At 38.5% G+C, this 281,510-nt stretch overlaps 19 protein-coding genes and 2 long non-coding RNA genes across 26 annotated transcripts; 10 read left to right on the plus strand and 11 right to left on the minus strand.

Moving 5' to 3' along the window:
- Positions 1 to 9,013: 9,013 nt before the first annotated feature.
- Positions 9,014 to 13,184, plus strand: LOC112565397. The gene is made up of 7 exons (XM_025240835.1): positions 9,014 to 9,124; positions 9,378 to 9,526; positions 9,838 to 10,090; positions 10,752 to 10,978; positions 11,241 to 11,334; positions 11,875 to 11,918; positions 12,315 to 13,184. Exons 3-7 carry the CDS (start codon positions 9,845 to 9,847, stop codon positions 12,655 to 12,657), a joined length of 954 nt encoding a protein of 317 aa, XP_025096620.1. The 5' UTR covers positions 9,014 to 9,124; positions 9,378 to 9,526; positions 9,838 to 9,844; the 3' UTR covers positions 12,658 to 13,184.
- Positions 13,185 to 42,630: 29,446 nt separating this feature from the next.
- Positions 42,631 to 52,163, plus strand: LOC112565429 (neuropeptide Y receptor type 5-like). Its single transcript, XM_025240898.1, has 4 exons — positions 42,631 to 42,983; positions 46,081 to 46,320; positions 46,665 to 47,946; positions 49,931 to 52,163. The coding sequence occupies exons 3-4, from the start codon at positions 47,059 to 47,061 to the stop codon at positions 50,213 to 50,215; spliced, it is 1,173 nt and encodes a 390-aa protein (XP_025096683.1). The 5' UTR covers positions 42,631 to 42,983; positions 46,081 to 46,320; positions 46,665 to 47,058; the 3' UTR covers positions 50,216 to 52,163.
- Positions 52,164 to 53,551: 1,388 nt separating this feature from the next.
- LOC112564406 lies at positions 53,552 to 55,105 on the minus strand. The gene is made up of 2 exons (XR_003099206.1): positions 55,026 to 55,105; positions 53,552 to 54,667 (listed from the first exon to the last, which is right to left on the minus strand). It is a non-coding gene; the product is annotated as an uncharacterized LOC112564406 (long non-coding RNA).
- Positions 55,106 to 62,889: 7,784 nt separating this feature from the next.
- LOC112564303 (UPF0565 protein C2orf69 homolog) lies at positions 62,890 to 65,792 on the minus strand. The gene is made up of 2 exons (XM_025239016.1): positions 65,406 to 65,792; positions 62,890 to 65,013 (listed from the first exon to the last, which is right to left on the minus strand). The coding sequence occupies exons 1-2, from the start codon at positions 65,763 to 65,765 to the stop codon at positions 64,192 to 64,194; spliced, it is 1,182 nt and encodes a 393-aa protein (XP_025094801.1). The 5' UTR covers positions 65,766 to 65,792; the 3' UTR covers positions 62,890 to 64,191.
- A 180-nt stretch (positions 65,793 to 65,972) lies between these two features.
- LOC112564304 (methylmalonic aciduria and homocystinuria type D protein, mitochondrial-like) lies at positions 65,973 to 70,809 on the plus strand. The gene is given in 10 exon segments (XM_025239018.1): positions 65,973 to 66,062; positions 66,447 to 66,479; positions 66,778 to 66,913; positions 67,298 to 67,524; positions 68,971 to 69,073; positions 69,480 to 69,616; positions 69,931 to 69,976; positions 69,979 to 70,016; positions 70,180 to 70,270; positions 70,273 to 70,809. Coding segments are annotated over 9 exon segments (915 nt in total). The 5' UTR covers positions 65,973 to 66,062; positions 66,447 to 66,467; the 3' UTR covers positions 70,398 to 70,809.
- A 2,095-nt stretch (positions 70,810 to 72,904) lies between these two features.
- On the minus strand, positions 72,905 to 79,470 carry LOC112564302. Its single transcript, XM_025239015.1, has 6 exons — positions 78,998 to 79,470; positions 76,661 to 78,340; positions 76,070 to 76,246; positions 74,583 to 74,697; positions 74,173 to 74,282; positions 72,905 to 74,031 (listed from the first exon to the last, which is right to left on the minus strand). Exons 2-6 carry the CDS (start codon positions 77,756 to 77,758, stop codon positions 73,894 to 73,896), a joined length of 1,638 nt encoding a protein of 545 aa, XP_025094800.1. The 5' UTR covers positions 77,759 to 78,340; positions 78,998 to 79,470; the 3' UTR covers positions 72,905 to 73,893.
- A 1,669-nt stretch (positions 79,471 to 81,139) lies between these two features.
- LOC112564305 (centrosomal protein of 76 kDa-like) lies at positions 81,140 to 92,827 on the plus strand. 2 transcript variants are annotated; one of them, XM_025239019.1, is made up of 8 exons: positions 81,140 to 81,241; positions 82,467 to 82,497; positions 82,832 to 82,860; positions 84,063 to 84,183; positions 87,092 to 87,304; positions 87,455 to 87,542; positions 87,858 to 87,984; positions 91,552 to 92,827. In XM_025239019.1, the coding sequence occupies exons 3-8, from the start codon at positions 82,847 to 82,849 to the stop codon at positions 91,640 to 91,642; spliced, it is 654 nt and encodes a 217-aa protein (XP_025094804.1). In that variant the 5' UTR covers positions 81,140 to 81,241; positions 82,467 to 82,497; positions 82,832 to 82,846; the 3' UTR covers positions 91,643 to 92,827. The 2 variants fall into 2 exon arrangements, with proteins under 2 accessions (XP_025094804.1, XP_025094805.1); XM_025239020.1 differs by lacking the exon at positions 82,832 to 82,860 and having other exon boundaries at positions 81,179 to 81,241.
- An 803-nt stretch (positions 92,828 to 93,630) lies between these two features.
- Positions 93,631 to 97,197, plus strand: LOC112564120 (sepiapterin reductase-like). The gene is made up of 3 exons (XM_025238726.1): positions 93,631 to 94,277; positions 94,979 to 95,131; positions 95,483 to 97,197. Exons 1-3 carry the CDS (start codon positions 93,758 to 93,760, stop codon positions 95,596 to 95,598), a joined length of 789 nt encoding a protein of 262 aa, XP_025094511.1. The 5' UTR covers positions 93,631 to 93,757; the 3' UTR covers positions 95,599 to 97,197.
- Positions 97,198 to 97,906: 709 nt separating this feature from the next.
- LOC112564119 (beta-galactosidase-like) lies at positions 97,907 to 108,992 on the minus strand. 3 transcript variants are annotated; one of them, XM_025238725.1, is made up of 16 exons: positions 108,530 to 108,992; positions 107,974 to 108,137; positions 106,978 to 107,128; positions 106,493 to 106,556; positions 106,152 to 106,246; positions 105,257 to 105,440; positions 104,541 to 104,596; positions 104,032 to 104,153; positions 103,058 to 103,214; positions 102,696 to 102,770; positions 102,266 to 102,361; positions 101,619 to 101,723; positions 100,039 to 100,173; positions 99,748 to 99,848; positions 99,261 to 99,387; positions 97,907 to 99,024 (listed from the first exon to the last, which is right to left on the minus strand). In XM_025238725.1, exons 2-16 carry the CDS (start codon positions 108,003 to 108,005, stop codon positions 98,803 to 98,805), a joined length of 1,722 nt encoding a protein of 573 aa, XP_025094510.1. In that variant the 5' UTR covers positions 108,006 to 108,137; positions 108,530 to 108,992; the 3' UTR covers positions 97,907 to 98,802. The 3 variants fall into 3 exon arrangements, with proteins under 3 accessions (XP_025094510.1, XP_025094508.1, XP_025094509.1); XM_025238723.1 differs by lacking the exon at positions 108,530 to 108,992 and adding an exon at positions 108,364 to 108,523; XM_025238724.1 differs by lacking the exons at positions 103,058 to 103,214; positions 108,530 to 108,992 and adding exons at positions 103,454 to 103,610; positions 108,364 to 108,523.
- A 295-nt stretch (positions 108,993 to 109,287) lies between these two features.
- Positions 109,288 to 118,204, plus strand: LOC112564118 (beta-galactosidase-like). Its single transcript, XM_025238722.1, has 16 exons — positions 109,288 to 109,435; positions 109,878 to 110,044; positions 110,332 to 110,482; positions 110,840 to 110,903; positions 111,159 to 111,253; positions 111,693 to 111,876; positions 112,106 to 112,161; positions 112,588 to 112,709; positions 113,101 to 113,257; positions 113,525 to 113,599; positions 114,072 to 114,161; positions 114,552 to 114,656; positions 115,135 to 115,269; positions 115,425 to 115,528; positions 115,941 to 116,061; positions 116,443 to 118,204. Exons 1-16 carry the CDS (start codon positions 109,367 to 109,369, stop codon positions 116,671 to 116,673), a joined length of 1,926 nt encoding a protein of 641 aa, XP_025094507.1. The 5' UTR covers positions 109,288 to 109,366; the 3' UTR covers positions 116,674 to 118,204.
- Positions 118,205 to 119,350: 1,146 nt separating this feature from the next.
- Positions 119,351 to 124,390, minus strand: LOC112564121. Its single transcript, XR_003099150.1, has 7 exons — positions 124,113 to 124,390; positions 123,194 to 123,281; positions 122,545 to 122,665; positions 122,105 to 122,189; positions 121,615 to 121,724; positions 120,870 to 120,996; positions 119,351 to 119,742 (listed from the first exon to the last, which is right to left on the minus strand). It is a non-coding gene; the product is annotated as an uncharacterized LOC112564121 (long non-coding RNA).
- Positions 124,391 to 126,744: 2,354 nt separating this feature from the next.
- On the plus strand, positions 126,745 to 133,447 carry LOC112564803 (ciliary-associated calcium-binding coiled-coil protein 1-like). The gene is made up of 10 exons (XM_025239876.1): positions 126,745 to 126,827; positions 127,990 to 128,031; positions 128,755 to 128,855; positions 130,144 to 130,313; positions 130,695 to 130,845; positions 131,081 to 131,153; positions 132,068 to 132,193; positions 132,539 to 132,561; positions 132,608 to 132,677; positions 133,188 to 133,447. Exons 1-10 carry the CDS (start codon positions 126,756 to 126,758, stop codon positions 133,263 to 133,265), a joined length of 906 nt encoding a protein of 301 aa, XP_025095661.1. The 5' UTR covers positions 126,745 to 126,755; the 3' UTR covers positions 133,266 to 133,447.
- Positions 133,448 to 133,542: 95 nt separating this feature from the next.
- On the minus strand, positions 133,543 to 138,436 carry LOC112563555 (ES1 protein homolog, mitochondrial-like). Its single transcript, XM_025237601.1, has 7 exons — positions 138,257 to 138,436; positions 138,058 to 138,110; positions 137,384 to 137,494; positions 136,530 to 136,649; positions 135,687 to 135,779; positions 134,731 to 134,887; positions 133,543 to 134,123 (listed from the first exon to the last, which is right to left on the minus strand). Exons 1-7 carry the CDS (start codon positions 138,359 to 138,361, stop codon positions 133,995 to 133,997), a joined length of 768 nt encoding a protein of 255 aa, XP_025093386.1. The 5' UTR covers positions 138,362 to 138,436; the 3' UTR covers positions 133,543 to 133,994.
- A 145-nt stretch (positions 138,437 to 138,581) lies between these two features.
- LOC112563554 (short/branched chain specific acyl-CoA dehydrogenase, mitochondrial-like) lies at positions 138,582 to 146,191 on the plus strand. Its single transcript, XM_025237600.1, has 11 exons — positions 138,582 to 138,692; positions 139,537 to 139,711; positions 140,455 to 140,555; positions 140,903 to 141,109; positions 142,037 to 142,207; positions 142,606 to 142,731; positions 143,130 to 143,222; positions 143,690 to 143,779; positions 144,002 to 144,139; positions 144,603 to 144,702; positions 144,863 to 146,191. The coding sequence occupies exons 1-11, from the start codon at positions 138,654 to 138,656 to the stop codon at positions 144,934 to 144,936; spliced, it is 1,314 nt and encodes a 437-aa protein (XP_025093385.1). The 5' UTR covers positions 138,582 to 138,653; the 3' UTR covers positions 144,937 to 146,191.
- Positions 146,192 to 146,327: 136 nt separating this feature from the next.
- LOC112563553 lies at positions 146,328 to 150,415 on the plus strand. The gene is made up of 2 exons (XM_025237599.1): positions 146,328 to 146,735; positions 147,567 to 150,415. The coding sequence occupies exon 2, from the start codon at positions 147,576 to 147,578 to the stop codon at positions 149,142 to 149,144; it is 1,569 nt and encodes a 522-aa protein (XP_025093384.1). The 5' UTR covers positions 146,328 to 146,735; positions 147,567 to 147,575; the 3' UTR covers positions 149,145 to 150,415.
- Positions 150,416 to 150,562: 147 nt separating this feature from the next.
- On the minus strand, positions 150,563 to 154,339 carry LOC112563557 (small integral membrane protein 8-like). Its single transcript, XM_025237603.1, has 2 exons — positions 154,116 to 154,339; positions 150,563 to 150,791 (listed from the first exon to the last, which is right to left on the minus strand). The coding sequence occupies exons 1-2, from the start codon at positions 154,248 to 154,250 to the stop codon at positions 150,636 to 150,638; spliced, it is 291 nt and encodes a 96-aa protein (XP_025093388.1). The 5' UTR covers positions 154,251 to 154,339; the 3' UTR covers positions 150,563 to 150,635.
- Positions 154,340 to 156,183: 1,844 nt separating this feature from the next.
- On the minus strand, positions 156,184 to 163,725 carry LOC112563556. Its single transcript, XM_025237602.1, has 5 exons — positions 163,674 to 163,725; positions 163,342 to 163,432; positions 162,454 to 162,857; positions 159,753 to 160,039; positions 156,184 to 157,765 (listed from the first exon to the last, which is right to left on the minus strand). The coding sequence occupies exons 2-5, from the start codon at positions 163,390 to 163,392 to the stop codon at positions 157,755 to 157,757; spliced, it is 753 nt and encodes a 250-aa protein (XP_025093387.1). The 5' UTR covers positions 163,393 to 163,432; positions 163,674 to 163,725; the 3' UTR covers positions 156,184 to 157,754.
- Positions 163,726 to 165,877: 2,152 nt separating this feature from the next.
- On the minus strand, positions 165,878 to 172,228 carry LOC112563552. Its single transcript, XM_025237598.1, has 4 exons — positions 171,659 to 172,228; positions 169,352 to 169,583; positions 168,357 to 168,452; positions 165,878 to 167,045 (listed from the first exon to the last, which is right to left on the minus strand). The coding sequence occupies exons 1-4, from the start codon at positions 172,194 to 172,196 to the stop codon at positions 166,025 to 166,027; spliced, it is 1,887 nt and encodes a 628-aa protein (XP_025093383.1). The 5' UTR covers positions 172,197 to 172,228; the 3' UTR covers positions 165,878 to 166,024.
- A 1,404-nt stretch (positions 172,229 to 173,632) lies between these two features.
- On the minus strand, positions 173,633 to 179,530 carry LOC112563551. Of its 2 annotated transcripts, none has more exons than XM_025237595.1 (2): positions 179,460 to 179,530; positions 173,633 to 177,922 (listed from the first exon to the last, which is right to left on the minus strand). In XM_025237595.1, the coding sequence occupies exon 2, from the start codon at positions 177,814 to 177,816 to the stop codon at positions 173,668 to 173,670; it is 4,149 nt and encodes a 1,382-aa protein (XP_025093380.1). In that variant the 5' UTR covers positions 177,817 to 177,922; positions 179,460 to 179,530; the 3' UTR covers positions 173,633 to 173,667. The 2 variants fall into 2 exon arrangements, with proteins under 2 accessions (XP_025093380.1, XP_025093382.1); XM_025237597.1 differs by having other exon boundaries at positions 179,357 to 179,485.
- A 23,108-nt stretch (positions 179,531 to 202,638) lies between these two features.
- On the plus strand, positions 202,639 to 275,427 carry LOC112564804 (PDF receptor-like). The gene is made up of 15 exons (XM_025239877.1): positions 202,639 to 202,860; positions 240,187 to 240,301; positions 249,671 to 249,778; positions 250,111 to 250,274; positions 263,449 to 263,552; positions 264,921 to 265,086; positions 265,461 to 265,617; positions 265,943 to 266,003; positions 266,501 to 266,570; positions 267,330 to 267,415; positions 267,497 to 267,638; positions 267,780 to 267,959; positions 270,124 to 270,219; positions 271,134 to 271,265; positions 272,638 to 275,427. Exons 1-15 carry the CDS (start codon positions 202,843 to 202,845, stop codon positions 272,839 to 272,841), a joined length of 1,803 nt encoding a protein of 600 aa, XP_025095662.1. The 5' UTR covers positions 202,639 to 202,842; the 3' UTR covers positions 272,842 to 275,427.
- Positions 275,428 to 276,632: 1,205 nt separating this feature from the next.
- Positions 276,633 to 280,909, minus strand: LOC112565313. Of its 2 annotated transcripts, none has more exons than XM_025240704.1 (6): positions 280,714 to 280,909; positions 280,293 to 280,410; positions 279,896 to 280,044; positions 278,877 to 279,141; positions 277,889 to 277,983; positions 276,633 to 277,087 (listed from the first exon to the last, which is right to left on the minus strand). In XM_025240704.1, the coding sequence occupies exons 1-6, from the start codon at positions 280,719 to 280,721 to the stop codon at positions 276,754 to 276,756; spliced, it is 969 nt and encodes a 322-aa protein (XP_025096489.1). In that variant the 5' UTR covers positions 280,722 to 280,909; the 3' UTR covers positions 276,633 to 276,753. The 2 variants fall into 2 exon arrangements, with proteins under 2 accessions (XP_025096489.1, XP_025096488.1); XM_025240703.1 differs by having other exon boundaries at positions 280,293 to 280,413.
- Between the last annotated feature and the right edge of the window lie 601 nt (positions 280,910 to 281,510).

Raw genomic sequence — 281,510 nt, forward strand, 5'->3', positions numbered from 1 at the left:
TTGCACTCTGCACAGACTAGAAAGATAATAGAGTATAAATAATGAAAGATAACAGAGGACGGTGAGATGCGTGTAGGCACACTGAGCATCATGAACCACCATGAAGTGTCAGAGGTAGGACGTTCTCCTTAAATGTCTCAGCAAAGGGAAAACAAACCACTGAAAGACAGGCATGCAAGCCTACAATCAGACATATAAACTGGACAAGAGGCAGAACGAACGAATAAGCGAACGAGAGGAGAAAGAGAAAGGAATAAAGCGGATGGCGTCAGTAGAATGGGGCGACCACAGAACTTATTCCCCGATAGTCACCCGGCAAAATATTTAGGGAATACTGTCGTACTGAGAGGACTTCCCTCCGTTACAGAATAATAAAAGAGAGAGAATACACAGGAGAAATAAAGGATTCGTTTCTCACTTAATTACCACTGATTAGCACTATTTCGGTTGCCGATGTTTATAAACATTGAAAAAATCCAGTGAAATCGACCTTTGTGTCCTTCCGCCGTGTAACCACGATAGCTTCCAGAGATGGCAGAGGAGTCTTATTGTGATGTCAGTCTTCTTGTGATGTCAGTCTACTTATGACGTCACACGCACAGAAAGTGTCTGAGGTCATTGCGAAAATTTGACGTCATTTTATCGTATGACGCACTCTGTGTGTAAGGCTTGTAAGGCTCTGTCTGTCGGAAACTGATGAAAAGACAATTTTGAATCTTTTCCATCTTTTCGTGGCAATCGGGTGCAGCACATTCTCGAAGCATGGTTGTCACTATGGAAACCACACGTCATAGGGTCACGTGACGGAGAACGAGACTTCGTGGAAGCAAAAAAAGAGTCCCGTGTCATTTCTCTTATTAAACACAACATTCTACTAAAAACCTTCAACGTTTTCCACATGAACACACATATAAATAGACGAGATTCAAATGTATCCTACTCTGTACGCCATTCTAAGCAGTTTTATTTTGCCTTTAGAATCCCTTTTAGGAACTTGAGCTTATTTTTCCTACAGTCTTCTGTTGTTTATCTACTTGTACACAAAGATATCTTTTGAGGGAAAGTGTTTCTATGATGATTTAAATATTTTAAATATTTTCATTTACTTAGATAAAAATATAAATCGACTGTAGCATTATTCTACATTGCACTGGGACAACTTCGTACTCCTTATGAAGCTTCCATGAAGGGTGTTTACTAGAACAGTGTTTGCACCTTTGTTTATAGGTTTCTACCGTCTTTAATGTTGTTTATTAGTGAGCCAGCAGGTGCGGGGTTTTCTGAAGTGCTTTCACTTAAATCATGTTTGTGAGTGCGGACATTTTAATGACCCAACCACTCGATCTTTTATCTCTGCACATTGTGATTTAAAGGTCTACTGTAGTCCACACATTCTTAAGTGACTCGGATGATCATTTCTTCAAATGTGAGTGACCAGTGTTACTTCACTTTCAAGATATGAGCTTTCAAAAATATTTATTTAGGCAAAGATTTAATTTTTAAAAATGGTGCCATTTTTATACCTAAATATGCTTGTGTTTTAAGGATATACCCAGAAAGTTGGAAACCTTTTTCCCTTAAAGGCCATTTTAATATTTATATCATCATTAGCTGACTGTACAAAATTGTGTACTAACAAATTAGCATTGTTTATTTGGTCAGCCGCATCGTGTTAATGTTTTTGCTACGTGTACAGTCTCATCCTGCCTGGCACTGCTGTCCTCTCAGTCACCACAATCCGCTTTTCCTAATTAGGTTCGCGAAAACTATACTCTGCCACGATGAAAACCATGGCCAAAAAATGTTTTCAGTCTGTAAAATATATGTTTGTAATTTCCTACATGCATGATCAATGTCCTTTGAAATAGGAAAGCGAATATATTTTGTTGTGCAGTGTTGTTGTTCTATATTTCATTTCTCATGCTGAATTCAAAAGTCCACTGATGTAGTCACACAATGGATGAACAGAAATAGGACATAGTGTAGATGATTTCTTTTGAGCTGTTTAATGATTTTCTTGCAGTGTCTAGAATTGATCACTATTTTTTAATGTTAACTTTGTATGAATTCCACTTCTTTTTATTTTGCTATTACAGCTTTGGTTCATGTCTGAAGCTAAACGTTTTGAAAAAAATAAAGTTTTATTTCATGATTTCTTGAAGAGTCATTTTCTTTTCTTCCACACTGTAAACACCTTTATTCACGAATTTATTCTACTTTGTGTTTGTATAAGTGTTCATGATCGTGTTTTTCTCTCATGCATTCTACTCTTGCACTATTCTTCTATTTCCTCTATCTTCTCCTTTCTGTCATTCTATTTCTGTTTCTTCTATCTCTTAGCTTTTATCTGCTTGCACCTGTCTACCTGTCTGCTTGCTGCTGTTGAATGTAAATTAATGTATCTTTCAGGTAAATTTACGGCACATAAGACAACCTCAACATCCAGCATTTTGACAGTCTGCACACAACACTTTGTATTTTCTTTGAAGCTTTAATATGCTTTTGAGTTGATTACCAACACTCAGGACAAATATTTAAGCTAAATATTTAATATTTATTAAATATTTTTTGCTAAGGCGAAAGAGAATGCAGTGTGATGACAAAGATTACTGCGCCACCTCACGGGTTCATTGCGAACTGCAAAGGAATGAACCCCGAGTAAAGGTGACACACCTTTGTCAAACCTTGCTTCGAGCTTTGGGTGACGTATGGAGGAGATTCAACTGCCAAACGTCACTTTACAAATTATTGGACTTGTCCTAGTGAATCCTGGGTTACATGGTAGTCACGATTGTTAAGGTATTGATAGTCGATATCGAATGGACAATAGATTGGGTTGGCTTTTGTCAGGAACCATTTCTTATTATTTACCAACTCGCATTTTCAAAGATTTTTTTGGCATTCTGGAGCAGTTGGGCGAGCGGTAAGCACTCCACAGACGCGTTGGTGGCTTCTCGGTTATCTCAATACAAGGGCCCAGACCTGTCTTAAATAAATTACAATTAGCAGAGCTTGGGTTGCACATCATAGAAAGGCAGAATTGAAGATGATCATTGGGTAAGTTGCACCGGAGGCTGACAAGCAGGTCAACAGTCGTCTCTTGCTGAAAATGCCGAGGCAGGTGTTTATCGCCCTGTCTTTGTCAGTTGGTCCACACCCGACAAACAAGGTGCTTGCATTTTCACACAGCCTGCTGTTGGGATGCAGCTGCGGAGTCAGCGAGGGGATAATGCTGCGACAGAAAATGCTCATCCTGGAAATTAAATTATAGTGATGAACTGATGAAGTTTCTACAATTTTGTACTGCTTAATGAAAAGAAATTTGATTTTTAAACATTTCCACAGCCAGTCATACTCACAGATTCTGTTGCACAGGGGAAGAAAGCATTCTGTAGCCAATCACCTGTTTGAAACCAAGCAAAAACCACAGACCAGTTACATATTTCTATCAATACTAAACTCTTACCTAAATTTCTTATGCTTTATGGTTTATTGCTGTATCGGTAAAGAAATGAAATATCTTTGTCAGACAATTTAATTTCAGAGATAAAAAAAACTGATTTAAAAAAGCTACATGAAAACATACTTTATAATTTGCTGTGGTTTATGTGTTTAACAGTAGTGTCTTTGTTTTCTATCTAATCTTAACTAGATGTTAGTACACTGCTAACGATCGCCGAAAATGTTCCAACCTCTTTAGTAGAATCCAGTTTAAGAAACACTCGATCGTCTTCGAACATACTTTCACCATCGGTCCTGTTGCCACACAAAGCGTAGTCCCGCAAGTACCTGCAAGTAAGCAACCACTCGCCATCTGGATATATAATCCACAAAAAGTGAAATAAGCTGTGACATCTACTAATAAAATTTCCAGAGTCCAGACTGCCCTCCTAAAGACAAATGTTACTAAATTCTGTGATTGTGATTAATCTCAGCGTTTGCCGAAACAGCCAAGAAACAAGCTTGAAAGACTTCAAGAATGAAAAAGAAACAAATCCACAGTGTATTGATGTATCGTGATCATTATTGTCGAGGAAAACAACAATAACATAAGTTAAAAAAATTAAAATTGACAGTTGAGATGGAGTTCTGTTGTGCTCTGTATAGAATACAGGGGACGACTACCCAAGGGGAGAGATGTAGCGCCGTGATGCAGTCTGAATGATGATCTCTGACAAGTTGACTGAGATAGTCTTGTACACCAGGGACACACCGCACACAGGTGCACTCAGTGTCACGTGAGGTCCATTGAAGATCCACTTGAGTGTCACGCCACCTACCTGGGTTTCATTACTTATCCCCCACGGAACATTTAATATACGTGTTTCCACAAGGCTTGAGACAGCTATCTGCAGGATGCCCTGAGAATAAATAATATAGAAAACAGCAATATATATATAAACACACAGAGCTGTAAACATAAACTATATGAACTGTTCATTTCCAGACAAAAATTGTATTTCTACTAGGTTTTTTTCCAATCGTTTCATCAATTTTTCTTGTTGTTATTGTTGTTATTGTTGTTGATGATGTTGCTATTGTTATTGTTATTGTTGTTGCTATTATTATTATTGTTGTGATCCGAGCTGGCTTCCTTATGGTCACTGATGTACATACTTTCACATTATCATGTTTACACTTCATGGGCAAAACTATTTAAATTACTTACATCTGTGATAACGAGGCCGATGCCGTGTGTACCAATATTGTTCCTCGAGATTTGGATAGCAATCTCTGCTCCACCCGTGTACACACCCTGACTACTCACAACCCCGAAGGCAGAGACACTCGTGACACAACGCGTGGTGTTGACAACATCAGAGATTCAGTCGGGCGGCCAAGAACTTGCAAGGGAAGTAGGATCGTTACTCGTGCTCCGCCGAACGTCCTTATGTTGTCCCAGAAGAGTCCGCATTCAGTGTCTGAACATTTCACACCAAAGACAACAAGGACCTGTTACCACTACAAGACTGGACCAATGAATGTGAGTGTTGGTGGCGGTAAAAGTCTTTTCTTATAAACGGGTCAAATATTTTATCGGCAAATAGTCATTTGTGAAAATTGTTTTTCTTAGTTCCCTGTGTTACACACGATGTCTTTTTAAAGGATTTAAAAAAATAAACACTACACACAGATATGAAAGAGTATTATTGCCGGTCATAAGTATTTGATAAATAAATGTGACATTTGTTTAGCACCTTTTTTCCAGCATCAGCGAAACTCAATGTGCTTTACAGATAAATGCAAGCGCATCATATTAATTTGTAATATAATAATTAAATAGTGTTATCAACGCAGCTCTTTCAGGTAATAAATTATTTTCCAGACAAGATGTTATTACCACTAAAGACCAAGTGTTATGTGTGTTATGGTACCGACCAACAGCAGAAAGTTTTACAAATTTATCCATAGTTGCAATTATCAAACGCAGTTATTGTAGTCCAAAAAAACAAAATGTTCGAGAAAATAATATCGACAACACCAACATAAGTTAGAAACAAAGGTAAGATTGAGCTTACCCGCAAAGGTGTTAGTAAGAGGAAGAAGTCACTGGTATCACCTGGAGCTTAGCAGTAACGGTCAACAAGACATGAAATTAGTTAAAACATAAAAGCTGTGCTTTACATCGACTTCTTTGTAGTCTAGTTTTATAACATCGGATCTCTTCAAAGGGCAGGATGGTGTGCAGTTCAAAGGGCAAGACGGTGTGCAGTCGATACACACAAACAAACACAAAAATCGCATCCAGAAGCATCCACTCAGACATAACTGTACACACAATGATACCCAGACATGGACACAAGTAAAACAGTAAAACACAAGACACACACATAGACATAGAGAAACATACAGACTCACTCAGGGGCAAAATACAGACATTTGTGTACATAATCAAAGAGAGACGCACCCTGACACACACACACCACACACACACACACACACATCACAACACACAACACACACACACACTTGAAGATTTACAAACACAGACAAAACAGACACACGTTGATAAACACATGGAAACACATATAACAACGACACAAAAACAGACACACGAACAAAAGCCTAGATATACAGACACACAGAGAGATACAAAACACACACAGACAGGTAGTGACAGACATGCAAACACACACTACTTATTCCAACATACAGACAAAAACAGTCAGACAGACAAACATGCAGAGACACAGAGACACACAAACAAGACACAGGTGCACTACAGAGACACCTACACAGACATACACAGACACAGAGACATACAAAACGACACAGGTGCGCACAGACACACACTCAGACACACTGATATACAGAGACACAAACATAGATTACATACATAGACTCACACAGACACACGGAGACAAGCACAGACATTCAAATACACACAAACACACCACAGACACAGTCAAACATAAAAAACACACAACACCACAGACACGCAGACATAAAGACACAAACAAAACACAAACAATCACAGACATACATTTACATTTCCCATGTGGTTCGAGCACTGGACTTCAAAAAGGTCCTGGTTGAAAACATCCAAACACTGCTCAGAAACCAACTGTTTTCCTCGGTCGAGCATGCTTGTGAAAACTGACTATGCAGATGATCTTGATGGAATGAGAGTCAGTAATTGCACATTATCCCATAAAGAAGAGAGACAGTAACAACACATTACAAAAAGACAGTAACAACACATTGCAGCATCTCACAAAGAGACTGACAAACAGCAACAACACATTACAAGAAGACAGCAACAACACATTACACCATCTCAACAAAGAGACTGACAGACAGCAACAACACATTACAAGATCTCAGAAAGAGGCTGCCAGGAAGCAGCTACAGTTACTTGAGGCGTGAGGTACACAAGCAGGAAAAGCAACGTGGACATTATTTAAACTGCTCGAGTTCGAGTCCCAGACATCACTCTGCGTTTGTCAGGCTTAGTAACTCTTGCTCTCAATTCCCGCATATTTTATTAATAACTCAGAAATGACAGAACTACATGGAAACGGTCTTATCGTTCCTTCTCCTTCCTTCTCTCGCTCCCCATTCCGTGCTGTGCCGTGCTTCACTCTCTCAGCAGGCTCCTGTCCAGACTGCTTTTCCAAACTTCTGTTCCCTTACATCCCATCCACACAACTCCATTCCTTTCACCGACAACCGTATGCTGTTAAAACCCTACCACATGGTCACCTAGCGACTGTACAGCAAGACAGTAGAATTCTCGTCCCCTCCACATCCACCGAGTGCATGAGGTGCAGGATGCTGAATGACTCTGTCCGAGCACGAAACCTGACGTTTGTGAGAGTTCAAGTTATGAGGTTGTCAGGGTTACATAGCTGATTAACAGTAAATCAAATACAGGAGTTCTTGTTAACTTCAAAGTCATTTTTAATTGGAATTGTCAAAACTTCATCGTCAGCGTATAAAGTTTGTTTTGTAGTTTCTGCGACAGGTGCATGATAAATCTGCTTTCATGTAAGTACATAAAGCTTGGCATTTGCTATCGTCAAACTGGGGGAACGTCAGTATTGGCAAGATAACAAATAATAGATAAAAGGCACAAGACTCCTTGTATATGTCATTAGCCAAATATCGACAATCACATAGGTCTTAGCTAAATATTTAGAGAAGGGGCCCCCTCTGTTGTTTACATACAAACTTTGAGGGTGTATAGCAAAAGCTCTATGCCTTGAGAAATAATGTTTTTTAATCAATCTCTTTGATGACATCCATCTTTTCAGTTGAAAAAGTTTTGAATATGTATATTAAGTTTCCCGATTTAGCATTAAAGGGATACACAAGGCTTGTGATAAGGCTCTGGTGACGGTTGAACGTTTCAAAACTATATTTAGTTACGATTCCAGAGCATGAGAGCAACACAGGAGAAATAAAGGATTCGTTTCTCACTTAATTACCACTTATTAGCACTATTTCGGTTGCCGATGTTTATAAACATTGAAAAAATCCAGTGAAATCGACCTTTGTGTCCTTCCGCCGAGTAACCACGATAGCTTCCTGAGATAGTCAAGCAGACGAGTCTCGGTGTGACGTCAGAGTCTTTGTGATGTCAGAGTCTTCTTGTGACGTCAGTCTCCTTATGACGTCACACGTACAGGAAGTGTCTGAGGTCATTGCGAAGATTTGACGTCATTTTATTCGTATGACGCACTCTGTGTGTAAGGCTTGTAAGGCTCTGTCTGTCGGAAACTGATGAAAAGACAATTTTGAATCTTTTCCATCTTTTCGTGGCAATCGGGTGCAGCACATTCTCGAGGCATGGTTGTCACTATGGAAACCACACGTCATAGGGTCACGTGACGGAGAACGAGACTTCGTGGAAGCAAAAAAAGAGTCCCGTGTAATTTCTCTTATTAAACACAACATTCTACTAAAAACTTTCAACGTTTTCCACATGAACACACATATAAATAGACGAGATTCAAATTTATCCTACTCTTTACGCCATTCTAAGCAGTTTTATTTTTCCTTTAGAATCTCTTTAAGCAACATCCGAGTCTCGGGTACCATCTATATTCACGATGCGAACGACTTGCTATACAGACGAGAAATGAGAGAAATTATAAGTTTATTATTAACTTTGTGTCCTGGATGTGTTTCGTAACTCGTTAATGTCTGAACTGACTTTCTGTTAACCCATCTGTTCAAAAAGAAACTTGCAACAAAATCCACAATGTCTCAAGTGTGCATTGACTCAAACTTCAGGTCGAGCAGGAAGATTTCTCGCATTTGTATCCAATCGAAAAGCCACAAACTTCACATTATTCTGCGGGAAAACTACTTCAACACGAAAATAAAATAGACGATCAAATTCATCAAGGGTTTGTGCCACTAAATTAAAAAGGAGGCCGTGTAAAAATGTCACTAAAATGTATTTAATGTCTCTACCTGACCTTATGTCTTCATGACTGTTACAGTCAGAACCCTGACATCTCCAGCTAATATATGGTAAACAGTTTTATCTAAAAATGTCTGAATGACCTCAATACCTGTCTAGTAAAACCTGTTATAATCTTGCTGTGGCCAAAGCCACAAGTCTTATAAGGACTTGAGCCGAAGACTAGCAGCTTTTTCGTGGTAACACCAGGTTGTGGTGAGTTCGATCTTTATTAGTTTCTAACTTGTGTTTATTCTGTTGGTGCTATTTAAGCATCTCAAAGATGTTGGCTTGTTTGGATGATCGGCGTTTGACAATAGCCAATATCGATGGTAGTTCGATAATTGCCCATGATGATGTTTCTGAGTACTAATAGTATGATTTGGGTTCATTCTGGAAGTCTGGGGTACTACTGAACACAATGTTTCCATTGGCCATAACATTTGATTTGTTTTGTTCTTTTTTTTAGGCTGCTTGTCTTTTTGCATATCATAGTCCATGAAGTCAACTTTTACAGTGCAGGCGACTTTTTCACGACCATGAGTATAGTTCTTCGCAACCTGGTGTTGTTGACCTTTTTTCATTTTTCAACAGCTTGCTTTAAGTACAACTGGACAGGTAATGTATATGCACAAGTATTGTACAATATTGCCGTAATATCGGATTCAGTAACAAAACTGTGTCAATCAAAATTAATTAAGCAGTAAGTGTACTACAAGAATGGATGTATAAACTTTGGTTGGTATCTGTGCGGAATCCTTTTTCCAAATGAGGAATATTTACATTTCCTTTGATGCACTCCACTAACACTCGTATACCATCGACACCAGCAGCACCATCATCCTCCCACAACAAGCACCACCATCCCCTATATATATATTGTCGAACTATGAGAGTTGGTGTTATAACAAGGTCCTTCCTTGGTGCAGACACTGAATGTGGACTCTACGGGGATCCACACATCCGGCCTTCAGTGGAGCTCGGGGAACCATCTTCCTTCCTTGCCGGTTCCATGCCGCCCAGCTGTTCATGAATAGTCCTTCCAGCGGAATTTGCTTTACAAACATTTTGGTATTCGGGGTCGTGCGTGGTAAGGGAGTTTACACTGGTGGAGCAGAGATTCATATCATATTGGTTAGCAACAGTCATCTGAAGCATTCTCTTCAGATTGTTATCTCCGAGGTAAGTATTTTTAAACAGGAAATAATTTGGCCCATTTTTTATTAAAACGATCCATTTTGGATAGTATTTATAGGTCAAAAAGCTAAAAATGGATCACTGTTGAATTTATATGACGTACTGTCACACAGTCTACTTTTTCATTAGAATTATTCTTCGTTTTCAGCTTAATTTTGCTTTAAATGTTTATTTCACACTTTGTGAGAAGAAGGACAGCATGGTTTCAAAACAGAGACAAAGAAACTAAACGAAAATTACAGAACAATAAACAAAAATCAACAAACGCAAAAGAATAATTAAGAAAAAAGAGATGAAGAGAGAACGGTGTCTATTGGGGTGAGTGAAGAGCATCTTTATTCGGCAGAGCGAATGTGAAACCTCCAAATCAAATAAAAGGAACAAAATTGTTGAAGAAGAAAAAATTATTATGAAAGATGACATTCTTTTGTCAAATATGATAGGTTGCTGGTTATATCTCAGATTCTTTCATACAAACGTGTTTTTACACTCGGTCCTTTGCATGATGATACTGTTGATTATGCTTGGTCCCCACTGACTCCTACATAATTTTAAATGTTTGACAGATGCTTCGTAATGTAGTAATGGTAATGATAGTAATTATCAGAAGATAATGCGTGCGTGTTTGCTGTCTTCCATGCTTCAGGGCATCCTGAAAATAACAGGCGGACTCGATCCGATGCCCAGCATTACATGGGGAACAAGCAATCAAATGCAGATAGGTCCTCTTGTAATCACGTGGACATTTAATGGCCCCTATGTGACACTGAGTGCACCTTTGTGTGGACTGACCCTGGTGTACAGGACACTCTCTCTCCGCCCGTCAGGGATTATTATTCAGGCTGCTACAAGACAATCCCTCGCTTATGCTGGGTAATCTGACTGGATTATTTATTTGTATATATATATATAGACTAGGACTTCATATTAACACTAAATGTTACAATGTTTATTTATTATTATGTTATTGTTGTTGTCTCCAAAATAGTGATAATAAGCGTTTCTTATTCTGAAAGTAGATAAGAATATGTGGAATATTATGCAGTTTTATTAGAACATGTGAGAGTTAATTAATCAGACTTTTCTTCCTTTGTGGAAATGTATAAGACATCGGAGAGTGGTTGTTTATTTGCAGGTACCATAAATACGTTTTCTGTGGCAACAGAACTGATGTTGAAACTATGTTCGAAGACGATGGAATGTCTTTGGACTTGAATACCATTGACCAGGTTGAAAAAAATTTTTATGATTACTTCCCGGATTTGTATTAGATTCCTTTATACGACAACGATAGATAGATGGTTGTACGAACCAATCATTAATCGTGTTTTAATCTGATCTGAACATGGTTCTGAAGTATCAGCTACTGGCATCGTCCAGAATTAGTATTCAAAACGGTTCGTTGATCCTAATGACAAGCTTGACTTTTGGTGGACAAGGCTCGCCAAAATGATTTCATCCATTTCGTGTTCCCTGTATTGAGGCTTTGAGCTTGCATTCAAACTCAGAAATAATTTTTTTACAAATCAATTATAGTTGTTTTTGCTATTGTTGTTATTAAAATAATATAGCAAATGATGCTAAGAAAATAAAACTGTTTCCTTCAAAAAGAATATTCTTACAATAATAAAGCTAGTAAAAGGCAACAGATTTATGTCGAGATTTCCTCGCTGTCTTTTAAAAAAAAAGATTGAGAGAAAAGGTTTATTTTAAAAGTGTAGTGAGTAGAAATGTGTAATTGATATGAGGCTTTTGCATTGTTTCAACAGGTGCTTGCCTACAGAATTCTTTCACCTTCTCTGTCCCAGCAGCTGTGAGTATGGCCGAATGTTTAATATTCAAAAAAGTTTTAGTTTCATTAACTAATTTGTAAAAATAGAGTAGATTTCTTTGAATCATTACCACGATGGAGTTGTCTTCATAAATATCATATGCATTATTTATTTTTGTATGTGCATAGATATTAGTGTATGTATATCTACTGATGCAGGAGTATAGTATTAGGCAGAAGTTTTACATTTTGGAAGACGTGTTAGAGGAAATAAATAACTAATAAAATAATAACATGTGCTCTGTTATCCCCACACTAAATACCGATGAAAAGCAAATGCTCACCAGATAGGTGCAGGTCTTAGTGTGGTGTAGACACAGTATACTGACCAACCAGGTGTTGCAGCAAAGAAAAAGCTGTCTTCATCTTCTGTTGCAGCCTCATCCCATCCCTGACAGGGCAGCTGCATCCAAACCGTGGGGCGTGTGAACAAGCAAGCAAGATGTTTCGTGGGTGCAGCTCGGAGGATAAGATCAAGGCAATAAAAATCTGCCTCTTCATCTTCACCAAGCGACTACTGTTGAAGTGCTTCTCAGACTCCGGTGCAACAACCCCAATGATAGTTTTCAATACTTGTATTTCGGTGGTATGCAATCCAAGTGGTGTTTACTGCGATTCTTTCAAAACAGCTGTAAGGCCCTGTATCCTGACAGTAAATAAACCACCAAAGCTTCTCTCACTCATGTATAATTCTACCGACTGCACAACCCCGACAAAATAATTCCATGAGGCAAAATGTGGAATGATGAGAAATAGTTACTGACAAATAGAGAAAATATTCAATTGTCAGATCTTATAGTTTTTGTCTTCTCAGTTATCAGTTTCAGTGCAGTAGGCTCAATTCAGTGGTATAAAAAGTGACTTTTTGCAGTTGCATATCATCTACAAGGCACCAAAAGCAAACATTTATGAATATGTCATGTTTTCACATAATTTGTTCTTGCACAGTTCGTTTTGAACACTTATGGTGAGGCGATGATGTTCTCCATATCAGTGCACATACTATCCCCTGAGTGACCCCCATTTTGTTACCCGATTTTTTATTTATTTATTTTTTTTTTTTTTATCGCCTTGGATAAGAACAAAGAAAACCTAACATATTCTAAAAATATTTATCCTGAGTGTTCGTAACCGTGTCGGTTGTGTCAACTTTATTAAAAGCTCCAGGAAAAATGCAAAATATTTTGTATGCAACTGTACAAAACTATTTGTGAACAAACTTCACGATAATAAACCTCTGCAACTGGATATTATGTCTTACGTGTCATAAGCTTGTCTTAAAATGACAGAAATCAAATTTAATTACAAAAATTTCCGTCAAGGCAGGGAAGCAGACAGTGGGAATGAGCACAAAGAGGAAAGAAAGAGAGAGCGAATGAAAAAAGGAAAAAGTGTAATAAAGATGACAATACAGTGATAAAGGGTTGTCTTAGTGAGAACGCACTAAACGGTATAAGAGATGATATTGCAGTTGATATTGAGTCTCTAGATCCTTCAGTAAAGAATTTCATTACTTCTTCAGTTTGTATTGTATTTCCTCGATAATAGGATTTTTCATTAACACAGACACAGACAAGCTTATAGTCAACTAACAGGCATTTCGAATCCCTGAGCTGAGTATTTCACTGTCTCTCTCTTCAGCAATAGGTCGCAAAATGTTGCAATGAAACAGTAAATCACTACACGTTAAAGAGAAACAACTCTGTCTGTCAAATCACAATTTTTCTCTATTGACTACCTCCCTTTGACTTAAATGCCTTTGAGAACGATTAGTCCTTTGGAAACTGCACATTTCCCAGCTGTTAATTCACGGACACTTATTTTAATGCGAAATCTTCAATAAATAGTAATACACAATTTTAATACTTTTATATACTAAAATTAGTTAAATACTGTTTATTGTAACTCATAAACTATTCACTCTATGAACTATTAAAAGACATGTTTTTGCTTTGTCCAATGATTCATACTTCGAATTCACCATTCATAATTTATTTCTCTCATAAACTGTATTCTGGTTTAATAATGCTCACTTAATAGTTCAAATGTTTTATTTTTCAACACCAAATTGCACATAAAATTCTCACTTTTAAAATACCTACAAGTAGACACATTTTCCGAGTAAAGTATAAATAGCAACTAGCCACAAATTGCAGGTTTCTTTTATTCGTTCCCTCTTAAGATAGTCACTAAACGATGGTAGAGGTGAACATCGCTCAGAAGAATCCAAACACTCGCGCAGTCATATCACAGCTTCTTTATCTCCACTCAAAAGTTCTAATTGCTATAGATATCAACCTTTCCCTTTAGAAGCAATATATCTGACACAAAGAAATGAATAAGTGAAGATAGTAATAAATAACACAAGAAAATAACGAAAAATGAACTTTAAAAAATAAAAGGAACAGGTAAAGAAAGGAAAAAAGGAGGAGGGCAGTCGGGAACGTGCTGACGACACCTGGTCGGATTCAATAATTAACATATGACAATGTGTAACACAATCCACAATCCAGACCAACTTTATTCCTACCGTTCTTTGTTTGTCTTATTTTCACAAAACAAAGAAGTGCAGCTGCGCTAAGCCGACCGTGTTTACAAGCAGGTAAGTCGACCACGTCCCTATTGAGCTGCTTGTGTGAAGACCTTTGACACAAACAGCAAAACCTTCTTCACCGACTTTAGACACAGAGATTGATGACTTTTCCATCCGGTTTTGCCGAATAATTGCAGCCAGCATAATCTTCCTTCTCATGCAAGCTAACGTCTTGTGGAGGGGGGTTCTAGGGGCTGTGTGGGTCCAGACAGGTCATTGCCATCACTACAGCGTATCCTCCCATCAGTCTATTTCAGAAGCGTGGGTTCTCACGGGGATTACCGGTCGTTTGTTAACCTGGGCTGACAGAGAAGCACTTTGGCCTGTCTGAAGGAGTCCGTGCTTCGCAAGTATCGTTGTTGGCAGAGGAAGTCCCCATCATGATCATCTTCTGAGAGCAGATGGACTTTCCACTGTCTCCATCAAACTTATGTATGTCTTTGATGTGCTAGGTCAGGATGGTGTGAGCTTAACTCGATCCCTTACATCCTCAGACTCACTTCATAAAACAACTCACGCACCACACTTCATCTTCTTTAGAACAGCAAATTCATTTCACACGCTTCTGTCCACGTTCTAGTCATGGCAAAGATCTTAGAAAACCAAATTGTCACTTGGTACTCTGAATGAAATTGGGAACAGGCTGAGGTGTTGTGGTTCGTTTATCGTACACGAGGGGTTTGCTCACATTTACGGAATTGGAGGAGGGGTTGATTGGATGCAGGTCTGGTCTCGCTCTACCGAGACGGATGATGGTACATGGAGTCTGGGGGTTTTTTTTCTGAGATTTCCTGAGTTTCAATGATAATAGCATGGTGATATAAAACGAAGACTGGCAAGTGTATCTACGAGTGATTTTGGCGAATGGAGTTAATGAGTCATGGTAAGCAACATGGCATGGGTTTGAAACATTTATATCAAGAATATTATTATAAAATCGAAGTATTTTGCTGAAGATATAAAAGAGGTACCTGCCTCACCGACTCCAACAGAGACAGGTACATCATGAGAAAACTCTAGTTCTGAAATACTTCCTTACTAAAAAGCTTCGGTATTAATCGCCTTTTAAAATTATTGGTCATCAATAGCCATACATTTAAAATTCAATCCTGAATCTTCTTGATGGCGATGTATTTATAAGCGGGAGAACAGATAGTATGCAAAAGCATTGACTAGAAACAAAATGAGTTAAATAAGAGTGAAGCATCTCTTGATGTAGGTGACAAAATAATTGAATAAAGTACAGAGCCCGGAGGGAACAAATCCAGACAGACGGGGATAGCACAGACATTCGATGATGACTAAGGAAATAGTACAAATATGTGACCAGGACCAGTCTAACGGTTGACTAGGTATACCATGCAGAGTATAAAACTGTAAATAACGGTTGCAGGATCAATAATAACCCCAACCCCACCTCCGCCCTGATAATCGATCTTTGCGTTGAAGTCAATTATGGTGTGAAAAAAAAATCGATTTCATGCCGGGAGGTCAAAGGTCACGGGCTGCCGTTTTAGAGGATAAACGGAGGAAATAGCCTCGAGTCTCAACTGTCATGTTGGCGAGAAATTAGGGGAGATGCGGTAATCTGAGAAAATAACTGGTGCCCTGGTTACCTTTTAAAGTGACAGCTATTATTGATGGAAGACGGAATTTACAATTCAAGATATACAAATGTTTATCTTTTTATTGCTCTATTCAAAACTGAGTTCCTGGGCCTTTTTGCCTATAGCAGGAATCACAGTTATTCTCGTGGACTTTTGTATGGATAAAATTTATTCATTCATTCATTTATCCAGTTATTGGTGCCAGTTATGTTGCCCCTGGAAATGTGAAGAGCAAAAGATCGAAGATGCAGCTGAGAAGCCAAGCCCCTCTGACAAGTCCTCCTCGTAAGTCAGTTCTTCCTTGGATGAAGGAAAAGAAAGTGAAGAAAGTTGTACTCAAGATAAGCAAGAGAAACGTTTGATCTTCTGATGTCGTCTCAGAAGTGAAGAGTGAAGGATGTTGTAGATGGACAGCGGTCAGAAAGTTGGAAGTCAGGAGAAAGTATACTCTTGGAGCTGTACCAAAACATCAACACAGCTCGTCCATCGGGTGGTAGAACCAGAATGTTATTTTTTTATTATTCACAGGTGGTTTTCGATCAGTCTCTCTTTTTTTCTTTTTTTTTTTCTACTCAACACAGACATATTCAACTGCTTCTCAATGACACTCATTTTCTTGAAAACTTGTCGAATTTGGTCTTCGCTATGTTTTTGAAATCCTTGTCTATCTGTTGGTAAGTCTTACAGTTTGCTGTTAGCTCCCGCCATCAAATCAATGTCGTCTTCAAAGCTTCTTCCTTCCCACCAATGGACATGAAACAGTGATGGCATGGAAGGATTTCTCGGATGAAGTTCTCCAACAAGAAATTGGACAGCACAGGCGAACTGGGTGAACCCTCGATGCACGCCTACTGCCAAAGAAAAGCCCCGCTGGGATTACACAGTAGTACTAAAAAGAGAAGCAAAATGTGGACGAAGAGGTCCGGCAACAGACCCTTGGAGCTGAGAGAAGAGGCCAGGAGGGGGTTAATTGCTCCATACAGGAACCAGCCCGCAGCTCGGTGCTTTGTTAAAGCTGTCGACTCTGGCGTCGCCATGGAGACAATGACTATTTCAGCCTCTTAAAGAAAAGACGAGATGGTGCCAGGAGGCCAGGGCAATTTGAGATAACCGAGACAGTAATCTTAAGATAGGATTCGTTGAAATATATCAGTATGTCTCCACTACACTTCTTTGATGGAGAGTGGACAGCCATGTTTTATGGCGCCTCTGGCTGTGTGTCTAGGCGTCTACAGATTTACTGGAAAATACACGATATATTTATGGATCGAAGACCTGGAAAATGGGAAATTGGTGTTTCAAATTACGAACTGTTCTTTTATTACAAAAGTGCATCCTGTTTGGGGCTTGCTTACAAAGATAGGGACGACACTAGACATTAAGATGTAGTTCCTGTAAGGAAAGATCCTTTTTTATACATCTGCCTGCCATTCAAGCTATTTCAGGCGAGGTATTTTGTGTACCCTGAGGCAGCAGCTTTATTTACATGTTGTAGCTACGGTTCCCAGACATAAGGACAATAATAAGACACTATTGCATTTCTTTATCAGATATGTGCAAGAGAGCTTTCTATAAAACTTGTCTCGGGTTTTACAGATATCAATTCCAAATAACAATTTAGCACTGATATTAGTGTAACATATTCCAAATGATGTGACAATGTATTACGAATATTTTTGTTGATCATATTTGACGAAACATTTTAAATATCAATGGCATCTTCTTATTTTAACAAAGTCCATCGTATTCATTATAGAACAGTACTTTGCAGATCATACTCTCTCTTTATGAAGAGGCAACTCACTTTGCCAAGAAATCTTGCATTGACCTCCCAGAAGTCTCTAAAGATGACACTAAACAATGGTGGCAATAAAAGCTGCCAACTGCACAGACTATGTTTGTTGCGCAGTGATATACTTGACGTGAAGGCGAGAGAATAATATTATATATATTGTGGTACTGACAGGTGATCCGTCCTGAAGCCAATGTTCCCATGAAAAAAAAAATGATATCTTTGGAGGTAGCTGAATAAGATCACAGGGCACCTGCCTTTGTTTACACTTGACACAGATTGATGCTGAAAGTGCATGTGTTTCCTGTCTGCCCTCAAACTGTTACACGCCGGCCTACTTCTCGCATGGAGGAGCCTGATGGCAACAGATGCTCATGAAAGCTAATGCAAAAATATGTGCTTTGTCTTGGAACCCTGCATTCTCTACAAAAACCATTCTTTTAAATTTCACAGGTGAAACACGCGAAGGATAAACTTGAAAGTGAGGGTTAAATAAGCAGAAAGTTGTTACCTTAATCATGTGACAACTGAAGAGACAGAACTCACTTTGACATTGTCGCCAAACTTACTTTGTTACAAGCCCCTAAACATAATATTTATGTTCTTCCACTTAAACATTGACCGATTGAATGAATAGTTTATGCAGAATTAAAATTAGTCTAAACTAAACCCAGTATATTTTCAACATATTTTCTGTTTGTTTAAAGTTTAAACCGAAGCAAATAACTGTTGTCAGATCAGCAAACAAAAGTATTTCTTTTTGTTCTGGTAGAGTCATTTCCCTTACAATCGTTAATATATCAATCCTTTTTCTGGACTGTGCAGGTCTAATGCTATGGTACAATGTGTGTTGTGACATGTGAAACAAATAGGTGTAGAGGTGATGGTAAACCAGATGCGGCCAATGTATCCCGCAGCCTCTTTGCGCAAACAAAATTCACAGGAAAGAGGACGGAAGTCACTTTGTTGTTAAGAAAAAGGATTGTAAAAGATTTTTACTTGCCTGCAAGTTTTGTTTCATCAAATATGGAGATAGAAAAATTATCTTTTAAAGATGTTTATTGTTTTAATGTAAGATCAAGGCCATACGAAGATTATGAATGTAAAAAATGTAGAAAAGCATTTTCTGTAAATGATCACTAATTGATTCGTCAGTAAATCCACAGTCAAAATCATTTTGATAGTATGGGTCGTTCACTCAGTCGATACACACGGCAGCCAGCTGTCTCATTTAAGAAGAAATAATTAAAACTAATTTAAAAACCGAACGACGGAGAGCTAACATTAATTAAAAGAGAAATTACAGGACTGTGTGTTGACCTATAAACGCCATTTGTCAATTTTGAACACTCATTTTTTAATTGGTTGCAAGGTTGCGAAATTACACCAGAATCTCAAACAGTATTTGCATACATGAAAACTGTCAGAATTCTCGCTCCTACTGGCCATAAATACCTGATGTAAACCGAAACCATCCACTGTTCTTTTTTTCAGACAATTGAAAGACGATTTAAATAGCTAGTGTCTTCATGTCCTAGTTTTTTTTTTTGCTTTGCTCTTTAAAGAATCCCGTCCCGTCGGCGGTTAATTGCCAAGAGGAAGACCGCAAAGCAAAGAACAAAGTAAAGAACCCAAATAGTGTTTTCTGACAAGAAAAACTTTTTCCGTGATCAAAGTGAGGCAGAGGAACGAATACGAATGGGAGTCTAATGGCATCTTTCCACACAACTAAAGGAGGAGGACATGTTTCAGGCCTGCTGCTGGTTATCTCTTGTGGGAGTCTGGTTCATGCTCTCAGGAAACAAAGCGAGCGTCCTAATTATTCAATCCTGTCACTGAAAATAGTCTTCGGTGACTATGAGAAAGTAGAGATGCCAGCCAAGGGAACCCAAGAAACCATACTGTCCATGTTATAACTTTTTGTTTTTAAAATCATGCAGGCAAAACCATACAAACGAGGAATTTGATAAGAATTATTTCGATCCATGCAAAACAGTTGAGAGGATGACATAATTAGACAAATCCCCATCCCAGCAGGACATCATCTGCTATCTTTGTACAACTGAGTCGATCAGAGGAGTTCACACTCAGCATCCTCCGGCCACAGAGACGAGAAAGTTCAGAATTTATTTTCTTTTCGATAAACCTTCTTTTATGATATCGTTTATTATCCAACATGACATCAAGACTAAATGAAAGGACTGCATGAAGGAAAATGGGGGTGAGTGGGGTATTTAACACATCCACACTAATTTGCCCCTCAAATAGTCGCTTGGTGGAAGTAAAATGAAGGCAAAGCAGGCGTGACATTGCAAGCATCGTCTTTGATGCATCTTGCACTCGACATCTTCTAACGAGGCGGAGACCGAGGCGTATCCCAGGAAAGACAACAAACCCTCGCTGACAGCAACTGAACCCGACTGTTTATCATCAATCTTAGTAACAGCTAAGTTCCATTTGACTCTGTGAATTCTCTCGTTTTCTCGAAACGATAAATGCACGAAGATGGAAACCATAGCCTCCAAAAAAAAAAAAACCGCTCTTACTTACTCCATCCTGTCTGCTTTACATTTTGAAAAAGGTTTATTTTACTCAGTGTTAATGGAATGGTCTACGGGCAATTTGGAGGCTTGTGCCTCGACTGGTCGGTTAGTTCACTACTCATGCAAGTGCGCGCGCGAACACACACACAACCAACTGTGAAAAGCAAAGCATCAGTGAAGATGGTGTACCTTGGCTCTCTCCAAGTGCATGCCCCACGTGTGAAAAGTTGCCCTCGACGTCTGAGGCAATGAACGATCAGTAAAGTAATGCCCCAGCTGCTCCCGCCATCCAGGAAATTTTATTGCCTCTTCCCCCAACGGTAGAAGCTCTTACTCCCCTGATGATGCATTGCTGGGGAGACTGAGTCCAGAGAGAACGGGGAGTCAGGAAGAATTTTCTTCACATCCTGTGGTAACCGAGGGTGTTCATGTGGCGTCGATATACCTTCATTGACCTTTTGCCTCCGATGAGTGCAGTCTGTGCCAAACAGACCGGAAGGGAACTTGATCGAGGTCACATCAACGGGTATCACTGTCTCACCAGTTACTTTTCTCCAGTACTCCCTCACCCCAGTCTGTAACTGTAGCTGAAAGGAAGTGAGCATTGAACTAAATATTAGCAGTGAGCTAAGTATCTGTCAATCAGGTTTTTTTTATTTCCTACGAAAATCCTAACTCCATCTTGCACGAACTAAATGAATATTTCATTGATGTCTTCTTTTTTTTAGTTGCGTGTCTTGACAAGAATCTTTGGTTTAGCTATTCAGTAGGTGTGGGGTAGTCGCTTCTCTGCGGTGTACCAAGGTTGTAATGGCAATGTGATGGTCGATAATTATTCTGACATCGCTCAGCTTCCACTAGGAAGGCAGCCCGTGGCCCCGGTGAGAATGACACCAGCATTAATCATTAGAATCAGTGCAAAAAGAGCAAGAATAAAATAGCAATATAATATCGTGCTTACTACACAAGGCCCAGACGTGATAAATGTTCATTATTTCTCAATTTCTCCACCTTTCTCATTTTTTTTAAAGAATAGCAGATCAACAAACGTGCGTTTCAGCTCAAAGATTTGCACTGAAATAGAATCAGAGCATGTACTGACAACAGCTGAACAACTTAAAAAGGTTTAAAGTAAAACAAACATCATAATAACGGTTCTTGTTGATTCTCCATACGTAGGAGAAAAATCTTTTTACTGCTATTTTCAGTATCGTCGTACATTATTTGCAGAATGCACTTTATCCTCTTAAATCACAATCAGAACATTAGTTGTAAACGAGCGCCACCTTGTCGTCTGTTACGATTAGGTTTTGTAATTTGATGTTCTCCTCCTTTCTGTCGCTTTTTTAAACCTTTCTCTTCGTTCTGTTCTGTTCTTTTTCTTGTTTCTTTTAGTCTTTGCTGTAATATCTCTTTCTGTCTCTTTTTCATCTCTTTTTTCTTTTCCACCAAAGTAAACTCGATATAAATGATTTCTCTCCCTCTCTCTCTCTACTTTTCTTATGGAGGAAACGCAAAAAGAAATATTGAGTTCAGAACAGGTTTTCATATAGGAAGTGTTTGTCCATAAATTCACTAGAGAGAAGTGTTCAGATAAAATAATTATTATAGTTTTCAAATTGAAAGAAATTGTAATTATTGTGAGGTTTAGATTTTGGTTCAAATGTTACTATTTATTTATAGTATACACTTTTTTGTTCCTATACTCGAATAAAAAGTTCTGCAGTTAGTTTACACAAATCTGATTGTCTAGGGTTTTACAGATAAGTGTCCAGTCGACTAGACTGAACATATTTTCTTTTCACAAACTAAGTGACCTTTTATTAATATGTGGTTAAATATTGGCATTTTTATTACAACTCTTTGACCCTACCTTTAGGCTGACTTGGTGTTTTTAGTTTTATTTTAATTTTACTTCTTTAAGAAAACGTTAGCGAATAGAGGCCTTCAAACTGATCAACTGCCAGAAAGGAAGACAGACAGACAGAAAAAGAAAGACATTAAATACCAGGCTTGTACAGAGCAGCTGATGCGGACAGCACCGACAATTGCGGCTCCAGGTAGTGAACGGCAATCAGGGAAAGACAACACGAGAACAGAACCTTCTACCCAGTAGTGTCCCTTAGCGACTAATGTTAATGAACGTGTATTTTTATCCTCCACCCCGACATTTGTAATAATGAGCTGACCTGGCGATAACTGTTGGGTTTACAGGCTTCGACATCAGGGTCAATGTTTCCAGTCTAAAAACATCATTCCTCCGGAGACAAACGATTTGCTTGCGTTCTTCATTTCCCCATATCCCCCGAATTCTATTTTCTTCTTTCTGTAAAATCAGTTATCTTCAACAACCGCTCATTAATCCTCGGTGTTTGTTATGTGTCAATAAGATATTTATAGAATATTTTTTCTAGGACTAGATTTATTTATGTAACAAAAAAGCTATTTTTATATTTGTTTTCCATACACCTGTTTACCTTACAAACGAATGTAGAATTATTCTCTCTCTCGTCTTTATTCTCTCAAGGTAACTGTTATGTAATTATCAACTTATGTGAAAAATGTGGTACAGACTACACCCCAAGTTTTTTGAGTTCAATCACCTTTGTTATAAAAATAAATAAATTGGCTATTGTGAGGAAAACTAGAATTCATCCTACTTTAAAGCCAACGAGCATACTCAATGGGTTCACTCACCTTATACTTTTTTTGAAGTTGCTTTTTTCTGTCTTTTTTTCTTTTCTATCGCCTGCCCTAGACTGGATAAATCCAATTTAATTCAATGTTCAAGTTGGAAACGCTCCCCAGGGAAAAGTAAACATGGCTCCTGGCAGCTAAACAGGTCCATTTCCATATATAATGCCACTCAATCTCGGATTACTTTCTGGATAAAAATTTGTGGTTAGCTGGTGCATAGCACCACGAGAAGCACACGCGTGTACCTCTGATCAAAACAAGGGTTATCAGGCGCCTCCTCAGCCCGCTAATCAACAAAAGTAATTAACACTGGCACGCCACTGGGCCGCCATCATGTCGACTGTTGATTCTAAGGTTTTAATTAAAGAATTGGAAAGAAGTCAAGGTCGTGTGCTTAGAAATCTCTTCCGGTTGTCCGGTTCGATGCCTCTGTTGCGCATTTTGAGTGAATTTGAAAGTCAATGTGGTATCGTGTTATACTACGAGACTCTCGTCTGAGACAAAAATAACTAGCTTCTTATAGCCTCATGATTATCTTTCTCTTTTTTTTCTGGGGGATTTGGGGAAAGGAAGACCTCATTAAGAATAAGATACTATTTCATGTCAATACCTATTCGGAAAAAAATGTCACGAAGATGATTTTTATATTAGGTATGGTTGTCAAGCGCATGTCACGTGACCATTTCCATATAAACAGATTTTGGTTTCAATTTCTCTAAATTTAGTCTCATTTATTTTGTTAGCAATCGGATATAAAAGTTCATTGATGTAATGTATTCGTATGAAGTGCTGACATCTATCTAATGTGATTTGTAAAAACTATTTAAAACAACCAAAGGATATTCAAAGTACCTAACTCAGTGGTTCTTAACCTTGTTTGAGGTACCGAACCCACAAGTTTCATTCACACATTCACCGAACCCTTCTTTAGTGTCATCACGAATTGTGGGTGTGTCTTGACCTCCGTCGAACCCATGAGAGCGACTCACCGAACCCCTAGGGTTCGATAGAACCCCGGTTAAGAACCACTGACCTAAATGTTTCAGATTGGAAACAAGCCTTCGAGAAAATTATTTTCTCCCTAGAAGAGAAGCTGCAATAGTTTAGGGAACCAAATCCAGTAGCCTGCACTTGCTCATGTATCTAATAGAATTTCAGATATTTTCTGACTGAAGGTTGCGTCTTTGATTTTGTTTGCCCGTCCATCGTCAAAAAACACACACACACACAAACGAAATCAGTTTAACCTGGAAATAATATTTTATATGGTTTTATGCAAGTGCAAAGCCATAATTTGCTGTTGATGATGATGATCTATGTCAAAGTCAAATGATGCAAAACAATTGTAAACAGGCATGAATGAGAATGAGGTAACCCCAGGAAAAAAACAGACCCATCCAAACTTCTTGGGGTAGAATTTCCATTATAAAGGGCATAAAAACTCAACAATAGAAAAAAAGTGAGACAAATATTCGTGGCAACCCAGCATCCTCACCCCACTCCAACTCGGCAGACTGCCTGGCACTGTGCTTAATCCCACGTGACCGCTCACTATACAGCCGGCAGGGGGGCATTTCTTTCGACCTCATTGGCAAGAAAAATTGTGTAGATACAGACCGAAGCCGCTTACTGTCTGTCTCGGGAGACATTCCTGTGGCCTCCGTCTGTGGTCCACCTTGTGTTTTGTCGCCGGCAGCAATCGATGTGAGATTTCGGTCGCATCTTGTGGGTTAATAAACGCTTGCTTTGCAAAAAAAATGTGAAAAGATATTGTATGGTGTATTTTTCTCAGATTTTTTTCGGGACAAATGCCGAGAGCAAAGCAACTTTTCAACAAATTCATATCATTAAACACAACTGTGAACCATGAGAAATACTAAAAAATGCCAAAAGAAACCTTTGAAAGCTGTCAGTTACCTCTTCTCATTTTATTTAAATATCGATGTGAAACATATTGATCAAAGCTTATTTTGTAGCTGAAATGATCATGTCCCGCTTATTAAGAAAGTTTCGGCATCGCGGAGTTCCACTTTTGTTTTCTTCGATGTCTGATGAAGCTGAGATTTTTGTAGACACGACTTAGTCATTTCAGTCCTGCTATCATCACAAGGTCTGTTCCGTTTTGAAATTGAGTCTCATTACTGCTGGTCATTAAAGATTAGAGATTGCAAATAATTTACTTTATTTATTCCCTCCTACCCTCTCTCTTCGCTGTCTCTCTGATTGAACATTTTAGTTTTCTTTCTCATTTCTTTTTGATGCAGTATGCAATTCTGTCCAATCTGCACTTTCTATCCAAACGGCGATTTCTTCTCTCAGTTATTTTACTGAGCAATAGGTTACTTTTGTGTTTGATACTCGCGTTCTTGTTTGTATCAGTAAGCAAAAATATATATGTGTATATGTGTGTGATTCTTTCTGCTTGGGCTGGTCTTTAACAATAATTGGCACTTTCCATGTGTATGTTGTCCATGTCTACCTTCAATGTACCTATGTATCCTGTCAAAAAGGTCTTTTGTTGCCTATTTTGGCTCATATTTGTGTTGCGCAAGATTTTACAAAATTGCTTCTTAGGTAAATGTCTGCCGTCTCCAAAACATTGAAAGCGCTGTCAAAAGTTGGCGATAACAAATAGGGACTTATACCTAAATTGAACTCAACCAATCGTTTTGAATCTCTAAGGACCAGTCACTCTAAGTGCTTTTAAAGTTGCAGATGGCTGACAACGTAATTTCTTTCCCTAGAAGCCGAGACCACCCAACTAAGCTCACCAATAGAGAGCATGGACATCTCTCCAAAGGGTCTGATTATGTTGGGATCATTGGCATGGGTATTGGTGGCGATTGCGGGAGGTCGGTAATCCCTTGGTAGGATGCATCTATGTCTTTTCTCGTGAAACCCACCATAATCCTGTGCCCAAGAGACAGTTTCAGTGATCTGTTTTGTTTCTGAGGATCGAGCAAATGGCTCTTTCTTGTAAGTTTTCTTATTTGATTGAAACCCTTTTAAGGTCAGAAGTACAGAAACTGATTTACTGTAAATCTGGAAGCTTTGAACTGTTCTGGGGGAAATGTATTCATTTTCTTTTTTTCTCGTACTCTAATCCTTCCTCTCTCTTCCCCTTATCTCTTTCTCCCCCAAATTTCCTTTCCTTTTTTTTTCTTGTTGGTTCTTTTTCCTTCTTATTTTTACTATCAAAACTACTTTGCTGCATGAACTACATGAACCTGTGTGTCTTTATCTTCATCTCTAAGTAGATTAATTTCCAAAAATATCCTTATTTAGCCATCGTTGCAACACCATGGAAATTAACTACCTAAGACTTGTACAATGCCACTCCATTCGTCTGGTGATGGCTTCCTTTCTCTTTCATGCCTTTTCCAGTGGTTATGGGTTTACTGACCGAGCGATCCATTCATGCCTGGAATGGTTCTGAAAATAGACTGCTGGCACTTGGCACATCCTGGCTCTTGCTTAAGATGTATGCTAAACACGTCTGACCTACTTCTGGCAGGATGAGGGTTTGAAGGGAAAAGTCCTCTGAGAACGAACATAACGCTGATCTGTCCTTTCCTTGTGACGCCATAGTAAAATACTCCCAAGTGCCCTCAGCAAAGGCTGTTGGGAGTAATTGATAGTTGCGATTCTCCCCATCCCCCTCCCCAACTCCTTCATACATCTTGCAGACGTTCTCGTAATTATTTTTTTCGGAATGGCAAGCACAGCAGCCATACTGGCGGTGACCGATGCACAGAACGAATGCACGCACCCGACGATGAAAGATCGTCCAGTCATGACTAATACATTGACCTCATGGGGGCGCTGCGTCACTGGAATCAAACTTTGTGGTCGACTGCTATTTATGGCACATTCTCTGTCTGCTCTGTAAGTGTGGCTGCCGCACGTGGTCTTTGTCATCCTTGTTCGTGGGGTACATGCGCATACATCTTACTTTCCAATGTCTTAAACGGATTCTAAATGCAAACTAAAACTGGCTTAGAATCGCGTAAAGAGTAGGATAATTTGAATCTCGTCTATTTATATGTGTGTTCATGTGGAAAACGTTGAAGGTTTTTAGTAGAATGTTGTGTTTAATAACAGAAATTGACACGGGACTCTTTTTTTGCTTCCACGAAGTCTCGTTCTCCGTCACGTGACCCTATGACGTGTGGTTTCCATAGTGACAACCATGCCTCGAGAATGTGCTGCACCCGATTGCCACGAAAAGATGGAAAAGATTCAAAATTGTCTTTTCATCAGTTTCCGACAGACAGAGCCTTACAAGCCTGACACACAGAGTGCGTCATACGATAAAATGACGTCAAATCTTCCTGTGCGTGTGACGTCACAAGGAGACTGACGTCATAAGAAGACTGACGTCACAATAAGACCCGTCTGCTTGAATATCTCAGGAAGCTATCGTGGTTACTCGGCGGAAGGACACAAGGGTCGATTTCACTGGATTTTTTCAATGTTTATAAACATCGGCAACCGAAATAGTGCTAATAAGTGGTAATTAAGTGAGAAACGAATCCTTTATTTCTCCTGTATTGCTCTCGTGCTTGCAATTGTAACTAAATATAGTTTTGAAACGTTTGACCGTCGTCACAGCCTTATCACAAGCCTTTAGAATCCCTTTAACTAGAACAAAAAAAGTAATTATGAATAACAGCCCTGTTTATTGCATTACAAAACATGACCATTACCATAGAGTATAAAAATATGTTTATTAGCTGATTAATACTCAGCATTGTTTAAAAAAGACAATACGAACGTGCGCCGTGTCTGTCTACTTTCAGAGAACACGAAGAATCTATGATCATGAATATGCATGTGAGAGATTGGCCAAATTTTGATGGCCAATATGGAATCACAAATGTGGGTCGCAAGGTGATTTTGCCAATCTCGCCATCGCTGGATACGCTGGATTTTGCTTGGGGGCTTCTTGGCTCAGGGCGAAGCAAGATTACAAGATATCCTAGAGCTTGGACCAAGCCTGGCTTTATCTTGTCTGGTTGCTGGGTAGCTCCAAACTCCTTCCCTTGACAACCAATGTAGGTAGTACAACTCGAGGCACAAGAAAGATCTGCAAAAAATTTATTACTGAAACATGAGTTTCTCCTATTCCTAAGATAACACAGCTTTGTAGTCATTACGGAAAGCAGTTTTACTAGTGAGTTTGAGCATAGCTTGTCTTCTTTATTGAACGAACGTCATCTTCCCTTCTCTCCTTCTATATATATATATCTTTCCTCTCTCAATAATGCTCGATTTTATTTTTAAGAGTCAATCGGGACATCTTAATTATTTTTCTTCTCGTCTTCTCTTTCAAAAATGATGCAATTGGGGTTTTTTTTAATTAAACCTTCATTTTCAATAGTTTTCAATATTTCATTCTTTGCCTTACTGTCCCCATCTTAATTTTCTCTCTTACCGTCAGTCACGATGCAGATTTCACACCACCACCAACAACACCACCACACACAGTCGTGTTGCATGAGAAAAATTTCAAACAGACAGGCTGATAGAGCTAATGGAAAGAATTGCGTGCCGAGCAATCAAATAGTTCCTTCGACTCACTAGCAAGCAGGATGCCATGGTCACACAAGGTACACTGCTGTGACAACAAGGCCATCAATCTGCCAGATCCTCACTGAGCCTCTTTCTCCGCACTTCATGACACTCTGGAAGGTCAGGCACCAAGGTAGTTTATCCAGAAACAAGCCAGGAAGACAGGAGGCTGTTCAGTCACCTGCTTCACTACCATAAGCTGCGTTTCGGGACGAAGATTCTTCGAGAACAACCTGTTGGTCATTTATTTCTCTCTCGCATTCATATATATATATAAGTACCAACACGCACATAACATAAATATATATTGGTATACATGTATATAGTCAGATAATTGAAATAAAATAGAAACTTTTGAAGTTAATTGCTCTGTAATAGGTATAATAAGATTCCCCAGAATACAACAAATTGTGTAACTTTAGCTCCTCCATCACGCAGTCCTCAGAAGGAAAGATGGCGCCGTAACTTGAGCTAAGGTACGAAAGACCTACAAAAAATTAGAAGGCACGAATGATAAATTAGGTCGAGGGCAGATGCTGGAGAACTTTGGGTCGATAGCAGAGTATTGATGAAGGAGACTAGGAGTGTAAAATTAGACCAAAGGATGGAGGGATTAGAAGACTTGCGTGGTGTTTGCCATGCATCAGGAGGCAGGAGGCGGAAGTGTAGCGGGTTGATGTGATTTAACGAAAACATCCATGGTGAGGGAAGGGCGTGCACGACAAATCGACGAGATATGTATTTTAAAAGTTTTCTTGGTTTTTTAAATGTTCCTGTTTTCCACTGGAATTAACAGAGTTGAAGCCAGGGTAGCCAGAGGAAATGGCTTATGCATCACAGTCACTTTTAAACTGCTGCTAGGCATTCAGTTGCATATTTCGGAAGAAGGAAGATGGATGTTGTTCGGTCGTCTTCGAGCTACACCCAGTAATTTTCTTCTTTTTCTTCTTTTTCTTTTTCTTCTTTTTCTTCTTTTTTCTTTTTCTTCTTTTTTTTCTTTTTCTTTTTTCTTCTTTTTTCTTCTTTTTCTTCTTTTTCTTTTCTTCTTTTCCCAGGGATGATGGGTTTGCATTATTTTTTACCCATACACTGCTTAAGAGAAAAAACAACCTATGTGCTATGTCCTATGTCTGAAAGTATCTTTTCCCACGCACCTTTCTAGTTTATCTGCTTGGGTTTCTCTTCCTGTATAAGAACCTCGCAATAGTAATAAGTCTTGTTTTAACACATCATATCATGTTGTTTGTTCTTGTTGCGTTAAGCCGATAGAACACTTTTAATTATGCCATGCAGAAGATGAACTTTTATGAGATCTTGCAATTGCACATGCAGACACCAGAAGTAGATACGCCTGAGGCCTCTTGGCGAGTGCTTGACCCTCTAGAGTCTTCTGACTAAGACATGGGAGGACAAGGAGGCAGACAACTTTCCACCACGGCTGCATGAACAACCCTGACACCCAGCTTCCCTGCCCCCAATCAATACACCTCACACCATGAATGTTCTGAAGATGCCAGGAACTGTTACTTTCGCGACTGTCCACCCACACACCATGGTGACCTCACGGGCGAGAAAGGTCCCCGGGAGAACAAAGAACCCTGAGTTGTTCTCACAGTTCTGCCAATCAATGCTGGGACTTAAATCTGTGAATAAATTTGTATATTTTACATCTCCTTTTTCTGTATACACCAAGTCTGTACATCAGCTTCAACTTTAAATAATAAACTGTAATAGTCATCTGTATTATTAGTTTCAAATATCCTGCTTTTCATATTGGTTTTAATTCCTCCAGTTTCATTGAATCCAGTGGGAATTCTTACTTTCATTTGCTTTTAATTAATATTTTTAGAGCCGTTGACAAAAGAAATGAGAAAACCGTAAATCTTCTTTCTAATTTCATATGTACACGATATCTTAATTTGAATATCCCATCTAATTTCTTAATGTGATTCTAAGTCACGTGGTAGAGCACAGACCTATTTGTTCATCTCTGCAAAATAGTTTATGTATACTATTGTGACTATCCTTTTATTGGAAAATGGTACATTAAGACTGTCACAGTTTCTCCCTGTTCTGTGGTCTACCATTACAGATATATATCTCCAGGGAGTGTCGGGGGTCACTCCCTGATGACGTTGGTAACGGTTTTTCACGTCAGTGGCCACCAGTCTCCCATTTCCGTGGAAGCTCCGACACAGCCATCCTCTCAGACAAGAAAATAAGTTATGGCGGGTGGTCTAGATGGAAGTAAGTGTTTCTGTGAGAGATGTACGTGTGACCATGTTCATCTATGGCTGCCAGAGCACGTCAACGAAACAGTTATCGCGCTGCGAGGACAGGACCGAGAGATGAACGAGTGTTGGTTGCGAGGCCAGGTCACGTCAGATCAACAACCTATTGCCCTGCTGACGCTCATTCTCTGGCTGCATGAATGAGCCACGTTCAGGGGCGATATGCAGAAGAAAGTTGCAATAATGGCTTTCTTGCTATTATGCTTAGCCTCTTGTTGTCGTCGAGATAATTGTTTGTGATTGTAGAGCCACAGTCACAGCCAGAAAATGAATGCAAGAATGTCTCTCTTTTTCTCTCTATTACAGAGGGAGAGACCGGGGAATTGGTGTTTAACGCCGAGCCAGCAGTTAAGGATATAATTATCACGGAAAGGCAGCCAGCCCTGTAAACAGATGCCACACGCACAGAAAAAAAAAAACAGCTTGCCTGAGACGAGGGCTGAACCCAGGAAAGCCATCCTTCACTGTAATCCTTCACTGGCTAATCTTTGCGCCAACGAGTCTCCCAAAGCACAGAGGAGTTGGGGAGGGGAATCAAAAATCCCCTTAAACGACATTATTTTTCTTATTGAGTAGATTTTAATCTGTGCTGTACAATTCTATAATTTTGATATGTTTTTTTTTTTTTGCATTTTTACGGAATCAAACTCTTAAGTTTGAGAGGATTTATTACGTTTACGTTCCTGCCTTTGCCTCTCAGAACTTGAGGAATGACACCTGTCCCCTGAACCAGTACAAGCATCCTTGCCATTTTACCTTTTTTTTTTTGGGGGGGGGGCATGTTACCGATGCAGAAAGACAGCAAATATTTCCAGACTATCACGGCATCACACAGCTAGCACGTGCTAAGACATGTTCGAAGTCACGTGCTTCTGAGTAAAGGAGACGTGCGTTCATTAGGCAGAAATGAAGACAAACCCATTTCCTCTTTTCAAAAAAAATAGTTCTGTTCACATGTCTTGTGTTCCTGGAACACACATCTTAATTTAATCACCACATTACTAACAAGATTAAAACGTCTTTTCCTTTATTTTTTTTTCCACCCCATTCATCTATTCAATGTGTTTCTCTTGCAAGCGGGATTCTGGTTGGATGGTTTATACGAAAAATAAAACGCAATTTCATTATGAAAAAAAAAATGGAGGATCTCTGTACAAGGAGCAAGTCGTGGGCAAATTAACACATCCAGAGATGTGTAGCCAGAAGTAAGATCTGAACTCAGAACCCTCGGGGCAGTGAAACCACCACGGTGTTAATAAGCCCCCATAGTGGGAGAGGGGTTGGCGGGAAAGATTTATATTTATTTATCCTGCCTTTAGACTACTTGTTTGGAATGCGTGGTGATGCACGAGGCTCAATGGACGGCCCCATACAGCCTTGTCGACAGCTGAGTCACGTGACTTCACCCTGCAACTGATCGATCAGTCGTGACGTCAGGAGGGTGGGTGATGGTCAGGAAAACAAGAGGAGGCAGGGTGGGCGGGTATTGGTAGGTCTGTAAGTCTCACCAGCAGAACAATCTGCCACAGGCTTTGGGAATCCGAAAAAGAAGAGAATCTAAGGTGAGGCGCGTGAACAGAGAGAGAGAGAGAGAAAGAAAGAAAACAAAAAGTTTGTCAGAGCGCAAAGAGGATTTTTGATTGACACCAGACCTTTACATCTTTTTTTTTTTCTTACCCTTCGCCCACTATCTACACGTCTCCTCCCCTCTATGCTTCAACAGCTTCTCTGCCATTGTTTCCACATGTCTGGAAAGGTGAGCAATGGAGACAAAAAGAGGACGGGGAAATGTGTGGGCAGAGATCTTCATGCTGGAGACACTTTTACAAGCTTGTCCTGCTGTTTTCCTGACAAATGACATGGAGATCGCTCCACACAGTACAAAGAACGGAGCAGAAGGAAGGACGAAGAGAAAAAAGAATAGTTTTGTCTCTTCTTTGTCACACTTGACTACGGAGTCAGTGTTTTCTCCATATCCGCGTTTGAAAATGGATTTTTGGACCAAGAAAAACTACTTATTTTGTTTCTGCATTTATTTTATTTTTCACTTATTTTTATATTATATTTAATAAGTAATTATCTGTTTAAATTATTTTTTACCTCCTTTAGTTATTTTTTTAATAATTTTTTGGAAAAGGGAAAAATCATGCATACAAGTGGGTCAACCAACTAAAAAAAAAAATTAAACAAAAAATAATAATACAACGCACAGGAGGTGGTGGTGGTTGTTGTTGTTGTTGTTGGTTGTTGTTGTTGTTGTTGTTGTTGTTGTTGTTGTTGTTGTTGTTGTTGTTGGGTTCATTTACCACAAAAGAGTGACAACAAAACTAGTAAACAAGAAAATACGAAAAAATGGAACAGAAAAAGGAAAAAATCGCCAATACTGAATCACTATCAGTGAACATCGACAGCACGCTAATCATGATAGAAAAAGTTCAGTTGCCCACGCAGCTCAAACGCATGTGCCTCATGGAACACCGCCGAGGGCAACAACTCGCCTGGAGCCAACAAAATCGTGTTTTCGTTGAGACAAGGAAGACATGACTCCGCGAAAAGCAATTTAATCACTCCAATTTTACAATTTTACATGGTTTTGTAACTGATCATCCTGATGGCCATCCATCATTTTTTTGTAATTGTTTTTTTTTTTTTTTCAATTTTATGTAGCAGGTTTTAGATGAAGTAAAAAACAGAGCTCGTCAGAGACTAAGGTTTGATCGATGGGCAGAAAAACGATATATTTCAATGTTTCTCAGCCTGTGACAGACGAACAACAAATACTTAGGATTCTTTGGGTGTAGGTTGCTGTTTGTTTTTATCTTCGAAGTATGCATGACGATGGACGTGTGTGGCATTCACATCCGCCTCCGAGAAAAAAAAAGCAAAGACACGGGATGTGGCATTGCGAGACAAAGCCAGTGGAGAAATGTAGAGGATGCTTGTGACTGACGACAAAAACAAGCCACTGGCATTTTGCAGTGCCTTTGATGGCTTTGTAAAAACAGATTACTTTCTGTCTAAATTTCGGGAAACACTTTTACTCAGTCCTACGCCTGCTTTTGGATTTCTCATGCATATCTCACAGCATTTGCATCTCTCTTCTTCTAAGTAAGAACCCGTCCTCTGGGAGCTTTGATCAGATTTTATTTTCCAACCCCTCTCCCCCTCTCTCTCTCCCTCTCTCTTCTTTTGGATGTGCGTGTGGGTGTATAAACATGTAAATACATCGATTCATTGTGCAGATACGATTGTATCTTGGTTTATCAGGCTACTATACATGTTCTGAGTTCGTTTGAATTTACCTAGAACTACAACAAGCAGGTACGAATATGAGTATGCGAGAGAGTGTGTGGCGTGGGTGGATGAGCTAGTGGACAAGTCCACGTGCAGGTCGGTAAAGAAAAAGCTGTTATTCATCGTATTCTGCAGATCAATCGCATCTGCCGCGAAACCAGTCAAGCAGAAAGAAGAAAACAAAGCAATTGGCTGTAAGGGCTGTCTCCCCTGGGACCATTTATATTTCGATTTGCACTGTAAACAGACACGCGGCTTTATTGTGAGTTTGTTTGGGGGTTAGTAGCTTTTAATCGTTTATTCCTGACATCCGGGGGTCACGACATCTGTTTCCCTACCTAAAAAAAATGAGAGAAGACATTTAACAGAATAACTGTCAGTGTGTTTCTGTATAGAGCGAAACAAACTGATAAATCACTTACTTTGTTGACTTTAAGGACCTTATCACGATTCGCTTCTAAATAATCGACAGTCGTTGTAAAATATGACTGACTCCTCCTAAGGCCTCGTGTCACGTGTGAGACGTCACGATTGTACCAGGTGCTATGCTCGTGATTGACAGAGCGTGACAGCGCTGACCTACGCGAGTTCACCATCAATACACGAGAAATAAATTCTGGCGGAATACATTTTGACACTCCGAGTCACGATCTTCCGAATAGACTTTGAGGTTTGTTTGGCAGACTGGGTTCAGAACTTTGAGAATATTGTTATTTTTCAGTGTAAAACAGAGAAGTTTTCGTATTAATAGGTTTATTGTTTTTCGTTTTATTTCCAAATGTTCAATTATGCTTCTGTTAACAATCGCTTACGAGGGTTTTATCTTAATTTGTGTCGTTTACTCTTCTCTTATTTATTTTATTTATTTATTTAATTATTTTTTTTTTACATTTCTTTTTTTTTTACAATAGTATCGGCACGATTATAACAAAAAAATTTAAATAACTATTGCTATTTTTAATTTTTATAAATATAAGATTTGTGAAGTACATGTATTCTAACATGACTAAGAGTTAAAATTTCCACTGTTTATTCCTGCTAACTAAATGTTAAATTGAAGCTTATTTCGTTAAGTAATGCGCCTTCCTCTGTCTAATCCCTTTCCCGTCTTCCTGTAATAGCACAGCAAATGCGGGCTTACAACCGTTGTGAAAACAGTATGAGATGAATGGAGTTTTTAAGCAATAAACACGAAATTATGGTAGTGTCTTTGGAAAGTAGAGCAGCCAAGCTCTTTGATTTCAGTTTAGGACAAAATGGTGCAATTTCCTCCGGAAACTGGTGGCTTTTCCATTTGAAAGATCATGAGGTTAAAGTTTATTTTTGTCCATTCACGAGATTGAGGCCAAAAACAACAGCTTACTTTATTTTTTAGTACCTTTCCAGTCGGTCTGGTGTCCTCGCCACCAAGTGGGACATCTAGATGGCAAGGAGTCATCTGGAGGGCTTTTTCTTATTTGACCTCTCTCTCACACACACACACACTCACACATACACCGTCTCTGCAATGCTCTGTCTCTCTCTCACACACACACCATCCAATCCTCCTCAATAAAAAAATAATGAGTTCGATTAAGAAAGAATATCAACAGGATGCCTGTCTTAAACTCTTTTTACTCGCGTCCTCGTGGTTATTACGCGCAGCAACATTTATGATCCAAAGAAGAAACAACCAGCGGCCACAACCCAGCAAGTTCTCAGGAGATGAAAGGGCAACAACCTTTCTAAGACAGTCCGCGCTGCCATTTTATGACTAGTTTGCCAAGAGAACAGATTCTAATCCCATGGCTTGAAATAAAATTCTAAACAATTTCATTTCCGGTGGGAAATAATCTCTTAGTCCCAAAACATTATTCCAGTGCATAAATGTCACAAGCTGGCTGCAATAAAATTGGAGCTAACATTATTGCTGTGAAGTGTTTGAACCCTACTCAAAAGGTTGAACCCTACGTCGACTGCGAGGACCAGCTTCAGTTTCCTTCGACAGCTGCAGCAGCAGCCACTCAACTTGTACAAACACCTACAAACCACAGCTGCAGCAGCAGTCGCTCACATTGTACACCAACCACAGCTTGGCGTACAACAACATATTTACACGAAAACCATGAACCATTATAAAATCATTGCAATATACTGTTTCTTCTTTGAATACTGCTTACAGCCATTATCATCATCATCGTCGTCGTCGTCGTCGTCGTCATCGTCAATCGTCAATCATCATCATTATTTCCCTTAACCTCTTCCCTAACAATCATACAAAAAGTAAAAGGAGCTTCTAGTTAATTGTCTGGCATGTAAATTTTTTTAATTACTCGGTAGGGAAATGTTCTTTCCCCTGTCCATTCCTCTGACGCTAACAAAATATTCCCATTTCCCTTCCTCCTGAGTAATCGATCTTTCCCCATCGCCCCTGATCGATCCGCTGTTCCTTCTCTTGCCTGTGTTAACACTAAACACTCGAGTTCAGTCTCTCCACGATACTCTGATACTCCACCTTCCGCCAGAGGGAACTTTGACCACCAATGGAAATGTCTTCCTGGATTAGGGCCACGACGCCGGTCAGGATTTTGGAAGAAAGGTTGAAGGAAGCAGTTTGGGAAGAAGATGTATGTCTTGGTCAAACAGAGACTTGTGATTCCGCAATGTGTGAAGGTGTAGTCGATGATTCTGTCATTTGACTTCAGACAGCCACCCTCACTAAGTTAATTGTTAGTTGCTGGTCATCGTCCTCTTTTCAATGTAATGGGAAGATTTGATAGAGTGTTGGCATACAAGACCAACAGAGCGCTGGTTCGATACCCGTGAGGCGCAGCAAACTTCCCCAGTTAACCCAACTATCTGGAAGAACTAACCTGACTCCATAGAGGGTTGGAGAAAGTAGAGAGAGAGAGTCCCAAGAAAAGTAGAGTAGCATAACAGCATAGCAAAGTGTTTGGCAAGAAAACTGCCACCAGAAGGCTACTCTGATACCTAAAAATAAACAGGCTGATGAAGCTCTACTGCCTTTGTATTACAATCTTTCGAAATATCAGTTAGAGACAATGGCAGGACTGGAGATGTCGAATCCAATGTTACAATCATCGAAGACCAACGCGAAATACACAGCAAGGGACCGCTACACAAATCCTGTCCTACACACTACAAGGGAGGTTGGAGCACAAGGACTGTGCTGTGGGAAGATGGACTCCATCTTGACTCAGAACCTGAGTGAGGAAAGATGGTCTCACTAATTGCAAGAGAAGAAGCGACAGCTCTGGGATTCCTTCATCTGCGATGATTGAAGGACACAAAGCAGACCCAATACCTTAGTCGTTTTGAAGAATTCTCTTCCATTTCAGGTCCACCGCGAGAAAAAACAGCGACCCAAGGCTCTGCCAGCTTCACGTTGTGCGGGAGGGCAAAGGTCGCTGCGTGGTCTGTGGCTAATGGCGAATGGAGTTTCATTCTGGAAGCTTCTTTGCTGGAGACTTCATCACGCCGACCATCGCACACCTCATCACGCACTGCGCACGTGCGGTACTGAAAGTCTGTAGCCAGCGGGGAAGCAAACATCTGTCACCACACAGTCGACACTTGAGCAGTCTCTTGGGGATGATATGACATCTGTAGGGTTTTTTTTCCCCATCTACAACCTTTTAAAATAAACGGCTGTTTTTCATCTTGATGAAAGCACTTAATGTTTCTGCCTTAAATAGGTCGCTCGATATCAGAGAAACCTCTTCTGTAAGTGTGTGGCGGCGATGTCCCGTGATTACAAACCATTATCGCCTTTCTAACTTCTATGGAAGCATCTTGTCATCCCAAGCTTCCGCCCATCTCCTTCCCTTCTTGCAACTCGTGTGCAGTGTGAAAGCCATTTTCTAATTAAGAACTATTGCATGTAATTATGCGCAAGACATAAAGAAAATAGGAATGTTCTTTTTTTATCTCTTTGGTTGTTTAAATGTAGAAGTGGGCATGATTATTGGATTGCGCAATCATCAAAAATCGACTCACAAACTCACGAAGTAAACAGATATCTCAGCAGGAAAATGTCCAAGAAATGATTTTCAAAATTTGTGTTTCATTTGTCTTACCGCAGTCCAAGAAATGGAAGCGAAAGAGAAGCCGTGAGCATAATATGCAAATGGATGGAGAAAGAGGAGAAAATAAATTATTGCACCAGAGCCTTTGACAAGAATTAGTGCTGATGACTCAGGGCTCGTAAAGGATTAAACAAATGGAGGCAATAAATGACAAAAATATTTTTGCATGCATGGAACTCCAAGAGGAAAATACTGCTCTTCGTGTCCTGTCATTGCGTGTGATTGGAAGGATTCTGCTGCATTTTGGGGATAGGTGGTCAAGAAAGTTAATGATGAAATGTTTAATTTTCACACACACACACACACACAGCAGTTGAGGTTGTAAGGTTCTCCGACCCAAACTCAACAAGTTACACAAGATGTTAACTTCAATGGCGCGTCCTTCTGGAACTGCCAGCCTGCTGCGCTGCACCAGCTTTAAACACGGCAAATAAAAACATTGAAAGGATCCAAAATAGTAACTAACGGGGGAGCACTGAGCTATATTTAGCCCTGCTGATCCGTTCTTCTGAACGGAGGGTCCGTGTAATGGCTTTGCTTTTATATAGAAACGATCTCCTTCCTTGTTGGTTTTTTTTTTCTCTCTCTCTCGTACGCGAAGCTCTGGGACTTGAATCGATAGCAGTAAGTCGTAAGAACAACGCTAGTTCGTGAGCTTGTTGGAAAAATAGACAAGAAGAAAGATGTATGAAGATGGAGTTGTTTGTTTGAAAATTGACCTTATTTGATAGCAATACGTCACTTCCGGCGCATGTTCGCTAAAAGCAAACGTGAAAGCCTTTCTCTAGCCGTTCGATGTCCACCCAAACCTCCAATTTTAAAAATGATTGTGGATGAGTGCGGCCTTTTTGTCTCTTTTCTTTTCTGACTTAACTCTTCCCAGAAGAGCAAGCTATTAATTTTAAGTGAGCAGTCTTTATCTTTCTCCTTGCTGTTGCCCCAGGGGTGATATAAGGGATCGCTTGCCAGTTATGAGTTACCATGACCAGGTTTTCTGGCTCGGTCCTTTTATAGTTCAGTCTCTTTGCTACACTTCATCCCTCCCAGCAGTGACCGTTTATTCATTACAATGATCTGTCCCTTGGCTCCATATAATAGTTTCTCTTATGGTCTTCTTCTTCAGTTGTGGCTAATCGTGAATGGGAGTGAACACCACTCTGCTTCGTTGTTTGTCCCTTTATACCAGGGTTGTTGGTTGATTCCCAAGGTAGAGTAAGAAGAGTTCAGCTCGTGCCTAACCTCATCTGTAGTATTAGAAGAATGAGGATGAGGATGAGGATGAGTATGATGATGATGGAGACTGAGGAGGACTAAAAATATATCTGAAATAATCCAGACATTCAGTTGAATTTACTTCTCTTTTCATTATTATCTTTATTAGACGGATTACAGAAGAGGAAGATTGTCTCTTTGGCTGTATGCAAATCGCACGGCTTGGTCAGTCCACAGAAGTCTTCATAACCAGCCTGCGCTGATTGAACTGTTTGTGAAAGGCAACTGATAAAAGGGACATGCTTTCATGAGAAAACTGTCTCTAGAATATTGAATTAGAAAGAATAACCAATGCAAAATAGGATTATACAGTACATGCTCCGTTATTGTCCCTGTGAGAACCTGAAGCAGTTGTAGTTGCTGCTGATGCTGTGAAATGCTAAATAGTTTTTGTGTACTTCTCGATGGGCGAGTGGATTTTTTCTCAGCTCGTCTTGCCTTTCTGAGACTGGGGAAGGGAATTGCAACCATGCAGGAAATAATGAGCAGACAGCTCGAGCGTTTTATACAGCTTTTCCACTTTCAAATCAGAACTAAACCCCACATTTTTCATACCAATGGCCTTAAAGATTTAGCTGGTAAGCATGGCTGGATACTTGTCTCAGAGGTTGGTAGCTCGATGTATGAGAATGAGTACATCACTGTAATGTGTTCAAGATCAGTCCGATTCATTTCATCGTCATTTTCTTTTGCTTTTCTTCATCTTTATCGTCGTTTACTGTTGTTGTCATCATCTTAACATCTGATGAATGGTCAGAGGTATTTTTTTTAGATGACCTTCCACCCTGTTATCTTCATTTTCCAACCGATGAACAGAAATACTTTCTAAGGGCAGCCGGTCTGTGAAACTAAAGCCGGAGGATCAAGAGAAGGCGGTGAGCTTTCAGGAAACCAAATGACTGCACGCAGACGAAATTGTTCAACCATCACTAGAGAGAGCTTTCTCTTGTCTTCCGTTCTTCCGCCCAGCTGGGTCCCATCTCTGCCCACCCTTTTGAAGTTCTTCCAACCGGCCTCGCGGTCACTTCGAAGTATTCCAAATTCTGATCAAGCATAATTCTTTCACATGTTACCTTTGGTAATCCACCCCAAAATCCCCGTGTTTACATATTTGTTTGTCGAATTGAATGCAGGGGATATCGTCATTCGCCACACCAAACACCAGAGAGGAAGACAATCATCTATTATTTTCTGCTTGACCGAAACCTTTCATCGATAATTTAGCTTTTCTTGAATTTTGACAAGGAAGCAGATAGGTTAATGTTCTGTACTAAAAACAAGTCTTTCGAAGAAATAGCAAACCCAGTAAATGAGTTTCATGAACAGGTAATAAATTCCCCCCGGAAATCCCCAAGTGTTCACGGCATCTCGCTCCAGGCGAGTAATGTCTCTCCCTCCATGCTAGCACAGCCATCCGCTTTTTTACAGTTTTGTCAGAAAATCAATCCTTCTACCTTCATGACATCCTATAACTCTCCACTCTGTCGCTAGATGTCTCTGTGTATCTTGCAAACATAGGCTGTGATGATGAATCAAACACAGCTGAAGACTCGGTTTGTTTCCAGACATCGTCCTCGGCTAGAACTGCTCTGGTTTGTGTCAAAAAAAAACTTTCTTGGTTGCTTTCAGTTTGTTCCTTTCATCCTTCCTGAATTCTTTGGATGAAACATGTCTTTGAGAGTCCTGCAGATGGGCATTTGAGGACAGATCGATGAGCTGTTTCTACCGCATCTTTCTTTGCTGTCTTCTCTGTGTGTGTGTGTGTGTGAGAGAGAGACTTATTTCATCCTTCACTCTTGCAAGATATACAATACTTCCATTGCAAGTCAAGCACTTTCATCACAAGCTATCATGTCCAGTGTATTCCCTGCTGAACTAGACATGCAGCACTTTCATCAGAGAACAAACAATTGTATGTCGTGTAGTATAGTATTTTCATTTCCACCCGATGCACCGAACAGACGAGCTGCTTACTTTTCGATGGCGACCTGCTGATGCGTCCTACAGGATCAACACGCGCGTGCACGTGCGGCGCATGCATGAGTGCCGGCATGCTTACTCGTGTTAACATCCTCATCATTTCTTGAAATGAAATGATACACCAGGGAACTCTCTCATGATGGAGATGCTGGACACCTTGGTTCCAACAAACCTTAGCCAGAAACCCCATCACATTGGCAGTCATCCTGTTGGCTGTTGTGTCCCTAGTGTGGCGTGTGCACGCGTGCATAAACGTGATTCTGTTTTTATTTTGTTTTTCCAACTGTAGCCTTGTCTATATTTTAGTTTCTTTTTAATCTAAGTTTTTTTTTTTCTTCAAGCTCAAAATAGTTGTCTTCTTAACAAAGTGGTTTACCGTATGACACGATACGTCGAAGATGTAGCTTGATCCTTCCCTTTCTTTACCTTAATTCTCTCCCTTCTCAACTGCCCTCGCACTCTATTTTTCCACACCCACTCCATTCCTCACTCATCTTGTTTTTGCAAACTCTTACTAATTCCAAAGTGCACGAACTGTATTCTAGAGAAACAATGAAATGTGCTAAAAATGGATTTGTGTCCTCTGAATGTACTTTCTCGTGGGTGAGCAGTCCTTGTAGTATCTGCATTCTTCAATAATTTAAGGTTTTGAAAAGTCCTTCATGGCAAAGACAGCAGCAGGTATGGGCGTATCTTTGTTGCCAGTGATATATATATATATGATCGATCAGCTGAGCTTTGCATGTGGTCTTAAATGTGCCTCCGAGCTGCTGTTGGCAAAGTCTTTTGTAAGAGCATCAATCTTCACCGTGTTACCCCGTCAGGACTCATTTAGCCCACCCTCACCACCATCTTGAGAGCTATATATATATATCTTTACTTTTCTACTATGTGTTGTAGAAACTGTTGAGGCGGGTGTAGAAGTATCAATGAGTTTTTTTTTTTTCTTCCTTTATTTGCTTTCTTCTCTGCCTCTTTCGAAATAGCCTGATTTCAGTTTTTCGCTCGTTCTTTTCCGGTTGTGTATAAATTCTTCAGGCAAGAGAGGAAATTCCTTCTGCTGCATTTGCCTTGTCGTCAGTAAGCGAGAGTGACTTACACGTGGTCCTCCCGCTCGCCCGCTCGCTTTGCACGAAGTAGTCGTCCATGATTACCGGAAAGCCTCCTGCCCCTCTTCAGCCTGGAGGAGAAGGTCTGGCGGGCCAGTCGCCAGCTTTGTGACACCTGAAGGATGTGACGATATCGGACAGACAGGTTCAAACAGATCGGGTGGTCCGTGCGGTGTGTTGCTGTAGGCGCTGGCACCCTGATTCCAGCCACAGGTGAGTACCTGAGTAGGTACATTGTACACTGTACACCGTGTGGTCAACAGTTGAGTCTGTACGCAGGTACAGTCTTACTGGATGTCATTTTGCTGCAGTCTTGTATTTTGTCAGAGTATTGACAAGAACGAGGACACTTCCGATGGTGATATTGTGATAAAGTTGGAAGAATGGCCATGATGAATGATTAGCGAGGGAGTTAAAAACTTTCCAGTATGTTTCACTCTTGTGTTCTTCGATCGTTAGAAGAACTTGTGTTCCTTAGTTTTTTTTTCCAAATTATTATTGTCAATGCACTCAAAATTTTTCATTAGTCTCTCTCTCTCTCCTTTTTTTCGTTTGTTCTTTCTTCCCTCGTATGAATGTCTGCAGCTGCGCGCGCTCACGTGCCAGCGTGCGATTGCGTTTTCATGAGCACGTCCCTCCAGTCAATCCAAAAGGCTATTTTCCCTGAGAGTCTTTTCGCTGCAAAGCTGTCAGTAATTTTTCTTTAGGTCCCTCGTGCTTCCTAAGTATGATGTATGCAGTCTGTATCAGCCAGTTTATTCTCAGCTGCATCATTCTTTGAGAATGTGTCTTGCTAACTACATGATTCACTACAGTTCCAAGGCAAATTTTTTTTCTAGAACAAGAGAGAGGGTTGGTCTTACCCGGGTAAAAAGGTCAGGAGCAGACTCTGTACTTACTTTCGCCTTCATTGCTTCCGTCTGGCCGGGGGAGACCTGTCTCTCCTTTGGCTGCTGGAGCGTGCAGAGGGAGATATGGCGATACAGACTTGGTTTATTAACTGGGTTGAGTTCATTACAAGATAATAACCCACAAATTTCATTGATTCAATATGGCTTCAATTCATGTATAGAAAAAAACTGCAGTTCTTGAGTTTTGAAAGGAGGTCAAGGCCTCACTTCTGCGACATAACAAAGTGAACTTGATGTTACGGTAGCTCATCATTGCCATAACTCAAATATCACGGGTATGTGAATAAACACAGCAGAAGATGTTAGTTGAGGGGAAGTAATTAGTTGTGTTAAGCCGAGCAAGCAATTAAGGCAGTCAGTCCTGTAAACAGATGCCACGTGCAAAGAAACAACAGCGTGCCCGAGACGAGATCTGAACCCAGGACACCCAATCCTGACTGTACTAATGACAGATGAAGATCTCTAGGGATGTGGAGGTCCGAGGAGGAAGAAAAAACACATTTTTTAGAAAGCAATATTGCATGCTATCGCTATACCATTTTACATAATATTATTCTAGAGTTTCTTAATTTGGACAAGCCGGCTTGGGGCTACTTTATCTTTCCTTCCTCTCCTCTCTCAACTCTCGACGGATGAGGGTTTTTTGCGGAGTGAGATTTAATGGTGGGAGCAATATGCATAGAAATTAAACTGACCTACTTTCTAAGTGATGAGCCAGTTTTCTTCAGGGTTAGTTAAATGTCAAGGCGATCATGCTGATGACTTGTTTTGACAGAACCTGAATTAGGAGCTATGAATATGTATGTACCTAATGATCTCTGAATCGAGCTTCATTGACAGTTTCTCGAAATACCAACGCAGACAGTTCGGGTTTCAATCACTCGTGCTCGAGCTTAAAATTATTCTCCAAGGACATCCTCAGCAAACAGTCTGACCTGTTTCATCAGTGAACCACAACAGCTTTGCCACGAAAACATTTTACGACAAAGAGATAGAAATTAATTCTTTGTATACATTACTTTATTCCATGCTTTAGTCACTTTTTTTGGACTGTTTGACCGAATATGAAAGATCTCACTTTATACTTATTCCCAAAATCTGGTGAAATAATTCTGACATTGCAGTTTTTCCCTGGATTTTTTTAATTCCTTATTTCCCATTAATAAATATCTGCTCTCTCGTTGGCTGCGGTCTCCATTCATTTAAGAAAAACGAATTTGTGGCAATTCACGCATTTCTAAAAAACAGAAATAAAACTTGGTTATACACATTGTGATAACAAGAGCTGTGTGTTCTGTTCCCATTCTACTAATTTTGAGTGTAATCTATTGTCTCCCTTCTTAATTTCTAGTTTGTAGGCGAACTATGCATGTGTAAGCTTATTCTAAATTAGAATACATTGCGGTTAAATTACTGTCTAAATTCAGTAGTTCAACAACTCATTGATGCAATGTGATTGTTGATGAGCAAATAGTTTACCGAACACTGAGCTAATTTACTCATTTGATTGCCGGGCTATATTTAGAAAAGCCTGTGAAAAGTTTGGGCTCAATTTCAGGGATAAAACATGCATTTTTATATATCCGTGCCACCAAATTCCCCCAGGAACCTGACTTTTCTGCAAAATTTAACAGATGTGGTTTTATCTCGCAACAACTCACCCAGCTAAGGCTGAAAGGAGAATACAGAGTTGTGTGGTGACTGCCAAATATCCAGGGGGAGCTAGTAATGACACTGGGGGCTGCAGGGTAATGACCGAGCTGCTCACACTCCAAGTCGTCACGCATGGTAATTGACTTTGAGTCTCGCGAGGAACAGCAAAGTTAATAGAAGCTCCCTTCGGGAATGGTCCTTCTCTCGTTCTTGTCAACCGATTTGGACACTGTAGTAAAAAAGTACTCTGTTGTAGTGGTTGTATTCCAGATGTGTGTGTGTGTGGTCTTTTTTTTTACTTTCCCGTTATTTTTCTATTTTGGTTGTAGAGGTTGTCATGGCTGAAAAATCGCTGAACTCTTTAGTGTACAGTTTGTCAGTATCTTTAGGTGAATGAATAACAAAAAAACACGGAAAAATATTTCTCTATTTATCTCTTTATTAAAAAAAGTTACATTTTATTTTACTAAGGGATTCTCTATAGTCTTAATCCTGAGGTAAATGGCCTCTTGTTTGGAAACAGAACGCATTGCAAACAATCAATAAACTGATTCACTTACTTTTTATAACTTGCTTTTGTGTGCGGTGGCGAGCCTGCATTTAGTGAGGGTCGTTTTTCTTCACTGCGAATGCTTGTTATGCCAGATATAATCTTGCTATTAAAGAGCTGAAACCGATAACGATTAAATAAACGATTGGAACATTGTAATTTTTCTTCAGATGTTGTATCCCTTTATATTTTCCAGCAGCCAGTGCCCCAGGGGAAGACTTTGAAGGCGTGTCACGTGGATTGGACAGAGGTTTGCCGGCGAAACTTTGTGTTGGCTGCGGCCTGACAGATGGCAGCTGGAGTGTTACTTCTGATCCTCTGATGTCCTTCTGATGTTGCCACTGTACGCATTAGTGTCAGTTTGTCTGACCTCTGGCTCCCCACAGTGAGTTCATCTGAGTAGACGAAAGAGCGACTGGGCCCGTCACTAGCTGAGGTAATTAACCTCTTCTTCTCGCCTTGATAACAGGTTTTCTTTCCTTTCCTTTCCTTCCCTACTTCTGTTGGGGTCCAGTCGATGGCGCAGTCTCTCAGCCATGGGGGATACACGGAGACTCGTTTACTGGCTGAGATTTTCATCTCTGCTACTAGAACCTCCCCGTGTTTTTTGTTTACTTTTCGGGGTCCTTAAAGTATCATTTGACACGGTGTGCCGTCAATAATGACTACAGCGGCTTTCAGACAATAACTTAAACTGACTGAAATGTATGCCTATCTGCATAACTGCATGATGAAACATTTCGTTTTTTTGTTCACTAATACAAAAAATTTTATTTTCAGGTTTCAGAGAAACATTGAAAGCTGTGTCACAATTTTAAAGCATTGAAGAGACTCATTTTAAACATCCTAGTTGACCTGAAGATTCTCAGCAGTGTCTAGATAACAAAAAAGCACAACAGCAAATGTCACTTTTAATCTCCAAAAAATCGGATTTGTAGAGTGTATTATGAACGAATATATCGCCCTATGGAAATACTACAACCTTTTGCAGGACAAAGTGTTTGTCCAAGAAGCATGAAGCTAAGACAGTTCCGCTGTTCTTGTGAGTTGCTTTAGGATTTTCTATCAATCCATCTAAAGACGGACTGGTTACTTGAAATGCCAGTCTCATCATGGTCCCTGTGCTGTTGTGTGAAGAAACTTCACTCGGAAGCTAGTCAGCAGGGCGTCAGGAATGAAGGACCCAGACCCTTATCTTCTGGAGATGCTTGACGCTGGAGGACTGGAATCGAAGAACTTCTCCATCAACGATTTTCTGAAAGTCTATCTGGAGTACTCGCAAAACGACCACTGGTTCAGCCAGTCGAGAGAGATGTCGCTCATCTCCAGCTTCGTCGTCCTCATCGTCCTCGGAATCGTCAGCAACGGGCTCGTCTGCTTCATCATCGTCAGAAACGGCATTCGCAAGTCCAGCCGCAACCTGTACATCATGAACCTGGCAATCTCGGACATCCTCACCTGCGTATTGTGTAAACCGTTGTCCGTGGTGCGCCTGGTGCTCAAGAACTGGACGCTGGGCGAAGCCCTCTGCCGGCTGGTGCCGTCGCTGCAGACTATTTACGTCTTCGTGTCGACCCTGACGCTGGTGGCGTTGGCCGTCGACCGTTATCGAGCCATCACCAACAACGGCAACAGCATCCGCTCGCGGCTGTCACCCTGTTACGGCCTCGCTTTCATCTGGATCGTCTCCGTTGCCATCGCCGCGCCCTTGTTCGCTGTGCACCACGTGGAGGAGGTCAAAGGTTTCAATGGCTACGTCATGTACAATCTGTGTCTGGAACAGTGGCGCTCGCCAGTCTCGCTGACCATCTACACGGTCATCGTCCTTCTTCTGCAGTACCTCTCCCCTCTCCTCGCCATCGTTACCCTTCATCTTCTCATCGGCAGCTTTCTGCGCATGCACATCACGGATGGGCCCTACCGCCTCCCGGATCTGCATCTCCGTCGAAAGCGGTGCCGACATCGAAAAAACATGATTTTGTTGACGAGCATGGCGGCGGCATTTGCTGTTGCATGGCTGCCCTTAAACCTCGTCAATACACTCGCCACCATTTACCCTGAGGTAATTAATGGGGGAGTTGAAATAGGGAGTTAGATTTTTTTGTCTAAAATATGTTTTGTCTTTATTTGAAATAGTTGTGAGAGTTATTGTTTTCCTTTGGGGTTTTTTTCTTGTTGATTTAAGCGGATCTTTTTGTAACGTAGAATTTCAACCCTAACCCTAACCCTCATTGAAACAATGACACATTAATATTGTTCTTACTGTTTCGCTCTTACTGTTCTTGCTCACAGTTATAGCGGGAAAGAGGGGTACATCTGAAGACTAAAAATGATCAGAGTAAGAAGAAAGAAAACCTAGGCAAGACGAAAAAAAGAAAATCAAAAAAATGAACAAAGTTTGCAACCGTAACGCAGAAAAAAAAAATTGAAACGTGTAGGATATCCCTCCAAGATCTTCTTCGTTTGATCATTTACTTTTGTTCTTTTATTACTTTGTCCATCTTGCCGTCTAGCTCGCTGATTGTCTTTCAGTCGAGTTATCTAGTTTGTATTTAAATATTTTTAAGGTAGGCTGAAAATGACCGTTTTCCTCAATGGATGAATATTCTAGACCTTTTTCTCCAATCGAATCCTCGAACATCCCCTGAAGGTAAACTAGGTATAAGTAGGTTCTGTAGATTCTCTCTGCAACAAGTGCACCAGCACCAGTCATGAATTAATGGCTTTTCTGCCTTTTAAGTAAAATTTTGATAAGGATAAAGGCTGAGGAAGTATACAGCTACAGTAAATCGTAATTTTAACATCACCGTTTGTGAATGGGTATTAGTCAAGGGATGAGTGAATGAAAATAGCTGATGGCTAGAGTATGCAGTCCAGTTAGTCACTATAACAGTATAAGCCAATGAAAACCTTAGCTACCATCTTAGTTGCCGGTAGGTAAGTTTACAATTCGTTCCAGAAAACAGATTTACTTTGATTTGAGTACAGCCTTCTTTTTTTTCTGTCTCTATGCCAGTAGAGTTTGGTCACCTCATGTGTCACCTCATGTGTCATGCTAAAGGCTTCATGAAGGCCACAATGAATCTCTCGGACTCCCTGTTGCAGAGACACATAAATCCCTCTCGTTCTCTGTTTAACATATCTAGGTCGGAAAGTCATCCACGCGCAAACACCAAAGCCCCTCCACTTCCGATTCCCCGTAGGGACTGCGTGACAAAAGTCACGTGAGTCACGTTAGCGACAGTACTTCTCTCTCTCTTTGTGCCAAAGAGTTATGGCTCACCCTGGGGAGCATGCGCAGCCAGCTACGGAAGCTGCTTCCCTGGAGCTGTCTGTCAGCTAGGGGAACTTCCGGTCTCCCCCTGTCACCCAGACAGCTTTTCTCAGCTCGCTGTCATAAAAGAAACAGCGTTAGCGTGAGACTGTCCATTGTGTTTCAGGAAAAAAATTGATAACATATTAGAACCGATTTATTTTCAGGTGAAACGGCATCATGTCAGCTCTTTAGCCGCAGCATTTGACATTTTTCTGACAAAAAAGAGGATAGTGTCCAATTATGCCCATAAAATGATGGGATTTCGTGGACGAATGCGGAATTGACTTTTTGAGGTTATAAGCGGCATTCGTGCACTGATTCCTATAAAGTCGCATTTTATGTTCACAGTATTTCACAGTTTCGCTTATATTTCCTGTTTACTTATAAATTATTTGGAAGGGACCTGCTATTTTAAATAATCGAAAGCATCTACCATTGTACATTCCGTTTAAAGCACATATTTTCTTTGAATCACAATTGTCGCCTTTATCAGTCATATATTTTAGGTTAAGAGCTACTTTCACCAAATGTTTAGTATTTGCTTGCATTAATAAAGTAGTAATTTCTGTAATGTTTATGATAGTTTCTAGGCTGGTAGTTCTGGTTAATACATTCAAAGCACGAAGGATATATATATATTTCTCTGTGTGATCATATATATCTGTTCATGTTTGATTTGTGCATATTCACAGAAAGGCTAAAAGCAATATATCTGTGTGTATTGTTGCAGGTTTTTCAAGGCATTGATTTTCCTTTCATCCACGCCCTGTGCATTCTTGTGTCCTTCACCTCAGTCTGTATCAACCCTGTCATCTACGGGCTGCTGAACACAAATTTCAAGAGGGATTTGCGGGGAATATGTAAGCCACCGGAGCCGAGGTGCAGTCCTACCTACTGTCGATGTTTGAGAGGCAACAGCAGGACCTTAGAGCAGTGTGGTCTCATCTCGGGACTCCCTCAAGAACTTTCCAACTCTACGAACAATAAGTTTCGGGATGTGATTACTTCGGTGTAGACTGGAAGCTGTGGAGAGAGGTGTTGATGAGATCAGAAAAGAACAGCAAGGAACTCTTTTGTTCAGAAAGGAAACAACTTGGTGCTTTGTTGACAACAGGTCAACGAACATGTTTCCGTTGGAACTGTCGGTGGCTGGAGTTTGACCAAGACATGCAGCTTTCTCTTTCTCTCTACATTGTTTTTGTTATGGTATAATTTATTTGTTAATCCCTCGGTTGTGACTTGGGCGAGGTTGAATGAGATGTACCATGCTTTCATGATCTTTAACGATTACCACGTGTTTGCTCAAATTTATGTGATATTACCCAGTGGTAATAAATCTTGAATCCAATGAAAACAGATGATAATGAAGGAATGATAATATTTACAAGCACATACCTCCACATACAGCTTCAAAATGGAATATAATACTTTGTTTCTGCATTTATCTGAAAATTAGAATAGAATTATCGAATTACGGTCTATAAATATATGCTTGTACTCAGGGACACTACTCGTTTAATAAATTGTTGATATATTCCTTCGAGGCAGCTGACATTTTGGAAGCTTCATTGAAATATAAGAGAAAGAAAAGCAGCTTTGATGACAGACACAAGTTATGTTGATTAGTATGTTGAGAAGAAGCTGTCCTGGTTTCTATGCCTCAGTATTTTTCCATCCGTGCTTGGAGGATGAGTTAGAAGTTCAGCTGAATGGTAATTAAAGGTTTGCCAGGGAACAAAATTTTGGAAAAATATACACTCCTGCAGATCCCCAGCAAAGCAAGTATATGGAGTGGAGTTTTCATGTCACGTGATTCAGTCTTCCACCAGTTTTTTGAAGATTTTTCACGAATATAATCCACTTTATCTCAGTTTCTGCGTGCCATCGTTCAGTTTTCAGTTTCGATATCGACAAAATGATGTCTGACACGCTCCTACCGCTGTTGGGCAACTTTTGGGTTCTAAACATGTGACAAAAATTTAATATTAAAAATATTGCTTAAATCTTTCCCTCCTGCTCTTATTTCTCCTATTGTTATGAAGATTGTCCCGTTACAGATCATGTATGCTTTAAAGGTGCATCTAGGGTAGGTGCAGTGTAATCAGAGGTCCCTAGGCACTTAATTAAGGTTTTAGAAAAACCTATCAACATCGTATGATCCCTAAAATCCTGATTACGATGCGAGTTTTCTTGTTCCACGAATTACATTCCTTAATCATCTCTCCTTGAAGTCATTCCTAAAAGGCATGAGTCCAGAAACAGCATGGGGTTAATCCGAGGAAAAGAATTTATTTTCAATTTATTGCTTTGTTTCAGGTGCTTTTCGCTGGCCTGCTGCAAGCCCACTAAGTAATTAAGCTTTTAAAACAGTTTTCTACTTTCTTTATGATACAATCATCTTTATGATACAACTCTGGCTTCGTTTGAATAGTTGCGACAGACAAAATCCGGAAAATACTTTTAATAAAATGCTATCTGAATAGGTTTTAGGAGGATGTTTCCCATATTCTACTTTCTTCGGACACTTAATATTTTCTATGAAATTTGCATTAACGATAAGAATTTTGAATGGCGTTGCTTCCTTTTACAGAAAATAGTGATTATTTTGCATTTGTATGTATCCATACATATCTTCATCTGGCAGCGCATTCATCTATTTATCCATCCCTCATACAATAGAGACATTGTCTCTTTCTCCGCAAACAGTTTTTTTTTTTATTATTTTCCTCCGTTCTAGTTTGTATAGACTGCGACTGAATGCTTCTATTGCCGAGTCGCATTTTTTAAGTTCATATTTTTATGTAAATGGCACGCAGAATATGTCTTCGCTAACTTCAGAGAGATAAAATAAAATGGCTAATATTTCAAAGATCTCAGTTTTGAGCTGATGTTGTTAGATACCTATGTAATTCAATGTACATGCCTTCTTTGTTATAAGTGACTTGTAACTAAATAAATTTACAATTTACAAACTATTTACCTTCGTGGTCTACGTTTCTTAAAGGAGTACGTTGAAAATCTTTCTCTTAATGATTGTCTTGCTTGATTACTGTCATTCATCTCTTCTCTCTGTCTCGCTCGCTGTCTCTGCCTCTCTCTCTTTTGCACGGTCTTTCTCATGCTTGTGGGTGTCCTTGTGCAAGCGAGGGATTGCCTGTATTCGAGTTATTTCAGTATCATTGGACAGAACTGCTTCTGCTTTTTTTTTAAACAGCAAAGCAGAGCAAAAGCAGGTTTACCGAACTCTGTTGTTAAGAATGGTTATTATTGAAACATTCTTGCTGGTAAGCACAAAATACCTGATCTGGGGAACCGAAAATAAACGGTTCCTCTCGGGTCGTGCCTTAGGGCCGTTCTTAACCCCTCAAAGTGCCTCACCATCAAACCTCCAAAGCCCTTCAAAGCTCCATTAAATTATTCAATCTATTGGCAAACTAGCTTGAAATTAGTTCAAAATGTGAATCAAAATTCCAAAGTCCCTAACTTTAGCACAAAAACCATTGGCATCCTGTGACCAGTGTGTGAGTGTGTGCGCGCGAGTGTTGGAGAGATTATTTTATTTCAGTGATGGTGAATCAATGTGTTAGTCGCACTTAATGCCTATTAACAGTTTGAGTGCATCATCCTTATGTAAGGAACACGCCATAAGTGAGGAAGGTGATGTCCAAATAAACAGTAGTAACAGTATACACACTATTTCGAACATTCGATATTTACCAGGTGAAAAAGCGTCTTGAACGCAAAAGAAAACAACTCGTTATCTTACTGGGACATTGGAAGCAACTTGTTCCTTGCAAAGCCGAACATTTTCAGGTCTGGGCACAGCAACAACTTGAATGTTGTCCATTATAATTATCACTAGCACGTGGACTGTATTTTTGTATGTTTTATTTTTTTTCTTTGTGTTTTTGTTTTGACATTCTGAAGCTTCACGTTTGTTAGTATTTCCCAGATAGCATGCAAACGTTTTAAAAACGTTTTAAAAACGTTTTAAAATGTTTACATAAAACATTTTAAAAAGGTTTGCAGAAAACGTTTTAAAAATGTTTATCATGCACATCAAAGTAATGTTTTAAAAACGTTTTCTGCAAACATTGTAAAACATTTTAAAAAATATTTTTAAAACGTTTTATAAACATTTTTCTGTAAAACATTTTAAAACATTTAATAAATATTCATATGTAAATGTTTTAAAAACGTTTTTAAAATGTTTTTTAAACCTAATTTAAATGTTTCGAAGGACACGTTTTTCAACGTTTTAAAATGTTTTTGAAACCTAATGTAAATGTTTCACAGTTCACACATACTTTTCACAGTTTCACTTCAAACATGGCATAAATGACGTACAGAGAAGATTTTCATTTGTTGTAATTAAAACATATTTCGTGTCATTGTGGATCCATCCAGGAGACAAATTTACATTATACAATAGCAAGTACAAAATGGTGACCATTTGTGACAAAAATGAATAAATGATACTCAAAAAAGAGAACAAGAATATGAATTAATTAAACACTGACAAATCAATGCATAGGATTTTTTCTTAAATTAATACTTTTAAATATTTCAATTTCAAATACTTAAAGGGGAGGTGGTGCGGCACTGTGCTCCGTGCAGAGTGCCAAGGAATAATTAAACTTATATAATTAAACTAAACTTATAAACCTTTAGATTTACAAAAAAACAGTGAATTGTAAATAGAATTGGATGATGTACAAAATACACCAAAAAGTACAGTTACCCTGTTGTAGATAACAACATGCACATTATCATCTCTACCCTTCTACAAGGGACATATCATTCCAATTAATTAATAATATGAGAATTTCCATACCCTAAAATAAGGCTGAACAATTAAAAGTTCATGTATGTCTGGTAAAGCGGCTTTATGAAAAATGCACTTAGAACACTATCAGATCCACATGCCTTCATTTTAACATACTAAAACCTTCTTATATGTAATTATTAGATATCTCAAATATGAGACATTGTTGCTAAATATCAGCAAGCGTCCCAATTAGGGTCAAGAGTGGCTTGGTGATAAGCCTGATGTTCCTTATGCAGCAAAGTTAGGCATACATGCCAGTGTAGAGGAGTAAAAGGAGGCAAAAGCACAGAAGTGTTATATGTGGGAGACAGCTCTTGAGCGTGGGGGAGAGCCAGTGACAAAGGACTGTCAGGACTGCCTGCTGTTGCCGTTGGAAGCAAATGGCTATGTGACCAGTACTGGCATTCGGCAGCTGTAGGTGGCATTGCAGTCATCGTAGACATTACGTGTATATCTCTAGACTTCTCTGTCGCTGGGAGAGGAGTCGTCGCTCTCTGATGCGGATGGCAGCTCGGGTGGGAAGGATGACGGACAGGTGGAACAGCACTGTCTGCTGAAGCATTGGTCTCCACTCTGTGATGGCTCCTGCACTAACTTTATCCGAAGCCTCCATACACCCACGGTTCTTCCGTACAGCTTCTGCAGATAGCAAAAATGGGATTTGTAGATTAAAGAAGCGCTACAGGTTTATAGATTAAAGATGGACTAAAGAAGTCTCACACTATACATATTGTTTCAGTTTTATGGTGCTTATGCTTGTTCCCCATGTCTTTCCGTTTTTAAGCTAGTTTCACCCATAGAAGCACAATTAATACTGACAAGAACTACAAATAATTTTAAACTGTAGAGCTAGCAATGAAAAATGTCAATTCATGTTATAGAAAAATAAGCATTTAGATCTGCTCTTCTCTTTTTTGTCAAAGTATGTGTAGACAATATATCATATATCTACACCTTTAATAATAATATACACTAACATTTATACATCATCACTTACTGTAGATCATGGCCTGCACCTTCAGTCCCTTGAAAAGCACACATCTCTCCCTTTTTGTCCCTTCCAGTTATAGTTCGAGCAACCTTGTCGGTCAGGAGTCGCCGCATGATTCTTTTCGCACAATCCTTTGCATTCGTTCTACCCACACAGGAGAGGCTTTTGACTTGCAAATCATTAGAACACAAGAAACATATCTGTCAAAAGTAGGTCACACATCATAAACAAGAAAGGGTGTAGTGAAAATATACATGGCTTTAATTATTTACAATTCAAGGGCCATACAAAAATTATAAACTGAAAACTTTCACAAAAAGCTGACATTTAATGTTTCCTTCCCCAATAACCATAAAGTTTATGAGGCTGAAACCCTTTGAAACTGGATTTAAAATTTGACTTATTGTGTTCCACACTATATATGTATGATAGATTGACAAGAACTGATCATTCTCAAATGAATTCCCTATAAAAACATAAGTTTTTCAAAAATGTCAAGCTATGCTTTAAAATTCCCCTAAATTATTACAGATTATCATTTCAATCATGGCTTTAACAATGACATCTGCTTTACGTACGAGTAATTCATGAAAGGAATCATCATCAAGGCGTCCGTCCAGTTCCAACAGCTCTTGCTGTGTTCTAATTGGAAGGATCAAATCTTCTGGCAACATTCAGGCATCCTTTGCTGGAGCAGGCTGGTCTTTGCTTATCAGTGACGGAATCACCATATCTTTACTTCCTGTAGCATCAATTTCAATTCTTTGTCTTGTTTCAGAATGAGCCAGGCAAATGCTGCAACAGTATGAACATAGCACTGTGAGCAAAAGTGGACAATTAACTTTTATAGGTAAATGAAGCCAATCAACAGTGATTTGGGAGGCAGTAAGAAACTTGTATAACCAACACTATGTTCAACTTGAGATTGTGAAGGGAATTCACAACTAAATTAAATAGGCAAAACAAAAAGCAAGAAAAGTAACCCATAATATAAAATTGTCTGAATTACCTTCATTAGACACTCTCTGGGTACCGCCTTTTACTGCTGCAGTTGTGAGGTCTGTCCCCTCTTGTACTCCTTGCTGCGTCACTACGTTGGTCACTGGGGTGCTCACGTCGTGGGGGCAATATTCTGGTGGTTAGTGCATTTACCTGTGGGCATAACGCTTGTTTTCCACTTGTGGTTGCAATGAGTCTGGCAATGGTCCTGCTGGCACTGCTGGATGCACTGATTTCCATCTAAAGTCGTCTTCTTCCTCCTCGTCTGGGCTCTCTAGCCCTAACCTAATTAACAAGCATACCTATTAATAAGTGTGCAGTGAAATGACAATTATGAAAATTTAAGAATTTCTGGAGTAAAAGATTTAAGAAATAAATAATAAATAATTCCTAGGCTATACCTATCATAATATCAATATTACCCTCATAAAAATTGAAATGAACTACTGAAATCTGTACTGATCTTGTAAGTTGTTCTCCAACCTAGGGATTCCCTAATCCCTGTCATTCTATAACTCAAACAAGACACAATGTGACTACTTGTTTCTCTTCCTCTTCCGATCTTTTCAACCTTTAGTGCTGTCATCATCTGTTGTATCCAAGTTTGATGTATACTGGCTGTTATCCACTTTTCGTCTGGCAACCAAATGCTCATCTGAAAGGGTTATTATTTTGTGAAGTTATAACATACATCGAGAATAATGGCATGCAATGCTTTACCACACAATATGAATTTCACATGACAAAATCAGTTAACTGTCTGTTCGCTGAGATGTTAATGATCATGTGGCTGTATGTTCCAGTCTGTAACCACAATAAACCCTAAGCAAGGTCTGCGTGGACTAAAGACACTAACACTACCTTAAAACCTTTTACAAAATAAATATGAACAAACTTTATCAAGAGACTGACCACAAAAATATTAACCAGGCTGATGAAGTCATCAAACATCTAATCTCTATAATAAACATATATATGACAATGAGTAAAAAGTATAAAAGTACCCTTTGAACCCAAAATGCAAACAGCTTGAAGAGTCCAGGTATGTCTATCTGGCAGAGCTCCCTCCTGAAGGTGTTTTGTCAGCTCACTTGGTGGCCAGTATGCTAACCGTTTCGCGTGCTGAAAAATAAACATCCTCTATGAACTCTTACCAGGGAGGCTAACTGTGTGTCTTTATGGGAGTGTTGGACGTTTGACTTCATCTGTCATATTTCCATCAGAGATTATGACTGCATATATTTTATACACTGTTATACTCAAGGAACTATGGTAAATTCAGGAAGGATAGCATGAATATTGTTCAGCTGAGATATGATTGTATTGACTGCAGTTTGCTTCTGTGGCATGCAATGTTATAATGTAACGTTATTTAATGTTATTAAAAACTCTATCATCCGTAAGAACATGTAACACAAATTTACACCATAATGAAATGATTACAATACCAGTGGTACCATTTCAGCCATAGATAACGGTTTAGCAATGAATTCAAGCAAGCAGTTATTACAGGATGCTTTTTGTCGCAACAAGGCAAGAAGTACTGAAAGTGAACTGTTGGAAATTAAATGTTGCGACCCAATATGCAACTGTGTGGCCAAATCTGTATCTGTTTCACTGTCGCTCTCTGAAGATATCCTGAATCAAACCGATCATCAATATAATCTTCAAATTCACTAAAATTATATTTCACAACATCATCATCATTATTTTCATCCAAATTGTATTTAGTCGGTAAATATTGCTGGCGTGATGTTATCGCTGAGAGTTCTGGTGTCTGCTGGTTCGAAACTGTTATTAATTTGACTCTGTAGATCTAAAACTGTGAGCACTTCTCTACGGGACAGTGAATCGTGAATGTTTGTATCAGTGTGTATTGAATACAGCTGACTTTCTTCTTTCAGTTCTGCCAACGCTGCTTCTACAAGTTTTATTAACTTTTTTTCGTCCAGTAGGACGACATGATGTGAACTATCAGTTGCCTTAACGTATTAGAATATTAGATTATGTACGAGCGCTCAATTCAGAAAGTAAACTTTGACACATCACACCCAATAAGCATACATTAAATGTGTGTTGTACTAGAACACGGTATATAGCGTTTTATAATAAAGAACCTGCAGTACGTGTGTGGTAAACAAAGAGAAAAGATTACAACCTTGGTTTTCAAACATACAGTACATCAGCAAAGAAAATGTCGCGCCGCGTGGAATCATGGGAGTACGTGCATCCACAAGAAGAATAGCGAATATTTAGTTACGTAGCATTGATGTTTTAAAAACTGCAATGATTTTAAACTATCAAACCTAATCATAAGACAAATAAAACAAAGTCTTTAAAAAAGCTTTTTTGTAAGGATTTTCAGTATCTACACCGTGGACTGGCTCTAAAATTCCGTAGGAAAAGTGAATGCCCGCAAATCAAATAGTGACGTCTTATAAAAAATTACGTCATGACGCAAAGCCATAAAGGTTAACATTGTAAACGTTTATAAAACATTTATTTAACATTTTTGTTTTAAATGTTTTATTTTCAAACATTTTAAAAATGTTTTTAAAATGTTTTACTGAAAAATGTTTTTTTGGTAAACGTTTTTCAAATGTTTTTAAAATGTTTCATCTAACACGTAAACCTTATTACAACCATGTAAACGTTTTTAAAACGTTTTTAAAATGTTTTCATGCTATCTGGGTTTGTTGTCTTTTGTCGTTGTTGTTTTGTTGTTGTTGTTGTTGTTGTTTTGGGTTTTTTGTTTGTTTGTTTGTTTTTGATGTTTTTTTTTTGGGGGGGGTCTTTTCTTTTCCGCTGCTACTGCTGATAGAGATAATGAATGAGAAAATTAAGAAAGAGCACGCAATAATATGTGCAATAACAATTGCTCACTTTCATGTAATTGTATTTTGTATTAACTCGATATGTACTGGCTTGATTTTTTTTTCCTGTAAAATCAGGTCACAGCTGTTGAAATTAACGTTTGTTTGTCTTAAGGTTGAACAAGCCGTTAAAAAATGAGGGAGTGGAACAGACATTCCATTGCATGACAGAGTCATGTTTGATTTTCCATTTGCTATCTTTTTTTCAACTTAGTACTGGTTAAAATCGCTTTATTAATTAGTTTAACAGTCGATAAAAATAAGTTTTTTTTTAACGTGCACGTTATTATCTGTAATTGTATCCTCCTAAAAATTAACTTACTAATGGGTGTTTTGGGGTTGAACATATTTTTTCTTTCTCTGTAACATGTCTTCCTCGTCATTTTGATCAATGAAGCATTGATGTATCGCGTTTGAAAATGAGGCCAGAAATTCTAAAGGAATCGAGTTTTGCCTCAAGCTCGTATTTTGGGGGGAAAAAATTACGAATTTTATGCAATTCGTGTTGCGCACATGAATGATTCAATTTTTTTTTTTAATTCATTACTCCCTTTGACGGATTTGCTAGTTCCCCAGAAAATATTCACCGAGAAGGAAGCCAACATTTGTCCACAAAAATAGCGATAACTCTGAAACAAATTGTTAAAATGATGTTAATATGTTCTTAAAAATGGACTGCTAAAAAGTACTGCCCTGATTGACAAAATCTTAAATGTTTGATAACATTCTTGCTCAATATTTCTAAATGATTCGTTCAACACCGAAGTCGCGGTATTGATTCTTTTTTTGTAATGAAACTAGTCATCTGAGCAGCTGCACTTTGACATTTCAGAATAAAGATATCTTAATATGAAAGACAATGTCGATCACGTTCGCTAAAACTAGACAGGCACTCAAGGAAACTCGAGTCCAGTATTAGTTTGACAATTTTAAACTAAAAAGTTGAATGAGCTAGGTTTGCTAACATTGTTACAACATCTTGTTTTGTTTTGTTTCGTTTTGGTTTGGTTTGTTTTGCTCTGCTTTGTTTTGTTTGGTTTGGTTTTTTGGTTTTGTTTTGTTTTGTTTTGTTTTGTTTTGTTTTGTTTTGTTTTGTTTTGTTTTGTTTGTTTTGTAGTAATCACAGACGTGGTTCGGTACTGCACACGGACACTTGACGATTGACACTTGGAGTGACAGTCACATTCATGCTTAATTCTCCCAAAAAGGCGGATATAAAACTTACCTAATTTTGGTACATACCTAATTTAAAGATTAGTATAAATGCACCATCCTATGGCATATACCATGTTTATTTTTATCAGTTTTGTAAAAGCTGCGTTTCCGCAATAAGTTCTCCCAATTTCTCTGCACGCAGCTGGTGAGGAGTTTATTGATTCCTGGATTTTCCTTTAGGCAGATGCCAGCGATGCCCAGAGTATGTTTTTTCTCTGTGGTATTTTTTTTTCTGTGGTATTTTTTTCAGACTCGGTTCGAAGTTCTGGAGTAGTGTTAATGTGTTTATGTTCAAGTATCTTTTTGTGTCAGTATGTAAACAAGTGTGATATTTGTCTTTCTGTGTTTAAATATATTCAATATATTCTTCCTTCCTGCCTGCCTGCCCACCTGCACCATTGCGCATGCGTGCCGCACACACACACACACTATCTCCAGCAAAGCACTTCCACAAACACTTGCCACGAAGACAGACTTAAATTCTGTTTGCCTGCACTCACTAATTTCTTTCTCAAACATCAGTCACCTTTGACATGATCCCCCGGGGCTTGAAGTTAGAATGCTTTTGCGTCTCTCAGTCCTAAGATGTGCGCACTACAATTACTCGGTGTCTGGGGAGATTTTGTTCTGTGTCTGCTGAGATTTCGATTAGTTCAACACACAGCTGTAGACCTTCTCTTCACCACGACTGCCCAACCTTTCTGCCATCATTTTGGTGCAGTGTCGTTGTGGCATGTTTGTGTACAGCATTCTCTTTTTTTGCCTTGTATGTCTGTTACTATGTCTTTGTATAGTTGTTTGTTTATATGTCTGTTCTGTGTTTGAATGTGTGCTATATTATAAGCAGTTTGAATTTGCATTTAAAAGTTCTTTTCATCTGTATAAAGCATAGTCTTTAGTGAAGGAATGCGCTGTATAAATCTTCTTTATTATTATTTTTTTATATCTATCTAATGAGGAACGATGTCTTAAAAATTTTATTTTTTCGTAATTAGCCTAAGTATAGCTTTTGAAATGGATGCTTAAATGACAGATCGAAGAACGGTGAAAAAAGGTTTGATATTTTTTTAGGTTAGAGGACTGTGATTATAGTATACGATCGCTGATCTGTTTATTTCACCACCATGAATAGGAAAGCATCTGTACAGTTAAGTAGTTTAATCAGGGAGGCACGGCTTACTTTGAACTATTTTTGTAATATACTTCAAAGGTCACGATTACGAGTTTTCAGACTTTCGAATATCGATCGCAGGCTTCAGTATACGCGGGTCTGTGACATCAGGATGTAGACTCATTGGGGAATTAATATCGTTCCTGTAGCTGAGTAACTCGATCTGTAAATTAAGTTTGAGTATTGGCCTCTTCAGTCAGATTATCAAGTTACCAAAGATACCCAGTGGGTTTCGATGGCAAGCGATTCAAAACCTTTATTCTTTTTTTTTTTTTGTGTTCTTCAGCGCACGCTCAGCTATTCGGTGACGTCATACAACCGCTAAAAGTTCACACCAAAGATCGCAAAAACACGGAAATCTGATGCTCACTTCTAGAAGTTTCCCTCCTTCAAGCGGAGATCGTGTTGTTGAGTGTGAAAATTGGCTACCTACACGAAATGTCGAGAAGACTGCGAGCACCGACTGCGATTTCACACACGAATACCTGGCAAATACCGGTAACTCCTACTGACTCGAAGTAAAGTTGTTACCAGCTTAGTAGTTGTCTCCCTTGCAAACGACGTCATGCTTGCCGCTCGGGAAGCACTTTCCGCATGAACTCTATGAATGTGGTCAGATCAGCTATCACTGTGCTTTACGATCTTTAAAGTTATTTCAGATTGATAACGATAACACTTCCTATAAGAACCCTTGCGCCGACACATAGACTCATGTTATAGCAAAGGTTATTCGCTCATATTTGGGAATAGTTTTTATCTGGTACAGGGTGAATGGTAGTTGTGGAAATAATGGAACTATAAGGGTTAGGGTTATGGAAAAGGACAGTCATGCATGTGAAAGGACAGTCATGCATCGTACAGGTCAAAGGCTGTGTAGAACAATAAGTTAAACCACTGCAGAGACATTTTTTGAAGGTGCCGCGCATTCTTCTGTGATCGAGCACACACCTGCAGCAAGTGTTTCAACACGAGATCTCGGATTTCAGCACCCTACTGCAAGAAATTGATGCCAGATAAGACCGTGTGTGTGTGTTTTGTTTCTTTTACATAAGTTATGAAAGCAATCATAAACAGTTTTTTAAAAAAATCTACGAACTAAATTCATTAATGAAATCAAAGAAAAAAACAATATATGGGAGATAATTTGTAAAGGGAATAAATCTGTACAACTAATGTTTGGAGCCTCAGATTCTCTTCCCATATAGGGATAGCTAAATGAAATTTGAACTTTAAAAAAATGGAAACTTGTACTTAATAAATGCAATACGACAACAACAGTCAACTAAAATGATCTTTGTTTCATAGAATGATATTCCTTCACTAAAGACTGTGCTTTATACATGTGAAAACAACTTTTAAATGGAAATTCAAACATTCTGTGGATTCTGCTTAGAACTTGTGTTAAAACATCCTGTATAATGATGGGCCTATGTATTACAAGTGCAAAGAGAACCTGACAATTGTTCACTTCATGCTAAAATGCATGATTTGTTCCCCGTTATTACTAAAGTGAGTGTATATTATGTGCATTTTCAAAGCAACTACTTTTTTCCAAAACTTTTATCATACCTAATCTAACTGTCACATAAATAACAAAAATAAATGCCACAAATCTCCATATAAGTATACAACCTTCGTTTATTTAAAGCTTGTTTAAATACTGAAAGAAATTTCTCACTGACATCACAAATCTCATGCACTTAATATGAATGTAATTGCGTGTCTGCTCTGGAATATACACATGATGGCTCCACAACAAGTGATAGCCATTTGGATTTTTTTTTAAATGACTTAAAATACATGTAATGCTGAGCAACTTCCACTTTAACAGATACAGTTTATAACTTTCTGCACCAGTAAATTTTGCAGTAAAAATTTCGAAAGTTGAAAGACTGCCCAGAATCTTATGTTTAAGTTGCATATGTAACAAAACATTACAAAATCAACTTAGAACTCTTTATCACCTGCATATGTGAAATGCAAGTGTCCCAGCATTGACTTATTTACTTAAACATGAGCCACATACTACTACATAAAGAGTGCCTACCACACTGCTCAGAAGAATTTGTAATTCATTTCTAAGCTTTTTTGCAATGATCAATGGAAGATAAATAAATTAAATATCAATGTATTAACTGTATCAATTAACTGGAAAGCTGTGCTAATCAACTGCTAAACCAGCAAACGAAATGACAAATTCTTCTAAAATGACAATGTACATCTCAGATGCTTCAACTTCAAGAGAGGTAGTAGAAGAATTCAGACTAACTATAAAATCTGCTTAAGTGGGAAAATGGTGGAAAGTAGAAAGTGATATTGGAAAATTCCAGGCACAATGTTTTTGAACTTTTTTATCCACTCTGCATTTCACATCAGCTCCCATCAGATATTATCTTTAAGATCCTCCTACAAAATGCAAATGATCCTATCTTTAGCCAAAGCTATGGTCTGTATTTACAGAGCTGTTATTAAAGGCCATTAGCATAGTAGTAGCGTGGCAGAGGCAGTGGTTCACTAAATTTAGGCCACAGCATGTGAAAGGCAGTTTATCCATTTTTTCCTGATAAATAGGTCCCCCATGTCTGCTGAATAGTCAGGGAGTGTTTTCAAGTCACAGAGTATATATCTTTTCATGTATTATGTTTCAGGGATGAAAAAATGTGTTGGACACAACATTATTTAATCAAATATTAAAGAAATCAAGAAAACAAGAAATTAAAAACAAAAATTAAAAAAAATCTTCTAGAGCATCAGATTTTACAGCAGCATGCTCATTAATTACCTATGCACCTTCAGTTAGAAAAGACTTTTGGCCAACAATTCAAATATTCTGAAGAAAAAAGAATAGAGAATTATCTAATGACAATTAAAAACATGGTTTTCCCCATTTTTTTCTACAGTGTTATATTTTAACTCAGAAAACTTCTAATACTCTAAAATGATTCTCAATAGATTTTGGGTCATCTTCGAAATGAATTTTATCAGTAATTTTCATGCCTTCCTTGGTAAGTTGTTCAACAAATCTGCGCTTCTCCTTTCCAATCCATGCACGCATTTCATCTTTCACCTGGTATGGTGTAACATGCACACTGACTGTGATCGGAAGTGACGCAAAGCATTTTAACACTGATCGGTCAGTGATCCATGTGTTACTTCCACCACTATGGCCACCATCCAGCCATGTCATGGCATGCACTCGAGGAAGGAGTGTGGAACGATCTTTGCATGCAGCCTCTATTTCAAACAACAACTGATTCAGAACAACGCATCCTTTACTGAAGCCAATCAAATGGATAGGGATGTCTGCCACTGAGCTGTTGAAAGATGTTTGTCCATCTCCGACAACCTTGTCTACACATGCTAATTCATATTCTCTAACTTCATGTAGATTATCAGAGTCCTCCACAGAACTTTTCTCAGAGCTTTGCAAGCTTTCTGTTTTCTCAGTAGTGCACAAGTCCTTTAATGAAATAAGACCATTCTTTATAACTTCATGATAAATAACAGAAAGAGTTCTCCAGGCACCAAAATCACGAGAATGTTTTGGGCATCCAAAATCGTTGGATTCTACAAACTGACTGTAGACACTAAAAGTGTTGAGATGCATGGACTGTGGTTTGAAGACCATCACCATTGCTGTCGGGAATCTTTTAGCTAGGAGTTCAGCAGTGGCAATGCTGTTCCATTGTACATATCGACCATTGTCACGGTGATTCATCATGTTCTCTGGGTAATCCTATTTTGAAATAGAATAATTTTTTTTTTAAGTAACAAGCATATAGGTATTAGGGAAACAATATAACAGAACTACTGTAAAATACACACATATACATTAACTTCAAAATGATGCCATCATCTTGCTGTACTATCAATAAGAGTAAGAGAGATAGAGGGAAAATGCATGACAGATTAAGCTGTCAATAAGAACCTACAAGAAAAGTCTACAAATACACACCAGCACTGGACTTATTATAAGCTCATTATAAACACTGGCAACAAAAATCATATTATTTGATTATTTGGGACGCTGCTGAAGATGGCTTTTCAACACTAACTGGTAGAAAGTTGCATTACCATTTCTATTACTGTATGACAGTTGTTTAACAATTCCATTACTATAGACAATACCTGTACATCTCCACCAAAGAAGATAACGTGCTCTGTTGCATCTGATCTACGGCCTGCAACAATGACGTCAGTGTTTTTTTCTATGTTTGCAGCTAAATTCTTTAGGCAAATCACGTTAATCTGTGATTTTACTTCAGACATTGCGGCCTGACATAAAAACTGATAATGGCTGTTTATCAGAGTTTGTTCCCAGCCCTTGTTATACGCTGGCTTGCAAAAATTATGATGAGCACCTGTCAATCCTGGATTGACTTTGTCTGTCACTTTGGACTTAAATGCAAATGATATATATACTAATGGTTTTGTGCCAAATAGGACAGAAATGCAGAGCAGACGACAAGTGCTCAGAAAAAGAGACATCGAAGTACGAAGCAAACGTCCACTTTAGCTGTTGACACTCGCTAAGCAATTCATAGAGAATGTATTACATACATTGCTTTATACTGACTAGATCAGCATTCTATATGGAATGTCTAAACACGAAAGCTGCACAGCTGGAATGACTTGACCATTTTCACTATTCAACGATTCGGTTCACGAACTAGTATCACTTGTATACACGTCCGTGACTCGCTTGGTTCATGGTTAGATCTTTGGACAGTCACGATCGTTCAGAGTAATTTCCCTTCCTTACTTCCGGTAAACAAGGTTTCTCAGGTAGCGAAAAAAATTTAGTGATAACTATTTTATTTTCATTGATAAACTTGTCCCTGGTAGAAGATTTATTTTTGTTTGATAGCAAACATGATTAAACAGTTGATAACTTTTAAGCAGAATGCGAAATGTTGTGAGGAATGCTTCTCACTTTTTATGACGAAACTTGACCGAACGATTCCAGAAACAGTTTAAGTGCGAACATTGTTTACATTTATCAACGTTGAATTTTAAACATCTGTGATAAATTGTGACTAAATAGGAAAACAAAATCAAACGAGTAGACCACGTGTCAGTTACTATCAGCATCAGTGTTACCATCTAAACAAGCAAAATAATTTTGCTAGAATAAGATGAACTGACGTATTAATTTTTGTTTCTGTCAAGGACGATTAAAACTAATCCCATATGGCATTGCGGGTGAGTTGTTGATAATTTTTTTTTTTCCTTTAATAATAATCAGAATTTAAACAAATGTCCATTATTTATTACTTCAAGATGTGAAAGGAATAACTGTTTCAGAAGAAAACGCACTCCTTGAGTGCTAGGCAGAATTTTAGTCGATTAAAAAAAACAAACCCTAAACTATTCATTTCACCTGGTCTTTTGTCTGATAGTGAAATTTCTTTCTTTTTTCCCCCTCATTAATTCATAAATGTTATGCAGACAATCATGGCGTTGTTAGAGTTCTTCTCTATGTGATGTGTGCAATAAACAGTTGGCTGCAGCACAGAGATGTGTCCGTGTATACCTTCCAAATTTAAGAGCAGTCGTAAACCATTTTCGAACATTCTCATCCCATTCACAAGAAGACAGTTACGGTACAACTAGTCGAGGACTTGAAGATACAGACAGTGAGTTTTGTGTAAAATTGTTCTTTTTCTTACATATTTGAATCAGTAGTAGAGTATCTAATAGTAAATATGCTTGATTTCTTGAATTAGTGCTATTGTATAATTCATATATATAATACAATCAATTTCCATCTTTTTCTTTCATTTCATTAACTCATGCTGGTAAAGCAAAGTATTTAAAAGAGCTAATCATAAACTCTGTCTGACAAGCCGCATCTCTCATTGATAAATATAAATATATAGAAATATATTCTATTAATAATGTCAATACTCAGAATTATGAAGCTTACATAGTAATCATGGAAATTCAATATTGTAAACTAAAAACTGTTAATAATATTGTTTGTGTATTTGAAAATATTTTTTATCTGTTGCTTATTTAAGTAACACAGGTTGAGTGGCCAGACCCTGCATTAGGCCCACTTCGCCCTGTGAACCGCCATTTTCCCCTCCCAGGACAGATTGGAGCAACAAACCAGTCATCTTCAGACATTAATGCAAAACCTGAGGAACTACCCCACTATTTTGGTGACCCACTGACCTTGCTACCTGCTCAGCCTTGTGAGCGACACCTAGGTGTCCTTGCTCACTATCTTAACCATGAACTGAAAGTTAGTCTTGGTCATGTTGTGTCTGGATCACTGTGGTGTCTCGCCATGTGTTTGTCTTGAACTTTTATCAACAATGTTTATCTCACAAGTCCTATTTATCAGAACTTAAACATCAGTCTAGTTCTCACCAATAGTTTCACCAAAAGTCATGTGCCACATGCTGTTTACTTATCATTGTTGACATCATTTCTTTAAAAAAAAAAAAAGGTGGAAAGAGTTTTAATCTTTGACTGCTCAAAACTTTAAAGCTGAAATGGATTTTCCTTATCGATCTATACCAGTTCACTTGCCTGCATGATGTCCATCTCTTTTGATTGCCTTTATAATTTACCTTTCATGATAAAGCAGTTGGATAAACAAAGGTAGCTTAGTTCCCTATTATTTTCTTAGTTAGCTAAATCTGTTTATAAATCATCACCATACTGATCAGCTGTAAAAAGAGGTGTACATTTTAATATGGAAAATGAAACTCTCGACACTTTTTTTATGATCATTTCCTCTGACCTCATGGTGGTTGAAAGTGTGTCCGGTTTTTTTCTGCTAAAACAGACATTTAGAGCTCATGTTGGTTTTCTTTTAAAATTTCATATTTGATAGTATTGTTTTGTACTCGTAAATAACCAACGCTATCAAGAGCAGTGATTGGTCTCCCAGCTTTCATTGTGCTTTGTTTCTTGCTGGCTGTCTTGTATAAAATCACTTGAGACCATTTCATAGCCCCTTGAAGATTGAAAATCCAAGGTCACGATAAACGCAGATATGCCCTACTGTTATCTTGCATGTTATATTTGAACATGATTATTTAATCCTTATTTCAGGACAGTATAAACAATCCACAACTAAATATAACACAGTAATCATATCTGTGGCATTTAGTCCCACCAGTTTAGCCATAGATAAAACCTGAGTGTTCTGACCCTACTAGCATTATTGCCTGCATGTAAGATCTTGATTTATAGAATTAACTGGAGATAAAGAAATCAGTTCCTTTTTTATTTCCCATATCTTTTTTTAATATTGAGATCAGTTTATTGAATTTTTAAAAATTCTTTTTGTTTGTTTGTTTTTTGTTTTGTTTTGTTTTGTTTTTTTTTTTGTTTTCCTGTTTGACAACTGAAAATGTCATTTTCTGGGATAATGATTGAGAGTATAATGTAACTTCATTTTGTCCAGCGTTTTCAGATCAAAAAGTTTTCTCACCCTAATATTGGACTAGAAAAAAAGTTACAGAAATCTGCAGAAAGCATCAAAGTTAATTTCATTTTATTTCTGGTTTTGTGAATATGTCTGGGTGACTTCCTGAACTGACTGTCACAAGATAGCAGCATTTTAGAGTTTACTCACCACTAAGCTATGTTAGTTTAGTGAATTTAATCAGTTACGGATTATTGATCTTTGGTTGATAATTGATTAATGTTGTAATCATAATATTCATATCTTTTACAGAATAGTGTCAAAGACATGACAGAACCTTGTGAAAATACCATGCCAAAACCATCAGACATGCTAGAATGTGTGGCATATGACTGCCCACAGATTCTTCGAAAAGGTGAATACAGTAGCTGAGCCTGTTAATGTAATAATATTTTAGTATAATAGTTTACCTGGACCATTAACATATTTAGAGAAAAAAATGTTAAACATTATATCAAATGTCATTTACTTGTTGAAGTACTTGCAAGTTTATTTATCCCAGAGGACAATTAGGAAACAGCTCTATAATGAATCAGTCTATGACTACACTGTACAGTATCAACAGTCAACAATATCATTACACATTTTTACCTGTCACATTTTTCAGTGGCATTATGAACTGGTGTTTTAATGATTTCCTCCAGGATATATATACATTCAGAGAAAATATTAAATATTCTGTGTGGTTTACTTTATAAAGTAAAGCAGTGTGCGTGTGAATCTTGTATGGTAATTCCTGTTAATTTTTATGATGATTGCAGATTTCAGTGATTTATTCCCTGATCGAGACATATCGCTAGGGCCTTTCACAGCCTTAACATTGAGCCAGCGAACCAAGAATGACATGTCTGCCTGGTCCTATGATGTTGAGATGGAACGTGAAGAGTTATTAGAAACAGTGAGGATTTTTTCCCCCACCCATCTCTCCCAAGCACAAGGCATTTATTGCAATGAAATTGGGACTGTCTTCATTTTAAAATTGTGGATTAGTGACATCAGAACTACAGCTTATGACCTTCTAGTGGTCATGATGCAGTGTTGTGGCAAATAACGCTTGCTACTTTGAGATTTTTTAATGAAGGTGTGCCTAACTTGAATATCTGGATGCTCATCTACTTGTATGCATGTAGATCCAGTTGACTCATTAGACTAACCCACACTGTGTAGTAGGTGTTAAATTTCTTTATTCCAAGTTTTAAGTTTCTGTTTCAGTTTATGTATGGTGCCATGGAAATCTGCAATGCTTTGCAGAAAAATGGTTTTGGGCTGACTTCATAGATCCCAGTACTGGAAGACCAGTAAGACCTTTTTCTCTCTTGCTTTTATTCTTACACGGTTCTTCAATAAAAGATTATTCCTCGCATGCTACATCTTCGGTTGAAAAACTAACCAATGAGTCAAAAACTATCACCATTCCAAGCAAAGCAGCTATTGATATAATTCAAATGGTCTGTTTTACAGTTTAATGGACCACACACAAATGCTTCCTTCTGTGAGACTGATGAACGGTACCGGAGACTGGGCTTCCAAATAGAGGACCTTGGATGCTGCAAGTTATTCGCCACTCACTCTGGGGCACTCACGCCTATGTGAGCTGTCTTTTCACAAATGCTCCAATTTACCATCCAATTATTCATCAGCTTACAAAGAAGTACTTACAGAGTGTCAGTTCAGACTGATATCTGATCGGTGAAGATGTGTTATGTTCTGTGACTGTTGCATTGTTCTTTAACGTTCAGCTTGGAAGAGTACTCAGCTACCCTCATTTTAAATTGCAGTATTGCTATTTCATTATCCAGAGATTCTGAAACAAAGTCATTGTCTCTGAACAAAAGCATGAGTATGAATTCTGTTTGTGAGCAAGCACTGAGCAAAAGGTCTATTGATCTGTTCATAGTCCATGTATTGGACATAGAAGGCAGAGAGCGCACCGTTATATTGTGTAGTGTGCATAATCAAGGTGGAGGGCAATGGCATGGACTCAGTTTCAAGGATTACTTTGTGTAAAATGTATGTAATTCGTGGTGTTTATTCTCAGTAGGTGATCATGCTTTTCATTTAGGCTGCAGTACAGTAATGCACTAAATGGCACAAGCTGTCTGCTGTGTTTTAACTTTTTATGCAGGCTCTTGCTCTACCTATTTCTCTGAAATTCTACAACCCAACAAGACAGTTCTGTTCTTCATCTGATAACTGTATGCTAAGTAATTTCTGTCACCAGAACCACAACATATGGTCACAGGATCTTTAGTTACTGTGCAGCAAAACATATTCACAACCTACCCACAATCAACTTATTTAACCAGTACATATCTTCCATGAGCATTAAATAACACAAATAGCCCACTTAATGCTAGTACATCTAAAGAACCTATCATCATTTCAGCAGTATCCTTTCCCTGCTTGAAGACTAGGAGTTTTACTTCTTCTTAGTTCTTTTTCTGTTTCCTTTAATTGTTTATTTAAAAATAATTCATTTGGCAAGTGACATCACATGGCTTAATGATAGCTGCCATGGACTCAGCAAATACCAATCTTGCCTACTCTCACACCCTCACAGACACTGGTACATGCTGTCCTACATGTGCCCTCCAAAATGAAAAAGATAATTCCTCATCTTGTGCCAACACATGTAGTGCTCACCCCTTCCACTTCTGAAACCCCTTTAAACGTCAGTTTCATTTCAGATCATCTTGAAAGTGGCTGGTTGACCTTTTGTAATGTGATATTAAAGTTCAGGAGCTGAAAATTTTCACTTTTCCTTTAATTCCTCTCTTCCATTCCTACAACTGCAAAGTGAAAGACGTCTTTCGTGGTATGTTGGCACGAGCGAAATCTCACATGCTTGCCCAATTTGAAACTACTGGCAAAGGCCAATAAACAAAAATACTGACTTCATGCCACGCTGACCTCAAAAGACATGGAATTCGAGTATGAATCAATATGAAGTGCTATTTTGATGTCATAATAATAAAAAGCACTTGATCCTGCATATTTCCCTGCTGAGCAGCAAGCCCAGAGAAAAACATTACAACATAAAGATACAAAAACGATGAAATAAAGGTGGAATTATCTTGTGTAATGAAAGAACAATGGAAGAAATCAGAAAATATAATTCCAATCAACATTCCATGAAAGCAGTGTCATCATCAGGTGATGTTAAAAATTGATTTAGATATGAAGTGGGTACTCTATGTCAAAGAAGGAAAGCATCCACATGAACCACAACTTTATGCCTACCCATTAAAACTGTGCAAGCTGAAAGGCACATCTAAAGCAAACACTGTCTCGATGTAGGGCTCATTTATCATTCCAATGATAAATGAGCCCTAAGAAAATAAAGTCCATTAATCAGCAACGGTCAAGTAGCTTAAAGCCAGCAGAATCATATCATTGTAAGTCTTTTCGACAAAAAAGAAACCACAGCAATCCAGACTGAAGGGGCATCACATTCCAAACACACAGTGACAGGCATGTCACAATAGAAAAAGGCAGCCCTCTCCAGCTGGTTAGACAAAGGGACAATACTAACATTGAGGATGCTAAAGTGTGTCATTTGCAATATAAATGCATGTGACACAAAAGCTATATCCATGATTGCCATGTTCACATAGCAAAGTGGTGTACAAAATAAGTAATGCTCGTAAATTTTTATGCCTTTAATCATTATTTTACCTAGTTTTCAAACTCAAAGATAATGATAAATGAGCAGGGTTAAATAAGCACATAGGTACTCCTAAGGAGCATGCTCTTGGCACTTACAACAGGAATGGAACATGGACAGCATACGAGGGACAGAAAGAATAAACAAGCAGTACTGAAGAATAGAAGACAAGTATAGAAAACACACGGAGGCAACAGGAACTGAGAAAATCATGATTCTGTAGAAGACTATGAGCAGGAAAGTAAAGCAGAAAAGTGGGAGGGTCGAAAAGGACTAGCATTGTGTGGACTGTGTTATGAGTAATGCTCGAGAGAGAGGTGAATTTTCATTGCAGATTTGAAGGATTTAATTGTAGGTAGGTGGCTGATATGGAAAGGGAGAGAGTTCCATTCTTTTCCTGCACATTAATATTATGTGACCATGTATTGTTCTGGTGACAGGAATAGTTAGGATACATTCATCAGAGCGTAGCAGTGTATACTAGTGCACACATAAAAAAATTGCACAAAATTCACAAAAAGCTAAAAGGATATCTTTGCTTTTATTACCTGAGAGTTGTAGTTTTACATCATAAACATAACAAAAATTATTTAAAAAAACTCTTTTAATTCTTTGGCTTTTTTTTAATAGTAGTCGTGTTTTTAAAACAAGTGCAACAACACAAAATTTGATTTTGTTTTGCATCATTCTTAAACCACATATTTACCTGTTTGGATGCATGTCCTTGGAGTACTTTAACTTTATAAAAACCTATCCTTTTCTCTTAAAAACCAGCCAGGCAAATTAAATTTTGAAGCTATGCTCTAAGTTCATCTTCCTGCTTGACTTGCAACCAGAGTTTTACTGTGAACTTATTTTAATATGAAAGCCACAAGATAACTAAAAAGAATTCTGTGAACACACAAATTCAAATGAACAACTTGGCTTATGATCCACTACAATAGTACCTGAACAATACTGTAGTACTGAACAATAAATCTGCCATTTAAGTAACAATGATCTGACATGAACACTAAATGATCTGATAATTCTCAGAAGCAGATCATACACTGACAATCAAATGTTTTGGGGAAAAAGGTGGATAGATTCAAAAAACAAACTCTCAAAAGTTTCCATCACTTTATAAGCTACCAGAACTGTAGAGTTCAAATGCCACAAACTGTAGCCTCTCAAAAGAAACAGACTCAATTATCTCTGAATACTGAATTGCATATATCAAAAATTTTGATCTATTTGTCCATGTTGCACAAAATACATTTAAAATGAACTATCAAGAAACATTTCCTATGTGCTAAATTTCCTAAATTTTGCAAAACCCATCAGGACCTTTGCCTAGCTGCTAGTCTGAAATCAGTAGAGCAAAGTCCCACAAGACTTTACAATCAATTGTTACCTAATACAAAGACAACATATATGTGGGTTTTAAGGTGAAAACAGATCTACTGTCCTTGAGTTTTAAAAGTCGTGTTCCTTACCATAAAAAAACTAAATGCATATGGTACATAAGGTTTTCATAGAAGTCTGTCACTTGTAAGGTCAAGACATCTGTTCTCTGGGGAATGATGAAGACAACTTAAATGTCGTTTGCGTGTTACAACAATGGGTGATGGTGAATCATCCCTGAACGGAAATGGTTTGTCATCTTCTCTCTGAAAAATATTCATATTAAACTACAGAGTTTGTAATCATGATTATAATTTTTTTGCATGTAGATATGTTTTTAAAAAATGTAAAGCAGTTCAAAGTGATAACAAAAATGACTATGCAAACAAACGAACAAACATATCTACCTTCTGCAGAATGGAACGAGGACAGGTGGGAAATGCATTAGGTGAGTACATGCTGTCTGGTATTTCAGCTAGAGTGTTGTTCCAAGTGATTCGTGAAGGCTCCTTTGGTGCTGAAATGAAATGTGTAACGTTTATAGTCCACTCTGCTGAGTAAAGATTGATGTGTTCATGTTATTGTCTTACTTAAGCACAAAGGCATTGGGAGGGAAAACAAGAAAAACAAAACTTGCAATTACTTTAGTTCCTACAGATATTCCATGCACGCTGTAAAAAAAATTAAAAGACCACAAATACTCATCTGGTTAAAACAAGATCACATTCCTATAAATGCAATGACCCCGAGAAGCAACTTAGGTGTGAATAAAACAAATGCTAAATTGTGAATAAAAACTGTGAAATAAACAACATACGTGGATAGTGTGTAAGGATAACTGGTGATGAAGCGCCGTTAGCCAGCTTGTGCTGCTTCTCACCATTAAAGATGGTGTGAAGTCGTGTCACAGCTGCCCTAGCTTCTTCTTCCACCTAAAACATTACAGATGATAACACAAAATACAGTTCCAAACCATCTCAGACCAGAGAAGCTAGATAGCATGCAGTGACAAACCATATAAAATATGTGGACTCTTATCAATTTCAGGACCAAACCTTATACGGTAAATCTTTCCAAAAGCTTTCTCTTGTCTCCATTTTCTACCCATGTTCATATCGAGAGAGAAGGGCATCATGGGAAGTGCAGGATAAATAATGATAAATTATTTGATAGGCTGAACAAGAAGGACTTTCAAATGTTGTAAATGGTGACCAGACACTAACCAGTGGAATGACAATAGATAAAGCATCTAAGCAAAACCAGAGCAGACAAAATAATAATCACCATTTATTTTAGCTTTGAAATGAAACTGAAGAAAGCAATAATGTCTGAATATGAAAGTAATGATTCTGACAGAAGACTTAAATGACACACATATTCACATAGATAAAACAAAACACTTTATAAAGAATTATGTAAGCGGAACCAATAAAATGTTTTTCTTGCTGCAAGATCTGACATGCCCAATCACCAAGTATCAGCAAACTGAAGTTTCTTAAAGGGTTCTGGACAGATCAAAGTCTGTGAAAAGGGTTAACAATTTTAACAGAATAGCTCTGAAACAAGAACTTGTAGAGAACTGTTTACACACAGGCAGTGTAGAGGCACAAAGTATAGGAAAATGCATTTTCTTCATGCATTCAGAGGATTTAACACATCAACCTCAATGCAAAGTTGTTTTTAAAAATGCATCTATTGCCACAGTAAGCCTATGCCACTTCCATGTCATAGTTGAAAACACAGTTCAAATGTGAAGGGAGATCTAAGCATAATTACCATAACAATGTTTGAACTGGTGCTAGTACTATTGTAAATCTCTAAATTACTCAGTTAACTTTAGAAGTTAAAATTGTTTCTAAAACTGCTAAAGCTTTCAGGTTTGTTTTGCTAGTATTTTAAGATCCGAACACTGGCCCCAAGTTCATTTTGGGAAAAAAACATTAAAAATTATTTCACTTTCTCTGTCACCAAAAGTTTTTTTTTATAAGGTTTATGGTTATAATGCTAAGGGCTAGTATATAACCAAGTGTGCTCTCTGAAAACTGGAAAGCACACCTAAATCTGTTAGACTTCAAAAGTAGAAGATGAAAGTGATTAGTTAAAACCAGCATTAAAAAAGACAACTTTCCTTGCTTACTATGTTTCCAAATTCCTAAAAGTGGACTGCCTATGTAACTTTTATGTCACAAAGATACACTAGCCTTTACTGAACGTTTGCAGTTAGAACTGTCAGAAGAGGGATGTACAGTTTTTGTGACATTGCTACTGTCTAATCAGTGTTGCTTTCTACCTGCTTTCATTTACCTGTTCCTTTGACAAAGTTGCATCAGAAACACAATCCAAAGAGTTGTTGACCTGGGAGATAAGTGGCTGTCTAGAAGGCTGTGCTGTGTGCTTGAACCCTCTTCTCCTTAAATCTTCCAGGTCAGCTGCAGTCAACCCTGGATACTTTGAGGTACTGAAATGTCTACGAATGCCAGGCTGTTGACAAACAATAACTGTAGTAGCATCAGAGGACAGTTCTAGCTGCATTGTTGATGCTGCTTGCATAGAAACAGCTTTCATTAAGCCATCACTTTCCACCGGTGCTAAAAGGTAAGTGGCACCAACTGGTGTTGGAAGGCTGTCATTAAGATCTGTTTTTGTACAGAAGATTTTATCCTTTACCATTCAAAAGTTCGTCTGCAAGCAGTTGGATTAGTCCATCATGTTTCATGTAATCTACTATCTGCAACCATTTGACACACACACAAGCAACAAGGCCCTGTCTGCCATCTTGCTTCCTTATTGGCATTCATTCAACAAATATCTTCAGTAAAGATTTTGTTTTCATCATATCCTATTCGCTGACTACAAGTTTTCACAACCAACCACAAAAAATACTGAAAAATGTACCTGATTATCACTTGAAGACACTTTGTTCTCCTTATTTCGTTGGTTAACAGTGACTTTTTGGACTGTTTGTACAGGCAAAAATCTTACTGGTTTGATTGCTGATTTTAGGACATTATTCGTAGTCACACCTTTATCTTGCACACTATCAATACTTCCAGTGCATGGAAAAATAGTACTTCCTCCAAAACTCGTCCTTTCTGTAACTTCTTTTTGAAAACTGTTGACAGAAACAGTTCCTAAAGCACCTGCTAAATTGTTGTCAATATTATGTGCTACAGGCCGGTGAAATTCTGGGCTTGTTTGACATTTTCCCTTAACCACATGTAGAACATCACTGCTTGGTTTATGCTCTGGAGTAAAACTGGAAAAACCACCAGAGCATCCTTTGTCTGTAGTGTCACCTGGAATACACAAACTACTAGACGATGAGCTGGTTTGACATGGTTCAATAAACTCATCACATTTATCATGCTTTCGTAAAATGTCTGAATGCTTTTGAATGCTTCGACTCAGAATTTTAACATCTCCACATTCAGAGAGCTTTAAGCTGTTGGAAAATGTGTGTGTCTTTACAGGAATTTTGGAAAATGATTGTCTCCTAGGTCTACATGGATTGCTGTCCCATTGCCCATTGTTCCTTTTTGCCCCATTTTTCATGAGAAATTCTGTTAGTGGAGAAGCCACAATGGTCTTCTGATTCTCTGTACTGGTGTCTGTACTCCCAATGGACGCACTACTTTCTCCAACTGAATGCTTCAGATGACTCCCCATTTCAGATAATCTGTCATTAGAGTTCTCCAGCACAATACCCTGAAGTTTATCTTTATCTGCACTGCCAAATAAATTTGGCTGATGTTCTCCTGGAATAAATCCAGAACATTTTCCAAAGGGAAAGTCTTTAACCACAGGCAACCTATTTTGGAAAATGACCTCTTCATAACATGGATCCTCTTTGTGGTGAGGATTTATTTTAAGCTTGGACAGTTCATACTTATCACTGAAAGACTTGGAGCTATCAGGTGAATTATCTGAATTGCACATATGAAATCTGCCAACACATGACTTGGTTATTTCTGAGTAGTTTCCCTTGTGAGCCATGTTCCCTTTCACAGTCTGTAGTTTGAGACTGGAATCTTCAAGATAGTGAGATTGTTTTTAGGTTATGACAGTGAGCTAGCTGTGTTTACTTTTTTGGTCTTCTGGTGACAACAGGGAATGTGCAACAAACCTCATGTGTAATATATTTGTTAAAGATGATTTGTGACTTCACTTATTGAACTTATCCCACTGTCATACCTCTGACTACAGTTACTGTTGTACTCTTTGAATAGTAAACTGTTGTCAGCATTCATCTGCAGTTTTTCTTTCACTGAATCTAATAGTCTTTCCAAATATGAATGACATGTGTCCTCTAAAAAGACAGCTTTTATTTCTTCATCGCTATTATTAAAAGTATTTGTATTAACTCCTTGTGATCCTCATAGGGCAAAATTAAAGTGGCATTATCTGCAACGTTTTTGACACTCCTGGTATACAATGCACTATCCTAAATCTTCAACTGTACGTTTTTCTATGTTTGTTGTCTTTCTTTGTGATCTTCCTGTCAAACTTTGACTTAAAGACCTCAACGGTATTAGACTCAAACCACCTCTGACTGAATCTGTGTGACTTTTACAAGATCTGTAATGAAAAAAAACGATATATGCATATAAATAAGCATTTACAAGAAAACATGTAGTAATATTTAGACATCATTACATACTTTATACTATAATTAATAACTTTTTTGGGTACAATTTATAAATTACTGGAGGTTGGCCATCTCCCCGAGTACTCTGCCTTTGGTTTTGTTCTTTGTTTTACCATAGACAGTATTTTTTTTTTTTTTAACTATCGATCCTCGAGGCCACATATATTTTTAACTGGAAGGAAAAACAAATAAGGCATATATAAATCAATTATGCAGAAAATTAAATGATTCAAACGTGACTGTCAATAAAATTACGATCTACTTTACATGCAACTTACAACGTGTACTGTGTTTACATGATTATTGACATTCGAAATTTGAGTCAATTCCCTATATTTCAACATCCGGCATTGTTGAGAACAGAGAAATTTCATCATCAAAACATTTTAAAATCACAAGTAGCACTATTGTTAACGTGCATTAACACATAAAAAATTAATACAGATTTAAGAAAACTCTTGGAAAGCTCCGCCATTTTGTTCTCACACGAGGTTAGTGTTTTGTGACAGTAGTGTCTTCTATTCGGATTAAGTGACAGCAAAAATTATACATTAAATCTTTGGTTTCAGGATTCGTATTGTTCTTACCGTGCCTTCCAAGTCCTTGCATCTAGATTTTTCAACGTGAAGCCTTATAGGAGCTATTTAATTGCCCTCCTGTCCTTGTAATTCCTCACTACGCCGTTATATTTTCCCTGCTGCCTTTAGAAGTCCTTACGCCGATGGTGCAGACATTTATTTTCCAGGTCTTTAATAAATCCACGAGTATGTACATCTGGATCAACATATAGGAGCACCACCATTTTAGTCACGTGACTACCAAGTTTCATTCGCGCTACGTTTGTCCACGTCCATGGTTTGCCTGCCCAGGACGCGAATTTATTTTTCCCTAAAACGATGTTCGGGACCTTATCCGAGCTTTCTGATCGGCTACTTGTTCCAGCCAGAGACTTTAAATAGAGTGCACTTGCTCCAATCCTCATGAATTGTACACACACACACGTGTGGTCTTCTTTCCGGTTGTCGTCTGCTCGATCGTTGTGAAGACTCCACATACATAACTGAGGATATGTTTCTGTGTGGAAATTACGTCACTGTCAACTACACGGTTACACGACACAATTCTTGCTAGCTCGGCTGCTTGACTAAATGTGATTTTTGTTTCATCTGTCTAAATAAGGACTCAGTCCAGGTGAAACTTGAATGAAATTCTGCAATTTATTGAGCTGCCATGCAGTAGATTTAACTGGTTCTTCTCACACTAATGTTCTTGTACACAAAAAAACTTGCATACAAAAAAAAAAAAAAAAAAAAGGCAGCTTAGTGGAATGCACACATAGACCGTACATGTATAAGCACGGACTACAAGCCGAATATCGATATCCTCGCTTATGAGGAAAGAAAGATATATAGAGATAATTATACAGAAGGATAAAAAAGCAATACAAATAAAGTTTGAAAATTCAGTTGTCTTTATATGTTTGTGTCACTTGCACCGTTCATCATATTTATATTCTATTTTTTGTTTGTTTGTGGAAAATACATTCAGTCCTAACCATGGCAGTATGTTCAGATAGAAGTCTTTCACCTCAGCTCTCAGACCCTAACACTGCCTATAGCGTGTCGCTGGGACACTGACATGACACACTGACTGACTGCCATAGTTACAGGTTTGACTGAGCATCTGACTTGAACCTGTCACTCAAGCCTCACTGGCAACATGACAAATGGTTTTGTGTTTGGCAGACTGACGAGCAGACAGATGGCTATAACTGCGCATTCGGAAGGAATAAGGCAAGGATGGTGGGAAAGTTTGAGTTTAGTCAGCATGTTGTAGCTTGATATTGATGCTCTTACACAGACTGACACTCGCATCTCTCTCTCTCTCACACACACACACACGCACACACACATACACAAGGCAAACAATATCCAACAGAAATATATTGTCCAGATGCTACAAGCAGTCCCACGCTCAAAGATTATGACAAACACAATGAAACAGAAATGACAAATGAATGTTTTCTGATCAGAATGACCAAAGTATAAATTTGACGGAAATTATTCATTTGTGTTTGATATAGTAAAGGTTGAACTACAGGTTTATCGTTTTTTAATGTGGTAAGTTTTGAAACGGAGTGCAAGATAAATGACTGTTACACGGTTTTAAGTAGGAAAAGAAGGGAAAATAGTCTCATAGTTTTAATGGTGTATCATTAGAAATATCTGTAACTGTTAGTCTCCTTCAAGACGATACCGCCATCATGACTTTTCTGTACTGTGGCTATAAATAACTCCTGTCAAAGCAAGGTGTGTTTTCATCAGTAAAAGTTTAACGCTATAGTTAATCATAATGTTAATGTGTAGACAAAAACTGTTGTGTGTATATTTAAGTCTTTAGTCATTGTTAACAATCAGCAGATATCAGCACGAACCGTAAAACCCTTTTATGTGATGTCTTCTGAAACTGAATTACAAGTCTCATGATGTCTGTTGTGCTAGCCTATACTTTTCTTCTAGACATTAACTTCTTACTGTGAAATGTTGTATTTTGAGCTGTCTACTACCTACTGTTACATTTGTAGTCATGTGAGAGACAGCACGCTGCTGCAAGGAACAACTTCATGACTGTACTCAACCGACTACCAATGTAGAGCACACGGTAGCAGCGTATCAGAACGAAAACGCGCCAGGTCAAGTCGGCGGCTGCAAGTTTCGCTGCGTCATCTGTCGGCTGCAGTGACGTCACTCGGCAGTTTGCACGGCGGGAAAAAGTTGAAACCGGCAAAGTTGAACCGGCGGATCGTCTTCCTTCGCTGTTGTCATAAGAACGTAAGCATTGCACTTTGATATTTTGCTTAAAGTTTGTGTAAATGGCGACACTTCACGCCGCACTCGCTTGATTCACTGATCTTGATGTTGACGCCATATCGCGGTTTTAAGAGAAAGTTTGTACAGACGACATTGCGTGAAGCCATTAGACTGTCAGCATGATGTCAGCAGTCACTCTGCTTGTTGTGATCACGGTCACTATCTCACTACAACCACGCACACACACAGCAACTTAACCCCCAAACATGGGCTTTTGTTCAGCTTTCACCACACAATGGCACAGAATAATCTTCAGATAATCATACTTTTAATCATACATTGCTAGCCAAAAGTATGATCTGGATAATCTTGTGTTCTGAAAACGAGGCTGTGCCTGACAGGCTGATCTCCAGGGATTTTGTTGCTTTCTTGTGCAAAGTCTTTGCTCTAAAATATCTATAGATTTCTTTTAGTTACAAGTTGTATTTGTTTCTCTTAAATTTTACTTTGTTGCTGTTTTCACTGCTTGTGATTGCCTTGCTTTCTGTTTCTGTGGATTTTGGCTCTCCGCCATTACCTTAGATCTGATTCCTACTGCTTGTACTGTTTCCTTTTTTGCTGAAACTTAATCTGCGACTTTCAATAGAAACGAAAAACGTGACAAGTCTATGTGTTGGTCACTTAAATGTGCAGTCAGTCTGCAACAAGGCTGTGGACGTTCATGATTTAGTGTTGGATAATGACTTTGATGTACTTTTCTTGTCAGAGACAGGTTAAAAGAGATAGGTGATGAATCAGTAATCAATTCCTATTCCTCTTCGTGCATCAGGTTGCACATAAGGCCTCAACCAGAGTCCGCCACTGATGTCGAACGGCTGAAACCCGCTCTAGGTGACCTTTAATTTCATCTCCCTTTCCACCGTTCTTCTCCAAGTTTCCTTTGGGCAGCCTCGTTTTCTTCGGCCGTCTGGAGTCCATCGTAGGGCGACTGTGGAGAGGTCTGCTGTCTGATGGCGGAGCACATGTCCAATCCATCGCCAACGCCTTTGTTGAACCTGCGTGGTGATGGACTCGGTTATTGTTTGCTCTTCGAAATACTTTATATGTATAATTGAGATTAGATAGAGACAAAAGGTCACAGTAATAACAAATGACTAATGTACATCCTCCCATAATTCTACTTACATACCTCACCACTATTCTCATTTTTCAAGATCAGTTCTAACAGCATTTTCTGTCTTTTCAGGCAACACAATCTACCTGGAACACAAAAACGTGTACGTAAAGCCTTACCATTTCCGATTTATTTTGATGATAAGATATCAAAGTATAAACAAAAACACCCTAATGTATGTTCCTTGACATTTCTGTGCACTTCATTGCTTTATTTTATTAATATTTATTTATTTAGATGCTCCACTTGTTGTAGTGATGTCATGACCAATCAAATCACAAATTTAAGTCCGCAACAGAAATTTATGCATAAAGAATTATTTCACCTGATCTTGGACAGATATTGTGCCTAGGAAGAAAAAAGCATTCTTTGATTTCAGTAAGGCAACCCTCATTCTATTTCTGATTATGTGTTTTCACTTTTTGGTCTGACTGTAGGTATGTAATGCCTGCATGCAGAACCAATCGTAAGCACAACTCATTCATTTCAAATGTCCAAATGTTTTTCATCTTCTTCATGCCATTGCCATTATTTTTCGTTGATTTTGATGTGAACTGTTTATCTGTGCTTTGGTTTTGCTGTCTTCTTCTGTTCAGATTTGATTTTTATGCTTGTGTCATCTTGTTTTTGTTGACCAATGGGCATTAAAATTCCATTTTTTTCCATTTCCCTGCAAATTTTTTTTCTCATCTCCAAACCACTCAATTTACTTGTTCACTCACATTTTTAGATTGTGGAACTGCATGTCAGGTGTGTAAACAGAAACCTACTGATCTCTTGTGTACTATTGTGCTTTGTATTAGTGCGACATCTCTACCAGCAATCTGTAAGCAAACTAAACACAGCCAGTCATCTGTCTACTTGTCTTTGTCACTGTTTGGACATGCATTAACACTTGCACTTGGTGTCCTGATGAACTATTCGAAAGAAAGAAATCTCAGCAGACATGTAATAACTACAGTACATAATCATAAACAAATTCAGGTTTGACGATACTGAGAAATACATGATCATTCCATTTGGTGCATATCATGTGGTAAAGCCTCTAGCAAGCGAGTCCATTTTTTGTTATATTCTTCAATCCAGTATCATGTTGTGTTTCGGTGTTTGTGTTCCCTATTATTTTGAGCACGTTGTTTTGGCATAGCGTTTGATAGTAACTACTGTTTTTTCCTTTAGCAATGTAAATGTTATACTGGAAACCATCTGAATAATAATAGCAACATACACAGAAGAAATAATATTAGGATTTACAAGATACCTGCAGGCTCTGCCGTGACTGCCCAACCTTTCTGTTTGATGTTTTTGATGCAGTGTTGTAATGTCATGCTTGAGTGCAGCATAATCTTTTTTGCCTTTTATTTTTGGCTGTTGTGTTTTTGCATAATTGTTGATGTTTGGTCTGTGTGTGAAGGTGTGTTTTGAGCATTTTGAATCTATTTAGATGTTATTTTTATTGGTGTAAAGGACATTGAATCTGCTTGACAGCAGAAATGGGCAATGTAAATGTACCTTATTATTATTATTGCAGGTTCCAGTCACCTCTTTTAGAACTGTGCATCCCGTATAGCATAAGCTGAAAGGTGATGTATGTATATGCATATATGTACATGTGGTTGTACATGTGTGTGTGTGTGGATATGTAACATGAAGTTTGTGTCTTTATAGATTTGTTCACGAGCCTATCGACCCAATGGCTCCACCAGTGGGCGAGCTGGAGAGTCCAAGCCATCCATATATAACTATTGGCTGTGTTTTTAATCATCAGAGCTTCTATGCTAATTGTCAGGTAGGAAGACTGTAAGATAATCCTGGAAATGTTTATTTTAATACATCAGACACTGTCAGTCTTCGTCATCAGAAATTTGAGTTGTGTGTCCATAAATAGACTCTAAAAGGTGTTTTCCTTCTTTTCTTTGCATGTACATCCATTAGGTTTAAACTTAGATTCACTATCATTTCTGGTGAGAACTTAAAGGGAAATGGTAAGTTAAGATTAAGTAATAGATTCTGATATTCTGATGAGACTGATCATGAAGGTGCTTATTTTCTAAATTTGCGGATTGTGCCATAGAATTTCAAGCTAGTTTTAGTTTAGTCCTTGCTACTCCTTGAGGAGCATAGGGCTGCAACAACACCTCGCCAGTGGACCCCTTCAGTTGGGCCCATGTGGTTTCGTCATCCTTTGCCTCACTTTCAACTGTTCTTTTCCAAGTCTGCTTTTGTGTTTTTTTTCCCACAGGCTGATGTTGGATATCTTTTCAAGCTATCTGCTTCCCAGGTTATGGCGTAGGCATCGGTTGGTAAAGGTCTGGAGCTTGTTGTTGATGGTATATGTCACTCTCCAGGTTTCAGAACCATGCAGTAGGACTGCCTTCACATTGGTGTTGAAGATGCAGGTCCTACTGCAGAAGAATAATGCTTGGGAGTTCTAGATGGGGCGTACTGCCTGGCCTTGTTGATGCAGCTTTTGATGTCATCGTTTGCTTCACCATCCTTGTTGACAATGCGCCCCAGATACATGTTTCCAGAATGTTTTCTCTTTATTAAAGTTGGATTGGAAGTTCCTGTTTGTTGTTGACTCTCATCACTTCGGTCTTTTCCACTTCCTTTGCTAGCTTACTGAGTTTGGTTTGTGCATGCCGCTGCCGATGAAATTGGAGACTAATGTCATTTGCAAAGTCCAGATCCTCTAGCTCTAGCAGTCTAGCTGTTTGGTGAAAGTCCACTGATACTGGTGGTGTTGTCTTGGGTCGTCTTATTTATGCATAATCCAGTCTATGACCATTAGGAAGATTGTCATCAATAATATGCAGCCCTGTCTTACGCCAGTCTCTATTACGAAAGGTTTAGTGAGCTTGCAGTTGTGGATAACTTGGCAGTACGAGTCTTTGTACAACCCCTAGGGGCCTAGATAATGTTTATGAGCTTAAGTGGAATGCCATGGTGGATTATCAGCATCCAAATGACGTCTCTGTCTACACTGTCAAAGACCATCTCAAAATCCATCAAAATTATGCAGAGGGTGGAATGCCACTCAATAGACTGCTCAATGAGAATACGGAAGGTGGCAATGTGGTCAGTGCATGACCTGTCCTGGCAAAACCCTGCTCGTTCTGGTGTCGGTCTTGTCCAATGCCTTTTTCAGTCTCTCTAGAATTACCCTTGATAGGACTTTATTGGGAATGGACAGCAGCATGATCTTCTACCACTTGTTGCACTGGGAGCGGTCTCCTTTCTTCGGTAACTTGACCAGGTGGCCTAGCTTCCAGTCTGTTAGTACTAGCTCTTGCTCCCAGATCTTGTATAGGAGGGGCTGTAAAATTGTTATTTGTGGGTCTGCCTTGAGTGCTTCTGGCGGTATGACATCCAGGCCTGCTGCTTTGCCACTTTTCATAACCTTGATGATTTCTGTCTTAGTGGGAGGGCTGGTGTTGACATGAAGTTGTTCTGTTGCTGGTGATATGTCAGGTAAAGATGGTGAATGAGGTCGGTTCATAATCTCTTGGAAGTACTCCATCCAGCGTACTCTTTGTCCTGCATCGCTTGTTATGGTCTTTCCGTTTTTGTCTTTCACTGGCTTGTTTGGGTTAACGCTCCTACCTGACAGAGTTTGTGTTATTTTGTATAGTCTTCAAGCTAGAGCATGGTGATAGCAAACTGACCAAATTAGAGACTAGTGGCGTGACAGAAGATAATGTTACAAACAGTAACATACTTTAGTTACTGCATGCTTTCATAAGGCAATTGTAAAAGAAGTATCCAGGCAGACAATCTCAATGTCTGAGGAATAGGATTCCATTGCAAAACTTAAAGAACCTCCTTCTTGACACTTGCACTAGAGTGTCTAGACAGTCAAATTTTCACAGATCCTCGCAAATAAATGAAGTACCCTGCACACACCATGCATTTTGCAAGATAGGAATTTAGTGGTTATCACATCTCCTGTGCTAGGATGCAACATCTTTCCCATGAACTCTGTTTTTCCATAAGTTGCAAGTATTTCATGCTTCTCAAAGATTGCAGGCTATAAATCAAAGTCACGATGGCCATTCAGCAAAACTGCTAACAGTATTGCAATGTTGTTGTCAAATGGGTCTGCTGCAGAGCTGCCAACACTACTCCAGCAGTACTCAACACTCTTCTTGTCCCATTGGTCTGCTTGTGCGACGCATTAGTCTGTTGGGCTATATTTTTTTGTAACAAAAGAGAACACATAGTGACCTTCATCACTCACCTGTGTTTTAGACACGATTGTATCACACAAAATTTTGATCAAACGTGATTCAGAACATCAGCATCGATCAAAGCCCAAATTAACATTTCCCTTTAATATTAAGCATAATACATTAGCTATACATTAGATTTCATTACAAACTGACAGCTTTTATTAAGTAGGCCATGGCAAAAGCATAATCATATTTATTGAAGTTGTTCTGACCCTTCCCTGTTCATGATGCCGACTCAAGTGTGATTTCTCTGCTGTCATTTTTATTTACATACACCTGAATCCATCTTTTTACCCTCCTCATGATCCATAGCATGGCTTATTAAAATTAGCCTCTTGAGTCATATTTTTAATTGGAATGTTACATGATCTTGCAGAATGACTTACTGTCCTGTACACTTCTGTTATCCAGGATATGCAGGACAAGTGGTGACATAATTATACCTTTTTCTGTGTGTTCTTAAAACAGTTTCCACAGCCAAGTGACAGGGTGGAGGAATGCCACTTTGATCTGCAGAATAAATCTTTGTGGAAGAGCATGGCCAGTGAGCTGCTAGTATCAGTGTGCTGCAACCCACTGTGGTCCTCTCCCCTACCGTTATGTGCATCCTCCATTGATCCTCCAGTGGTGAGCAATGACCTTGAAGTGCAGTTGCGCAGACTGGTGGCCCAGCATCGACAGGTACGTTTTATTATAGCAGTTTGACCAATATTTTTTAAAGCATTGTTCCCACTTAACAATTGACAAAATGAATCCTCTAACAAGTCTTTTCATAAACTGAAGAGCCACCAGAACTGGGAACTATCTTGTAAGGTCTTGCTTTGTTTAAAGGACCAGGGACTGACAACACAGTGGGATGACCAGCTGAGTTACATTTTGACTCCTGCCTTAGCAGCACGTGAGACAGAAATGGTCACAGGTGTGTGCAGTGTTAGATTTCAGTTTTTTTCCAAATATTGAAATATTTTAAATCAAAGTAAAATTTGAACAGTTGTACAGCTATTTAGTCAAAGCCTGTGCAAGGGATACAACTTTAATGCAAAAATCAGTAAATTGAATGGTGAATTTGAAAAAGGGTAATATTTCAATAACAAGAAGAAAAAGAATACCACCTTTATCTGGGACTCCAGAAGATTCTCAATATTGTCTGCTATGTGTCCAAAGCAGTAGCATGTCTCTTCTGCATCTAGGAACTGTTGTTTCAATATCCCTTATGAGATTACAACTTTTGCAGGTGTCGCTGATAATAAAGAATACCAGGATGCTGTACAGCAGGCTATGCCAGAGGGGCACCATTTCAATGCCAAATGCATTCACGCCAATCACACAAAGGCATGCAAGATTTTTCAAAATTGCCTTATGTGAGTATGAGTTTTACCCCTCCATTTTTACAATCATCTTCTGGGGCTGTGTTTATGAAGTGAGGGTAAACTCTTGCCCTGGGGTAATATGGGAACTCTAGAACAGACATCTTATTTTCAAACTTATAAAACAGGGCCCAGACCCCACAGATATTGTTTTACCCCTGTAGCTGTAGTTATAAAGTGGTTGGAAATGTGTTCTAGGGTAAAGAAACATGAAGCAACAGAGTCCAAAGGGTCTGGGCATTGCTTTATAACATTGAAAATTATGCTTTTCATGGAGTTTTTTACAATCAGCTCCAGGCAGGCTCAGAGAGTGTTCCAGCCCACGACATGTTGCTCATCATCGGCGATCTCAATGCCAAGGTGGGAAGTGACAACACCTGCAGGGAGCATGTCATGGGCAAACATGGAATCGGAACCATCAATGACAACGGAGAGAGACTGGCAGACTTTTGTGAAGAAAACAACCTACTGATTGGAGGCACACTCTTCCCACACAAAGACATCCACAAGGCAACATGGACATCACCAGATGGGATCACAAAGAACCAGATAGACCATGTCATCATCAACCGAAAATGGAGGAGCTCACTTCAAGATGTTAGAGCCTACAGAGGAGCAGACATTGCCAGTGACCACACTCTTGTGATAGCCACAGTTTCTCTGAAGCTGCGTCGATCACGAGGAAAACAGGCACGTCAGCAGAGAGTGGACTCCGGCAAACTAAAAAATCCAGCCACCGAAAGGGCCTTTGCTATGGAAGTAAAGAACAGGTTCCAGGCACTAGGAGACCAACAAGAGATGACCTTAGACGACTTCAATCGAGTCTTACACGAATTAGGAGAGAAAATACTGGGCTTCCAACGGAAAAAGAAAGAACAGTGGATCAGAAAAGAGACATGGAAAAAGATAGAAGAGAGAAAGTCAGCCAAACACAGAATCAACAGCACCAGATCTGAACGCCTGAAGGAACAACACAGACAAAGATATACAAAACTAAACAAAGAAGTAAAGAGGATGACAAGTACCGACAAAAGAGACCACATAGAGAAACTGGCAGATGAAGCAGAAAATGCAGCAAGTAAAAATGACCTGAAGACACTGTACAAGATAAACAAACAGCTAAACAACGGGTTTAAGAACAGTGATGTGCCAGTGAAAGACGTGAACGGTAATGTCGTCGAGGGAGAGGCAGGAAAACTACAGCGCTGGAGGGAACATTTTGAGTCGGTTCTGAACAGACCAGATCCCCCTCAGCTTGCAGACATCCAGCCAGCAGCTATAGACCTTGACATCTGCACAGACCCACCAAGCCTGGAAGAAGTGACAGCAGCAGTCAAGACAATGAAGAGCGGCAAAGCACCAGGGGCAGATGGAATAACAGCAGAGATGTTGAAAGCAGATATAAATGTGACAGCTCCCAAGCTGACTGAAATCTTCAGGCAACTTTGGGAATCAGGGCAGCTCCCTGTTGCGTGGAAGACAGGGCTCATCTTCAAGTTACCCAAGAAAGGAGATCTTGGAGACTGCAATAATTGGAGGGGCATAACACTTCTTTCCCTCACCAGCAAGGTCTTCAGCAAGATTGTTTTGTCAAGACTGACGGCAACTCTTGAGAAAGACCTCCGACCACAGGAAGCAGGATTTCGTCCTTGGCAATCCTGCTCCGAACACATCTTCATTCTGCGACAGAGTCTGGAGCAGAGCAACGAATGGAACACACCGCTGTACATCAATTTCATCGACCTGGAGAAGGCTTTTGACAGCATCCACTGCAAGTCCTTATGGAAGATCCTGAGGCATTATGGAGTCCCTGCAAAACTTGTTCAGGTCATTGCAATGCTGTACAGCGATTTCAAATCCCAGGTTGTCTGTGACACGGAGCTCACAGACCTCTTCAACGTCAGTACCGGGGTGAAGCAGGGCTGCATTCTGTCGCCGTTCCTCTTCATCCTGGCCATGGACTGGATCATGAAGACTTCCACCGACAGTGAGAGGAGAGGGATCAGATGGACCATGACTATGACAGCAACAACAGCGCTGGAAGACTTGGACTTTGCTGATGACATTGCCCTGCTGTCACACCGCCACCAAGACATGCAGGAAAAAACAAATACCTTCTCAGAAACAGCTGGAAAACTTTGCTTGAAGGTCAGCACAAAGAAAACGAAAAGTATGAGAGTGAACGCCAGAGTCCAAGACAGCATCAAACTAAATGGAGAAGAGATTGAGGAAGTTGACAGTTTCACCTATCTTGGGTCCAAAATGTCAAACACCGGGGATGCGGAGGTGGAGATTCGAGCCCGACTGACGAAAGGCAGCCAGGCCTTTGCCTCACTCAGGAGCACATGGAAGGCAAAAAACATCAGCCAGAAGATCAAGCTGAGAATCTTCAAGTCAAATGTGATCAGCACCCTCCTTTACGGATCAGAATCTTGGAAGATGACCAAAACCATCAGTAACAAGCTTGAAGTCTTCCAAAACAGATGCCTCAGGCGCATACTTAACATCTTTTGGCCAAATACCATCACCAACGAAGAACTCCACCGAAGAACTGAAACCGAGTCCATCACCACGCAGGTTCAACAAAGGCGTTGGCGATGGATTGGACATGTGCTCCGCCAGCAGACAGCAGACCTCTCCAGAATCGCCCTGCGATGGACTCCAGACGGCCGAAGAAAACGAGGCCGCCCAAAGGAAACTTGGAGAAGAACAGTGGAAAGGGAGATGAAGGGAAAGGGCTGGACATGGGGTCACCTAGAGCGGTTTCAGCCGATCGACATCGGTGGCGGACTCTGGTTGAGGCCTTATGTGCAGCCTGATGCACGAAGAGGAATAGATAGATAGATGGAGTTTCCCATTTTGAAATGAGGAAGTGACTTGCTTTTGCTTTATAACTATGGCTTCCAGTGAGAAAAAAATAGTATCTTGTCATTAATGTCCAAGTATGATAAAGCCAAGCACCAAACAACAGAGGTTAATAGATGCATTATTTATATGGCTATGCTCTTGTTCAATGGTGGGCAATTAATTTTCCCAAGGGGCTGCATGAGAAATTGGGATGGTTTTAAAGGGCCGGACTAATATAGTTAACTCAGTTTTACCCAATACTGTATAGTATATATACTGGCGGGCGGGCCGGTCAGAGACAGGAGGCGGGCCGGCCTTTGCCCAGGTCTGCTCTTGTTGATGTAACACTTCCTAGTCAGATGCAGAAATTGTGATACAAAATTCATACATCTTTGATCAACCGACTTAGTATCCATTTCAATCTCATGTCACATGAAAGCATAATATCACAAAGTGATAAAACATCATCCATCATCATTAAAAACACATAAATGTGTATAACCTACAAACATATTTTCTGAAATATTGTTTTAAATGCTTTAAAGCAGGAATAACCAGTGTTTCATATGCAAAATCTAAGGTTAATACTTAATCAGATTGCTGGTCTCTCATATGTAAATGACAATAATCCATTTTTTTAATGATGCAAAGCTGTTTTTCTTTAAAACCATCTTGTGAAATTGTCACTGAATAAAGGAGTCATTATCTATTCAGGACATCTGTGAGTGAAATCATCAACTGTAAAGGAGATCCGATCCAGCTGGCAGTTCGTGAAAACAAAGACTTACAAGGAAACTCGTGGTAAATTGAGTGTACAGTCTTGTGTTAAACTAACACTTTGGCTGCTAGAACCTGATTTGGCCTACAATGAATCAGACAATATGCATGGAATGAAAGCAATTTTTCTACCTGTATGTCAGGGAAGTGGGCAGTAGAAATATTTTGTTAGTCACACTGCATTGCCAGTTCGTATTTGAATATAGATAAGGATGTGATCAGTTTGTTTTCAGATATATATATATAGTTCGAGATTTATGTTTGTTACGTTTTAGTTTCAGTCGGCATTATTCCTCATTTTTTTTCTGTACATTTTTTAAAATTTGAGATACCTCTTCAGCTTTTTTGTGTTTTTTTTCTAGCTGATTATATCATGTATGATTTTCTGATGGCTGATGCAGAAAATGTACTGACCACAGTGATTTTCATTTACAGTGATTAAAGGGATGTTAATTTTTGGAAAATTTGCCTGAATTGTTGCATTGTGATGGAAGTGAGAATCGAGAGATGGCAGGCCAGCTTGCAAGTGAAACAATCTACAGTTATGTGGCAATTCCATCTAGGTTGTGTTCTTGTACAACTAGCTCACCCCTACATAGCCATCAGGCACTGACATGTTGGCTACAGAAGATTTGGTCAGACTTTTCTTCCTAAATCTGAAAAAAAAAACCTGAAAACGTATTGTTTTGATTAGACCTACATTCGTGTTATTGTCACAAAAGTCGATATTCAGGCTTAAAAAATCTGATTACTGCCAAGCATGTATGTCACCTTTTGTCTTGTGGTAGTCAATCAAGTGAAGCATTTTCTCTGTTGTGGTGTTGGCAACATCCAATTGATCATGAGAAGTGCTAAAAGTAACTACTTCCTTGCCTTTCTTTGGGCAGTAAGAAGCCAGCATCCCCATGATCATGAAAAGCAGGGTGTAGTATTTGTTTGCCTCCCTTTTGTTTCTGTAAGTCCTATACCTTAGCGCCAAATCAGTCGATCCGTTCCTCTTTGTTATTCCAGGGAAGAGGACGGTTGGTTTGTTTGTGTTTAATGCCGTGCCAGCAACTATAGGGTATATCACGACAACAAGAGTACATGTAATTTTAACTTAAGAAATTTAGGGATAAATCTTCTCAAATCATATAAACCATAACATTATTTAAAAGCCAACATAATAAGTAAACAAAATGTAAAAGAATGGATGAAGCGTAAAAAGGGTAAAGATTGCTGCCGATGGGATGGACCTAACTAAGGAAAAAGAATTCTCTGTAAAAAAAACTGCCGACGGATAGTCTGTAGCTCAGGACAGATAATCAAAAGGTGTAACACATTAAAATTTCCCCTACACCAGGGACAAACAGGTGGCGGTTCACATCGCAAGAGGTGGCATAGGTGTGTCCTATCTTTAATCCTGCAAGAACTATACCTCCTCCCGCCTCGAAGGGTGGCACGAAGGTATAGGCGGTCGGAAAGACAGGGAAGAGTGGTGAATAATTTGTTTTGGCCCAGAGTGTCCCAGTGGCGTAGCCACAAGGTCTGAATGTAGGCCGAGAAAAAAGGTTTGCAGTCTGATGAAATAAGTGACTGTAGTTTACCAGAGGACGGGAGTTCCCAAGGAGAATTTTCCACTAAAAATTCTAGCTTTCGTTAGTCGGGTGCGTCGTCTAATCTTTTACCTCGCGTTGTGTTCTTTTTAATTTTTTTTTACCTATCCTATCCAACACGCACCCAAACTCAGCCGACCTTGGAGTCCACAAAAGACCTGCTTTACTTTTCCCGCGGATCTTCACGTGTGTTCTCTCTCTGCTGCTGTGTCACCACTACATGGACAACACACATCTCTCTCACGCTAGTGGTACACGGTCACCTCATTCACACGAGGACACAGTGACTGGACAGCTTGGGCACTACGTCACCCGCTGTTGCTGTCCGTCTCGCGCTGCGCGACGCTCGCGCGACCAAGCGTGGGGTGGAAGGGGATGCGGGGTGGAGGAACCGAGCACTGTGAGAGCTAAACAAGCGCTCCCGCTAAACTATAATAAAACTCTGTGGCTAGCATTGTCGTACCTGTGCAGAAATGTAATTATCATATGAGAAGACTACGACCACGTGGTGACATCACACCAGGAGACAACTCTAGCATAACCATAAAATGACTTCAAAGAAAGCTGTCTGTGTCATAACAGGTGCCAGTCGTGGTCTAGGTGAAAGTATTGCTCTCAATTTTGCTCCTAAATTTTCAGATGGATCAGTCATTATTTTGATGGCACGAAACAAATCAGCTTTAGATAATGTTCTACATCGTGTGCAGGAAAAAGCTCCAACCGTGTGTGTCATCGCAAAAGAATATGACCAGGGCTCGCTGGACAATGAATTATTTTCGTCAATCCTCTCGAATGCACTTGAAGAGGCCGGCGTTCAGCCAGCGGATTTTGAGCAAGCACTTCTTGTGAACAATGCTGGAAGCATCGAGCCCTTAGTTTATATTCGAAATCTGCTAGGAGTGAATGAAATCAGCAAATACTTCAACAGTAATGTGGCGGGTATGATAGCGTTAACCTCTACGTTTGTGAAAATATTTCCAGCCACACTGGGAGTTGATCGACTTGTAATAAACATCAGCTCATTAGCTGCTGTTCAGCCGCTAAAAAGTCTTTCGTTATACTGTGCAGGTAATGCCGTTTGCATTTTGTAAATAATTAATGGTAATTTTGAGATATGCCCATGTTGATGGTAATGTGAATAGCTTAACAGGTTGCCCCCAGTTCCATGGGTTAGTTTTATATTGACATATACATGTGTACACATAACATATACATGTGTATACACACGACATATACATGTATTGCAGGGCTCCAAATCTCTCAGTAATAATAACAGTAACATATTCCCACTTTCTCTTTACAAAAATTACCCTTTTCAATCTGCCAATTTATCATGGTATCAATGCGAAACCCAGATAACGCTGCAAACATTTATTATTTTCTCTCTTTTTAATTTTGGAATATGAAAGGCAAATCATGGAAGCAGAAAGATTTAGTGATAATAAAATAAGCCACTTTAAAAACTATAATTGAGCAAAAATGTGAAGCAAGACTGTTAAGCCAGTTGACATATACAGCAGAGGGGAGGCTGATTGACCATTTACCAGTTTGACTATTCACAAGTTGTTTTGACTACACATGAGTCAGCTCAAGCAATTATCAATATGAAATAAAATAGTGTCACTTAGCTTTATCAACTTTTTTCTTACTTAATGTAATACCTATTGTAGCTGGCTTTGAATGATGTCTTTTTAAATAGAACTTGCAGTCGTCTTTGCATATTTCCCTCTTTCACAAATGCTAATATGAAGTTAAATGTGATGTTACAGGAAAAGCAGCACGAGACATGTTTTTTAAGGTGCTTGCAGCAGAAGAAGAAAATATTCGTGTCTTGAATTATGCCCCAGGCCCGCTAGTTACTGACATGGCGGATGCAATCATAAACACTGCTGAAGATGATGATTTACGTCATTCAATGGGAGGTCAGGGACTTAGTTGCATTTGATTTTGGCAAGTCTTAATGGTCGTGGTGGTGGGGGGGGGTGGTTTACTGGAATTAGTTTTTCACTAGATTAAAGGTTTCAATGACATTTTATCATCCTCAGTATAAATTTTCTACATGCCAGAAAAGCACTAAATAATGATTCACATTGATATTGCATCTGGAATTTTTTGGATTTATTTCGATTTATAATATAATTGTTTTACTCTCAGTATGTGCGCTTCTTTGTGCATTATTTTTATGCAAATTCTGTTAAGTATGTTTAATTTTAGACTAGTCAGTTTTTGTTTTGGAGAAACATTAATATTTTTTTCTCCAATATTTACTGCAGATGCCAAGGCCAGAAACAACCTTCTGACATGTGACATGTCTGTTCAAAAGTTACTCCAAGTTTTGGAAAAAGACACCTTTCAAAATGGTTCACATCTAGATTATTATGATGTCTGAGTTGACTGGAAATTACCAGAGAAAATACAAAAATGTTCAGAGGATACCATCTGCAATCATCATGCCCCAGCTTTTATTAATGTGCATTGCAACACAGCTCTATAGACCACAACCTTTAAGCTGTGTAGGAAGAAGCAGCCAGCCAGTCAGCCTAGCAGTTAAAGCAAGGCCTCTAACACGTGGAGTAAACACTCGTACCTGAACTGACCCAGCTGTTTGATAGATACCAACTGGGAAAAGAAAAACAGTGTAAGGGAGAGATTAACACTGCATTCACAAGGTGTTTCCAAGATAAGTGCAATATCAAACACTTCATTTGCTGGAAAGTGACATATTAAGAGATCACCTGTTTACATAGTTTAGTCCTTTTTATTCCTCGAGGAGCATAGGGCCACAACACCTTGCCAGCGGATCTGGTTTTGGGCAGTCCCCTTTAGTTGGGCCCATGTTGTTCTGACGTCCTTTGCCTCGCTTTCTTTTGTTCTTTTGAAGTCTGCTTTGGTCTCCCAACTCTCTTCTTCCCCTGAGGCTTCCAGTCAAGTGCCTGCTTGGCAATGGTGTCAGCTGGGTTTTTTTTTCAACCTTTTCAGACTAGTGGTTTCGATGTAAGAACATCTCTATCAAAACATCTTTTTCCCATTTTTAGGTGTGTATTTACACATCAATTTTGTTTCTTTTTATTATACCAGTTTCCCAAGTATCATTTTTAATATATGCTTTGGGGTTTACAAAAAAATAATTTGCATTATCATTTCAAAATTAATTTGATCTGAATGGATGATGTAGGGGTATAATGTTTGGAGTAGACAAGTTTTCAAGTAGTTATAAGGTATGCTGAATATTGAGGCTTACTAAGGGAATTTCAGGAAACAATGTCAGATAATTGTGCTGTGGTATTCACTGTAGCTTTTTGTATTGCTAATTTTCTTCTCGCTGCTCACCTTTATGAGTTTATATATTACTAATGCCTTATGAAGCATTCCAATTCATGTTTAAATTATGATGATGATGTAAGTAAATGTGTATATATATTACTAATACCTTCTGAAGCATTCCGATTCATGTTTAAGTTATGATGATGAAAGTACATTTTAAAGAGGAAAGCATTAGTTGAAATTTCTGGTTGGTGGTGTTTTTGTTTTGTTCATGCTTCTTGATAAAACAAGGAAAATAACTTTTGATTTATACAAGGTTTGTTGTTACCTTTGAGTGGTCAAATGCACTTTGGTATTTGAAGGCATGGAAGTTTACAGTAAGAATGTGATATTCCTGTAGATCATAAAAAATAAAAGCACAAATTTACATGATGTAAGATGCCTTGATAAGTACTGAGGAACATTTAATGACTCAAATTCTTACAAAGTTTTTGTAATGGATTTTTTCTAGTCTTGGAGTCAATTCAAATTATGCATTTAATTTTTGTTTAAATGATTTGGCTTTATTTTAACATTTTAAACTGTTCACTATTTCTTGATTTTGCATTTATATTTAATATGTATCAGGGATAGGTTTTGGGATGCTCGTGGTCATTTTGAGATCTCTAAATGCAAACGTTTGAAAGACAAACATGCTTATTAAAATCAGAAATAGTGTACCCTGTGCTGTGTATTTAGTTCACTTGTTCATTGTACTGAGTGGTTGTATGGTGCATATATATGTATACTGATGTCCACAATATTTTATAGCCTGTATTCATGTTTTTAATAATTTATATGAAAATGGTAGGATACTCATAAAAAGTTAAGAGCCAATTTTAATTTTGGGGTACATTTCTCATGATTGTGCAAGTCATGGGTTGCACAAACACTGTTCACTAGTTGTCTAGTAGGATGGGACACTGGAGAAAATTGGGCTAAAGCGAATATGTCCTCAAGAAGACATTTAACAATAGTCAACTGTGGCCATGCTCTGGGATGGTGGCATACCTAGCAGAGAGGTGTATCAAGGGGATGGAGGTGTCATTTTGCCTTTCAATTAATTTTTGAACTATTTTAGACAACAGCAGCGCTGAACAACACTGGATGGCTTCAAATGGTGGACCTCTGTCCATACATCCTTGTCTTAGCTAGTGGAACTAGAAGAACCCTAGTTTATTAATGCTCCCTACACACCAAATGTGTCAGTACTGGCAGAGACAGAACAGAAACCTATAGAACTGATGATCAAGGAGAGGACAGTCAACTAATACCACAGGATGCAGGGTCTCTCATCAGAACAACCAGTCCAACTTTCACTCATAGCACCGCACAGACTGAAAAGGTCACACTGGAATGGCTCCTCTCTGAATAAAATACTTAAAACATAGCTGTTGGGTGTTAAACCTTTAATATGGCAGCCTCTATCTTCTGCTGCAGCTTCTCCCACAGTCCAGCAAAATTTCAGTTTCTGAGGCTGACTGGTGTAGAATACATGCTAAAGCAGTAAGGCTGGTAAACAACATAAATACTTGGCAATATGAAGGCAACATAAATATATAGTTTTTAGCCTATTAATGCTAATTATACAGCTTACAACAATGCACCCTTATTAATTCCACAACAAACTCTCAGTGCAGTTAGTATTAAACTTATCTAAAGTCTGTTTTTAAGAAGTTCAATTATGCTCTTTGTCATCAGTCCTACATAAATGAATAATAAAATGTTTCCGATGCTAAAAGTCCAAAGACCAGTTTAATGGAGCTTGAATTGTCTGCTGCTACAAAGAACTTTCATGACCATGCAGGATTTATTTCAAACCTCTTTTAATTGTTATTTCTTGATCAACACTACATACAACCACAGATGGTGACACATCTCAAGCTTTGTGAAGAGGATTGGTGTTTTACGCTGAATCAGCAACGAAGGCTATATCATGGCATGTCAAGCTTTGTAAAGACTAGAGACAAATTGATTTTCTTTAAAACACAATAGGTAAAATTTCTTTGTACCACAGTGCTAATGTGCATGAGATATGCATGTAAGAAATAAATGCTTTAATATGTCTATTTTACTATGAGAACCATTAAAAAGGTTGACTTCACTCAAGTTTAATCTTGATACATAAATGGCATCAGGTTAAGATGTCCCCACTGTCATTATACATCATTTGAATGAGAGCATTTCTAGGTAGACAGCATTTCAATTTCATGTATTTAGTTTGCTTAGTGTGTAAAAATGACTAGGATTCCTGAATGAATCCAGACCTGATTAGCACAAAGTTTATGTCCTAATAATCGTCAGGTTCAGGTGGAGCATTAAGGTAAGGTACAGATGTAAATAAAGCAGAGCAAGAGGTGTTGAAGCTGCAAGGAGAGTACTCCAGTTCTAGAACAAAGAGGAAATTGTCGCCTGGTATTGCCATGGTTGGAGCTGGTACATAAAGTGTTACCTGAGGTCCTTTCTGAGGCCAGTAGCGACCTACATTGAAGTCATTTATGAAGGCCTGGCCCTGTCAGACAAACCAAGCAACCATTTTGGACTGTGAGCGCAAATGGAATTTTTGCTAGGTGTGGCACTGACAAACATTACAAAATTTTAAAGCCCATTTTTGCTGCAATATCAAAAAAAAAAAACCTTTATCAATAAAACTTACTTTGCTTTTTAAAAAAAAAAACCCAAATCACTCGTAGTTTGCTAGTTTTGGAACAAACGTTAAGACAAAAAGATATAAATGACCATGATTACCTTGACCCATGGCCTCATGTCAAGGTTTGTATCTCGGGGTTGATCTGCTGTATTAGGAATGTTGATTTTTCCCTTGTATATAGATGGAGTTTCAAGAGTACCAGAAATTGAAACTTCAGGAGCAAATCTAATCCAAACACAATTCACCAGAATAAAGCATCTGTTTATAGATCTAATCTTGCATGCTCACAATTGCAGTAGGAATGCATTGTGATAAAACTGAAAAACAAATCATAATGTTTTAATGTATGTAATGCCATGTCAAGTTTGCCAGTGGTCCCTATGGTTCCAACAAATTCACCCTTACTGAAAGTAAAACAAAGAAAAAGCCTTCAAGCTCATAAAACTGCTTTAAAGCAGAAATCTTTCTTAATTATTCAGATATTTAAGTACCACATAAGTACTACTTAAGTAACTGCATTAGCTATTACAAACTTAATAGGATTCAGATTAATATGCAATGATGCTTGTGTTTTAAATAACCCACCTGTTAGACCTCTCCACTTTCTGTATGTATTCCAAATGTATTGGGTATATCTCCCACCCTGACAAAAGATGGCCATCAAGTGTCACATTATAGATGATCCCCTGTTAGACAGAGATGTACAGACTGAAAAATGGGTAGATAGTGTGCTGCTGAACATGCACGATAATGAGCTTCTAGGGAGACTAAAAAATTGATGATGGTAAGTATAAGTAAAATATTTCAACATCCTACTCTTTACTCGAAACACACAGACAGAGAGACAGTAAGATACACGGTACTTGTTCAGATTACTTTGCTCATGAAGTTCATTGCCACGCCGTAGCCCACACGTCCCTGATTCTCCACAAATATGTCCAGATACTGTCCTGCCAACCCCATCACCTTCACCTGAATGATTTCATCTCTATACAACATGCCCATCGGTTTCTGTAAGAAAAGAAAACTGTGTAGAAATCAATGGTATGAATCCTACCCAAAAGAAGAACTTCAAAACTGTAAATAAAATCTCATTCTCTGCTGGAAAATACTGAAGGATTAACATGATTGCCCAAGGTTTTATCTCTGCAACCATAATAAAAGCAATTACACAAATAAGATAAGGATCCAATTAACTCAACATTCTTCATGTATGCTTCCAAATATAGTATTTGACCAAAATATACTCAACAAAACAATCTTTATCATGGCTATGAATGCATTCATCATCATAACTTTCAGGTGGGTTTATCACAGCTGGAACACCCAACTAAAAATTGTAAGGTTAAAAAAATAAAAGTTACAATAAATGACTAGGAAGATTTACTCTTTACCATAAAGCATTGATTGTAATATGTGATTAAGCATCTAGACAGGAAATAAATAGACAGGAAATAAATAAACAGTCATGAGGAAACGAAAGGCTACAAATCAGCACCAAATTACTTGAGAAGCCAATAATCACTGTTTTGCAGTATTGCATACATGCAGTCCTCAGCATTTTCTGTGGTGACTGATACCAAAATGAGAATTTCCATCACATTAATTCTATCCAAATTTCAAAAAAGCGCCAAAGGCTGCTGTTTAGTAAATTTCTTCACAAGCTTTCTTATCTCAATCTTTTCTTTCCTGCTGTGCCATGGATTTTGCTGATGATGTTTGCACTTACGTGTGTCAAACAGAAAGACATCACAAGGGAAACCGAGTGTGTGGGTGTGTGAGGGCTGGTTTTAGAGTTATAAAGTGAAGTGAAGCGAGTTTGGTGTCATGTAATTTTTTCCGATGATTATTATGAATACAAAGCACACAGAATCCTAAACTTCATACTACAATTCTGCATATGACATTGGAAAATACTTCAAATGTTGTCATGCATGAGTACATGTCCACCTGCTAATGCGCACGCATACATGCAAATATATCCTATTGATGAATCATATTTGCAAATAAAGTTGAACATTTTAATATAAATTCAATGGAATTCGCTTATTCTATATGTAATGTTTGTACACTAGGAAGGAGTTTTAATAATTAAAAGGAGTCCAGAGACAGCAAAGTCCACAATGAGTTTCACTTCAAACAAGCATATCAGGATGGAAGGAATTATAAAAAGTTTTTGTTAACCAAGACTTGAAAATTCACAGCTGTGCAAGAAAATGGATCTTTGTAGGGGTAGGGGTGGGTAGAAGGTATATATGTATGCATGTAAGTTTCAGCAAGTGAAAACTTCTTTGATGAGAAAACATTTCTGGAAGAATTAATACAAGAAATTTATGACATACACTGACATTAGTGAACTACTAGACAAACAATATTCAGTAATTATGAAAGATTTAACCTAATACATGAAAACTAGAAGGAAGAAAATATCACAGCATTTTGAAAACAAAAAGTACCTGATTCACCATAACATAACCTCGGTCCCGCACACCTTTTGTGAACAGCTCTCCATCAGCTATATTAGTCTCCAGCTTATGCCGATATAAGATGTACCCATAGTACTACAACAGATAAACAATAAAGATTCTTAAACTGTGTTTTACAACATGAATATAAGTATTTCATAAATAATTAGAATTCCAGGTCTTGTTTTACACCCTCGGTAACATTCCTTTTGCAGCCCTGTGCTCCTCGTAGAGTAACAAGGACTAAACTAAAAAATCACTCCTTTTAGCACACAGCAAAAGGATGTATGAATATATCTAAAACATCTATCTCTGAAATAAACTGAAATCTGTGCAACCCTAATTCAATCCTTAGATATAAATCCATTTAACATTCCAAGAACACATTTATATGTATATATAAATGCAGTGTAAGGAAATGGCACTATTTAGTAAGGTACTGTTAAAATGCAGCTGTTAAACGGAAGACTCTGATCAAAAGCTACATGAAACACTTTTCTTGAATGGGTATGCACTGTAGCCCTATGGTCAAGGAGCTTGACTTTCAACGAGTTAAAAATTACCTGATTTTTCAGCCAATAAGGCAAGAAATGTAACACCCAGAAATTATTCTAGTAATGAAAGCTTGCTTGACTCACATGTTTGATCTTTTCATCCTCCATAGCCAAGGGATATGTTGAGAATATGGGCCCTTCAGGACAAAGTGTAGACAAGGCATCTTGCACAGTGGACACCTGTCAACAAGAGAGAAGGCATCTAATCAAATTTACCCAATCACCCACACACACTCCCTCCCCACATTCACATGACACAATCACAACCTCTATCACCTCAAATTTTATATTTATTCTCAGCTTTATTGTAATATTCTCTCATAAGCGTGATAAAGTATGCAAGTTAAGGAAATGTAATCAAATAACTAATGTTTTCAGAGCATATTGCCAGTTCTGAATATCATCTCAGTCAACATTTTCTTCTTGTTCTGCATTTAGAAATTATTAAGATGGGGTCATATTAAGCCATTATTTAGTAACTGTAACAAGAGGCATCAATAATGATAAAACTTACAAACATCATCTCTGTTTGACCGTAGCTGGCTTTCAGGGTGTCAGGAGGAACGGGATAAGGTGGCAACTCCAGATACTAGAAAGAATATTTAAAGTTGGTTTGTTCACAATTGATCATGATAAAAAAGCACAACCACACAGGACTGAAACCCTAAAAGAAAAAATATTTGCTACTTAAGCCCACCTTTGGCCATTCAGTGTATCAATTTACTATCAAAAACCAATCTTGACAAGTAAGATTTTAATTAGTACAAAACATTAAAATAACTGCTTAGTAAGATGAAACAAGCACTCAAATAAATGCATAAGAAAAGCAGATGTAAGTTTTACAAAGAAGCCATGGCCATATGCTGACTCTGCTACCTTTGATACAATGTCTCTTATGGCATAGTACTTTGGAGAAACATCGCCTGATTCATTAAGCGGGGCATCGTAGTCATGACTTGTGGTGGCAGCCATATACGGTGGGTCATCACCCCCACCTGAGATGCCAAAGTTTGTACCTCCCTCAAACATATACCTGTCAAGTTGAAAATGTGTGAGAAAATACCAATAAGACTGACCAAAGTGCCATTTTCCCCCTTACCTGTATTTTAATAAACACTTTGTAATATGCAGAAGGGTTCCACTACCTGCTTTCCATGGCCTGATTGTGGGAATAGAAAATATGACAACCGAAATAAGCTTTGGAGAATGCAAAGAGAATTTCATGCAGAAATCAAAAAGTTTCCATCAGAAATCACATGCTTGGTTTGCTACCTTAGACACAATGTCTCTAACTGCATAGAATTTTGGAGTGACATCGCCTGACTCATTGAGTGGGGCATCGTAGTCACGACTGGTTACAGAGGTCATGTATGGTGGTTCATCACCCCCATTCCAGAAGCCAAAGTTTGTACCTCCCTCAAATAAAAACCTGTCAGTTGAGAAAATTTTTGTTTTCAGAGAATTACTAGTGAACCTGAGATACTGTCGGAATTTTGAATAATATTATTCACTTTATTTTAATCTAAAGAGAGATTTTAAACAATTTTAATTAGTTTCCTGTGGGCAAGAATAATGAAAGTTGTATAATCACAGCTTTTTGCATGTGATACTGGCATGAAATATGGTTAGTGCTTGCTTCTATCAATGTTCAGTTAATACTGTAAAAACTGCATTCATAAAATTATTGTATAACAGCCAAAGCCATCTCCATAAGCTTTCATGCACATGCACATGCACACTACAGAATTTCCATAATTATAAAAGTTGCCCAGATGTCAAAATGCATTTTCTAAAAATATATCCACTAGACAAGACATTTACTTTAACCAGTACTGTAATAAGCTACTTACAGGTTTACATTAGCACCATAAGCTAATATCAGGTCTAATGACTTGGCCACTGCTGTTTCACTTTGCACTGAATGTGGATGACCCCAGTGATCAAGCCAGCCAGTGTAGAATTCTGAGTTTACCTGCACCCAGATTGGCAAGGTCTCATGTACACTAATGTAGAAGATATTTATCCTGCTAAAATAAAGAAAATACCTAAAAGGGTGGAAATAAAAAAATAATTTAAAGAAAGACAAGACAAGTAGGGTTAGAGTTGAATCCTGTTGGATTACATTAACCTTATGTATGTATGTCCTTTGCCTAACTTAAAAGAGTCAAGTCAGGGGGTGGGGGAAATGAGTTCAGTCAACTCAAAATACTTTTAACATATTTTCAGATGTATTCTTAAGATATTGTTGTATTAGCAGTAGAGGTTGATGTTCAATGGGGTGGGGAGGGAAGCAGGTCCAGGTTAGAAATGAGAATGCAGCTATTAAAACTGTAAAACTGAAGGTTAGAAACTTATTTACCAGAGGTCCTTTTGGCTCATAGTCCCTCTGTGCCTTAAATGCAGCTGCTGGATCATCTGTAATATTCCAGATTTTTAAACTGGGTCAGAATTTTGTAAATAAATTTACAGCATCCTATTGCACAGAACAGTGATATAGCAATATAAAATATATGTTTCAATAGCTTATACTTTTCTGAGTTATCTGGAAATACTTCTCTGCCTGTGCTCTTAAATTTAAAGTATCTTAACTAAAATGCACTTTATAGATGCCATCTAATTTACTTGCTTTAAGTGGTTGAAAATATGTTACAAGGATTGTCCTATCTACTTATTAGAAGTGTTTAGAACTCAAACTATAACACTTGGCAGCAAAACTTATAAAACAAGCTTTTCAAAAAATTTATTAAACAGCCTAGCGAGATAAAAACTTTTTTTTCAAAAGGATCATACTGCAAAACTGAAGGATTATGAAGCTATAATACACAGATTGTCAGATTCCAGAATGTGAAATGAAGTTCCTAATGGCTTTTTTTTTTATTTTAAAGATCAAATATTTATTGATCCAAGAGGGCCATAAAGATGAACTGCAAATGTTGTCTTGAAATTATATCTGTTAAATGATACCTGGTCAACTGAAGACGTAAATTCTATCTTTACTAATCTTTTGATGATGATTCTAAAAGCTTAACTAAAATGAAAGTTGTCCCAAACACCAAAGTTGCCGTAAATACTCACATGTGACACCAAAATCAACTGTGGCATAGGACTCATTTATTACACCACATCTTAGGTAGGAATCAGTATTGCCGTCTGTAGTATACACAACAACATTTTCTCCCAGCACAAAACGAACTTTCTTGTACAAGAAACGCAGATAGTCATAGTCACATGCAAAGTAGCTGCCATATTCATTTTCAATCTGAAACACATGGAGCTTTTTCGATGAATCTCTTAAAATGAAAAAAGGAAAAAGGAATATTTTTGTCTGAAATGATGGTTCTCACTGTTTTCTTCCTATATATTCTCTTCTCCATGTAAACTTGCTCCAAAATAGAACTTAAAAATAAAAATCCTGGAAATTACACAAAAAACTCTCAAATATTATGTCTCATCATTCCTTTTTGTCTATAAGTGAAAAGTCTGTAAGTATTCTTTGTACATGTTTGTATGACAAATATTTTGACTAAATATTCAGGGGAAACAAATTAATGAACATCCTTACATTGTGCATAAAGAAAAAAATTTAATGTAAAACCATCATGCATAAAGAACATTGTCCACACAAACATTTCTGAACTTGGTCTGTTCATGGTACAGACAGACTTAATGTCAATAAAGGGACTACCATAGTAGTTGTGAGGATACTATTGCTAATATTTACTGTCTTGCTAACAAGGACAACTAAGGTAAATTGCTACTGTCAAAAATCTTAATCCTTTAATAGATAATGTTCAAGAGATCCACCATTAGTATTGGCTGAAGACAGTCTGCTTTATATATGTTACAAAGAGATTTTTTTTACATAAATTTAAAATAATACAAGTTCATTTTAATTTACTACATACAAACCACTTAAAGTTGGTAATTTGAATATCTTATTTAAAACACTCATGTGAAAATGTACACATACCTGTACCATAACAATAGGACCACCATTTTCATACAAGTAGGGCTGGATAGTTGTCAGAAGAACAGAGTACCATTTGTCAACACGAGCAAGGTAAACTGAAATTACAAAATCTTTCCAAATGACTCAAGCACATAAAAACTTAATTCACATAAATAAAGGTATTACAATATTTGGAAATTTAGAGAATTCTGGTATTTTGCGTTAGCACTAAAATTTTTATAAAATAATAATGAGAAACTATTACAACAAAAGATAATGAGAAATTCTTCAATAATAGCTAATTAAATCCTGATAAACTCCAAACAAAAAACATGAAATATTGAAAGTAAAACAGCCCTTACTTGGGTCTGATGTTCGCACAATCATATCTTTATTGAAAGTAAGCAGCCATGCTGGAAGTCCTCCCTAACAGATAAAATCATATCAGCAATCTCTGCATCTCATATCCCCAAGTTTATCGTTTAATCTTTTCCAACAGCTATAAAACTAAAAACAACTATAAAACTGACAAATCTTTAAGTGAAAAATTGTACTAAAGGGACACATGTATATATACATGCATGCACACACACATACAAAATAAAATGAATGGTAAATTAAGAGTTATTTCATATTGTTTTCAAAATCTAAATGGTTTATAAATAAAAAGAGAGTTGTATCATTTGTTAATTCGGCATCATTAACTGGCTTCACATCATTTTGGTTTCCACTAGATTTTTGCTTCTGATGCTTCCATTAATTATGCACAGTCTCATGCTTCAGTAAAACACACACATATATGTATCCTACAATATTGGATTAATAATATTACATATTGTAAACGTACAAACTCCACTTCTGCACATATGTATGGTCCAAGTCGCAATAACACAAGCAGTCCAGCCTCATGGGCAAGGGAGAGAAATTTTGGAAGATCAACAATGCCAGTGAAAGTGTAATTATCAGGCACAACTTCATGCATGTTCCATGGGACATATCTATCAACATAAAACATCTCATTTTTTTATTACAGCATTACAACTTAAATTTCTCAAAGCTAGTTAAAGTTAAAAAAATATTTTAATCCAATCCATAATATGTATAAAAATATTACCTCATTAATCTTTCAGGGGTGTCTGATAATATAGTAGTAGTAACAATAAATGTATTTATATAGCTTTTGGATGTTGTGTTTTCTCATAAGCTCTTCTATCTTTTACTTTCAATAGAGTATTTTATAAATTACATGATATTCAACACATGAATTTACTCATGTACTTTAATGTAACTAAGTGTTCTGAGAATGTTTAAGGTAGACTATAAAGGCTAAGCTATGATGTTTGGTAGATTAGGTTTAGATTTTGGTGGATTAAAAGCAGTTTTGACTTATGATATTTAAAAGTTACTATAAATTATCAGAATATAAGCCCACTGTAAGTTGAAAAGTATTGATCTATACCGTCGGGGTGTCAATGCATTAATATATGAGTCCAAATGCTCATTAGGCAAATCCATAGACTTTTGTGACATGGATTTGACTTTTTGCTAATCTAAGCCTAATGTGTGAAAAAGTTGTATAGTCTATAACATCTTTAATATGTCTGGGTATCATGATCTTTATAAAAATCTGACTGGTGATGAGTGTAGGCCTTTATCTCAAGAATGGAAGGTGCATGCACATTCACTCAGATTTGGGAAAATTGTATAGATATATCCAGTCATCAGGAAAAAGCCATTTGCATTCTGCTAAATCTTAAAAAAAAAACATTTTTAATGAAGTTATGGGATGAAGTATAGGAAAATTTTCATCTTGACTGCCATGGATCAGAGTGGAAGAACATACGTTTGTACAGCGTTTATTCCTGCTGCCCTCATTTTCAGAAATCTGTCTTTCCAGTAATAAGGATGCACTCGGAAATAGTGAATGCTTCCGGACACGTAACGGAACGGCTTCCCATCCTTTAGGAATGTCGAATTATTGTAGTCAATGGTGAAAGTATTGCCAACCTGTAATTAATAGTCATTAATTAATGCTCAATTGTGTGGTCAGATAATCACAAGTGCTTATTTTCTCCACTTTTACGTTCAGTATTCAATACCACTTTGAAAGGTCATTATCTTTACATTTAAATTTTGACATGATCTTTTCCTAAAAAAAATACCTAATATAAGACTTAATATAAATCTATGCGGCAATGGTGTATGTCATGCAGTACAGACGAAAAAATCTTACAACTGAGACGGCCAAAAACAATGGAAGGTAAGCGATGAACCCATGTAGTGTAACAGCCATATTGTGGTTCAATTTTTTTTTTATAAATTTCGTTTGGCAACAATTGATTACATTGTGATAACCTTAGACCGCCAAGTCAGTGAACTAGAATGGCGCAGACACTCACTTCCGGTACAGGCAGAAAGCGCAGTCCGACTGGTTGATATGAAGAATCGTTTTATAGGAGTGTCTATTTTGTTACCTTACTGTGCACATGCATCTCAGACTGATGAACACGAATTAATTAAAGGTGGTCATGATTATGTTCGTGAAATTCTGCTAAGCACAGCTGATACGTGGGATGTACGTTAAACAAGTTTGAAAAAGTTTTATAAGTGGCGGTTGATAAGGATAGTGCCAACGATTTATTCTTAAAGTTTTTAAATGGTCTCATATGTCTTCATTACAAAGCTGTAATCATGGACGTGGGATATTAGTTCATGCTGTAACGGAGATAGAATCATCAGAAATGCATGGTGCTTGCCCTATGAAGATCCCCCAGGCAGTGCCTGGACTTCGAAAGTTATTCCTTCTCGATCTAAATTAATGTGATCATCGTTTGCCGTGACTGAGATCGACTGATCGAGGTAGCCTTCTTCGCTGCTAAGTTCAGAAAAGTGTTCGATGACACTAAAAACATACTGAAATGCCCAGAAGAATGCCTACGTCGGCAACATAAATGAATTATGAATTCATTATGAATCACATTATGAATGTGATGTGCATGCGATCATGTATGACTTTAATCGAGCTGGTATGATTGACTGCAACACGACTGCCTGTGGGTTGATATATATAATCGAGCTGCAACTGAATTGCCCTCTAGGGATTAATAAAGTATTATCTTATCTTATCTTATCTATCTTATAAAGTAATCGCGGTTGTACAGAGAAGTCGATAGAAGGGGGCGTTGACCCATGTGATTTTTATGTGACTTAAATTTTTTACCACGTGACTGGACAAAATGGAAGTGTGCAGGGTGTTCGTTGCTGGAAAGATTTTACTAGTTTTCCTTACAGTTATCTTTGGTTTTGTGAGTGTTTCAACTGTTTACAACTATTTTCATTAGTAAATCAATACATATATGTAAAAATTCCACATTACAGAGTGATACTGAGATCTTCTTATTGTGAAAAATGGCAGGGCTTCGATTTACTATAGTTTATTAAAAGGTGTAAAAATATCAGAGATCTATACGTACAGAATTAAAGCCTTGAGTCGGTACTGAAGGCCGGATACGGAATTCAAAATATTATAATTTAAAAGCTGTTTAAAGCTATTTCAAGTTTCACTTTGACATATTATAGTTTAATTTTACCAAAGTAATGTAATCAACCATGCTTACAGCAATAATATCTGAATTCATATAATTTTTTTTTTAATCTTAGTGTTTGCACAGAAATATAAATGAACACCTTCACCATTAAAAATTATGTGTTTCAAGCCACCATAATCTTAATTTTATTTTTCTTTAGGCGGAGTGTAGGAACTTTACCATTGATTATGCAAACAACACTTTTGCGAAAGATGGAATCCCTTTCCGCTATGTGTCGGGTAGCATCCATTACCAACGAATTCATCCAGATTACTGGCAAGACAGGTTGATGAAGATTAGAGCAAGTGGTCTCAATGCAATTCAAACGTAAGTAAAACACTTCAGTGGCTGTGATTAAAGTCAAATTATATTTATGAACATTCTACATTTTAAAATTTAAAGGAAAAAAATCAAATTCCTCTGTCATCCGATTCACAGAATGTAGAATTTATGTAAAGAAAAGGTATCTTCCCCATAAAATCCGGATAAGACTATTTTGTATAGTTGAAATATGCAACTTTGAATGTAAAGCTTGTGAGTAAGCAATTTATTTTTGTCACTGTAGTATATGTTGTTCTTTAAAAAAATCATTTAATTGTTCTCTTGTTTTGTAGCTATGTACCATGGAACGTACATGAGGTGGCTCCTGATCAATACAACTTCACAGGATGGTCAGACCTTCCTCGATTTTTGAGCTTGGCTAATGAGCAGGGTTTGGTTGTGCTTTTAAGGCTAGGACCATACATATGTGGTGAATGGGAGTTTGTAAGTTGAAAATAACTTTTATCAAATTACTTTTAACAATTATATATTTCTTCGAACTAAAACTGTATATGAATTGATTGCAACATTTTCAATTGCTTTGGACTTAAGTGTGAATCAAAGGCCAGTTTCATAATGCCAGAATGGCTATCAGCAGCAATTAAAATAGAAGGATATTCGAAATACTCAACCTTCATGATACCAAATAACCACATTTGGAAGATGACCAGTTATCATTTGAAAAGCAAAATTTAAGAGTTTTACTCAAGTTTTCCAATGCCACTTAAAATGGTCAAACATTTAAAACTATTTCTCTGCTATATTTAAGTTACATGAATTTTGAGTTGCAACGTTTTACAGGGTGGGTTTCCAGCTTGGCTTCCAACATTAAAAAAGAACATGATTCTACGCTCGTCAGATCCTAGTAAGTAATTGTTAAAAACTGAAAGTATTGTAGGTAAATACCAAAAAATTCACTTCAGTTATCTGAGCTAACTTTAAAAAATAAGTTTTACAATTGTCGATTATTTTTCACATATGCAGACAATGTTTTGCATTAGGTACCATAAAGTTTGTTTGTGTATATCTATTTGTATTTTGCATTTTGCAGTGGAGATCTAGCACTAGATGGATTTATGCCTTCAGCCATATCTAATCACATGTCCTTTCATTTTTGCAGCATACCTGGACCGAGTGGACAAATGGTTTACAGTTTTGCTGACTACTGTAAAACCATTCTTATATGAAAATGGTGGACCAGTTGTTATGGTTCAGGTTATTATCAAAAAATGTGTTGTTTTAATACAGCATAAATTTAAGTTCTCTTTTTCTTACAAAAGCAATAATACATTTGAATTATGTGCATTAAAAAAAAGCAACATGTAATAATTAAATTGCTAGTGCTAGCCTCAGTCATTCATGATATTTGTTCTTTATTTCCTTAACCATAGAACTCAAAAGAAGTGGATGCACATTATCAAAAGTGCTGAAAGCAAGCGTTAATGAATTAGGCATATGCATCTGCTTCCACATTAAATTTTAATCTCTATTAATGCATCACAGTGTAGGATGGCTTTAAAACTAAGAACACAATGAGGTTATTCAGCCTCTCTGAATTGCTAATCTGTATACAATCCACATTCCCAGATGAAGGTGGGAGCTGCTTTCTAATTGAGCAGCTGTTATTTTTGTATGCACGTTAATGTCTTTCCAGATTGAGAATGAATATGGGAGCTACTTCACGTGTGATAGCAATTACATGCATTTTCTCTACAACAAAGTGCGCCTCATTCTTGGCAACAACATTGTTGTCTACACAACTGATGGTGATGGGGATGGTTATCTCAAATGTGGCACTATTAAAGAAGCATATGCCACTGTCGACTTTGGTATTACGTGTGAGTTTATGATTTTTTTTACTCCTGCATATGTATAATGGATTTAGAACATATGACACAGGAAAGGATCATATATGAATCATTGAAAGGTGGTGACATGAACAAAATATTAAAAGAGAGGTCAGTGTCCTCTTTTGTCTCAAAAGTTTAGGCAGATTACTATAAATTATTGATATTACATGCTTGCATACAAGAATCAAAATGGATATTTTTTGTTTGCATTATACAGTCAATCCAGAAAATGCTTTTAAGCCTCAAAGGGATCATGAGCCAAAAGGTCCTTTGGTAGGTACATCACTTAATATGTAATTCTTGATTAGTACCTCAGGTCAAACTCCTTTTTCAGAATTCTTTATCACTTCATTTTCACAAACATGAGTAAAGGATCACAACTATCTTGTACATAACTAAAATTTTGGCATTGGGATTTTTTTTTAATGTCTTGCATATAAGCAGTAATCGATATGTGAAGATCCTTAGTCAGAACCATTCTTTTTGTTTTTTGTAAACTCTGAGAGTTTTATGCATAGTATCTGTCTTGTATACAAGAGGGTGGAAATGTCAAGGAACTCAAGTATCTTTTGTCAAAAGGATCAGTTTTATTGTCATAAATTCTGTTTGCATCTTACCCTTTTCTAAGTTTTTACTTAGTAAACAAACATTCAAACCACTTATGCATTGCATGTTCTTTATTCTGTTTTCATTTTACAGGTGAACTCTGAGTTTTATACAGGTTGGTTGGACCACTGGGGCAGTAGCCATTCAACAACAAAAATAACAGATGTTGCCAAGTCTTTGGACATGCTACTAAACTATGGGGCCAATGTTAACATGTCAGTATAGCCATATGATTAGTAATCATGATGCTGAATAAACCATGTTGGCAGACAGCAAAATTTCTCAAGACAAACTTGTTTCAGAAATGTTTTGCAAATGACTTGGCTTAGATCATTAAAAGATGCAAAACATATTAAAAACATATTAAAACTAAATTTGAGCAAATAATTCCATTATGTTCCCACTGTACTAGCTTTCAAACACAATCATATTTACGAAAGTCAAACTAATTTTATGTGGTGCCATCAAATGTCATCAAATAGGAGGGACGAGTGCTTATGTAGGTTAGGTTAATTTTCAAAATTATTCACCATGTATACATGTTTTATCCTGAATCTACAGAGTTCAAGATGACACTCTTTTTGACAATATTTTCTTTTCTGATAGGTACATGTTTGAAGGTGGAACTAACTTTGGCTTCATGAATGGGGCAAATGGCCCATCCCTCCAACCTGTACCAACAAGTTACGATTATGATGCTCCACTGAACGAATCAGGGGATGCCACAGAGAAATTTTATGCTGTCAGAGACATTGTATCAAAGGTACCTCTTATTTGCAAAGATTGCAACATTATTGCTAAACATTTTCATTCATTTCTGATATGAAATTTATTTCATTCTCTTTGTCCACCCTGAAAATTTTGGATTCAATGTTAGAATAATTTAAATATGTATTTCATTGATTGAAATTTTATGTTGAAGCATTGAATAAAACAGGAAGAAATTTGATAGAGAGTCATCCTCACACTTTTCTTGACTTGAAGAAAGATATTTAAAGTTTAATAGCAGTTGTAAACATGTTTTTTGCAGTATTTAGTTCTTCCACCTGGACCTGTGCCTCCAGATACACTAAAGGGAAATTATGGACAGACTAATATGGTGTTTGTGAGTTCTGCTACATCTTTTCTTAGTATTTGAAGTGGTTTTGTGTTTATTCTGTTTGCACTTTGTAGATGTATACATCTACTTGGCATTTTAGGTTTGGTAGCATGGTAGAATTGATATTGGAAATTACTTACAAATACCCTGTACCATCTTGTGATCTCCACCAGTTTCCACAATTTAAGAAGAAAATTTGAGATGGATTTTGCAGTAATTATAATTAAAGAATGAGTTGGCTTGCATGAGGTTCTCGATCTGAAGAAATTTTGCTAAAGATATACTTGTTGTATTGTTTGCCTACTATTTTAAGCTGCATTTTATATTGTGGATTCCCATTTTTATTATTCTGTACCAAATTTGCATTGTGAAAAAACAATAGGGATATCAGTGTAAATATTTGATGTGTTTACTTCCTGCAAGTACACTTTTATAACCTTAAAGGTGTATTTAAAAAAAAAAGCCTTATTTTGGTCAGGTATCTACTATTCAAGATGCCTTGTCCACACTGTGTCCAGAGGGTCCTATAAACTCTATTTACCCTCTGTCAATGGAAGAAGTTCAGCATGTGAGTATGGGTAGTAGAATTCTGGATTATTATCTCTCTCTCCGCCATCGTTAATCTTTATTTTTGTCTTCTTCCCACCTTATATTCTCCCTTCAATACTTTTTTCACCTTGATTTTCTGCAGGTCTTGTTTCTTTGTTTGAAAAACTGTATCGAATGGAAAAGAATTTGCAAGAACTATGTTGTTCTGAAAGAGATCCTTCTTTTTTAAGTATCAATACTGATTTACTGATTTATTTCAGAGAACAAAATTCTTTCTGTAATGTTCTCGATTTTTTTCAATTTTGATAATAAAATATAAGCACCTCTTTTATGGTGGCATTCTTGTGTCTCTACAACTCTGAGAATGACAACAACTGGATAAACTGACTTTTGGTTCTTTCATTTTCAGTACTATGGCTTTATCCTGTATCGATATAAGTTGAAAACCAGTGTGCAAAATGGACTTCTGGAAACAGACGGAGTCAGAGATCGGGGTTATGTAATGGTAGACCAGGTATGGTGGTGCAATAAACATTTTATAAATATTTTTCATTTATATATGTATTGATTTATTGGTATTGTAAAATTATTACTGGACAGAATGATTTAGATTCTACTATGTAAACTCTGATCTCATTCATTTTCATCTAATGCTGGCAATGTCCACCTTAAAATAATACGAGTGTGTTTGTTGGCTTAAAATCATAAATGATATGTAAGCCTTTAGTACACGCATCTTGGGGCAGAATGATGCTTTTTGTCCATCATCAGTAAAGAGAAAGAAGATACTTGTCCATAAATGTGAAAATAACACTTGTCTGCAGTTGTGAAAGAAAAAAAAAGCGGTTCCAGTAAAGAGTGTACTAAAGGCGAAATGCCTCTTTTTCTTCAGAATAGTAATTATGATATAATTGCTCATGCTAGAGGTCAAGTGCTTTTTAACATTTTGAAGTGTTGCCTTTTTCCTACCCAACATTTTTTCTTTCAAACAGCTACCAATGGGAATTTTAAACCGAAACATAGTAACAAAGGTCAACGTAACAGGATCACCTCTGCAGTATCTTGACATTCTTGTTGAAAATCAAGGACGTATTGGTTATTCTTCATCAATCAATAACAATACAAAGGTATATTGACTACTCAGAAAGATTTTGTTCTCACAATTATCATCGTTGTTGTTTCCAGTGCAGTTCTTAACATGACAATAGTTATTGTGCAGGAGGAGGAGAATACTAGTCTACTGAGGTTGAAGTTATCGACTGTATGTCTATTTTTTTTGCAGGGTATAATTTCTAATGTCACACTTAATGGTGAGGTGCTTACTGGATGGGAAATCTATCCTATTCACTTTGAATACATTGTAGCTGTGTCCAAATCTTTGCTAAGGTAAGAAATGGAATTATTCCAAATTCAAAAGTCTTTGAAGAAGTGAAATGAAGAGAAAATTCACAATATAGTCAAACGTCCTTCCTTGTTAGCAAGGCATCAGCATTTTTCATTGTGGTTTTTATCCTTTAAAGTTGTTGGTTTTTGGGTTGTTTTTTTTTTTGCCTACCTTCACCTCCAATTTCTTAGTGAGAAAACTAGACAAATTTCCAAAATCACATATATTTAAATACTAAGGGATTGAGATTATCATTTGTGAGGAAACTTACAAAGATTTGTATCCAAGATTTTAGAATTGTTCACTTGTTCTATTCCATGTACATTCTGATACTGGAGGCAAGTTATTTAATTTTTATCATTTAATGAAAGCGATATATTTATATAGAGTTTGGTTGCATGCATACATGTATAGGTCAAGGCCTAAAGTGTCAGGAAATCTGAAGACGCCTTCAATATATAAGGGCAAAATTAATATAATTGATGCACCAGATGAACCCAGAGACACCTTTTTGGATATGAGACCTTGGGTAAAGGTAGGAAACATTTATGGTCTGTTTAGATATTATATGGCTGTAGCAAAATGAAAGTGTGTTATACTGTTCATTAATCATGACATGTTTCAGGGCTTCTGCTAAGGCTAAACAGATTTTAACAAATTTGAATATTGACAGAATTGAAGGGGTCCTCCGAATTAAATGTACACAATAAGCAGAAGCCCTGATGTTTTCTGCAATAGTAGTACCCTCAAAATACTATTAAAGGAGTAAGAATCGTTGGGACAGTTTGATAGTGTACTGGTAAAAATGTTGCTTGTCACTACTACAGTTACCCTATAGTCCTGGATTTAGATCTCAGGACACATGTACTTCTAAATATGACCCTTGTTGAAATGTTTTATGCTTTGATATTTTCAGGGTCAGGCATTTGTGAATAACTTTAATCTGGGTCGTTACTGGCCTCTGGAAGGTCCCCAGGTTACTTTATATGTTCCAGCCCCAGAGCTGAAAAAAGCAGGAGACAATGAGCTGTTTCTTTTTGAACTTGAAAACTCTCCATGTGATAATAGTGATTCCTGTTCAGTAACCTTCACTGACACTCCATACATCAATGCTCCACCTCATCCAAAAAAAACTTTCAAGCAGTAAAACCTTTTGTGGAAAACTGGGCATCTCACAAAGTGCACTGAAAATGTCATTATCTTTTGAAAAGATTATTCTTTCATTTCTTATAGTCTGATGAAAGAAAAGTGTAATTTGACATATTTTACAATGCACTTCATATGACGAGCACATAGTTTGCAGTTTAAAAATGTTCCTGTTTTTTTTACTAACCCTGTTTTTGAGGGTTATCATTTAGGGTACAGTGTATTTCATAAACTAATGTATACAATTTGCTTACAAGTTTACTCTTTTGTATCTGCCAGTATTGTATAAATTTATTATCTTTATAACATTTAACACTTTTTATGACAGTATGACAGTCTTACCATATCATAGACAAAAGCTGCAATTTGAAGGTGTATAGAGTATGCATAGACAGTTTAAAGATCTACAATTTTGCTAAAAATAAATATAGATAATCCCATCAAAAATTAATTGAGGATGGTGATACGTATAGTGTACTATATGTGTTATCTCTGATGTGAAAGAAGATTAAATACATGTTGACTGCCATGTTTGATGAGGTTGGTAAAATCCTTCACAAGAAATATCAGCTAGATAATCCAACTATGATGGAAATCGTCCTTAATTTTGTTATATACAAAAATGAGTGAGATCTCAGGTCCAGCATGATGCGTTCTTAAAATGCAGCGATCATTGGTCTCAGATTTGGAACTCTTTGCTTATATCTCTTCATTTACCCCAAGTACTTTTTTGTCCATAGACTTATACTGTTAACAATTGGTTATCTCTTATCAGTAGCTCTTGCTAATATTCATGATATATCTAAACCCTTGTTCAAGTAAGCATTAAAATGGTGCTTCTTTCTAATGTTTGTATGCTATACCAGGACATACAATGAAAAAATTGAATTTGCTAACGGTCATATGAAAAATGTTGTGGTTTGTGATAATTCATTTCCAGACTCCATACACCCAGCCTTCAAATTTTCACCAAAACTATGTGTTGTTGGCCATATCATGGTAAAATTTCTGTATAACTATAAATTTTGACTGTGATAAATTTCTATTTTTTATACATTTATAGGTAATATATTGATAAACATTCCAAATGTCAACTGCTGCAGTGACTCTCACAAAGATTTTGTCTGTTGCCATCAAGAATTTAAATTCCCTTTCTCACGAGACACAGAAGTGGGTAGCTTTCTTCATATCATTGAATGAGAGGCTAGGCAAAAGTGGAATGAGTTTTTTTGTGAGAAAATTCCTTGTATGAGAAAAAATCTGCTCAATATTAGACTGAGAAAATTGCCTCGGCGAAAAAAAAAAAACTCAAAAAGGGAGTGAAGAGAGTAATGCAGCTACAGCAGCTATGAAGAAAACAGAAACAGTAGTCTGTAATTCATGTTTGATATGGGCTCTGTTAAAATGGAGGCTTTTATCTGGCACAGGAAACTTCACAACTTACACTGGTGTTGCTAAAGAATTGTCAGAGGGTACAAGATGCTAAATGAGTGGGATTCAAAAATCGAAATAAAAAGGAAGCTAAAAAGGAAGCATGGCTTGTTGAACTTTGTTATTGGTTTATTTTTGTTTTTGACAAAGCTGATGCTTGTGACCCAACCCAAGTATGAATACAAATTGTTTTAAATCAAATGTCATTATTCTAACACGCTAACATTTTAATACCTGAAAACATGACGTAGTTAACACTCTATGCGCTATTAGTAACGCAGATTAGCATACAAAAAAATAAAAATGTAATAAGATCCCCAAAAAACAATTAAAATTTTCGGAAACTAGGTAGAACAGTATTTAAACACATGATGAAGTAAGGGTGATATGCTCCTGTAAGCAAACTGATCTGTAAAGGATTAACTGTGTAAAACATTCCTAACTCAAGCTGTTTTTTCTTCTGGATCCCTATAGCACCTCTGTTGTCTGTAGGCTGTTGAAAAGACCATCTCTTTGATGTTTCCATTGATAGTGTCTGCCTCACAGGCCATTGTGTTTTGGGCAGCAGAATTTGCCTTCATCCTTGAAGATATGCTAGGGTCTTGGATCTTTTTCAAGTCAAAGTTTGGCTTTGGCAGAGCAGCGTTCTGCTCTGTCAAAGAATTTGGCAATCCAAAAAATGAAATAGTCATATTATCTTCTAAAGAAAGAAAACAGAAGACAATGCCAAGACTATTGAACCATAAGTCTAATCATGCACCCAAGCAAAGTGGTGTTGAAAGCAGATATGATACATAAAGTCTATGCTGAAAGTAATCCAGAATCGCATCAACACCACCGCTGAGGAAATGCAGGAGCACCTATGGACCTTTAACTATCGAATCCTGATTATAAAACATCTACATTACCAGCGACATCTCTTCCACAACTTTAGAGTGGAGGAAAGAACAAGAAAGGTACCCTGAGTTTAAGCTAGAGTGGGTATATGCGCGGCGGATGGATGGGCAGAGGAGTGAGGGAGAAAACATATAGTGCATGATTTTAGTAGTCATTAGTCAATGAGGTCCGTGAATGGAAGGAAAGATAATGCCACGGATGCGTGAATCGTTATGAGAAGGTGAAGAATCATGAGGCTGTATTTTAGGTCTAAGACAGTGTACGTGTACCACTGGCAACGTTTTTATTGTTTTCCTCCACTCTTCACCCTCCCGCTTCTTGCACCATATTTAAACACCGAAAGCAGAGCACTTGGTGCGAACTTTTATTCATGTATTTATATATAAACATAAATGAGCATACAATAGCCTCAATCTATGTACACCACGTTGGGCCTGAAATTTAACTTTGTTGCATAAACTCTTCTGGCACTCAAATGGTAAACCAAAATATATGCTACTGATGCAAATACCGCAACCAGAAAGCACACATGCCACACACACACATACAAATAAATAAGTACATAACTAAAACCTGGTCAAGTTTACAAAGCCAAAGGCGCATTTAAACTATTAATCTTCTATGTTGAATGTGCAGCTGTGTCAATAAATTCGTTTTAAAGATTATTCAGAAACATCTTTCAGACATTTTCATATGACGATCTTTTTCCACCGAATCTGCAAAAGACAAAGACGAACCCATCCTGAAAGAGAAAACAAATTCATTATTAACATTTCTCATGAAGTGTAATATCCACCTATGATAATGCAGATAAGCAGAAACAAACCTCTAGCATATGCTTTATGAATTCAGTATTCTCCCGACAACCGAATTTTAATTTTATTACCGTTGGAACTGATTTTAAGTTCACTTCTAATATAAAAACTATATACAGTGGTACCTCGACATACGAGTTTAATTCGTTCGTAACAAATGCTCGTATCTCAAAGCAACATTGAAATTCATTGAAATGCCATTAATCCGTTCCAGCTCCCAAAAACACCACCTCAGTTGCTTTTGTTAAGTGTTTTTGAATAAGAAAAAGTGTATTTACAAGAAGAAACATATATTTATGATAACAAATACATATTCTATAAAAAATATTAAATTTTTCGTTTGTGGAAGTGTGGGATCTGCTTCAGCAAATCACCGTAAATCGCTCGTGCCTTCTCACACATGATGCTTTGTGTTAAGGTTCCTCCTTGAAGCTGCTTCTCTGTCACCCACACAGTCAATAGTTCTCCATCTTTTCATGGAGAGAAGTCCGGAGCTTAGAAATTATTGTAACCCCATATTGTACCTTTATCAAGTTTAAGCTCAGAACATATCATTGATGTGCTACCCGTACATTCGCCAAGTCAATTACTCGCACACCTTGCTCATGTTTTTCTACGATTTCGCGCTTTAATTCAATAGACATCATCTTCTTCGGACCATGGTTACAAAAATAAATGGGATAATGTTTTGTAAATGTACAAAAAGCATAAAAACGCTAACCCAACTTATCAAAAATGCTTCGAAAACGAGGGAAACAAGCACACAGACTGAGGTCTAGTCTGAGGTGGGAGAAACTGTTAGACAGTGTTAGACGGTGTAGTGTGCGATTCCTCGTATCTCAAATCTTGCTCTTATCTCGAAGCAAAATATCGCTCGCTCGGCGGCTCGTATCTCAAAACACTCGTATGTCAGGGCACTCGTATGTCGAGGTACCACTGTATATATAATTTCTAATGTAATCATGGCGTCTGCGTGTAACCCTTTCCACTTGGTGACATAAGTGCTTGTTTTATTTTGCTTCATGGTTAATTTAAGGCTTCGTGAAGTACTTACTTTGACAAGCCCCGGCAAAGCTTTCCAGAATGTGATGTTAGGGACCATATCCAAGCCTTGTGCTTCTCGCCGCGTTCTGTTAAAGATGATTCCACCCACCAGGTATACAAACAGCAGAACAAAAAACCTGTCAATGGTAAGAAGAAAAACATAGAGGAGTTTTGCTTGTTCAGCCTCTCAACCCATGAGCTCGTTTCTTTTAATAATATGTGTTGGTCTGCAGCTACTGAAACATCAACTCCCTTTATACACATCCACAAGTGTATCGAAACTAAAAAGAAGACATCAAAATGTTTTATTCAAGTTCTTGTAATAATGAGGTTCCATTGCATTTGGAGACAAACACATGAAGATCATGCCCTTTAGTTCCAGTTAACGTACATAAGACACTGTCGTTCCTCAAGATCCCGTTAGAGTTTCTTTGACATATCATTATATGGTATCCCCATTGTGGGGATATAGCTGAATATATTGTGATGCCTTAAGAAATGCAAAATACCCTTCTGTCCTCAGTTCTCAATAAATGAGGATTCAACCCTGTCTATAGTGAATCTAATGTGCTCTGTGAACTGGTGCAAAATGCTGCTTTGTGTCTTTTCTTGCCTTTTGGAAAATACCTAAAATTCATCTCAAAAAGATTCAAACGAACTGTGATATAATCTCACTACGACACACTTCATGGGGGAAAATATAGCAAGTGGGAATCCAGAGTCATGAAATATTAAATAATAAATAGTAAACATACACAATAAGAAGGATGCTACCACCGCTCAAGCCGACTTCAATGGTAATGTTGATTGGTCCAGAAGAAGTGCAGCCATCAGGGCACCCACAGGCAGTCGTGACTTCAAGATACTGGTGAAATGAAGGAAAGCGTTAACGATAACAACAACAACAACAAAGCAACTGATATCGCGCAGCATCAGGACTGCGATAGATCGCACTCTCTGTGCACACCAATAATGATAAATAAAAGATAGCCAGTGGACAGTGAGGTATGTTGTATAGGCACAATGAACAACATAAAGATGAGGTACAAAGATGTCTGAGAACCAGTCTTTCCATATGCTTTATATGCATTATAAACTTTTCCAAGTTGGCTTCAAGACTAGTCAAATGTTCGACTTAAATCCAGTACTAGATACGGAAGAATTACAGACTTGTATATCCAGTATCAACGGTATCTAGATATTGAGATATTGACCAGAAGATTAACACTTGATGTCAAAACTCACATATACTGTCGACTCCTGTTCTCCGATAGCGCGCATTGAGGGTGTAGTTGCTGATGGATCACAAATAAAGGTCACCCAGGCTTGTCTGTTTAACACACACACAGGCAATGAATGCATGCAAAAGGATACTTTCGCCATGTTCCCATGTTTCATTTTCCAACTAAAAGAAATATCTGTAGCGCATCCATTTTTCACTGTTTTATGAGTTTCTTAAGAAATGATTATAGTGGACTCTGATTGCTCCTTAGCAGGTAAGTAATTTCTGCATCGGCTTCAAAGGTCCTACAGCAGGTTCCTATAGGTTTTTATTTGGCCAGCAGGATCGTCCAGATGCCAGTCGAAGTGTTTGTGCAGCTAAATGGGTGGCTGTCAGATGGGAAGGTAAAACAAAACTGCAAAGATGATGTAAGATAATGCAGGCAACAGGAAGATGTGAATACCTGAACACATCAGTGTAACTCGTGTAGTAGATTTTGCGTTTTGTCCATCGTAGGAAAAGACAGCTGAACTGGCTGCACCCACCATGTACTGCGCCAGGTTATCTGCACTCTCTTGACACACCTGTAACAGTTAAAGTTTGCAGATTTGTTTTAGAATTTTACAATAAACATGAATTTTAACATGAATTTTCAGTGTAAAAAACATCATTGCTGTCAATCAGAGTTTTATAACGAAATGCAACTTTTATTTCAGGAGTGAACTTAGTGACTATAAATTTTTCTGAAGTTTTTGAATTACATCGAAATTTTTTCTTTCCTTTGTTCGTTCTTTTATCGTCTTTTTTCTTTCAGTTAATGTATCGTTGTTTAATTTTGTTTGTGTATCTATCTAGGACGTCTTCTGCGTGAATTAAAAAGATAGAAACATTTAAGGATCGAAGCCTAACGAATCTGCTAAGAGAAAACAGACGAGTGACAGGACAAAAAGTTCAGTTCTTTTTAACCTTATCAATCTATCACAGTGCTTCTTTTTTATGTTGAAATTCCTAGACTGAGTACAGCTCAAGTATACCAAAAACAAAACAAGAGAGAGAGATGAAGGTTAGAAAGAAGTAGGTTGGGAAGATGTTGCACACACGGGTTGTCTTACCGCGGCATTTTGGCAAGAACCTTCGGTGAATGGCGTGCAGGGATTATAGGAATACTTGTAGGTATCCTCGGCCAAAACATCAACAAAACTGAAAACAAAATAAGAAAATAGAATTTTAAGGTGGCTTTATAACTCATCAAAACTTTCCTGTATGTTCGGGCCTAAAAAAACAAATAAACAAACAAAAACACACACACACACACACACACACAGACGAAGAGGGAAGAGAAGAAAAGAGAAAAATAGAGAACATAGAAAATTACTAAAAGATACAAAATAAAGAAAAGAAATATTTAAAAATCATCATACATGCTAGTGTTTTCTGACTGCAAAGTAGTTTTGTTTTTCTATGGTTAATTGAGTGTGGCTTTTTACGATGGAATCTTCTGGACAGGCACATAAACTAAGCCAATTGTGATAAAGGGCTAGTCATTTATCACCAGCACGTTAACACTTGATAGATAATTAGTTATCTGAGTCATCAAGTACTTATACACTCGACAAACCACACCATCACAATGAAAGCAGAAGCCGAAAGCCTGAGCAGTCTGAACTGTACTGGCGATTAGGTTGATGGTGAGGATGTCGCACATTTAAACACCAAAGGAAATAGAACTGGCGATGACTTCAGGTGTAAATGTTGTCAGGTTAGAGGATTCAAAAAAACGTAGTTATAAAAATACTGACCGATGAAAAGCCATCAATGGCGATGACTGATTGAAAACTGAGCGGGGATAACACCACGGGGACAAACACTGAAGGTTGACTTGGGAAGAAGGGGAGGACGAGACTTGTTCTGCATGTCTATCTAGTGATGAACGGGTTAGAAAAACCAGCAGGAAAGTAAACAACAACAACGACGACGACGATGACGACGATGATGATGATGATGATGATGATGATGATGATGATGTCTTACTATGGAGTTCCATCAGTCTTGGCGAGACTGGAAACATCAATAACACGACCATCATCCAGTATACAGCTACATCCGTCAGTACTAACGCATTGCACCACTTGGCCTCGCACTACACTCACTGACACCAGCACAACACCACCACCACTGACACCGACAACGACGACGTCTTGACGTTTCTCGACGACATTGTGCGACAAACCACGGGGGTGGCCAGGAGACAACTTGCCGATGCAAGCGGTGAATGACGGAGGCGTTGCAGTGCCGTTGTGTGGCGATTCGATGACTAAGTTTATCTTTAAAAAAAAAAAAACACTGCAGCCGGAGCAAAGGTTTATAATCATAACTTCGAGATAAGTCTACTAATGCTTGATGCACTTACATCTAGGTTGAATTCACTCACTCTCACATGATCTCATACTCTCACATTCATGTGCGCATGAAACACACACATACCCGATACCACTTCCCTAGGTTTATCCCTTTTTGAACGATTGGGAAAAGCATTTTTCTCTAAATAGAACTTTATTTTTGTCAAAAAAGGGCTGTAGAGTCACATGACGATATAGGAGTCACCATCAACCACACTGATTACAACATTTTAAGAAAAGCATGGCTATTTGTGAATTGTGGATGCTGTTGAAGAAAAACTGAACTCGAGTGAAAAACTAAAAGAGTGAAAAGAATTGGTAGCACATCAGCTGCCATTAAATAACACGAATTTAAATGAATAAATTTTTCTCCAGGAACAAGAAAGGACTACTATAATGATACTTGGTACCTTGAAATTGTCTTGGTTTGGTTACTGTATAGTTACTACATACTTCTTCGTTCTAAGTAAATATATATAATTATACATTTTTTTTCAGACACACTAGCTATCTTTTTTTCATTCTCTTTCAACGCAAATGTGTGCAAAAACGCGTATTTTATCAGTGAGCTTGACCATGATCCTAAATATACGATATAGGTATTTCTTACTACTACCGTAAATATCAAAACCTGTTGTGAGCTGAACACCAGTTCTCCAGAGGAAAGGCCAGAATGACCATAAATCGAAGATCAATAAATCTCTAGATTAATTATGAGCAGGTTACAGTCGGCTGAATATTTTATGAGCAGCTTCTAATTATCAGTTCAGCATGTGAGGCTCTGGATTTATTTCTGTTTGTTTTCTTCTCCTTCCTTGAAAACTGAGTTTTTTTTAACTTTCTAATTTGATTCTTTTCTCATTTTATTCAGCTCTTTAAGATTTGTTTAAACTTATGCCTTACACTGAACACACTCACAAAATGATTGTGTTTGCAATACAAGACCGTTCACCATACGGAGGGTGAGACAGCGGCTTGCCGTTGCGATCTTGTGGGTGTGACGTCGCTGCTCGCGGCGTTGGGAGGCGCGAACCTCCGGCCGACAAGACACGATCCACACGTACAGGTGGCAGACGATATCACGTCCCGTCGGCATGAGTAAAGCTAGAGGACGGGTAGGTGGCACTTATTTCCCAGTTTGTCATAATGGAGAACATTGTCAAGCTTACAGAAATTATAACTGAACTACTCAGTCAAATTTCATGTTCAACTAGTTATTGTGGTTTGTGATCCGATTTGGTGTTTGAATGAATTGAAATCGATCGATCATCAGCTATAACCTTATGGGAAAATCATTTGGTCTTAGAACTTATATTTGTAAAAGACGGTTTTGTTTTAAAAGCAGCCTTAATAGCCTTGACAGTGTTGATAAATCGAGGAGGTACATATAGGTAAATTGTCATGGTTGTTCTAGTTTCAACTGTTTGTCACTCGTAAAGAGAAAAGCAGAACTACCAGAGCAGTTTTTATTAGTGTCAAGCGATCTGATTGTCTCTTTATTGGTTTTAGTCTCATTGACTTTAATTCTGCATGGGGGTCAAATTACAGAAAATTATGCTGCCACGACCCACCATGACATTTGCCTTCTTTGCGTGCTGTTTGAACATTACCATGGCGTCGCTGTACTCAATCATCCATGACAATACCATTCATGATACTATATGGCAGTAGTGTCTGTTTGACCTAGCGACGGGGCTTGGTGTTTGTCAACATACATTTAAGCGTAGCCGAGTTTTTATTCTGTTGCTTTTTTATCTGATTTTTTAAAGATTATATATAAATAGTTCCTGAAGTCAAGCAGCAGAGAATTTTCTCTCTCTCTGTATGTGTTATATATACGAGAGAGAGAGAGCGTCTTAACAACTCTGAAATGTGTACTTCTCGAAGTTCATGCCTATGTTTGCTGTCACCACTTGAATCCTTTTCACGATTGTTCGCCAACCTCTAACAGTTCAATGACGGCTTTTGAATTCTACCAGGGGCTTACAATAAAGTCTAATCATAATGGCATTAGCGCCCACGACTGCTACAACATTCTTGGACGTCGCCAACACGTGCAAGTGATCGAGAGATCACAGAACTATTTTCTTCCCGTATTTAGCTTCTGTTAGCACCTGTTGCTTGTTATTGGGGACACGACAGGGTTAATATATCATCTATCTAGTCGTCATCTACTCAGAAAGATTAAAACATTTTCCAGTAGAAGAAGAAAACATTTCTTTCTGACCATTACAAAACAGGTTTCGTTCTTTCTGCATGAATACATGAATAGACAATGCTAGCATGTCTGGGTATAGTGCTTTTCATATTCAGAAATTGCAGCCTGGCGACCCGGGTATGTCATAAGGTGGGTTATCAGTATCGTGTGGCGATCGGTCACGGACCGCTATATACTTGATTTTGAATTCTTTAGAATTCGATCCTGACTGTACGGTGCTTGTTGTGCCCGTGGGCTGCTCAAGCATGGATCGTACACCAAGATTGGTCTGTAATTGTTACACTGTGCCATTCGCGAAACGAGAACATAAAGCTCCACCCGAGAGAAAAAATCAACTGTTAGAAAAGAAAGATTGGAAGAGATGGAAGAAATGGTCAGGGGAAGATTTGATTATATTAGTCCCTTGACCTACTTGGCTATAGACGAAATAGTTGACAGAACTTCCATTCGAAGCCTGTTACATGCAATGGAGTTGCAGGGATTAGCCTATTTTTGGCTCATTTGTTGTGAAAAAAATTAATTTGGTAATGTTACAATGTATGCACACACACACACACACACAAATACAATGATAGGTAATGGAAATGTACCCATGCAGACGAGCAAAACACGGTGGAGATCCACAGATTAATTGTGCCTATACTGACATTACTATAATCGATTCGATTGTCATCAAGCATTTTTTCAGTATAAAGTCATATATATATATAGCTGCACTGGATGTGGTGTGGATGTATATGTGTTTCCTGCAGGTTTGCCACATGCAGTCACTGGGTGAGCCACAGGACAAAAATTAGAGAATAGCAAAATACATGAAATGTACATATCGAGAATAATCATCTATCCTTCCCTCGTTCCCTCCTGCTCGATTGTTTATCTGAAAGCAAGCAACCGAGCAGGCGATAGACGTACGTGAAGCTCGGCGGATTTTTCAATGACAGTAACATATATTATGGTAGAGAAACACCAGAGAAGCCGGAGAAGTGTGTTTAAATTTTGCAAACGACGCATTAAAAATAAAGAAATATTATTATTATTGTGTTTGTGTGGCATTTTTTGTAAATCGCTTTGAGCCTGCCTTTGATGGCAGTGATTAACTATGTTAAGTTTTTTTGTTTTTTAAATATCGCGGCTAGCGAATGAGAGGTTGTTACTACTGTGTCGTTATTGTGATACAGATCATGCGAAAAAAAAAAATCTTTTATACACTACACTGTAAACTCTCTAAGTTCAGTTTTTAAAAGACAGAAAATGAACTGCTGAAACATGACAATATATCCTTTTGTTTCAGTCGAGCACAAAGGGTAAAGACAAACAAGGAAAGGGAAGAAATGTAAGTAGCCTCCCTTAAGAATTTTTGGGGTTGTAAGATAGGAAACGGCAAGTAACTATGGAAACACTGAACACGTATTTAAAATGGCTTCCAAAACAAACTTGAGAGGGAGATATTCAAAAACGTCTTTTGCAAACCTCCAGCAGTCGGGGGAAAATGGTACAACTTCAAAAAGGCTATTATTTTTGGTGAGAAAAAGCCGACTTTTATTGTCTCCTGATGCTTTGTATATTCGATATTTTTGAATTGGTCCATATTAATATTTATATCATAACTGTCAAGCAAATAATTCTATCATCCAAAATACAAGTGCAACTTGTGGATTTGTAATGTAGACTACATTTTTGAATGCAGACTGAATAGCTATTAAAATTTGTTGTGCATTTGGAAGCACAATATTGTACAAGCACAGAAAAAAGTTGTACATTTATATACACAAATATGGAGAAATGAGAGAAATATAGACCAAAACTCAGGCATACACTCAAAAAGATAGCCCCCAAAATTAGAAAAAAAAAAAAAGATATTGCAGTGAAGATGAAACAGAGAAAGGTTAGCCAAAGGATTGGACTTAAAGAAGTATTATGAAGTGGTAGAGCAGAGCACAATTAAAGCATGTGATTATGCAGAATTGATAATAATTGTTTTAGTTATTTATTTATAAATTGTTTTAAGGTTTGTGGTGATTCAAAGTAATTTTTGTTCATGGTTTTATGTATTCAGGAAGATGAGGAAGATCAAAAGGATATATCTCTGGCATTTCAGCTGCTTCCACAAGACATAAGCAAAGAACTGTTGGAAATGGATATTGATGAAATGCAAAGGTTTATGCTTTTAAAAAATTGTGTATTTTGCATACAAATTAAAATAAATGAATGAATGTCTGTGTGCGTCAATGTGAAAGAGAGAGAATATCTTTGTTTTTATGTTAGGACATCACTAGCTCTGAATAACTGTGCCTATGTACATGTGATAAGTCCAAATAAGAGAGCTCAAAGTCAAGCTACTTATTGACATCTAACCATTACCATAAGATGAACTTCAGCTCACCTACTACACACATATGCACACTTGCTTTCATTCTCCTGTACACAATTATATATATATACACCTTGTGCCCCTATGCTCCTCGAGGAGTCAACTATATATACTTGCATACTTAAAAAGAAACATTGTACATGCAGCTTTTAGAAGGTATTACATGGGAGCAATAATTATTCCATATTACCCATGTGCTATTATAGCCAACAGATAGTTTATAACATTATCATTTTTAACCCTTCTTAAGCTAAAATACATGTATAAGAACCCAGCTAGTTATTTGATATTGCCTGCATTCTCATATCAGCATTCCAGAAATTTATTTTTGCTGCATGGTGATATGTTTTGAAGAAAAATAGGATGGATTATGTGGATTACCTATATTGTTGGCAGTGAAACAAAGAAATGAGTTTCATCCTTCAATGGACATTCATTTATAGTATAAATATTCTGATTATTCTCTAACGCACTTTTTGTGAGTATTGATATCACTAACTCCAAATCAAAAAATGAATCAAAGCACCATGGAAGTATTTAACATGTTCAAAATACAGCTGTAGTGCAAGAACATCTTTACAGGCATGATACAGATGGAAACAGTCACTGTGCCTTATTTAGGCAGTCCATTTTTGCTGAGCAACATCAACTGTTGTTTCATGGCTGACAAAAACATGATTACCTACTCCCTGACTTAATTATACATAATTGAAACCTCCGCCTGAGGGTCAGTTGTTGTCATGATTGACACAGGTCGATATTTTTGATGACCTGGAGATAAGATGAAGGTAGGAGAGAAAGAGAGGACTATAATAATACTCTACAACATCAATTCTAGTATCATCACCCTGTGTTTGAAGTTGTACTTTAGTGACTTACCTTCACTACAAATTACATTGAATTAATAATGAAAATACACTTTTAGTTTGTAACCTTGTACACTTGCTACAAACACTCAAGAAGAATTTTGCAAATTTTCCCCACATCCTGTTATCTGAAGCTTGATCAATGTTTTACAATTGTAAACTTTACATCAGTCATTATGAGGACAACAAGATGACAACTCTTTTCCAGAAAAATTATTGAGATTTTCAAGTTAAATAACTGCACCATTGATCTGCGGGAAGCTGCACTTGCAGATTACTACACAAGTGCTGTGTGGTGGGCTAAAGAGCAAGGGTTTAATGAGCAGCAGATGTCAGGATTTTTCACAGCTGTTCACACTCTTCTTGAAAATATTAAAGGTGATCTTGTATATCCTCATTTCTTCTAAGTGATTGGAAATTACTTCAAGCTACCCTTAAGCTATTTGTGACAGACAAAAAAACTATTGTTCTGCAGGGAATGAGAATAGTGGTATGGCGAACTAACCCCATATCTAGTCTCCATGACATGTTTGCAATCTGTGCCATTAAATCCAGAAAGTTTATTGAATGACCTAAAATTCACAATAGGTTCAGCAACTCTACCAATACCTTTAGTCCTCAACACACATGCTGTTTTGTTCTATTTTTTTGTCTTTCTATTTGTCAGTCGGTGTCAGTTGATGAATCATTGAATAAAATAAATGATTTTTCTTCTCTTCCTAGCCAGTGCATCTTTAAAAAAATGTTCTCTTCTTGCAGAAAAACACATGACCCTAGTGGATAACATGAAAAGCCTAAAACAGATGTTGGTGGGTATTGGAACAGAAATTTCAACAGACTTTACTAAAGGTGGACTGGACTTTCTGGATCTGGTACAGGCACAAGCGATCATTAAGTACATTACTAACAGGTGTCTCAGATAAATATTGCCTTATATTTTTCCATAGTTTTTAGCATAATATATTTAAAAATACAAGTTTTCGCTGTTGTATACATTAATTTCAAATATAATTCAAAATGATTCAACATAACTTATGAAATGAAACGCTATGTAAACAACCAACAGCACAACAGTAATAGTATTTTAATTACTCTTTGATTTTTAATTTGCAGTTTTATAATTTATAAAGTGATTTTTTTTGCAGTTTATTTCAACACTACAGACTCTATGAATACATGTTTAGTAATACACAGGCTGAAGAAATTATAGGACATGAGGTAAGTGTGCCTATGAGCAGGGGTAAAAATAGTAAGTAGAACAGTGCAAGTAATAAATTTCTGGAAGTGAAGTATAATCTTAAGGAATTCTATAGGATTTCCTTTGGAAACATTGGTAGTATGATTGAGTGACTCAGATGAGGGCGCTGACATGACTACTATTTAAGTTGTAAGATATATGGCACGTACTGAGAGTGAGATATGGCATATAGGTTATGAAAAGAACCCACTTCTTAATGTTTCAGCAAAGTTCATTTCTGATTTTGAAGCAGATTTCTTTATCGATTTCTGTTTGTTGCTTTTTTTAAAAAAAGAATTCTCCATATTGTTTGTAAAAAAATTGCTTTTAATATGCTACACAGTATGTGTTTATTCTGGCTGGAACTTCATAAAATTAGCAAATATTGCATAACAATTATTGTTAATAGTCAGGGCCACAGCCACAGGGCAACATTGCCGTTAACATTAAGACATTGTGAGACATGCTGCGACTGCTTCCGTGAACAGTGACAAAAGGTTGCATGATGACTTGTCAGGAGTCACTGTTAGTTTTGAAAATGTAAAAAAAAAAAAAAATGGAAAAGGTAGGTGGAGAGAAGAAATAAAATCATAGCTGAAAGGTTAAACATCATTAGAAATACGGTGATTAACTCTGACAAAAGAGAAGTACAGCTGGTTTGGTCTCATGTGGTTGACAACAACTGCTTAATATCTGGAACACTAATCCAGCACCAAAAGTTAATAAAGCAAAATGAAATCAAACCACCATCGTACCACCACCCTACAAGCAATCCTAACAACTCTGAAGGACTATCTGTTGTCAGGGTTTTTGCTAGCACCTTTGCTAGTTTCATGGTATTTACAAAGGAAAAGTTTTATGTATTACAATGTTTAATGATGATACATTATTTTAGATTCAGATCGCAGTTCCTAAAGCAGCAAACCTTCCCTTCCCACCCCCACTTGATGAGGGCATTGAAGAGGAGGTAATCAACCTGTACCTCAAAGAAGCACTACCAGCACCAGCTTCCACATCTGATGTAGGTAGATCTGCATTTAGGGTCTATCTTTAGGGTTAGCTTTTGTTGTCACTTTATCTGTGGAGTGCTGTGCTCTAAAATAAGTGTAGTTCCTTATGCAAGGACATGTGGATGCAGATATATACATATGCACAAATAGGTTACAAGAATAGCTCTATAAACTTGCCGCTGATAATTTTAGAAGAAAAAAGTTATAAATTTCTTCCTTCATGAAAAGCAAAATGAAGGTAGCCCTATATTTTGTTGAATATTATAAAAAAATATGGTTTTGTTGGATGTCAAACAGATATGGAATATGAATTTAGATTACAAAATACACTTGGCTGAATCTGTGTGCTTGAATAGGAGACTTCAAAACCTGAGAAAACAGACGACACAGAAACACACCATCAACTTAGAATCCGATATTTTCAGCCAGTTGACAGCACAAGATGTGCAAGAAGTGGTTGAAAGTGTGGCAGCTGAGATGCTTGGTAATCTACAGGTCTGTGGTATTTCCCTCCTTCTTTTGGAATATTTTTGTCTTTTAAGATTTGGCGATAATTTATAAACTTTGCTGTAGTGATAATGCAACAGCTTATGTGTATGAAATTCAGGTCTACTTTCACTTCTGGATGCTAAAACAAGTCTTGCAGATGACCAGCACAAATTTTAAATCCTAACCTTTGTTGTCTATGTACTGCAAATAAATGCACAAAATTTGTCTCACTTTTTATTACGTAACTGTTTCGGTGTAAAATGAATATTTTTAAATCTTTCCAATGCAGTTACTGAAACCAGTTATTGCCAGTTCTTGTGTAAAGATACCACTAGTGAATTGTTCACAGGTTGTAATACTATTTTATAGAACACAGAGGTCTACAAATAAAATTCAAGAATACCTTGTCTTTCTGTATATCATCTTTGATTTAAATAGACAAGCATATAAATAGCTTTTCACCTGAGAGCAAAATTATTTACTTAATTTGGATTGTACATTTTCCTCTGATTACAGCATGAAGTAGCAGTGAAGCTACAAGAAAAGGAGAATGCCATCATAACAAAAATTAACAAAGTTCTTAAAGTTGCATAATGAATGGACTGTATCACTTGGAAGATTACTCTATAACCTGTACTTACTGTGAGGAGAATTTTAAGGACTGCAATTAAAAATTATGCTCAGTATACTTTTCTTACCTTTTAAAATGATTTTAAAAAACCTGTTAAAAATATAACCTGAGACTATTTCAAATAATAAATTATATTAAATTTAAAGCAGTTGTGGTGATAGAGAAAGTCACTAATTCCTTACAGAATGCCAAGCTGTTTCATATTATTTCAAGAATACAGATAACAGTAAACTGAGTAGGGAAGGTTTTGTTTATTTATTCTTGCATTCATGTTTCATTTAAACTCTTACCTTTATTTCACACACTTTCAAAAAACAGCAACAAAGCCCAAAAATCAAAAAGCTGGATCTATCTCACATTTTAGCCCCAGGTGTTTTTGTTTCTTATTAGAACAGAACAGCTAAAATGTTGAAGCTTTATAAGAACATAGTCTCTTGGACTATGCTGATCTTAGTGAAGAATGAAAATAAGATGCCACTATTAAAATAAGAATTAAAAAAAGTACATTTTTCTGCTTCAATCCTTGTTTCCAGCATTATGAATCTTGAGATACAAAAGTAACCAACTCTTAAAAGAAAAAAATCTCTAATTTTACACCACACAGTTCTGTAGAATATCCTTATATAATCAAGGATCAGTCGAATGTGACACTGACATAAGAAATCATTAGAAGTAGTCCTGCTCATTTGCTCTTATGATTGACTTAGTTTAAGAACAGTATTGACAAGGACGCCGATACCATCAAAGATTTTGTGGATGGCTGTGTTGCACATGAAAGCTGGTGTGGTCACAATTTTATTCATGGCATCCACGTGACATTCCTGTTAAGTGTTAAGGATAACTTTTATGTCTGCAAGAATATCTGATAAAGAATTTCTAATATTATGAGAAGTAGCAGTTATTTGCCAAGTTTAATTTCATTTTAACCAAAAAACACCCAACAGTTCAAAGACTGGATTTGTGTTTTCTGTATTTGATTTTATTCTTCATTGGTATAGTTATTTATTTGTTATAGCTCATATGTTATTTGTTAGTTTTCCTGTCCCTTGTATACTGTCCATGTCTCATTCTTGATTTTAGGCGCTAAGACCATGCTCCTTAGGAGTGTGAGTATGTGCTTTATAAATTTGCATTATTATTATTATTCTCATCAAGACAGTAAGACAAATCAGCATGATGATAAAAATCACAACTAATGTGGACTAGAAGTGTCATTATGCTTCATGTTTCAGATTCATTATCACTGGCACTGTGAATGTGCATATTTATCAACATGGATGATGACAAATGTGAGAAAGAGAATGCCTGTGTCTTGTTTGCTAGTCCCAAGATTGTACTGTATATGGCTACCAATATTTTGGACACAATGTGACACTGCTGGCCATGCCTGCAAACACTTGCTAAACTTGGTTAATTAAAAAAGGATACTGTCACATCTTTCTTAACATGTTTGGCCTTCATTGCCTGTATCGCCTTAGCAGCCCCAACATTAGGCCATTTATCTCCTTCCTCTACATCAGATCCTACAGTCACCTCACAACCAGGAAACAATTTGGCTCCTAAGACAGGGGCGATGCAAATCAACCTGTCCAAATCAAAATTTGCAAACTTACAAACAAAAACAAAACAAACCAACATAACAAAACAATAAATCCTATCCATACAATGGAACCTGAATACATCTCGCCTGCATTACTAGTCTGCATGCTGACCTATACATTTAATAATAAAGCTTAAACACAGATTATTATCAGCTAGCTGTCAGTAAAGATGGAGAAACTTCTTGCCCTACAGATTCCTTAAATTAATTTGAGCAAAGAATGCTTTACAGAAAAGAAAGATTAATTAGTCCTGTAATTTCTCTGGTCATTTAGGAGCAAGTGGGAAGACCACACTTATCTGGCCAGCTTTCTTTGTGAGAATAGTGTCTTTTCCTCTCCCTTGACACCTTTCTTTCCTTAACTTTTATGGCATAGATCTACATATTATTATACATCTGTGTATTTGTAACCTAAAATGCAGTTGCAGTTTCTGTAGCAAGGTGTTTTGTTTTTTTTAACAGGGTGGGTTGGTAGCCCCATGCCCAACCCTCCTCCTTCATCCGGGCTTGGGACTGGCAGGCTACCTGGGAGGTTTCCAGGCAGAGTTTAAGCTAAAAATAGCTAACTTTATTAATTCAAAATATGACACTACAAATGTTTTCCATAAACCAAACAACCTACAATTGAACACTTTTTATCAAGTTCTATGAATGAGCAGTGCATGCCAAAATAAATAAAAAACAGAGTGAGCTAAATGCATGTTTAACATAGAAGAAAGGTATAGTCTCTCCTAAAGTCCTTCTAAACTTAAACTGTTGCTTGATGCCAGAAAATAATCCTTACCCAATAGGCTTTCTGGCACCATGAAAATCCTTCAAAACCCGCTCCACGTCTGCATTGACACTCATGCTGGTACCATCAACAGCAAATGTGGATCTGACCCAAAAAAAAAAGTTTGCTGTAATAATATATCTGACTGATAAAAAAAATGGACATTCTGTAAATAACACATGCAGTGCAGGTGTAACTGGCCCGATCCATTAAATAGTAAAATCTGGTTAATTGGATCACCAGTTAATCAGACTGAATTCTAAAGAACCAAAACAAATCCTATTACATAAGACTAATATTTTTTGTTTATTTGGACCAAAATTCCGTTTTATTAGACCAAAGAACATGAGAGTGAATAAGAAAAAGAAGCCACAAGTCGCCCGCGTAAAGTAGATGTAAAGCGGGCCAGCATCATATGGAGGATCTGTGGGAGAATTTATGCTTTTATTAAAGGTCAGGAAGTCCGAAAAGTTGTCACAAGAGCAAAACCAATAGGAGGTAGGAGGTGAACATATCTACCATTTTCTTTCCTACAAAAGGGAAATGGAGGCAGTCCCATCGCTGCATTAGATATTTGTAATGATTTTGTTCAAGCGCACTCCGTCCATAGAACTCATCAGATCTCACTGGATAAGAGGTTATGAAAGGGCATGAAAGTGAAGACCACTTGAGATATTAGAAAGAGGTATAGCTTGCTATGGGTCATTGGTACATATCTGGATGTAGCTTACCTTGGTCAATGGTTAAAATGAAAACATTTGTGTTGAAAATCATAACCTAATGGCACACATTGCTAGGTATGTAAGTGATTGTGCAGTAATACAGTTATACACAAGGATGAAAATTTGTTCTTACAAATTCTTTGCTGCACCAAATCCTCCAGGAAAAATTATGGCATCGAAGTCTTTGGCTTTGAGTTTTGAAAGATCTTCTATTTGCCCACGAGCGATACGGGCAGACTCGACAAGAACATTTCTGAGGGAGAAAGAATGGAAAATATCAAGAAATGGAAACAATGATGACAATCAACACACAAGAGCTGCTTCTAACCCTGTCTCTCACTCCTCCCAATGGAGTCATGTTGTACCCCATCTCTTAACCTTAAACAAATATGGCTTTTTGTCGAGCAAATCTCTTGCACCTGCCAAGAAAGATTGATGATAATTTTTAGTTGTATAAGACAACACATTGACTGCAAGGCTGGGTTAGGGTAATGATGCTTTAATACAGTTGCATTTACACTGCTTCAACTATTTGTGACTAAATGAAAATGAATGATGAATGATGTGTCTGACTTAGGTACAAACTTAAATGCTTTGTTTTCGAGCAAGCATTCTAGGTTTAGCTGCTCATGTGGTCAATTGCAAAGTTTATCCATCTGTGACATTTCTTATGATATATTCTGGATAATAATATGAATAAAGCCCTTCTATACAGCATATACTCACACATGGTAAGCTTGATGAGCTTCACAGAAGTGAACAACACAAAATATGTTAAATGAGTAATGAAGACATGATGGTCATGTGGAGTGATAAGACAATGGAACTGGCATTGTAGTAACTTTTCCTGAGCAAATTTCTATGGCAGACTACTCAAAGTCATGATATGATTGGTCAGGAGGTCACTAAGGTGTAGCATCTAGTGGTTAATTACATGAGCATCCAGGATCACAGATGATGGCTCTAAAATTATAAAAGCTGTCTCACCTGTTGGGTTCTGTGGGTTCACCCTTAATGTGGTCAATGGTGTGCATCTGGTTTATGTTTGGTGCAAACATGGACACCCGTGCATTTTTGCGGCTCAGGTGCACCAGCACCCTGTATAAGGATAGGCATTATGGGCATCACATGTTTTCTAAAAGTTGATTTGAAGCTATAAAGATTGGCTGCATCTGTTTTCATGATCGAGAAAATTTACATCTATAGTTTGCCTATCATCTACAAACAAGCAAGCACTGTCCATAAGCTAGCACCAATGCAATTTATATGTTTTATAGTTTTGGGTGCAACTATAGGTTACGTTAGGATTATGGCAGTTTCATGGCATCAATATTACAACAACTATGTCATCATCTAAGAGTTCTCTTGAAGTTGTTCAAGTAATCTATTCGGCGGCACTGTGAATGACCTGATCAAATGTAGATACAGACATACATGCACCAATGCACATGTACACATACATCATGATCTATTGTCTCATTCTTATTTCTGTTCCCTCTACTATTACTATAAAAACTATATCTTTAATTAGGAAAGAGCCTATACATTCTCTCAGTTAAGCATGCATTTCATATTACCATAACAGGATACGCGGAAATCTGGTTAATATTAGTAAGTATATAGTCACCTTTGCATCAAATATGAAACTGTTATTTACTTACGCAGACGCTTCATGAACTTCGCTTCCGTCATAAACGCCACATCCTGAAAGTACCTGCAAAAAGAAAATTCAGGAAAAAAAAATCTGTTGAAATAATGCTGTTGTATGAAATGACACAAGCAACACAAACTATGACTGAAGTGTAGTACAAGAACAGAACTGCTCACTAAACATGACTTTCATATGTCATTATGTCATACCACGGCAACTTTAGCGCTTGCTGCGCCTGATGTATGCAAGGTACTTCTGATAAAGTAGTTTTGAACTCTGCATCTAGCAAATGTGGAAATTTTTGTACTAAGCATAATGTGAAGATTGCAGATGCCGTAACTTTCGAGGGACACTGACGATCACCCGCTGTAAAGTCTGGGAGTGCTCTCCCTTCCTTTGCTTTATTTCTATTTTCCTAAATCCTGCTGCTAGTTTATCAAGTATCAGTATAAAACACCCGAACGATGCCTTGTACAACTTTTCTTGTTAAATTTTAGTATAAAATGACTTGATAGAATATATAAGAAAAATAAAATTCACCATGAATCTGCACAGATCTCAAGACTCAATTGCTACAGTTCCGTCGTCTGCTAGACTTTACTCAAGATGGCTTCGACTTTGGCCTTTTCCCAGAAAATACTAAGAGTATGTTCAGGTTGTCTGCTTAAATCATTTTTAGTTTATTCCTGGTTGCTCCTTTGAGGAGTATAGCGCCGCAACAACACCTCGCCAGCGGACCCGGTTTTGGACAGCCCCCTAAATCAATTTTAGTCTTTTGATATGCATACATCATGTACTTTAGGCATTTTCAGCTGCTTACTGTTGGATAATTTCGGGTGTAGTATGCAAATTTTCCGATTGCAGCTGCTTCTGACTGAGATGAGTGAAGCACAATACTCATCAACTTGTTCAAAATCAGGAAATATATAAATTATAAGTTTCAGAGTCCATGGGAATAAGGAATTTGCCAAGAACACTTGGAAAAGACGAGTGTTTCGCGTCAATAATGGTAGAAGGCAAACTAGAGTACATCTAGCTATACCAGTTACTGTTGGGGAGGAGAATTCTTTAAGGACACCAAAGGATGAACTAGGCACTAAGCCTAAAGAAAATGACTAAATAATGCATTAACATGCAGACCATTTCAAAACACGTACGCGTGTACACAATTAGAACAAGGGAGATAACTTCTCAGCTCACAAAAATCATTCCTAGTTCTAACAATGTTAGTATGGAATGTAAAAATGGATTTGGACAAAGAGACCTAGATCATCTATAAAGGAATATGTTGTCAAAAGATCAACATCAAATAACCATTTATTGCCCTGCTTGAGCCCATACCATACTGGGGTAATTGAGTGTGTAAACTTTATATGTAGTGAGTTCGAATTAAAGTTTACCTTTGAAGGAATAAAATCTTGTCATCTGTAGAAAAGTACCTTTTATTTAAGTTTTTTATGCATTCCTGTATTTGTGTGTGTGAAACCAGGCTGTTCATTGTATGAGGCCAGCTATGAAGTGGATTTATGCCGATGGCAGAAGCAGTATAAGATGCAGGTGTATGTCTGCTACCACTGTTGAGCTCCCATCAATGGACACCACCATTGCAAAATCGCGTCCATTGGACATACTGTCAGATGAAGAAAGAATGTTGAAGGATGCAGGTACTTATTTATTCAGACTAACATTATGAAGCAGAATATTCATGGAATTGATAGAACCATAGAAAAATGTGTGGATCTGCAATTATTTGACAAAAACTTTGTTGGATATTCTATACAGTTATCAGCCTTGAATGTCATAATATAATAATCTTTTGCACTTGCACTTTGAAGCAAGTATGCATTGAAGTTCAGCAACTTAACTAAATAGTATTATTGTATGCACTACTTTGCAGAAAACTGAGGCACAAATATATAAACACTTAGATTTTCTCAAATTTAGCATACTGGATTTTAGGAAAAGCATTTAACCGTATACAAAGTGCATTTAAAGCTTTAAATACTTTCCCTTTTTATGTATATATATGGTTGTGTGTATATGTATAAATATATGTCTTCGTGTGCACCTACCTGGGCATGCTTCATGATTACAAAGCTTTAATCATTTAATTTTAAAATAATGAAAGTAAAATAAATGTTTGATTAAAAAAATTAATATGTCATCAAACTTTGCATTCTGATAACCCTAGCTTGCATAGAGACGGATACAGCTGCTTTATCACATTTTCTTTTCAGGATGTTTAAAGTGTCACCTGTAATGTTTAGTTTAAACACTACTTCATTCTATATTTAGTGTTATTTTGAACTGGGCTATTGGATGATTCTTTTCAAATGTTGTAAGTGTTATGGATTTGAGTCACAAAAATGTGAGTTATAAAAATTAATTTTCAAATCACTTTTCACAGTGGCTCGTCTGGCCGCAGAACAGATTGAGCCTTTGGTGAAAGAAATGGATGCAAAAAGTCAGATGGCACCCTCTGTGAGGCAGGCACTGTTTGATAATGGGGTACGCTTTGCCAAGCTTGTTTTTAAAATCAACAAAATGTTTTAATAATGAAATGTAGAGGAACAGGAATCTGTTAATGCAAATTGCACTATTTAATTTGAGTACATAAAAATAGAACTTGAACTGTATCTTTCAAGTAAGATATTTCCGATAGAGTGAAGCAAGTATGCTACACCTCATTATATGAGATTATTGAAGTATTTAATTAATAGTAAGAAGTATATGATTATAAGATTTGAAAACATTAGATGCTTGACTTATGCTACGCTGTTGTTTTTCAAGAAGTAGATTTATGTTTTCCTGGGAGGTGAATTAAAAAAAGTTGATCGCATGAATTCCATTAACAGTTGATGGCTATTGAGGTGCCATCTCAGTATGGTGGCACAAACTCCACATTCTTTGTGGCCAACCTGGTTATCGAGGAGCTTGCTAAAGTGGATCCTTCGGTTAGTGTCTTTTGTGACATCCAGAACACCCTGATTAACACACTTTTTATGAAGCTTGGTACAAAGGAACAGAAGGAAAAATATCTTCCAAGGCTGGCAAAGGATACGGTCAGTGCAGAAGAAGTTCATATTTTATTTTAGATGAAAGTTAGATATAATCTATAAAAAGATAATTAAAAATTGCTGGAATAATAATAATAAAAAATGCAAAATTTGAAAAGCGCATACTCACACTCCTAAGGAGCATGCTCTTAGCGCTTAGGAACAAAAACAGAACATGGACAGCATACAAGGGACAGGAAGACAAACAAATAACATATAAACTATAAAAGAATAAACAACTGTACTAACGAAGAAAAGATCAAATGCAGAAAACACAAAGATAAACCAAATAACAAGAACAAGAGCTGAGAGTAACGTGATATTGCAAAAGGAAGGGTGTGAAAAAGGACTAGCATTATGGGAAAGGTTGTTAGGAGTAATGTTTACAGAAGAGGTGCATTTTCAGTGCATGTTTAAAGGATTCATTAGTGGGTAGGTGGCTGATATGGAAAGGGAGAGAGTTCCATTGTTTCACTGCACAATAACTAAAAATCCAATGGCCACATGTTGTTGTTATGGTGAGAGGAAGAGTAAGAGGAATCTATATATGTATATATTTTTAGACTTAAGTAGTGATGAATTGCAAAATTTCACTGTTCTTAATATGATATAATGACTGGCACGTGAGTACAACCAGAAAACTCACTCCCTGAATTGGCCTCTGTGATAAATAAAGTGTTATCTTATGAAATGAATATAGCTTTAGTTATGGGAAAAAGAGATGCTAGTTATGAGAAAGAGCTGTGAAGGATCGACATTTTACTGTTATAAGTGAATGAAATTTGTCACTGCATTAGCAAACTTCCTGTTGAGTCACTTTTTGTTCAGGCAAAATCTCGCTTTTTAAGCAGAAAAGTATTTTTGGGTTTTTTTTTTTTTTTCGCTGAGCTTCATTTAGATTTGTTTCTGATGTATGCAAACAATTCTTCTCAGGTTGGAAGCTTTTGCTTGTCTGAAGCAGAAGCTGGTTCGGATGCATTTTCCCTGAGAACACAAGCTGTCCAGCAAGGTGATCATTTCATCATCACTGGTCAGAAAATGTGGATCTCAAGTGCTGACATTGCTGGTGTATTCCTTGTCATGGCTAATGCTAGACCTTCAGATGTGAGAAGAATTTTTTAGTTTTGGTTATATTTTCCCAATCATTGCTTGCATTTTCAAGTAACTTGTAATCTGTTGTGGAAAATGTTCTTATCGTTATCGAAAAGAGGTTTACTTACTGCTATGTTAAAATGTCCTGAGAGAACCCCTGCCCACCCCCCAAAAAAAAAAAATTCCTATCAGCAAAACTGCCAAAAGACCATAAAATTTATCACAGTGGCAGTTTGTAGTTACTTTTTCACTTAAACTGTTCTGTAACGAGGATATAATAGAACATTCTGTTAGTGCTTTGAAAAAATCTTTTAGAAACTGAATATTTTTTTTTAGCAATTTTATTCAGAATTGATATCTGTTGTGGGAGTGGATACTTTTTGTACTTGTCATATCATCTGACTGTGCAGGGTTATAAGGGAATCACCTGCTTCATTGTGGATAGGGAGACAGAAGGACTGACCATTAGCAAAAAGGAAGACAAACTTGGTATACGTGCCTCCAGCACATGTGTAGTGAACTTCGACCAAGTAAAGGTTTGTGAAAAATGCAAGGCATCTTTGAAACAGTAAAACAAAAGAAGATTATTAATGTTTCAAAAACAAGCTTTTTGTTTCACTAGTTTGGTTTGAGAGTTCCTCATAGCAGATGTAAAAAAAATTATGATGTTTGCTTATTCTGTTACCCTTCTGAGTAGAGATTTTTCATTTGTCTTCATGTAGCTGGCTTTTTAGGTCTTGACTTACTTTGTCACAGTGGAGGACTCTGAATTAGAGTGATATTACAAATGTATAATAACATCTTAAGCCTTTCTGGCGCCTAAATTTAAACCACTCCTATCACTAACTTTTTAGTGGTCTCAAAATGCTTTGCATATCAAGTATGTCTTTCTAATGAAAGATCTTACTGCTGTATTGACCTTTTTTTATTTTAGGTGCCTGTAAGTAACATTTTGGGAGAGTTTGGTCAGGGATACAAGTATGCCATCAGTATGCTTAATGAAGGAAGGATAGGAATAGCATCTCAGGTAATTAACTTTGTCCAGTAATTATACCTACTATAGTCTTTTGATCAGAATCTCATGCTTTGTGTTCACGGCTCAGCAAGACTTACTCTGTTCAACTGATCTACTTCTGTCCATAAATACAACATTCTTTTATGCAATAATGTAGGTTATTCTAGAGCATCAACACCTCATTGGAAAATGTCACTCTTTGAAAGTTGGCTGATTTTTTTCTTGATTAAATGACACTGGACTATGCCCTCTCCTGAACTCAGCCTCTCCACATTGCCTGGGTTCATCATTACCAATCTTTTACTAAATATCATTATGGAATAATGTAATGTTCATCTTGGTTGAGGATTAAAAATAACACATTTTGTTCAGTTGAAAAGCAGAAAATTTTGATAATGTTTGAAAGAAAAATACCTAAAATGCCTTCCAGAAAAATCTTGTTCAGCTTATATCCAATGCCAGTGTTTTGATGATGACAGATGCTTGGACTAGCTGAGGGATGCTTTAGCAGAACTGTGCCATATACAATGGAGAGAAAACAGTTTGGTCGACGCATCTGGGATTTTCAGGCAAGATGCACATATAATATTTAAAATTATGTGCTGTCAAATAGTAATACACTGCATAAAGTAATCAATATGCAAGTTGGATCCTACGTTTACCATGCCAGAGATAATGAAAAAAACTAATTTACAAATTTTTATTTATTCCGTGTAATATGAAGGCATTATAGATTCACTATAGCAAAGTTTATACTGACAGTGTTAAACTCCTGTGTTCTTAATTTTTAGGGAATGCAACATCAAATAGCATATGTGGCAGCACAGATAGAGGCTGTGAGAACCTTAGTATACAATACTGCACGGCGTAAAGAAGCAGGATTACCTGTTGTAAAACAGGCATCCATGGCCAAATTTCTGGCATCAGAGGTGAGAACTCAACCAGATGAATGTTTTGACATAGTTGCTCTGCTTTCAATGAAATATATTTCTCTTTTTTTCTCTCATAGATTTAAAAAAAATTTTTTGCTGTTTATAGTAACAATTATGACGATAATAAAATAATGACAAAATGATGAGGATGGTGATGGTTGCTGTGGTGAATGATGTAAATACAGCGCATGCTCTAAAAGTGGAAGAATGCAAACACATTGATTCACACACAGCATTGCAGGGTTTTAGAAGTATCTGATGCACACAAGATGGAGAGTGTAGTATTATGCAGGTTTTCATAGTAGAAAAGATTGCAATTCTAGTGCTTTTTGGGAGAAAATTCCATCAATAGGGTGAAATTATAAGATGAACCATTTTGTTTTATCAATAGAACATTAGAAAGCAAAAGTGAAAAAGTGTATAACAAGAATATTATTTATAAGGAATGCTTTACATTCAGGTTGCAACACTGACAACATCAAAATGTATCGAGTGGATGGGTGGAGTTGGCTTCACTAAGGATTACCCTATTGAAAAATATTACAGGGATTGCAAGATAGGTGAGTTATTACTTTAACTGTAATCTTTCTGAACGCTAAATGAAATGATAAATGAAATCTAATGAAAGTATAACTAGTCCTGTACATCCTAATTCATCTTCAAAAAAAAAAATGTATTGAAACTCTATGATTGATAAAGAGTTTATTTCACATTTTTCAGGAACAATATATGAAGGGACAAGCAACATTCAGCTTAACACAATTGCAAAGTGTATAGAACAAGAGCTGCACTGAGGGATTTTAAGTGTAGGTTGTGGTGCACATAAATGTGAAGAGATTAGATATAACAGGTATCTTTTGAGGAGATCCCGCTTCAAAGTTACTCCAGCTGCATGTCACAGACATGGATAGGATTATGCAGCACCAGGTGTTGCACATTTTAATTGGGATATCAGAAGACTAATATGTCTAACACATTTGTATATGTTTACCGGACACAAAATGCAACAAGAAATTTTAGGAATTTCTAGTGATATTGACTTAAAAAAAAAATATGAAAAAATTTATGAATTGGTTAAGCTTAGTGGCGTTCATCTAAATGGTTAGTTTGCGAAGTGTACTAAGTAAATAAGTGAAACTTTATTGAAAATGTTTATATATCAGAAATGTAACACTTCTTGTGTTTGCCAAATTTATTTAGGCTTATGTATATATATATTTTTACATTCTTTTCATGTCATTATCTTGTTTTCTGCTATATATATATATTTATTAATAAAATGGAGTACATTTTACCATTGTCTGCATTTTTACATTTTTCTCAGTGGAAGTATAAACACATATACAACTGGTGCAAACATTCTTTTGGTCTTGAGCATAGTTTTACAGATATACTGAAAAACCTTATGTTGTAATGAAATTAGAGAACTGCCTATAGCAGTACCCTATCTTTTATGGTTTTATACTTAATTATATTGTTGTAATAAGCATAAGACAAGAGGTTTGAGAACAATAACCTCTTAGTCTTAACTGAACAAACAGGAAGAATTATACTTCCCATGAGTTGCAGACTTTTGTTGTGTGAGAAATTAAACATCTGCCACTCCTATCAGAGGCCAGTTTTTAAAAACTAAGAGTCCAGAGTCAGTCTGTGGTTTGATAAAGACGTAAGACAAATTTAGGTCAGCAGGCTTTTGAAAAAAGATTTTAGAAAATTACAGAACACACATAAAGTGTAAAAAGGTAACTGAACATAATCAGAAATAATATGCACATTATTTTGATGTATTAAACTATCTATAGATAAACTTAAAGTGGGTTCATAATATCTTAATTTTAAAAGAATATTATTGTGGTCATTTAAGTTTTCTCTTAACATGCATCTTAATAGACTGACTAGGTACATGCAGATTGTTGTAACTCATGTTTATGTTGCAAACATGACAGCTTTATCTTATTTGAGTGTCTGTGCATCTGTAAGAGAGCCTTTTTGTGCTTCTTTAGATTAGTGAGGATTTTTCCTGCAAAATAAACTAAAACTGTTGACAAATGTTATCTTTTAATTTTTTTTCATGTTATTGTGTAGCTGCCATCACCTACTACATGATGATAAGTGTACATGTACTACTTCTGGTGGCTTAAACTTTCAATCTTTGCAGGAAAGACATTCAGTTTCTACTTAAAAAGGCTGACAACAATTAGAAGCATAAACATCCATGTAAACAAATTTTTGATTTGTATTAAAAACAGATTCTTGTATCATCCTGACAGAAATGATAGTAATGCCCATTGTACTTATAAACACACATTTATACACCTCTTACTTTACCAAAATATTATACACATTTAGAATTCTGGAAAACAGGACTGATACTAGACGACTGTTAACCCTTAGCTAAGTGGGGTCGTTATTCTTCTCTGCAAGTGTTTTATCTAAGAGTAGATATCGTTACAAAGGCTAGAGATAAGTAACCAGAGGTTAGTTGTTTGAACCAGATTGTCCATGACTAGAAAAGCAGCACAGGAGTTGTTCAGTGAATTGTCTCCCACAGTGACAACTTCTTTTACACTTCTAGGATATTAAATTTACACAGGTTTGTAAATTTTTATTTTGATTGCTTCCATTTCCAGAGTTCTTGTATTTAAAGATATTTGGAATAACAGGATCAAAGTCAGTTAACATCAAGAGTGACAGCAAAGCAGCAATCTACATAAACAGAGCACAGCTTAAAGGTAAACAGCTTCAAAAACTTGAGAGCCACTGTTTCCAAAGATGATAGCTGCACAGCAGAAATCTGCACTGCAATGGCGACAACAGCAATGACCAGGCTGAACCATCAGGTTTGCTGTCAAGAACTGTCTGGACAAAGCCTTCATGATTCCCATCCTGCTCTATGGATGCTTGAAGTAGATTTTTTCTGCTGATACAAAAAAAAAACCATTAAAAAAACCCAACAACAACACAGGCATTTGAAACCAAGTGCCTGAGGAACCTGCTACTAAATTTTCTCCATGGAACATGAAACTAAAGAATATGCGCAGATGGTGGGGCATCAAGAACCTCTTGTGTTGACAGTGAAGTAATGCAAGCTGGACTGGTTTTGCCATGTGTTCCAGCACAACATCCTGGACTTGTTTACCACCACTCATTTTGCACCTTTGATGCCTATCCAAGGCACTTGAAAAATAAAATTAATAATTAAAAGCAGCAAATTCTAAGCAGCTTCCCAAAACAAAACCCTGCAGAAAATTTATTTTTAGCTGCAAACAACTTTGCATCCTTGCATAGGAACAGGCAAGTGAGAGCAAAAAACTGTAGAACAATCATCTGTTAAATGCCTAGCGCTCTGACCTTATTTTAGGTAAAGGTGGAAAAAGTAAACATAAGATGATGAAAACTTTTGCTCGTTGCATTTTGTTTACAGGTAACCAACATGGAAAAGACATCAACCAGTTTATCCAGGCAATCATCCATCAACAATCCCAGACGAAGCTCTCCAGTGTTGTACCTGTTCTTGTCCCCCTACTTTAAGAAGTTCCTGTGTGTTGGCCTGTTCTTTTCTTGTGGCATGATCGCTGGAGTATTTTTACGTGAATACGTGCTGGATGGCATCAGCTCAAGAAGCATATTTTATCAGCATAACAGACCAACTAATGATGTAAGCAAACAAATCTCACATGAACTGCAAAGAGATGAAGGCAGGCCAGGACTGAGCATAAAGAAAGACCTAAGCATACAATTTAGAGATTATTTACCTCGTCGTATATTCATCAATACTGCAGAGAATGTTCCCTACAGCTTGGATTTGTTTTTGCAGACATACCCAGATGCCCATAAATACCATGTATACACCTTCCTTGCTGACAAAGCTTATAGTCCACTTTATACTAAGTATTCAAACCATGTTTTGTTTTCAGGAGCCAGTTTTTCAAGTAGTGAAAGCATCATAATGATGGATTTTGCAGTTTCATTAGGTGATTATAATAGGAAGAAGGTGAACTCATCTGTGACACTGGTAGACATGTTAACATGGCTCCAAGACAATGTTCATGTGGATGATTATGTGGTGGTTAAGCTCAGCACTGACCCAGAAAATGAGAAACGCATTGCAGAGAGGTTGACAAGCTTTACATCACCTGACTGGATTGACAAACTGTACACCACAACCACTGAAGATAACTTGTTTTATTTCATAAGAGAACAGTTTCAGGTATATGGGCATCATGTTTATCGCTGGAATGATGATCTGCTAACATACAGTGACTTTGAAGTTATCAATCCATCTAAATTTTCTCCAAAGGATGGCATTCTTGTCAAGGAAGCTTGTGGAGACAAGAATAAAACTCAGTTTACAGCTTTCCTGTATGCACCCCATGTACAATTTTCACTAAATGGAACACTGAGTTTACTTCACATCATGTCAGAAAAAATTAAAGGCCAACTTCCAGTCACTCTCTTTTTGCCACCAGCATACTTCGAATCAACAACAATGTGTCAGCAACTGTCCAGGCTACAGAAAAGCGTGGAGATTGGGTTGTATCTGCAAGAAACTTTATTTCATATCACCGAGACAATTTACTTAGAAAGACAGCAAAATTTTGTAAGAAATTTTCTAGTGTCTGTGGAACACTGTTTCGAGCAATCAAACCTTACCCTGAAGTTTGTGCTCCCCTCATCAGCATTTATTTCACAGGAAAAAGAAAGGAGCAAACTAAAGTCTAAGAGTATAAACAAAGTAAAGCAAGTCCTTAAAGAACGTTTCTACACAATTGTGAACAATGTGCAGGATGTAGAACCCTCTGCCATAATAAAAGGTGAGCACAGTTTTTGGCAAGATTTTGGAAACTCCATCAACAACAGACTTATTGCATTGGATGTTACCAGGCCAGGATGTGATACAGCTGTTCTGAGTTTGTTGTCTGCTCACATGTCCTCACTTATTCCTCTTAATGCATGTGCTAAACTGCAACATGGAAGTAACCCTATGTTTTATCCTCTTTAAGAGAGCCCAGCCCATCATTGTGCAGTGCAAATAGATATCTAAATGGTGCCAGCCAGCCATTCATTTGTCCCTTGACTGGTATTGGTTGTTGTGGGCAGCACAGGGATAGAAGGGCAACTCACAAGGCCTTCCGGGCATTGGCTCTCCCCAGCTGCCTTCATCCCTTTTCTAATGGCACAATTCACTTCTTTGTACCTGGAAGCTGCTTCAGATTTACTTTTTCTTTATTTCAAGGCCTCTCCTTTGGCCACAGAGATCTAGCAGTCCTCAATTTTTGGGGAGAGAATTGGCTGAGTTGATGGCTCTGAGCAAACTTGGAGTCTGAGACCCCTGTCACTGATTTTGACAAGGCCAAATTTATTCCGTTCCTGCCCATTGCTGGTAGGCATCTGGACTGATCTTGGCATTGTACTTATATTTGTAACCAAGTACAAGAAAGATGTCCTTTTCGACATTGGCTTTGTAACTGTATAACCTTGTCTAGCCGTTGGTTAAACTCTTCCACTTTTTGTCTTTGTGCAAGGAAATCTGAGCATATGCTTAGACAATGGTGACACTATGAAGCATGGCAGGTATAGGTGTACAGCTTATGACACACCCCTATGTACAAGGAAGTCAAATCCGCCATTCTCCTCACTGTACCAGAGTTTGTGGCCCTTGTCAGTTGCAGTCTCCTCAAATCCTGACCCATCTGCCAGTCCCATTGGTGCGTTCTAACTTTTGGGTGAGATCTTTCATTTTGCGACTCAGGTGTAATGTTGTGGGATGTTTCATATATTTTCCATTAAAACTTGACAAAACAAAGCAGTATGCTTATGTTGCTTCTAGTGAAGTCTGATGTGAACTTTGTACAGCTTAAAATAAAGGAATTTTCGATCACACATTTGGAGACATTTTCACCAACTCCTTTTTTTAAAACTTTTGCATCATATCTACATGCAAACACACACAGGAGAAAAACTATTTTAAAAAACCAGCCAGTTTTGTTGGTTGTTTCAGTTGCAATGTTCTGTGATAGGTTTTAGAGAATGCTCATGTGTGCTGTACAAAATAGTCTTTAATCCCAGTTGCAAACCACTTCACACTGTTCATAACATTAAAAAAAAAAAGCTACAGTTTACTTAAAAATTTTTATTACTTGTAACTGCAGGCCAACTGAGGATATATTGTCTTTCTGAATTCATGCAATGCTCATCACCATTTCAGTCTGCAGGTACCCAAGTGTTCATCAACATTGGCATCACATGAATTACAAATTTTTCAAGATTATTTCATTAAATGCTAGCTTTCTTATACATAATATATACACTATTGATTATAATACACAGTGGAGTACTTTCTCACTGAAGTGGCAAAACTATAAAAATATATTTACTCAATCTTACAGCAGTCCGTAAATCACACAGTTCTTTTTATGTTGTTATTATTATTAGCGTTCACTCTCAATTTATACAGGTGTATGAACAGCAACGCTTTTGTCTGTAAGCACTGTCATTCCCATTTGGAAACTTTGGGTCGAGATGATAAAGAGCCATCTTCATTGAGTGTTGTGTAGTTACCTTTTCTTGAGTCTTGCAGATTCATGTATGCCATGTAGCCCACGCAAACAATAAAAGTAGTAGCACCAACTGCCATCACATATTTATTCTGTGAAAAAAAAAAGGGGAAACAATGTTATGACCTTTGCAATTGTAGCCAGGCCCTGAAAAGATGAAGAAGAGTAACTCTGAAGCAGCTACTGAATATCAAAAGATCGATTGCAAAATCAGGAAAGGGAGAAAAGCAGCTGAGGAAACCTGGATAGAATAAAGATGCAATGAGACAGAGAAAGGGATGGCTTGGGGCAACAACACTAAGGCCTTTTGCTTACTCAAAACCCTTACAAACAAGCGTCAGCAAATATTATCTGTTGTTGAAGAGAATAGTGCTTGGTAATCTTACAGAAGACAAGACTCTGCTAGACCAATGGACAGAGTAATGCTTTGACCTATAAAATTTCCAGCTAATGATGGATCTGAACAACCTATAAGGTGACTTGGCTATGGAAAATGAAGCTGAAGACCCTGCAGATCTGACATTCTTATAGGAGGAGGTTGAATGGGGCATTCAGAGCCTGAAGTGAGGGAAGTCTCCAGGAAATGATGAATCAAGGGTAAATTGTTTCTCCAGGGTAACATGGGGAATTCAAGGACAAGCTTTTTGTTTTCGAAATTATTAAAAGGTGTCTAAGCTGTGTAGCTTAGTAGTTATGTGGCAGAGGTGTCCAGGGGTAAACAAATTTAAAGTAGCATCCGCAGGTCTGTACACTGCTTTATAACTTTAGAAATAAGACAATTCTTATTGAGTTCCCCATTTTGGCCTGGGAAAATGACTTACTCTTGTCTCATAACTGTGGCCACAGTAGTTGACAATGTGTCAGATGAATATGGTGGGGAAGAGCAGGTGAAGAAAAAGAGAATAAGGGGGGAAGGGGACCTTATCTGGATGTTTTAAAATGTTTCATGGAAGCAGTGACATTGATATGTATTTTATATAATCAGCTCAAACTAACATTACTAAAAATTCAGAAGTAAAAATCTTTATCACATGTTTTAGTACTACTAAAAGTGAACTTTTTTTTTTTTTAACACAGAGTTGCTGCCAATTAAAACTCACTTCCGGCTGATATTAAAATATACACAAAGTCTGAGTAGCTTTAAAAACTTTCTAGGAAACATTCCAAAATTTGGATATATTAAAGTGACTAAATGGCAGGGATGGGCAAGCTACTTTTAATTTGTAGCCGGCTAGGCTACAGCTACTTTTGTTCAAAATGTAGCCGGCTACACTACAGCTACAATTTTGCAAAAAGTAGCCAGCTACTTTGGGCTACTTTTAAAATGTAGCCAGCTTCTTTTGGCTACTTTTAAAAGGTGATGTTATAACAAGTTAGCTGTAGCCAGCTGGCTGTAGCAATATACACAAACATCAAACATACACACTAAACACTATTACTTGCTTTACAAAGTTTTTATTATAATAATGAAACGGAGAACTGCGATATACCGACAATTTTATTTAGTGAATCCATAAATGCTTTCATTCATTCCTTGCACCCTTCCTCCCCCGGCCTTTTTCACACAATAAGTACACGTATTTTACGATTATATTAAACATTTCTGGATATTTTCCTCATCCTTTTTAGTGACAAAAGAAATTATATACGTTTTCCGATAAACATTTGTTTCTATAACTATTTGTTCCCTATTACTTAGAAATGAAAACTAAACAGATGCTTAAGTATCAGGTACCTGGTGGAATTTTCAATAAGTTAGGTTATGTGTGATGAAAAATGTCAACCTCTTATCAATACTGTGACAATGAACAACAGACCATTGAAATAAATGAGTTTGCATGGAATATAAGTAAAACACTGCTTAATCTAAATTTAGGCAAGCAGATCATAAGGCATTTTTTTTCTAACACTGACACTGAAAACAAAGAAAGGAACACAAATTGTTTCCAAAAGCTGATAGGGTGAAAAGTATAGTCCTGACATACTAGAATAGGCTTTAATTATATAGTAGGATGTCAAATGTAGCATATAAACACTGAAATATATTTTTCAAAAATGATCTGATACAAGATATATTTATTTTAAATCTTTAAGCTTGAATTTCTCTGTTTGTCGTTTTTGACATCCAGTCCTAAACTATAAAAACAATTTCTCAAGATTGGCTTGTGCTACAGCAGTACAATTTTTGCAATTTTGTTTAGAAATGCATAAGCTACAAAGTGATGCATTTTAGAATATGGTATAAACATTACTTTTGATAAAATTAACATTTTCTAAATATTTAATTGCCACATTCACACTGAGTCGGGGGGTACCATGTCTGATTTTTATATCTCCTAGAAAATCTTGAGATATCCAAAACGGCTTATGCATCAGTTTCTTATCGGTGCCTCTAGTTTACAAAAAACCCAAAACCTTTGTATATGACTTATGGTATGTGTAAATTTGTTTTTTAAATGCTGTACGTTTTGAAACAAAATCGTTGAATTAAAGTCACAATTTCACTTTAGGTACTCAAAAACAGTTTTAAAGTGCGTATATTTATGTTATTTTGTTACTCTATATTTAAAAACCCCTAAAGATATTTAAAATATGGATTTTAATTTTTGGAGTGTATCGGTAACCTTAAAACAAATCTACATTCTTTTAGTCCTTCATGGAATTGAATTTGACCAGAACTTTGGCCTCGAAGTTGCTGTCTGTCACCCTAGTGCGCAGCTTTGTCATGATATGTCCTGCCAGACTGAACAATCTCTCAACAATTCTTGCATTTGAAACTATAGCCACATTTTGTGGCTTCGCAAAATGTAAAAAATTTCAAATAAGGCTGGAAATTGATGGGTACGTCCATCTTCGTTTTTCAAATGAAACAAAATACCGCTCCCGCCACATGGACGACACAGTACTTCCGGTTACTGAGCGTTCGAGAAACGTGGGTGTCTGGCTGTCAAGACACCGAGCAGTGAGAGCAGTGGCTGTCGTCGTCTTGCTGACACGCTGTCGACGAATGGTCGTGAAAGTAGCCAACATGTAGCCAAGCTACAGCTACTTTCTAAAATGTAGCTACGGCTACAAGCTACTTTTTTTAAATTTGTAGCCGGCTAAGCTACAAGCTACAAAATTTGTAGCCAGCTACAGTAGCTGTAGCCTAGCTACAGCTACTCCCCATCCCTGCTAAATGGGGACATTAAATTGACTACCAGTCCTAGGCAATGAAAGCCAGCCCATGCCGCTATTTAATGTGATCTTTCAGGGAAGATGTTACATACACTAGAAATTCCATAATGGAAGAAACTAACTCTACTAATCATCAAGAATAATAAACAAGTACATCCATTACTGCTGTAACTCACACTATTGAGCTTTAATTGGTGCTGGTGTTATTAAAAAAAAAAATAATAAAGCCATTTACTTACAGGTCGAATAAATAATTCAAAGTTTAATGCCCGAAATGCACTTGTTGATCTTGCGCTCGCCCATCCAGGTGTTTCTGTCTTGAAAGCATCGTTAGCTTTGGCTGATGTCTTTGTATCTCCTTTTGTTTGAGCCATAATAGTTTATACAAACGTTTATTGACGCTGTCAAGGACTGAGCGCCACCATCTTGCTGGAGTCATACATCAACGAGTTTCGAACTCAACCTGAAAAAAATGGTTACTTATCAGTTTGTAAAAATAAATGAATGAAATAGATTTTCTTTCAACTAATAAACTATGTAACTAAGTTTAGTAAGTATTAACACTTACCTAACGCATAATAGACCCCCCCATGGCTCTTCTCGAAGCCATTAGAATTCGAAAGTGGTTTACGTACACGTTATGTTTGAAAGTATACTGAGATTAGCAATAAACTTTTATCATCCATTCGATCCTTGACTGGTACCAATTGAAGAATGGTTATCTTAATCTTCTGGTACCGACCACCCATCACTTTACAGAAACTGGAATCATGTACCTTAGAAGTGTATAGTGTTTGCAAGAAATTAGCACGCTATACGTATCTTTCCCTTCGGACAGCCCACGTCCTTGTCTGTGTCAAAATTCTACAAGACTCCTACTTCAAGCATATAAATAAGATTAAACAAAGCACCTTCTTCACTGGTTTCCTATCCAGGCTAATAAATGTATATATTTATTTTAAAATATAAATTAGCTGCAACTTGCTTCAGGGTTCTTTGCAGCATGAATCTGTATCTTCTATTCATGTCCGTGCTTTGCAGGCTATGATCCTCTACTCCTGAACCCGCACAATTAAAAAAAAAAATTAAAGGTAAAGGTCATCCCCTCCGGGGAAGGTTTGCTGTTTTACATGTTTATGGAACCGGCACTAATCTCAATTCAGACTTCAGCGCTTTAACCACTCGGCAATCCGCTTCAACTTCCTCCCTATTGTACATGGAGATTTGTCTTCATATGGGTTGAAAATAATATGTTTTCAGTACCCATTACAATTTTGTTAAAAGTCACTCCAAATGGTAGTAAGAAAAAGTTTATCCACATTCATCCTTTCCTTCCTGCCACACTTAAAAAAACTGATCTCAGGCAACATGGCTTTTAATAAAAGTAATAATAAAAAATTTGTACATTGAGAATACCAAGCCTCAAATCAATAACTTTCTAAGCCCTTATATGATATATTTTGCTAATACATAGATCTATTACACATATTTTAGACTTATGTAAAATGACTAGCAATAAAGAAATCTCATGACTAAGTGTAACAACCTTTGATTCAGGTAAAATAAATTAAAACAATGATTTTAATAAGCTTTGTAAATGCAATTTCTTGACACTTAACGAAGGGAAATCAGTGACTAGTTAATATCAACCTCATATTATCTATGCAATAAAAAAACTCCATAACTTCAACACAATAAGGCTAGCTAATCACTGCAAAAAATGTTAAACATCTGGACCCAATGATATATTTGACAAAGATACCATGTGTGTAAGTTCTGGGGTTTGCTAACTTTCATGAGTGAAAGCACAACTTACCAAGCAGCAAACAGAGCAGTATAGTGCTTTCACAAAATTGCTTGTTTTGTTTAGTTAGCTACTGGCTTTTATAAAGTGCACTAAGTGTTCTGTATAAATGCTCATTATTTGTATCAAGTGGAGTATGCCAGAAAATGAGTTTTTTTTTTATCTCTCTCTACAGTAACTGCAGAACTTTTTTTCCACAGCTACATGTGTACACATGGTTGGGAAATCAATTGCAAACATAAACTGTGAACAAAATGTGCAGAGTGAAAATGATGTGATGCTCTTGCTAACACCGTACTTCACTAGCTGCTGTGTGTAGTATACATGAGCATGCATATAAATTGTACATGCATATAAAAGCCAATATATGGTAAGCTAATGATTTATAACATAAGCTAGTGATTTATACATATTTTAATAATATTGTGCATTTATAAAGCTCTAGCCAGGCTCAAAGTGCTTTGTATACATACACACGGGTGTAAAAACACACAACTTTGTAGTTCAGATCTTGCCCTTTATTACACAAACAAGTATGTACACAACACATTCCTCTCAATCACACGTGGTCAAGAAAACCGGAGTTCAGGTGTAAGCCACAGTCAGGTGTCGAATTGAGAAATGTCGGAGCTGAGATATGAACCCAAGACTTCTGATTGTCACTATTACAGGCACTACACTACTAACTCCCCTCAGGATACAGTTTATCAAGTTTCAATTCTCCTTTAAATGGGTATTGGTAACAAATGTAAGTGAACAATAGGACAAACTTACTCATTTGCTTAACCTTAAAGTAAAGCCAACATGGCCAAAAGGTTTTTTTTTTTAAAAAAAAGTATTACTGTATAACTGAAAGAGATAAATGTTTCACAGCAATATGGTTTTAAGGCCAAGTGGGAAACTGTAAATGGTTCACTGCAGAACACATGGAAGGTGGAAACAAACCTCTTTCCATTGCCTTTTTGTCACAGATGTACTAGGGACTTATTCACTGTTGGCATGAAGGAAAACAGTTTTTTAATCATTGGCCCAAACAGCTTTTTGATTTAAGCAAACAAGAGCTACATAGGGGAAGACATATAGAACATTACTAGCTGATTGAAACCAGCTGGCTAGCAAAGCTCTCATTTTAGCATTTTCCTGCTACAGGTTCACCTTCCTTCTAGCCCTAAAGATGTCTATATCGCTTGTGTTCTCAGCCTTTCCTAATGGAGGTAGCATTTTACCATAGCAAAACTACTTTTAGTAGTCAACATAGGATGTTAAGCCTGCAAAGATTGATCCTATAAAATCTACACTTTCCAATGGGTGGGAGATCACTGTTAAAATGAACAAAGTATAAATTTTGATGTCCATGCAAAGAAGGTATTGAGGTAGAAAGATGTGAGGGTAAGGATGTTCTTCCTAGTGTTGTATTTTCATCAAGCCCTAATCAATGTCTACTTTGACAAGAACATCAAAGACTCAAGAGAAACAGAACCATTAATTATATTTTTAGTTGAACTCTGGATGCAAGAAACAAAGAATGCCCTAAATGAAGCACATATGTACTAATTGTTGAATACATATAACTTCCTTTCAGTCCTGTAGGCAACGTCTGTAAAAAATAAAACCCGCAAAATCTGTTGTTTGGAGATTCAATATACAAAAAGGGCCTAAAAGTTAATGTGTGCTCAAACTCTATTACTCAAATCTAAAAAGAAATGTCACCTATAGGTTATATAAAAATTATAGATGCACATTACATATATATATAGGCTAATCAGCTAAATAGACTTACACTTTTTTTTTCCTTCAGAAACTTTATCTGCAGATTCAACAAATACTATATTATTCAAAAGTCAAAGATATCATTACATGAAGATCAGAGAGAGATGTCACTTGACTGATGGGCTGGCAGTCAGTCTTATGTCCAAAATTTGGGTTGGCAAGATTTCCTATGGAGCTCTGGGGATGTTAGCTTGTAATTGGTTGACCAGCTTGAATCCAAGGGAAGGAAACAAGAACCCCAAAACAAAAGACAAATGTCAAAACTGATGGAAAAATGGTAGATTAAGTCACTTTCTCCTTTGCCTCACTCTTGTCCTGAAAAAAACAAGATGGTGGTGACTATTCAGTCATCATCAAAAGTTTAAAAAACATTCAATCCCAAAGCACAACAGCATGAGGTGCAAGTCTGAGGTAAACTATAAGAATTTTTTAACTGCACACAGAAAGTGACCAATTAACCAAGAAAGCTTGCTGAAAGATCTGGCAGTTGTGCAGGAACCTCTAATGGAAACTGTCATTGGTTGTCAATGAAGTCCCATCCTGCAGTGTTCTGAAAGAAGGAAAAGGTGCTAGAGAATGAATAGAATGCCTATGTAAACACTGTAACTGGAGGGATACCAATGGTAAAGAGTTCCCTAGCTTTGTGGCTTCAGGAGCCATGAACTTTGTGGTTACTACTATTCTACTGTCAAAACTGACATGTCTTAAAAAGTTTAATGACAATTTGGCTGTCATATAAAGTTTTGGATTTCATCATAGGTAAAATCTGTACATTTTACATTACTTATAAAAAAACCAAAACAAACTGAGACACAAGGAGTCTCACAGTGTTCACAAGGCTACAACTGCACTGGGAATAAGCAGCAATCTGATCATGCAATAAAGAAAGCAGAAGATTGAAAGCAGCGGAAGGTCAAGCTGACTAAACTGTCATAATCGATGTGAAGAGTACCATAGTTATGACCATGAAAAAAACCTCCCCCAACATACACACACAAAAAAAGAAAAGAAGAAAAAAAAAAACCAACTAAAACCTGACATGAAAGTAACCTGAACATACCAAGCTTTAAAAAGTGAAATAAAACTCCAAACAGCTGTGTTTCCAATAAACAGCAAATTACAAGAAGGGGCTTGGATTACTTAACAATAAAAAAAAAAAAAAAAAAAAAAAACAGAACCAGGGGCTAGTACTGGTTCCAGCTTTTGTGAGGTCATTGTCAAAGTCTCATCTTTCAAGAGAGTAAGACAAAGCTATTAACTACTAGTAAGGTAAGAAGGTAAGAGTCCCTGATAACTGAGAAGCAGGCACAAAGTTCTGATGATTAAAAATTAATGCACGTTAATGTCAAGTTTTGAGAGCACTGCTATTATATAGTTTCACAAATGTAAATAAATACAGTCAAATCTCACTAATATGCCACTCTCGGTATTATACCACTTTTGCTCGGTCCCGACTATAAATTCAATGCAAAATAAATTTACAATGCCACCTACTCTCGCTACTATGCCACTATTGTGTGACTGTTAAAAGGCACAAGTTGTAAAATTCCGCGCAGTGCTCGATTATAATACTGTATGGTAGTGTGGGACATTGCAGTTAGGTGGATGGAACATAGGACACACACAGGGAGGGTGGAGGCTGGCAATGTGGGGTGGCGATTATAATACTGTATGGTAGTGTGGGACATGGCAGTTAGGTGGGATGGAACATAGGACACACACAGGGAGGGTGGAGGCTGGCAATGTGGGGTGGTCGCTGGCCGGGTGACAGCCACGTGACAGAGGGAGAGCAGGAGGGGGTTGACTAGCGACAGGATGCAGGTGCGCGGATGTGGTTGGGAGGGGTGGAGGATGAAGAGGTGAGGGGGAGAATGAGAGGAGACAGCTAGCGCCAGCCGACGATTCTTGAGAGCTTTGGACTGACGGATAACTTGAACTCGGTCCCGGTAGGTGGCATAGTAGCGAGATTTGACTGTAATGCCCATTTGTATCACAAGATAATTAATCACTTCAACAAATGAACAGAGGCAACAAAGATGTGAACTGATTTTTTTAGTCTGACCTCTATCCTTCAGCAGAAGAAGCCAGCAGTGGAAATAATTGTTAAGAAATTGCATAAAAAAAATTTTTTTAGCCATTAGCCACAAGATTTATTCACCCACCATTAAAGGCAACATGGTTCATGTATCAAAAACACTAGAGAAATGCCACACACATGATATGGCTTCATTTAAACTTGATATCCCAAAGACAAACTACTGATTTCTTTTACCCCTTTTCAAAACCTCAAATAATGTTTTACGTGGAAGGCAGGCCATATTGAGGGCTGAAACACCATTTGCACCTAAAAAGTTTCTAAACTTCAAAGGGTCCAAAGTGAAAACATCTGTCAGAGCCACTTCCAGTTCCTGTTCAGGTATTTCATACTTGTGCTTCTTTCTCTGAGGTCTTGGAGCAGCTGTGTTCTTCATCTCTACTCTGGAACATGACTTGGTTGTCTGTTGTGTGGCAGAAGCTGCACTTTGCAACACAATTATCCATGGAGATTTGTCTTTGTGCTGCTCCTGCTGATGCTGCATCATTAGGTGCCTGCAAAAATAAACACTAATGATGTTTTGGGGCTTGTCAAGATAATAATAATAATTGAGTACTTATATCCTGTAGAAACGCAGGATGCATTCTCTGCACTGACCAATGATAATGAAAACACTGGATAACAATAACATACTGAAACTAAACACAATTAGACTTTGAACCATAGGTAAAAGAAATAAACAGGTCATGAAAGCATGTGATAATACATGTTAAAAAAATATTCATAACATGTACCACGCAGAACTGAATTGTGATAATGCATAATGGTAACACACTCAGTACAAAGATCAAGCGTGATAGTTTAATGAATGTGGTATGGATGATAATGTCTAGATCAGACCTGGGCAAAGGCTGGCCGGCGGGCCGGATCCGGCCCGCCTCCTGTCTCTGACCGGCCTGCCCGCTGGCCCGCCCGCCAGTATATACACTATATATACAGTATTGGGTAAAACTGAGTTAACTATATTAGTCCTGCCCTCTAAAACCATCCCAATTTCTCAAGCGGCCCCTTGGGAAAATTAATTGCCCACCCCTGGTCTAGATGCACAAAAGAATATATGTTGTCCATATGTGACTGTCTTTGAAGAAGGAATGGATAGAATGTGAGGGTCGGAAGAGGTGTAGTTTCCAAGCAGGAGAGTGGACAGACGAAAGATCAGAAAAATAGTGGGGCAGTTGAAAATCCACACCAGAGAGCTGAGACCTTGACACATATTTTAGTGAATACAGTTACAGACTTAGACTGCCAACAGAAGAACTAACAGTTTACTGACAACATATTCCCTGGAAGTAACAGCAAAAATAAAAGTACATGTATAACAAAACTGAAATGCTGCAGTCAAGGAAAGCAGCTCTTTATAAATTATGCAATGATTACTCTTTCCTCCCTCAAATATAACTTTCCATCAGTGTTTCCTTTGGAGGCTTTTTTCCCCTTGCTGCCAGCAGAAAAAAGTGAGGAGACTTTGCCACCACTCCCATTTCAATGTATCTTAACATTTTGAAGATACTGGTGCACGAGTTAGTTTGAAAGGCAAAGTATACTTCAAGAATAAAAAAAAAAAATCACATAACCTTTATACCTTCTCAATGAAGTACATTATTTGAAAACTTTTGGTCAAGGAGATTTTTGTTCTTTGTTGATTATATAATACATACACAAAACATGAAATACTTCTTGAGAACCACTTTCTTGAAGACCTTGGATAGAAATGCCAAGTTTGAGACTCTACAGTAATTGTTTAGTACATCTATACATAGTGTAGGCTTTTTAAAATAAAGGTTTTACTAAAGCAGTTTTAAAAACAGATGGAAACATCCCCAAGGACAAACTATCATTTACTATCTTTGTGAGGGTAGGGAGTAGCCCATTCAGACAGTTGACCAGTAATAAGGTGGGAACTGGACTGAGAAGACAAGTTGTAGGTTTTGACTAAAGTATGATGTTTAAGCTCAGCTTCTGACACGAGTGAAAGAAGTAAAGGAATTTCAGATGCGTGATCATTCACATGGCTAGCAAGAACTAGGGGGTGCACAGGCAGGTTATCAAGCCTGGCATGGATATCAATGATTATGTGGATAAAGAATTCACTAAAACCTTGGGCAGCATGGCAGGCTAAAAGACTACACAGCTAGGGTATGTTCATGCACTATAAGGGTAGCTGCATACATTACACAGTCTTGTACTCAATCACAAGTAATAATCAGTTTTGACCTGGGTGAAGAATTTTAATGACCGCATACTTGGCAGCATTTAGCATCTGTTTGTGAACAGTCAACCCAGACTTACACTACAACCCTCAGCTTGCTCTTTTTCTACCTTAGCTCTACACAGCTCCGTGCAAATGTTGGAGTACATTGGTGAGACAGTAACGAGATAAATGACATGGTCAACAGGTCTGTGCTTCTATCAATGAAAAATATGATTTTTAACACGAGTGGGTTCAGTGGCTGATTAGGTAAACTGAAAAAACATCAAGCAAGTCCATGATCTCTAGCAGTACAAGCACATCAAATGAACAACTCTGTCTTGCAATGCAAGTTAACAAACTCAAACAAAGTGTAAACAAAAGGAAGATCAGCGCCAAACACAAGGTGACTCATAAGAGATGTTCTAAAAAAATCCCAGCTATCCCTCCACCATGATTTGTACGGAAGAATGACCAGATACTATCAACACAGACACCCTTACCCCCATACTCTCTAAGCCAAGTTTCAGTCAACAACATAAATGTCCAGATCACTGTCTCTGATGAACTTAATGCTCTGTGTATGCTTCTCTGCTGCCTGGTTGGACAGACAGATAAAGAGGGGAGTGATCACAACTTACAAATGCACTTACTAAATTAGAATCACCCCAAAATAAACTATCCTTGTGTATTAAAAAAAAAAAAAAATGGATTACTCACTTGTGTATACCTCGTGTGGGACAGTAGGCACAGAGGTACTTGAACACCACTGGTTCTGAGCCTAATGCAACAAGAACACCTCTACTGTTGTACACTCCCTTTGACTGTACATCTTGCCAGTGTGCCCTGTCTGTGCTTGCAAAGTGGATTTCAGCAGCATGATCACTGAACTGGCTACAGCAAGAAAACAGGCAGTGGCACAAATGGCACTGGATTCCATCTGTGCACTGGACAGACAGGCCATCGTTCATTGGTAGTATGCTTGCTTCTGTATCAAACAAGTCTGAACAGCTTTCCACTTTTGGAGCTTTGGATGCCCCAAACTGTTTCGGTTGCAATGATTTCTCTTTTGACTCTTGGGGAAGTTGAGAAGTCTTCATTTCTGTCGCTGGGTGTCGGTGAACCTTGTCAGTTAAAGCAAGATATAAAGATATCTTCTGAACTGTAATGACCAAGTAATACACAGAATGCTCTAAATGATAGGGATGATTATGCACCTTGGAAATAAGATTTAACATTTTGCACAAAGTATTAAAAAGTACATAAGACTTAGCAGGTAAAATATATAGGTTGATCTTTAAGCAGTGTAGCATTTTTTTATTGGTTAACAGGATTAGGATAACTTAAATTATGTTTCCATGTTTTTGGACATTCACATATCATGTATGCATGTGAGCAAATATACATTCACACATGAAAACTTTGATAATCATAAAGTAGTGGATGACAGTTTGTGACTATTTGAAATGCATTGCAATATTACTACAGAAACTTTTTTCTTGTTCTTTGGATTTAATGCATACACATGAATATGCATGTGCAGAAATATAATTATCCATGAAATAAGCAATCTTCTATCTGGACAATAGGCTAGCAGCTTCAGAGTACCTCTAGTGACAGAAGCTGCGTTGGGTGTCTTGCTTTGCCATGATTTACCATCTCCTCCTTGGAGAAGAAAGTTTCTTGACAATGGCCACACCTGTTGAGGGAGCACTGAGCCAATAAAGTACCTTTTTTTGCATTCGAAGTCTTATAAAGTCTCATTTAAAAACAGAAAAATACCCATAAAAGTTAGGCAAGTTCAAAAAAGGTATATTTCCAATATTATATTTCCCCAAACCATTTGTTCTATGCCATGTAAGACTAACCAGTTTCTTCAAAATACAATCTGTTGATCAGATAAGTTTAATACTCTTAAATTTCAGCATAACAATATCTACCTGTAGAAAGTCTGCTTTTCTGTCTGGACTGGAGAATTGCAATGATCTTGAGTTGCAGAATGAGCTTTGAAAAGGGAATGATGCTTATTTTGCACTGAGGGCGGCTGGCACCTTCACATTTAGTAGGGGGTGATGACTTTTGGATGTTCTAGGAGACTGCAGATGAATAGATGCTGAGGTGCTTTCAAAATCATCACTACTGTTGTCGTCAGATCCAATCTGAGCCTGTAAGCTTTTACCTTTAATCTTGGTAATACTCTTGTGCTTTCTGAGCACTGGTTCACTGTCAGAATCAGCATCAAGATCTTGTCTCATTTTTTTTACATAATTTTTCGGTGGAGGCTGCATGCCTTTAGCCTTTCGTTTTGGAGAAGTGTGGCTGATCCCGTCAGATGTCTTTTGTGAATATTTGACTGTGGAAGACTTAGAAGGTGAAAGCTCCATGTAACACATAGTCCATGACAATGGCTCCTCCTTTAAGGGCAAATTTAGGTGAACAGAGCGTGTGTGATTTTTCAACAGCACACGGTTGCCATAAAGCATGTTGCAGTGACCACATTTAAACAGTTGGTTGTGGTAGGCATGTGCAGTTTTTATGTGCTCTTCGGTCGGTATTTTATGGCCCTGAAAACTGCACAGCGTGCACTTGTACATAACCTCTTTTATCTCATCCTCAAATTCCTTCTGTTCTTCTGTATGCATGCTGTCAGAGACAGAAGTGCAAGAAATTGCACTAGATGGCTCTGATATAGAGGCATGAGCATTTTGTGACAGGTCTCTTTCGTTGGATGTAGATGCACCACAAGGTGTTTCTTGATGACAAGTGCTTTGCCGAGTACATGATGACAGCACATGTTTCTTCATCTTGGACTCTTTCAGAGATGAATGACCAGAAGAATTCCACCTGAACTTTGACCAACTTTTAATCTTAACCGAAGAATGATCTTTCTTAGCCTTTTTTCTCAAAGACATATCAGCTTGACTTTTATCTTTTCTCTTTCCGCATGATCCATTCTCATCAAAGTAATCTTGTGTGCTAGAAGTAGAATTATTTTGTTTTTGCTTCATGATAAAGTTTCTCACAATATCTGGGAGGTTTACACCAACATGCTTAAATTTGTCTGGTTTGTCCTGATGGCATTTCCTAACATGCAGCCGAACATCATGTTCTTCTACAGCTGCAAAAGAACAGTAGCAACACTGGATGGGCCGAACTTCAAGGTGCTCTAACAGATGTCTATGAATCTGGTACCTGCTGCAGAACTGCACCTTGCCACTTGAACACACTTTACAAGTATAAACACTGGTTTTACCAACACCCCTTGCCTGTTCAAACAAAGGAGACAAAGAATTATTTACCAAGGGACTGTTTAAAATAATCTTTTTTAAAGCTTGTTCACCCACTAAAGGCAGTTTATCTGAGCAGGAGGATCCTGAAATAGGAACTTCATCGTCATCATCTTGCTTTGCTTCAGATAGGCTTTCTAGCAAATTTTTAGGTCCTTTGTGTGAAGGTTCCACTGATAGTTTCATTGAATGTGGGCTAAATTCTGTTTTAACCTTTGTAGTTTCTTGATTTTCAGATGACAGCTGTGCAAAATCTGCTTTAATCCTCATGACCTCTTGACCCTCAGATAAGAGCTGCCTAGACTCTACTTCACTCTTTGTAGCTTCTTGATCCTCTGATAAAGCTGTTCTGTTTACTTTCTGTCCACACAATAACTTTCTACCTTTGGCGGAGATCATGCCTGCTAGGTCTTGAGTTCCTGCAGACTCCAATGAAGACTCTGTACAACTGCTTTGCTCATCCAAATAGTCAGTGTTTGGGTTCTTCAGGCTCTTGCAGACTTTCTTGAAACGCTTCAGAGTAAGTGGCTCGGAGTTCAGCGTCTTGATGAATGTTGTCTCCACACTAAGGAGGTTCACCTTCTGCTCAAGGTTTGGATGTTCCTGCTTGGTATGCTTCAGCACAGACTCCCTACTGGAGCCAGTCTTTTTGCAGTGAAGGCAAGCTGTCAATGAGACTTTATTGTGGTAAAATAAATGGCAGTGCACTTTCTCCAGGCTGTCAATCAACCGGTCACAATAGTGACAACGGTAATTCGAACCTATCTGGGTATACAGGACATTGCTCATTGCTTTGTCCAAGTCATCGGTACCACATAAGTTCAACAAAGCATACCACCTTTTCTTTGCTGCTGGTACCTGCTTTTTAGGTGGATGCTCTGTTATGGGCAAAGAACAAAGACCTGATGGTCTCTCTTCTGGTAATGGCATGTTAGATCTTAGCGCTGAGCTTGAACTCCAAGTGGATTTGTCTATGTCATCACCAGGTATAGTTGTTCCTGCTGTCACAGGGAGACAGCCTGATGTGAGCAATGGTTCAGCATTAACTGCAATGTCAGAGTTTTCTGAATATTTGCATGAGAGGCAGCTATTTCTATAGTTTGTCTAGATGAGGCTGGGTCTGCAACAGTAGCATCAGGGACTGCAACTGAAAACAATGAAGGTTCTATAGGCGTGGGGCTATGAACAAAAGGAATATCAGAATGAGACTCTTCTTCTTTTGTCTGGTTCTGCCTTAACACTTCATGGGAGGTTTCTCCAGTGCACCTGTTCTCAGCTTGCTTGTTATTAGGTGGATCAACCTCTGCCACAAATGCATTCACAGTAGTCGATGGCATGCTGACCACAGAATGAAATGAGACTGAATCTTCTTTTGTCAGCTTGTTGTCAAGATCTTGGATAGATCCCATCTTATCACACATTTCTTGTCTCACTGACGAGACAGCCTCCACTAAAAGACCCTTAACTAAGCTGACATTTTCTGTGCTCAGTCTGAGAGACTTTGCTTTCTTTGAACCAGCAGATTCATCAGGATTGGGTGACTTGATACCACAGCTGTCTTGTGATGATATATGTTTTGATGCTTTAAATTGATCGGAGCCATACTCAATGCTGTCACCTCTAATGCAACTTGTGCCCAAAATGTTTCTGCTTATACTGTCACAAACCGGTTCTGAAAGTGATATGACTTCCAATGTGCTGGAATCTGCATTGATACTGGTCAGATTTGTGTCTTGGCTGTTACTAGCTGCCTCGACCATGGCTTCATTTGTCTCTGTTGCAAGTTTCATGTCATGTAAAGCAAAGATTTCGTATCCATTTTCCATTCTCTGCTGACACAGTAGCATTCCAACAACTCGGAAAAGACATCTGCCTGTGTGGTCTTGCTGACAGTGATGCATGATGGCTGCTCTGGACAGGAAGCGTGCAGGGCACCTGGAGCAGCTAAATAATGTCTTTGAATGCTCTTTGAAGTGGTTAAGAAGATCTGTTGGTGATGCAAAAGAGAGTTTGCATGTCCTGCAACTGTAAGAAATAAAAAAAAAAAAGTTAAACTGCAATTTGTCTTTCCATCTGCTGATCAATATTGCAAAAACGAAAAATACCACTTTTAGTAGTAAAATTTCTCTCTTCAAGTACTTAACAGATGACATAATTATGTGGAGATCACCCTCTAGCTATCTCAAATCCAGCTGCCCAAACCTGTTCTGGTGAAACGACCACAGAACAGTAGGACATGAATTCAGTTCAGCCCCCCTCCCTCCATCCCAACCGAGTGAGTACAACTTGTTTTTTCCTGGACTAAGTCTGGAAACCATTGAAGGGAGGCAGGAGGAAGCTAGCTGTTGTGTCATCTGGTAAGCCTTCAAAGAAAGAAATGTTATCTACTGAACTGTCCTGCTGCTCTGTGGTCGCTCGACCAGAAACAGTTTGGACAGCTGGATTTGAGGTAGCTAAAGGGTGATCTCCATATTGTCATGTCATCTGGCACAGTACGAAGAAGAAAAGGAATCTTTAAAGTATATAAATACACCTACAAATTCCTGATCAAGAGACTTAAGGCATAATAAACTTATTAATTATATCCAAATCTGATTCATGGACTAAATCTCTGCTGTAATGGAGTTCAAACCAAAGCTGAAATTAAAGGTCCAGGAACACAGTTTACAAACTACCTTAAATACTGAAATACCATTATGTCTTTGAAAGTATACACTCTCTTGTAATCATTTTTATGAAAAAATTTCAAACTTTCTACTAAATATGCTTGTATAATCATTAAATACAAGCCGTTTCCCACGGAAGTATTTGTCTGCTACTTGATTTCTTGGAGAATCTCGCGCTCATGCGAAGTGATTGATGACGCATACTAAAGGAAAACATTGTCTTGTGTTTGATCACAATAGCTGCACATCTTTGTAATAAAAGCCTTCTGCTGTCATAAAACACCGAAATGCCATGCGAATGTGCTGCTAGCAATTGTTGGGAGCTTTCTATCAAAGGCATTCCTTACAGTTTTCCCCAGTTCCTGAGAGTTCATCAACTTTGCATGCAGTGGGCCCTAAACACCAACAGAAAAGTACATAAGATGGGAAAGCTGTGGATGCCTTGTGAGCATGATGTGGTTTGCTCGAAACATTTCACAGACGAGCGCTTCATGATGCAGTATCGGGTGTGCAAGGAGAATGGGATTCCTGCTCTCCCATGAGATCAAAAACTTTGAAGTAAGCGCCTGAAGTAAGCCATCACTAATATGACTGTGAATGCATTTTTATGTTAGTGTTTCTTGTCTTCTGTCTTGAGTCAAGAGTCTGCCACTTTCATCCCTGTACCTACCAACATTTCACAAGTTCACTATGAGCTTTTATGTGGGGTTCCAGCTGTCGAATGCTCTCAGCTCTGAAGGTGCAGGTCTCTGCAGGGCACCAAAACCTGGAGAAGGCAACAGCATGAATTACAGCTCTGTCAACCATAGATCCCACATTGAAAAAAGTCTCATACACCTTGTTTCTTCAACTTACGCATTGAATATGTTTCTATTTCTGTCATTTCTTACTCTTCAAAGATCTTTAAATGATGAGTCAGATGTATCATATGAACTCATGATAAAGTAGAAATGTTCTTTCCTTCACTGAAGAGGTCTGGTAAAAAGAATTTATTTTCATCAATGAGAGGTGCCACTCAAGCAAAATATCAAAGAACAACAAAGTCTCATTTAAAGACTTTATTGAATGTGACACAAGTCGTGTTCAAAAGACTTTTTTATACCACTTATTAATGCCTTATCCATGAAACTGTAGGCAATTTTGTCATAACTGCTGGTGTAGCAGCAGGCTTTTGAGATACTTCTTTTGTCTAACAAAGTTGTACAGAGGGTAAATAAAATTAAACACACTTTTGTTTTTGTACCAATTGAATTAAATAAATTGATATTTAAAATATTAGAAAGAGTTTAGTGGGAGGTGGAAAAGTTTTTTCTTCATGATTTTCTTTATGAGTAGACCAAAAATATATTATAGAAATTTCAGTCATACATTTTCATCTTCTAGCTTTCACTTTTAAAAAGAATTTCTATACCTTGAAAGTTCAATAATTTTTCTTTAGTCTGACATCACTAATATCATACATTTGTATTCATTTTTTTTTTTAGTATGGTGTACAAGAAGTCTACTTTTGCAATATATTTACATTTGATCAGCAAGTTTTTGCAACACAACCCAAAAGCAGAGTCCCCCAAGACCTCCAGTAAGAGTTAAGGACTAACATTCTTAATCTGATTATGAATTTCCCATTTGAATCTGTTTTTTTCTTTTAATGTAAAAAATACTCACAATGCACTGCTGATAGTGTGCTCTGTGATGTGATTAGTGAGGTCTGTAGTGTAAGCTCCTCGATACTGGCAGTGGTAACATACAAAGTCCACTTCATTATCATGGCAGGAGTTCAGATGCATGGTAAAATCTGTGGCTAGACAACAGCTGAAGGTGCAAAGACTGCATATGTAGAACTTGGACAGGCGATCACTGTCTGCAGAGCTAGCTTCTTCTATAGAGATACGTTGGCCTGTCATTGAGAAAAAGGAAACAATAAAATAAAACAACTAGCATTGTCCATACCGAGAGTAAAATCCTAAGTATCTAATATAAGTTGATACATTAGGTAGGGCCATGCCGATAAGGATATATAAACTTTAATTTGTTGATCCTTCTAGATCAGGGGTGTCAAACTCAATTGACCAGCGGGCCAAATCTCACATCGTACACAAGGTGGCGGGCCGAAGGTTATTATTTAAGTCCGATAACTTTTTATTGAACACCAAAAATGAACTTTTGTTATTAATTTTGTGTAACAAATCATACAAACCAAGGCTTAGCAGTTTTTTTTTAAATTTATTTTGTCAGAAGTGGACGTTTCACATCTTTTCTTGACAACAAGTTTATGTTTGGAGTAAGTTTCTGTGTTGTGGCGATTCTCAGGATGGACTGCAAGTGTACATCAGTAAGACGACTCCTGTGTGATGTTTTGTTGATCTTCATCACAGAGAAAAGTTGCTCACGCAAATATCTGCTGCCAAACATGCTCAAGATTCGAGCCGCATGTAGACGAAGCTGGGGCATCGTTTGTGGGAGGGAATGAGTGAACTGTGCAGCCCCACACAGTCGTACTTTGCCTTCAGTCATTCATTAGTCATTACACTTTCTTCAGCTTCTGTTCTGCATTCAGGCTTTTCAACTTGTCCTGATGTTTAGTCTCGTAATGCCGTCTAAGATTATATACTTTGGTCACAGCTATTGTATCTCCACAAAGTAGACACTGGTTTACCGCTGATATTAGTAAACATGTATTCAGCCTCCCATTGGCTTTGAAAGACTGTTTTCAAAATCAACTTTTCTCTTGGCCATTTTAACGGCTAGCTTTAATTTGAAATTTGATTGGTATTGAAATTACAAAAATCCCTTCACTACACAGTGTAATGTTCTCGATCTTTTATTAAGTAAATTAACATTAAGTAAAAGTCTTTAGAAAAGTCACACCACCTGCTTAGCTCTGATCATCTGCCTTTGTTCCCCACCAGATGGCGCACCAGTACCTACGACTAGCGTTAAGTTCGCACACTACACACAGCTTTCAATTAATTCTAATAAACAATCGCGTGCTCTGCTCTGCTCAGTACTATTTGCTATGACATGTGATGTCATAGCATCAGTATATGTATGTAAAAGAAGATATAATTAGGTAAAAAAGACACAAATTATCAATACACAAGCAGCAATTATTTCAACACCGTGGCTTGCTGTTTATACTCGGATACTTATCTCCCTGGCGACAGTCATTTACTCTTGACGACGCAAGTCGGTATTCCACAGTTGGCACTTGTCATCCACAGTCCACGTGTATAATTCACAGTTCATGCACAGTTCGCACATGTAATTCCAGATGGTAGATATATATATATAAGTCCTTGGAGAAGCTATACTCCCACCAACTTGATCTCCACAAGTTTGCTTCTCACAACTTGTCAGAAAGTGATGAGTTTCTACTAGTCTGAGGATGAGCTGCCTCATCATACACGTGGGTTGACCCTAGTCACCCTTTGATCTCGGACCGATTCAGGGAAGTTAACAGGTACTAAAAATCTTCGACCCGCGGCCCGTGTTTAGGCTAGGGTGTTGCGTGTCAAAGGTCAGATTTATGGGCCCCGCCTTCACCAACCCTTCAGGTCATCAACAGGAGCGGTGGTAACTTGACCAGTGCACTGTTGGTGGTCCATACAAACTTCACTAAACTCCTCCCATCTCTTGCTGTCCTCGACGGGAACTTTTCTGTTGTTTACCTTCTACTTGTCGCCGAGCCATTAACAATGATTTACTAAAATTCCTTCGCGGGCCAGGGAAAATTTCCTGGCGGGCCGGATCTGGCCCGCGGGCCGGGTGTTTGACACCCCTGTTCTAGATGATTACTTTTTCTTCACTGTTTGAAATCATCACACACACACACACACACCTACCTTGTAGGTCACTCTTCAAGACAAACCCTGAAAATACATAAGCATGCTAACAAATCAGATGGTAGTTTTAAATCTAGTGACCAAAAAGTCATTAAATTGAAATAGATGTAACAACAAAAGAGTAAATTACCTCTCTGTTCTGGAAATGCAGTTTGTTCAGGCTCCAGTAGCTGATCTCCAGCAGCTTTTCTGCATTCATCTTGAGCTTCATGACAAATGTCATTTTCAGTACCTTGTAACTGATGATCTTCCATATCAGCATTACATGAAGGCTGACCACCACTACAAATATCAGGGCCTTCTTCAAGATTTCGCTTTTCTGGTTTTGACAATTCAAGAACTGCTGTCTTTGGACTTGAGGCTTTGTCACTGGGTACCTCTGGTTCTGATGCAATAGGTCGTATCTCCATTTCTGATGAAGATTCACCTTCAAAGTACTGACTTTCTTCCGCAGCAGTTTCAATCTCTGTTTTGTCTCTGTCTGTAATGGTACCTCCCAACAAGTTTTCACAGGCCAGTTTATTACCTGCAATCATTGCTGGATTCTGGACTGAGTGGGTCTCTTTCAAACTGTTAGGGACATGATTTGTGTCAGATGCAACCGTCTTCTCATCGCTTAATTTATCTTTAGACCCATGTGGCAGGGAAATGTCTTCTTCCCTCTCCATCACCACAATTTCTGTTGAGCTGTCCAGTGTATGCTTCCCTCTCTCTTTCCTTATGCTGCCTTTTTCAAGAGAGGAGAGCAGTGTATGGGTGGCATTTAAAGCACCACTCTCTTCTCTTAAGTGGTCAAGAACTAGCTCAGGAGAAGTCTTAAAGAATCATCTCTTTGTGGCTCAGTTAGTGTTACTAAATGACTGTCTCTCTTTCAGTGTTCATTGTGATTGAAGGGTTAGGAATCAGTGACAGGAATGGAGTAGAATCAATGGAGTTGCCTTCATCGTTGAGTGTGCCTGGCTCCTGAACATCCTTAGGGCTGCATCTATTTGTTACATTGAACTGCACATCATCCCCATCAATGAATACAGGCACATCCATTGTGGCTTCATCAGTTTTGGTAGCTCTCGAAGAAACATCAGCTGTGTCAGGGTTTACATCCCCCGTTAAGTCTTTACGGACTTGTGGTGAATTCTCTGTCACTGTACTGGTTGTAGGATCATGTGGTGGGAGTTCCGTTTCAGGGACACCTTCACTGCTCTCCTGTGACAATGCTGAAGACTCAGTCACAACAGCTGAAGTTGGACAGTGATGATCCACAGTATCTGTTGCACTTTCTGTACTTGCAGCTTGGATCACATTACTCTGAGATGACCATGAAATGGTAGTCCCACTTTCATGTTCACAACTCTTTGAGCCACTTTCAGATTGAGCTTCAACAAAACAAAGATATGTTCTACTCTTCTGGTTAATCATTTCAGCTTTACTTTTGGAATGGTCTACAGTATCTTTCGTCAGGTTTTATCTTCCGTACTTTCACTTCTTGCACATTCTCTTACCAACTTGTTAATCTCTTCAGGCTCACCTATGTCTGAAGCATTTACACCACTAGTGCCTGTAGTCTCAGACCTAATATTATCAACAACTGGCAGTGAAATACAGGCTTGGACACTGGATGATGCCATGGTTTGGGAGCTCAGCCCCAAATTCATAGTTTCAGCAACAGCTGTGTCTCTAAGTGCCAATTCCACTGAATCTGTTTCACACACAGAGCTTGGCTCATTGTTTTCATTTTGTAGGTTATTGTCCTTTTGAATTTCTGTACTAGGTGTTTCACTTTCAGTCACAGGTAGATCAGCATCTGGAATGCTAACAGGTTCTGTGCAACAACCTGGAGTTGATATTTTTAAGATTTTCTCACGTATTTGAGGATTGCCCACATGATTGAGAATGCACGCATCAATTAAGTTGATATTGCTAATAATTTCTTTTAGGGTTTCGTCTGTTTTCTGACATACATGGTCTAAATCCAAGAAACTACACTGTTGGCAGATTTCTCTGTCAGGATGTTGGTGGTTCCACACATGAGAATAGAACTCTTGCTTCTCTTTAAACCGCTTGCGACAAGATAAGCACACAAATTGATCATTCCACATCATATAGCTCTTAAGAGCCTGAATAGCCGGCAAGTCACCAGAGTCAAGTGTTGAAGGTGATGTTTGGCATCCTGGCAGTATCTACAGTATTAAGTGCTATGGATGGGCATGCCTCTACAGAATCTTCAGGCTCAAGATGTTCTTTCTTGATAAATGACAATGAGCTGAAAGAAGGCAAAGTATTTGTCATGTGTGCCTCAGTTCTGGTAAACTCAGCTGACGAAACAGCTGTAGAGGCAATAGCTGAAGGTGTGCTAACTGATGAAACTGTGGAAACTTCAGCCACTCCACCAGTTACTGAAATGGATAACGAGGGAGTAGTGGCAGTTGATGACTCTGTCATGGTCTGTGGTCCTATAACTGGCAGGGTGTTATATGGTGCAAGATTGCAGCTAGCAGAAGAAATGCTTGCAAGTACTGAATTTGAAGAACTGAAACTAGCAGATCCCGAAACTGTTGGAACATGCAGCCCAGCAACTGGAAACTCAGTTGTTGAAAATGTAGTGGAAGTGCTACTTAAAGATGTGCTACCTTGAACAACAGATGGTACAAAGTGCGGCAAATTAAATGGACTAGGATTTGATGTGTGAGTCCCATTTTGAGATGTTGTCATGGCTTGCTGCCTCATGACGGGAAGAGTTGCATGCTGTGCATAAAGAGTGCTGCCAGGTAAGCTTCCTCCTGCAGCAGCATATTCTGTAGACTGTGTGGAACTTGGTGCCACAAAAAACCCTCTACTTTCCCTTGATGCCTGTGGAATTTCTTTTGATGCCAGCAGTCTTCTTAAGTCAAACATCCAAGATGAATGGAATGCAGGTGAAGGATTCTTCTGAAGTGAATTTAATGCAAAAGGCTGAGTACTCATTGTTCCTCCATTACTGTTCACAGTGCAGTTTACAGGCTGACGCTGGCTCTGATTAGCATTCAAAAAATACTGTTGATTTGAAGAAGATGGTCTTGTGGCTTCGGTGGTCAATAAGCTGATATTTGTAGGGTGTGGTGATATTTTTCTAATAATCAATGGCAACTGTCTCATGTTGTTTGTAGCAGACAGATTTGGATTCACCAAGTATTGGCTCTGAGGAGGGGCAACAGACTGAGAGACAGGCACCAAACTTGCAGTCTGCAGAAAACCATGAGAAAACACTTCAGTTCTGTGAGGTACCATGTTAAGGAAACAATTCTGATTATTCTTTTGTGACGTAATAACACTTTTATCTGATGGTTGAAGGCTGGCTAAAGTCGGCCTCATACTGGGAAGCACTGGCAGGTGCTGGTTTGGCATGGACAAAGGTGCGTGAACTGGGGCCTCACGTGCAACACCCTCACACCCTGGAAGAATATAACGAAGATTATTCTGCATGCAGATAGATGGACGTGTTAAGGGCGATACTGTGTCAAAATCATTTTCAACCTCATCTGTAGAATTCGTAGCAGAGTTAGCCTGGAAGGTAGTTTTGTCACATTTGTCTTTAGCTGAAATCTTGCTGGATTGGCGATTATCTGTACTTGACTCTGATGTTTGACACATGGATGTTTGCTTCCCAGCAGCAAAATGCTCAACATAATTACCTTCGCAAGAAAAGATTTGTAGCTCAGGCATTTCTGCTTCTGGCCTTTTGTTATCACATTTCTCTGATATGTCACACTTTTTCTGCATGTCAATACCTGTAATAAAACATGCATTCACCGAAGTTCCATTTTCCTGGGAATGTTCACAAACTTGTGACTGCTGGTGCTGGTCTTCGGAGATAGAAAGATCTTTCACTTGCCCAGCAGATCCTGACAAAACATTCAAGTCTTCAGCTGTAGGACTACTTGTCAAAGAGGGGTTAACAGTCGTTTTTATGACATCAACTTGGTCATTGCAAGAGTCATTACTGGTGTAATCTGGCATCGGTTCTGACACCAAAACATTCAGTGGAATCGAGAGAGTGTTCTGCGAATCAGTAGTTGCTCCACTGCTGACTGAAGAAACTGCAGACACAGAAAAGCTGGTGGATTCAGAAGTTATGGATGATGTTGGCAAGTCAGCTGCAAGAGAATCTTCACATCTTTCTATAGAATCTGAGCAGGTGATTTCAGCTGGAAGTTTAGATGGCAACAGACTTATTTTCTCTGCATCAGAATATTTAAGTGGAAAGATTTCTTTGCCAGATGTCTTTACTTTCACCATAATATTTCTGGCGATGCGTACTCCATTCAAAGAACTCCTAGCTGGTAAGCCTGAGTGTTCATGGTTACAGTGCTTTCGAATGTCCTCTCGTGTCTTGAATTTACAGGAACAGTGCATGCATGAGTATGGAATCTCTACTGCATGGCAAAGTACATGCTCCAAGAAAAGGTTCCCCGTTTGTGAGTAATTGCACGATTGGCAAGTGTATTTATCAGAAGAAGAATCATATGATATTACCCATGACTGCTGCACATCATTTTCTTCAGAAAGATGAGAGTGTGCGATAGGAGCAGCATTTGCCTGTTGTTCAGTAAGATGAGAGCGTGCGATAGGAGCAGCATTTGCCTGTTGTTCAGTAAGATGAGAGTGTGCGATAGGAGCAATGTTTGCCTGCTGTTCAGTAAGATGAGAGTGTGCGATAGGAGCAACATTTGTCTGCTGTTCAGTAAGATGAGAGTGTGCGATAGGAGCAACATTTGTCTGCTGTTCAGTAAGATGAGAGTGTGCGATAGGAGCAACATTTGTCTGCTGTTCAGTAAGATGAGAGTGTGCGATAGGAGCAACATTTGTCTGCTGTTCAGTAAGATGAGAGTGTGCGATAGGAGCAGCATTTGCCTGTTGTTCAGTAAGATGAGAGTGTGCAATAGGAGCAGCATTTGCCTGTTGTTCAGTAAGATGAGAGTGTGTGATAGGAGCAATGTTTGCCTGCTGTTCAGTAAGATGAGAGTGTGCGATAGGAGCAACATTTGCCTGTTGTTCAGTAAGATGAAAATATCTGAAAGGAGCAATATTTGGTGTGAAAGGAGCAATATTTGTCTGCTGTTCAGAACGATGAGAGTGTGTGATAGGAGCAACATCTGCATGCTGTTCAGAAATACTTATGGAAGCAAGTGGCATCACAGTTTCCGCAAATGAATCTCCAGGTGCTGCAATTCGTAGTGGTTGCAATTTTCTCTTGCCACTGTACTGGGCTTTTGGGTTACATGACTTCCAGAGAAAGTATGGTTTAGATAGGAGAAAACTGCTGCTGTCAGTTGACACAGAATGTGAAACAGGAGATGCACGTTTTTTCAAGGCTTGTTGACTCCTTCGATGACACGGATGGGCATTTAGAACAGCTATGTCTGATGTTACTAGTCCGCAATGTGGACATTTTATCGCCCCAAGCTTTGACCACACATCTCTACTGTCATCTCCTAGTCCAGAGGACTTTGGTGCTGCTGTCAATGTGACGGATTCCTTATTTATTTGTGAGGACTTGCTCTTGCCAGATCTCTGCTCTTTTTTGCTTTGTTTCTTCCTTCGAACAGCTTTTGTGGACTTTTCAGATGGCGACAAAATTGTTTCAGAACCATTATGTTGGGCAGCTGCTTGTAAGGACTTGCACTTGTCAGATCCTGTTAATATCAGATTATCACATCTCTCCATGGTCACCTCTTGCTCGATATTTTGTAAGGCACTTTGCATGAGCTTGGATTTATCAGGAACTGGCATATTTCCTTCTGGCCCCTTATCATGGACATCTACTGCTTGCACTGATTGGCACTCACTAGACTCAGGCAATGTCAACTGCTTATCAGAGCATTGTTTGTTTGCCCCTGCTTCATTATTTTGTGTTGCTGCTTCAAGGGGCTTGGATTTATCAGGTATTGGCATATTTCCTTCCGATCCATTATCTCCAGCATCTGCTGCTTGTATCAACAGACTACACTCTAACAAAGTCAACTTTTTATCTGCCCTCTGCATATTTACCCCATGTTCTTTATTTTGCAGATCCTCTTGCATGGACTTGGAATGATCAGATAATGGCAAATTTGCAACTGATTCATTGGGTTGGATAGCTGTTTGCAGTGTAGTAGCTTTGTCAGATCCTGGCAAAGTTAACCAGTCATCAGATCCTTGCAAATCTGGCTCTGAGCTTTTATTTGGTGTTGCTACTTTCAAGGAACTGCATTTATCTGACCCCAGTAAATTTGCTTTTGGGTTGTCAATGCTTTGGTACTCACTCACGTCCATCGATTTGTACCATTCACATTCTGAGCATTCAAAGAATTCCTGGGTATAGTAGGAGTGAACTTTGACACTTATGCCAGGAAAAAAATCTCCAGCTGATCAGTAAGTCCTGTTTGAAAAAAAAGGAAAAAGCCTTAAAATTGGGCTAAGGTGGCTGATAAATACAAATAGCATCTTAAGGTTTTGTTCTTTTCAAAAAGCCATATATCACAATATGACTCAATACTCTTCTCAAAAAGAAGAAACCAGTGAAGAAAGGCAAACTTTAATTTTATATATATTAAAAATGATTTTCCACTGTCAATAATGGAGCTCAACAGTATGTACTACATTCGTTTCACATGGTGAAGTCCCTACAGTTTAAGTTAGATAAACTAATCTTTCGAATGTAACCTTTAATAATAATAATTGGATTTGTAAAGTGCATTTATCTGTGAGGATATGAACTTGGTGCATTGCATATAAAAGACTACAAGCAAACCAACAGTCAACTAGATGACACCATGAAAAAAAAAGGGGCATGGATAAACGAGTGAGGAGTGGACAGAACTATACTTATGATTATGCAAGATATTTCTTAATCACAAAAGCAGACATAACCCTTTTGGTGGCAGAAGGGTCAGATATGATTGATCCCGCAAAACTCAAGATGAACTTACAGATTGCACTGGTGTAAGAATTAAAAGATTATGATGCATTGAAGATAGCACTAAGATTTCAAGTGGTTTGGGAGAGATAGATGTAACCCTTCCCCCAAAATAATAAGTAAAAAGTAAAGGTAGTACAGTATGAAACACATTTCAGTTTATATTCATAAGCTTCTGGAAGGACCTCAGTTTGTCATTTATTTTGAATTTGTTGATTGACACCCTGGCTTTCACAGACTCTACTTTAACATTATAAATGTTAGGTGATAAGTGCTTAACACATACATTTCAAAAGAATAGTTGTGGATCAACCAAAGAAAAAGGTATAACATCTGCAAATTATTCATAGTGACCACAAGGTCAGACAGTTATGTACTCAGTATAAACAATGTAAACTGTCCAAAACTAAAATAGATTCTTTGAACAAAACATCAACTTGCTTATAGCTGGAGCAACCTTAGAAAGCTGGTCTACCTAATGGTAGAGCCTCTCTTTCTTAAAAGCATGAGAGCGCGGTAGCTAAAATTTTTACCAGTTCTTGTGACTAGTTTTTTTTATAAATAATATCAACTTAACAACAGTGCCACCAGTTAACAATATTGCCTTACAATTTTTAATCTCATATATCATGCAATTTCTGGTTTTTGTTTGTTATTTTCACGTTTAAACTACTTATGACTTACGATGATGCCACAAGCCTTTATTTAGTTTAAACTTCATAATACAAAATAAATCTATCCTCCTGTGCTTGTTACCAATACCAGAGGGCTAATATATTTTAAAGGCATCATAATTAAATTTGCTTTTGCTTTCTTTTTTATGTCCGGATGCATGTAAAATTCTTTTGTGAGCGCGTTCGTGTTTGTTTACAACGCGAAGAGAAACTTGTACTCTACCTGATATCACCACTCAACATATGTACTTTGGTTCATAAAGCTCCTATGATTGTAGAAATAATGATAAAATAAGATGAAGTACTTTCGTTTTTGCGGAACTTACTATTTTCACGAAGTTTTTTCACGATTTTGAAGGGATGCGTGACCGTTAAGGACCAATATCGGAATCAGACTAAATGAGAAGTTCAGACCGTTTGAGACCTGTGGCGATGCCGACTGTTCAATCATCTGCCAACATTTCCTGCAATTTTTATTTATAAACGAAGACTCTTATGCTATTATGCAGCACAGTCAGCGAAATACTACGCAGTATCATTATATATGATTCTCCGTCAGAGCATGACCAAAATAATAAAATCATTCCCAAAATAAACATTGCATGCGATTTTCTTTTTCAAGCTGCCACAGAAGTGTGCCGAGTGCTACAGTAGTTATTTAGTGATATTATTATTATTTTGTGTGTGCAGCAATAGTGTTCGAGTGGAAATGCGCGAATGCTGATCGAGGACTGTCACTCTTTGTGATCATGATCAGCTCCTTAAAAAAAATTAACACAATATACAAACTAATTGCTCCGGCCATTCAGTTCAATTATAAATTACTCTAGTTTCGAACAGAACACAAAGAGTTGTGGTTGATAGCGAAATGCTGGATCCCCCGAGGTAAAACTTGGTGTTCCACGAGGCTCAGTCTTACGTTCTCTTCTGTTCGTATTGATGATCTTCCCCTTCATGTATCCAAATCTTGCGAATAAATGCTGATGACGCATGCATGCATGTTGCAAGCAAACGGACCTACTAACTGCCACTTACTCTTACAAAAGGGTGCTGATGAACTCCACTCTTGCGCTAATCTAAACCATAATATCGTGCTAAACCCTAAGAAAACTGAAGAGGCTACTGCATGACAGCCAAGCAAAAATCAAATCGCTCCATTGTAATGTAACATACTCGATTCGACCTATAAAGTCGAGTACACATAACCTTCTAAGCGTGACTATTGATAATAATGTCAAGGTCCCAGCATATCTTAGCAAAGAAAACTTATTTACTGTGGAAAATTAAGCACTTCCTAGATCTTCATTCTCGAAAACTTTTCCAAAAAAAGCCCATATATTCGGTCGAGCATAGACTATATATATATACGTTTCCACACTGCGGGACTCTGCCAAGGGAGCCTCGAGAGGCCTCTTGTAAGTATTCAGTGAAGAGCAGTCAGATCGATTCTACTAGCAGCAACACTAGGGTCTAGTGATTTTCTCTTTACAGTTTCTGCCACTGACACAGACTGATTTGTATAGCGCATACTCACACTCGTAAGGAGCATATATGCTCTTAACGCTTAAAACAAGATCGAACGAGACATGGACAACATGGACAGCATACGAAGGACGGAAGAAAATGACAAACAGAAGACAAATTTAGAAAACGCAAAGAACCAAGTAACAAGAAATGACAATATGGTGATTCTGCAGAGAAATACGAGTAGGAAAGTAGCAATAATAACCAGAAAGGGTGGGAGCATTGTGTGGACTGTGTTAAGAGTAATGTTCAAGGAAGAAATGTGTTTTCAGTGCAGATTTGAAGGATTCAACTGTAGATAGGTGGCGGGTATGGAAAGGAAGAAAATTCCATTGTTTTGCTGCACAGTGGTCTTTTACATATATTGCTGTTGTGGTGACAGGAATAGTGAGGATACGGTCGCCAGACGTCAGCGAAAGAGATGCTCAGAAAAATAACCAGGGCAGGGTCCAGAAAAGAAATTAAAACACAGCAACGACAGTTTGTACTGAATGCGAGAACGGATGGGTAGCCAGTGCAGGGAATGAAGGAAAAAGGGGTGGCGTGGTCCCGTTTCCTAGCTCTAAGCACCAGACGTGTTGGTTACATAAGCATAATGGAAAAATAATTCCCGATTGTACAGTTAATGATTAATGGAAGAGGCCCAGAGAGGATCCTATACGCCGGAACCCGTACTAGCCTACGCTTATTATAGAGTTAGTGAGTGGGCTATCACTGTGGCTATGAGTTACACGCAGACAAGACCTCGTGAGTGCAGCAAGAAAAGAAAAGAAAAGAAAAGAAAAGAAAAGAAAAAAATACCAACATTTTTCCTACTCCTCTGCAGCACTCCTTCCTCCGTGCATCGCTGTTCACTAAGTGGCCCACACGTCGGTCCCACACTTTACTCTCCTGTTTTTTTTTTTTTTTTTTTCACCCGACAGGTAGCTCGCAGGACATCCTTTTGTTTCAGATTGACCGGCTGTGAAATGAGACCTAAATAGTCGATCGGTGTCCAGCGACAGTCCAACCCGGTTATCACATACCGAGTATACAGAGATAGCTGTCTAAAAGCATGCGAGTCCGACAACAGGTGCGTCAAGCGTCAACAGGTGCGCCACAGTACGTGCTGTTAACGCCTCCTTATCGCAATGCAGTCCTTCATTATGCTAGTTGTCCACCCCTTCTACCGGGCCCGAGATCGGCACATTAAAAAGTCGAGTCTAACGCTGATATGTTCCTTTAAACATTCGTAATTAAAAAAAAAAAAAAAAACAAAACTAAAAAAAAAAAAAAAAAAAAAAACAACAAAAAAACAAACAAACAAACAAAAAAAAAAAAAACCCCAACCAACAAATCGCACAGACTGAACCCAGGCCCGGTTACAGAAGTAGCCCCTACTCCCACCTTCCACTGTCCATCCCTCTCCTCAGACCCACCTACATGTCATGGATCAGAAACTTTCTAGGTATGGGGGCGTGCACGAAAGTTCAAAGGTTGCCCGAATGGCAGTGTTGTAAGCGTCACTGGGGCACAAAGAAACCGTTACATCCAACTGGAGTCACTCGACGTTACGTCACGTATTTACAGGTCACGAGTTCAGGGAGCTTTCAAGTCACCTTCAGAGGTTGTTGTCAGGCGTGTCTCAAGAACAGCAAAAGCTCGAAAAGGAATGGCAAGGCATTGAGTGTCCGGATGGCTGGTTAGGCCCGAAAGATAAAGTTGCTCAAACAGGGAGATGGAGTTAGTGTACAATTATCATTAGAAACCATAAACCAGTGAAACTACTCCGAGGTAGATAAGGAAGTACTGTAGTTTGTTTGTGTTCTACGCCAGATAATTCACTAGAGGAGATAATGAAAGGTGACAATGAGCCAGTCGGATACTGCCGTCTGCTGTTGTGTTAGTGAAGGTGTTTGATGCTGTGTTGAGAATAGAAATTAAGTGAATGTTCCAACAAGGATGCCTAACCCTCAACTTGGCAACTCGATGGTTTGTTTCGTTTGTGTCGGTTCAGGATTCAGATTAAGCTCGCCTTTCTTTCAGATTGAGATGGATGAGGACAAACAGATGACTGAGCAAATGGTTCTGTCAGTTCAAGGTAATGCCATATGTGGTCTTCATAAGAGTCAAGCAATCTTTTGTGCATTTGAAATTATGTTTGTTTGTCGAATGTGTGTGTACATATTTATATGCCTTTTAGGGGTCGCTCTACACTGTGATTAGGATTAGATTGTGATTATGTACATTGGGTTAAGCAGTTGAGTCTAGTTTCTGAAAATGTTCTTCTATGCATACTTATTACCAAGTTACGAACCATTCCTATTTTCTACATAGTAATCATGACCAAAAAAAAAAAAAAATAACGAACGTTTGTCACAATACATAGTTGCTCTGAGGTAAAGTAACAAACAGCAGTAGCAATCAAAACAAAAGGCAATGACTCGGCAGCCAGATTCTTGGACGGGTTTAGTTCCATTTATAAGTCTAGAAACTCCTATGGACAGTGGATGAAGCTCATCTGTCCGACTAAGGACATGCACTGTTTGCTGTCCACGCACAGAGACAGACCAGAACAGGTTTGACTGATGGCCTTTCACAACTTTCATCACCAAATGACGGTTCTGGCGAAATGGTCGTCTGCGATGCCGAAGTCTCACGAGGGGGACAAATGCGGTCTCCTACAAATGGATTGAATCGCTTTCTTCCAGGCGAGCCACTCTATTCAAGCCATCAGTTTGACATTTGACCCTTAACCAGATGACTTATTGTAAATCAGAAAGGCAAAGAGGGTAACGGAATGAAAAGTGTGTAGACGAATTTTTGTAACTTTTCAGTCCTGTCCACACACTTTGCAGCCGAGGTTATGTTATTAGCAATTTCAATTTGAATAAGAACTTAGCACTTTCAAACTGAATAAAGATGAACAAGGGATAGATATAGCCAGGCAAACGTCTTTCAAGACACAAAGAATGCTTATTTTCGCACACTAGTATCGACACCATATTGACATTTGCTTATTGCGATCATACATTCAGAAGTGAACTTCAGGTTTTTAATGCCAATGTCCGAGAGGTTATATCATTTCCCTCCAATTGTAGCAATGTCTGTCAATCAACAACAACAAAGGTGGCTCTAGGCTCTTACAGTTTTCGGGAATGATGTCTGCTTTCTTTTCCTTCTCCGAGAAATTTTGAAATAAGATTTTAGAGAAACCAGTAACTCTCTGGGAATGCCATGTCAATATAAAGTTAAGCTGCATTTAAGTTTCTTTGTATGATTTCGATTTGACATTTTAAAATCTGTTAAATATTTATGTGGCGACAAACCCAATAAAAGTTTTTTTTTTTTAGAAAATGTTTGACAAACAGTTTTTGCTTTCTATTCACTTCCTTTTTCTTTTAGTGAGCGAAAACGTTTCTTGTTCAAAAGAAAAAAAAATCAGTGTGCTTCTAGCTTCTAGCTTCGGTTAATCTGGAGAGAGAGAGAGAGAGAGAGAGAGAGAGAGAGAGAGAGAGAGAGAGAGAGAGAGAGAGAGAATTTGTGTGTGTGCGTGCGTGCGTGCGTGCATGTGGAGATGCTGTTGGTGTTCGACAGTTTTCTTGAGGTTCCAAATCAGACTAATTCGCTCTCTGGACCCCTCAATCTCTCTACACTCCTGTGAAGCCTGTGTTATCAAGAGGCTTGCTTAAGTGAAAAAAAAAAGATTACAGATCACAGAAATGAGCTTCTGCAAAAAGATTCCTAGTATCTCGTACAAAGACCACATCGCATATAAGGCCAATTACTGGACCCCATGAAGATCTCCTGGGTTCAGGCACACAACACATCGATGGGAGCTGGCTGGATGGTTAACAAAAAGAAACCAACTTAAATATGTGGGGTTTAGCTGGCTTCTTTTCTTTAGCCATTCAGCTAAGTTTGTAGCGGAGTGCTCTGTATCTGGCCTTTGATCAAGTAGAAAAGATGGAAACTAAAATGGTACATGGAAACTTCTCGATCATAGAGCTTTGCAATAGCAACCCTGAGTAACAGTAGAGGAGGTAGACCTAAAGGCAGACAAAATTCAAAAGTGGACAGGGATACTTCATTCCCAATTTGCAACAGGATTAAGGACATGAAGGACACGATGAAGCTGCCAGAAGGTAATTGTCAAGTCGTTGCTACAACAGGAACAGTCAACAATTGTACTGGCATAGAATAAGCTGAAGAACAACAAAGAAAGAATGATAGACCGATTTCCGAGAAATGGACGGACAGAAAATGGAAGGTGAACCAGTCTCTAGCAGCAGAAACCGATCACATCATCTTTGTGTATAGAAAGATCCTGGTTCATGTGTATGACCAAACAGACCTTCGCAGAACACTGTGTGTCATCTACAAGGTGTTAGGAAGCTCAGCCCTTTATCACAGACCTCTCCTGACTTCTCGAAAGCCTGTCTGTCACAATTATTCAGACCTGGGACAGTTTAAACGTGTATGAGCTAGAATACTTTTTAAGTTTTTGGAGAGCAAATTAAATAAGTCTGCGCTGGCTTTTCGCATCCTTGGTTGAATTTTTGTAATCCTTTTTGCACGATCATCACGTTCACAAGCATTGCCCTAACTATACTACGCTGCAATATTTGCATAATTCTCATTTATTATTTTACCAAGAGAATGAAAAAGTCTCGAAGAGATGCGTAAAATAATTTGGTTCAGTTTTAGCGAATAGTACAGAATTCTCTTCACATGACATTAACAAATATGTATAAATACCTTTACGGGATATATAGAGACATGGATGACGACAAAGAAGAAGAAAACAATGATGAGGAAAGGGAGGATGATGATGATGATACTAACGAAAATTACGACGATGACGATGATGATAGTGATAATAGCGATGAGAAGAAAAAGAACCAAAAAGAAAAAAAGAACAAAGAATGATAATGGAGACAAAGTTGATTGCAAAAAAATTTCAATCATAAAATAATAATTTCTATCATTGCTAACTCTGTTTCGGAAGAAAATTCAGCTCCTTCCTGACCACAATCGTTTTTTTATCGTCTCATCGGACTTGTAATCTTATTAGACGCTGGGACATCACCGAAGATTGGGCTTCGACTTCTCTCGCCATGATCGTGAAATTCCTCTAAGAACTGGAAGTCTGAAGCTTTACCAATTTCGAATCTTGTTTTTCATTTTAACAGCACTTTATTTCTCCTTAGCTTTCCGCACTAGATGCTTCTTGATTAGCATAAAGATATGAGGACTTAAGTTTCTTTCTCTGTTTTAATTAAACTTTCTCATTCTGGCGCTTAAGGAGCTTAAACACTCGATATAAAACTCAGATTGTTTCAGCAGACACACACGAAGTACAAAACGAAAATAAATTGGAGTGGAAGAATAGTAAAGAAAAAAAGGGAATGTAGACAAATACTCGTGGAGTGGTAAAACCTCCAGAGAAATGGAGGAAGAGAGAAATACTGTTGATACGCCGGTCAAGGTCGCTTCTAACCAATTGAGTTTTTAATTAAATTTATGGAATATTTTTTGTTGCGATTTTCATTTCCAAGCCTGAATTAATGGCATATAATGAGTCTTTAGAGCTTGAGAAAGCTTTCCGGACCAAAGTACTTGTAATTCAAGCTGGGTATCTTTTCAAAATACTTTTTGGTCAGCAGTGATGTTTATCCCCTTGAAAAACTCTAGCTTATCTCCTCACGTGGGCTGAGAAGATTCAATGAAGAACTCCGGAACACTGTTAAATCCTTTTTCTTTATTCTCTCCTTTGGTCAAAGCCATTGTTATGGAAACGGAAGTCGGTGAAATCGTGTCAGCACTGTTGACAGTTTTTTTAACTCAGACGTGATTGGTCGCGATGTTTGATTAAGAGTGTTTACAATTAGAAAAAAATGAACATCGCAGCATATAGACGAGATGTGTCCTGTAAGTTGTCCTTCTGTTGATAAGAAACGCATTAGGAGACTTTCTCGTATTCTTCTTTTTTTTCTCTCTCTCTCTCTTGCTAACCCTTTGCGTGCATGTCTCTCAGTTTCCTATTTTACTTTGCGCATGCGCACGTCACATACAGTGAGGGATGCCATTGGTCGCTCACCCACCAACCAATCAAAATCGACAAGACAACGACCACCCTACTGAAGCTCCGCCCCGCCTGCAGTGGCGTAGTTGACAGCTAGGTCTCTGTGACACTAATTATATGTAATTAACTTATTATTAAATTACCTTTATTGACAATGCTGTTCAAACTGTTCTTATTATGGATAGACAGACTGAAGAACCAGCATACAAAGAAAAAAAAAAAGACTTTTGATGAAGGTCTGAATTAAAAAGGGTTAAAAATTACTTTGCCTACTGAAAAATAACTGCTCAGCTTTCCACAATGTATTCACAATTATACAGCTTTCCATCTTCAGCACCACTCCGTCCTCTGGAGGCAAATTGTGGGTCCAAGTCTTTACAGGTTTTATGATTAGATTTTTTGACAATTTTCTCTAATCTTCCTTACAAGGGAAGTTAGTGCTAGTGGCCGAAAATCATTAAGTTGATGGGGATTAGCTTTCTTGGGAAGTGGAATAATGTTAGAAAGTTTCCACAGGGCTGTAATATGGCCTGGACCAAGAGAGATGAAAGAGATATTGAAAACACTCCACTCAACTGAAGGTGTCTGATGGGTCTGTTGTTTAGGGTGCACACCTAGTAAGGTCAGCAAGGTCACTGCCGGTCGATTCCATGTAACTACAACGTGAGAACTAGAATGGGGGAAAAGTGGGAGATGGTTTCTAGAACTTTCGGAAATCCGGGAGAAACCTAGGCACCAACAAAAGAGCACAAACAAGCGTACAAAACACATACAACCCTTCCCCTCCTTTCTGTCTGTATATCCTACCTTTAAACGAAACAGGTTCATGTATTAGAGAAGCAATTCATTTTCATGTTCACGAGCTGCATTCTCCAGAAAAAAGGAAAAGCAATAAAACAATGTCCTAGCTGATTCCCTTGATAAGAATTTGTTCTGAAGGTAAGGTGCCGATAGAAAAAGCTTGCTGCAATCTTTTGGACAATGTGTTCCACAGTGGGTTTTATTTTGTAAAGGGGAATCTATTCCCTAGGAGCTTCCTTACATTTGGTTTTGTACATCATACCACAGAGTAGAATCTTTCCCCGAGTTTCTCACGCCAGAAATAGGCATTGAATAGATAAAAGAATTGTCCATGATAAAGACATCAAGGGATGCCGTGGGAGGTCTTTGATTGGTTTTGTGATTCTGCTGAGAGGCGGACAAGCGAGAACAAGGAACACACTTCAATGGAGCAGGCGTGGTCACAGGCCTCGTGCATTGATGACTTTTATCTTCCCCAGAAAAGGCATGAAACTTTCACGACCTTCCTTCTGTCAGTTGGTGAGATGCCGTCTTCCAGAAAGTGTTTGAAGAGTCTGCGAGTTTCCATGTTTTCACTGTCACGTGCAGTTGTGAAACTTTCACAGTAACACACAATGAGTTCTGTATTGTCCACTGCATCAACACAGTGTGAAGACAACAACTAAACACCAGCATTGTTTAGTGCACTGACATTGTATAAACAAACCTGCGTGGGACACAGACATTGTTCAATGTAGTGAACTGCACTTCCAACGAACTTTGATAATAAAAAGTTCGCTGGAAAAGGAAACAGCAGTTGAACAGAATCACCTGCTGGTAACAGAAAAAAAAAATTAACTATATTTTATTTTCCCTCTTTGAACTAAGTTTTGTTTTGGTGGAGTTTGAATGCTATTGTTAGACATCAGGTTAGGATAAAAATATACTCAAGGAATCAAGTGGGTGAGCAGGTATAGGTGTCTGTCCTCGCATACAACTGTATATATATATATTTAAATCTGAATTAAACATATAATGGATATTATTTTTTTTCTTCTTGTTTAACCAGTTTAGCATCTTAATTAGGAGTTAGTCTTTGGTTGAAAAATGTTGAATGTTTATAATTTGTTTTATTTTCATCACAGAGACTGTATATGTCAACGAGGGATGGAGGATGCGACTGTGTAAACGGATATTGATATGTGTCGATGTATATTAGTCATCTGTAATAAAAAGTAAAAGTTTTCTCTCGTTAAAAGAGGTAAATACTTGCCTGATTTTAATCTTCAGTGGACTGTAAATAATAATACGATCACTGTCTGTTCCTAAGCAACCTCATATTGACTGCTCGTCCATTCCATGGAGGTACACAGCTTCTCTGCTGAAGACGATGACACATAATCAGTTCATTGATACACGTTTTCCATGCACTCAGTTAACTTTCCCAGCTTCCACCACAAATCCATGTATAAGTGAGCAAAGGCGTTGTCAAGGATATTTTCTTGGAGACATACCTATTCGTCGATCGGTTAAGATGATTGACATTTCTTAAACTGGAGATGCTGGGGAAGCTTGGCTTGGCACGCACGTTCAAGCTGCGTGAAACGGTTGTTTGTTTTGAACCCCACGCCCTTGCCTTGTGGGGCCAGATGCATGAAAGGTTGCTAGGCTGTAGTCATGGCTAGCTATCCAGCTACAGCGACTAGCTATGTGTTGTGTTCCAACACCTCAAGCCGTGCTATGAACCCCAGACAGCTGTTAAAGGTCTAGTAGGGTGTATATTTTCTAATTACGGGGTAAGATAATTATTTCTCGACATCTATATGAATATTTCCCAGTGTTCGCGAGACCCAAGCCTACAAACATCACTGTGAACGTTTGTTCACAAATGTGCTGAATTAACAAATAGTAATTAACAAATGGTACCACCGCATCCAGTGGCTGTAACCTAGAGAACATCAAGGTATTCACATACAGTCAGGTTCTCTGTGTGGTTAAAATCTTTCTGGACAAGGTGATGTCGATAGATGTGTATCCCGAGAATAGATGGGGGTAATACTCTTCCAGATTTTGCGAAATAGTATTCTGCATTGAGCTTTTCCCCTCATTAAACAAAAGTAGTCCACCCAAATAGAACTTTAAGAGAATAGAAATTTAAACAGTACATATGATTACATTTTAATTCTACTGATGGATTGAAAAATTGAGCAGCACAGAATACCAAAAATACATTGGTCCCCTGCTGAAGGACATGGGTCCCACATACTTTGTATGTGACCCGTATGTGTGTTTCTATTAATCCAGAGGTAAACAGACTGGTTATCAGTTGCCATACCTAGCTTCTTATATGGAAGGAAATAACCTTTACCTTCTTTACTGTTCCCGTAGTGTATCAACTGTTGCTTAGTAATGTTACAGGTGATAGACTAGTTTGTGCTGTGCCCGGTAAAAATCCGCTTTTTGCCTACAAGCGCCGTTGCGTCGGCCATCTTGTCGCGGACGCAGTCACTTCGGTTAACGCGATCAATTTTACGTCCCACGTGATCCGCTGACCATGGATAATGCGATCAAATATCGGCCCTTCACACATGATTGAGCAGTTTCCAATGCTTGACTTCCTTTTCGCGGTTCATGCACTGATAGGCGCGACTATGCTTTATTAATGTTAAAAGGGTTTTCTTGCGCTGGGAGAGACCCTCTGAACGGTTTGCTGCATGCCTGCCGCACGCCTGCTGCATGCCTGCTGCTACTTCTGACTCCTGGTTGCGGGAACACGATCGAACCTGTCAACTGAGGTAAAATCATAGGTATGTGGTCAACAGGTTTCAACATGAGATATTTGTTTCTGCAGCTCGGTGGAGGGATCATGACAAGATAATTTTATATAAACTTAAAATGACTAGAAAGGGAAGTCGTATATTAGTGATTTCAGATTGATGAAGCCTCATCCGCAAAATCAGTAGGTATCATTTTCGTTGCCTAACTTATTAAAAAGTATATTAGGCAATACAGAAATACAGGTGATAACTCATCTCAAGTCTTAAAATAGTTTTAACTTTGAAAAGGAAGAACTGAGGTCACTAGTATTTCCAGTCAGTAGTGTGTGCATGCAATTTTTTCAGTAGTGGAAGTTTGTGGAAACTTCTAGGTGTGAGTTAATATGTATTAGTAAAAGTACGAACGATTGGTAGATTATTGGGCATTTCGGGGGATCGATTGTCGAACAAGCGAGACGCATGCGCCTCACAGCACTTCGGACTCGGGCCATAATCTCGTCTAATCCATTTAATGTATGTTTTTGTTTTAGTTTAAAACATTGAAATGTGAAAGATAATAATGCAGTTTATGCGATATTGATGTAGATATTACTGCTTGTGTGATATTGATGTAGTGTTTACTGCGTTTTATTGTCATACACGGTCGAATGCGTGTAACTTTAGAAATGTTTAAAACGTAATGACTTTAAATGATAAACTTTTATAGAAATTAATAAACAACAAAAATTCTCAAAAATTTTTTAGTGTGAATTTAAAGTTTGTGCATGATCCTTCACAAGATAGATGGTTAAAGTGTGGAATGTAGCATGATGTGCAAGTTCCAGGTTCATCCATCAGACAAGCATTTTGCTTGATGACACAGGATGACCCCAGTGACACTTTCCAAACTTCGAAGTAAAACGTCGAAGTGAAAGTCGATAGGTTGGAAATGTCGATCTGTGTGGTCTCCTACCACAGTGTCTGCTGGATGCACGTGTGGCGGGCGGGCAGCGATGATCCTGGCCTACTTCCCGAGGTCGTCCTTGTCATCGTCGTTGTCGGCTCTCGACGGGAACCAGTCGTCTTCCGTTCTGCACGGGCTTAGCCTGACTTAATCCAGGAACCCATTTCAGCAATCTCTTGAGTAACCCTGTAATCATTTTGTGTGAAAAAACATTTTTACAGAAGCTGAACGTCTGTGGTGTGGTCTTGATGCTTTTCTCATGATTCCACAGCTGAGGACTCTTGACCCCTTCTGTACCTACATTTCTAGATTAAGAGTGGATGTGAAAGATAACAGTATGTATTTTTGATGTTGTATCTAGCTTCATTCCTTATTGTTATTGTTACTAGTATTTTTATGGAAATAATTATTTTGGTTAATGGCAGTACGTATTGAGCTATTAGATGTTTTTATTCTTGAAGTATGAAAGCTTAAATAGCAAAGTTTCGAATTTTCTAAGTGGAGATTAATTTTTTTGAATTTTAAATTCCCTTAGGGAAGATTTATATGCATATTGAATTCACTGCTGGGAATGGTAAGAGGCTGATACGTTTGTGTGTGTGTGTGTGTTTTATTTGTAGTATTCCGCTGTCGATGCTCGACTGGTTAGTCCACACTCGTAGATTAGTAAGTTTTGGACATAAAAGATGTTTAATACACATATTTATTGTCTCATTAAAGTCCTTGGTTCAGAAAAAAGAGAAAAAAAAGCACAATCAATATAACAAGATCTGTACAGTTCAAGACGATCATTATTATTTGTTGAAAAATTGTCACGATTGTCTCTCTCTCTCTCACATGCGTTCACCGACAAGTTCCTAGTTTTTCTGTGTAGAATATTTGCCAGCAGCCTCTCTATCGCACTGAATGTTTAAGAAGTTTATTAAGCAGACGAGAGTGAACAAGTTTCCATTCGAAAGTTCTACTTTTTAGAAGTTTTTCATTGTTGAACACATCAACAGTTGTCAATCCGCAATCATAGCAAGTCAGTTATTTGTCCTTCCTAAGGGTATCTTGTTGTTGTTGTTGTTGTTGTTTTTGTTGTTGTTGTTGTTGTTGTTCTTCTTCTTCTTCTTCTTCTTCTTCTTCTTCTTCTTCTTCCCTCTCTCTACACAAAATGCCTAGATTTCGAAGTTTAATTTGTTTCAAAATTGTCAACAACCACTTAGTCTAGTGTTTCTCATAGTCTCACGTTTACAATCTACCTAACCCTATTCCAAAATTGGCCAAATTACTTCTTTCTGTGTCTCCTGTTAGAAAGGATGGGCAAGATTGATCAGACATACGCACCGAAGCCAAACAACACGTGAAGAATAATTGCAGTCTACAAGGGAGTGGAGTATAGATGAGGAGAGCTCAGGACAGGTGTTTTTGTAGTCCCTTACATTTCCCCGACCTGTGACCGGGGTTGGTGCACCTTTTGTTGCTCTAGCGTTCGAAGACAGACGAAGAATATGGTGCGGTTAGTACAGGTAAATGGACTCTTGCCTAAGGGAAAAAAAAATCAAAGACAGGAGCAGAATAAATTTATTGATGTTGCTATTTCTTGCCCACCACAGAGAAAGAAAAATGGGCTAAATGCGTATTTATAGATTAGCTATGAAAGGACGAGTTAATCGTGAAACGTATTCGTCTGACATTTTCACACCACGTGCACGCTCTCTCTCTCACATCCCACACACTCTCACACCCACATAGACACACACGCTCTCTTTCTCTCTCACACACAGTCTCTCCTTTTTTGTTCTCTTTCTGCTCATCCTGATTAAAAGAACTTAATGAAGTTCTTGTCCTGGAAATGACTATAGAATATTGTTTAAAGAGCATTGCGGGTGATCATGTTGTCGTCGCCGTAACAGAGGTCGCAACATTGCAACACAGCTTGTCTGATGGTCGGAGATGAAAGAGCGAAAGAATGAGAAAAAAAAAAGGTACCAGACAGATGTCTAAGTGGAAGGCAGAATAAAAGACCTTTTCCCTCAGAAGACCTCCGTAGACACTTGACCCCAGGTTATGACGCTTGTGATGTCGGGTTCAACTGCAAGCTGAGTGAGGATCAGGATTCTGACCCTGGTGGTTATAAAACGAGACGCCGTAGGCACCACCCCATGAATTCAGGGGCAAATGCTCCCACTTCTTACACGAACCTTCAGACAGAAGAAGGAATAGTGTGAAGCACGGAGAACGTGCATAAAAGCTCCAGCTGTGATGTATGTCTCAGTGGCATCCTAGAGAGGTTTGCGAGACCATCCTAAGCACTTGTCACCGATGTCTTCTGTCTTGTCCTTTACATCATCTCGAACATCTGACAGAAACTCTTCGCTTCCATCGCACTCATGTGCATTGTCAGAGAGCGTTTTCGTTATGGAGGTTTCTGACTAGACAAAGTTTGGAAATGACAATGAGTTAAATTCTCCATGAAAGATGCTGATCGCACAGAGCAACTCTTGAGAGAGATGACAGGCCTACATGAACGGAAACAGAACTAAGGACATAAAATTATTTACGAGCGAGCAAAATATTCTCATCAAGGGCTGCAAGAATAAACTGGTTATGTAAATGTTTCGAAAGAAGAGGTAATAATTGAATAAAAAAAATTTCGGAGCTGTCCACAAAAGCCTCAATCATTTTAGAGCAATAATAACTGATAAAATGTGGATTATTTCTTATTGAAGGCAATTCTACAAGTAAAACTCAAGTAATTTCTAATCGGACGACGAATAATTGTTAGAAGAGAAAGTAGAAGGATGCAAAATAGAAGAACTCAAAAAAGAGGAAAAAATAACCAAATAAATAACCAAGAAAGAGAAAAGAAATGGTTAAACAAATAATATAAAAGGTAATACAGGATAAGTGATGTAATATTAATGTTTGAAGACAAGACAGCTTTACCAAAAAAAAAAAAAAAAACCAAACAAACAAACTTGCATGATGTCAATAAAACACTGACCAATTCTTTTCAATATTTATGAATGATTTGCTGATATGATAAAGATAAAAAAACAATAGCACCATTAGATGAATAGTTTATTTACTTTATATTTATCTGTCGAATTTGTCGGAAGAAGGAATGAGGGTCATTTTTCCTTCGTCAAGAAGCAAATGAGTACCACATCTGGAAAGTTCTGAGTGAACAAAATGGGACAACGAACTCTAGAGACTTAATTTAAGTTTATCTTGAATATCTTTAGTGTTTGTCCATTGGCTAGTCGCAGGGGATCTCAAAACTGATTCGCGGGAGTTTCATCTTTGTTAAATTTTCTGGAGTTTGATTAAGCAGCCATGATATACTTTTATAAACGCAGTGGCTTGTCTCCCATGAGAACTTCATCTCATGTACAGGAATCTCTGGAGGCAGTGACATTGATGAGTTCAAGGCAATGACCTCGGAGAGTTCTACCGGGAGTTAATTAACTCCTTTGGTTTTTTAAACTAAAGTAGTGGCATATACATGAAGGGGGCGGTTACTTTAATATTACTTTACTTTGCTGACAAATATTTGGCATTCAACATTGTTTATGCGTGTTTTCTGTTGGTAAATGTTCTCTCTAAAGCTACACACCAAAGATTTGACGAGGAATATAAACAATCCTTAACACAAATCTAGGAATATACACAAAAGCGCTGTAAGGAATTACACATTGTACATAAAAATATTCTGTGCAAGGGTTGGTTCACTTGTTGTTTTATGCCGAATCAGTAACCGAGGTTACCATGCCTCGAGAATGTGCTGCACCCGATTGCCACGAAAAGATGGAAAAGATTCAAAATTGTCTTTTCATCAGTTTCCGACAGACAGAGCCTTACAAGCCTTACACACAGAGTGCGTCATACGAATAAATGACGTCAAATCTTCGCAATGACCTCACACACTTCCTGTGCTTGTGACATCATAAGGAGACTGACGTCACAATAAGACTCTGACATCACAAGAAGACTCGTCTGCTTGACCATCTCGGGAAGCTATCGCGGTTACTCGGCGGAAGGACACAAAGGTCGATTTCACTGGATTTTTTTCAATGTTTATAAACATCGGCAACCGAAATAGTGCTAATAAGTGGTAATTAAGTGAGAAACGAATCCTTTATTTCTCCTGTAGCGCTCTCGTGCTCTGTAATTGTAACTAAATATATTTTTGAAACGTTTGACTGTCGTCAGAGCCTTATCACAAGCCTTGAGTATCCCTTTAATTTTGTCTTCTCAACGATTAATCCTTCGGCGCATGAACACCAATTCCCTCACTATGGTTTGGTTTCTTGTGCATTCAACAACCACAAGATAGTTTCGATATCTGCGCTTGGGCTTTGAGATTTCGGTATTTTCTGGCAACTTGTATAAGCCATGCTGTGGTCAGCCATGATACCACCGGAACTGACGTCACACACGGTTTCAGGCCCTAATGGAGATTTTAACATGCGAGGAAATAGTTTTTATTTAATTTCTTGAGATTCGTGTTCCTCCTTGCAATTTCATGTTCGAGGCATTACTAAGTGATATGAAAGGAATATTTTGAGCGTGATATGGGTCACTAATCGGATAGGTCTTTAAGACATGTTTAAAAATAAGCAGCTTACAAGGAATGAGGTTGTCTCCCCTCAAGCTATCACGTGGTCAAAACAGGAAGCTATAAGCTTGAAGAACAACCCTTCATTAGGTATCTGATCACACATCTCCACGCCAGAGAGCCTGCTTACTGCACGCTGCATAAATGCATCGCTCTTTATGCCTGACAGAAGATTAAAATGCCGGCGACTTCAGCCAAGCAATGTAAAAGCATTCACCACTTTCTCCGAATTTGAAAAAAGTGGAGCAACGAACCATTAAAGATTGATTGCATGGGTTTACAGAAGTAAACAGAACTGGACCCGGTTGTTCAAAGCTGGTGTCGACCGTATTTGAACTCCAGTAGGTGGGTAAGACTTTCATAAATTGCAGGAAAAGAAAAAAAAAAATACTGCTTGCAATAATTTCCAGTTATTCGTGCTGGTTCAAAATTAAGGTAAGGTGTAAGATTCAACCAACCAAGTTATCTTGATACCTTTCGAACTGAAATACGGCAAAGGCAGTGATCCTGCTCGATGCCCAATTAGGTTCAGGAAGATGGCACTTGAAGATGAGTGGAGTAAAAACAGACGAAAATGATACACATATGAAATGTGTATACTTTAAGAGTATGTGAGTGTGGCTGCTTTGTCTTCTTTAAAAAAACACACCCTTGCTTTGAAAAGAGGTGTTAATTTAGATGTTTTCTCGACATTCTTTCTGTTGTCGTGCTTTGCTCTAGGGCTTGAGAGCAGAGCTTCTCTTGCATTGATGAGGTTGACAGGGAAGTGTGCGCACAGTGTTGGATTCTTGTTTTGCTGGTAGAGGTGAGTGTGTTATCTGTGTGTGTGGTGTTTTTTACGGGATGTTAAGTATCGTATTATTTATGTGTATTTTTATATTTCTGGCTTACTTGTGGAATAAAATGAAGGAGAACCCAACAAAACGAACGAACAACGAACGAACCAACGAACGAACGAACGAACCAACGAACCAACCAACCAACCAACCAACCAACCAACCAACCAACCAACAACGAACGAACGAACGAACGAACGAACGAACGAACCAACGAATCAACCAACCAACCAACCAACCAACCAACCAACCAACCAACCAACCAACCAACCAACCAACCAACCAACCAACCAACCAACCAACCAACCAACCAACCAACCAACCAACCAACCAACCAACCAACCAACCAACCAACCAACCAACCAACCAACCAACCAACCAACACAAAAACAACCATTTTAAAACCTTGTCTAACGAGAGAAAGAGACTTTACGTTTTTGCAAATACAAACAGACCTGTAAGCACTTGTTTTATGAAATTCCTCGACACAGACATTTTCATTAAGACTTAACGTATGACCTTTCATAATTCCCAACACTAGCTACATCATTCAGACTTCAGCTTCTTCATTTAGAAGGAATAGACACCAGCTTCCATGTCGCTGTACGTCAGGCCATGGCGTGGGTAGATGTCTGTTGACATTTTATTCCTTCTTCGGAAAGAGAGAAACCGTGAGTGAGCTGAGATGAAATGCAATTCGTGCACAGGGGGAAGGTGTGTGTCCTCCGATGAGTTTGCCTTTCGCCGGAAGAAGGTGGCGATGGCAGGCCTAGGTGGCAACAGGATATGGAATCTCTGGAGTGCAGGTCTTCAGGAAAGAGAGCTAGACCTGTACAGACATCGACAATCTAAAAAGGAGAAAAATTAAAGCACGAGAACCGAACTGGGGGCAAAAGTGGTTCTCGTTTAGTTTTTATGGCAAGATTTATATCAAATCTCTTTTACTCTTTCTGGTGATATGAATGTATTACAAATTAAAGAAAAAAAATATGTAAATTATTTTTACGTATAAACATTTGTAATGAAATAATAAAATAATGTATCCAGACGAAGATGTCAAGGCAAGAAGAATATTTGCAGGTTCAACAGGACCAAATTATGACACGCATCTTTTCCCCGACACTCACACACGCTCACTGACGATGAGAGAAGCGACATTTTTCCCTTGCCAGAAGGATCTCGAGGATAATATTCCATTAAGAAGCCATTATGTGAGCAGAATATGAGACCAAGGAACATGGCGGAGGGAAGCTAGCGCAAGAAATATGAAAACTGTTTATTAATAACGTGTGGGTAGCCATATATGAAGCAGGAGAAAGGTTCACGAGAAAGTGGTCGAACACAATTTGTTTTAACTTCACAAAGATTGCTCAGCTGGTCTACAGAAATCCCTAGGGAATAGATGACCTTAAGGTGAACTGATAAATCCAACGAGGATGTTGACGAGTGAGAAAATAAATAAGGAAACGAAAACTAAACATCAAGAAATACATTATTTACAGCAATTTATTACCTTGCTTGTTCTATCTCTATTTACAGTTAAATAGTAAAAATAAAGAAAAACTCGGTGAAAATTCTTTGACTTTAGCATTGTTAACACTAGAAACATTCTTGGCTTATTGGTCTTTCTGAGGGTGCAAGTGAATTTCGAAAACAGAATTTTGAAGTACTTACACTATATTGTACAACAACACTATATTGTTAAACAAGACAGGAAGAAGGAAAAGACGAAGAGACGGGAAGGGAAAAAAAATGAGAAAGAATGGAAATGAGATAATACTAATTAGAGAAAAAGTAATTAGTTTGTTGGGAGACTGAGTGATAAAGGCAACAATAAGAAGGACAACGAAAAAAAAATGAAGAAACAAAACGAAACAGCCGTCCTTTTTTCATCAAAGGTAGAGAAAGTTCTGTTCTAGTATGTTTTAAGCAGTTTGATCCTGCTCAAACTGAGAAAAAAGAATTTATGAGGAATTGCACCGGAATACAAGAAACTAGATTGTAATGTGTCAGCAGGAAATGGATACGAGCGTCCATCGAGAGAGAGAGGTAGGGGGAGAGAGGGAGAGAGAGGGGTAGAGAAGGAGAGAGGGGGAGCAAGAGAAAACAAAGAATGCTGTTACATTTGCAGCCCACTTGCTGAGGTGGAATCTGACAAATCATAGCATGGCTTCTACTACCTGTGATGTCAGCGGAAATGTTTGTGCAGCAGGCAGCCGCTGGACCGGAGAGTTGAGGGTCTGGTGGTGCAATGGGCAGATGTGCGAGGCAGCATCCAATCTGGGATGAATGCGCAAAGATGCAGGGAGTTCACGAGCTTGCCTCCTACAGCTTGAAGGAGTTAGCTCTCCCCCGGACAAAGACATGGCGAATATAAAGCTGTTACGACTGGTCGTCTAGCCATCTTAGTAAAATGACTGATTGGCTAAGTCTGGGGATCGAAAGTGGCGTCCATCAGACGTAAAGCCGAGTCTGAAGGTGGATGAAACTGTGAGAGTTTTTATGTTGGTGAGGAGAGAGACAGAGACAGACAGAGGGGAGAGAGAGAGAGAGAAGGAGGATTACCGATGAGAAAGTATGCCTAGAAATAATCACTAAAGGCACGGTATCCGGTTATGGTGTCGGAGACAGCTGGCATGTTGGAACTGGGTTTTGACTCGGTCTTTCGGTGATGTAGTTTAGATGTTTGCCTGATATGTTCATGACTTTTGTTCTCGATCTGTAGCACCAACTAACCGGACATACATTTTGAAACGTTTGCTAAATTTCTACATGATAATAATGTCAAATTTTTACATGTTGGTCATATAAAATTCCATAGCCACGTATCCCACATAATGTATGGTTTTCTCTCTCCCTCCCTCTTTATAATTTATAATTATATATACCACCTGTGAAAAATTGCCTATTTTTTCCAACCTAAATGCAAAACACGGTGAATATAGCGAACCTCCATTGCCATTTATGAAATCATCTCTATTTCTCCTACCAACAAAGCTCGTTCTGTGTGAAGATATTTCAGAAGCTGAATCCTAGAAGGCTAGTCTCTTGATGTCGTTGGTCTTCTTTCCCAAGAAGCATGGGAGGGGGAGAAATGTAAAGGTGTCTGTATTACAATTGCATAATGTGTTTGTGTGTGTGTGTGAGAGAGAGAATGTCGTACTACTCATCCTTGCCAAGCCTTTACATGAAATCACACCGACATGCCGCGAAGAAAATTTTTTTTCTCTCGTTCTTTGTCGAAGCCTTACAATTGATGTGTACCTTCTCATGGAAGAGATACATATTGATAAAAAACACGCGTCTTCTCTGTTTTGTCACAGATGATTTACAGAAAAAATCCAGGCTATGGAAATGAGATGACATCGTAAGATATTGGAGAATTTCAATCTAGTTACAGCACAGATGCCCGACGCCTCACAGCCTCTGTTTCAGACTAAAAAACGAGGATATGTCTCATCAAGGCAGGCTGGTAGCACCTTTTGCTGGTACACCACATAGTGAGACCTATAGACAACCTCACAATAGGAGAAAAATAAATCAAGAGACCAGCAACAGTAAAAAAGAGAGAAAGAAAGAAAAGTAATGACAGAAATGGTTTGTTTGCTTGTATCGTTGTGCGCAGATGGTCGTTGTGGAGGGTTTGACAACAAAATCTACTTGATCAAAATTATCTACAACTATGATATTTCAAACACACAAATCCTGACAAGGTTATTGCCTATACGGCTTAGAAAAGGCGTCTAGGGAAATTAAATGTCAAACCATTCAGCACTTCTTAACAAATGTATTCCAATGCTTAACATTGTCCACTTTCTAGAAGGGGCATTGTATTGACACAAATATCCTTTATTTAACGTGGTCAGTGGCAAGCTGATAAAAAGTTTAAGGACAAAATATTTTAAATAATTCAAAAACTAGGATGATTACTTCCTGTTACGAGTCTTGACTTCCTCTTCTTTGATTGTAATTTTTGTGGAGCTTAATGGCTTTTTAAGACCTGAACAGGCAAGAAGGTTAATCACATCATGCCCTGATGGATAAATGTTCATCAAAGATCCCCATAGTAAAGAGTAATTCAAAAGAGTATTAAATACCTTCTTCTCAACCTTCTTAGGCATCTGATACTGAAAAAAGTATGGAAGAAAAGTAAGACAAATAGAAGGAAAATAGACAGATGTTTTCATGCTTCTAGAAGGGCCAAAGATTGTAAGAAAGTCTGCTGTCAAAAAGGATCATACAAATATTGCCAGTTTGTATTCGATCTTCGACTTTCACAAATAACCCGCGACACATGACAGAGGACACGTGATCATTACATTTCTTCTGAATGACAGTTGCACATGCATCATTGTGCACACCTTGAAGGTGCTGTCTGCTCACCTGATCTACTGTCCGAGCTGTATATGGCATGTCTGAAGAAACATTCACAGTTTTTGGCACGATCTGTACGAGATGAAAAAACAAACAAAACAAAACAAAGCAAAAAAAAAAAAAAAAAAAAAAAAAAAACAAAAAAAACCACAAATAGTGTAGAAGCAACAAGAAAAAAACTTCCGAAAGAGTCGGCAACATGGCCCAATCATACGAATTTCAGCACCGTTCTCAAAAGGTCGCCATAAGCAGTCTGATCAACTTAATACGATTTTCTTTCTACCTTTGACTTTTTATTTTCCTCTACTTTTGAGGCGCTATGTCACCATCCACGAACCCTCCGCACTGCCTGCGTATGACTGACATCAAATCTACTTCTCCCCTCTTCTTTCCTTCCTCCTCTTCATACCACCATCACCCGTGAAATTCTATAATCCTGTTTCTCTGCCTGTCTTGTCAATTAGGGAGGAGTAACTCACAGGAACGGAAAGAGGAGAGGAAAAGGAGAGAGGGAGAACTCTCGCTCGTAGATAAGCAGCAGCCAGCCTACAGCGGGGGAGGGATGGTGGATATGTGCAGAAGAACACAGTCGATGGAAGCATCTTAGGTGGAGATTACCGGGCTTGTAGGCACCAGAGTTTGGTCTCACACACTCACGCGCCGGGCCCAAACCGCACACATGACGAGGACTGCACGAGACTAGGGACAACGCCGAGCTGTGCCTACAGGAGAGACAGAGGAGAAGGGGGGAGAGAGAGAGAGAGACGAAGAACCCACGACCAGATCCTCCACAGCCAACGAGGGTGCACGACGTCCACAAGAATGTGGTGTGAGAGTCAATGGATATTTTAACTGTTAGTAGTATCATAGTCAGACATTTACTCACCTACCTACTACTTAAGAGGATCTTAACAAAAGGACATTTGGAGCCGGATTCATAATCTTATAATTTATTTGTATGTAGTCACAAACTTAAGCGGTAAATGGTTGTATAGAGTACCTTCTGCAAAAAAACCCTCCTAAACTCAACAGTTAGTTATCAGAAAACAGAACTATCCTTTTGAGCTCAATCAAATGCTTGGCATCAGAGACTTTGCATCCTCATCTGTATACTGTGGAAGTTCTTGTTTCTTCACCTGGTTCCTCATGTGTGGATTGTCTACTTATCTTCCCAGGACATTTCTACAAGCCATAATCCCATAGTATCTTTTTTTTTTTTTTTTTTTTTTTTTTTTTACAAATGTCATGAAGATATATCTATCTATAATCCAGCTTAAATCATTATAATTTAATACGAAACTTACTCTAACATAAAATTGGTGTTAAAACAAAATTCAAGAAGTTGGCAGCTGCTGAATCTTTGAGTTTTATTACAAAAATACAAAAACCAGCCGAGAAACGTGGGACAATGGACGACATTTAAAACAGCGGTTTAAAGGAATGTACTCTGGCAATTAAGAAGAAAACTGTCACAAACATCCTGAAACCGGAACTCCACGCCGCTACCTGTATTTGAGTAGAGAAATGTGTTTGGAAGACCCCTATTATTGTCTTCAGTGACTCAGGGGGACTACTGCCACTCGTGTACCCTTTGCTGGACCGACAAAAGGTCGAGAGTGTTGTGAGTTTTAGTCGCCAGGCTAATGATAAATAAACATCTTACTACTAGACTGGGTGCTAACAGACCACTAACAGACTGTTTGTGTGCTGCCGACGAGGGAGGCTGGCATCTTCTGCCCAGATTCCAGTCACTTGCTGTCATCCTGTCCACCTAACAGGAAGTTCTTCTCTCACCCATCCACCAGACCATGACCACGATGGCCAAGGTAAGTCTGCATGAAGAGCTTTACTGTGTTGATGACCATTCTGTGGGAAGCTTCTTCCAAGAACAGCCATTTGTCTGACATTCATGTTTCAGGGAGGGTTCGAGCTTATTTTATTTTCCTTTTTAGCTTCTTCACCGTCTCTCAGCACTACGTGAAGATCCAAGCCTTAGAAATAATGGAGTAGTTAGAAGTTGTCTCTGATACTGTCATCAACGAAGAAAACCTTTCAAGAGAAACCTTTGATGTACCTCTTATGCATACTAAGATTTCAGAGCACGATTTTCTGCTTCATTCTTTTTTTGCTTTGATTGATGTTAGCATAAAAGTTTGAATTTGTTATTAAAGGGTTTGGAGATAAAACACGGATAACGACACACAAATATAAACGAGGAACAAAATGTGATTGAAAGACATTAAGAAAATTATTTCAAATAAAATAATGTGAATTATGCAAATCACTTTAGAATGAGAATGCATAACATAATTGCAGGATAGGAAGACTAGATGATTCCAGTTTGTAGAATAGTAAGTGTATAAACATTAAAAGAAAGTAGGCACTCTAGAAAATACCTGCTAGCGAGGTATCAATGGAGAAAAAAGTAGTTGACAGAATGACGATTGATAGAGAGCAACAGGAATGCACTTTGACTAAATCAGAAAGAGAAATAAAATACTTGAGTGTACAACAGCAGCTAAATAACAATTTAAGGCAAGTAAAATATAATGCTTATTTGTACTGAACATGAAATATGAATGTGTGAATAGGTTTAAAGTATTTTATTTAGTGTTATTTGCTGTCTTCCTGGCTGGAGATTACTGGTGTGTGTGTGTGTTAGAAATATAGATATAAAGAGACTATCTAAACAAACTATTTAAATAGCCGACTTGCTCTTGAGTCCCGTCAGGACAACCGGAAGCATAATCATCTGCTACTGAGTTCTGCTCACGAAGGAAGTCTGTGATAAGATTGGGTTCTTAGTTATTCGTGGATTGATGCAGTGCGTGCAAGACATATCAATCTTGTATGTTGTCTCTAGTCGGCATCTGCAATTGTATTTACCACAGGACAATCCTTACACCGTCTTTCCTTCCAATTCACGTGATTCAAACGTGAACTTTACGTCAAGATAAAAAAATAATGAACAAGTCAATTAGTACAATTTTTACATAATGGACAGATAATTATCAGACTGATATTCATGACACAATGTTAATGATGTTTGTTTTTGCTCCCTTCGTTCCTTTCTCGAGTTACATTTCAGACATTTGCTTTTTGGTCTCTGAAACTTGCTGCTTGATTATGAGAGGCATATTCTGGAATATTCCTCTTATTATAGTCATCATGCTGTGTAAGAAGATTAATGTCTCAAATTCAGATTATTTGTTGTGTGCTGATACAAGTTATAATGAGACAGAAAGAAGAAAAATCGATGCAATGACGTGCTGCTCCTTCACACTTTCTTTCTTTTGACAATGAGGAGACACGTGACGGAATCCTACAGAATATCAGTATTTTTCCCATAATATTAAGAAACCATTCTGTGAAAGTTTTTTTTTATTTCACTACCTTTCATGAAGTATATACTGTAAATGTGAGTGTATTCGAAAGAGGGAGGGCGATGAATGAAGAGATTTGTGTATGTGTGAATATATATATATGTCAGAGAGTGAGAGAGGAAGAGATAAGGGTTGTCCGTATCTCTCATTCTGTATCGGACCATACATATGGTTTAACACATTACCTTTTAAGGCAAGATATTAATTCTTTTATTACCGCACAGTTCTTATAACATTTCATGAATAATTTAGTGGGGAACATTTTTCTCATGGAAAAAATTTCCATTATCATTTATCCTTTCACATATTCATACTCCTACGCTGATTAGAACTTGTACTTTATAGCAGACTTTACGGTTTTGCTTAAAAAAAAAAAAAAATATTCACATTGAAACATCTTAATGCCTAGCCCTTGAACCTCCTGAGACATGGAGTGGTTTTGGGAACTGCAGGCTTTCTCTCAGACCTTATCCTTGTTTATCCGCTTCAAAGGGCAGCAGGGCTTTTCGCTAAGCTTCCCTCCAAGGAAGGCGAGAAAAAGAGAATGAGAAAACCATCCTTCAAATGACATCCCAGTGTCTGACTAGACAGCTCATGCCTCTTTCAAGTCATTCACAGTTTGCCTAATTGGAGGAGTCTCAAGGTGGAGAACCTTAACGAGGCAGGACTTGGCTCCAAGTGCCGACAGTCTGGCAAAAGATTTTCCAAAGACAAGACAGACTTTTATTGTTCTTTTACTCTCTTCTTATCATCAGTCGATTTCGTCTGTCTGCTTGCTTCATTATTTGTCGCTTCCAACGTACAATACTTTTAAGAAGAAAGAAAAAAAAAAAAACCCCAAAACAATTCACTATCTCTTAAATTCTTTATATTGATGGTAGTGATGTTACGTTTCGATATTTCTTCGCAAGATTTTCTTTTATTTAGTCGAGTCTTTGGATTTATCCTGTTAGAAATACCTTGGAGGTTGCCGAAGTAGTCTCTGATTAAGTAGTACTAAATCTTTGAGACCAAAGAAATTCCCTATTTCCATTTTTGTCTTTCCCCAGTGAATTGCCCCCATCAGGCGGCGCAATCACCACGAAAATAGACTGAGTTACTTCTCTTCAATCTGCTTTCGCAGTCGTCAGAATAAAATGGGAACAATTCAGTAGGGGTCAAGCCCTCATTCTGAAAAGATTTTTCTAACTGTTCTGCTTTAATCTCTTCTCTTTTTTCTAGACACCGTCGAGTTGGAGTGACGAATTTTGTGTTTGATTTAACCAAATCCAATTTAAAGCGTGGAAATACTGAAAAATAAGAAAAGTGGAAAGGTTGAATGAGTAAATAAAAGAGCATATTTGAAGTCAGAATAAGTAAGATGCTGTGAGGAATAATGTTAATGGCTATTCTATATAATTTGTGCTTGCATGTTAAAAGTACAAAAATTTCCGTTCGAAAAGAAAGCATTGTAACCTTTATTGTATTTTCATCTGGAGTATTATTGTATTTTTCCTGGAGTATTTCCACCCTCAACTTACAAGTTTCTGTCTCTCCTAGAATCTCGATTTACTCTGAACTACAGATGACCTTTTTGTAAGCGATAAACAGTGTTTACTTTAATCGGACTGGCTTCCATACAGATACATTATTATGTGTATGTAGACAAGACCTAAAAGCTACAACTTTTTGCTTTTCCCCTCTCTTTCTATATGTATACATACACACATGAACATATAGAAAAATACACACAAACATTGAGTAACCATGTTGTCTGAACATTCCCTTTGAAAGTTGTTTTTTATTTGTGGTGTCTGTTGACTGCCGGTCGATTCCAGCATTATCTCCGCTTTCCATCTATGTCAAATAAATGCCAATGAGTTGAACAGATTTCATCTGGCTCGATCCCGTTTCACGGAAATTAAAACAGTAATTATAGGATAGTTTGTGTGGGCGAATAAAACTGTGTGGAAAATGGAAAAACAATGTTGATTGCTGGCAGTGGAAAACTTGAGCGAAGTCCAGCTAAGAATAGGACAATGAAGAGCGTCCTCTCTCTGAACTGGTCTTCGTAACATTTCGCGAAATGTTGGTCATCTATGAGGTGCACTAAAGCACCTGTCAACCTTGTCTTTTGTAATAAGTTACCGACAGAACCCTTACTTGGTTCGTTAACCTGTCGCATATATTTTTTGATGGTGAATAAAGACTGATTTTGTTTTCTTATTTATGAATTATTATAAAAGTTACACTTTAATGATAACTACTGACCTGAATCATCGTCCCCAGCGTTCGCGCTCGCAAACACACACACAGAAAAGTCAGAGAGCACGAAAGAAAAAAGACTAGTCTTCGTAGCTGAAGTAAAAAAAGAATTTGTATCAAACTTAATTTTGATACAGGATGTCGATCAAAAATATTGCCAAGATTGAAAAGAGAAGCCTGTGAGGACGAGAAGAGGAATACCCAAAGGATGCATCCAGAGGACCGCCAGACCCGCTGTTCTCTGTCTTCCGTCGTGTATCCAGGTCACCTCATGTCATCTGACGGTTGTGGCGAGTGGGAGCCAGAGACATGGCACTTCTGCTCCCGAAGCCTTACCTCTTCTCAGCTGCAAAGCTTTTATTCAAGCCAAAGTGGCCGTGAGGTCAACAGAATCCGCCAGTCTCCCAGGAGTTCTTTCACTAGGCGTCAACGCCCGCTGCAGATGAATTGGCCGTTGGTACCAGGCTTACTTTCTTCGCAAACAAAGCACGTGAAAGTTGAGGCAAGCGATATATCATGGCTTAGTTAAGAGTGTATCAAATAGCTGACGATTATAGATTATTTTGGAACACCTGTCAGTTATTTCTAAGAGAATCGGGTGTTTCTTTCAAAGATTGTTCACTGGGAAAAGTTTGTCGCCAAAACATCAGCTACAAGACTCAATTATAGTTCCAAACATATGTTTTCGGACAGATGAAATGAGTGATTTGTGTCAGTCGGTCAGGTGGCTTTTCTCTCTGTATTGTCATTTCTGAAAAGTTGTGGATGTGTGTTTGTGAAAGAGAGATCGAGAGAGTCCGCACGCTCATTTAGGGTTATACTTGCATGGGTGTATACTCCAAAGGACATTGCTCAGAACTCGTCAATACCAGTCTAAAGGACGAACATAAATCACAACTTATGCTTTCACAATCATCTAACCAAGACGGTGGTCAAAATAGTTACAACCACCCGCATCGCAGACCCAGAGGCCATGCGCGGTGACTTGTGGGTAGTTCTCGCTCGACGATAACGAATATCTTTCTTTATGGATCCCTTAGCTGTCCCCTGCCCTTGACCAGTGGCTTCCTGTTCCCTGACCCAGAAAGCCCCGCCTTCACCATGCAAGACATCCTTCTTGACCGACATATATCGAGATTCTGATGAGCCAGTCACGTGGGATGGTCTAAAGACATGCAAATGTCAGAAGTCTTTACTTCTCTGTCAAGCGCGTGCAGACGCGGCATTGATGCTGAAAGATGCAGAAAAAAAAACCTGTTGGAAAATCCACCGGAAGGGATAGCTACCCTTTATCAAAGTCTCGTTATAGAAAATCCGTGGCAGCACATGCTCGAGGCAGATGGCGATTGAGGACTGACTCCGACAGACTGTAAGAAAACAGTTTTTCCTCCCATACTAGAATGACACTCCCTGTCATGCTGCTTAATGTGTTTTAGAATGTCGAAATATGTTCTGAGAATACGCAAAAAAATTTAATATATATTTGTATACATGTAAATGTATTCAAATCCACATCATAAGCGTGCTTGTAAGGACAATTTGCAACTCTAGAACATCTCCAGATGTAGAAGGATGCTGGGAGCAGATGTGTGTTCGGAAATGAAGGGCGGGTTTGAACTATAAATGAGAAAGAAGTAACTCCTGAATTTAATCAAGACATTCTATCAGAATCAGTGCAGGCAATTATCTCAGGTACAAAAAGAATTTGCTATAGAGTTACCAATGGAAATACCAAAGGTAACATCAGAGATTTATTGTTTTTTACTTTTTGTACCCACAAAAGAAACTCTTTTTTTGTTAAAATACAAAGAAATGAAATCAGGGAGTTGAACAGTCTGCAAAAAAACATTTCAGCAATACAAAAAAATTTATTTTGGATGTGTCAGACATAATATTTGTTTCAATTGTGAGGGAGTAAGTGTTTCGTCTGCATGACAACAAATGTTATTTTCAGTGTCATGACAATTTATTTTTAAATTTCAATTTTCAATAAATTTTAAATAATCATGCTTGTTAGAATGTTCACTCCAAGCAATAACAGCAATTATTCACGTCCAGTTTCATAAACGCTAGCCGTTAGGTGCATGTGATTAGTGGGAAAAACTGACTTTTGAAAAAAAGTGAACCTTGTTCAAATCCGCATTTCAATCTTTTTAACGGTCGGTCAACTCATTTCTTCTCCCAACCTGATGTGAAGTATTTCAAGACCACTCCAGCATCCTCTTGAGCAGGCCACAGTTCGACTCTGCTGGATTTTTAGCATGAAAAATGCCAGCAAGTGGGCATTTATTCTCTCCTCTTACCGGGCCAGACACTGGGTGGTCTGAGTGCCAGAGCTGGCCTGGCCAACCAAACCTCGCCAGCAGACGTGAAGAGCTCTGGTCGCCCTCTCCACCCGTCCCATGCCCAGTGATGGATGACATTGTCTTTGTCAGCCTCCCAGTCCCTCAGCCACACGTACGGCTTAGCTTAGTGGCAGACGAGATAATGTTACACTTTCCGTCACTGGCTGGTCAGAACTGATAGACAGACAGCTGCAGGGAGGAATGAATGGAGGGAAGGCGTATGTTGCTGCCACTTTCCGACATTTATTTACCAGTTTTATTTCTGCAGAACTGTATCGTGGTGTGGTTAAGCTGAGATAAAAGAAATATATGCAAGAATAAGCTTGTGTGCATAACATATAGTTCTTTAGTTTATTTTAAGATAATTAGGAAATAAGTTTTAGATTACCTATATATCATAATGTAAGGAGGAATAATTCTAAAATAGTTAACTAGATGTTTAATAGAAAATGGTTTTCTTAAACAAGTGCATCAAAAAGTAATCTTTTGCTCTGCTGAAATACGGTTGTCAGGATGGTTAATTTGATAGGAAAGTGTTTTTATTTAGTTGTGATTTTACATCATGAAGAAAAAGGGTAATTAGGGGCCACGAGCAAAAAAGAAAACAACAAACCAGTTGCATGCTAAGAAAAAGTATAATGCCGGGAGACGAGATTTGAACCACATCAACATAATTCTGTTGTGATGACGAGCGAGCGTTGATCCCTGTGCTACCGAATCACGCCTGCACAGCGACTACAATTTTTTTTAAAGAGGCAGACGAGAAACAGATTCAAAGGAAATAAGCAGCACTAACTTTTTGGGAGTTGATGAACCGCGAGACGAAAGGCCTGATGAAAGAGGCGCACATCATGGTCCACGTGGAATGATCGCAGGACCAACCCCGGGTTACTGAATACAACATGGAGTAGGAGGAGTCTGGCCTGACAACTTAACTCGGGTTTAACTCATAACTGTTCTGTAGAAGCCGAGGCCCAGCACTTCAAGATGCTTGCTATTTTATGGATGGTGATTATTGTCTTGGCCAGTGACATGTTGCCACGATGGTTGTAACAAGGTCAGTGTGATGTTAATTTATCTTCCTCCCTCCCATACCAATGAGTAGTCTGCAATCTGAACCTCACATACTCTCTGGCAACTGTTCATACCATACACACACAAGACCTTCAACCCTACCTCCGAACAATCCCATTAAAGCCACGAGGGTTACTATGCCAACAAATCTCAGAGACCGAGTGGTACTTCTACAGCCTCTCGCGCCCTTTGTGCATCTTCATCTATGTTCGCGCATGCGTACTTATGTAAAGCACTTCCGGCCAGCAAACACTTTGTCACTCCAGCACCAGTCGTCGGAATGATAGAGAGAAAGAGGATTAGACAAACGTAAACAACATTCCTTGTAGCTACGACACCAGAAAGAATCCTATTCTACTGGTGATGGCACAAGAACAGACTGTAGGAGGAAGGTCAAAGGTCACAAGAAATAAAAATCATCAAGAGTCTAATTATCGAATTTATGAGGATAGCATGACGAAGTTGTATATTAAGCAATTAATAATCTTATTCACACGATAATCTCATTCAGACAATCATCCCATTCACAGCTTTGTGGGCGACTTGTCAAGTGGCCTCGCCTCCTCTCTCGGATTTAACGCCCTTGTTTCGAGGTTGTCAGGTCAGTTTGTTTGTGAATAAGAGAGGGATCGTTAGGGAAGAGAACAGTCAGATGCTTGTCACGTGACAAGATGGAGGCAGTCATTGATAAATAGCTCGGGAGTTTCTGCGTGAAGATCAAACATGAGTTTGAGAGATGAGGGAGATGGTCTTTAATAATATTTGTTTCTCGATAATAGTCATCTGCAACATGAAAGTCATATCAGCAACAACATATCGAGTGATGGTAGTGTTCACAGACAGCATGGGATGTGAAGATGAAGGCATCTTCAGCCACATCTCTCTGTTTCCTTGTCGCAGTATAAGGGAATGGATGTGAGGTGATACCAGTTAATTACAGACAAGCTCCTTACAAGTGCAGTGATGTCCAGCCACCAGACCTTCTGTGAGAGGCTTGGCTGTGTCCCTCAGTCTATCCGCCGTCACCAGACGATGAGACGTAAAGAAAAATGAATGTCTCCTCGCGGCCTCCCGTCAACTCCAGTCACATCACCCCTCCCTGTGAGTGTATGTGTGGGCTGGCAATGCTTTCATATATATATAGTGTATGTGTGGGCTGGCGATGCTGACATATATATATATAGTGTGTGTGGGCTGGCAATGCTGACATAAATATTTTGTGTATGTGCACGCGCGCAAGTAAATGTCTCTGAAGAACACGGGGACGATGGTCTTAGTCTTTCCATGAAGACAACAAATAAATTGATGTAAAAAGAATTTACATTTCTATCTCTGTTGCAAAGAAATAGACAATAAAAATGTATGTAATGTTAAAAACGTCCGCTATATGAAACAGAAAAAAATTTGGAAAATATAATTTTATTTAGAACACACACATTCACACACAGGGAGGAAGAGAGAGGTTACAAGCCCACCTTGTGTTTGTAAATGTAGTTGTTAAAATTTAAAGATTTTCTGGTAAAATATATGTTTAAAAATTACCATCTCCTTGAAAAGGAAAGACATCTGATGCCAAACCATGCGGAACACCCTGAACACTTGTTGCTGCCATACTGGATGTCTCAATGTATCAGTTGGAGGTAAAACATGTTTTGACAAAACGGATAAAAAGAATAAACAAGAAAGAAGTACAACAGCCTGTGTTTTACATCCTCGATTTTTCAACATTTCCTTTCTGCCAGACTTCCCTCCCTACAAATAATCCAAAAGTTCAAAACCATTACTCTATCGACAAATTATTAGGCAGTAACCGGAAGGTAGGTTATTTAATCTCGGAGTAATCACCCTTTGTTGTCTCCTTGGTTTTCATCTTATACATTTCCAGCCCCGTTCTCTTCTTCCCAGAGATGGTGTTTCCCGGGACGAAGTTCATTATTTAGCTACCAAGGACAGTCAAGACGGAACAAATGATGTCTTTCAGGAAGTACAGGGTTAATGCTCCATTCTGTGCAAGTCATTAAAGCGGTCACGAGAAGGGAGGAGGTAGGTGGGTGCGGGAGTAGTGGGGTGGTTTAGTAGGTGTGGTTGGGCTTAGTAGTGGTGGGGGAGCGGTCGGGACTTGTGGCTTAGTAGCTGCTGGTGGTTGGGTTGGTAGGGTCGTGGGGAGGAGGGTGTGGGACTGGTACTTTAGTAGCTGCTGGTGATTGGGTTGGTAGGGGTGGTGGGAAGGAGGATGTGTCTTGATGGAAGAGCTCAGCCAAGAGAGAAAAAAGCGGGCTTTGTGTTTCACAAATGGACAAGACACCCTGATACACGTTAGGGAAACCACTCTCATCGGCGCTGCTGCTGTTGCTGATGTTGTTGATGTTGTTGTTGTTGCTCCTGCTGCTGATTTTGAAGTTGTCAGACTCGTCGTATGTCAGGAGATGGTTCTGAGCCATTGAGGCCCTCTATGCAATATTGTCTTCTTTGTTTTTAAACTGTCGTGTTCTTGCTTGGTACATCTCTTGGTCTAAGGATACACTTGTAGACATATTTGCTTTCTCTTGTGAACTGCACTCATCAACATACACAGACTTAAAACTTCCTCTTCATACACACGGGATAGAAAGGAGAGAACCACTTCCATCACAGCCTCAGGTGATGCTGACACACATCCTACTCCTGTTCCCTCCAAAACACATAAACCTTCGAAACTGCAAGATTTCGTGACCAGAGAACTGTCCCCAGAAAGGCAAGGATAATCTAACCCTGTGTTTCCTTATCCTGGTCTTAAATAACAAGATAAGTATGGGAAAAGTTCAATCAATCTTGGTTCTGCTTCTTCCTTCCGCGAAAAACACATTTCTCATGAGAGGTTCACATGGAAGAAGACTTTTATGAGGATTTTGCCACAGAAGTACAGGAATGCTTGCAGGTGCTGGCTGAATGGAACTTGGCTTTGTTCGTGATCATAGTTGATATTGGATCGATGGAGTGGAAGGTCTTCGATTAAATATTCATTATTACCTTGACTCGGCAGCAGCCTCCGACTTGAGTCCGGAGATTTACAATGGCCGGCGGAGTTTCTGTAGCAAGTATTTCTTCAGCCAGTGTATCTTAAATTGTGTTTAAACGAAACCTCCCTTAAAGCCGATTGCATCCCTAAGATGAATGATGAAGATGAAGCACTCTTATGAAGAAAAAGTGAAATAATCACAGAAAAGGCAGGGTGCTCGATCGTCTTGAAGACCCTACTCTCCCCTGGGAAGTTTAGCCTATGATTACGGAAGGAGGTTTTAAAACCTTGCAGCGGGGCAGGGTAATGGACGCCTAATGTAATTTTCTCTTTTTGCTGTCCTTTTATTAGAGCTTTTATTGGATACTTTTTGCAAAGATGTTACTAGGATCACGAGAGAGAGAGGGAGAAAGCTGTGGTTCATTTCTTGAGAAGAATCTTGGCAGGAAGTTGGGGGCCGTTTCCCTCACGACATTATGCTCAGGTAAACGGTGGTATGTAAGGTATTTAAATAAATATGAGATTCCTTTAAATGTATATTAATTCAAGTGATAAGTTATACGATTAGGTGAAAGTTCATCTGTATGTGTTCAAGGTGTTGTGGATGCAATTGTTTCCAGTGATTGTAAAACTAAAGGCCGAGGTCACCACGGTTGTCTACAGATATTTACACAACATAATCTAATTAACATAGGGTTCTACCTGTCTCATTGGCTGTAGCTTTAATAAATATAAAATAAAACAAAATTCTGCTGTCAGTGTTGTTCACCTGTGCATGGTGTTGTTGCACGTGCATTTTAAGACGGGTATGAGATATTAAACAAAATTTTCATATTTAAAATTGTTCACTAAATTTTAAATGCATCCCACTAGACCTTTAAGATGATTTTCTGATTTCTTTTGCTGAAAGCAAATGCAAGATAAGCAGGGCTGATAAAGTGGATGGTTTTTGTGGTCTTTTTTCGTGCAACACCTTCATCCCGACTGTTACCATCTTTGTGAACACAAATAATTACATCTATTTAAAGCTAATCGTGGGCTTTTAAAATATAATTCCAGTCAATCCGTGGGCAAAGTCGGGTATTAGAATTTCTCATTTCAATTTTTATTTTTGTTTTACCTTGACTTCACGAATATTTTGAGTCTGTTCCAATTCATAAGACTTGGAAAATATTCAGTCATTAGAGCCTTGATGCTTGAGTATTGCCTAGTCGTAAACAGCAAACATACAACCACCAGAAACATCAGAAGAAAACAAATTCAGAGAAAAGTGTAAAGCCATATCGTGGTGTGGAGTGCAGCTAATGTTACACTGGCGATGTCAGCTGATGTTTTTGTTTACGTGGTGGGCGGGCTGAGCCCTCCTTCTGTGAATGTCTCGATGAGTAAGACTGTGTCGGTGAAGTCTGCGAGATGATGGCTTGCTTGAAGGTTGAGTTGATCTGCGAAATTTCTCTCTTGAGGAATGGCCACAGTGCTGGACAGCGACTGGCAGCTATTGCCAAACCTGTCAAAGGCCAGTGATCTTTCCAGAAGATCTGTAGGTAAGGTTCAGGCGAGCGGCGACAAGCTGAGACAGACAGACAGACAGACAGACAGACAGACAGACAGACAGACAGACAGACAGACAGACAGACAGACAGACAGACAGACAGACAGACAGACAGACAGACAGACAGACAGACAAGGCTCAAGCACACTTGAGTACTATGGTCAGATCACTGTGTACGGATGCCCACTAAGGCTGAAAATAATGAGAAAATCTTTTTGAATTACAAAAGAAAAATAAAAAGTAAATCTTTTGGCCTTCAGGTTATTTCACTGAATGCAAAAATGCCATCAGGATAATGGGGCCTATCTTTGTTTACAAATTACCTCTGATTTATGACTAACCACCGAAAAGTAGGAAAGACTACAAGACATTTGCCCAGGGATGACAAATATACGAACAGAAGCTATGACGATGACATTCAACATGCTAGCCATTGGAGTTCAGGTAGTTGAAGACAAGACAACATGCTATAAATCGTGTTGTGATGAAGGTGTGGGCTAGTAAACAGGCAACACTTAGCCGACTTCACTCGACCTGACCAGAGTGCACGTGGGGCATGCTGGGACTGTGATATTGTATACAATGTTAGACCTCATGTAGCATCTTTGATAGATGATGTGTAACCATCGTTTGACTGTTTAGACCGGAAGCTGCCTGGAGTTTCTTTCTTACACTAAACATCGACAACCCTACGAGCTAATTCAGTGGTTCTCAACCTGTGGGGCGCGACCCCCTGGGGGGTCGCGACGTGCCTACAAGGGGGTCGCGAAGGTGGTCATTTTTTTAAAAAATTTCTTATACCGGTATTAGTGAAATTAGTTTACATGTGTAACCGAGTGGTGAGGGGGCTCAAACTCCAAATCTTTTCTCCCTATTCAAGTACACTGTCTCGGCAATGCAGTGACTTCTCACTTCCAAAACTCAAAACACACAATCCCCCTCTCAACAATTAAGCCTCCAATCTCCCTCCTCTCGCCTTTTCCTCTCTCTCCCCCAATCTCTCACCGCTGACTCCCCTCTCCCTCTCCAGCAATGAAAGTTCTTCTGCCATTTTCAACTTCGTATATGTGTGAGCAAGATTTTCAGCATTGGCAGCACTAAAGTCTCAATACAAAAATCGTGTGGACGCAGAGGCTGAGCTGCGAATAGCAGTGGGTACGAACATCGCACACAGGTTCGCTTCTCTATGCAACAGCAAGCAGGCTCAACCTTCTCATTAATCAAAGTGACTGTCCAATAAAATAATATTTATTAGCACCGCAGAATTTGCTTCAGTAAAATTTCATTAACAGTTATACTTCTTGCAGATACCAACTTTGTTCTTCCGTTGTTGATTTCATCGACGCGGCGTTGGAGGTTAGCTAAGGCTCCCCCCCCCCTCCTCCACCGACCTAGCTGGCTAAGGGGGGTCGCGGACGTACCGGTGTTCGTCAGGGGGGTCGTCACAAGTAAAAGGTTGAGAACCGCTGAGCTAATTGTTCATCATAAACGAAGAAAAGAAATGTTCATAAGGGTTATGTAGGTACTGCCAGCTTGAGCTTCACGGTAACTAGCAGTCTCTATTTAATCCCCATACTGCCAGCTTGGCTAGTTCATGGTCACTTGTATTATCTGTATATAATCCGCATGCTGCGAGATTTACGGTAATCCATTAACCGAACCGCACTTGCAGGGAGACAAATAATTGTAGACCCTGCACAAAAGGAGCCGTTGCTGTCATTAAACTCCAGAAACCTCGTAGACATTTCTCAAGGATCCCTGTGGAGATGGAATTTATGGAGACATAAAAAGTCTATGCACTCAAGAAGACATTAATAATAATAAATAAAAGATTTGTACAGTGGATACGAACACTCTCGAGAAGATGAGCAACGAGAACAGCATAGGAAGGACAGAAGAATAAACAATAGTACTAATGACGAATAGACGACAAATACAGAAAACGCAAAGAGGAAGTAAGTGAAAAGAACTGAGAATGTCGTGATTTCACAGAGAAAGATGAGATGTGTATGTATATATGTGTATGTGTGTGTGAAAAGAGTAACATTGTGTGTGTGGAGGGCTGGATATCATTTGGGAAGTTCCTTGAGCAAATGACATAAGGTGTGACGTCAAAATAAGGTGACGTCAAAATAAGGTGACGTCAAAATAAAGTGACGACAAAAAGGTGACGACAAACGGAGGACGTAAAAGAAATTGGAAGAGAGCAGACGACAGTAAAGGAATGAAAAATATAATGTTTTAAAGTTCCATCGTTCATAATTATATTACATGAGGTCTTCCTTGATATTATATTAGATGACGGCTCTTCTAGAATTGGAGGAATTATCTACGTATGTATTCAATGAACAAAAGTGTTAAGTACACGGTAATTATCATATTTGAAGGAATATTCATAAAAAACGAGAAACAGCATTATTGTCAAAGAAAGGAATGGCTAGCTCTACTTTCCATTCTCCACAGAAATGTAAGGATGCCTTGTCAAAGAAATGATTGATCTAACAATCCTTGGGTGTTAACCTTTCATCAAAGGTGAATCTTCACAAGACAAAAGTTTGTTTAGAAATACAATAAAATAAAAAAAAAAAAATCTTAATGTTTACATTAACCCCGGACAATAAAATCCCTTTCCGTGACACCAAGCCAGCTTCTTCTACTCAGCAACTCTTTGAAATGCAAAAAAGTGTTGGTAACGAGGTTGTTACAGTTCCCAGCCCTCGTTATCGACTGCTGAGGATCGAATTCCAGCTCTGGCTTAATCCGCCATCAGCCTCCAGCTTCTTCTGGGTCTCTGCTTTGTCTCTTCTGCTCCTCGTCTCCAGTCAGTGTTGACACACTTTTATCACAGCTATGTGTCGGTACCCATGAAGAAATAAACATCTCTCTCTCTCTCGCACTCACACACTCACACTCACACAAACACACACACACACATACACACACACACACACACACACACAGAGGCAAGTGGCCTGACAACACGTGGCCTTCATGGAAGAATAAAAACCAGCGATCATTATGTTAAGAGTTCTATCATAGTTAAACATCAAAGGACGACCGGAAAAGTTTAAGAACATAGATTTTCGTCCTTAAAATATTTTTCTTCACAAAAAAATACTCCAGAGAAATCCTTTTTCAAGGACAACAATGTTTCTTTGTTAACACTACTTAATTATCAAGAAGATATCTTGGGAAAAGATTTACCTAGCGTTTTTAATCCGTAAAAATCAGATTATGGTTTTGTTTTGGTTTCCAGCTTGATGGAAATAGTTTTTCTTGTCCTTGAAAGAAAATAATTATATTTCTGAGTCGTCAACAACAACAGTGGCTAAGTGAAGAGACTAACAGGACAGGAGGGAACCAGCAGAAGACTATCAAGCAGATGGTAGAAGGGGTTTACAGACCTCAGTGCTCGGTAGGGAGGCTCCGAGTAAAGAAGTGTGCAAGCGATTGGTATCGGACTTTGTGGTCAGATGATGGACATTGCCCTTTTAAGTCAGAAAGTTTTCATTTTCTGCACACTTCTCATCCTCCTTTTCCAGTTTTCTTCATTATTGAAATATCTCCCAATGTGTCTATAAGGATATGATTCAGATTGGAATAATCACATATATACTCAAAATATAAGTAATTTCTTGCCTTCACTTCAGAAGTCTTGGCAAGCAGAAGGTTAGTCTTGTCTTCAACAGGCAATCAAGATTAAGAGATATTTGTACACATTGACAACTAGCAAAACAAACAAATAAACACTCACACGCCCTGACAACACGTGGCCTTCATGGAAGAAAGAAAAACCAGAGATCATTATGTAAAGTAGCTGTATCCGAGTTAAACAAGATAATACATCAAAAGACGACCATAAAAAGTTTAGGAACATATTGCCTTATCTCTTTAGAAGTTTTTTTCTACCGCAGAGTAATTCCACAGAAAAAATCTTTTCAAGGACAGCAATTTTTTAACACTTCTTAATTATCAAGGAGAAATCTTGGGAAAAGATTTATGTAGAATTTTTAACCTGTACAAAGCAGATCACACACACACACAGAGATCGATCAGAGACAGGGAAACTCACTTTCTCCATCCACCTTTCAGGACCATTAATTCCAAAGAGAGTTTATTTTAATCATGGTCACTAGAAAGGATACAGTGGTCATAAAAGATATGAGTATCAATAAGCCAATAATCAGAAATCCATTCAGGGAAAAAAACTGGATACGGAGGCAGCAGCAATAACCAGTTGATGGATTTCGATTTTGTTCCTGGTGAACGCGCAGGCGAGTCACGTGGTTTCCTACATTTTTTCCAAGAATGCACTCTTATCACTCAGATAGGTTACCTTTTTTTAGAAACTTGTTTACATGTTCTGCGAAACGAATTAATGGTATCACAGGGACACTGGCAAAGGACTTGTTTAAAATGGAGGACTCTCAATGATACACCATAAAATCTCGCAGTCATAATTATTTTCATTAAATTAAAATTAAAATTGAAACTTTACCCAAGAAAATGAAATTGTGGACTAGCAGAAAATAGATTGTGAACGAGATGAACGGATATCTTTTTGAACTTCCGATGAACTCCCATATTCTTCTTTTCCGTGAACTCTAGTGTCAATAAATACAATAGCAATAAAAAAGTAATTTTAAGTTACAAAGACTACTAAATGTGAGTGAGTGAAAGTGCAAGGATTGAACTTTAAAAAAAATTCCTTTGCCTACTTGTCCCCAACCTTAAAGTTGTGTATAGTCAATACATAATGTTCACCTTGTAGCCTGACAATTGTACAATATGCACAAAGACAATATACAGCAGCTGGTCCTGTAGCTGTTCAGGCTACTAAAAGATTGGTTCCAGCTCTAGGAAATTGAAATGATCCTCCATCATCCTTCATCAGTCTCTCGTCAAGACTAAAAAAAAAAAAAAAGTATGGAAATAAGGCTAGCCTTGCACGTGAGACAGGGGCACGCTATCCTCCCACAAAGATAATGTACAAATAATAAGAATCCTTGCATCAGACAATGTTTTTCTCTGTCTTTTATTTTGAAGCACATGTCTTTTATTTTTAGGTCTGGTCTTGGGTTTTTTCCTTCACTCAATCTTTTGGACGCACACGTACAGCCATGAACAGGATAGAGAGATAGAGAGAAAGTAAGACACATAGAGATGGGAATGTAAAGTGTTGAATACTCAAAATAAAAGGACCTAAAATATCTCTAAAATGCATAAATCTCGAACGTGAAGCAAACAGGAACCTAAATGTTGTATCGAGGCACACATATTTTTTTTCTCATCCTGTCTCGTGCATGGCCTTTAAACATTCTCCAGAGCTTGGTTTTTTTCTTGATTAGGATGTGCCCAGGGGGTGAGCAACGTTTGCGAGGGTCCACGCAGGCACGTGACTGCGTGTGAGGTCAGGAGAAAGTATGAAGCCCTCTCCAGTTGCTAAATTAATGTTTTGTGTCCAAAAATCCAAAGGTTGACAAGAAGTTGGCAACACTCTCCTTGTCTCCTTGAAAACACAAAAACTGTGGTTGTTGGTACACAAAGTGTTGACAAGATAAATGACATTGTCAGACATGTAAGAGGAATATAAGAGCTCAAAATATATGTTTTGGAAAAAAGGACACTCGGTTGATTGAAGAGGTAAGTGCATTTCGATTGTTTGAAGTAAAAGAGAAATGTAGAAACAGAAATTATTATTTCAGAACATTTTATTTGATTATTTTAAAGTGATGCATGTGACATCTGTTTACATGGCTGGTTACTTTGCTGTGATACAGACTGAGTTGTGGCTTGGCATAAAACACCAATCTACCCGGTTTTTTTTAATTTCTTGTAATATTGAACCCAATGTAGCAACGGACCATAAGACAGATGTATTGTGCAGCTTTCTCCTCTAATGCTTCTAATCTAATTTCCTTCAAATTTCTTTAAACGGAGAACTTTTATGAGCAAAAACTACATTTCAGAGAGAGAGAGAGAGAGATACAGGCAGGGCAACAAATTAATGAAAATTAATGATTTTAGATAATCGCAAAAGCACGAAGAAAGAAAAATCCAAACGATGAAGCGAAAGATTTAAGGATGTTAAAAATGAAGGCAATACGAATGAAGAGAGAATACAGTCAGGGCTAAAGTAAACAGACACACACACACACACAGAGTATAAGTAGAAAGAATAGATGATAATATTTGTTTGATGTTTAGTACTGTGAGTTTGTCATGTTCGCTTAGTAAAAATCGTTTACCGAGTGGTATGGAGGGGTGTGTACTGAGTACAAACTTACATTTAATCAACTTCCATCTTTCCTAAAGTTCAATACGTATACAAATCAAATATTTTAAGAAAAAATTCAATCTACTATTTTCATCAAGAGTTGACTTAAAGCTGAAAATCAATCAGTGAGTTTGGAAAATCGTGACTGATTTCATTTCCTCAGAACTAATTGGGAAAAGTTTTTTTATAAACCTGTCATCTAAATTTTACAGAGACTTAACCTTTTCAAGTACATTCAAACATTTCACTTCATCTTCACCAAAAATTCTTTCTCAAGTCAGTTTTGACCAAAGAAGTATAAAACATGAATGGAGATGACAGAAAGAGAGAGAGAGAACGAAAGATGGAGAAAGAGAGCTACAGACAGACACACCAGGCACAGTTGGAGGAGAGCCAAGAGGCAGATGGACTGACAGACTGAGTATAACTAACGTCCTTCGATTTGTTCCCTCCCACTCACGTAACATGGCCGTGAGCTCGCAGCTGAGTACCGGGATGTGCAATGGCCACAGAACAGCCCGAGTAGAAATATTAATTTCTGATTATCGCCACTCAGTCAGCCCCTTGCTGGGTCAGTAAGGACATCTCCAGGATCCATTGCTGCCAATCGCTGTGTCCAGCATCGAGTCGATGGCTTGAAGTGACTTCTGCCCCTCGATCCCCAACATAATTACAAGCTTGCGAGGCAGTAGATGACAATCGATGACTATCGTTATAATCAGGTGATGCCACTGAGGACATTATATGAAATAAGAGCGCATTGTGGCCGGCCATTGGAGGAAATTTGCCAACAAAGAAAGGCTCGTGTCTGAGAGAGTATTCAGACAAGTGGAGGTCAGACTTGGTGATTTCAAGCTCAGACTGGATGTCTGATAAACCAAATGAGGTTTTAGAACGTGTCACAGAGTGGAGGCCGTGAAATTGGAAAAAAATTGTTTATTGTCATGAAACGAAGTAGACATTTTCATTTTTCCTCCCCTACACAGAGAGAGAGAGAGAGAAAAAGAGAAAAAGAGAAAGAGAGAGAATCACAATGATAATTCTTTATTGACCAGAGGTAAAGTAAGCAAGACATGTTGATAAGTATTAAGTATATAAAGAATAAGTAGTAGTAAACATAAGGTATGACATAAAAAGAGAGTGGAAGGGGAATATGTACAAAAGTGGGGTTAGAACAGACATTTACAATGGTCTTGGAGTTGGAAAGTATGTTTTGTGGTTTAGGAATCTTTGGACTTCCATCCTTTTATATTTTCCTGGTATCTTGTTTGTTGGCTCATGTGCTTCAATAGTTTAACGACAGAGATTGCGATGCAAAGAAAGCAACCATTCAAGAAATCTCAGCTTGAAAAATCGGTGAAAATTTACCAGAAATAAAAAAATGATAAGATTGTCTAGGAACACTTACAGAAAACGACATAGAAATGTTGGAGATCTCATACAGAGGAGACAAAGAGGATGAGATGCTTATAAAACAAACGAAAGCAAGCTGCACCAACAGAGTCAGGAAGATAAAAAGATAAATAAAGTATATCGACCTGTCTTCGTGAGGCTTTGATCCTTGTCCCTTGATACCTCCACTGTGGACTGTTCTAGGTCTGCCCTCCCTCACTCCTTCTGATCCTGTTTTTCAAACGGATGCTGATGCAGGACCATTGATCGAGAGACTGCTATGCATACAGATACTGCAGACACCTCGTCTTGCGATGTGTTTGAATGTTTCACTATTCCCTACCCACGAGGAAGCCTGCAGTGTGCAAGACAGACTGGGAAACGAAACCTGTCCTGACTTGCCCACACGATTTCACTACAGACCCAGACGAGCTTCACCAGCCAAAGATAGGAAAGGTCATCAGGAAACAAAGAGGACCCAGAGGACAGAAGCGTCCACAGTAACGGACATCGCCATCTGAAAAAGAACAAAGTCTCCAAGACACTAACACTATTTTAGTTTAAATATAGGTTATTCAGTGGGTTGTAAACAAGTAAATATCAGAAGAAGACACAAACACGTGGAGCTCAGCTGGAAAGAGTGTAAATAATTGATTCTACGACTATTGCAAGGAGTGGAGGACAGATGACATTATCATCCTTTCCTTCACGAAGCTGTCACATAAACAAAAAGGTTTTTTTAAGCTCATGGCATGTCAATCATGTGACAATTATTTTAAAAAAATTAAACAAAACAAAAGCATGATTTACTTGTCTCACAGGAGAAGAAAAATGTTCATATTCCTCACTTTTTCTGTTATTCAAATTGAATCAGTTTGAAGTAAGTATTTCGCCGAGGGTTTCGACACAGACCTAGAGGTTTGCATCTTTCAGTGATGCTGGACTGACGAGGGTTTCGATTTCAAATGTTGTGCGTCCCGCTGACATTTGAGATGTTTTGAAGTTCGAGAGACAAGGGAAATGACATTTGCAGCTCCATTGTCGGGTGGTGGAGATAGGGGTGGAGGAGTAGAGGAATTGGCACTTGTGACAGTAGTCGCAGTGTGACAAGGACACCCGCTGGCTGGAGGAGACAGCTCCCGCCTCGCAGAAGACCAGTTGTCGTGTGCATCCGTCGACATGTCCCCGGTCACTTGAAATATCGACGAGTTGATTTTTCTTGCAGTCAAGTGATAATGTCAGTTGAGTTTGAGAAATTTTCTGTCTTTGTTTCCTTTTTTATTTGTTTGTTTGTTTGTTTCTATTTTTGCTTTTTTGCTTGTTTGTTTGTGTGTTTCTTTTTTCTTTGTTTGTCTGCCTGTCTTTCTTTTTTTCTTTCTTTCTTTCTTTCTTTCTTTCTTTCTTTCCTTTTTTTCTTTTTTTTTCTTTCTTTCTTTGTCTGTCTGTCTGTCTGTCTTTCTTTCTTTCTTTCCTTTTTTTCTTTTTTTTCTTTCTTTATCTGTCTGTCTGTCTTTCTTTCTTTCTTTCTTTCTTTCTTTCTTTCTTTCTTTCCTTTTGTTCTTTTTTTCTTTTTTTCTTTCTTTATTTCCTTTTTTTCTTTTTTTCTTTCTTTCTTTCTTTCTTTCGCTGTACTAGCAATTAATGTCGAGCTACGGAAGCAAAGCGATAAAAGACGAGAGAACGCGAGCTCTACACATCAGGTCCCCCAGTCCCTGTAGTCAACTGTCCATAATGCAGCGAGTCGATGATGAGTCAGGACACAGTACCGGGCATGCAGGACCTAACAATGTCTTTCTTGCAGCCATCAAGGACTATTTCAGGCAACGGATGGGAACTTAAGTAGAATACTTCGGCTTTACAATGTTTTTAAAAGGATCATTAGAGTCCGTCCAGACAAAGGACAAAGAAACCAGCGTTAACTTTTTTAAATATCAAACTTCCCGAAAATTATTTTCGTCTCTTTGAAGGACCTTAAGCATTCATTTCTTTGATTTGACTATTTACATGTAACCTGGCAAGCTTTGGCATCTAGATTAGTTTGAACCATGCGTCTTTAAATAGGACGGATTTCACAATTATTCACAAATCAATCTTATCGTCTACAGACAACAGACTCAGTCATGTAAATAGAACAAAATGGCGACATGGAATTAGTGAGTATTGTAAACACGAAGGTCTGTGAGAGCGAACCTGTCTCTTCAGAGACGAAGGATAAACCAGTATTGTTAAACCTTGTCTCTAACATGGAGATAGAGGCTTGGGTGCAGAAGCTGTCATAGAATGTTTTCACATACACTCGCTCACACATTGAAGGCAGACAGGTAAACACACCCACTCACAACCACACAGCATACCACACACACACACAAACACACCCATTCACATCCCACCCCACACACACAAACCCATAGCCAGCCCCGCGCACTCTCAACTGTCTCACTTCTAAATTCCTTTCTCCTCCCTAAATCTTTCCAAAATGTTCAGGAGGGCTTTGTTGGCAAAGTTTAGTGCAAAAATCTGGCCAGGCACATTGCTCGTTAACTTCAGAGCTTCCTGGCCTGTCAGCGAACACCGCTTATTTCAATAAAATGTTCCAAGAGCTGAATGCCGCCATACATTTTCATTTGGAGCGAGCACTCGTAGACAGGTATTGCTGTGTGGCGGGGGGACACCTGGGTAATGTGTGAGTCTCTGTTCAATGATGAAAACGTGTGAATCGTGTTCACTCACTCGTGGTACTTGAGTGTTGGTCCGTTGCTTTCCGTCCTCACGTGAATCAAACCTCGAAACGCTGCGTGACAGGCGATCACCATAGTAACCAACCAATAACATGACAATAAGTTCCTTATTATTGTAGGACCTGGTCAATGTACTGTGGGTGTGTGGGTGGCTGGCTGGGTGGGACCACCCTGGACACCTCTAGGACTTTGACATGTTGCTTACTGTTACAATAAACTTAAGTGAGCTGTTCACAGTCTAGAGTAGTCAGGGACAGACAAGGCCAGAGTGGCTGTTGTCCTCTCCTTCCAACACTTGTTGAACATCATACAACATTTTATTTACTGTCAGTGAACTTAGAGAAAACATCTCCAGACAGTAAAAAAAAAAGTTTTTTTTTTGTGTTTCATTTACTAGGAATACTCGTGGCTTTCAGAGTCTGTTAGTGTGTTTCAGACAAAATAAATGCTCTCTGAACTCAAGAGCGGTCCGGTGGCGCAACGGTTAGCGCTGTTAGCGCCTGTCACCAATACAGTGGAGGTTGGCTGCCCTGAGTTCATTTCTCGTCTCGGGCACGCTGATCTTTCTCTGCACGTGGCATCTGTTTACAGGGCTGGCTGCTTGCCGTAATATAGCCTTAGCTGCTGACACGGCGTAAAACACCAATTCCCCCCCCCCCTGAACTCAAAGAACTCTTTGAACTGGCAACGCTGATGGTAAACAAACAATTTAACGAATTTATAGTTTGTTTTGAGAGGAAAAGGATCGTTGGGTACAGTTTAAATAACAAGAAAACATCGAAGACAACGAAGCCTCCTTGGGTTTCACATTATTTAATGACAAAGGAGAACTCGACACGAACAGACACCCGTATATCTGTCTCATTCCTACATGCTGGGTGGCGATTGGGCAACAGGGAGACAGCTCGGAAGTATGTAACTGTGACAAAAAAGTTGATTGATTCAAGAATTTGTTTACTGCGCTCGCCTTTAATCTCCCAGCAAACAGAAGAGACTTTAAACCGATCTTGATCGATTCTCTATGGAGACAGTTGCTGGCTGTTATTCAGGGTTCACACAAAGCACATTAGTGCTGCTTTAGTACGCAGTAAACGAGGGCTGGAAAAACAGCAACCCTATCAGCGCCGCGACTGTCACATCAGGAAGGTTCTAAATAAAGGACTCGGACCGGCGTAATGCTCGGCGTCTTTGATGTTGTTTCTTGGGAGACGCAAACAGTTGGGTGTGCAAGGTGCACGACGAGAGGAGAGGCGGGAGGGACTGGTGTTTTACATCAAGCTAGCAGCTAAGGTTTTATCATGGCAAAATAACCAGGTCTGCAAACAAATACCACATAAAGAAAAAAAAAACCTCAGCGTGCCCGAGACGAGAGTTGAACCCAGGACAGCCAATCTTCACTGTATTGGTGACAGGCGCTAACCAATGCGCTCACTAAACCGTCCGACCGAAGGAGAGTACCCGAAATGAAAACCTTTATATTAGCTCAAGTAATGCTCCAGCCTAGCCGTGCCTGTGAGAACTGACCGTCCTGGGTTCAGATCTCGTCTCAGGAAAGCTGTTCTTTCTCTGTATATGTCTGTTTATAAGGTTGAATGCTTTACCGTGATATACCCGTAGTTGCTTGCTCGGAGTAGATAACCAAGCCCTCATGCAGCCTAGCGCAGGATGAGGGAAGAAATAAAAGAACGAAAAGAACGGAGAAATGACGGAAGGACGAATAAAAATATCTTTATATATATATATATCTGCTCATTATGCGTGTTCCACTTTTCAAATCTCTTAATATCACTTTTCGATTAATCTCTTACTATCACAAACAAGCCTAATCACCATCCATAACTGACAGTATCCTCTTTTGTTCCTGAATATTGGACAGAACAGCTTTTACTTGTTTGACTAGATTAAAACATTACCGCACCGTAAGTACATATATCCGCTCACCTAATGAACGGAAAACGCCATTCATGATGTGTTCATTTATTGAAAACAATTCTGTCCATCTTCTCAACCACACTGGTGTGTCTGCTCTCCCAGAAACAGTCTCTGAGGTCCTACAATGGACCCTCATGATGTCTTGTTGCTTAAAGTTTCTTGCCCTCCTAGATACCGACTGGTGCCTCCGTAATCTCAAGACTGCCTGGTAATAAAATACACGATACATGCAACACTAACGGATTTACAGAACGACAGAACATCCTCCAGTGCCAGACAATGGACCTGTCTGTTTGCTGTCACTTTGCAGGGAAGATAAACGAAGACTGTCATCATCACATGCTCGAGATATGCCAACAGACGGTATTTAAGTTTCTGGTTATCAACATCACAACCACTTGCACGCAACACCTCCCCAACATTCCTCCCTCTGAACCCTCCGTGAATTGAGATGTCTAAAATATTTGCACTTGACTGGAAGTTAAACTAATTTCCTTCCTGCAAGGGACACCGATTAATGTCCTCGTGTTTGTTGATTTGTCCGCTCCATTTAACGCCTATTGACATTTAAAATGAGCAAACCTTCCTTTATCGTGTAAACATAAAATTTTATATTATTTTACTGGCAAAATTGTGCGTTCACATTTGATGAGATTGTGAAAGTATTAATCATCAATCTGATAAATGCAACCTTTATACCTCCTTTACGGTGATGACCTCGGATGACAGGGACTGTTCTGGTTTATTGTTTGTAGACAAACAATTGTGTCTTCTTCCTGATTTGTAGATATTGTAACTGAAAAATATAAACATTCTGGGGCTAACTTTCAATCGGTGTCGGGCCTTAGTGGAGCAGTTATCTGCGCTTGAGTATTTCTTCTGCACAAAACAGGAATATTTAAGGTTAGTGATTCCATTTTTCCCGGCACTTATTTGTCATTCTTCCGGAACACGGACCATTTGTTCCCGAAAGCGGATTTTTGAATAAATCATTGTTTCTGGACACTATTTTCCGTCGCAAGGGGAAGCCACTTGGTTTAAAGGACAATTTTATTTATTTTCGAATTCTCTCATGCGTTCTGGACACTTTGTTTTACGAATGGGCTTAAATTATTATGTCTCGTTGACATGTTTGACTGAAGAATATTGTCTTTTTTATTTTTCACGATCGTTTCTTTTGAAAACGTTCCCTGTTCAGGTCTCTTGCTTGGCTCCGTATATTTGAAGCAAAGGTTAGTAAGGTTAAGTATTAAATCTTAATTACTTATTTAATTGTAATAAGTTCAGTCTCCCTTCTCTAGTCTGTCCGCCCCTCAGCCAATCTCTCCGGCTATCTTAGGAGTGAATCCGTTTCTTTTAGCAGTAAACAGAACAGGTAATTGCTTTCTTGTGTCAGGAAATGATGTGCTAGGCTGAAAGGTTACTCTCCCACCAGTCCCAACCGATTAAAGGTGAAACGACGCAGTTGCCAGAGACTAAACCACTTGGTTTGGCGAACAGGTTATGGAAGACATACAAGGTTGGAGAGAAAACCACTGAACTCATACCATGATGATTAAATTGTTTGCAACGAGACAGTAACTCCAAACAACATTTCATCAAGCCGCTGTAGTGGATAAGTTTTGCCAAGAAGCATCGTTTTCGTATTGCGATAGTGAGATAGATAGACAGAGAGGGAGGAATGAGGTGGGGGTGACAGAAAAAATCGCCTAACGACACTCATCTGTAAATCAGACACATTGATTGTGTGCCAGGGAATACCCAGTAACGGATAAATAGGGCGGCTTGGGAGCTGAGCTTCATTGCCTGCAAACAGCCAACTCCCCGATCAACTCTTCTTGATGCCAACGACTCACAGATTCTCATAGTCTCCCTCTTTGCTGGATACTTTGCTGATGGTCTGATAGGTATATTACACTTTCTGCATCCCCAACCCTTTGGTTGCATTCACTACTCCTCCCTTCATGCAGCCTGGAGTTCAGTTCACAATATCGAACCTCAACAATCGACTGGAGTGCACGGCCGTGCGCGCGAGGGCTGCATCCTGTGAACGTGAGACATTGCAGGCTGCAACCACTGGCAAGCAGGTTCCCACACTGGCATTCTGCTCTTGTGTTGACACCGGGGCAGACTGATATACAGCTATACCAACACCAGGACACGTGACCACACCATTCAGCTCTTGCTTGTGTTGACACCAGGGCAGACTGATATACTCTATACCAACACCAGGACACGTGACCAGACAACATTCACCTGATCGTCGGATACATCTGAGGCTGTGAAGACATGACAACGCAGGTTACCAACCTAAGACATTGTTGGAGAAAGGTGTCTAGACAGACAAACAAGAAATGTTGAGGGAACTCATGCTGCGTGATTTTATTTATAAAAGGATTCAGCAAACACTCTAAAGGTGGACAAATCAAGAAGACAAGACAGATGAGAAAGGTGTAATCAAACAATAATTTAATATAGATAACTAATCATTAAGATGTGAGGAAAGGAAAACGCTAAACAGCAAGTCTAGAAATAAATTAGTTCTTGATCAACATAATATAAATAACATTGGGAGAACTTGTCAAGAAGAAAGCAAAAATAATTTAGAGAGTTATTTTTACGACTGGATTTCTACGACAGCGGAAATACTGGAAGCATCAGTGGACTGGAGAGAAAGCAGTTTATGTATCAAAGAAAAAAGTCCCCAAGCAAATAATTAAAATTAAGTTTCTCATCGGTGTGAGGACACGTCCCCTCGGCTCATGCCAGGGATTGTGGAAGCAAGCATCCAAACTACCGCTGTGCATGTTTTTCTCTCTCTCCTGGATGTTTTTTTTCAAGATGTGAATGACAGCATCACTGCAACGTGCGTGAGAAGAATCTTCTTGAAAAAAAATCATTTTCTTGGCGGAATCTCCTGCGGGAAATGAACTTTAAAACTTTCAACTCCGAGAGCTCTTGCGAACCTGAGTTTTGACGAGTTTTCCTGTGAATGTACAGCGGAGGGCGACCATCAGATCCTCATAATAACAGAGACCAAGCACTAAGATTGTAGCGGAGGAATATAACAAGTTCTGTACGTGTGTATCATCTGGCACCAGATGTGTCTCAAAACATTGCGTCTGGATGTCAACATGTAAGAAGGTCAAAGGTCTCTTTTGTTTCTGAGCCACATAAGGAATAGTAGCTGCGCCACCACAGGGCGAGAAAATAAGAACAATCTGGATTTTTTTTTATATTTTTATTTTTACTTTCTATTCTGAGAGACCTTAATTAAACCGGATGTAAACCAATGCCGGGGCATGCTCCATAGGAGTGTATAACGAGTTGTGAAAACTTTGGATGCAGTTTGGTGTCAAGAACTTGTCTGTGTTTCTCCACTTTGCCGACATCTGGATTTTCCTGAGAATAACTTCTGTGAAATCCCCTGAAGCCAGGCAGGAGTGAGGTACCCCTCGCAGAAGTCAAGACCTTTTGACAAGCCTGCAGCCGCTGGGGCGCAGTCTGGAAGTGTAAAATGTGAACCGCCTGGGACGTTGGATCGCGGTCAAAGGTCAACCCGCCCTCAACACACAGTGACTTGAGTCAAGTCTCCTAGCAACGTGTTGGATTGTGAGGAGTAGCAATTTTTCGTGACAGGTGAGTTATGGTGCACGAGCATAGATTATATCTCACTTGACGGTTGAACCTAAAAATAAAAAAAAACTTACACTTTTCACAATTACTTGCAAATTCCTTGTAAATCAAGAAAAAAAAGACACCGCCGAAACATAAACATTTTTCTCTTGACGAGTAGTCTTGAGAAAAAGGCCTAGACAGTGTCACCTTAGTGTATATTATATAATAAATCAAAATTATCTCCACAAAAAAGTCTTACGGAAATAAAACTTAATAGACTGAGCTCAACTATCGACAACAATCAAGACACCAGTCATCAAGTGCGTGTAGTAGTAGATGTGTGAAGAATTGTGTCCTCGACCGTAAGATATTTTATGTCTGCTTCGTCTACAACGACATCACAAATGACATAAAAAAGAAAAGTGAAGTTCTGTAAGTAGCTAATCCAGTGGAAAAAATAGAGTTCACTCAACGAACTCTGGGATACCTGGGAGGTAATAAAAAAAGAAGTTTATGAATCAATCAGAGAAAGATGGAGTAGACCGATGTTCCACCCCACTTCCCTCGGTCTGAAAAATAGTCTTTTAAGTAATTGATGTTGATGTCGAGTATAACAATCGTTTTCCCTTTAACAAATCTTCCAAAATGAAACATAAATAAATTCAGAAAGGATAAGGATTGGTTACAATACAACATATGCAACAAGTTTTCCTTATTAAATCGAACCTACTATAAGTTACGAAGTTGTTTATTCACAAGAATCCGTAAGTGTGAAGTCTGAGGGTTCTTAGAGCCTACTTTTGGTTGTGGAATACTGAAGACTCTGTGTTGGTATGAGCCTCAGACCTTCATTATCTTGCTGTGTTTTTTTGATATTTAGTATGCGGATTTTTCACGAAATGCTGCAAATTTGATACTCAGAAGCTTGTGAAAGGCTCTGGCGACACACGGTCGAAAACGTTTCAAAACTATATTTAGTTAGAATTACAGAGCACGAGAGCAAACAGGAGAAATAAAGGATTCGTTTCTCACTTAATTACCACTAATTAGCACTGTTTCGGTTGCCGATGTTTATAAACATTGAAAAAATCCAGTGAAATCGACCTTTGTGTTCTTCCGCCGAGTAACCACGATAGCTTACAGAGATGATTAAGCAGACGAGTCATCTTGTGACGTCAGAGTCTTATTGTGACGTCAGTCTCCTAATGACGTCACACGCAGAGGAAGTGTCTGAGGTCATTGCGAAGATTTGACGTCATTTTATTATATGACGCACTCTGTGTGTAAGGCTTGTAAGACTCTGTCTGTCGGAAACTGATGAAAAGACAATTTTGAATCTTTTCCATCTTTTCGTGGCAATCGGGTGCAGCACATTCTCGAGGCATGGTTGTCACTATGGAAACCACACGTCATAGGGTCACGTGACGGCTTTTAGAACGAGACTTCTGTGGAAGCAAAAAAAGAGTCCCGTGTCATTTCTCTTATTAAACACAACATTCTACTAAAAACCTTCAACGTTTTCCACATGAACACACATATAAATAGACGAGATTCAAATGTATCCTACTCTTAACGCCGTTCTAAGCAGTTTTAGTTTGCATTTAGAATCCCTTTAAAAAGGCTTCACTCTCGCAGTAACTTTGTAGCGCTACTTTCTGAAAGTTTCTAAAAATGATTCTTTGGATTTTTTAAGCACTTTTATAAACTGATTTATTTAAGAAACATTTGACATCTTTAAAAGTGAAGACATGTAAAAATTCAAGAACCATATAAATGTGTTGATATAAGGTTTTGATTCAGAGTAACACAACAGAAGTTAAAGACAAATAAAATGAATTTTATGAACATGTAAATGGTGCACAGACAAGATGTCTTTCGTATCTGTTATCGATAAAAATGTCTAGAGGACTTCGTTATTTTAAAATAAACAGTACTCTATAAAGATACAATGTGGTCTAACATAAATGTTTTACTAATGAATTTCATCAATGAGCTCATTGACTTTGAGGTGTCGCAAAAAGAAGTAAATATCCTTCATTGAAATCATATCACAACAGACACTCGCAAGAGCTTCTTGATATATCTTAGTCCCTTTGTATGGCCTAGAAACAAAAACAAAATTATTCCAGATAAAGTGTTTGTAAACAAGACAATACTGATACAAGTTTGCTGAGCTGAACAGGGAAGTAAGACAATCTTTCTATTTTCTTCTGTTTCCTTTCCCTCATTCGTCTGTCTGCGATGTGTCCGAAAGACCAAAGTCTCGACACTAATATACACCGACCTTGGTTCAATACCAGTTGTTTCTCCTTTTTTATCGTCCCTTGATGTGCTGCTTCCTGTTGTCTTTGCGTCGGTGCGGTGGTTCCAGACAAGTTTATGAATAGCAATGGGACTGAGAGTGAGGAGTGCAGATGGACACGTGCCGTGCGGAGGTGATATTCTGGTGATTGTAACCGGTCTCCTGTTACTCATGACCGAAGACGAGGCTCAACCCTTAGCGCCACCTGGGGGCCGCGGTCACATTAATCAGGGGGAGACAAGAACACTTCGTAGATTAACGCGGGCGTCGCATGCTTCCTTTGAATGGAACCTTCCCAGAGAGCGCATCTGACCCTCTGCTGCTGACAACGCGACTGTGACCCCCATGGTGGGGTCACATCACTCTACGCCTAAGCGTCTCTCGGTCCAGGAACTTCTTTACGGAAGCGGAAGGATAGAAGAGCGAGTTCGATTGACGAGACAGTGTAAGGACGCAGTGTCGCAGTCTGGCAAGCCGACGGTGTCGCTTGTTGTCCTCGCGTGAGAGCAACACAAACAATCAGACCTTGACATTTGCCCCCGCCTCTCCCTCTCATTGCTTTATCGTCTTGTTTACTGTGTTTGGAAATGATTTACGCCTTTTACGGACAGCTGGGTTTAAGATAGGACAAAGTTAAAAGATCCTCCTCCTCCTCATCATCATCAGTTGCAACAATGACAGACACCATTTCGGGAGTTTTTAATCAACTCAACACTCGTGTTCTACTTGCTAACAGGTCCTGTGCCCCAGTTATAAGGCGTCCATTCATGAACCATCACATTTCGGTCATTCATTCTATGATGAAGAAGATGATGATGATGATTTTCAAGTTCTCCCTGCTGATACTTGTTCATTGATGTTAGATACAAACTTCGTTGTTTCTTTGCTTATTGCTTTGTTCATTTTCTTTTTTCTTTCTTTCTTCTTTTTTTTTTTTTTTTTGCCTGCCTGCCTCCTTAAAATTTTTTCCTTCCTTCTTTTCTGTGTATAATAAATACGCAAAATTAACTTGACCCTAGTTGCTAACAAGATGTTTACATTACCCCCTCCCTCATTAATTTTAATTTCTGATGCTTGATCTTGATGGCAGCCGTTAGAATTTGTGGGTGTGAATGGACCTTAATAATGACAAGGAAGGGAGAAACATCCTCCGCTGTCCCCGCTCATTACAACCTGCACGCACGCGACCTGTAGCCACGACATGAGCTTTACACTAACACCATGAGCCGATTATCATAACAATCGTTAAAAAAAAAAAACCATCCAGGTAATAAAGTGACAATATCTGTCACAAATATGTGGGAAACCTCGACAATACCGACTATACCGACAACGTAGTTTATTTACTGAAACTTAATTTAGAAACATTTTCTTGCATGATATTTGACGAGTAAACAAAGATATTTCTGCTGCTGTTGACGACGATGGTGTTAATAATGAGGAGTTGGAGGAAAAAATAGAATAATAAGCAAAGGAAAGACTACAATAACAGCCGATGGAAATAATGACAAATGTCATGGTACACAAGTTGTGATACACATACACGTACATACACATACACATACACATACACATACACATACACATACACGTACACATACACATACACATACACATACACATACACATACACATACACATACACATACACATACACATATACACATACTCTCTCTCTCATCTTCTTCCTCTTCCTCTCCTCTACTTTGTCTGCACAATGTCAGAAATAATAAAAACAAGTCAAGGACGATCCCCGGCAACTAACGGGAGGAGGCAAACCAGTTCAAACACGACAGTCATTAGAAAATTGGATTTTTGGATACCAAGGTAGTTGTGATCGACTTTGATGACCCTCGGGATATAATGATGCGGAGTGAAGATGCAAGGCAGCATCCTGCGAAATGGAGATAGAGTTGATGCCGACTGACAGTCACATGAACAATAATGAAATGATGATATACTCTTGGTTTGATATGAATGTTTATTTCCAGTGATATGTATTTGCTTATTTGTTGTTTGTTATTTGCGGCGTATTTACAACAGGTGGTGGACAGTTGGTGTTGTTTGTCGGAGGACGACTCTGGCTTCATCGACTTTTCCGACTTAGGAATACAACAGCGTGAATAAATAATTTGTTGATTCTCGCCAGCCTGCCTTCATCTCAGATAATGTTGTTGCATCTGATTTTACCAGACTTTTCTTTCTGGTGTCTCCAGGCCTTTCACACGTGCGACATTTCACACACACACATATATAAAGACAATGTAAACAGACACACACACAAAGACAGTGTAAACATGTACAGACACATACATAGCGATGCAGACGAACGCACGCACACGCGCACGCACGCTCTCAATATTACCTCCCTGACTCTCTCCTCCCCGCCCACCATCACCAACGAGAACTGTATCTGCATTCATTATTTGACCCTAGTTCATTCACTAGTGACGAACATCGTGTGAAAAATATCATGTTTCAATCCTGAAATCTTGAAATTCGTGGACAGGTGGGGTCTATGCTGGTGGTGTTGGTAAGGAGATTGAGGTTTGTGTTTTAAAGACAACATTCACCAAGTTTAAACTATTTCTGACAGTTTGATGACGCATGCAGTCATTTTTTTCTAGAGAATCAGTCTCTAAACTTGAAATAAATTATTGATTGGGTAGACAAAGAAGTCTTTTATTTCTCTTCGCATTAGTGTTATATTACTTATTTTTTAATCTGTTTCTTCCCTCCACCTTCACTGTTCTTTTTAATGTGTGTGTTTGTATTCATTCTTTTTGTCTGTCTGACATTCCCTGCCTTGCTATCTTTTTATCATTTTTAATCAGTGTAGCTGCAGTTGACCAGAAGTGTGGCTCCACGTCCTTCTTTGTTCGCCGTATGAAAAACAGTGTAGTGTGGACAGTTCTTCATGTTCACATCTCTAGACTTTTTTCATTAGGGTTTTGTCTTGCTCGTTTGGTATACTTAGTTCTTGTCTAAAGTTTACCTTGTATGGTCCCTTCAAGCCACAAAACTCTTTTTAATGTCTGCTTAAGTAGGACATGGACTCGGTCAAAGGTGCAAAACAAGAAGCGGAGAACAGATTATTCCAAAAGTTCAACACCTCTCTTCAATAAAGTTATCGGGAAGACTGCAGCGAAAAGTAGACATAATGGGGGACAAGAGAATGTCAGTGAGTTCAGGCTAAAGGTCAAACCACCCACCTCGACCCAAACTGAGGGAAATATAGCTCAAAGAGTGTTAACAATTTACAGGCCCAACACCCAGTCGTGGCGGTTTGCGTGACTCCGGGTAGGTGGGTAGACAATCAATAGACACACCGCAACCTACATCCTCCTCACCTTCGCTGGCAGCCATCATCTTCCAACATTCCCTGCTTCTTGTGCAACACCATCGGCCTTTCTGCCGCACACGGAAATGTCGCCCAGTTAAACCGTCTCAGACGCCATATTGTGGGGAGACAACACGTGACTGCCTTCCTTTCCATCTGTCTTCCATTGGAGTTGCCAGCGCTCTGCTTTAATCAGTCTCTCCTGCTCGTTACTCAGCAGCGGATTGAGTCTTTATTTCTCTCTGCAGGCTCGCTTCCTCTCCTGGCACAGCTTTTCACTCCCTTGCTGGGGCCATGCTTAAAGTCATTAGCGGGAGGATGCGCGGTGAAAAGAGCTCAGCGGCGATGAAGGGAGTGGAAAGGACTGGGGAGGGTCCAATCTCAGGCGGGCAACCTGAATGTTCATGGCGGGAGGACGAGCCTGTGTTTAAGTGTCGTCACAGCTGCACGCACTAAAAGATTATACAGTATATTCTGCCGGGGGAAAAGATGCTTGAATACCAGTAACTTTAAACATTTTGGATCCACAATCTTCATCCAATCACCTCGCCTTTCAACATTTCATCCCGGTTAGCAAAATAATGCAAAACTAAATTGTAGCTTTTATTTTTCCTATGACTTACAGACAAAAATGAAGTGGAGGAAAAAAAAAAGACGAAAAACCAGATTATTTAATAAAGTTCATTATTTTAAGGATCTGTTAGTTTATTACAAAGAATTTTTTCAAACGTTATTTCAAGCTGATGTTTACATTTCTTCATTATCTTGTTTCGAGGTAAATGCTTGCAGCATTTAGTGAAATATATTTCCCCTTCTGTACAGTGAAAGTTATATAGGTTACATATTATGGAGCATCCCTGTGTACTCAAGTGACGTGTCTGCACTTAGTTCCAGTGTCAGAACGACCTACGGCAATAGTGGAAACACAGAAGAAACAACAGGAGTAAAAGGAGAAGAAGAAGGACGTCTGTATTGAACTTGTGCACTGACTGACACAAATAAAATGTCTGCGAATAGTAGCAGCAAGGCAGATGTATCGGCGTACCATGTGTATCATCGATGTCTACATGCGGCTGTCGCTCGGGTGGTTCAGGGCCAGGCTGTGGTGCCAGCCAAGTGCTCGTCACCCAGCAAAAGCCAACACTCGGCAAAAGTGATGGGTGTGGCACTTGTTCTTGAGTGAACTTCAAATACCCGACCTGACACTGATTTCAGAAGTGCACACACAGCAACCTTGCATCGCAATGTTGACAGCTTTATCTACACGTGGATATGTATCTGACTCCGAATGTATACTAAAATGTGTAAACACAGGTTTATTTCGTGTAACCTCATGCATATGTGGACACACCTTAACACTAACACAGTCCACTAACCGTAGACACGGGCTCATCATAAATAAATTGTGTTTATTATATTAGACCTTCGCTGTCTGTGGCCCGCGGGCCGTAGGTTGGGCCTCCCTAGTCTCGCCAGGCGGTGCCCAACCTTTTGTCGCCCGCGGGCCTCACTGGACATGATATACAATCTCGCGGGCCATAACATGGCGATTTTGCCAGAATCATGATGTTGAGAATGAGATTATGTTGTATCTGGTTAAAATGATCGGGTCTGATGTGGCACCTTTGCAGACCGTAGGTGGGGCACCCCTGTATCAGACAAACCTGTATTCATCACACCACGAATTAGGTTTATCATGCGTAAACAGGCAACCTTATCATGTGCAGTGTGAGGGACTTTGATGATCAGAGGCTGACAAATACTCAAAGATTATTGCTCAGAGAGTGACACACAAAACTCAATTGCACACTTCTAAAATTTAACAGTTTTGACATTTTCTTAAAGCAAAAAGGAAAGAGTGAACACTAATCCCGTGCGGAAGGAAATTTGAAGCACAATACCACCTTTTCTCCTGGGAATTGTTTACTAAATAGCTGATGCTGGCTCTAGAGTCGGAGACAGATATCAGGCATGTGGCAACCTTATTTGACAGAACCATGATTATCAACAGAAGCATTAGATAAACCCTTGTTCGCCTGTGTCAGTGCACAGAGGTCTCTGAAGAGTTAAAAACTACTGCGCATAAAAGCTATAAAAAGGACCAAAACTCCAACAGACAAGATTGTGGAGATAGAGCTGGTTTGGGCAGCTCGTATGTCTGAGTTCCATATCAAGTAATGATAAGACTAGGAACTGGGGACTTTAGTAGCTTATGCAGTCAATCACATGACTGCTTCAGCAAGACAGGCGATGTGAGAGATATAAGACACAGAAAAGCATGCAAAAAAGAAAGAAAAGATGAATAAAAGAACGAAAGAAAGAATAAAAAGAAAAGAATCGAAGAAAAAAGTGAAGAGAAAATGACGAAGAAAGCTTAAAGCGATAAAACAAAAATTAGGAGAGAAAATTGAGGTTTGAAATAAAAAAGGTGAATAATGCAAGAAAATTTGCATCTCAGTTTCAAGGACCTGGAAAGGGACTGGAGCTGTGTGGTTATCAACTTCGACATCAGATCGGAGGTTTGCTAGTGTGAGTAGGTGAAAACCTCCCCAAGTCCATCCTGACCCAGCAATGGTGCGCAAAAACAGAGGGGAGCATTCTGCTTTCCACATTCCATAGGCACGTGAACCACTTACAGCTCACTACTTCCACATGTTTTAGTTTATGAAACATGTAACGTTTGTATTTTGTCACCGAAACAAACGTTTAGAGAATTTTAAAAAGAAATTTATAAAAATAACTTTCGATAATTTTCTATAATTTCCGTTGTAACTATTCTTTATAAAGCAATCACGTTTTTATATTGTCTTTCACATACATATGGCGAGACTGGCATGCACTATTTAAACACTGAAATGTTTTTGTACTAAAAATTTAGTTGGAACTATATATCGCCCAGACATAAAAGACAATGGTACTCTATTATGTATGCATGTATGTATATATTTATGTATGTAAAATGACTGTGTGCTCATTACAAGACAATATAGCTTTTTTGCCTTTACCCTCACTACACTTTCTGGTTTTGATTTTTCTCAAGAAACACTTACAAAGACATATACCTGAAACTGTAATTCTTCACGTATTTAAAATACAAACTTCAACATAAATATTCAGAATAATCGGTATTTTCTAAAGCATGGAATAATAATATGTTGACTTAATGATCACAACTTTGTTTCAGACATAATGAATAAATAAAATATAAAATAGGTTTCTGGGGATAAGAGGAATACTGATGAAAATTAAGTTAAAACTCGATATTAAGTAGAATTACTTTCGTCTATAAACCTTGTAAGAATATCAAATGCAAAATAATTAAATGTCAGGTATTGTAAATTTAGAACCATCTAGCCTTGAACTATTACTTGTTTACATTGCCAGCTGCGCTTAATGAAGTAAGCTGCTCCTTCTGGTTAGTTTCTGGAAAAAAAAACTAAGAGAAGATAGTCATCAAATTAACCTTTGAATATAGTGTGTAAAGTGACACAAAAGTGTTACAGAAGAGAAAAGTAATTAGCAATTCACCAGAAAAAAACGAGAGAAGAAAGAATATGTCAAATGGAATAAATTAAAATATGACACCACCTACATCATTCACATTTTTATTTCTAGCTGCCTATAAGGTTTCAGTTGCACCTAGTCACATCTAATTATTTGTTTTCATTCTCGTAATGTGAGATGTTGGTCAAAATTAATGATGCAGCGACAGCTGGGGATTTGTTTCAGTTCTTTGCTGAGCCATATCCAAAGGGAGGTAAACAGGTTTGTCTATCAAAGAGCATTCTAGATGAACTCTTAATGATTGAAATTTATTAATCATGTTTCAGAGTGAAAGCCTCCCTTACCCTAGTAAAAGACTGAATAATAGTTTTGTATTATTTTTAATGTCAACAATGATTTTACTTTCCACATCAGAAACTGTTGCTTGATGAGGGGATTGATTACCTGTTCCAGGGAGGTAACAATACACTCTCCGTGGACTCCAAAACTCCGATGAGGCAAAAGTGGGTTGTGGCAAGCTCTGAGGAGTGCATTTCTCGCCTCGGACCACGTGCAACTTTGCCAACAGGTAAGGACGAGCAGGTGGGAGGGGTGCCACAGTCATTCTCTCCCTTAGTCAAAGGTTTCAGGGTTGTCGTTCCTACTGCCGACCCAGCATATGGGGATCTTGTTTGTCAAGGGAAAGGAAAGGGATGGACTCTAGAGACGTTAGACCACTTACAGTTTGCAGTCCCTACGACCATACGACCCAGCATATGTAAAAATCGTAAATCGGTTTGACAACCGCTTTTAGTTTCTATGGCCTAGAACGCTACCAATGTTATCTTTCTCTACATTAAAGAGTTCTAGATGTTTATAAAACTAAATCACATTCAATTCAACAGGTGGGCGTCTTAGTTTGGGTCTTTCAAGTTTGGGTATATGAGAAAAATATGCAGTGGCAAGTTATCCTTCTTTAATCTCATGCTCCACGCGTTTCCTGGGGGATGTATCTGCGTTGTCAGACGCCGGATATTGCTGCTGCGCATGCGTTTGATCCCAGATCCCAAAACAACGGAATTCAGCTGACGACGGCAGGCAAAAGCTCCAGTGGGTGTTGCCTTTATTCTTGAGTAGAAAGGTTTAGTTTTCCTTTTAGACTACTTCAGGTGTCCTTCTTTGAACACACAAAACCCTCGATCACGTCTGGAAGCACGTTTGTGAGCCTCCAGAGACACTACAGAATCAGTTTTAAAGGCTCAAAAGAATGAAACTCTCAGAAAATCTAGTGGGTTGAATTGAAAATATTATCATGTCATGTCTGCCTGAACAACCTGAATACGACAATGGAAAAAATGATGCCTTGGCCGTGTCATTGATTCTCATTGTGACCACAGATATCAAAGAAAGAAACAGGATGAAAGAAGAACCGAGGGAGGACGATGTGGCAGAAGATAAAAGAGGCCACATTTTATGTTCATTTTTGTAATGTATGGATGTTAAGTGTTGTAGCTGAAAATAGTAGCAAACAGCACAAAGGCTGCCTATGTTCCGCATTATTTCGGGTCCTTGGTGAGACATAAAAACATTTACAAGCAAAACGATGCACAGACACTCAATCCTCATCGCCATGAGCGGTCGACAGCTTCTCATGGTGTGGGAAGCTCTGGTGTGTAGCTGGCTTCTCACAGATAATTGTGTAACAGTTCTTAGATAAAAAGGACAATCATCCCATCACCATAGGTATTATACTGCGACAATCTCTTACTCTTCATACTAATTTTGAACATTATCTTTTAAAATTTACATCTTTCTTTTCATATTTCGTAGTCTTTAAAATTTTTATTTTATGTGAACATTGCAGTACATGTTCAGTTTGTGTTGATAGGATGACTGCCCCTTTTATCTTTGTTTATCAAAATGTCTGTCAATGTTTGTCAATATTTTATTAGTTTTTTTTGGTAGTTGCAAATGTCCGCCTATCAACTATCAGTTTGCCCCCGAGCCGCAGGTCACGAAACGCTGGTAACTGGGAACTGCTCCGAATTTATTTATCAATTTATTTTGTGTAGCAAAATACAACTCTTCGTAGAGATGAGATATGAACCCAGGCCAGCCAGTCCCTATTGTATTGGTGATAGATGTTTTCACCACGGATCGCCTCCTCTCCCACCCGGAGTGAGAGAGAACGGAATTAAAACTTTCCGATAACGACAGAAAACTTTTAAGATGTTTACATAACAAAATAGTTAATTTAGAAAATATTAGACTATAAAGGTTTCAGATGGAAGGATCAAATAGTATCTAATTGCTGTGTTTGTTGAAATTAAAAATAAAATGTTTTTGACTGGAGAGTTTATTTCAGGCGTCATTGCATCTATTGAATTTATACGACGCTAAAACTATTTTGAGGATCTGCTTAATTTTCTCCAATCCTCTCTTCTGAGGACCTAAAACCGGATGTGGCACCTGATCTGACATCCATCTGAGCACGATGGCTATTTGATCGTGGCACCGGCGTCAGCATCATCTGTGAAAGCACTTAGGGTCTGCTTTTATTCTTTGAATGGCGAACTATGGACTTCCACAGTGCATTCATTTGTTACATTTTCAAAAAGGTATTTTGCGATTCTGCTTGGCATTCATTTTGCCTTATAGCAGCTGGTCAACATTCATCACACGCACATCTTCTGATAACGAAGTAAGATTCATAGAGAATGAATTAGGAAGGTATAAAGAAGCTCATTATCAAATGCAAAACATAATTGAAGAAGGGAAGAACAGTATTAATAATCGAATGAAATGAAAATCAAATTAAAAAACAGACAACCATCTAGACTAACAAATAAATTAATAGCTAAATAGTAAAAGGAGAAATGTAAAATAGAAACTATGAAACACATAAATGAAATGAATGAGCTTCATTTGTCTGTCAGTCTGCTTGTCAGCATATCGCTGGCTTCATTTTGATAATTTGAATACCGAGTAAATTTATGCAAGTGTCCTCATGGAACACATCCTGTAATATGATTAAGAAGAGTGCACCAGCCAAAAATATTTCAATAACAGGAGACATGTCTATGATTCTGCTCGAGTTTCGCGAATAAACGAACCTTGAAGCTCCAACTTCTCCACTTGTCTGGAAGCCAGTTCTCCAATTTCCAGTTGTCTAGAGCTTGGAGGTGTCGTTGCACAGTGGAGCGAGGCAGAGATAGTGAGAGAAGGAGATAAGATTAGAGAAAGAGATATGAAGGAAGTAGAATGAAAATACTGTCTAGCAGATACACCATTGGTTTAACCAGCCACAAGCCCACAAGTGAGAGAAGGAGATAAGAGTAGAGAAAGAGACATGAAGGAAGTAGAATGAAAATACTGTCTAGAAGATACATTGGTTAGACCAGCCACAAGCCCACTAGCGGGGTGCATCATGGGTACTTGCGGGGTGGCAATGTTTTATGGACGTCACAGCCTCTGGAACTTTCTTCCCCCTAAGGATTCTCCTTCTCTCCCTCCATCCCCTGTACCTCTCTCGTTTGATGCTTCTAAGGTTTCTCATTCGTCTCTTCGTGTCGTGTCTAAAACGACTTTCGTGTCTTCCGTTGACGCATATTCCAGTTAAAAAAGCCTGGAGCAGCCATATTGATTATGAAATGATACTCAAAGCCTCAAAAGTTACTTTTCCTGATATTTCTTCTATCCGCTGTGTGCATGTCTTACTGTAAAAAGAACATGAAACGAAGAGACTGGCTCTGGAAAACGCACGAACACTCATTCATGAACAGAAGATGGAGAGACGAGGTGAGAGACGCCCACACATGGCCGGATATATAAACACACAGGCAGACATACATCTGCATCCCAAGTCAAAAGACTCATTTTGTATTCTTAAGATTCTTTTTCAAGAAAGGAAGACAAAGATTGCTAACATGATCTTGTACATTTTTTTTCGTTTTTGGTATCAGACGTGCATGTTCTCACATTCCCATTTATTCTGTGCGTTCTAAAATTGCTCTTACTTTCCCACCTTTCTTACTTCTCTTTCCATTTAATTACTTTTTACGAGTGATTTAGACGTAGTCAGCTTTCCAATACTTCCTTGTTGTCTGGTCTTTGCACGACTTCAATACAAAAAGTTATTTCAAGTCAACGGGTATTTTTTTTATTTGAGTATTTCTTTCCATCAAACTTTCCTCGAGATCTGGTGCAAACAGGGTTCCTGCACTTTCTTTTGTTGAATACTTTAAACTTTACGAAGCCAGCATAAACATAAACATAATGGACAATGAGACATGCTTGGACATGGTTAAAGCCCGAGTCTTTTCCATATTTTACTGATGTATAAATAACGAGGATAAATACCGAAGTTTTAACAAATTTGTGTGGTTCCTAACCCTGTTAGCTCTGAACAAAATCTGACTTGTGCCTATCATGCCAAAAATGATTATGTCCAGTAAATAAATCTGTCATTTTGCGGCTCCTTCTTCCACCACCTTTCTTAAAGCCACATCATGGGTACTTATGGGTACTACTGATGCTGTGCATGTTCACACCCCGATATGTCGTTCATGCTTAAAGTGCAATGCAGATCTCTCTTTTTTCTTCAGAATTTTTTTTCGACTAATTCTTGTTAGATATTATGAAATATATAATGTATGAATAATGACGATCAGGAGGAAGGAGCTGGAAACCCCATTAGTCCGAGTCAGGCGCGAATTGCAGGAGAAGTTGTATCCGAGTCTCCTTTGTTGATAGTTCTGGACACCAGCAACGACTTTCATGATCGTGAATGAGTTTGAATAATTTGACTCCCCAGGAATACTCAAAGTGGCTTCTCTTGTTACTTGTGTCTAAAGCCCATTGCCGCAAAATAATCTGGATTTTATTCTGAAAGTCGCTGGCACATAGCTTAATTTCATTTTGTATGAGTGTAGAGAAAGGTACTTATTGATATAGTAATTAATGGAACATGTTGATGCCGATAGGTGAGCATTTTAAGTCAACAAATATTTTCCTTTGCATTTCTCCTTTCTTAGGGGTCATAGAGTACAAGTTCATTTGTTTTCTGGCGAAGACCATTAAATAGTACACTGCTGTATTTCTGTTCACTGCGGTAATTGTTGACATAATTAACTACCACCTTAACAGCCTATGGTGTATAGATGGAGAAAAATCACAAAATGGGTAAAGGTTAGACTGTACATGTTATTTGTTACAAAGCCTTCTCGTTCTTAATTTTAATCTTTCTTTTTTTTCAAAAAGGGAGATAAACATATCACATAGAGGACACTGACAATAATGAGTCTTCATGGTCTAGCAGCTTGTCTTGGTTTCCTTTATGTTGTAGATATCTTAAGTGGCTTGTGACACTCCTTTGAGAAAAACAACCAGCAAAATAGTTGACGCGGAACTATTTTTGTTTATAAAAAGACAAGATCCCAGCTCTGTGAGATAAGAGTTGTCACCCTTAGTCCCGAGGGCGTGACCTGTCTGAGACAAACATCGACCAGGCACAATGTGACGGACAGTGGTCTGGACAACATTATAGCCTTTGCCGCCTCTGGCTTGACGGTAGCCACAACGAAAATGTGTTATTGTCCTTCCTCTGCCAGTTAGTCACAGACATGATGCTCCTGCTGGGGTCAAAGGTCAGGAAATGAGAGGAACGTCAGACAAATGAGAACTTTCCAGATACGCTGATTAATATTTTCGGTCTGTCTGATTGTCTGTTTATCTGAATGTTACCTTTTCGTTGTCTCCCTGACATTTTTACTACTTTAAAGGTTAAGAGCAAGAAATTTTATTAATTATTAGGCAGCTACGAATTTATTTTCATTCTAAAAGAAAAACTAACCGCTCGTGGCAGATGTTTTAAAACTCTTAAAGTCCGCATTGTATATGAGCCTACAAGCATTTCCAATGTGTACGAATGTATAGCATATTTGCAAAATCCTCTAAGTGCACAATCATTTGTTGGGATTGTCAGTGTAGGTTTTACATTCAGATGATAAAAGCAACAATTTTATGAAGCGGTTTCCAAACATCTGCTACAAAACAAAGTTACAATTTAAATGAGGTTCATTTTCACTGAACAACAACTGCTAGTTGTTCTCAAGCTTCAGGTTTGCAAACATCTTGGATATTTTGCTGAATCTGTTCTGAAATTTTGTGTCTAGAGGATGCTAAAAGTGCTCGGATATAACAGAGAGAAAAGAGAACAAAATAAGAAATGAATAAAGTACATGACACTCTCCATGACCTCAGTGCTTAATCCCGTAATTTTTTTTGGTACTTTCATTGGCCTTTGTGTAATTTCCCTAATAGCTACCAAGTCCTTTTTATTCAAACGAGGCTGTTACAGGTCTCCTCTCTTCCTTTTCCGTCCATGATCTGTCTGCAGGATTGGGTCTTAAAACAATTACCTGCGATCTCGGCTAGTCAGTTTTTATTATCTTTCAGCTCGCCTACATATGTTAGCAAAACCTACTTTTCCTTAAATTTACTTTTGATCACAGGGCTGTAAAAATTCTTCCTCACTTCTGTCTGCACTTTGCCAGACCAGAGCAGACAGACCAGGGAAACATAACATCTTGTTTTCCGCGCTTATTATCCCCAGAACGATCACAACAGATGTCTTCTTTAACATCCTTTCAACATTGCAAAAAAATCTGCAGAACTTTTTGTGGGAAAAAGCAACAATCGAACACACCGAAAACGAGAACATGTTTTAGAACCACCAATATAACCTCCATCACATCCACCTCGATCATTGCCATTGTCGTAGCCGTCACTGGTACAGTTGCGTATAAAAATCATCATCATCATCATCCATCATCCATCATCCATCATCAATCACCAATCATCAATCACCAATCATCAATCATCATCATCATCATCTACTCACGGTAACTGCTTCAACTGCCGACGTCTGTGAAGGAGAAAGCAAGTAAATCATGTCAGTCGTGGAATAAAGCAGATAAAGCAGAGTTGCCTCTCATCATGGAGGCGAACCTGACATCATGAAAGGTCTCTTAATGAGAAGCAAAATTTTGAGATGGACCTTGTTTATGATGGGCAAGGAAAGAGGAATAGTGCCCGGACAACATCGCCATTACTCCAACTACCCTTAGCATTCAAAGGTCTCGTCATGATTTTCTGCACGCAGTAAGTGACTCCATCCAGATATGATAGAATTATCTAGATTAAAAGAAAAAAGGAAAGTCGGATGAAGAGGGAGTCTGGAATCTTTCCAGCATATAACACATTTATTGAGTATAAAATTCGACTCTTTGTGTGGATATAAGACGTACAGAAATGAAAAGTGCCGAAAGGTCAGGTCTGGTGATGAGGCTGACAGCAACTCGAATCTGTTGATAAAAGCTCAGAACTAAAAATAAAGGAATAAAATGTCTGTGATAGCATGACATAACGTTCAACGTTCGGAATGTTCTTCTTCTATCTGCAGCAACAACATCTGTCCTGAATTTTCTTTAAAATCCATCTAATACTGACTGACGACATGGAATAATGCAGGAAAATGTTTGTTATGGGGAGGAATGTTCATTTGATATTTAAACCTCTGAGAAAGCTTTGATAAAAAGCACACCTGCCGTTAATGAAGGCATGGACAGGTATTGTGAAATATGCTTTATAGATAACTCATCACCTACCTCAAGGAGCAACAAAAAGTTACACATCCACCTACCTAACATGGTTCATTCATTAGAATATCTGTGGTGATATAGGGTTAGTTTCAAATAACTTAGTAACCCAAGCTCTTTTGTAAAGCAACCGTGTATTAATGTTTGATATTTTATGCAGAACAAACACACGTCTAGTTAGTAGATGTACTTGGCAAGTAGCCGATATTTGCCACCATAAACTTTAACCGTCGTTTCATATTGATATTATATTGTTGATATGGACCACATGGATTGGGATTTGGAACTGAATATAAACTAGAATATGAACTGAAATGAAAAATTGAACAGTACGCTCTTCTTAGTCTAAACTGATGTGAAATGAACATTTCTAAACACAACAAAGTGCAGAGCATTATAATTCAAAACAGGCACATACACAAACATAAAAAATACAAAAAAATACATAAAAGCACAAGAAAACATACATAAACACACAAAGCACAAACACAAAAACACTCAACACATACACAAGCACATAAACACAAACACCACACACAGGTAGGTTTGTTCAGCCAGCCAGTCGTTCCAAGTCGCAGGAGCTTCTGGTGGCTGTGTTTTCCATTTAAACAAGATCATGGGCCTGGGGAGCGAAACCCACTGGCGCCACTAGTATTTATAGCATTTAGAGAGTATTTATAACATTCAGACAGTATTTATAGCATTTAGACAGCCTTTTATTGTATTTAGTGTCAATCTGTGTTAGTTATTAGGCGGGACAGCCAACCATTACTATGGATAATTAGTCGTTAATAGGACTTGCCAAGCTTTCTGTACAACTATAAAGCCAAGCGGACGAGTTGTCAGAAGTAGACAGTAGCGATCAGCTACTTTAATAGGGTGCCTAGGTACACAAGATGGCTGCTACAACATTTTGTTTTCTTTTAACATGTCATTAAAAGCAAGAAATCAAAATAGAAATTCTGATGGTGTCTACCTGCTATGTCTGTGATGTTCAACGGTGACAATCAACCTAACAAGCAGAGCTTATTCAACAAACAGTAGATAAAATAATGTCTTTCCCCGAAAATATGAATAGTGAAAAAAATAGATAGCTGTCTAAAGAAACAGAAAGTGGAGGTGCAGAATAAAGGCGACAAAAACCAATCACAATCGAGGACGAGGACTACACAGATTCCGACTAATTTCACGGGTCCGCATCAGATAGCAATTCCACAGGTAGTCAGCAGGTCCATCTGTAGTCAACCCACGCAACCTATAGACACATTTGTAGTCATCTTACCCCTTGACAGTTAGCTAAGAGTATCGGAAGTGGAGAAGGCAATGGCCATCATCCTCCTAACCTTCAAATGAGTCTGAGCTGTGGAAATAATTTTCACAAAACCGACACCAGACTTTTCTTTGTAGTCGTGGAGGAAAGCAGACTAAATCAGAATTGCCTACACAAGTAATTTGCATGGAGAAAATAGTTTGTGCTGTTCTCTTCCATTCTCTGTAGGTGTTCCCTATTGTTAAATATTTTATATATATATATAGGGGTGGTGTGTTTGTGTGGGTAGGTGATGTGAAGAGAGGTTAAGGTTCATCCATTCAGTTAGTCAGGGTTAGTTAAATGATGAATTCTGTAGACAACGCCTATTGGAACATTTATTTATTCATGCTTTTCTTGCACATTTCAGTGCGCATGTTTTTCTCATGAGACAATACTGCTGTTTTGAATTGTACTCTGTTCATCGCAATTTGCATTAAGAGGAAATCTCCCTGCACCAGATGCAGTATAGAAGGTCTTATCCCATCAGTTGCTATCAGGAGTTTAACTGCTAAGCTACCTTGCCGCCAAAATGAAATTGGAAGACAGCCATGTCCACATCAGGCTAACACCAGCTCGCAATATAACACTAATAAACTCTAACAGCATCATAAACTTAGGAAACAAGAAGCCCTTCCCCAGTTTTGGACCAGACAGAACAATATTGTGATAGTCATGTCAACAACTGGCATGCAGCTCTCTTCACCGATGTTTCCCAAGATTTTATTCTTGTACTTATATATATATATATCCACACTAATCTTTATAGATTTCAATCTTTGATTTTCGCCTGTTTAAATTGCTTGGTCTCTATAGCCATTGAAATTATTTTGTTCTAGTGCCGTTGTTGATATTTTGTTGACTTAAAACATTATTGTAAACAAATGGATGACTCGCTGATTCTGATTTGGTTTTTGTCGACTGGTCTTAAGGGATCAACATAGTATTTTTAACTCTTTCCTCACTGTTTTCCAATTTCCTTTCCTTGCAGCTCTTTATTGCAACGCCACCTGGGACACAGTCTTATGCTGGCCGGCCGCGCTCCCCAACACAACGATTTCTCTCCCCTGCCCAGCGCTTAATGGACTTGATCCCAGTAGTAAGTTCTCATTTGTCTTTGAAGGCGAAGGGGAAATCATCGGGGAGAGGGACCCCCCCAACACACAAAAAGAATGTAGTTGCTTTCTTCTTTCATGTAATTACTGTTTGGGCCTAATCATGGAGCACTTAGTGATGTTTCGCTACATTTCCAGTTCTTCAACTCCTTTATTTAATTAACTTTTAGCTAGTAATTGTTCATTTTTTAATGAAAGTAAACTTTTAATTTCTTTTAGAATTTTCTTAATTCGGTTCTGCACTCCTATTTTCGTGCTTCATTGACGATTGCTATGAGGCATTTTATTTTTTTATCTTCTTTTGCTTTTAATTTAGAATACGCCTATCGGCATTGTGGACCTGAAGGCGTATGGCAAGGACGAGAACCAGGAGACTACTCTAATCCCAATGGCTACACTTTCTACTCGGGGTGTTACACGAAGGAGGCATGGGAGCTTTACACAAAATACCTCAGTAACAAGACACCTGAACACAGTGCGGTAAGAATTTGTTTCTTTGAAAATTAAGAAGACGAAGAATGTAAAAGTATAAAAATAAAAGATTTCCTGAACATATATTTTTAAGTCCACTTCTGTCGAGAAACATGTTTGCGTAGTAAAGAGCGATAACTTCACTTAAGTAGGTTTTCTAAAATATCTGAAGTGTAATCGTAACGGAGGATAATCTGAGGTAAGGGTCACGTGATCACTGTTAAAATGGAATTTTCAGATGATCATCTATTGAAGGGGAAAGTTGATGTCTATGTGTGTTCCCCCTTCAGCCAAAGTTCACTGCATCAGCTGACAAATTTATGGAAATTTCTGTGAAAAATATCTCATTCCGTAACGACGCACTCAGTAATGAATCTAAAGGGAACTTACTCTATTTTCACATATTCTAGGTTATTGCACTTGCTTTGCTGGCTCGGTAGTCATTTCTCTCGTGTTTCATTCCTGTCCCGCTTTGCGCCGAATGATGCGGTATTTTCAGATCGTTTTGACCATCTGGACCTGACAAAGTCCACTAGAGGCCCATCATTTCTGGCCCGCGGGCCATGCCAGACTGGCACACTTGGCTTCACATTCGATTCTTCTCTTTATTTAGGCAATATTGATTCCGATTGGACTCCAGCAGAACAGCAGGCATTGTACATATGGTGATAGACATGTTGAACCGAGAGTGAACTCTCATTTCGTGCCCAAAGCGAGGAACAGAGAAGGAACATGAACAATTATTATCATGGGATATGTATTCCGACAAACTGAACAACTCCGGCGTTTTCCAATCATTACTTAGAAAGTAGATTTGTTTATATAATTCTCCTTTAGGTGGTTTAATCAAGTTTCCCGTGCATGCTCACTTTGATTTCATGGGAGCAATAAACCAGCGATGGAAGGACGGGTTTGTGGCAGTAGCACGATGTATGCGAGGTTACTACGAGCTAGAATGATCTAAACCTGTCAGGACACGATGTGTGGGAAGGTGACTGCCAGTAGACAAGTTTACTAGATAAACCTTGTCCTCACACTTTTATACAGTCTGCTGTTGAAGTTGTCTACCGACAGAAGTTCTAGACGATTCGAAGACTCACTTTATGTCGGACTTACCTGGTCCTTGAAACAAATTGCATTTAAATATTGGCAATGTTTCTCCGATAAAACTGAACTTAATTTTTAAAATGGTTTTATTAGTTTGTAAATAAAATACATTGTCTTACAAAATTGAAATCAGGAAAAAAAAATAAATAAATAAAAATAAAATAAAAAATAAATAAATAAAGTGTAAGGTTTAAAAAAAACTACAATTGTTTTGGACTGAATTTTTTTTTAAACTACGTCAGTGTACATAAATCACCAATTACCTACGATTTATGCTGTTTATTTTTACTTCGCCTGTCCTTCTCTATTGCTTAAACCGTACATGGACCACACTCTTTAGAAGCAAAATGAACTTTAACACCGGCCGAAGAACAATTCAGTTAACGAGACACTAAACTGAGCTTCTATTTTCACACTTGTTCTCTTTGCCTTATAGGTCAACGACCTTCTCTCTCTCTTTCTGATCCCCATTTCTCCTATTTCCGTCTTTCTTTCGGCAGACCTTGTGGTCCGATGCTTGGTCTGTGTACGAACCTTGTGAAGTCTGTGACACTGGCTGCTACTATTTCGTCCGCCACCTTTCAATCCCAGCCTCCAGGCTACCTACTACATTTTATTCTTGTTTCGCCCCCTTCATTTCTCTCTCCTTCTCTCACTCTCTCCCTGTCTCCCACACTCCCACCCCCGTGTCCTCCCGTTAACCGGATCCGTTCTATTTTTAGCCTGTTCTACATGGTGCACGTGAGTCAGACTCGCTCTCAATAAGTGGCTTTCACGGCGAACCACCCACGTATGATCGTGACATTACTCCTCCCGCTCTCTGGTTCTGCACGGACTGGCAATGGATTTTCTTTTCCCTCAGCCGTGCATGCCTTTGGTCTGTGGAAGGAACGAAAGATGCACAGCAACTGTTGTTTTAGTACACTGACTATGGAGAAACATTATTAAAGAGGTCTGGCTTGTTGGTTTGTGATTTGCTATATTCTTTATTTTATTTTATTTTATTTCTTTTCTGTCATTTGCTAACTGTGAGCAGTGTTCAAATCACATTGAAAACCCAAACCTTACCACAGTCGTGATAATCCGGCTGTTGCTGCTGATTTAAGCTCGTTAATTAATTATTGATGATGTTAATAATTACTTGGACTGAGTTAATAAGTTCAAAGCTCAGCAACAACACACAAACAAATCATGTTCGATGATATACATTTTTCCTTATTATCGTTTATTTATATCTTCTAGAAAATTTCTGGTTGATAAATGTGAGTTGCTGATCCCTACATCCTAATTTATAATGTTGACTCCACCAAAATAAAAATCCCTTAATCATACATTACAAGATTTACGAATCCTCGTTTGTGTTTCCCCCGCAAAACCGTTAACCGATGACGTGCAGGCAGACAAACAGATGTCTCAATGTGGGCGACTATTAGGAGCAATACAGTGCCAGCCGGTATTACATCCGCTTGACAACAACAGCGACAACCCAGCATCCCCAGAAATAATCTGACTAAATTAGATGCCAAGCAAGAGGTCATTCAGCGACCCTCGATCAAAGTGAAGCTTCCTAAATAAGCAAACTGTTTTAGGACCAAGAGGTCAGGCGGCGGCCCTCCATCAAAGTGAGGCTTGTCTACCTCTCCCCAAGCACTATGGAGTCCGAAGGTGGTCTGACGAATGATTCAAACGCAGGTCCAGGTGGAGGAAGCAGACATGACCGATGGGACTTTCACTTTCCGGTGACGACAGTCTTTTTTTCTGTCTTCTGTCTGTTGTGGCACCCGGCTATCTATAACAGACATCATGCACAGCTGTGTACTGATGGGAAACAAAGGGTAAACAACAGTACTCTTGAAGATGATGTAGGAGTTGTTTCCACCTAACCGACCATCCAGGAAACAGCCAGCGAACTACACAGAGATACAGCAGACAGACAAAAACAAACCGGAGGACAAATATAATCCTTTACTTCGATTTTCACCATTTTTTTTTCTCAGTTTACTGTCTGTTCACCGACTTTCTTTCTGCTGCCGAGTTGTACGCCGATGTATATACAATTAAACTGCCGCAAGGTGTTCCTACACCACAGTTTTAGACATTAATTTATTTTTTAGTCAGTTTTATACTGTTTTCCATCAACTCCACCATTGATTCATGTAACCCAACACGGGCATACCAATCAACACCTTTGTTGTCACCTGCCCTTCCTTTCATTTTCTATCATTATTTCTATCGATTATTCTAAGTAATGTAATCAATAAATGCGTTTCAATAGCTACATTTTCTTTAACCCCCTGTGAGTTAAATACAAAAAAGAGAAGATTTAAAACGCTTCAACCCACACAATCCTTCATCGACGGGTACATCTTCGTCGCTACACACCTCGCAGTTTCCGTTACAATTATGAAAATGTCAGCCATAACACGAGTTTCTCGAACACGCGATGGAATGCCAGCCACGTGCTCTATTCTGGCTTTGCCAAGGTGTCAGGAGAATTGAGCTCTCACAAAAAAAGTTTGCATAATTAGTTCTGGAGCAGGCACCACCCTGATAGGCTTTGGAGGTCATGCAATGGCTGTGGATGAAGACTGTGGGTCGAATCCCAGCAGCGCCGATCCCGGAGGTGGCTGGTGTCAAGAAAATGTATGCCGTGCTGATAGGTTTGACAGGGTGGAAGTGACGTCATTGTTTTCCGTTAAAGGAGAGACGCAGTGCCCCAGCAGACGAGGACACGGATGCCAGAGTTCAAGAAAATGCCAGCAGATCGAAAATGTCTCGAAGAAGGTAATATCTAGGTTCGAGTTTCTGCCATTATTCTTCGATAACGAATCAGGATCTCCTCATTTGTGCCGACCATACACGTGGGTGTGACTTTGTGTTTTGATTCCTTGGTTGCCAGGTAACAACAAAATGGAAATTTCAGGAGAGATGGCAGAAAAATGCCCTAAAGTTTTCCAAGAAAATTTTTTCAAAAGTTACTTGTCACGTGTGAGTGGGTCGTCTGCTCCAGAAAAACTCACCGTTAAACAGACAATCATTTGTGTGTTGAAAACCATTTTCTACTTTCCTGCATGACGAAGTATGAAGAGCAAGGTGGACAAGAATATAACAAAATAAAAACATTAACTGGAGACTTTGAAAGGTTTATTGCGTTCATAAATATTTTTGAGATTATTTTGGCTTTTCACTTTCATTATACAACAAATGTTTTGTGAAATTCCTATGGAGAAGCCTAAGCCTCCGTTTCTTGCTTTGAATAATCGAGTTAATGGAAATCGCTGAGGTTGGCATAAAAAAAAATGATTTCACCCACACAATGATGGATGGAGCATGTGATTAAGAAAGCACAAAAAGAACAAAGAGGCAATGATCTCAGTCTGATGAAGACATTGATTACATTTTTTGTTTCTCCAGTCTAGAGTGTTTCTTCCTTCCCTCATTTTATATCATATTTTCTTTGATCATGTTTGTTCCTCCTTCAGTTTCACACTCGCCTGCTTTTGCTATTTTTAGCTCATTTTCTTTTACAACTTCTTTCATTTGTGTCAATCTGCCTTCTACATTAATTAACCACTTAGTACTAAAACAAATTAATGAACATTTAATTCTTAATGAATTATTCGGCATTGCTAATATTGCACTTGACGATAGCAGCGATAGCTTTAAGGCAGGTTGCTGAAAATATTTAAGTGAAAATCGACAAGTGGATGAATTCAGGGTTTTAGACCGAAAACAAAATTTCAAGTGAATAAATTGAAAATTTCTAAAAGCAATGATTACTATTTTTAAAAAAATCACTATTAAAATGTTTTTTATTCTGTTGTTCTTTGCTGCAAATGAAGAGCAGAGAGTCCGAGCTATTACAATTCCGTATTAATGTGTAAAGAGAAAATATTGTCAGTTATTAAGGAAATTTCAGCAGTTTTAAGGGCAAGCTACTGAAGCGTGATGTCATGTGATACAAACGCTCAATTAAGCGAATCTTTTTACAATTCCCGTTATTTCCAGCAGACAGGGCTATTTAAAGTGTCAGCCTCATTTTTAACACCTTGGGTTCATGTTAGTCGGTTTGAAAACGAAACCTTCCTATTCGCTTTTAAAGAATTTAAGCGTGAACTTATTAAATCATGGGAAAAGAACTCAAATAATTGTTCATTCACAGATCCTCTTCCTTAACACTATTTGGACAAAGTTGCGAAGCATCAAATCTCCGAAGTCCCCCCGAAGTCTTGTTGTGGTGTCAAACGAATGTGGACTAGCTAGTTGACCAAAGTTCCAATAGTTATTGGGTTTCTGCGAACATCACACACAACAGACAACAGAGAAACCGTTATCACGTCCGCTGGATGTTCAATATTTTTTTAAAGAACACCATTTGTAAAACCCTCCACGACCATCACATTTCCATTTTCTTGGTGGGAGTCTGATTTGCCGATGACATTGATGTGATAGGGGGGGTAACTGCAAGACCTGACCAACAGACTGACAGACAGTTCGAATGCATATGGAACGGAGACCAGCACTGAAAAGAGCAAAATCATGGTCATTAGGAACGGGAAAGAAATTGTCTTCAATCAGCGGAATACCGTTTGAAGAAGCCAACAGCTTTAAAGACCATCTTGAGAAGATTCCTTTAATGTTACTTGATTCCTCGATCAACTAATGTATGATTACATTCTGCTTACTTGACTGTTCACTGGAAGATGTGGGGAATCAAAGAACCAACAAAGCAGAAAATTTTTAACTTTAATACTCCAAATCCTCATAGCTAGGAAAATCGACGGAGAATGAAACAGGATTTTCTCCACCTGCTCAACTCTCAATTTGCTTTGATGTCCTGAGCATGGTGTGGATAGAAGCTGCACACAAAATAGCCAACCTCCAAAGGGCAATATTTGCTGCAATGCCTTCCAACAAAAGCTTTGTCTTTGTTTACTGAATAGTCAGCTACAGGTTGCAAAATTTGACTCATGCAAGCCATAGCAATACGAAATCGTTTTTCATCGTCTTCTTCGTCTGCAGCCTCGACATCTTCATCTTACGATGTTTGAATCCTGGCATTTCCATCGCTCAAACATAGTCCTTCAAGACTGTGTAAACTTTAACATTTTCTGTCCCTGCTGAAGCAAAGTAAAGATTTCCTTACGAGTATGATCCACCATTGTTTCCGTCTTCTGTTGTCTACATGAACGGATTGAAACCAGCAAGATACTTTGCTCGCAAGAGAGAAACCTTGTTGATTTTTGCTGATTATAGGTGCAAAACGACAATTTTTTTGGTTAGATGATTAATAGACGAGTGTTGGAGGCGCTACAGTTGACAGAACATATTTATTTTGTCTCTACCACCAGAATATTTGTATAACTCGGACTTTCCAGAAGGTCTTTAACCCATTGAACCCGGCTAGGCTAGAGGTAGCTTGACCCACTGGGACCGATGTTTTTTTAATTTTCGAAAAAAATTATAAAAAAATAATTAAAGGAGGTAGAAGAATAATTCAAACTGATAATGATAGATAAAAATGTGTAGAAAAGGAACAATCTTCCTGAAACTTGCTTGAGAGATCACTTTTATTATTGTAATCTATACAGGGTAAGGTAGATGAAGTCAAGCGTGTCCCTATATGAAAGGCCTTTGGACATGAACGATGTGGCTGTTGTGTACCCGCACAGTGTAGTAAGAAACATACACCGGGTTACACTTTACCACAATGGAGTTGAAGTTTATGCTTTCGTTTTATTCTTTTAATTGACACTTTTCATTAGCCCTCTTGTTGCTAATGCTTTTTTCCTTTCTTATCCAAAATGCTTATATAATTTAAAATGAGAATAGCATACAGTTTTATTGACAATAATTAAAATTAATTTATAGTTGTTAATCTGTCCTCAGTAATAAAATGAACAAGTTCGATTTAAAAAGAAGGATAACATGTCAGAAAACCCTTTCTAGATTCATACAAGTCAAGGGTGATTCAAAGGCTAGGTTTTGTCTGTACAGTATTTTGAATACCAGTCACGAATTTTGAGGGCAGCATTGAATATCATTAATTATTCAACAGATTCTGTCGTGAGAACCAGACCCACGAAAATTAGTCTTCAGATCGAGGTCACCGCATTTACAGCTTTCTAGGAATTCCCTGGTTTTATTCTCTGAAAGCAAACACAAAGCAGAATGTATTTAATAAAGTCAAAGTCTAAGCAAACTGATGAGCCTGTTGCTACTTGTAGTTATGTTAAGTAGTACTTAGCGCACATTATATATGTATATATAGAAAATACAGAATAAAATGTGTTCAGTAATAGATATCGTTAAAAACTTTTCAACTAAAAGTTTATCAAATTAAGATATTTGTCGATGATTTGTAGGTTTGACGATTTCCTAAAAGCAATCAAACATTGCATCAACTATCTTTTTGGAGTTAATGTTCTCTGTCCTAACTCTTGTTTTCCTAGCAAAGAGTAAATACTGAGAGTAAGAGCATCTTGTCTACGGAGAAAAGGACTAAAGGCAAATGATGATAAAAGCTAGGAAACTGCTGGGTAGTCGGCAGATCGATCATATTGAAAGCTGTAGCATACTTGACATTTTGTGGCAAGGCCAGCTATTGTAATTATCTTGGCTTTGACTGGTCTCCACCATCACCAGGGGGCGCAGCAGTGGGATGAGACTCATCTCCAATTTGCTCCCTAACACTAGCACAAGGACTCTCTTTCCTCCAGCGGTTTAGCAAAAGGACACAAGAAACCTTGTACAAAAAATAACCAAAAAATATTTTCTTGAAAATAAGAAGGAAACGCAAGGCCTTCTGAAGATAGAAGAAGCCCCCTTCACACGAGACGGAGATGCAAGGAAATCCTTTGCATGCATGATTGTGGTGATGATTAATTAAACCGCTTGTTTGTTTGTTCGTCAGTTCAAGAAATGATGAAGCTCTGTGATCCTGTTTTTGTTTAGGTTGAAGAGTAAACAACCTGCAACAATGTAGGTTCAAACAATTTTCTCGCGTGTACTTATAATTTCCCAGAATGCTTTGGAGACACACTGCACAGTATTCGTTTTTAGATTGTAAAATATCCATGTACACAATGAAGGAAGACTTCAGGTCACGGTGCCAAAAGCAGATCAAGAAATCTGTCCACTGGACAAGGGGATAATAATGAAATTAAGTTGTAGGCGTACATCGCTTGTAAATAAAAATAAGGTGTAAAAGGCTTTTTTTGGGGTTGAATTCGAGAAACAGGGAGTTGCCGCAGGGGGTTTGAAACAGGCCCCAGAGATGGCTTTTGTTTGCAGATGAAACATCAAAAGAGAAATACAACGGGCACATCAAGAAAATTCTTTTTTTTTTTGGTGACAAGCTCTCTTTTCGCGAATCCTCGACACTGAATGCACACCAATAGGCTCTGTTCAATTTCTTGTAAGATTCTGGGATGGAATTCTTCAAGAAGTTTTTCCCTTTTGACAAAAGTTAATGGCAAGAAGGAGCCATTCCTTCACCTTGGACAGGTCACCCGGACATTTCCTCAGCTCCCCCCAGTCGGGGGCTTCCTGCTACCACCTCTGAGACTCTTTGGCGCCAATGACCGTTCTTTTTCTTCTTGTGCGGTCGGTAACTGGAGCAAAAAAAACAACAAAAAAAAAAACCAAAAAAAAAAAACAACAACAACAAAAAAAAACAACAACATAAAAACAACAACAAAAAACCCCACAAAAAAAACAAAAAAACAAACAAAAAAACCAAAAAAAACACACACAAAAAAAACCCAAACACACACACACACACACACACACACACACATAAAAAAACTCAATATAGTATTTTTATTTATGAAAGATATGTGTTTATGTTATCACCATGGACCTTTTTTCCGATTTCTGCTTGTCAGTAACGGTGTGTAACGCGTTCACTCATGCTTCTTGTTCGTCTCTGCTGGTGTTTCTGCTCTTGCAAACAAGGGGAAAAAAACAATCGAAATTCTAAGTCAGAAAGAAAAAAAAAGGAATCGATGAATGAATGGGAAAAATAAGGAAAGTAGACATCAAATACACCGGCTTAATGACATAACCATGCAGTTTCTTGTAAAGCAAACATCATATTAACGATCTGAAAAAAACCTTTAAAAACTTTGTACGAAAATAGAAGATGAGGTACCAGGGAGATAATGGCAACATCCAGACCTCAGTGCGATAAAAACACTTCGCCCTTCGGCGCGGATTAATTTGTACAAACGTGGCCTCGACACTTCGTCTTGAGAAGAATTTGTTTGCTGGTGGCTCCCTCCTGCGTCTGCTTATCTCCCCTTGTTTGCTTCAAACTTTTCATTTCCGTTACTGCGTCGTGGACAACTGGCCAGACACTCAGAATTATCATTTTAATAGTTTTTATAGGCTATCTCGTGCTTCTGCTTTCTTTTTTCTGGTTTAAATAAAGTTTGTTTTTGATGTTTCATTACCAGTGCATTTATTTATAGCAAATATGGAAGATGTTGAAGGGAAAAATGTAAAAAAATGTCATTAGGAATATAAATTTAGCCACACACACACACACACGAAACTCTAGTTAGCTGTGGAAAAATAAAAATACAACTTGCTCGCCACAAAATGGTTTAATACTGATTTTCTAGACTTATTTTAGGCACTTTAATATTTTAATCCCACGATTGCAAATAGCAGCGGAAGAAAATTTTAACCTTACTTAAATTTGCAACATGTCTTGAACTCTGACACATTTTGTAGATGACACAGATTGAGCTTGGGATTCACAAAATGGCTGTTGATAATACTGGGAAGCTGAGTGGGAGACATCATTCCAGCCCAGCATGTAATACAAGGAGTCCAAGATATTGAGACCAGGAATGCAATGAGATTGATAATAGCATCACCTCATCGTGTGAGCACAGCCCTCAGCATCCAACAACATCCAGATTTCATTTCAGCCACAGGAGGTGAAATGAGGAGTGAACTCAGGATATTTTTTTTCTTCCTCGGGGTTAAAATTCTGATTTCTAGCAACAGATAGTGTCATACCAGAAGTTCTAAAAAATCCAGAGAAGTAGATATTGGAAACAGAAACCACCGTTCAAAAAAAAAAAAGAAAAAAAAAAGAAGAAAAGTAATAAAAAAAAAAAACCCCATCGAAACTGAGGTAACCAATACGATTTCTTGATTAATCCCGGATTTCGTTTTTTTTAACTGCTTGCCCTTTGAAGTAAGCCGATTACAATTTGTAAAAAGAGGATGTGGAGTCATCAGGGTCAGTGGAAGTGTGATGAGGATGTGCAGCGGTTGCTCGAAACTTCTTAAAGTGCTGCTACCCTCAATAATTCATAAGCCACATTAAACAAAAATTGATGTATTTCTTTTTTATTTCATAGGAAAGATTTTGCAGTCATGTGGGACACAATTTATGGCAAGAATAATTTGAACACAGCGTATGATTTAATGAATGGTGAAGGAAACTACTGCTTGCAATCCGCACATCCCTAGCATCATCAAACACCGTGAAGATGCAATAATAAATGATGAAAATAAATTATAAACGTATTGTTGGTAAGTATGCGAATTATCGTCTGAAATAATGTGTTAGTGCATCAGTTAGGACGGGAGTGGGCAACACCAGGGAACCGTGAGTTCTGTCATGCGCGACCTGATCAGGTTAGGATATTGAGTAAGGAATTCCATTTCCTCCTTTTAGTGTCTGCAAATATTTTTCTTTTGTTAAGCACCTGACAAATTGTTAAATGGCAAGCAATATTTTTTTTCTTGGCACACGGGTTATATTGTTGAGCATGAAAGGCGCGATCTCGTACTGTAACAATGGGCTTTACGGGAATTAATTCACCTGAATTATTTCTTTGAGGATTCTAGAAGCAGGCTTTTATTTTTGTCTGTGCTTTGCTTGTGTTGGCTTGTAAGATGGAACAGAAGAAAAGTTATATATAGAGGACAACTACAGACTTATTATTTTAGCTTCCTTTCACCTGGCTAACAACTACATCTCACTCTCTCTCTCTTTCGGTGTCTCTCATTAAAGGGTAATTAGTAATTACTATATCCAACATTATTATTAAGTTTCACTGACAGTTATGGTCGCAAATTTGACAGATTAATGACCAATTCTAGCAGGCAGGGAACAACTGCCCCGGAGGCTGATTTATTTCTGTATAATTTTATAGCAATCCAGCGGCGGAGAATGAAGATGAATCAGCAACATCGACCTCGCGTCGGCATCTGCCTTGATGTAGTCACACTTTACTGTCATCACTCCTGGACAGGAGTGGAATGGTACCGACATCCAATCAATGACATTTTGTCTAAATGTTTCTAAAAAAAATATAGTATAAAATTATTTGTAAAAAATTCTAAAGAACGTTTCTTCAAAGTAGAAAAGAACTTAGTTTCAAAACATGTTTACTGCAATGAACAAAAACAACCATGGATCGTCATGAGAATGTAGGATGGTTCAAATATTTGTTATCTTGACGACTTCATCACAAATGTTGTCCCTAGTTATCGATTCTTTGCACCTGGACGCCACACGACTGCCTTCATTAGAAGCTAGTTAATGGGAGTCACAATCCATTGGATTGTTTAAAGATAGGACAACACGTTAAGAGCCTCGCTTTGGAAGGGAGGAGTAGAGGATGGGAGAGTAATGTTCAAGGCTTCACAAAAATCAGACTTTGGCTTTGAAGCCCTTTCTTTACTGCAATCTCCTTCCGGTTTTCATGGACACAGGAGGAGGGCAGTGGAATTAGACGAAATATACCAAAAAGGTAATCGAAAAGTTGTGGGTTACTCGCCCTGAGAGCCCGACACCTTAAAATCGTCCACCGGCAATCAAAGGCCGTAAGCAGGCGGCTGGTCTTTGATCTCTGGTGTGTTTACCGAGAACAAAGCAAACAAGGTTAAATATAGCAGTGTAGGTTCAAGTGGTAGTGGAAACTAAAAGCCGCTCAAACTATTTTGTTTTCAAGTCAAGTGCGTAAACACGTTCTGTTTCTTTCCTTGGGCAATCAGAACATTGAACATTGTCTTATCTTCTACTTGTCTTCATTGTCTTATCTACTCGTTTAGTCTTTTGTTCGTCTATTTTTTCAGTGTAATTGTTTTCTGATCTTTTTTCAGATAGTGTATTGTTCTTTACTGCTGGTGTTCTACTATTTTGGTCTTCTGGTCTTCTAGTATTCTAATAATTTGGAGTTCTGGTATTGGAATGTTCTGGTCTTTTGCTCTTGTAGCTTAATTTCAGTCTTTTTGTCAATGTCCGTAGTCAGGAAGCAGACATAACATAATTTCAGTGTTAGCTTTGGTCTGGAAGCCTTTTATGGTTCTTTAAATGGAAACAGGCACATAATTAAAAATCCGTTGACATTCCCAACTGTATGACTAAAAAGATTTGTAGGAGGTATTGCTTGGAGAGAGAAAAAAATATTAAAAATAAATATGCTTTATTTCTATTTTAACACTGCCTCTTGCAGCCTTTATCATTTCTAGCTTGTAAACTCTACTCATCCACACAGACACACACACGAGCGAACGCACACACAACCACACAAATATTCACACACCTGTTTACTTGCTCATGAGCTACAACGAGTTGTCCAAAGTTTAAGATGACTTTAATCAGCTTTCAATACACTTTGATCTCGTTGGATATCTAATAGTTTGCAAAGTACCTCTTTTTAGTTGTTTTCTTCATTTTCTTACAAAGAAGTGGCTTCGTGTCATCGGATCTTAACTGGGATCTTAACTTTGCTTTTAGCAGATAAAAGCATTAATTTCCCGAGAGCTGGACGTCAAAGGCAGTAGAGAGACACACGAAACTTTTCCGATGAAGGTGGTCTGAAATTAAAGTTTTCACAAGATTTTCTCTCCGTTGTCTTTTATTTTTGGTTGTTTTATGGGGAGGCTTCCCTTCTCGTCTTTCATCTGTGCCATCATCGCCGTCATCACCTTTAGATGCAGCCCCAAAGAAGCCGATGAAGATGCATGCGTGTCCTGGTGATACTCTCCTGGTTGTTATGTGAGGAAATCCAAGGACTGTGAATGTAAAGAGAGGAAAATTTTATTTCAGATCATCAAAGACATCACTGGAACAGCCCGCACCCTGGAGATCGTCGGTCTCTGTGTGTCCCTTGTCTCAACGATCCTCTCTCTTGTCATCTTCTGCTACTTCAGGTACGTCCTGCAGGAAAAAAAAATCCGATCAACCCACGACTACAACTTTTTCTCTTTCTTTAATTCTTTCTTTAGTTCTTTCTGTCTTTATTCTCTATTTCCAGTATCATCACAAAGTCTCATTTTTGCTTGTCATCAATTTAAAAGGAACGGTTGGAATGTATACACAAGGAGAACACAAATAAACCACCAGCCATCTCTTCCATCTCTCCCACATCCCTTCTGACGTATGGGGAAAAAGTAGAAAACAAAAGAGATGAGATGGAGGAGCAAAAAAAAAAAAAAAAAAAAAAGAAGAGAAGGATAAAAAAAAGTCGTTTCTTGAGATACATTTTACAATAATACCCTCAGCAGCCATCCATTTACCCGCAGTCGCCAGCCTGGCAACATTTTTATACCGGGTATCGTGGCCAGCTCCAGGCGCGGACTTGATCGAGTTGATGGCTCAGTGGAGCGAGCCACCCCGCCACAGAAGAGGCTAAGTGTCGCAATTAGTCTCGAGTTTAGGCAGTAATTGTTCTCTTGAAGTTACAGTGGGTACTAGGAAAGCCATGCATGTTTGATCAGAATATTTGACTGAGTGCTTCTGAACCCAGAGAAAACATTTTTATGGATGTCATCGGGTGCATCACCCTTCTCGGTTACATTCTCTTTACCTTCTTTATTACAACTTCTGGACAAGGAATGTCCATTAAGACAACGAATCATTGAAATGAACATAAAATTTCATGAGGCAAAAGAAAGCAAAAAAGCATACATACACATATTATAAAAGCTATGATTGTATATATTATGCAAGAAAACATGCGTGTGTTAGATTATTTATTGGATATTTTAATAATGCTTGAGAAAGACAAAAATTTCTTTAAAAATGTAAAATGTAGATTTAAAATTTATTTAAAGAAATTCTTTGTGATGGAAAAGCAACTTCAGTTTACATCATGATAAAATGTTAGTCTGGGTAACCCCGTCAAAATATATGTGAATCCTTTACATGCCAACAATTTTTTTCTCTGTTCAAAATATTTTTTTTAACTATTTGCTATCTCATCAAGAACTTAATATTTTGCATTTTAATCCCCTATTATAAATCAGAGTTCCAGCATAAAGTTGTCTGAATTAGTCGTTTTTTTTTTAAAGTGACAGTAATACGTAGAAAATTTTCCATTTCTAGCAAACTTTCAGTTCCACTGTCTTCTTTAAAGCAAATAACTTCTTCTGTCTTCAAGCTGTCAGTAAGCTGTCGATAGTTTGAAACTTAAATCACACACGATGTAAAATATCACATAACATATCCTGTTTATGATCATTTTCCACTTTTCCTTCAGATGTCACCGAGGAATTTAATTCAGAGTTTAATCCTTGCAGGAGCCTTAAATGTCACCGGACGCGCATCCACAAGAACTTGTTTGTGGCCATCAGCGTCCAGATCGCCATGCGCATCTTCCTGTGTGTGGACCAGTACATCGCCCGCAAGACAGGTGGCGAGGTGGCTGGAGCCGCCAGTGGCAGCAGTGGCGCCCTCTACGACACGGTAACAACCAGAAACAATTTGTCACAGCGAGAACAGAAGCCGCTTTGTCATGACAGAAATAATGAGATATGAATAATGGGAATAATCAATAACAACAACATTGTTCAGAAAGCATTATTCTTTATTCAGCGAGAGAATTGGCGAGTGTGTGTGTGTGTTTGTGTGTGGAGGAAGGACAAGAAGGACAAACAAACAGACAGATGTACTGATGGACAATAAAACGGAAGGACATCTCACACAAACACATAGCGAGAGAGAAAAATTGAAGAAGAAAGAAAAATAATAATAAAAAATGATTTCTAGGAGACTCATTCTTATTCTGTCTTCCTTCTAAAATTTATTTCATACAAGTGACCCCACATGTTGTCTTGCAGCCAGTGTTCTGTGAAATCTTGTACTCACTCTTGGAATACACAAAGACAGTCAAGTTCATGTGGATGTTTGTGGAAGGCCTGTACCTCCACAACATGATTGCTGTCGCATTTTTCTCTGGAAAACCCAACTATGTTCTTTTTTATTCTCTTGGATGGGGTGAGTACTGGGTGTAATAATCCCCGAAAATTAAAAAAAAAAATAACACAAATCCTTTCAAACTATTTTCAGTGAACAATTACTAACTCACATGAGTTAATATATCTCTATCAAATTTTGAATTATTTGTAAGGATTAGCTGATTTTATTTAAAATTTGAATATAAATATATTATATTGACAGTATATCCAACAATATACACATTGTTCTGCTAAGAGATGCAATATTTAATGACAAGTGTTGAAACAGAAAGACTGTGAACTGTGTTTAAACACTAAGGACAATTAATATCAACTGGTTTCACAAGAATATTTTCTCTCACTAGGTTTTCCAGTCCTGTTGCTGATTGCCTGGGTGGTGCCGATGTCACACATCCATAAAGTCAAGTAAGTCATTCATGTTCATTACTTTGCATTGAAAGTATCCCTCGGATTTAACAAGCTCTAACTGTTGATATAAATGGAAATAACCATGATTTATCTTCCAGAAGAAAAAGATAACATTATTCATGACAAGTGATCAATCTTTCTTCATGTCAAGGAACTTCCACCATGTTTGCTTATTGTATCCAAAGAAAATTGTTGTAGAATGTATCAACTAAATTCAATAAATTTCAGTGTAAATAGTCCGCTTTATTATTTTTTTGGTTACTTGCACCTAAAAACATGACTGTCACTGTTTTTCATGGCAATTCAGACTGTATAGGGTTTCGATCACGTATCGATACAAGTTCAAAAATATCTGTTAACCGAGAATTGCGTCCCGTTGACGCCAGTTCCGCCCCCTTGTTACAAATGCTAGTTTGTCTAGTAGTTTATGCCAATTATCCCTATATCAGAACACCGATTTTCCTGCTGACCTCTACTCCATTCTCTTCTTGCAGATGTTGGTTCGCCTATTATTACATGCCACTTATTTGGATCTTGGAGGGGCCGAGAGCCGGAGTAATGGCGGTATTGTTGACTTTCGATTTTCATGTAATGGTTACAGATGCAAGGAATTGATTGATATGTGCAATCATGTAAATAAATGGTTGGATATATGGGAGAATCGAAGAAATGTGTAGGTGTACCCCCACATGGTCCTAAAGATAGCGACAAGAGCTGTCGATGGGCTGATTGATACCCTAGAGACGATGATCAAACTGTCTGTCACTCTGCACACGAAAACATTTGAGGACAGAACAGGTTACAGATATATTCTTTTAATTCATATTTCATATTATGGTGGAAAAGGTTTATCTTCTTGTTATCAACAAATGAAAGAATGCAAAGAATAAAGCTAAAAATAATGAGAATCAGAAATGTTAAGGGTTGTCTCTCAAAGGACCAGAAGGACGTAAGCCACGTGACCGCTGCACGCAGGCCGTTAATACTTTCTTCCGGTCACGTTGATATTCCCTTTGTTTGCAGTTCCTGTAACACAGAGGACATTATGTCAATTCAAAAATGCCTTAGGACAAGCGACACTAGTTTCATTCGATAGAAATATCAATGGGCTGCATTCTGTTTTTTTCCCTCATGCACAGTCCAACCACGACCTGACCCCACATCATCGATTCAATCGAAGAAAGAAATATAATTTAGCCGCAGTTTACATTGCCCCCTGCATCACGAATATCATTTAGGTTGTTAAGTTGTTTGATTTGAAGTTTGTCACCATTCTCCATGCCTCCCTCTTTCCATCCTTACATCTCTTTAACTTTTCCGCAGGTCAATCTAGGGTTTCTATTGAACATCATCAGAGTTCTAGTGATGAAGCTACGAGAGACTCACACAAACGAAGCCAAGAAAGTTCGGTAAGGATTTTATCTCATGTCCTGTGCATGCCCCACGGGAAGAAAGAATGAATATTTTGAGAACTGGCTTTAAGATGCCAGCAAACAAGATGTGGTCGAGGCTTCAGATGCTGGCACTAGCCTGTTGACCACTCTGGTCTTCTCGCAAGATGTCCAGAAGCCAGATTCACAGACCTTAGTGCCTAGTGTCGTGCTGAGCATCAGGCCCCAGGCTGCTAATGCAGTTTGAGTTAAAAATATTTTGTATTTTATGCTGAAAATTGAAAGCGGAAAGATGCAATAAAAATCTCAAAGTTAAAACTCAAACTCTTACACTAATCCACTACAACTAATCCACAAGAACTAATCCCCAATGTTGTTGCAGCAAAGCAGTCAAGGCGCCATCATCCTGCTGCCGCTGCTGGGGCTGACCAACTTCGTCATCATGCTGGAGCCTGTCGGCGACGACAACATCCAGTTCTCTGTGTGGATCTTCTCTGCTCACTTCTTGACGGACTTCGAGGGCTTCTTCATCTCTCTCATCTACTGCTTCTTAAACGGCGAGGTGTGTAGCTTGTGGCCACTTCACTCCGTAAGGTTTAGTTTCAGGTTTTATATGCTCATCCCCTTCGTGAAATAATTTGCTCTAAACATGAACAAACTGTTTTCTCACAAGTTGTACATGGCGACTTTGTTAGCACTAATGTTTAAAAAAGTAAGTTTATGGACCGCCCCCCACCTCAAAACAAAAAGCAACCACTCAAACAAATAAACAAACAAACCCCCGCTCCCAAAATCTCCACATGTATCGAAAACGCACAAACAAACAAACAAACAAACAAACCAACCAACCAACCAACCAACAAACCAACCAACCAAAAAACCAACAAACAAACCAACAAAGCAACCAACCAACCAACCAACAAACAAACAAACAAACAAACAAACAAACAAACAAACAAACAAACAAACAAACAAACCAATTAGCCCCCAATAGACGGAACAAAAATGTAAACAAAACTTTGCTGAAAGTTGTTCATACCTTAGAAAACATAATAATGTGAAGCATTTTTGGAGAAACTGATCAGCAGATGTTAGCTTCTTTTATTTTTACTTGTTTATCTTTTGTCTTTCTTCTTGTGGGGTTTATTCTCTTTTTCTCTTCTACTTCGCATTTTCTTCATAGGTTTATATTAAAACCGATTATTTATTTTTAATTTATTACTTTTATGATTTACTAGTGTGAAAATAGAAACGATGAATGTTGATTTTAGTAACCCTGGTTTGAAATCATTAGTAAAGATTTCTAGAAAAATCCACTGCTTTTAGGATTACAGAAATGAGGGTTTAGCAAAATTTTGGATTAAAAGAACAAATGAGTATTGGTTCTGCTGTCAACACAATACCTTGTCTTCACTTTGCATGACTTCTATTAACGGACAATACAACCTACAAGTGTCCCGATGTCAGCTTGAAGTTTAACAGTAATTCTGCACACTAATCCACTAATCCACTAATCCTGTACTGCAAATGATACTAATGATGGATGAAGAGGGACATATGTGCAAGCCTTATTTTTGTTTGTTTTTTCAGTGTACTAACATCAGCTAAATGTGTACTAACACTGCTCAGTGTGCTCACTAACTTTGCTCACGTCTATTTAATCAGTTTGTACTCATGAGATGATTTCTTTCCTGATATATCTATATAGTTGTTGTTTTGTTATTTCACACGCTGAGTGTTGTAGCTTGAAGCACACTAATATGCACAATAATTTAAGATGGTGGAGTGAAGTTTGTGAAGCAGCGGCGGCCTTTAGTCAAGATGTCATCAACTTCATCGTCAGACCTCTTGGCGCTTATGCTTCATACTTACAGAAATTTTTATCTGTCTGACACTAACAATAATGTACTATACACTGTTGCTCACATTGTTGCTTAAAGTACAGTTTATGTCGCAATATTTAGCTGATTAGTCTCATTATATTTTGTGCAAATAAACTGTACATTACACAATTTGTAACATTATTGAATACAATGCTTTTAATTACTATGCAATAAATATAAAAAAGGTGAATTAGTGAAGAAAAGAACCAACAGAAAAGGACGAAAAAAATAAATGGGAAGAAAAGAAATCAAAGATGTCTCAATGAAAATACAATTTGAATTTGAAGAGATATCAACATTTCATACTAATGTTTAAGCGCAAACAAAGCGTTTACAAATAGCAAAAAAAATATATATATAAAATCTATTTTGTTATAAGTTATACATAATTTAAAGGAAAACATTTTCGACAAAATTGTCACAATTTCCTCCTAATTCACACAACTCAACAGGAGGGACTCCAATGGAGGACATTATATAGACGAAAAGTTTCAGTTTTGCTTAAGAGAAAAAATTCGTATTTAAATTCATATATAAATATATACATAATATTTCACTCACACATTTATCGCAAGCATGTACTTCACACTATCAAATAGTATGCTAATGTTTTCGTGGTATTATGTAATCTGTATAAGTAGTAATATCCCAGGTCAAATTAGCCACCGCGTGCATCTTTATTTAATGGAAGAGAAGAAGGAGGTCGGTGGGGATGGGAGAAGGCAGAGGGAGGGGAAGAAGGTTTCTTGACGCCATTGCTTATCTTGGGTTTTAATTTGTGTACTTTTGGTGTTTGGAGAGAGATGATTGCAATGATTCTGCTTGTGTATGGCTTTGATGTAGGTGCAATCAGCAGTGAAACGCCACTTGTTCCCTCACTTGAGCACGACTTACTCTCTGGACGTGTCCAGCACGCACTGGCGAAACACCACCATCAAGGTTTGACTAGTCGCCTGTCTGCTTGCACCCTGCTTGTCTTTGTGGCTTGCTGGCGGAGATTGGCAGTCCCACCCACAGCTTTATGTGACAAATATTTCAATTGTTGCACGAAGTGTTTGCTGAGTGGGGAATCTTCTTACCCTGGTGGTTATCACGCCTGAGGAATAGAAGATGGACTAAGCTATCTCTCTCACCCCCGCTCGGTCCTGTTGCTAGAAAACCCATGTTCACCAGGCAGATTCTGAGCAGAAATGGATATCCCATTGAAGAAAAAAATGTGGTAAAAGAAGAAGATTGGGCTTTGCCTCCCAGACGCTGATTCTTAGTCCCTAAACCTTCACTGATTCAGAATTAATTGTCTGGAGTAGTTTTAATCTGGTTTACTTTGACAGTGTCAATGAACAGAAATAACAGAGAAACAATGAAAAGAGATGCAACAGACTCAAAAAAAATTAATTACTATATCATTTAAGAAAGAAAAAAAATTCAGAAACACCTGACATTTCTAATTTATAAAATATATTTTCATTAATGGAGGGGAGGGCCAAGAGAAGTGCATGTGTTAATATTTGATTCTGTTTCGCACTAACAATATTTTTGTCGCCGTTCATCGCTTTTGGTGTTGAATGTGTTACCTGCCTGCAATATTCTCCTCTTTGATGTACGTGTGGCGTCCAGTGACTCCTTTGTTGCCTAGCAGCGAATCAGGCCGCACCTTGCAGGTCGAACAAATGGTAACCTGAGACACTTTCATTAACACAATCCAGCTTTCCTTTAAAGGAAAAACTGACTCGACTCCGATCAGCAAAAAAGGACAGAACTCTCAAAGATTGGCCAGGTCACTAAGGGGGTCTGCAAAATTACAAAAAATAAGATGTAGAGGGATGATGTTTGTGATGCTGTTGGTTCACCAGGTGCGGTCTGCGATGACACGTCAGCTGGAGCGGTGGCGACAACATCGTCTGATCCACAGCTCCAGTCTCCGCCGGCTCAGTCGCTCCTTTAGCATTTTCACATCCTTCACAGAGGTGGCTAACCCTTCCCAGGTACTCTTCTCCTTTCTCCTAGGTGTGTGAACACGGTTCTCGTAGGCAGCCAGCACCACGAGGCTATTTCTCAGCATAGCTCCTACAAACTGCTAAATATTCTGTCAATGGTCATGAACATGATGTTATGAGTTCAATACAATAGACACAAACACACTAGCTGGGTATAACAGTCAATTAAAGGCTAACCCTGGGTAGACCAGTAAGTTAAAGGCTAACCCTGGGTAGAACAGTCAATTAAAGGCTGACCCGAGCGCAAAATTATTTTGAAAGAAAGTGGATTTAATTCATTATATATATATATTCTAATTCTGTCTTGTCGGAAAACTCGGTTCCATATTAACACAATCCTTCAAACATCACATTTATCAAAAGATTAAGGAAAGAGACCAAGGACCTCATAAACAATAGGTTGGCTCATTGACAATACCTCATTAGAATTCCAGCATTTCTTGAAACAAAAACTGAAGAAAAATGCAAAAGTTAAAGGTATTTGATGACATGTTGTTAAAAGCCAGAAAATTGAACTTTCTGCTATTTGATACCCGGGTTAGTCTGTAATTAATAAAGCATCAAGTGACCCCTTATATTTAATCCTAGACTTTTGTTGCTGGAGTATGTCAGTCCGAGTGATTAGTAAGGTTATCGCATGCTGCATGCAATTGTTTTGTGGACTGACTTTGAGAAAGACAACAGTTTACAAGACTATCGTGTTTATTATTGATAACTACTCTTAAAGTACTTTAAAATATAGTTAGCAGTAAATTTTTCAAAATACCTGTATCTGCATTTGCAAGTGGTAAGACACTGAGACGAAAACTTTATGACTTGTGGTGGACGAATTTATTGTCAGACTGGATAAAGTATTGGCTGCGATCAACAAGAAAACATACAACGATATTCGCATTTTAAAAATAATATTTATAAATTTTTACGACTTTTAACATGGAATTTTTTCCCTAAACCTTTGATAAATTTGTTATTACTCTCAGTAGTTTCGTACTACCAGTTGCATGTTGGTGTGCTAGCTCCAGCAACCTGCATGAATATTTAATTGTTTTGTCACCGACAGGTCAGAAACTAGTTTATGACCATCTTGAAAGTGTTATTTCTGTTTGCAGCAATTCTCGCGTTGTGATCATTTCCCTTCTGTTTGTTATTTACTAGAAACAGTTAAATTTCTTTCTTAACGGTATTTGAATTTTACAAAATGTCACTCTCAACGTGCTTTGATAATCTGCTCGATCTGGAAAGAAGAAAAAGAACAAAATGAAGAAGAATGTTATGGAGTTTGTTGTGATGGTGGTGGTGGTGATGTCTTGCTGCTGATGATACTACGATGATGACTATAACAGCAACTTTTCCTTTTCAGGCCAACGGGCAGATGGTGTGTACCGTGGAAGCTAACGGGGATCCCAAGAATGGCGGCGGGACGACTAACGGACAAGTCCCGCTACTCCGCTCCTACAAGAGGCGTCTGCACATGCGCCGCTCAAGCACCCGGGATGGCGTCCGCCGACAGTGTCAGGCTTCTCAGCCTCTGAGAACTGAAACAGTTCAAGAGCAAGAGATATAGACCCTGACCCCTGACACTGGGGAAGAGTTCAGCGTCAGGAGTTCAAGAGGTGATGGTCACGAAGTGGATGCGCGTAGGGACCGTGTATATGGGAGCAATCAAAAGACTGCGTTAACGACTGTACTTCGAGAAGAAACGACAAATTTCAATGTTAGGGCCATTTTATTGTAAATTATAAGTGAGGAGGGAAGGATGAAGGTGTCAGGTCTAGTACAGGCTGACTAACGAAGCCATTTACAGCTGAATCAGTGAATTATTTCTGAATTGTTGTGTTGAACAAGCTATTTGCACGTTTTGTAATGAGATTAAAAAGCAAGGAACTTTGGGTGAACTTGGATACATATCCTTTGAACAATTAGAAATGTAATAGCTTGAAACGATGTACTATTTGTGATGACAGATTAAATGAGTCACGTGTCCTGGTAACTTGAACAAATTAATGTTTTGCATACATACTTACATAGTAGTTATACTAAACAACTGCCTGGCACAAAGGAACTCGTTAACACAATGCTTGGTGTGCGTGAAAAAAAAAGTTAAAATCTTTAGTGAAGTGAGAATACGAATACAAATAGTTTATTCGGCGAAGTGATAGAAAAATCAAGAGATAGAGAGAAAGGAGCAGAGTGAAATGTGTATCCGTATTCGGCGAAGCGAGCGATATATATATATAGAGAGAGAAATAAGGAGCAGGGTTAGAACACATCTCTAATAGCAGAAAAGAATATTAGTTTGCAGGTATCTAGCAGCTGCAGAAGGAAGAAATGTACATTTAAAACCAAACTTTTTTTTGGTAAAAAATAGATAATAATTTTAATTTGTAGACATCTATTTTTATCATGTCATACTCCAATCAATAGTTAATTTAAAAATTTGCCTTTTTTACTTCTCTTAGGTTTTAAAAGTTTAAATTATTATTTTACAAATTGCTTATTTGCCTTTAGCTTTTAGTTTTTTTTAAAAATTACTTTCTGGGGGGACTTCACCTGCTTGAAACAACTTGATTAACCCAGCAAAATATCGAAGAATGACTTCTAAGCAAAGAATAATTTTGTTGGCGTATGTACAAAGAAAAAAATCATGTCCAACGGCGTTGGACTGTTCACCTGCCTGCTGTCTAAAAGAACAATATAAATTTAATAACTATTTATTAACCAAGCACCGCAAGAGCAGCCGTCAGATGGCGTTAGCGGCGTCAGGGCCACCAACAGAAAATCCCTGACCTCCAGGAAACCCTCCAACATTAATCAGAATAAAACCCTGCAGCCAACCTCCTCGCACGTGGAGTACGTGTTCGTGAGCGCGTGCGTGCCACGTGTCGTTGTGGGAGGACTGGGGGATGGATGACGACAGTCGCGGAGTTCACGTCTGCTTTCATCATCACCTTACTTCTTACAGACTCTGTCAGGCTCCAAGAACTTTTCAAGAAGCCATTAGCATTTGGGATTGTATATATTTTTTTTTGGTAGTCGAGGATGCTGACCATTAATGTCGTCAGGGCGAAGGGTGGAATTAAAGATGACTGTGCACTTTGACCCCTGCAGATATAATTAGCCGACATTTTGTTTTGAGGCAACGAGGGTTAAGTACATTTTAGAGGCCCGCTGGCTATTCATTGACTTTCTTCCTCTCCCCTCACTAGACCAGTGTGTCTGTTTGTTTGTTAGTGCGCCTGATGAATAATTACACAGTTCTATTGTTTGTCATTTTATCAACCAGTTACTGAATTTGTTAATGTATACAGAAGTGATCATCCGTAAAAATTTGCTCAAGAAAGAGAGTGTGAGAGTGAGAGAGAAAGAAAGAGAAAAATGTGTGTGTGAAAGAGAGAGAGAAAAGAAAGAGAATGTGTGTGAAAGAGAGAAAGAATGAGTGTTAATTTGTTTCCGCATCGTGATGAGGACTGCCTAAAGAAATATATTTACACAGAGAAGTAAAAATATTTTACACGAGTTAACGACGAGACCTTAGGTTGTGTGTGTTGTTATGATTTGTTGTCTCCAGGTAGGAGATGACGACTGTCAGGTGTGCATTGTGCTGCACATCACAGGACCTGCAGGACACTTACAGGATATGTCAACAGTTGACACAAACTGAATTTTGTAGTCGAGCTTCATTTGGCGTTTGCTTTCGTCTTTCCTGACAGTCTATGTAAGCTTTGTAATCTTTGTGAGAAATCTTTTACCTCTCCCTCTTTCTCTCCCAAGTTTTATTCTTCCATCCATCTGGTTTATCTCCTTTGTAAATTACATAAACTAACTCGTGCTAAATCCTCCTACTGCACGTGTGAATTTCTGTATTGTGTGAAAGTGTGTGTGAGTGTGTAAAATATTCATCTACACTCTCACCACCATATAATTATTATTTACACTGCATGGTGGATGCTGGTGTGGATGTAGAGACTTACGGTTGGTTGCATCGTTAGTCGTTGGACGATGACGAACTGAAAGTACAACGTTTGTCCAAAAGAAGAATTACTGTTGAGGAATCCTGATGTGAATCTGTTGTGTACAGTGCGTTGTGCTTGCACCGCTAATGGTATCGAGATGTAAACCACAAATATTGAATTAAAATAAACAAACCAGAAGCTGCTTGGACGGAATTCATATCGTTTGCAAAAGAGTATCTCTGTCTGTCTGTCTGCCGGTCTGTCTGTCTGTCTGTCTGTGTTTTTGCTCGAGCTGGAGACGAGGAAGGAGACATGTTACTGAATGCTCATTATAGAGATTTATTTAGGGGAATAGTTTTAGAAAATGACAAATTAGACACAGTGATGAAGTGTTCACAATCTGTCCCGATGGGTGTTTAGAACTTACCCGAACTAATGTCTAGTTGACACCCAGGCAATTTAGTTACTTAATGAACATAAATTACAATTTTACCGGTGAACGAAAAGGATGAAACGGAAATTTCAAATGTTAAGGATGTAGTGTGCGGTAGAAAAGCTTATTTTTGATCACGTGACTGCAACGCATCCCTGTCATTGTGCTCGGTTAGGAAAGGTGAGCGAGTACGGGTTTGACAAATAAAATTATAAAGTTTTCTATCAAGAGCATAGACGCACAATAGGTTGATTACAAGAAAGGTGTTGGTATGGATGATTCATTTACAATGTGTTTGCCTCCCTTTTGAGAGTGAAGGAAGGAGAAGGAATTTCTCGCTTGCTGTCTCAAACACTCATTCACAAACAGATATTCAGTCATTTACAAACATGTGTGCATGCACACTAGTGCACACACACACACAGACGTGCAGACATGCACACACACACACGTATACACTCCCTTTGTCACACACACACACTCCTTTTCTCACACACACATGTACACCCACCCCATCCCCCACACGTACACACACGTAGACACTCTTCCTTTCTCTCAGACACACTTATACACACACACTCACACACACAGCACACCGCACACTATATACCACACACACAAAAAAGTAATCTACCCTTAATATCTCTCTAACAACACGCACACACACTCTTACACTCACACTTACACCATACATCACACACATACACACACGCGCGCGCGCGCACACACAAACACACACTTCCTCTGTCACACATACACACACCATACACTACATACCACACACACACAGGTAATCTAACCTTAATATTTCTCTCACATATACGTACACACACACACACACCCTCTCTCTCTGACACTCACACACACACACACACAAACACACCGGCGCACTCATAGTGGCTCAGACCCATGAAAACTTCAATGGGGTGATCATCGCCGGCTGACTCACTTTACAAAGTATGCAATTCATTTCACATAAAAAAATATTGTTGAAATATTTCGATAGCTTTCCGAGAATACATACTCCCACGAGGGAGGGAGGGCTACCTTCTCGCTCAGTTACTGATGTCTATCACAGTGAATCAAACCTCTAAATGTGTTTGTCATCGCGGTCCTGCCACTGGAGGATCTCATCGTCTCTATGGCTTTCGCCGTTGTGCCCTGGTGAACTACTCGGCTGATGTTCATTGTTGACCTGATCATCCTCAAATACAAGCAAAACCGGTTCCTCTGCTTCAGAATGTCTGTACACCACAGGAATGTCGACTGATTTCAAAGTTCTTGGACATCTTGGTCTTGGTTGTCTTGCGATAGACTTTCTCATCTGTTCGAACTTTATCGTCAGCCTGCGTGGGTCGGTCCTCTCTTCATATGAATTTAACATGTCGAAACATCTGTTTTGATGTTCCTGAGTCATTTGTATCCTACAAGCGGAAAAAAGTGGAAGAATAAACATTTTCCCCGAAAGCCACAATGTGTAAAGCCAGCGAGATTACAGAAAGAAGCTTGTATTAATGAAAGTTCTGGAATAATCCCCACATCCCAAAATAACCCGAATTTCAATCATTTGCTCCATTTACAAAGTACTTACGCATTAAGAAAATACATCAACACTAGAGTGAGATTCTATTTTTAAAGAGAGATTTCCAGTCATACAATGTCAAGATGACATAACAAACTTTCATCTATACGACAGAGGGTGAACAGATGTTCTCATTTGCAACAAGCAATGATGTATATAATTAAAGTGTACAGATGAAATATAATGTGCAGAAATTTGACGAGAAACTCTCTAAGTATACACCAAAATAACCTGGAGCTAAGTACAGTGCACGCAGCTAGGAAGTAGATGAATTATTAGAAGCGAAAACGAAAAATTGACATGACTTTTTTCTTTCGTCTTGTTAGTATGGTAATGTGCTCGTGCCTCATGATAACCGACTCAGAATCGCTCAGTTAGGACTCTTCCTGTAACTGATCCAGTCGCCATTGTTTAGTTCCGCATTCGTTTTCACTAACAACGCAGTTTTGTTTATAGAAAATTCTTAATTCCGTAGTCATCTTATTAAATTCTTATATTATATAAAATAATAGTAGCTGCTACAAACAAAATTGTTTGCAGCTTTCGGAGAATCTTGTTTACAGGACAGAAGCGTGTAAGCTATGTAGCTACAACCTAGTACATACACTGTGCCTAGCCCCAAATTTCTACTGGCATAGCTCACTTGCACATCCTGACTTGTGCACAGTGTTGGTCATGCTGCCCAAAGCGCTGAGACTCATCATTCAATCGGTTTAGACGGCGTGACCACGCTTCCGCCTAGAAAGAGAGAGAAAAACAAAAATACGGGTTAGAAGCCTCCTGCTCTTCTCCCTTTCTTCCTCCGGTATAGTTGTAGATTTGAAGCCTTTGTTGTCCACGCGTTTTCTGGTCTGTGCACTCGGTTCGCTGTTGGCTGATGTTTAAATACACATACACGGATGGATATCACAGACAACCACATTCACTGTTGCAAAAAAAAAAAATAAATAAAATAACCACCCACAAACACAAATAAAACACAACGAGCCATGCACATTGACAACTATTTAGCTATTGAGACAACCAGTGAGAATGCCAGACATGGCCAGACGACAGGCATACAAAGGCACAGGACGTGAATGAGAGAAAGCTGTGTAAAGGGAAATAACCCATACAATACGTGCACATGCAGATCACTGTGTTGTTTTCTAGTTGCGTCCCTTGCTTAGCTTAGACATCCTCAGGCTTCTGGAAGTTAAACGACGAGGCCAAGTTTATTAGATAATTTTGCTTCATGTTTGTAAGAACGTTGAGTCTCTTGACAACATATTAATGAATAGTTCTTATTACATAATAATAACTTACAGAAAACATACACTCACGTCAATATACGTATATACACTCATACATGCATACCTAGACATACATATACTCAATACTGTATTTTATTTGTAAGTGCACTTGAATTGATAAATATTCAAAATATTATAGAGATATTATATAGAGATGTTATATAGAGATATAGTGTTTTATATGTAGCGTGTGAGTTCTACACCGTCCATTACGTCTGCCACCTATTCTAAATTAACGAGACAACAAATACGAACAAATAAGAAAAAGAAGAGAGCAGACACAAATCTAGTAAAAGAAATCCGATAAAACAGAAACACAGAAATCTTCCTGCCTCTCACCAACTTCATACTGGCTTTATACTGGCTCGGGGGTTTCTTTTTCTTAAGCCCGTACAAGCGATCTTTGGACGCTCTCTTAGCATCCTGACAGCAGGCGGGGAAAAGTCCATGGAATTCTACCCAGTCCTCCTTTGTGACGAGGGGCTCGGCCTTCTTCTTGGCTTCATTTTGCATGCGGCGTTGTTTGGCAGTATAAATGGACCAGGAACTATTGCGGTCCGCAGCCTGCTCCATCATCTTCTCCTGGGGGTCTGTAAACACTGATCTGAAATGTTTACCTTTGCGTGTATACAAACAATCAATAGAAATGAATTTGAAACATCAGAGAGAAGGTCGCCAATGGCTACAGCACCACTCACAGTAGCCTGTTGAATAAGTGTAACATGCTGAAGCCACCCGTGCAATAGGCAGCTGACCACCACGAGTAGTGATACAAAAGTAACAAGGACAAGATGGTCACCGACCTCAGAGAAAGCTAGCCCCGAAAAAAAGTGCTGTCTCCACCATATCACTCCACAACGACTGAAAGGCTAGAAGACTATTGTCACCTTTTTTTTCAAATCGCTACATTTTGTGTGTAGTGATAATATTGTTTATGTGGAGATACTACGATTTCTTTTCAATTCGTCGCAGCCACTGGTTTCTTTTTATTTGGAGGTATTATTTTAAATTTCTACGCAGCTATTACCTGCCTCTGTTACAGATAAAAAACCCAGGTAGAACAATACAAAACAAAGTAAGAAAATAAATAAAAGAATAAAAGAAATAACTAAAACATACCACCCCCCCCCCAAAAAAAAAAGAACTAACCTAGATGTTGGTCGGATACTAGAAGTCTAGCATAATATTCCCAGAAATAACTCCCAGTAATTAGTCATAACAGTGATGTTAGTAACAAAGCAATCAGCGGGAACAATTAGTTATCACATTTGCACATGTGCATGACTCGGTAATGCGGTCTCACTCTCCATCGTTTCTACAACTTTACAGTACGGTTGTCTGTTGTTAATAATCTCAACCTCTGGAATTCCGTTTGCTTCTGGCAGAGGTCCTGAAGGTACTGCACGACGGATCGAGTCCGGACAGAAACTGGTCTACAAGCCTGTGGCTTCGGTGGCAGGTATTCCACAGACATAGGGACTTGAAACCCGAAACGACTTCGTAAATCCTGTCAAGAGATGATTAGTCATTACAAGAAGTTTGTAAAACGAGCGTGTACGAGCAGAACTGTTGTATACTGTAATATTATTGCTTTGTTTTTAATGCCAGCTAAATTTGCTCAGATTAAACCTGAATTTTTTGATAGGAACTCTGTAGCACTGCTCCACCAGGTCCCACATTCCAATGGCGAAAATACATTTATTTACAAACAGAAGTAAAGGTCTTCCAAAATAAATCAAGATGAAAGGATGTCACCTGCAAATCCCCACGTTGAGGTAACCACTGTAATTTGGTCGCTGGCTTGCAAGGTGGGTAGCGGAGCAATAAGGGCTCCAAACCCGGACTACCTTTGATTTGTGACTTCGATGTGGTCCTGTTATATATAAATATATAAATGTATAAATAAATATATAAATAACAGGGCTGTCCTTAGAAGTTTTACACACACACACACATGTGCATACGTACACGCACACGCATGCTGATTACTGTCGATTTGAATGCATGTGCCGAACATGGTATAGTTGCCTTTAAAGTAGTTAAAGGGTTAAAAAGTAAGATTATTTAGAGCTCCTGACTTTAAATGTCGGTGTACCCGGCTTCATCTTCCTCTAAACAGTATTAAACATTATCCTGGTTTGTCAAGAGTTTTTAAGTTTCAAGATCTTTTCCTCACTTGCTCATCGTTGGAAACCTCTCCGTAAAGCAGATTCTGACTACAAGAACAGATGATGGTCATTGACCTCCAGGACGCACTGCCAGGTAAGCTTCCGGTGACAGCAACCGTCATCCAGGACAGTGGGAGGCGAGAGATAACGCAGCGGTTATCGTCGTCTTGACGCCTGCTCTACAGGCGAATGCCGCATGCAGACTGTGACGTCATGTCATGACGTCAGAGTAAGAATGACAGCCTTCCTGATACGTCAGTCTCAAAATGACCTCACATCTGTGACGTCATGTTCTCTCAATATATTCCCAAATATTTTCTTCGTCTTTTACTGCAAAACTCTTTCTGACTGACTTGTCGGAATCTGTGGAGGCGAGTCATGATATTTCATTTTCTCTCTACTTCTTTGGATTTTCTTTTGCTATTTTCAAATTGTATTGTCTTGTTAAATACGTGGGGAACACTTCAACTAATCTGTACCTAGATAGGACAGGATCTGGGACCTACTTTGGCGTAATGCCTATGGGAATATATCCCTTGCTATTCAAGGTATTCTTAACCATCCTCTTGCTGATTGTCGATGACACGGACATGGAAGCGCTGGCAAAGTTTCTTCTACGATCGTAGATAATAAAGTCATTTAAAAAGTAGATGTCAAGAACTTGCTTGACTGGCTGGACAATGTTTTTAATTTTGAAAAAGAAGAGAAAGGATGGAAAGCTTGGTTTTCGTGGCTATCAGAAAGCGTAAGGTCAATGTGTTGGACTGGCAAATTCGAGATAAATGTGGAGAGATTGCTTTAGAAT

The sequence above is a fragment of the Pomacea canaliculata genome, linkage group LG5 (genome assembly GCF_003073045.1).
Source record: "Pomacea canaliculata isolate SZHN2017 linkage group LG5, ASM307304v1, whole genome shotgun sequence".
Taxonomy (NCBI): Eukaryota; Metazoa; Mollusca; class Gastropoda; order Architaenioglossa; family Ampullariidae; genus Pomacea; species Pomacea canaliculata.

Excerpts from the sequence above, each read along its gene's own strand:
- LOC112565397 (XM_025240835.1), top strand. The coding sequence starts at position 9,845 with ATGTGGACTCTACGGGGATCCACACATCCGGCCTTCAGTGGAGCTCGG. Across the intron at positions 10,979-11,240 it reads CAATCCCTCGCTTATGCTGG|GTACCATAAATACGTTTTCT; the intron begins GTAATCTGACTG and ends GTTTATTTGCAG. Across the intron at positions 11,919-12,314 it reads CCTTCTCTGTCCCAGCAGCT|CCTCATCCCATCCCTGACAG; the intron begins GTGAGTATGGCC and ends CTTCTGTTGCAG.
- LOC112565429 (XM_025240898.1), top strand. The coding sequence starts at position 47,059 with ATGAAGGACCCAGACCCTTATCTTCTGGAGATGCTTGACGCTGGAGGA. Across the intron at positions 47,947-49,930 it reads TCGCCACCATTTACCCTGAG|GTTTTTCAAGGCATTGATTT; the intron begins GTAATTAATGGG and ends GTATTGTTGCAG.
- LOC112564303 (XM_025239016.1), bottom strand. The coding sequence starts at position 65,765 with ATGTCTCTTTTTCTGAGCACTTGTCGTCTGCTCTGCATTTCTGTCCTA. Across the intron at positions 65,014-65,405 it reads TCTTTGGTGGAGATGTACAG|GATTACCCAGAGAACATGAT; the intron begins GTATTGTCTATA and ends ATTTCAAAATAG.
- LOC112564302 (XM_025239015.1), bottom strand. The coding sequence starts at position 77,758 with ATGGCTCACAAGGGAAACTACTCAGAAATAACCAAGTCATGTGTTGGC. Across the intron at positions 76,247-76,660 it reads TGTCTTCAAGTGATAATCAG|CCTGGCATTCGTAGACATTT; the intron begins GTACATTTTTCA and ends GTTTGTCAACAG. Across the intron at positions 74,283-74,582 it reads TATCCTTACACACTATCCAC|CACCAAAGGAGCCTTCACGA; the intron begins GTATGTTGTTTA and ends ATTTCATTTCAG.
- LOC112564305 (XM_025239019.1), top strand. Across the intron at positions 87,305-87,454 it reads TGGTGGCCCAGCATCGACAG|GACCAGGGACTGACAACACA; the intron begins GTACGTTTTATT and ends CTTTGTTTAAAG. Across the intron at positions 87,543-87,857 it reads TGAGACAGAAATGGTCACAG|GTGTCGCTGATAATAAAGAA; the intron begins GTGTGTGCAGTG and ends CAACTTTTGCAG.
- LOC112564120 (XM_025238726.1), top strand. The coding sequence starts at position 93,758 with ATGACTTCAAAGAAAGCTGTCTGTGTCATAACAGGTGCCAGTCGTGGT. Across the intron at positions 94,278-94,978 it reads TCTTTCGTTATACTGTGCAG|GAAAAGCAGCACGAGACATG; the intron begins GTAATGCCGTTT and ends GTGATGTTACAG. Across the intron at positions 95,132-95,482 it reads TTTACGTCATTCAATGGGAG|ATGCCAAGGCCAGAAACAAC; the intron begins GTCAGGGACTTA and ends TATTTACTGCAG.
- LOC112564119 (XM_025238723.1), bottom strand. The coding sequence starts at position 108,423 with ATGGCTGTTACACTACATGGGTTCATCGCTTACCTTCCATTGTTTTTG. Across the intron at positions 104,597-105,256 it reads AGTTGATTTTGGTGTCACAT|ATGATCCAGCAGCTGCATTT; the intron begins GTGAGTATTTAC and ends GGAATATTACAG. Across the intron at positions 101,724-102,265 it reads AGGATGAAAAGATCAAACAT|TACTATGGGTACATCTTATA; the intron begins GTGAGTCAAGCA and ends TATCTGTTGTAG.
- LOC112564118 (XM_025238722.1), top strand. The coding sequence starts at position 109,367 with ATGGAAGTGTGCAGGGTGTTCGTTGCTGGAAAGATTTTACTAGTTTTC. Across the intron at positions 112,710-113,100 it reads TATGGGGCCAATGTTAACAT|GTACATGTTTGAAGGTGGAA; the intron begins GTCAGTATAGCC and ends CTTTTCTGATAG. Across the intron at positions 113,258-113,524 it reads TCAGAGACATTGTATCAAAG|TATTTAGTTCTTCCACCTGG; the intron begins GTACCTCTTATT and ends TGTTTTTTGCAG.
- LOC112564803 (XM_025239876.1), top strand. The coding sequence starts at position 126,756 with ATGCTAGCATGTCTGGGTATAGTGCTTTTCATATTCAGAAATTGCAGC. Across the intron at positions 130,846-131,080 it reads ATTAAGTACATTACTAACAG|TTTATTTCAACACTACAGAC; the intron begins GTGTCTCAGATA and ends TTTTTTTTGCAG. Across the intron at positions 132,678-133,187 it reads AGATGCTTGGTAATCTACAG|CATGAAGTAGCAGTGAAGCT; the intron begins GTCTGTGGTATT and ends CTCTGATTACAG.
- LOC112563555 (XM_025237601.1), bottom strand. The coding sequence starts at position 138,361 with ATGCTTAGTACAAAAATTTCCACATTTGCTAGATGCAGAGTTCAAAAC. Across the intron at positions 135,780-136,529 it reads TTTGGTGCAGCAAAGAATTT|ATCCACATTTGCTGTTGATG; the intron begins GTAAGAACAAAT and ends TTTTTGGGTCAG. Across the intron at positions 134,888-135,686 it reads GGTGCCAGAAAGCCTATTGG|GTTGATTTGCATCGCCCCTG; the intron begins GTAAGGATTATT and ends TGATTTGGACAG.
- LOC112563554 (XM_025237600.1), top strand. The coding sequence starts at position 138,654 with ATGGCTTCGACTTTGGCCTTTTCCCAGAAAATACTAAGA. Across the intron at positions 138,693-139,536 it reads TTTCCCAGAAAATACTAAGA|GCTGTTCATTGTATGAGGCC; the intron begins GTATGTTCAGGT and ends GTGTGAAACCAG. Across the intron at positions 139,712-140,454 it reads AAGAATGTTGAAGGATGCAG|TGGCTCGTCTGGCCGCAGAA; the intron begins GTACTTATTTAT and ends CACTTTTCACAG.
- LOC112563553 (XM_025237599.1), top strand. The coding sequence starts at position 147,576 with ATGGAAAAGACATCAACCAGTTTATCCAGGCAATCATCCATCAACAAT.
- LOC112563557 (XM_025237603.1), bottom strand. The coding sequence starts at position 154,250 with ATGGCTCAAACAAAAGGAGATACAAAGACATCAGCCAAAGCTAACGAT. Across the intron at positions 150,792-154,115 it reads TTGAATTATTTATTCGACCT|AATAAATATGTGATGGCAGT; the intron begins GTAAGTAAATGG and ends TTTTTTTCACAG.
- LOC112563556 (XM_025237602.1), bottom strand. The coding sequence starts at position 163,392 with ATGGTAAATCATGGCAAAGCAAGACACCCAACGCAGCTTCTGTCACTA. Across the intron at positions 162,858-163,341 it reads CGCAGCTTCTGTCACTAGAG|GTTCACCGACACCCAGCGAC; the intron begins GTACTCTGAAGC and ends TTAACTGACAAG. Across the intron at positions 160,040-162,453 it reads CCCACACGAGGTATACACAA|GCACCTAATGATGCAGCATC; the intron begins GTGAGTAATCCA and ends TTATTTTTGCAG.
- LOC112563552 (XM_025237598.1), bottom strand. The coding sequence starts at position 172,196 with ATGGAGAGGGAAGAAGACATTTCCCTGCCACATGGGTCTAAAGATAAA. Across the intron at positions 168,453-169,351 it reads CACACTATCAGCAGTGCATT|GTTTTGGTGCCCTGCAGAGA; the intron begins GTGAGTATTTTT and ends TGCCTTCTCCAG. Across the intron at positions 167,046-168,356 it reads AGTGAACTTGTGAAATGTTG|TTGCAGGACATGCAAACTCT; the intron begins GTAGGTACAGGG and ends TATTTCTTACAG.
- LOC112563551 (XM_025237595.1), bottom strand. The coding sequence starts at position 177,816 with ATGGACGTGAGTGAGTACCAAAGCATTGACAACCCAAAAGCAAATTTA.
- LOC112564804 (XM_025239877.1), top strand. Across the intron at positions 267,416-267,496 it reads AACGAAGCCAAGAAAGTTCG|CAAACAAGATGTGGTCGAGG; the intron begins GTAAGGATTTTA and ends TTAAGATGCCAG. Across the intron at positions 271,266-272,637 it reads AGGTGGCTAACCCTTCCCAG|GCCAACGGGCAGATGGTGTG; the intron begins GTACTCTTCTCC and ends TTTCCTTTTCAG.
- LOC112565313 (XM_025240703.1), bottom strand. Across the intron at positions 280,045-280,292 it reads CTCAACGTGGGGATTTGCAG|GATTTACGAAGTCGTTTCGG; the intron begins GTGACATCCTTT and ends ATCTCTTGACAG. Across the intron at positions 277,088-277,888 it reads GCACAAGTCAGGATGTGCAA|GATACAAATGACTCAGGAAC; the intron begins GTGAGCTATGCC and ends TTCCGCTTGTAG.